Genomic DNA, 288358 nt, shown 5'->3' with positions numbered 1-288358 from the left:
TTAATTAACAATTATGTTTTAATTAATTAACAATTATTATTTAATTAACAATTAGATTAAATTTACATAATTAATTATTTATAATTAAATTACTTCCCACCCTATTCCCCTATAAACCCACAACCCGCTACAGATTTATATTACACAAATATTATTAAATATTAATAACTTACCTTATTTTCGATATTTTTGTTGTCTATATTTTATCTAGTCTATATTATGTCTAGTCTATATTTTTGATTCGATATTTTGGCTATTCTAGTCGATATTTTTGTTGTCTATCTTTTGTCTAGTCTATATTTTGTCCAGTCTATATTTTTTACTCGATATTTTGTCCAATCGATATTTTGGAATCGATATTATGTCTGTTTACCAAGTCAGGATGTGGTGTATAGCTGGCTAGTACCGGCCATGTTGCTCCTGGTCTACCTAGTGGATCGAGCCTGGTAATGTGATTTTAATGTTGTAGGGCGCCTTTAAATCAGTGTTGATGCTCTTGGTAAGTTAGTGGAATTTCAATGTCCTCGAAAGGAATGTATTCCGTTGGATTATCCTATACTTTGTAGAAGTGAAACACATGCAATACTGAATTTGCTTCAGGGAAGACTATCCATGAATAGAATACCTCTGTCTGCCGATATTCGTGTGCCTCTATGACAAAAATTACCCTACCATAAGTATGGGCGGAAAATCCGTTCCGCTCGCGGATTTTGCGGATTTTCGGGAAATTCGCAATCCGCGAGATTCGCGAATCTCCCGCAAAATCCGCAAATCCGCGAGCAGCGGATTTTGCTCGCACTGCTCGCACTGTTCGCGTGAGTTCGCGCCCCGCGAATAAGTGCAAAATTGCAGAAATACGATCTTAGCAAAACTGAAAGTAACTACTTACCAGGTTCAAAAGTTCAGGCTCATCATTAGTAGCCATTTCCTGTAGTGCTTCCTGAGGGGCCCCTCCAGAGTTCAGTTGCCAGTTGAAACTATTATGTGACCCTGCTCTGAACCTCAGAATAGTTACACATATGCCACAAAGGTCCTGAATTACAGCTAAGGGAGACAAGCAGGAGCCAGGCTGGAAGTTAAAATCCATTAATCAGCCCCTAATTCATTATTGTCAGTTGGGGCAGGGCAGGTGTTGTAACTAATTTTGCAACAATGAAAGCACTTAGCAAGTGCAAAAGATCACTAATCAGGGCGCACTAAGGAAGCAGGTGCCAGCTAAAAAAATATTCTGTGACACATTAATCAGCCCCAAATTAATTCAGGTCACTTGAGGCAGGGAAGGTGTGCTTTGCTTTGCCGAAAATAATGTACACTGGACAACCAGAGGGTGTGGTGATGAAACAGAGGGTGGCATGGGTGGGCCAGAGGGTGGCATGAGTAGTCAGAGAGTGGCAGTGGTGACAGAGAGTGGCAGTGATGAAGAAGAGTGTCCCAAACAGGCTGGACACGTAGAAACAACAAGTTCGCAAAACTTGCGACCCGACAGGTAAGTTCGCAAATTGCGAAATTGTAAAAACCCTCGCGAACTGGCAGAAACACGGGCGAACACAAAAAAAAAAAAATCCGTTAATTCGCGGATTTTGCGGATTGCGAATCCGCAAATCCGCAAAATTCGCGAACGCGAGATCCGCAAAATTCGCCCATGCTTACCCTACCACCTCTCTGTGATAGGCCATATGTTATAAGCTTTATAGCGATGGTTTTCCTTAGGGTTTCTGGGATGATTATAGCATCCGGGTCGTTTTGTTGAAAACCTGTATAGTCTAAGCCTGGTTGAGTTGCAGTTGCTGCAGCTCCACCGGTTGCGTTATTGTCGCCGTTATTCGACATTGTTTAATGAAAGTTTGCAGAGCAAGTTTCAAGGAAACAAAGATAAGGTGCACAATATTTTAGAACACTGTATCCTTCAACGTTAAATCAAACCAAAAACTAATACATAGGATTTTCGTCCTACTCAGTTATGGCGGATATTTTATCCTTTAACCTAGCAGCAATCTATAAAAATAACACATTTCTTTATATAACTTTAGGCACCTAGATTATCAAAATCAAGTAAGTACTTTTTAAAATAGCAGGTGTTAAGAAAACAGGGTTTTGATACTTTAAATCCTGATTAAAGCACTTTGTGGCAATGTTAACCTATGAAGAAAACCTATGTTGCATACGGTTACTCACCAACGACTTACAGGACTCTTCCCGGGACTTAAGGTGAGTATAATGCAAGGTCCAAGGCAGCACCAAGCGGTCACCTTGGTAGGCACTGGAGTGTCTGGGTGCAGAGTTATTTTTGATACTTGAAATCGAACTTCACACACTCTGCGGTAATGTTAATATATAGAGGAAAAACATGTATTGTATTCAGACACTTAGCAGTGATTTACAGAACCAATCTTCTGAAGTTAAGGTGAGTATAGCTAGGCCATGGTCCAAGACAGCACCAAGAGGTCACATCGGGCAGCAGTGGGGCAGCCGGGTGCAGAGGTGCGATTCAGCATCTGGTGCCCAATGTTATACTATGGAGATCGTTCCGGTTGAAAAGAGGCTGCAGGCTTGGACTGGGAAACCACTCTGGCTGTCATGGAGTGAGGTGGCAAACACAACATTTTGTGTACCCCTCCTGAAGTTAATGTCCCATGACATAATATTTACTAATTGCATGTTTTGCGAAAATAATCAACCATAGAATAAGTTGCACACATAATTTTTATTATTACACGCAGGAAAATACTAACTTTGCTTGCATGCTGCAATAATATTGCCTAATATGTAATGTTATTGTGTTGTGAATTAATGTGCTGCCTAGCTAAAAACAAAACGCTATTTAAATGTGCTTTTTGTACATGTTTTGTGTGGAAAAAGGGTCGATTATGTAAGTATAAAACACGAATATGTCCCTTAATTGCTAGGTAACAATTAATGGGAATATTAGTATGGTGGGAGGTAAACAGAATGGGCTTAAAAATCAATAATTAACATGAATTTATGTTTCTTTCTATGATAGGTCCAATATGTGGCCTGTGAGGCCTAGTCTGAAAATGGCCGCTTTAAATCACTGCGAGTGGGTACTGGTCTGCGCAGGCACGTCAAAGATTTATGCCAGCGCGAGTGAGCTGACAAAGCTTGAGGGAGAGTTCAAGGCTACCTAACCCGGAACCTAGGATGGGTGCCAAGCATGAATGATCCGATGCCCAAACCATGGGAAAGAAGAGCAATGTTGCTAAAGTGTGATGCACCTAGGCCACAAACTGTTTTAAACAAAAGACTTTTATATTTCCGCTGAATCATGTGAATTAAAAATGGTGTTATGGTGAGGAAGTGCTCATCTACCCCAAATTGGTCCAATCGGAGTTCAGATTGGAGATGTTAGATACTTTTTAGATAGATTAAGCTAGGAAATAGTGTCTAAAAACCCCTGATTTTGCTTAGAAGGGGTCCCCTTTCCGATTTCTACTGGAGATGCTGCTCGTTTTCTGACCGATTCCTGTATGTAAGACTTTGTCATTTTTTTCTATTTGTTTGCTTTGCAGGACTGTTAGGATAAGATGAGGGTGTTAGTCAGGGATGTTAGGAGAGATTGAATTTGGAACTATCTGCCCTTTGCTAAACTTTTGCTGAATTCTATAACAGGCGATTATTCTGAGCTTTTAATAAAATGATCATTTTGTAAATAAAGTTTAAGAATTATTGAATAAAGAATTAATAAATGCATAATGTCGGAAATACTACAGTTTGCTTTGAATAAAAAGTAGAGAAATGAAGAATTAAAAGCTGGTCTTTGTTTCTTGCTACGCCTAATTTTCGTTCTAGCAGATCCATTGCCATTATGGTGGTGTGTCTGAATAAAGGTGTTTAAAATAAAACCATGGTAAAATGTTTTGAACTTTAAGTGTAAATATTAAATAGGTTTTTAGGTGCTCCACCAAATGTTACAGCATTACTCCATTGCGATTCACTAGAAGCTCTGAAGCCAAGAGTAAGTGAACAGGGTAAATGCGCAGTGTTATGGGCGCCACTGGTGCATGTTTTGTATGGTTAAAGGTTTCAGGGAAATGGTGAATAATGATTAAAAATAATTTTTGGAGCTGCGCTGTAGTAGCTGTACCAGCATATGGGCTCAGCTCTCACGATGCTAGGTGACGTGGGAACACCTTTGGTCCTCTTCTCCACTGGCCAGGGGCAGAAGTGTCTTTAAATGTCAGATTTTCATTGCCTCAGGCAGTCGCGGTAGAGGGGAACTATAAACAGGGGTCTCAGGAAGAGCACAGTCTGCATGTCCAAGGTGGGCTTTGTCTCTGGAGGAGTGTGGGACACCGCTTGCACCATTGGTCCACTTCAACTTTGACTTGGAGCGACGGGTGCAGTGGTGCTTACTGGTCTCAAGTTCTCACGGTCTTCGAGTCCTCTCGGGTCTCTTTGGGTGACTGGAGGATGCAGGTAAGCAGCTCTGCTGTACCATAGGAGTCCTTGAGTCTTTATTGAAGGCAGGCAGTCCTCCCAGGCTTTGTAGGCCCAACAGCTGCAAGTCAAGACTTCTTTGGCGCAGTTTTGACGGGAAACAGCAGACAGGCCCATATGACTGGTGCAAAGTCATTCACTCTCCTTCTGCTTTTGTGGCTCTTCAGTGTCCTTCTTTGTAGATCATCTGGATCTGCTTCTGTGGTGCCAGGGGCTTCCCTAAATACTGAATATAAGGACATTAGAGGAGTGTAGGGTAGTAGCCAATGGGCTACTGACTCTTGGGGTTCTACGCCTCCTTTATGACCACTTCCTGTTGGAAGTGGGCATGACTCTGTCCCAGAATTCCTAAGTATGCCATCACAAAGATGGAATTTTCTGAAAAATTGTGCCTACCTCGACTTTTCAGAAAAATTGTGTCTACCTCGACTTAGCCCACCTTTGGGATGGTACTAGCCTGAGGGAGGCAAGCCTATCTAACTAGCTAATTTTCCCTCTTGTCCAGGTGCCAAATGGGGCTCTGGACAAGGGGGTTGGCTTCTTCTCCTGTGAGGGGAGCCAGATTCGCATTTCAAAGGCAGAAGCCCTTTGAGGCTTCCCGCCTTAGGAAGGCTAATCAGGGGGTCATCCTGCACAGGCTTTTATTTGGGGCCTCCTAAGAACAAAGGCTCTCCCCTTAAGAGGTCCGAACAGTGCCTCTAGTGGCAGGCAGGCAGGCAGAAAGCAGTCATGAGCATGCCAGAGGCTTGTAGGTTTTCAGGGGGCACCTCTAGGGTTAATCAATCAGGATTCATAAAGCGTGGTTGATCACCCAATCAGGTCACTTGCAGTTCCCAGAGGCTTATTCGAACAGCCAGATCTTGAGGACCATTCGCAAGTCTGGAAGTGAGGTGATGGTTCGATGGTGCTTGGGGAGGCTGTTCAAGTTCTTTGCTGTGATGTGGGAGAAGGAGCGTCCTCCATTTCTGCTTCGGTAGATGCGAGGAGTATGGGCAAGTGAGACGGAGGAAGAGTGTAGTCTTCTCGACGGTTGGTGTAAGTTCAGGTGGTGGGTAATGTATGCGGGTCCTTGGTTGTGTAGAGCCTTGTGTGCGTGGGTCTGCAGCTTGAATTGGCATCTGTTCTGTAAGGAGAGCCAATGAAGTTGTGGTTTGGTCGGGGTAGACCAAGGATGAGTCTGGCTGCAGCGTTCTCTATGGTCTGAAGTCTCTGTAGGAGATGTGTGGCGATTGCTACCTAGAGGGCATTGCCGTGGTCCAGTTGGCTGGTGATGGGGGCATGTGTCACGGTGCGTCTCGTGTGTAGGGGTAGCTACTTGAAGATCTTATGTAACATGTGCAGTGTGAGGAAGGAAGAGGAGGAGGAGACAGCGTTGATCTGTGATTTCATGGTGAACTTGTTGTCAATGATGATTCTGAGGTTTCTGGCCTGGTCGGTGCAGGAATGGCTGCAGGTCCTAGAAGTCATTCCATGTGTTACTGCTTCAGCACTTCTGATTCATCTGTGTTCAGCTGCTGGCAGATTTTCTTCATCCAGCTGGTGGTGCTTGTCATGCATCTGTGGAAGTTGGTTCTAGTGGTGATTGGATCGTCGGTGAGTGAGAGGATGAGTTGGTGTTGTAGTGGACTGGTTTGTGACTAAAGGGGGTTAAGGGAATGTTGTGCATGTCATCTCATTTAGAATGCTTTTGTTAAGAACGCAATGATGTACTTGGAGTGTGCGTTCCTGAGGATTCGATCAGCTGTTGGTGATCGTGATCCGAGGGAACACACTGCTCCGCACCGTGGCTTAAGAAACCTTTGAATTGATTAAAGAAGAATACGCTCTTCAATCTGCCTGCAACTTTGTGAACTTTCTTCTTTTAACAATTGGCGACGCTGGGAGTTTCTTTTGCCACGTGCAAGTTTCTTGCTGGAACCCGCAACTCGTCATCTCGTCATTTTGAAGGCGGAAATATTTGGTGCTATCTTTGGACGGGAACCGGACTTTGGTAGTTCACGGAAAAGTCCGGTAGGACTCATTTTTGTCTGTTAATTAAAGTCCAAGATCTGGAAGTCGTTGGCGGCTCGAGCGGAGGCTCGCGCTGAGGCTAACGGCTGAGAGCAGTGTTTGCGTGTGATGTCACAGTAGCGTTTTTGGCGCAAAGGATCCTGGGAAGGGTCTGGGAAAGCGTGCTGAAGCTGATTGCGTGACGGAGCGGCCATTTTAAGCGATGAAAGTGGCTGCAGTTTCCTTGACAACGTGCTGCATGTCAAACTCGGATTCCTTCACGTCTGGATGTCCGATTTCTTCACATCTGGATGTCTGTGTATTGCGGTGATACACACACCTGTTTTGGGCGAATTGAAAGTTCAACACGGTGATTCTGGCACTATTTGTACGCTTTTGAGTTATTTTTGGTCTGTTTTCATTTTACCCATTTGTGTCAAGAATTCTTGGTGGAGCTATTGAAAGCAGCGGAGTTATTGAAGACAGTGTTCAGTCTTAGGGTTCAGTTTCAAAATAACATTATTTTATATTTAACTGAGATTTTTGGGCAATTGGAAGATGGCTTCGAACTAACAACAAATTAGTCAACTTACCCAACCTCCTCCATTTTTGGCAAAGCCCAACCTTATATGGTCTGAGTGGTTTGGGCTTTTCGAAAACCATATAGTGGCCACAGATTCTACAAACTATTCTCCTGAAAGGAAATATGCTTTTCTTTTTGGCAGTTTGGGTTTGGCTGCACAGCGTATTTTTCAGAGTTTACCTCCTATTCCACTCCCACCTGGTCAGTCTGGGTCTGGAGATAGACGTTGGAATGTCTATTTGGAAGCTATAGAGAGGCTTAAAAAACAGTTTTCAGAAACACCTAACATTATGTTGGAGCGACATAAGTTTTATAAAAGAAAACAAAAAGAAGAGGAAAAAGTGGAGGAATATATTTCTGCATTGAGGGTGTTGGCTATAACTTGTGAATTTGGTCCAACAGTTGATGATATGATTAGGGACCAATTTGTTTTTATTTGTTCTTCACATAAAATTCAAGAAAGGATTTTAAGTTGTAAAAATCCTCCTCTGTCGGAAGTAGTTGACTTGGCTCTGGGCATTGAAAGGTACACTAATTCTACTAAAGCTTTACATGCTAGTGCTGCTAAAGTTAATATAGTTTATCAGCAAGAGGATTCCGCTGATGAGGGGGTTCTGACTATAGGTGGAAAGGTCAGTGAAAATAAACCAGCTGCACCATCAGTGTCAGTTCAAAAAAAGCTCACATTTTTTGCTTCAGATGCGGATCAAAATTTCACATTGGTACCTTTCCTAATTGTCCCGCTTTGAATAAGCAGTGTTCGAATTGCAAAAGGTTTGGCCACTTTCAAAAGTTTTGTAAGGCGCAAAAGAGAGTGGTTCAAATTAGCAATGTGAGCAGCGGTTTAGAGTCCTGTTCGGAAGATTTTGACAATTTGCTCCTTACTCTGGATCATAAGGAAGATCTTTTGGAGATTAAGGGTCCCTTTTGCGAGGCGTTGATTGATGGAATTCAGACAACAGTGATGGGAGATTCGGGTTTGCCGATAACTATTTTATGTGACTCTTATTTTTATGACAATTGGGGCAAGGATGTTCACTTAGCTCTCCCTGATATTAATCCCAAGGCGTTTGGAGAAAAGGACATCGACATGTTGGGGTTCTTTTTGTCAAAGGTTGAAATTCTTGGTCGATGTATTATGACAAAAGTTTATGTTGCAATTAAGGGGAAAAATATTGTGGGGTGGAAGGATCTCGCAAAAATGGGTCTGTATTTGGTACCAGGGGATGAAAATCCCATTAAGGTGAGGAGTATGGAGGTCATGAGTGTGGGAAGCTCGGAAATTGACTGTAAGCGCTTGCTTGAGGACTTTAAGGATGTTTTTGAAGATCAAGTAGGGTGCATAAAGAATTTTAGTCATAAAATCAGATTGGTTCCTGACGCTCAACCGGTCATGCATAAGGTACGACCTGTGCCGTTGAGTGCTAGGTAGGAGTCAAAGAAAATGTTAAATGACCTATGTGATCAAAAAATTATACAGCCAACAGAGTCTTTCCAATGGGTCGCCCCGATTGTCGTGGCGAGGAAAAAATCAGGAGAGATTAGGCTCTGTGCAGATTTGAGGGGACTGAACAAAAATATTGTGGTGGATTGCCATCCCCTTCCTAAGATCCACAAACTCTTGGCTAATTTGGGGGGTGCTAGGTGGTTCTCCCTTATAGACTTAAAGTCCGCCTACCACCAGATTCGTTTAAGGGAGGAGTCTCAGGAACTTATTACATTTGTTACACCTTTTGGTGTGTATAAGTTCCTGAGACTCCCTTTCGGGCTGGCCTCGGCAGCAAGTATTTTTCAGAGGTTGATGGACTCTATGTTCAAGGGAATGGTGGGGGTCCAAGCTTACTTGGACGATATCCTAGTTTTTACAAAGAACCCTGATGAGCATTTAACTGTGTTAAAAAGAGTTCTGGGCACTTTGGAAAGTAATGGAATGACGATTAGGGCTGACAAATGTAAGTTCATGTGAATGAACTTGATTACTTGGGTCATACAATTTCTCATAAAGGCATTAGTCCAACGTTTTCAGTTATTAGAGCTCTAAAAGATGCTAAACCACCTACAGGTAAAGATACTTTACGCTCTTTCCTTGGGCTAGCTGAATACTATGCTAGGTTTGTGTGCAATTACGCTCAGATGGTTGAACCTCTTCGCTGTCTGCTTAAGAAAGGTCAAAAGTTTATCTGGTCGGTGTTCTTGAAAGAGTAAAAGATCTAGTCATTTCTGCGAAGGCGCTGCATGCTTTTCGTGATGATTGTCCTTCAATGATCACTGTGGATGCTAGTATGAATGGGCTAGGTGCAGTTCTTAGTCAAAACGTAAAGGGACATGAACAAACTGTGGCTTTCGCCTCAAGAGCTCTAAAGCCTTTTGAAAGAAATTACAGCACGATCGAACGTGAGACGCTAGCCTGTGTGTGGGCGGTTCTGAAATTTAAAATGTATATCTGGGGAAGGGCATTTCAGATTTTGACCGATCATAAGCCTCTTGCTTTCATTTTTAACAAAGTTTAAAATACTAATTCTATGTCCGCTAGGTGAACAAGGTTGGTTTCCAAGCTGCAGGAGTTCAATTTTGACATAAAACATATTCAGGGAAATAAGAATTTCCGTGCAGATTGTCTGTCCAGAATGCTGATGGATAGGGATGATGAGGAGAATTTTGAGGAGGATGATGTAGAATGTGTGGCGATGTTGGACGCAATGGAAGGTTGTGGTTCCCTTTTTTTCTGAAGAGGACTGGAGAAAAGCTTCTCTGGAAGATTTGGTTCTACCTAGAGTTTTGGACTGCTGTAAAAATGGTTGGCCTCAGGTGAGAAATCTTTCTGGGGATTTAAAGAATTTTGCTTTGGTTGCGGATGAACTTTCCGTAAAGGATGATGTCATTCTTAGAGGGGATAAATTTGTACCCCCATCTAAATTGAGGAAAGTAATTGTTAAGATGGGTCATGAAGGTCGCCTAGGTGTAACCAAAACTTGTATGAAAATTAGACAGCATTACTGGTGGCTGGGTTTGGAAGCACAAGTTATAGGTCTTATTGATGGTTGTGAAGAGTGCTTGCTTTCTGATAAGCACTGGAAGATTCCTAAGTTGTCACTTCATCCCACTGAATTTACTGAACAAGCTTGGGTTAAGGTGGGGATGGATTTTTATGGGCCCTATTTAATTCTCCCAGAGGAGTGTAGGTATCTGATGCTGGCAGTTGACTATCATTCCAAATGGATGTATTATAAGTTTGTTGACGCACCTAATACTGAGAATACAATCTTGTTTTTAAAGAAATTGTTTTTGGTTGAAGGGGCTCCTAGGTGTTAAGTCACTGATAACGGGACACATCTTGTGTCGGAGCGAAGGTGTTCGTTTTTAGGGTCCCTAGATATTAAACATGTGAAGGTTGCTAAGTACTACCCCTGCATCTAATGGTTTGGTGGAACGTGGTAATAAGATTCTTAAGGAAGGGATTCAGACAGCTGTAGCTTCTGGCTTGGATGTCAGTTCGTTTTTGGAAGAGAAAGTTTGGAGTTACAATGTGTCTCCGCATTGCACCACTGGAGTGACACCCTTTGAGTTACTTAGGGGAAGAAAAGTTAATTCCTTACTTCTTCCTTCCTGGTTGGTTGGTAAGAATGATGAAAAACTGCAGGCTTCGTGTTTGTTGGAGAAGGTGGAGCGTAGTCAGGCGCTGATGAAGAAACTTTTTGACGGTAAAGGGTCGGTGGATGATGTTGATATTTCTGTTGGGGATTGGGTGTTATGAAAAAACCCTTTAACGTTAAGAAAGGTGGGTCTCATTTTTATGATCCGATTCAGGTTTGTAAGGTTAGTAAAGGGGCTGTTTTCCTCAATGGTAGAGGTTGGTGGAATAAGAGACAGGTGGTCAAGTTACGAAAAGATCAGGCTTAGTTAATTTTGAAAAAGAAGAAGAGTAGTTGTTCTAATGAATTGGAATGGACCTTTTGGTTGCAGGATCAGAGTGGAGATAATGCAGTTGTAGTTTCAGCTTCCAATATTCACGGCAGTGCATTTGTTGTTCCAGCTTCCAATGCCGCTGTCCTGGTGGAAAGGAATGATGTGGGTCCAGGTCTGTTAGAAGTGGGAGCACCATTAGAGTACCTTCTAGGTTTGGGGATTTTGTTACTTATTGAACTTTATTTGTTGCTTTCAGCTTATGTATTGTTTTTTTTTTGTTTTGTTTTTTATTTTATATAAAGGGGGAGGTGTTGTAGTGGACTGGTTTGTTACTTAAGGGGCTTAAGGGAATGTTGTGCATGTCATCTCATTTAGAATGCTTTTGTTAAGAACGCAATGATGTACTTGGAGTGTGCGTTCCTGAGGATTCGATCAGCTGTTGGTGATCGTGATCCGAGGGAACACACTGCTCTGCACCGTGGCTTAAGAAACCTTTGAACTGATTAAAGAAGAATACGCTCTTCAATCTACCTGCAACTTTGTGAAGTTTCTTCTTTTAACAGTTGGGTGTTGTCTCCGTAGGAAATTATGTTGAGACCGTGAGATCTGACGAAATTGGAGTCATATATGCATTGAAGAGCGTGGGGCGGAAGGATGAACCTTGGGAGATAGGACAGGAGATCTCCTTGCGTTCAGAAGTGAATGGTGGAAGGTCGATCCTCTGGATTCTTTCAATGAGACAGGAGGTGATCCATCTGAGCGTGTCCCCTTGTTGTCTTTTGATCAGCATGTAGTGGAATACAGTGTCAGAGGCTGCAGGGAGATCAAGGAGGATCAAAGCTGCTGTGTCTCCTCAGTCGAGGTGGGTTTGGATGTCATCGGTGGCTGCAATCAGGGTGGTTTTGGTGCTGTAATTGCTGTGGATGTTGGAGTGGGTCTGCTCCAGGTGTGTCTTGAGCTGATTGTTGATGATCTTTTCTAGTAAATTCACTGATAATGGAAGCAGGGAGATTGGCCGGTAGTTTTTGAGTTTGCTGGGTTCGGCGGAGGGTTGCTTGAATAGTGGTCTGATTTTGGCATGTTTCCAGGCATCAGAAAAGGTTGCAGTGGCTGAGTAGGGTGGTGAGTTCCTGGCCTATTCTTTGATTTCTGAGGTTGAAGATGTGGTGCGGGTTTGGGTCTGTGGGAGCTCCAGAGTGGATGGATTTCTTGGTGGAGGTGGTGTCATGAGTGGAGAGGATGTACCAGGTGCTCAGTGTGTGGTTCCTGTCAGTTACAGTGGTTGTGTATCTGTTGAGGAAGTTCGTAGGTGTGGGTTGGGGATCGAAACGCCTGTATATGGTTCCAATTTTGTTGTGGAAGAAGTGGGCGAGGTTGTCGCAGAGCTCCTTGAGGGTATGATGTTGTTTTCACCGGCAGCTGGGTTGGAGAAATCCTTAACAATGTTGAGAAGGTCCTTGGTGGTGTTGGCGCTGGTTTCGATGTGTGCGGCAAGGGTTGTCTTCTTTGTTGCCCTCTGCAGGAGATGGTAGAGGTTGAGGAATGTCTTGAAGGTGGCCCTGACTGAGGTGTTCTTGCTGGTGCACATTCTCCTCTCAAACTGCTTGCTGTCCGGTGTCGCTTTTCTGAGTTCTTGGGTGTACCACCTGGCTATTTTTGAGGATTTTCTCTGGATGTTGCTCTTGATAGGAACAATGATGTTTGCACAAATGGTGATCCAGGCATTGAAGTTTTTCACTCCCTGTTGGGGGTTGGTGGTGGTAGCAGGGTTGGAGGTGTTCAGAACGTTTGCCCAGCTGATTCTTGAGATTTTGTTTCACCTCTGGTGGGGTACATTGGTCATCTTGGGGGGGCAGTCTGGTGGCTGGAGATGTTCAAGTGGACAATCGAGTGATCGGTCTATGTGAGTTAGGTGACATGGCTGTATTTGACGCGGTTGAGGGAGATGCAAATTGGGTCCAGCATCTGTCCTGTGGTGTGGGTGTCGTGGACAATCTGGTTCAAACTGAGGCTGCTCATACTGTCAAGGAGGTGTGCGGTGTTGTTTTTATTGGGGTCGTCAATGTGGAAATTTAGGTAGCAAAGGAAGATGTAGTCCTTGGAATCTAAGGCTAGGGGCGCAATGAACTCTGTGATGGTGTTGCAGAAACTGAAGCACAGGCCTGGGAGTTGGTATGGGAGGGTGCCTCTGATTTTCGTATGGTCGTCTGTGTAGAGCTTGAAGGTGAGATGTTCCAGGAGGGTGGTCTTGTCAGTCATGGTAGTATAATGTATGGTCTCTTTGTGGATGATTGCTGTTCCTCCTACTGGCTTGTTGGTGCAGTTCTGGTTAGTGATTTCATATCCTTTGGGGATCGCTGTTGCAATGTCTGGGGTAGATGTGGGGAGGAGCCAGGTCTCAGTGAGGAAGACTATCTTGGTGTGAGGGTGGCGATGAGGTTCCATAATTTAGTGGAATGCTTGCATAGTGAGCGTGTGTTGAGAAGGTCGCATGCGAGTTGGTGTTTTTGTTCAGGTGGTGTCTGTGGTGTGTTTGGGGTGGGGATAGTCAGTGGGCTGTGGAGCATGGGTTGGAATGGTGGCAGTGTTCATTGTGGCATCTGGAGTTGAGGGTTTAGAGCTCGATGATGGTGTATCTTCGAGGGCAGGGGTCATGATGCTGGGCGCAGTCTAGGTTCGGATGGACAGAAACAGTCTTACCTTTGTTGCTCCCTGTTAGACGGACCTGGAGGGCCGGCCGAGGACAAGGGGAGAGGTCTCCGGGGAGAGCCGTCTCCAGCGATCGTACAGACGAGTAACTTCCCCCCCACAGATGTACACCACACAAAGATAAGGTTTAACGTTCTTTATAAGCAATCTTGAAGTACGATAGAATGGTACAAGGAGGTCAGGACTCAGGGGTCCCCTCGATTCTAGTCTCTTGGATGGGAAAGGGGGTAGCGGGACAGTCTTGTTACCAATCTGGTAGATGCGATGATAAGATGGATAGCTCACAATCCTCGAGCTCGGCGTTCTAGGTGGACGGGCCGCGGCAGCGCCGGCAGGTCCCGAGATGATCGTAGGTAGCGACGGTCCGCGGCAGCGCCAGCAGGTCCCGGTGAAGGTGGTAGTTACAACGGTCCGCGGCAGCGCCAGCAGGTCCCGACGAGGATGAAGGATGCAGAAGGTTGCGGCAGCGCCAGCAGGCAGGACGATAGTTCACAAGGCAGGGCTACGGCAGCGCCAGTAGTCCGTCAAGGATGAGTTCTTCACGGGGTCTCTCGACTCCAGGATACAACTGCCTTCCTGCTCTGGAGCTGCCCCAGTTATAGGTCTGGCGCCCTTTGATGTCCGGACCCTCGCACTTGGAGGTCGGGAGGTCCGGGATGAGGGAGTCCAGACACCCAGCAGGGGGGTGGAGCCAGCGCCCGGGGAGGCTGGGGCGATCGGCACCTGGCGTGGGAGAGCCATCGACACTTCTTTCTCCCATTGACCTGCCAAGTGGTCCGTTCACCTCCTGGGTGGATGGAGGTGCCGGGATGTCGGGGCCTGGCCAGGCCCAGGGTTAGGGTCGAGCTGAGGCCATGCGGCCTCGTGGTGCAGTGTCCAAGATGGCGGCTGGGCCCGGGCAATGGTGCTGACGGTGGCCCGGGCCAGGGATACAGAGATGTTCGGGGGCAGGCGTCCCGTAGGGGACGGGTTGCGGGTTGCTTCTGGGGGTAGCACCTGGAGAGCCGATGTCCGGGCTCTGTCATGTGGGGGGGGAGCGAGCCCTTCATGTGGCCTGTCCAACACCCCCTCGGCAGGGTCATGCTGCGGCCTGCATTAATTAGGTCCTGGGGTGGGCAGGGTCTGTTTGTGAGTGGACCCAGTCAGGAAAGCCCCAGTGTGAAATCCCAGACAGCTACGGTGTCACTGGTGCCCACTGATGTGGCCTACTGATGTGGTCGCGCTGCGACCTGCATTAAGTAGGTCTGGGTGGGCGGGGCTTCTGTTGGTAGAAAAAATGGTGAGTGGGAAAATTCAGTCAGGGAAACCCCAGCAGGAAAACCCGGGCAGCTGTGGTGTCACTGAATCAGTCTTGAACAAGCAGGGACTGGAGGCCACAGCCAAGTGGCAAGCTAGGTGTTCAGGTGCCTAATCTGGGTGAATATATTGATAAATCCACCATTGGAATTAGTGTCAGCTTTTCAATACGAAATGTTTGATATCAAACATCCCTATCTTCAGTGAAGCCATCATGTAGCTGGGGAAATCCTGTTCACCTTTGTCCAATACATGGTTTAAAATGATGGCTTCCCTGATCACTTACACTGGCAGTAATAGTTCTGACCAGCACACGGGCATATCTGCTTATGCAGGTATGACCTGACATGTAATATTAAGCACCCTGCTTTAGGGCGGTCAGGCCTGCTGTTGTGGTGACTTGCAAATATTACATGTATTGGTAGGGGACATGGCACACAGGGATGTGTGACATCTTGTGTTTTCACTTTTGTCTGCACCAAAACACAGAGCCTGTCCCTTAGGGTGGTACAATTCATGATGAGGCCCTTAGGGACCCTCTTTAGAACCTCCGACCCTAGGTACCAGGAGTTCCACTTACTAGGGACTTACAGAGGGTGCTAAAGGTTTTGCCAATTGGAGGAAACAATTGAACACTGGCACTGGGCACCTTGTTTGCAGGACCCCAGTACACTTCAATCAAAGTTCCATCAAATATCAGACAAAACGTGGGGGTTGGGGTACTGCAACAACAACCCTGTTTCCTACACCCCATTAAAAAAATCAAGTTAGAGAGATCCTTACACAACTTGAATATCAGGGTGTAATAGAAAGTTGCACCTCCCCCATGAATAATCCCTTATTTCCAGTAATGAAACCAGACCATTCATATCGCTTAGTCTTAAACTTCAGATATTTGAACACAGCATCATGTACATTTACTGTAAAGAACGTTCAAAGCACAGCACTAATGAATAATTTAGTATGTAAAAGGTACAAAACCACACCTTTTTAAAAAACGGTCCTGAGGAAAGCCAGAATACTCTAAGGCACTGGCTGAAACATGTCGACCATCTGAAGGACGCAGGGGGCAGCAACTCGCCACCCTCACGCGTCCTGTAGCCTTACTTTTAACCGCTGGTGACGGGCCAGTTATTAAAATTTAATTTACCCTCGGGTACTGGGACCACCACCAAGCCGTTTTAAATCACAACTCACCCAACCTCACTGCACTCTCAGCAATATACCAGCTCCGCTGTAATCAGGCGTCGTAGCACACCCGGGACATACTAGGTGTCACTGGGTGGGCCCGATGATGAAGCATGCCACCAACTAGGTTGGTGGGTGAGGGCTTCATGAATACACCAACAAGGTGCCCGTGACAGAACTAATTTGAGTACTGCAACACCTTGGTCAACTTAAGCTAGTCCTCTTTGTTTAATCACATATAAACCCCCGGGGACTCGGACTAGCTACCTAGTCCTCTCTCTCCCTCTTGTTACACGCACACAACCACATTAGACATCTCGTATGGATTTGTCTGCCAAAATACACCACCTGAAAGCAGGTAATTGACGATATTTAGAATGCTGGGTTCTGAAAAACAGTTCTGTTGATTACCCCAGGGGTATAGGAACAGCCCTGGGCTGTTTTCAGCACAGGTTACAGAACTCTTGCAAGATTTTGACAACCAGGCATTCTCCTATGTTGATGAAATATACTTGATGGATGATGACCTATTATCTCACTTGGCTAGATTGGATCACATAATTTTCGGATTTGCTCACATCGGCTACAAATTTAGTTTCAAGAAATTAAGAATAGCCTACTTCAGTGCCCTATTTTTGGGATACGAGTTGTCAAGTGAAGGCAGGAGCCTTGCAAAACATTTCCTAGAGAAGTGTGCACTTCTGCAACCACCAAGCACACTGAAAATATCCTAATCAATATTGGTTTTCCTACATGTTGGCAGAACTTACATTCCATACTGCACAGAACAAGTAAAACCGTTCTACGACTTGATTCGTTCAGACTTTCAAACACACATTGGACATCTGAACAAACTTACATACTACATTGACTACAAGCTGACATGCTAGCTCCTTAACACTTGCACACACGTTAACACCACAAACCTGGTTATTCGTATAATTGTGGGTGCATCAGGGTATACCTATGTCACATTCAATGAAGTAGAAACTGTACCTATTGCATATAAATGGCATTTTTACACCAATGCAGAAATGTGTTTTGCAACGACAGTTAAAGGGGAGAATAATTGTTGTTACTCCGAAACCAGCCTAGCATTCCAAACATGAAATCTTTAGATCCACGATTGATACAATGGGCTAACTCAATCACTGCAACAGATGTAGATTACACATTTGACTCTACACTACGAACACAAGCATTTCTGCAATGAACATGAATATCCTCCTCCTAATGAAGTCATGCCTCTTGATCAGTATGATTACATCATCTATACTGATGGTTCCGCAGAGCCTGCCGTAGGGGCCAAACACCAGTACTGTGCACTGTGCGCAGCTGTGAAGGGTCGCATGCAGGATAACCCTGGGTGTAGTTTGCATAGTAGCGCTACGTCTAGCTACGTGAAGTGCACTTTCGCAGTACGCAAGCTACGCATAGCTACGCGAACTGCATAGTGCGGTGGGAAAATGCTGTTCGCACTGATTGCACGGTGCTATATGCTTGTCCGCACTGTGCAATCATTGCAAACCGCATCTTGCACAGTATAAGTGGTCGTTTTCTGCTGCTCGAGTAGATTTGTACTCGAGCTACAGCTTTCTCAACGCGGACTGGTAGTTTCTCATTGTGGTACGTCACGAGCATACGCGACCACTCGCAATGAGAAACCTGACCTCCCCGCATTGAGAATATCGCCGGGAGGTTTATTTTCCATGCTCACGATTGATGTTACTGATCACAAATGAGGAAAAAGTCTTGCCGGGATGGTATTTTGCTCGCTCGTGGTCGCCAACTTGACGTTGAGGACCGCGAGCAAGCAAAAAATGCACACTACGCTACACATTTTTACACTGCGCTACGTGCAATTCACGCAGCGTGTAGTTGCGCAAACTACACACGCTCCGCGAGCGTAGCATAGTCCTATACCCAGGGTTAATGCAGGATAGAGAATTCCACCATGAGAAAACCTACAAACAGTTGGTGATTACAAAGTGCAAATGGCTGAACTAAAAGCTCTACTTCTGGCACTTGAGAATATGGATCCCAGATTCCCCACACTCATAGTGTGTGATTCGTATTATGTTGTCCAGTCTTATCATGAGTATCTACACTACTGGAACCAGAATGGATTCAGAAATACCAAAGGGTGCACAATAAAGCACAAGATGATTAGGGGACAGATGGCCAAGCTAAAAGCAAGCTTGCCTCATGACTCATGTGATTCACACTTTGAGTCATGAGCGTGTAGGGATACACGTTGTAGGGAATTTCATGACTTAAAAAGCCACAAAAGCGACAGTGCACACTGCTGCAGTTGCTGTGATTACTCATTCTAGTATGAGGATAGATGGAGACATCATGGCAGCTGTCAATGCCGCAAGCGATGGCACCCAATTGCCGAAAGGCTTTGCAAGCAAAAACTCCTACCAGTTACGTGCACAAAACACTACATTTGCTCGTATTGCCAGAGTAGGGGATAGAGTAATACTAAACTCAAATTGCAGGTTAGGTTTAATCCTAGCAGCACCTGAGGGCCTAGCATCTGTTCACACAGCGGTGGCAGCTACACTTTTATTTTTGCAGCAACACTATTGGTAACCAGTTCTATACAAACAGAGTAAGAACTTTGTCCTCAAATGAGACATCTGCCAGCAGATGAAGGGTCCACCATTGTGCACCAACTACAGACACCTCTAGTGATCTCTAACAAGCCTCTCACTTGTGTTTATCTGGACCACTGCAGTCCTTTACAATCAGATGGGGCTTACAAATGCATCTTGGTTGCAGTGGATTCCTGCTCTCATTCCTATGGGTTTGGCCACAGCGATCGGCTGCCGCCCGAACTGGTATAAAATACCTGCAGTCTCTGGACAAGCGCAGTAGCCACATTTAATTTAGACCAGGGGTTGGTGTTTGCCTGCAGGGCTTACAGAGACACCATGGGAAAATTGGGTGTGACTGTGCAGTATTCTTCCCCCTTCCATCCTGAGAGAAAAGCGGTAGGACATCACACAGTTCGAGGATTTTAAGTATTGAAAGCAACTGTGGACTTTCCGCGCAAAGTGTGTGTCATTTTGGGTATTACTTGGGATAATTACTACTGGTCCGGAGGCAAGACCATTTTTCTAAACAAAATCTAAAATACAGTGACCTGTCATATTAGAGATCACAATAGCATTGGTGGACTCAGTTCAGTGACCTGAGAAGCCCCATTGGGGCGAAACGCTTTGGCTGTATTGTAGCGGTTGTATTTGACCATCCTACATTGTGAATGTCTCAAGGATTCATTAAAGAGATCATATTTCACATCATTGAAGAAATTGGATACTGTTACCTATTTTGCACTTAAGCATTCTTGTAAAAATGTATGTTGCCTCTCTATGTGCTTTATTGTATATTATATGTGTATGGTCTAGTGGCAGTGGACCAAAGAGGTGGGCTACTAAAACTGAGTGGTACATATAGAATTTGTGTATAGCAAGGTGGTGCAACTTGCTTTTCCCTTACTGCCTATTTCTGTGTTCTTGCCTTTCTTGAAGTTGGCTTGCTGGGTGCCTTCTTGAGGGGTGCCAGAGTGTCAGTGCAGTTGGAGATCCATCGGTGGAGGTTGTGTGCTGAGGTGTTAGCATCTGCTGATTTTGGCATGGCCGTAGTGCTAAGGAAGTCAGTGAGATGTTCTTCTGTGACCTTGTTCCAGCCAACAGGGGGAGGTGGTGAGGGGATGGTGTATGCTGGGTGTGGTGAAGGCGAAGTGCGCACAGTGGTGGTCGGTCCAAGGGGGTTTGTGGTGTGGCTGTGCGTGATGTTCTGCTGGCAGAGAGGACTGGGTCAAGCGGGTGTCCCGCTGAGTGGGTGGGAGCTGTGACTAGCTGCTTGGGTCTGATGTTTGCAAGGTACTCCAGAAGGGATGCAGTATTCTGGTCACTGAGGTTGTCCAGGTTAAAGTTAAGGTTGTCGAGTAGGATGTAATTGGTGGGTGAGAGAGCCTAGGTTGCAATGAGGTCGATGATGGCATCAGTGAATTAATGTACTAACGTTAGAGTCAACTCCAAGTTCTTCACAAGCCCCAAAGCTGCCAAAAATAGATTGAACTGGCACTGACTACTTAATCAACTTTGATGACTTCTCTTTAGATTCGTCAGACCCACCACTACCTCCCCAAGGTAAATGGCATGAATTCTATCTTTGGCTGAAAAATACTTACTTTGTCCCTCCATGGATGTTCACGTGGATTACAATTTCTCTGGATTGGTTTTATGACAGTCTATTTCCTGCTTTTGAATTGGTACTTTCTCTCAGATCGCTCTGCTGTTGAACTGGTTAACTTGGTTTTAACACCCCATTCTTCATCACACAAAGTGCGAAGAGACCTTTCCCTGGTGAACATTTCTGCTATTTCAGTTAAGGATGGAATTGTTTGGGATAAGCTATCCTATGATATATTTGGATTGACTTAAACGTTGTTACCCTATGTATTTAGCATTTTACTAAACAATGTTGTCACCCTTAGTACAATCTCTGATGATTGGGACATTGATACAGTGCATAACATGCTGGATGATCTAGAGCATTCAACTGTTTTTAATTCTGTAGAAATGTATGATGGCATGACTAATTATGATGAAATGTTTTGTTTTCAACATTATGGTTACCATTTCTTGCATTAAGCAAGTACTCCACGTGCAGTAATTAATTACACACAAATGGAACACTGCCCCACACCACCAGAGGCTAGATAAAAAATATTTGCGGAGAGGTTTGCATATTGTTCTTGTCATAATCAAGCTGACCCACAGTCTTATTATAAGTTCACACCAGCACAGACAATGAAAAATGTGCTTACAGACACAAAGCTGTTATATTCTGCTTCTTTTCTTTCCCAGTTGTCAACACAAGGGTTTGACTTTTGAAGAGACAGTGTTGATTTAAAATCCATTTGGGGAACAAAGGATTGACAGGTTCAGGGGAACAAGACTTTATTTAGAGCATGCCTTCTACCACACCAAATAATTTTCCTTAACAAAACTGTGCAGCAAATATCTTGCCTTGACCTGGCCAGGATAAAAGATTTAGGGCCATATGTAGGTAATTTGGAAATACCAATTCCTAATTACCGAATTTTACCGAATCGGTATTTAGAAATCGGTATTTCCGATGTACGTAATAATTTGGTAAATATTACCGATGTGGTAAAAATCAGTAAATATTTACTGAATAGGCAATACCGATCGGTTTTTCCGAATCGGTAAATACTGATTCAGAAAATATTACCGAATCGGTAAATAGCGAATCAGAAATTCAAATACACAGCAATTGAGGAATCAGCCAATTCCTTGCAACCACCACCCCTCCCAACCAGAAGTGGCCACACCCAGGCAGGTACACACAAGCAGAGGAGAGCAACAGAGCCACTGCCTGAACTTACTCTGAAAATCTTGCACAATGGCCAGCCAGGACACAGAAGGAGGGGAAAGGAAGAGGAAACTCAAATTCAGTCAGAAGGAACTGCAGGTCCTTGTGGAGGAGGTAGTGAAGAAGCACACCAATCTTTTTTGAAAGCAGTCCTTTCAAGTAGCAGAATCTGAAAAACGCAAAATCTGGCTTGGAATCCAGTCCCAGGTGAATGCCATTGGAGTGACCCCCTGGGACATTGATGTGCTCAAGAAGCAGTGGTATGACATCAGGATCATCACCAAGAGGAAGATGGCTGACCACAAAAATCAAGCCAGCCAGACAGGAGGAGGAAGGAACAGGGCACCTGCCCTGACTGAACTTGAGAGGATCGTGGAGTCCACGATAGAGCCAGAGAGCGACTGTGGAATTGGAGATGCAGACAGCTCTGCCAGAGCTGCTTCCAAACAAGGTAAGAAGCATGCACAGCATTGTGCCCCCCCTTCCCCGATCCCAAATCCCAATTGGGCTATGTGAATTCCACTCCAGTACAGGTTTTAGTTCAGATCAGCAATGCATTATGGGAGATGTAGTCAGTGAAACCCCTATCATGACAGGAATCGCACTGAACAACAAGGCATGTGACACACATCAGCGATAAGCAGGCAGAGAACAATGAGATAGTGTGGCAGAAATGTATTTTAATTGTTGCAATGCAGGGCTGCAGGTACACTAAGCTAATGTACAATTTCTGTCCACAGGCGAGACCTGTGCAGGACAAGGGAGAGAGGACCCCCCCGGAAGGACACAACAGAGAAGGCCAGTACAAGTGTAGGGCACATAACACTACCACAGCCAGCCTCACCACCACAACAAGCCTCACCACCACAGCCAGCCTCACCAACATCAACACCCCCTGCAGTGGTGAGACCTAGAAGGCGTGCTGTTGCCAGACTGCTGGATTTTGAGTCCTCCTCTGAAGACTCGATGGGGTGGAACTTCTACTGTGCCACTGGATGTCAACAATGCTGGTTTGGTGGCCACGACTGAGGGAGCACACACAGGTGCCAGACGCCACCTCAGGGCTCGTGTGAGTAGTCCACCTCCACAGGATGAGAGCCATGGTGTCTTCAGAGGGCTGGAGGCCACAATGGTAATGGTGCAGTGCCTATAAGGAAAGGCTATTCAGTCAGTCCAGTGACAAATGAGGCGCCTCAATGACAACATGACCAACATTGACAAGGGCATTAACTCAATGGCTGAGGGCATGAAGGAGATGGCTGCGGCCACTCGGGACATGTCCCAGCCTGTGATGCTGATGTGCAGCAAAATGGATGCAGACAGAGTAACAAGGCGCAGGGAGAGGCAGAAAATGGGGCACCATACGAGGGCAGTGAACCGCCTGGCAACTGCCACTTCTCTACTATGCAGGTGCTCCGTGGCCATGCAGGAGGGGCTGGCGCACAGCAGCACTGATGTGTCTAGGGGGCTGGTAAAGGTGACCACTGCTCTTGAAATGCTGCTTACAAGTCACTCTGCCACTACTGGTGCTGTTGAAGTTGTGGACAGCGAAGACACAACCAGTCGGAGCAGCATTATCTCCCCCCCTGTAACTGATACCCGGAGGAGCAGCAGACGGTATGGGGCCGCCACTGGTTCCACAGCCAGTGAGGAAAGTCAGTCAATGCCATCCTGCACTGTTGTGCGTGGCCGCAGACGGTGATGCAGCCCACACTTGCAGACAGAATTGGGTGAAGTAACCCATTACTTCCTACTATGGATGTCACAATTGGAGGTTTTTGTTGTGGCGTAGTGCCCAGAAATTAAACTACGTCATTACATTCAACAACTGGCTGTGTCTCCTTACTTACTTAAAAATAGTTGCATGTGATCTCTGCACCTCTCTGTCTCCCATCTGTTGCTGGTGGCACTCCTGCTGTGTTGGGCTCTGGCTGTGCAAATTCATAATCATGGTCCTCATAATCAGTTAATTCCACTTCTGTACCTTTCTTTGGGGCAAGGTTGTGTAGCATTGCACAAGTTGCAATGATTTTGCAGTGGATGATGGATGTGCACTGACGTGCACCTCTGCTTTTGTGGAGGCAGCGGAGCCTGCTTTTCAATAGTCCTAACATGCGCTCCACAACGTTCCATGTTGATTTGTGTGCCACATTGTGTCGTCTCTCACTCAGGGTTGATGGGTTTAGGTAGGGAGTGAAAATAAATTACCGCACAATGCTCTGTCGCCTAGGTGGAAATGAGTCAGTGATTATGTTGGCAGCATCGCAGATTACCTGCACATTTATGGAGTGGGTGGACTTTCTGTTCCTGTAGATATACTCCGTGGCTGGTGGTGGGCAGATTAGAATGTGTGTGCCATCAATACATCCTATGACATGTGGGAACTGTGCCATCTGGTAAAAGTCTGTCTTGGTTTTCATCAGTTCCGCATGTGTGTGTGGGAAGCTGATGTACTGATGCATTCTCTGCATCATGGCATCCAGGAACTTTCTGAACAAACGGGACAGGCAACTCTGAGACAGCCCGCCTACCGCAGCTATCACCCCCTGGTAACTGACAGATGCGAGTAGATGTAGGCTACAGAGCACCTGTACATTTGGTGGTATGGCGTGCGCACTTGGTGTTGGGTGCTCCAAGAGTGGGTGCAGGTCCCTTATTAAGTTAAGGATGGTGTGGGGGTGTAGCCTGTACCTTTCATGGATCTCAGCCTCCGTCTGTTGGAAGAGTGTGATGCGCTGTCTGTAAATGCGCTCCTCCTGTCTCCAGATCCTCACTCCTGCTGCCTGTAGATGTAGTCGCCTTGCAATCACATAGAAAGCTGCCATCGTGATCACACTGTTGTATTTTGGGATTGCTTATATACAATGTGCCTGATTACCATCTGCTTCCTGTCAGTGTTAATTACAGACTCTTAAATACCTAATTTCATGAAATTTGGTATTACAGAATTTACCTACATCTCTTTTCTCGTTTTTACCATTTCTTATTTACCGAATCGGTAAATAAGAATTCGGTAAATACCGATTCGGTAATTTAGAATTCGGTAATGATGAATCAGTATTTACCGATTCATAATTACCAAATCCTTTTTTTTGGCCTCCTACATCTCAAATGCCTAAATACCGGTCGGTAACGGCTAATTTACCGAATTTTGGACGTTACCAACTGGTATTTAGCTACCTACATATTGCCCTTGATTACACCAAGCATTCCCACATTTGCATGTTTTGCAAATTGGCAATGGTTCACAAACTACACAGAGGAATCTTTGAACACCCTGCTTCGCAATAGAACATATAATTCTTCAGGTACCAATCAAGGGGATGGTTAGTGTGGCCATTAGATACTAACAGATGTCAGGCACGTTTCCTCTGTAAAACTGAAGGGTTTAGGGTCAAAAGGCCTGACCCAAATTATGTGCAGACACAACACTCGGGTGGTTACAACTTACAGTGCTGGGACGTTATGCTCAGATTGGCTAAAAACCTTTCATTCTCTCAGGTGAAAAAACACTACTTGTCCCTTCTTTCAAATGACATGGGGCTACAGAACTTTTTATTAGGTCCTCAAAAACCACACCAAATGCGCTTTTAGTACGTAATATACAATGATGGAAGGTTTCACAGCAGGAAACTGCTGAGAAACTGCATGAAATTGACAGGGCAAATTTAAAGAGGTCTTTGGAAGTAGTTGATAATTGTATGACTACCTTGTTCACTCGGATATTCTCTCTAGGTAACATTGTGTTTTCTGTAAAAGACATCATACAGAGTGACGTCTTCTTTACAAAACATGGGCAGTCATAGCTTAGGTCTATCATGCTACTAATCTGGACTCTACAGACACTTTGTGCTGGTAGCGTACCAAGGAAACATCTTAATGACACTAGTTTGTTTTTACCTTACAACCTCACAAAACAAAGTATCATGGCAAAGAATGGCGCAACATACACTATGTTCCACATAGAGAAATTGGAGAAATTACCATTCACTGTTGTAGAAATGCCTTCTGCAGATTGTTTAATCCACTGCTTTATTTCTCAGCCAATTTCGAAATTTCACTTCCAATACTGTTTACAACACACTCAAGTAGGCAGTTATGAAGCGCTATGAGAAGGATATGTGCATGAGTCATGGATGTTACCTTTCAAATATCACAATAGGAATGGCAAGACTGAGGTTTTTCTAAGCGAGGCTGACTGCAAGAGTTACTTGGCACATTCTTCAGTGTGTAGAGAAGCTTCGCTTAATGGTGCATGTAATGCGTCCAAGGCAAACTTGTGTTATTTGAAGGTTTCTTTGGCTGCTGTGATCCGTCCGGCTTTCAGATTACTCTCAAACGGGAATTCGTTGATGCTGAATGATCAGAGTGTTGTGGGATGAAACCGGTAATTGCCCATCTGGTAATGGTTTCTGGGGTCGTGACCTGTTGCATGTACGTACTGTTTCTACCTGCCCGCACAGCTACAAATACGATGTTTTGGCCTTCGAGTGAGAGGAGCATTTAGCTGGCACTGAGAGGTCACTCCCATGCCGGAACTGCAGCTCAGCTGATTCCAGTTTACTTCTTTGAGGGATGAAGCCCGGCTCTCCATCAGGACAGGCTCCCTGATGACACTTGCCCACAGGTAATGGTGAATTAGATCACCCTACAGGGATTATACGGATTCACCCACCTTAGATATACTAGGATAGGTAGTGCTAAATAGGAGTACACTATGCATGCAGTACTTATACGCAAGCATACATTCTCTGTCACAGCACAATGGTTGAACCGTTTATCTTCGTCACCATTCTAATAATGTTGATCCCATTCTTCTGTCTCTTGCTATTGATTATCGCAACACATGTATTTTACTCAAGAATCACACTGCTTCAAAAAATATTGAAACGCCATGTTATTTCTTGTGTATCTCTTTGATTATACATGAGTCACCAAACAAAAGGGTTCTAGATCTGTTACCATAATTTCTTTGGGGAGTCAGTGTTGTCGTTTTCTGAGGTTGTGAAATCCATTTTTTACCTTGTCATGTTTAAGGGTATTGATGGTGCACTATGAGCGTGCAGGACTATAGGCCAACATAGTATGAGAGTGTGCATAGAATCAGACTCGCACAATCCTGATGTTTATGTTGTCCAACAAATGCACAGTTTTTACTGAGAAAGTATAAGCGATACGACAGGTGCTGTATTTGAGGACGTGCTGTGGCGCCATCCATGAAACCTACAAACAATAGCAATTTTTCAAAACTAGAGAACCAGAAGTATCCAGGGTGGTGTGCCTTGTCTGGATCCCACAAGAAGTTTTTACACATAGTGCTCTGCAAACTCTGACTGAAATCACATAATTGCCTTCCATTTCTGTGATGGAAACTTCCAGAATCCGCAGGAATCCACAAAATTCTTACCACTCCGCGTTATTCCATTTGTGCCAATAAAGACGCTGCCCCGCTTGTGTGGCTGGGCCTAGTGCCCACTACACGAACGGCTCGAACCAAGGTCAATAGGAGCCCTCACCAGAGGACGTCCATTGACCTTGGTTTGATCAGTTTCTGTTATAGACACTAGAACTAGCCACACAAGTGAGGTACCATTTTATTAAGAGACTTGGGGGAATGCCGGGTAGGCAGAAGTTTGTAGATTCCAGAACTTTCTTTCACGGAGATGTGAGGAAAAGGTTTTGTTTAGTCAAAGATTGAGGTTTGCAAGAGATTCTGGGTAAAAAGAATCCTGGCGAGAGCCACACAAGTCAGCACACCCTGGATACCCAAAGGTGTCTAGTTTTAAAAAATGTACAGGTTTGCTGGGTTTGCCTAGGTGCCAGCTGAGCTAGGGCCCAAAATCTAGAGATACCCAGATTGAAAATATGGGTCAATTTCAAGTAGCAACATTTGATGCGTCCATGCTGTGCTTTGGGCTATTTCCTGTTACAGGCACTAGACCTAGCCACAGAAGTGAGGTACCATTTTTATCTGGAAACTTGGGGGAATGCTGGGTGGACAGAAGTTTGCAGATTCCAGAACTTTCTTTCACAGAATTGTGAGGAAAATGTTTTTTAGTCACAGATTGAGGTATTGCAACGGATTCTGGGTACAGAAACCTGATTAGAGCCACCAACGTCAGCCCTCCCTGGATACCCATATATGTCTAGTTTTTAAAAATATACAGGTTTGCTAGGTGATGGCTGAGTTAGGGTCCAAAATCTAGATCTACACACTTTAGGAAAAAAGGATCCGTTGTCAGCTGGAAAATGTGTAAGTTCATGTTACGTTTTGGCCCATTTCCTGTCCCAGGCACCAAGCCCACCCACACAAGTGAGGTACCATTTTTATTGGAAGACTTGTGGAAAATATAAAATAGTAGAATAGTTGTTATTACACAGTATGAAGCCTTAGAGGAATGGGAACTTGAGGCATTTGAAAGAAAGAAATATAGAGGTACCAGAAGATAAAGAAATATGATGTTTGGATATCCCTTTGCGAGTAGGGAAGATAAGCTGTAAAGATGGAGGAGAAATGTGATAACGGAAGGTTTATATCCAGTTTTAGTTGCTAATGATCAGATAGGAGGTAAATGTAACGAGAAAAAGAAAAATATAGAGACTTATAGTTTAAGAGATGACCCGAACAAATCTGATGATGAGTTGTTAGAAGACATTATGACCAAAAGACCTCTGCTGTATAAAGAAAATTCAAAGGAGGTGACTCCAAGTGCCCTCCAATTGGGAACCCTATTAACTCCACAAGTCACGGAAATAGCTAGGGTAGTGTGAGAAAATTAAGTGAATTTGTTGAATAAGGCAAGACTAGATCAGGTCCAGAAATTAAATCGGTTAAGTTTGAATGCTGAAGCATTGACAGTATCGGTAACAATTACTCCCGTAGTTCCATTGTATGGAGAAAACCAGAATCTAACAAAAGCACATTCGTTGGCAGTCCAGAGAAGAAATGCCTGGAGTGGAATAGTGACAATAGCGAATGAGGATGGACCGACTGACCCAAATACTACAATGCTAGATCTTCCGGTTTGTGAGATGATAACAGAAACCCCTAAAAGAGGTATGCAAATAGACACAAGGAGAATAGGGCCGAAAGTCACTCCAATGGCAGGGAGTTCAGCAGGTCCTTCACCAAAGGAGTTACATGATTCGATAAAAGAAATGGCAAAGCAGAAAAAGCAACCCCAGTGTATAAATGTGCCTCCATTGGCTGCCTGTGGCCAAGCGTTTAGAGTTCAAGGCCCTCTGCATTACTTTTAAAATCCTTAATTTTTCATCTCCTTGTATTCTGGCTAATTTGCACACTTTTTACATTCCCTCCTGACAACTTCACTCTATGGGACAGAATCTTGTAGCTGTCCCCAGGGTGAGAAGGATCCGTGCTGGAGGAAGCTCCTTCCGTGTGTTGGCCTCAAAACTTTGGAATGCGCTCGCTATCTCCATCCACTGTATAAAGTACTATATGCCTGTCCGCAAAGCTGTGAAAGCATTCCTCTTTCCTCCATTATAAGCTGTCTTGTTTGTCATAAGCTGTGCAGTTTTCTCTTTTCAGCGCCAGGACACCCTTTTGCTAGGGCAGCCGTGCGCTTTACAAGTCACCATAACATAACAAGTATTTTCTTTAATGAATGACTTTCCTAGGTTAAGGGAGAAACCAGTTGAATGATACAAACAGATTGAAAGGTTTGTGAAAGTTTTACAGGTTTTGCTAAAGGATCTAGATGGTTTGTTTGAGATTGTTGTTCAAGCAGACTTATGGACAGAGTGTAAGATTACTGTTGATTGGCCAAAAGGAGAATATCCTAGAGATCCTAAAACAGGTGCACCATCAGAGGAGGTAGTTAAACATTATAATCGGATAATCACCGTTTGAAAAGGGAAAATTTCTCCAAAGGAAACAGATTGGGTTAAGATTGACAGAACGACCCAAGAACCGAAAGAGTCAGTACATGCTTACTACCGAAAACTTGTTGCAGGTATTTAAACAGTACAGAGGATCTGAAAATATTGGAGATAAAGATATGGGACATTTTGTGTATCGTTTTGTATTTGGATTGAAACCGGAGATTAGTAATATGATTAAACAGCATTTGATTTGTTGGCAAAGCAAAACAATTGATGATATTTTAAGGTATGCAAAGTATTGCAGTGATGACATTGAATCAAGACATAAAAAGTTAAAAGACAAAATGATGTGGGCGCAAGTGAAAGTGGCAGAACAGCAAGAAACAAAAATAATTTCCAAACAGGTTACCCGATGAATGGACAGAATCACAAGGGCAAATACCTAGTGGTGGTAGAGGAAGAGGTCAAATGAGTAAAGAGGAGGCTAGAAAGAAATTTCCTTGTCATGCATGTGGAAAGTTTGTACATTGGAAGAACAAGTGTAGATCTACTCAAAAGAATAAAGGGGTAAATCAAAATTTTAATCTACAGATGCAAAATTAGGTGGTTGTGAACCAACAGCAGCAGCATCAGGTAGTTACTCCACAGTTACAGGTGCCACAAGCTCCCATGCCAAATAATGTGAATGCTCAGATGCAGAGGTACAGTGCGAACACTGGATTTTACGGAGATGATCAAGTTGATAAGAATAAAAGTGTGCAAATGGTTCCGCAATACTGGTTGCAGTGCAATGAGAGTGATTCAGACTCATCTCAATGACAGTACCTGAGGGGGAAGGAAGAGTGCGTACTTGGCGCATCCTTGGCAGTAGATCAGTCAGGTCCATTTGTTGAAGGGAAAGTAGAAGGTAATGATATTATATTCCTAGTGGACTCTGGTGCTACCAGTTCTACTGTGAGAGCAGTAGAAATTCCAAACCTACCCCTCGCAGGAGAAACTATCCAAGTTGTAGGAGTCTTGAATAAGCATATTAAGACACCAGTCACAAATCCAATAGAAGTTCATATTGAATTTCAGAGACATGCATCATTTTGTAGTATGTGAGTCGAGTCCAGTTAGTCTCTTAGGTTGAAATGTATTGTATAAAATGAATTGCACCATCTATTGTACGCCATATGGTATTGCATTTCAGACACTTGATGAAAATGTTGAATTTAAGATGATGCTAGCAAAGCAAGGGGCAGAAGTAGATGAGTTGTTTTCACTTCTCACTGAAGAAAATGTGCCTGAAGAATTAAAATGTGCGTTAACGTCAGATGTATGGGACTTCACAGGAAAGGAGATTGGTCTAATGACAAATGTAGACCCGATTCAAATTACAGTGAAAGAGGGTGCTGTATATTCAAATACACCTGTGACGGGGCACGTGTGTCGGAACCTCAGGCTAATGCAGAGTGGTGGACAGCCACACCTCTTTTACCGTGCCCCTTGTCCCCACAGAGTACACCTTCGTCATGGACCGAAGAGGACGAGTCAGGCTGGATCCCGCTCGTTAATGCGGATGGTCCCTTTAAGACCTTGGACCACGGAGACGAGACTCCACCCCCTGAAAGCTTAACGACGTCAAAAGCCGGAAGGACAGAAACCTCGACGGACGGCGTTTCCCTAGGAGTGGATGTACGCGCGGAAGACGACGGGAGTTACCAGGATCCTGAACGGAAGGAGAACGACACGCCTGGAGGCCAACGTTTCCACGCTTCGCCCCGCCACGTTCCCACGGGAGGAGCGTGGCTCCAAGAGGTACGGGGCCGGGTAGCGGGTTGGGTCGGGCGGAGGAAACAGCAGTGATTGTGCCTGTAGAAAGCCCTGATCCCTCTGCCTTTTTCACAAGCACTTCCTTCCCCACCTTTATGTGTAAACTTGATACGTGCACCAGCTCACTACGGTTCTTCCCTCACTCCCGGTCCCTTGTGAAGTATCATTATTATTCATTGCCCTGACCCCCGTTTCCTTTTCTTTGCCGGTACGGGAGCGGATTCAAGAAGAAGACGCCCGTTTCAGAGCACGGCCACCCTGTCCCAGGACTAGAAGTACCGAAGCTGGAGAACTGACGCTAGAGAAAGACGTATTTCTTTGGCTACCTTTCAAGGACTGTTTTCATGAAAAAGACTTACATCCCAATAAAGCCTTCGTTAAAACCGTTGCTGAAGGCGCCTGTGTTCCTCTTTTCCCCCACTCCTACGGTAGAACCGACAGTAGCCAGTACAGGTCCCAACGTCCCGACCCCCTCGGAACAACTGGTGTCAGAAGTGGGATCACCATCCGTCTGTAAGGAAAAGATGGAGGCCCTAATTGACCATATTATCAAGGGACAGGAGAAATTGGAAAAGGCTATGGAAAACCAAATGACATCTGCACAGGCAGACCGGGATATGTTCACGTCCACGATAACGGCACAGTTGGAAGGTCTGAAGAGTATAGCACCTCCCCCACAGGTCGTCCCAAGGGAAGTCCGAGTACATTACCCCATCCCCCGGGCGTGGTCCTACAGAAATACGTCCCAGGTGAAGATCCGGACGCTTTCCTTGTAAACTTTGAAAGGGCGGCACGCGCACTGAGTTGGCCAGAAGAGAAATGGCCGTTCTTTCTAGCGCCTCTTCTCACAGGCAAAGCCCAATCTGCCTATCAGGCTGCTAACCCCCTTGGTACAACTCCATATGCCACCATTAAAATGGTGATCCTGGATCATCTAGGTTTGGACCAGGAGGCCTATCGTGTACGGTTTAGGAAAGAAAGAGGCGTCCAAGGTGAGAACCCAAAGACTCTCTTCTTTAGATTGAAAATGTCAGCAGACAAATGGTTGCGCCCTGACGTGTGCAGCAAAGAGGACATACTAAACAAGATATATCTAGAGCAGTTCATGGAAGCCCTGCCTTACGCCACCCAGCGCTGGTTACGTCAACACGTGGGACTTACTGTAGAACATGCAATAGAAATGGCTTCCCAATATGCTAGAGCTCAACCGAAAACCTTTACTTGGGAGACAGAAAAAGCTCACAAAGTGGTTCCACCCCCTAAGATGGAAAAAAAACCTAAGGGAGGAGTAGAGCTGCCCCGGCTGCTACGACCCACAAGTATGATCCTTCCTCCAAATGAAGGACCCCAGTGCTTCGAATGCGGAGAGTGGGGCCACATCGCGAGAATGTGCCCCAAACGTAAGCCACCAGAGGAACCGATGGAGGTCGGCTATCTCCCAAGAACTGTGATGTACTCCGCAGAAATGGGCAGCACCTTCTATGTGAGTATGAGGATGAACGGTTACACGGTAAGAGCCTTGCTAGATTCAGGGTGCAGACAATCAGTAATACAAACCCGGTTTGTTAAGCCAGAACAGATGAATCCCAAAGGGCCCGTTTATATAAGGTGTGTACATGGAGATGTAAAACCGTACCCTGTAGCATCCATTACTATTTCACTTCCTAATAGGGAACCATGTACAGTGTGGGTAGGGGTGGTGGACTCCCTTCCTGAAGACATGATCTTGGGAACAGATAACCCTGAATTTTTGTCCCTCTTTAAAGAGACCCTGTCCCAATCTAAACAGAGAGAAAGTCTTCCCTCATACCTATCCCCCGAGCCTTGGGTTATTGACCGAAGCTTTTGTTTTGCCCAGAGTGAGGACAGGACTTTGGTCAATGCATGGGAAGCTGCGCACGCTACCTGTGATCCAGCATCTCCTTCCTTCCCTCGCTTCCTGATTAAAAATGATCTGTTGTATAGACAAAGTAGAGCCAAGGGAAAATTACAATTGCTTGTACCCCAGTCCTTTAGAGAACAGGTTCTTTTTTTTGCTCATGCCCATCTGACGGCTGGTCACGCAAGGAAAGAGAAAACCACAGATAGTATAACTAGACATTTCTTTTGGCCAGGGATCTATAGAGATGTACAGGACTATTGTGCTAAATGTGAAGTTTGTCAACGACAAAATACCCGCCGACCGTCCATGGCCCCGTTACAAAAGATGCCCATTATAGGAGTGCCGTTCGAAAGGGTCGGTATGGATATCATAGGTCCCTTGCCCAAGTCAAGTCGAGGATACATATAAGCCCTCGTGATAGTCGACTATGCCACCAGGTTTGTTGAAGCCTTTCCTTTGCGAACCACCACAACTGCAGCCATTGCTGAAAAATGTGTGGAATTGTTTTCAAGAGTAGGGTTCCCCAAAGAAGTGCTGACTGATCAGGGGACTCCCTTTACTTCGAAGTTGATGAAAGAAGTCTGTGCTTCCCTGGATATTAAACACCTGAAGACCTCGGTGTACCATCCACAGACCGATGGTCCAGTGGAGCGGTATAATCAAACCCTCAAGGTAACACTGAAGAAAATGCTGACAGCCGAGGGACCTACCTGGGACCGGCTTTTGCCTATAGCCCTATATGTTATAAGGGCCCAGAAGCAAAGTAGCCTGGGGTGCTCCTCCTTCGAGCTCCTATATGGAAGGATTCCACGTTCCCTGCTAGAAATCACCAAGGACATGTGGGAGAATGAAGAAGCAGAAGAACAGAAGACTATGTTAGAATACACGACCCAACTAAGAACCAAACTGGGGAAGCTGCAAGAGCTAGCATACTCTAATTTGGAAGTCCAGCAGAATAGGTACAAAAGAACCTACGACAAAGGAAAGAAGTTGAGAAAACTTGAAAAAGGGAGCTGGGCTCTCGTGCTGCTGCCTTCTAGCATGAACAAGCAGAAACACGAATGGCAAGGGCCGTTTCAGATAATTGACACCATCGGGCTGACGACCTATAGGTTACGTCTGTCTCCTTCCAAGACCCAAACGTACCACATCAACATGCTAAAAGAATGGCTGGGACCGGTGCCTCGAAAGGGACATTTCGTAGGACAGACGGCTGTGGACAAAATCTCAACCCTGGAACATCTGGTGGTTAATACGGAGCTGTCCTCCCAGGAAAAGGAGGAGTTAGCTGATACTCTGCAACCCTTTGCTGACATCTTCTCCGACCTACCCGGGAGGACTACACTCGCTGAACATCGAATAGAAACCATACCCGGAAAAGTCGTGAAACAAAGACCGTACAGGATACCGGCTGCCCGAAAAGATGCTGTCCAAAAGGAAGTCCAAGACATGTTACAACTAGGTGTCATACGTCCCTCCCAGGGCCATTTGTCGTCACCCATAGTGATGATACCCAAACCGGATGGGTCCAAACGTTTTTGTATGGATTTCCGTGCCCTAAACGCGGTGTCACATTTCGATACCTACCCTATCCCAAGGGTAGACGACTTGATAGAGAAGATAGGTGATGCCCGCTATATAACCACTATCGACCTCACAAAGGGGTGTTGGCAAGTGCCCTTTCGGGAGGAAGATCAGAAAAAAACGGCTTTTGTGACGGATGCTGGGGCTTATGAATTCACGGTTCTGCCCTTTGGCTTACATGGAGCCCCAGCGACTTTCCAACGCTTAATGAACCTAGTGTTACAGCCCTACACTGCATTCAGCTCGGCCTACTTGGACGATATTGTCATTTACAGTCGAGATTGGAAGGAACATCTATTACACCTGACAACCATCCTCTCTGCGTTAAGGAAAGCGGGACATCACATTAATGCAAAAAAATCAAGAGCCGCCTTTCATACTGTAAACTACCTGGGGTATGTCCTGGGAGAAGGATCTATAGCACCCCAAAGTGAGAAGGTACGAGCGATAGCATCAGTCCCTTTTCCTTCCAATAAGAGAGATTTACGAGCCTTTCTAGGTCTGGTGGGGTATTACCGTAGGTTCATACCTCACTTTGCCGAGATAGCAGCCCCTTTGACTGACCTCCTCAGAAAAGACACAAAACCCCGGGACTACAAGCAACCCTCACCAGAGTCCCTAAAAGCCTTTCAGTTCCTAAAAACTACCATGACTACGGAACCAATACTGACCTCCCCTGATCATTCTAAAGTTTACATTTTAGCCACTGATGCCTCCAACGTGGGCATAGGTGCTGTCTTGTCCCAAATTAGCAAAGATGGAGTCGAGCACCCGGTGTTGTATGTAAGTAGGAAGCTGTTTCCAAGAGAGTGCAAGTATTCCACCATTGAAAGGGAGGCCCTGGCCATAAAATGGGCTATAGAGAAGCTTAGATATTATCTGGAGGGAAAACCATTCATCCTTCATACAGACCATGCGCCCCTGAAGTGGATACATCAAAACAGTCGTCATAATCCTAGGGTCTTGAGATGGTTCTTGTCCCTACAACCATATTCCTTTACCGTACAACATCGAAGAGGGAAGGACAATGGTAATGCGGACTTTCTTTCAAGGGTGTTCCCTCTCCCCGAACGGGAGAAGCCAGGGGGGGAGGAATGTGACGGGGCACGTGTGTCGGAACCTCAGGCTAATGCAGAGTGGTGGACAGCCACACCTCTTTTACCGTGCCCCTTGTCCCCACAGAGTACACCTTCGTCATGGACCGAAGAGGACGAGTCAGGCTGGATCCCGCTCGTTAATGCGGATGGTCCCTTTAAGACCTCGGACCACGAGACGAGACTCCACCCCCTGAAAGCGTAACGACGTCAAAAGCCGGAAGGACAGAAACCTCGACGGACGGCGTTTCCCTAGGAGTGGATGTACGCGCGGAAGACGACGGGAGTTACCAGGATCCTGAACGGAAGGAGAACGACACGCCTGGAGGCCAACGTTTCCACGCTTCGCCCCGCCACGTTCCCACGGGAGGAGCGTGGCTCCAAGAGGTACGGGGCCAGGTAGCGGGTTGGGTCGGGCAGAGGAAACAGCAGTGATTGTGCCTGTAGAAAGCCCTGATCCCTCTGCCTTTTTCACGAGCACTTCCTTCCCCACCTTTATGTGTAAACTTGATACGTGCACCAGCTCACTACGGTTCTTCCCTCACTCCCGGTCCCTTGTGAAGTATCATTATATTTCATTGCCCTGACTCCCGTTTCCTTTTCTTTGCCGGTACGGGAGCAGATTCAAGAAGAAGACGCCCATTTCAGAGCACGGCCACCCTGTCCCAGGACTAGAAGTACCGAAGCTGGAGAACTGACGCTAGAGAAAGACGTATTTCTTTGGCTACCTTTCAAGGACTGTTTTCATGAAAAAGACTTACATCCCAATAAAGCCTTCGTTAAAACCGTTGCGAAGGCGCCTGTGTTCCTCTTTTCCCCCACTCCTACGGTAGAACCGACAGTAGCCAGTACAGGTCCCAACGTCCCGACCCCCTCGGGACAACACCGCAGTACAAAACGAGTCCGGAAGTAATGCCAGGAGTCACACCAGTGATAGACCAAATGATTGAACAGGGAATCTGGAAAGAAATACTGAGCAGTACTTGTAATTAGCCCATTATAGGTATTAGGAAACCCAGTGGGAAATGCAGAATAGTGCAGGATTTAAGAAAGATTAATAAAATCATAGTACCCTGTTGTCCAGTGGTGCCAAATCCAGTAGTGATTCTTTATCAGATTCCATGTGATGCTGAATGGTACACAGAGACTGACTTGTACCAAGCATTTTTCTCGATTTCTTTACATCCAGAAAGCCAATGTCTTTTTGCGTTCCGGTTTGGAGACCGTGTTTTGGCATGGAGTCGAGTTCCTCAAGGGTATAGAGAGAGTCCTTCAATCTTTAATCAGATTCTGAAATTTTTTTGGGGAGATTTTAGTCATGCCAGGAAATTCAGTTTTGGTTCAAGACACGACAGGCATGTGTGACAGATACAATTGCCTTATTGAACCATTTGGCAGAGGAGGACACAAAGTGTCACCAGCAAAATTAAAATTTTGTAAAAAGGAAGTGCAGTACCTAAGGCACAAAATAGAAAAATGAGTCAGAACAGTAACCCCAGAAAGAATGAATGTGATTAAACAAATGAGGCCACCTAAAACACAGAAAGGAGTCCAAATGTTTCAGGCAATGGTTGGATACTGTAGTGGATCAGTGGCTTCTCACTGATCGCAAAACCTCTAGAGAGGTTGACACAAAAAGTTGTGAAAGATCTGATTGTGTTGGACAATAAAAGTATGGAAGCTTTTACTAAATTGAGAAACGGTCTTTGTCGAGCACTTGCATTTGGAATGCCAGATTATGCAAAAGACTTTGCGTTGTACTGCTGTGAAAGAGATGCGTGTGCACTTTCAGTCCTAACTCAGAAACATGGAATGGTACGACGTCCAGTGGCATATTTTCCTTCTACTTTGGATTTAGTGGCTGCAGCATTACCAAGTTGTTTGAAAGCAGTCGCTGCCACTTGCGTGAGTCTGGAACAAAGTGAAGCGATTGTGATAGGATATCCAGTCAAAGTGTATGTACCACACTCAGTTGAGATCCTTTTAATCTGTACCAGGACACAGTACATGACCTCTAGTCGCCTGACTAAGTGAAAGAGTGATTTTTGGGTGCTGAAAATGTGACCGTGGTGAGGTGCACAACTGTAAATCCGGCAACTTTATTGCCGAATTCATATTGTGAGGAAAAGAGAGAGGAAGCGGATCACAATTGTCTGGATGTGACGGAACTATGCACCAAACCTAGGCCAGCCATAGAAGACGATCCATTGGAAGAATTGGATTGTGAGATGTTTGTTGATGGGTCTTGTCTAAGAAATGAGAATGGTGAACTATGCACTGCCTATGCTGTTTGCACCATAGCGGGAGTTCTTGAAGCATCCTGTCTAAAAGGGGTATACTCTGCCCAAATTGCTGAATTGATAGCTCTGATTAGAGCGTGTAAAATTGCCAAAAGCCCGACGGTAACCATATTTACTGGTAGTCAATATGGTTTTGGGGTTGTCCATGATTTTGGACGGCTATGGATGCAAAGGGGATTTCTGACTTCTTCGGGTACCCCTATAAGAAACAGCAACACTGTAACAGAACTATTGGATGCTTTACAATTGCCCAAAAGCATTTCAGTGTGTAAATGTGCCGGACATAAATCAGGAGATGATTATGTGATGAAAGGCAAGAGATACGCCGACCAAGTAGCGCATTTCTGTGCACGAAATCTAATGGCCTTAAACAGAGGGATTGAAAAGGAAAATACCAATTGCCATCTAATATTCGCATCTTCTTCTTTTGAAACTTGGGATGAAGTTAGACAGCTACAAGAAGAAGCAAGTGATGAGGAAAAAGACATTTGGACAAATTCATGCTGCAGAAAAACAGCAGAAGATGAAGTGTGGGTCTATATAGACGAGAAACCAGTCATGCCAGATAGGGTACTATCCCACAAGGCCATGGTGTACCATGGAATTGCGCATGTTGAAAGAGATGCCATGATCAGACTCTTCAAGCAGTCATGGTATAACCCAAAGTTCAGGGTCATTGCAGAGAGCCTTTGCCAGAGGTGTTTCACCTGTCAGCAGCAAAATCCAAGCAGAAAGACAGTTGTTAGGTGGGGACAAATTTGAAAGGCAGCAGGACCATTTACCTGTCTCCAATTGGATGTTACAGACCTTCCCGTTGTAATGGGCTGAAATATGTGTTGGTTGTTGTCTGCTTGTTTTCTCGTTGGGTGGAAGCCTATCCAATGAGAATGAATGACAGGGGGCTTTTGCTGGTGATTTCCTTGGGGCTGCATTGGACTTCGGGCATTTTCCTACCTGCCCTGCCCTGACGTACCGCCTGAGCTTGGGCCCACCTGCTGTTAGTCTCCCCCGCAGCCGCTCCCTGAACCAACACGCTGCCACCGAGGGGGGAGACTACAGCCCCCAGGTCTCCCTGCTGTATCACCCTGCCCACCTCCGCCCACTTCCGCGCCCGGAGGCGCTCAAGGGAGCGGCGCTCCTTCGGTGGAGCGGGGGCTTTTGCTGGCGATTTCCTTGGGGCTGCATTAGACTTCGGGCATTTTCCTACCTGCCCTTACGCACAACCTGAGCTGGGGGCCACCTGCTGTTAGTCTCCCCCGCCGCCGCTGCCTGAACCAACGCGCGGCCACCGAGGGGAGAGACTACAGCCCCCAGGTCTCCCTGCTGCATCACCCCGCCCACCTCCACCCACTTCCGCGCCCTGAGGCGCTCAAAGGAGCGGCGCTCCTTCGGTGGAGCGGGGGCTTTTGCTGGCGATTTCCAACTTCGGGCATTTTCCTACCTGCCCTGACTTACCGCCTGAGCTGGGGGCCACCTGCTGTTAGTCTCCCCTGCCGCCGCTCCCTGAACCAGTGCGCGGCCGCCGAGGGGGGAGACTACAGCCCCCAGGTCTCCCTGCTGCATCACCCAGCCCACCTCCGCCCACTTCCGTGCCCGGAGGTGCTCAAAGGAGCGGCGCTCCTCCCGCGTAGTGGGACGCGGGCGGGCGACGCTGGGCTAAGCGCGGGCAAAGGGCGGGCCGTCTGTGGCCGTCCGGGGCAGACCGAGGCTGGGCTGGGCCCCCCCTTTTCCGTGTATTATTCCGGAAGGAGTGCTGAATCCTGTTGGCAAAGACAAGAGTTGGTGGCAGGACCGTGAGTGACTAGGCTGAGCCGCCACTTTATTGCTGTTTATTAACTAGTATTTGGTAGGGTGGAGTTAAGATATACAAGACTTTTGCCCCTCCGGGTTGATTTTATTAAGTTATAGAGGATTTTAGGGGAGCTGGATTCGTACTAAAGTTTGCACTAAGATAGTACCTGTGTATGGGAGACCCAAACCTGCAAGCAAGTACTTTGCGAGTAATATAATGTCCAGTACTGTGCAAACAAGATCAGCCAAAAGAGGTTACATCATTCCTCCCAATCCCAGCTCAGTGTCCAAACAAAAGAGAGCACTCCCACCACCCACTGCACAGCCCACTACAATCGACCGAATGTTGCAAAGGGTGATCGGGGTGGTATCCAATGAAATCGAGTGAACAGAAAGACGCCTGTCATTAACCCCAAATATCGACCTGACTGTGATGACTCAAGATTTTGAAAATGACATTATGGTTGATTCGCCACATGGTCCACCAGTATCGCCATCTATGGATATTTCATGTGCACAGAGGATGAGCATTGTTGACTCTGAGACAACCAAAGATGGGAGAAAGGTTCCAACCAGAAAGAAAAAGGGGGTCTTTGTAAACCTAGGCCTAGAAAGCGTAAATTGACCTCTGCACAGAATATAGGATCAAACATGGGTGGGGAAGAAGCTGGCCATGTTATGCATCCACAGATCCCCCCCTATCTGGGTGTCCCAATTTATTGCAGATTTACAATCCCACCTTGAGCAAGTGGTTAATAATCAAATGAAATTAAACGTGAGTAGGTTGGACAAGATAGTAAGCCTAGTGAAAACGAGGGGGGTGGGAGGCTCAGGGTGGTATTCCATCCTCCACCATTGCACTTAATAACAAAGCCCCAGAGACTACCGAAGGAAAGGAGCACAGCCGACCCCTTAGTGCACAAACCAGCACCGTAAGGGATCTACCATCCGCCACAAATAGGCATCAGCTAAGTACTAGTGGCTCTTCCAACAAAAACACCCAGAGTACAGGGAAAATTACCACTGCCCCGGTCACCACCACTGTACAAGCGCTAATTAGTGGCCCCCCTCAAAGAACCACCAACATTACAGGAAAGGCGCCTATTGCTCCATTAACTGCTAACACACAAGCTCCAATCCATAAGCTAACTACCGTTGAAGCCCCATTTCTGGGTTATCCAAAAGGGTCATCTCCCAAGGTGCCTTTGAACCAACTACCCAGTATTAATCTACCTCCTGAGGCAGCCCCATATGTGGTTATACTTGCGGGAGTGCCGGAACTGAAGTCAGAACACACTGAATCTCATGAAACACTAAGGAATAAGACCATGTTCTGGCTAAATAAGCACAGGCTGCTCCCGGAAAATCAACAGGGGGAAATTTTGCATGTGCGGAGAGTGAGTTTGCTGGGGAACAGAAAAAAGGACATTGTGGGTAATTGTGTGGTGATCAATTTCAGGGACTGTAGATTGGTCAACCACATTTTAGGGGGCGGACTGGTTACATACTCAAGCGGTATTATACCCTTGCCCTTAGGTTATTTTTATTGGAGAGGAACCCCGAGTTTTAATCAAGGTCCTGTGTACTCAGGAAGAAGGGATAGCCCTGTTGTTGGGATGGGACAATGTCCTCTAATGCAGGGTGCCCCTTCAGGTCACCCGGGGGCATTGAGTTTAAGAAATAGCTTTGATCCCTTGATGTCTTTGGAGGAACTGGATTGACTAGTGCCCATTAATGATTACCCCAAGAAGGGGTTAGGGGAAGAGGGAGGCCCCACCTCCATCCATCCGACTTATCCCCTTCCACCTAACCCAGTTCTGATTGAGTCCACTAGGGTAGTATCTGATTTGGGTGGGGGTTTGCAGTCGGCGCATCAGAATGATTCCCGGTATTCCTTTCCAGTAACGGAGACCTCTAATGAGAGGTCCCATGTCCTTACTAGTGTCATAGTACCCCAGTATGAGCCTTTGGCCATGCCTTCAGGGAGTGAGGAAGTACTGGATGCAGACCAATCCATTTCGTCAGCCCACAGAATAAATACCCAACCAGGGCTGGCAAGACCCATTGTTGATCCAAATGAGGAGAGATCAACGGTGAACATCTCCGTTACACTGCAGCCCACAGTAAGTTATACGCAAGGGGGACTCCAATCAGTATCATGGAACATAGCCGGTTTGTCAGCTAAGTTTGACAACCTCGAATGGAGGCAATATATCACAAGGTTCCAGATAATCTGTCTACAGGAGACTTGGGCAGTAGATTGTAGTCCCTTTTATCTAGTTGGGTACATGCGTTTCTCTGTGCCTGCCCAGAAATCAGGGTCAGGGAGAGCCATGGGTGGACTTTCCATATTTATTGATCTACACATGGAGGGAGTGTGGACTAACCTAAATTGGACCTCCAACAATATTCATGCCCTCGGGTTTGCCAGAAATGGGTGGAACATGATATTGATCAACCTATACAATGCTGTCGCAACTACGGGGAAATAATCAATAACTCAGGAAGTAGATAACAACTTAAGTCCTGAGTTAGCAAGGAGGAAGGGGGCTGTGGCCCCGTTTGTAATATTAGTCGGCGATTTTAACTGCCATCTATGCCCGACTTTATTACCCCCAATGTAGAATGGTCTAGCTGCCCGATTGAGGAAGGCCCGCATTTCGAGCATACAAATGAAGGCTTGGAAATAGGCAACATTTTAAAAAGCTATTCTTTAGAACATACTATTGACCTGGTGACCATTGGAAGGGATGGCGCTGTAACCCCAACCTTTAAAGGCAGGGGATGCAGATCGTATATAGACTTCATAATGGTATCAAGTCTACTCAAGGATTGGATAATAAGGGCTGAGATGGAGTGGAACACTTTCAGTGACCACAACCCCTTAGTCCTTGAGCTAGGGAATTTGCCCCTGAAGAAAGTTAGGAGGGGAGAGTTGGCAGGCCGTATTGAGAAGTTAACAGACCAGAGAAGATGTCTGAGATGGTCTAAAATCCTGGGAAGGTAAACACTAACCCGAGATGGTTCGATAAAGAATGCTCCCGAGCACAGAGGGAGTTGAAATTCTGCAATAAAAGCTACCCCTGGGATAAGACTAAAATCATACAGTGCAGGAGCGCCTATAAAAAGGCGATTAAAATTAGGAAGACTGCCCTTCAATTACAAGCCTGGGAAGATTTAAGGGAGAGAAGAGACATGACCTCGTTCTGGAAAACAATAAATAAACCATGTTTCCAGGACAAAAACATCCCAGAAATTGGTACCACGATCTTGCCCGAACAATGGCACAACCACTTTAAAGGTCTGTACAATCACTCAGAAGTGAATAACTCTAATGCAGGAGGAGGTGGTCAGTGGGTTTCCTCCGTAGAATTTTCTCTGGGGGAAATCACAGTGGCTGTTCAGGGCTTATCACGAAACAAATCTCCAGGCCCAGATGGCATACCACCGGACCTTTTCCTTAGCAATGTGGAGTTATAGGCCCCTATCCTTACAAGGTTGATAAACGCAGCAGTAGCAACTGGCTTACCACGTTCTTGGTCGACCGCAACAATAGTCCCAATCTTCAAGAAGGGGAATAGGGACAACCCCTAGTGCTACTGTCCGATCTCATTGATAGACATGATGGCTAAAAATCTGGGTAGAGTGATCCTAATGCGCCTTATTGACTGGGCGGAAGATAATCGAATCATTACCGACGTCCAGTACGGATTTAGAACAGGGAGATCCACGACGGACCAGTGCTTGAACCTTTACCTGCAAGTAATGAAGTGGTATACCTAGGGTTTATGGACCTTACTGCAGCTTTTGACCACGTAAACAGAGAAAAGTTATGGACCCTGATGACTAGATTAGGAGTAGAGCAGGGTCTGGTAAATATTTTGAGAGCATTGCACTGGAACACCTCTGCTAATGTACGGTTTAATTTGGAAGGGGGCACCACAGAATTCTTCCCTGCAATAGTGGGGTTAGACAGGGATGTATCCTGGCCCTCTTTTTGTTTTCGTTATATATAAATAATTTAGACCATGCACTAAGTGAACTAAAGGTGGATTTCTCAAGAATAGGAAATCAACCAGTTCCGCTGCTGCTATACGCGGACGACGCAGTACTATTAGCTCGCACCCTTAAGGGACTGCAGTGTCTGATTGATGGTTTTGTAAGGTTTATGGACACCCTAGATCTATCGGCCAATCTTTCTATGTCCTTTGTTATGTTGGCGGGTACTAAACCATGTAAGAAGTTCTCATACAGGATAGGCGCATACAAAATAGGACAGGTACAAACCTTTTCTTATCTTGGCCTGCTATTTGATGGTTTTTTAAATTTTAAAACTTTAATTGTAGAGCGATGTTCCACATTAGTGGCCTCGGCCGGGGCCATAATGAATTATAGGCGGAGGTTGGGGAGATGGTCACCAGAACAAATTATGAACCTGTATAGTTCTGTTGGTTGCTCTAAAGTGACCCATGGGTCAGAAGTCTGGGGTTTTGTTAATACACAACAACTTCAGGTGGAGGAGAATAAAGACCTAAGGAAGGTCCTCCAAACCCCCAAAATACTCCGGCCTTGATCATCCATGAGGAACTGGGAAGGCCATATATCGAGGACCTGGTTAAGGTTAGACCCCTTTTGACCTGGTTAAAGATCTGGACGAACGCATAGGCTGACCTGAGTATGCAAATTATCAGTGATTGTCTGGGTAGGGACAAGGGAATTAGAATCCCATGGTTAATGTACGTTAAAAACTCTTTGGAAAGAATTGGCTGTGAGTATCTCTTTATAAATCCAACGGAAATCGTCCCCCAAGACAAAGCCCGAGTAAAGTAATTATTCCTGGAGCAGGTAGCCTCGCGCAGGGCAGTACAGGAGGGAGGTAAACCCTCAGTCCACGCATATAGCCAGGTCCAAACAGGGGAAGGCATGGAATCGTATCTCGCTCTCATACCTAACTCACAGGAGAGATTTTTAATTACCCGTTTTAGGCTCAGCCTTTTACACCACCTCCTGACGGACCCCCCAGGTTTTACTTCAACAGTTGAGCAGAAGGGTACCTGCGGCTGCGACAATCGGTCTCCGCAGGACACCCTTCATTTTATAATATTATGTAGATTTTTTGTTGTACCAAGACGTAGATTTTTAGTAGGTATTTTAAAACAGGCCAAGTTTAGACAAGCTAAGGTTGCCCTTCTATTTCTGAAAAGGGCTAATGATCCCCTTACGCTGACTTGTGTAATGAATTTTCTCAAGGTTGCTTTAAGGCTCCGGAAAACAAGAGGGCTGTGTTGATTGAATTTTTTATGTAATCTTTTCTCCTTCACATTTGTATCTGCAGTGCCACATGATGCTTATGAATTATGAAGTGTATTTTTATGATTTTTTAATTGTATAATTCTGTACTTTTATGGTGTTTTTTAAATACTGAATAAAGGATTATTGATGGTTGATGTTTATTTATTTTTACCATTTGTTGAGCGCGCTGTTACCGGGCGGTGTCCTGGCGCTGAAACGATACATTATCTCCAAGAGGCAAAGAAAGTTACTGGAGGTTAAAAAGCCATGTTTTGATATTTTTCCTGAAGGTCAGGAGATCATTGCCTTGTTTTAGGGCGAGAGGCAATTCATTCCAGATGTTAGATGCTCCATGGAAGAAGCTACGGCCTCCCCAACGGGCTTTCCTAATACGGTTAGTCATGACCAGGCTTTTATTAGCAGATCTTAGTTGTCGCCCTGGTTTGTACAGTTGGAGGTGTTCTTGAAGGAAGGATGGTCCTATTCCATTTACTGCCTTGAATACCATACAAAGAGCCTTAAACATGATACGTTTCCGTATTGGAAGCCAGTGTAGATTTTTTAATTCCTGAGCTACCGATGCAAACTTAGGTAGACCAGTAATCAGTCGGGCAGCAGCATTTTGTAGCGTTTGCAATTTGTTCAGAACTCCCTGCTGGGCCTCCAGATACATGCTATTGCAGTAGTCAAGGCGAGACAGCACATTCTCAGTAGTAGTTTCTTTACTACTTCTGTTGTAACTGGCCCGAATTCCCTGAATTCCAAACTATGTGGATTTGTTGGCGTAGTCGTATGTGCTCCCTCGGTAAGAGTGAGCCCCACATGAGGTTCAAGGGCTGCGAAGATTTGCTCCACTTTATTTAAAAAGTACTTGGCGAGGGTCTCGCAGAGCTCCAAACTGGGAGGGACAGTGACAGAATTTGGAGTGGACAAAGTGGTCACCGTCTGGAAAAGTTCTTTGGAGGAGTTTTTAGCTCCCTCAATTCTGTTGAATGACAGTTTAACTGTCGCAAAGCTTCTTCTAAGAAAACTGATTCCTAGGTTTGGATTTTCAGTCACTTTAAAAGACAGGTAGAGGAACACACTTCAATAATGAGATAATTTGGATGATTTGTGCAGCATTACAAATTGAACAGAAGTTACATTGTGCCTATCGACCCGAAGCATCTGGAATGGTTGAACAGAATAATGACACTATAAAATCTAGGTAAGGAAAGGTGTGTGCATTTACAACACTGAAATGGCCTGATGCTTTACCCCTTGTATAGATGAGTCTTAGAAGCATTCCTGACAAAAAGACGGGCATTCTATTAAAAAAAAAGTCAAAGTTGATGTAATGGGAAAGAAGGTTGTACAATAGACACGTGCAAGAAATGAATGGAGTCACAGTGGTGTGACAGACCACCTCCTGAATCCACCAATAAGCTGTCGAAACCTGTAAAATCTTGCAACTGATGTGGGACGGACATGTAAGTTATAGGGTTGTCACTGGGTCGCGGAGTCACCTATGATATTCCCTGTGACTGACTCTCAGTCTCCCCTACAGGACTAGTCCGGGCCCTTTAAGGGAAGCCTGGACTTCCCGGACACTGAACCCACCCCCCTGACATCAGTGTTCGTCGGCCTATCCTCACTGGCATTGACAGAACAAAAGGCTGACCCGGAAGAAGCAAAGTGGTTGGCGAACCGAAGCGACATCCAGCTGAAGAGAGGAAGCCGACTGGAGGAGAAAAGGACCCAAGACGCCGAACAGGAGGGAAGACAAGGAGAAGCCGGGAGAAGGAGAGCTGACATCGGAAACATGGACCAAGAGGAAGTCCCGGAAGGACCGCCGAAGGAGAAGCCAGGAGGCCACCGTCCCTACGCATCGCCCAGCTACGCTCAAGGAGAAGCGTGGCTAAGCCAGGTACGGGCCGATTTAAAGATCTCCTACGTTTTAAAAAAGAGGGAACCAGGTAGCGGAGGGTGAGGGAGGGTCTGTCATTTCAGGGCAATCATTTACTTTGAGCACCGTGCTCCACACCACTCGGGTGAGTGTTCTTTGGTTTGTCTGATGGTGACGGTTTTACTCCTCCTCACGGATGTTACCCGCACAAGCTGCCCCATTGCCAGCATACTATTTCGGGTAGTGAGCTAACTGCCACGTCTCCTTTCTCTTTCTTTCCCCACGGGCGAGAAGGTGAGGAATAAAGAATCCGACCAGCCGTGGAAGTGTACCAAAGACGAAGCGGGAAGAAACCTACCCCCCCTGAGAAGGACTGAAATGGTCGTATATTGTACAAAGACAAATAAACCTTGGTTACATCTTTACCTCAGTATTGGCTCCTTCTCTCCTTGTACACCCCTAAGGTTACAAGTGGCGAGCCAGGTAGGAGATTTCCATCTGCTAAGATGGAGGCCTTGATCAATCAGATGAGGGAAGGACAAGCCAAATTGGAATGGGCTATGGGACAGTCCACTGATCAAGCTGACACTGATAAGGCCGCGTTCACAGCCGCCATACAACAACAAGCGGAAAACTTGACAAAACTAGCCAAGGGACAGACCCAGCTCTTAGCCACCCTAGGGCAAACACATGCTGCCGCTCCTCCCAGAGCCGTGGTGCCTCTTCGGGAAGTATGTAGCTGGTGATGATCCTATTTCGTTCTTTCTGAACTTTGAAAGGGCGGCCAGAGCCAGTGCCTGGCCGGGAGAACGATGGCCTTTCTATCTCGCACCCCTTCTATCAGGGAAGGCTCAAGCAGCGTATCAGCTGGCCAACAAAGATGGAACAGCGTCTTATGGACATGTGAAACAATTTGTTCTAGACAGGCTCAGAGTCGATGATGAGAGTCATAGATTACGGTTCCGACAAGAAGGAGGACATCCAAGCGGCACACCTAAAACATTGTTTTACAAATTAAAAGACGCAGCTGACAGATGGTTGAAACCGCAGGACTCTAATATGGATGAAGTTATAAGTAAGATATACCTTGAGCAATTTATTGAAGCCCTACCATATGGAACTCAGAGGTGGCTTAGGCAACATGCAGGGCTAACGTTGGAACAGGCTATAGAAATGGCCAATTCTTATGCCAGAGCCCTAAACCGAACTAACTTCCGAGAAGCGGAAAGAAACAACAACAATAAAGCCCCTGTGAAAACCGAAAAGAAAATAACCAAGCCTCCGACTGGGAGACGTGGTCAAACTTACCTTCAGCACTCATTTGAAGCCATGAGGGAAACGGCTGGGTGCCTCTCCTGCTCCGCCACGCCGTGAGGGAAACGGCTGGGTGCCTCTCCTGCTCCGCCACGCCGTGAGGGAAACGGGCAGCAAAACACTGGGAAAACTGCAATTCCCAGCCGCCCCAGGGCCACGGGCACGCTGGTGACGCACTAGCCTGCGCCTGGAAGCGCCATAAAAACCAGGAGCGCCACCCGCAGCGCGGGACGCGGGCAAACTTACCTGCAGCACTCATTTGAAGCCGTGAGGGAAACAGCTGGGTGCCTCTCCTGCTCCGCCCCGCCGTGAGGGAAATGGCTGGGTGCCTCTCCTGCTCCGCACGCCATGAGGGAAACGGCCAGCAAAACACCGGGAAAACTGCAATTCCCAGCCACCCCTGGGCCACGGGCGTGCTGGTGACGCACTAGCCTGCGCCTGGAGGTGCCACAAAAACCAGGAGCGCGCCCGCAGCTCAGGAAGCGTATGGGCGGCGCCCGGGCGAAGCCCGTCATAGCCAGGAAAAGCCAGGGCAGGGCCACCCCTCAATTCCTCTGTGCAATTAGATCCCTTGCCACAGTCCCCTGAGGCACAAATCTCTCGGCTGGGTGCTCGCCCCAAAATTAAAAAAAACGCCCTGCTAGTAAAATCCAAACGCACAAGGAAAAATGACGCACAAAACACTACTACCGGAGAAGAGGCTATAGCCCCATCATCATCAATGGCCATTTCCCCAGTTCCACTGCTGTGGATCAAGGAAGCTCTGATGGACCTTCAAGTCCATATCAGGATAATCATAAGCGAAGAGTTAAAGCCCCTTGAGGACCGTATTGCCAATATAACCAAAACAATGGACAAGTTGGTGGACATCTGCGGAATGGCCACAAGGAAAGATTTAGTTAATCCAGGTCTGACTACTATCCCGCCAACCTCTGGCCCAACAGTTCCTGCCGACAGATCCTCCCCCAATATTGACTCTGACTCTGGTGCCACTGCTATTGCTGTGTTGGGGGAATGTGGGGGGGTGGTAACAACAACAACAAGCCTATATTGAATGACAGGGGGAAGCAAAGGGTTGAAACACCGCATGATAGTAATAGCAGCCCAAGGCGTGGTATGATTGAGGGGCAAGTTATAGGTGGACCGAATGGAAAGAATGTTTCCAAGGTGACTGCCCTGGTTAACACCCCTGTTCTTCCCTGTATTAACCTACCCCCAGCCTCTACCCCCTATGTGATTGTGTTGGCAAGAGTACCAGAGCTAAGGAGGGAGGCAAGGGAATCTTTTGTTGACCTCAAAAACAAATTCTTACACTGGACCAACTCCAAATCACACCATCTAATGAGGAATCCAAACAAAATCCTGATGTTACGTAGGGTGGGTTGGGTGGGCAAGAGGCCTAAAGATATCAAGGGGGACTGTGTGGTGGTCCACTTTCAAAATGCATGGTTGGCGGCTGCCCTGCTGACCAACGTCCGTTGGGATGGAGAAACCATAATACCTCTCCCCCTTGGATACTTCTATCCGATGAATATCCCACAAAATATTGGGAGGGATAATGTACAGTCATTTGGGGATTGGTCGGCGTTTAAACACAATGTTCCTCTTCATCCTTGCCCTGGTCCTTCAATCAAAACCATCCCAGTAGCAAATAGGTTTGATCCTCTGGATGCAGTAGATTGACTCAAGTTCAACTCCATATCTATCGAGGGCACAATTCCTAGCCCTAAGACTAATACAGTGATGGGTCCCTATAAATTTGATAGTAATGTCCGCCAGAGCCCCAAGGACAAAGATGAGGGGGAAAATATAGAAGTGGCTGTTTTCAAGGTGGTATCATGGAATGTAGTGGGTCTCACCTCTAAACTGGATAACCCTGAGTGGTGTCAATACATAGAACAATATGACGCCTGTATGTTCCAAGAGACATGGGCTAGATCCAAAATAGCAAATTTGGGCTATGCGACCTTCGGTAAATTGGCAATGCATACGGGAAAGGGACGACCGTCTGGGGGTTTGTCCACGTGGGTAGGCACGCACCTAGGCTGTGGAGCAAAAGAATTAGAAACTCACTCCCAGGATATTTTGTGTGTGGTTCTCACCTTTGCTGAAGAACAACCCGTTGCCCTGATTAATGTTTATTCTCGACCAGTGACCAGAGGTTCTACTTCAACAACTCTGGATGCACTGCTCGCATTTCTTGAAACAATCCCCCAAAAGACTCGGATCATAATTGGCGCGGGCCTTAATACCCAATTTGAACCTCTCAAAGGCTTAACTCTTGATAATATGCTTGATGAGGATCGTCATTGGTCTATTCCTGAATCTAACCTTCCCCCCGTTAATGCCTGGACTCCGATAGCTTTACAAATTAACGCCCTTTGCTTAAAATTTTCACTTCGGGCCTTTGATGGTCGCTTCACGCTAGGTACCTCCACTAATCATACATTTAATAGATTAGGATGTACCTCTATTACTGACTTTATTCTAGTAGACACTAGTAGCTGGGATAGAGTCTCTGAATTAAAAATCTGTCCCCGTAGTGATAGCGACCATAACGCTCTGCATATAAACTTTTATGTAACAACGGGCAATAAGCAAGTTGAGCTATCTAGGAATATAGACTCTGCCCTAGTACAGGTAAACAGAGGGAGGAGGGTTCTCTGGGGTGACTTTGCATCATCACAAGAAAAGTTAGCTAGTTTATACCAGTCAATAATCCCCTTTCTTGTCAATGTAGAGTGAGTAGCCATCGAAACCAGTGTTGCCGATTCTATCCAAACCATTTGTGTAAACCACAAAAACCTAACGGATACAATGGCTTCCTTTTCTATTAACACATCCAAGGGAAGAGAAAAGGTTAAACCTAGACACCAATGGTTTAATAGTAATTACCGAGCTGCTAAACAAAATTTAGTTAATGCGATCAAGAGCAATATAAGGACAGAGGTAGTAGAGGCACGGGCCATTTATGCTAGGGAATTGAAACAGGCTAAAGCCTGTTGGGAAAACCTGAAATGGGAAGACATTCGAACTGCCCTTTCAGCTCAGGATTTAAGATCTTTCTGGAATTTGGTTAATGAGGGCTCCAGGCAAGATAAATCGGCTATAGAGCCCAACATTAGTGAGGACGCCTGGATAGCCCACTTCAAACCCCTGTATTCCACTTCTGTCAATGGGTCCTCTGGCATTGGTGGGGGATGCCAACTGGAACCAACGGGGATATCAGGGCCCCGAATACAACTCGGTGAAGTAACCCTTGCACTGGAGAAAATAGCTCCCAATAAAGCACCAGGGCTTGACAAAATACCCGGAGATCTCTTTCATAGGGAAGTTACTATTTGGACCCCTTATCTGACCCAGCTTTTTAATGCTATAATGGAGGTTATGATTATGCCTTCCACTTGGGTTGGTGCTGAAATTATACCTATTTTCAAAAAGGGATCCCCTCTTTTTGCCCCTGAACTATCGTCCCATTAGCCTCCTGGATGTGACCCAAAAAATATTTGCCCGTGTTTTACTGGAGCGATTACATAGCTGGATGGAGGAATTTAACATCTTAACACCCCTCCAAGCAGGCTTTAGAGCACGGGTCTCGACAGTCGATCAGATATTCAGACTACAAATGATTCACTGGAAGATCGTGAGGATCGAGGGTGGAACTCTGTACCTGATCTTTGTAGATCTGAAATCTGCATTCAACTTGGTCCTCAGGGAGAAGCTGTGGTTGATTCTCTTAGAGATGGGGGTCCCGGAATATCTCTGCCATATGTTTGCTCGTTTGCATGAGGGTAATTATGCACAAATTAGATATGGCAAATATGGCAATTTAACTTGCCCCATCCCAGTAGAACGAGGTGTTCCACAGGGATGTGTTCTCGCCCCAACTCTTTTTTCCCTGTTTGTTAACGGGCTTATAGATCATCTGAATAAGGGCCCCAATATTGATGCCCCTAAGCTTGCAGGGCGTAGTGTACCTGCCCTGATCTTTTCAGACGACACGTTATTGCTCACGAAGTCCCCTATGGGCATCCAGAGGACTCTCGACAATTTCGATGCCTTCTGCAAACATCTGGGCTTGGAGATTAATCTTCAAAAGACAAAGTTCATGGTATTTAATGGGGGCAAAAGTTCACGTAATAACCCGACCCTGAAGGGTCAACCTCTGGAAAGAGTTGTAGTGTTTGATTACCTTGGTATTACTCTGACGGAGAAAATGGACTGGGGAGCGCAGACCAGCAAGGCTAACTTGAAATTAACCCATGTTTCGGGAGGCATCCAAAAATTCTTTAAAAAAGCAACACAAAAGCAGGTTCTTCCACCCATGGAAGCCTATAGGGCACAGGCAAAAAGTGCTGCACTTTATGGTGCAGAAATTTGGGGGCATTGTGCGCCATTAACTCTAGAACGCACAGAGAATGCGTTCATTAGACAGCTCTTTAGCCTCCCAATAAGTCAACCCCTAATTCCATTGAGAATGGATCTGGGAATTAGGTCCATTTGTGAGGAAGCTGCACTAAGACCTCTAACCTTCTGGAGACGCTTATGAAGCAATCCCGAGTTAGCCCCCTATAGAGAGGATTTAACTGAGATATTGGGGCTGAACGGGGCGGGTAAGACCTTGGTTGAGACATTTAAAGTTGCTATGTGTGGAACTGACACGGGTGGATTTGTGGGGGGGAGCCTCGAATTGTGTCACAATCCATTACTAGGAAGGCCCTGGTTGAGGCTTACAGGGAACATCGGCTGTCCAATCTGATGAGTAACGGTACAACTGGTCGGCTGACTAATGCTTTTCTTACAGTTAAAAGTACTTATTGGGCCGAGACCATTTTGGATAGTATTCAACCAGCGTTGGCCCAAAAATAGTTTTTACAATTTAGATATGGGTGCCTCCCGCTTTGTTTGTTTGTTAAAAATTGGGGGAACCATGATACGATTGAATGCCCTGCCTGTGGTGAAGTAGAGGAAACGGAGGTGCACGTTTTCTTCCACTGCCACTCTTACAGGACACCTAGGCGACGCTGGTTAGTACAAGTATGTAAGAATATGGGCAAGAGACACTCTAATGAGGCTTTTAGAATACTCAAAACTGAGTTGCACCCCCCAATTGTCTATTCAGTCTTCCATTATTTATTTTCCATGTGGTGCAGAAGAAGGAAGTTTTTGAAGCCCAATCCCTAACGGTTGAACCCAGTATATGGTCCTTCCCCTTTTTTAGAAACAAAATTAGATTTTTTAATTATGTCCCATGAAATGTAATTGTAATTTTATTAACAATGAAGCTTTAGCTTCTGTTTGAATAAGTTATTTTCTTATATGTGTGTGGGTCTCTAGTATGGTTTTGTTCTAACAATTGTACAAATTATTTGCACTAGCACTTTATGGCCATTGCTCATGTGTACGGTGATTGGATAGAAGATCTGTATTAATATTTTTACCAATTTTTTATTCAGTTTTTATGTATTGTGGACATTTATATGCTTTTATGGTCAATGTACCGAAATAAAGCTTTTCAAATGAATGAAAAAAATGTTATGACTGGCCCACAATGTTATGAGTGTGGGGAATGGGGGCATATCGCGAGGTATTGTCGCAAAAAGAAAGAGAAAGAAGAAGAACCAATGGAAGTAGGATACCTGCCCCGCGCCATCATGTATGCTCAAGAAACAGGTCGGAAAAGGAGAGAGTCTTCCCTATTCTACCCAGAAAGGACTGGGAAAAGTGTAGCAAAAGGAGGGTTCCTTTCTGTGTTTTTTTTTACATTTAGTTGTCTTTATGTAAATGCAACTTGTAGAGCCAAACACCTGTCCACAAACTCAAATAACCTCAGTAACACATATGCCAACAGACCATAAATTTATATAAAAAATGTCACATTTATTTAGAAAAAAGAGAATATTTCTTATATCAAATAATTAGACATATACAGTTTCTTACTAAAAGGTTACATACAATTAAGTAACAAATAAAAACAATTTAAAAAGCCAACAGGCCCCACCTTTTACGTAAGTGTATTGCTCAATCACCAGAAAACCCAAGCCTTATTAGATTCAGGGTGCCGCCATTCAGTAGTCAGGAAGAGTTTAATACCTACCTCGTATCTTTTGTTAGGTCGTACAGTCAGGATAAAGTGCGTACATGGGGATGTCCGAACCTATCCTTTAGCCAGGGTAACCATCACAACTGAAGAAGGTACACAAGTGCAGTGCGAATTAGGAGTACTCCCTGAGTTGCCTGAACCCCTTATCATAGGTACTGACAATACATGTTTTTCCACTCTAATGTCTGAAGCCTTACAAAAGAGTAGGCTACTAGATACAAGTACATCTGGTTTGTTAGTTTCCGAACCATGGGCAACAGATTCCAACTTTCGAGCTGCCCAACTAAACGACGCCTCTTTGGCTCAAGCCTGGCAGAATGCCCAGGAGAACAAAAATCGGGGGAAGCTCGTCTACCCCTGTTTTGTGAAACAAAAAGGGCTCTTATATAGAATAGGTAATTACCAAGCGACTCCTCAACTAATTGTGCCCACCGATTTTCGTGACCTGTTGTAAATAAAACAGCGATAATGTTAAGCATTCGCTGAAGACATGCTATTGTGTCTCCATTCTAGTTTTCCCGCTCATACTCGAAAATACGGCCGGACTCCATTTTGTTTTCTGGCGTCCTTGTATGCTACTCTTTGCCATGTGCTCGCCACGAGGCAAGTCCTACCTCACTGACTGTCACCCCTGGAGTTTGCCCAGCAACAGGCTATAAATAGTTCCAGCTTGCCTAGCGCATGCTCAGTATATGTAACATCTGTTTCTGCTTAGAGGGGATTGGAATGTGCATTCGGTGGGCTTCATGAACCGTTAACTCCACCCATGAATCGATCATGTTTTAGAAATGTCCATATATAGCTGTAAATCATGCTTTTGAGCTGTAACCGCCCACTTATGAGCCCCTTCTTTGTGTATAAAAGGGGACCGCATGTCCGAGTTCTTTGTGCTACCTTGTACAATACTGTAGAGTGTTGTGTGGGTCTAGTACCACCTTTAAAGGTTTATTAAACTATGTTTTTGTATTTCCAGTTTCCGTGCCAATTTCTTATGTAGTCGGAGGACTTTGCGTACAGAAGGGCGAACCCTTTCGCACTCGCAGGCCTTGCTGAGGCCTTGCTGAGGCCTGTATTCATCAGACCAAGTCATGTTTTATGCTCATGCCCATCTCCTGGCAGGGCATTCCGGCGCAGAAAAACTACTGACTCGATCGTCCAACATTTCTTTTGGCCTGGGCTGTATGCACAGGTAAAACGATATTGTCAAGAGTGTCCCATTTGTCAGAAGCGCAATACCTACATTCTTCCAAAAGTTCCTCTAGTTCCCCTTCCTACCATAGGAAAGCCTTTTGACAGGATTGGTGTTGACATAGTTGGGCCTCTCCCTAAATCAACACGAGGCTACCAATATGTCATGGTTGTCGTAGATTACGCTACCCGTTATCCTTTAAGGGCAGCCACAACAACAGCTATTTCCCGAAGACTAGTACAATTGTTTACAAGAATGGGCTTCCCCAAGGAACTGGTAAAAGACCAGGGAACTCCTTTTGTTTCTCTTCTCATGAAACAGGTATGCGCCCTTTTAAACATCAAACACCTTCGCACCTCGGTTTATCACCCACAAACCGACGGTTTAGTCGAACATTACAATGGCCTTCTGAAAATCACCCTAAAGAAACTATTAACCGGAGACGGGAAACACTGGGACCAGTTGCTTCCATTAGCGCTGTTTGTCTTAAGAAGCCAAATTCAGAGTAGTCTGGGGGCCTCCCCCTTTGAACTTCTTTTTGGAAGAAAACCCTGCACCCTGTTAGAAATCACCCGAGATAGCTGGGAAAGAGAGGGGGCTCAGGGCGCCCAAGAACTTATGGAATATTCACAACAGCTAAAAGCTCGTTTGTATAAACTAGAACGCTTTCATATTAGACCCTTGAGAAGGCCCAAGTTAAACAGAAAACCTTTTATGATAAAGGAAAAAAATGGAGAGAACTGGCCATAGGTGACTGGGCCCTTGTTCTCTTACCCACGTCCACTCACAAACTCCGCAAGTAGTGGCAGGGACCCTTCCCAGTGGTCCGGAAAATAGGAAAAAACACCTATGTACTAAAGCTCTCACCCTCAAGAACCCAAATATACCACATTAACAACTTAAAAAAGTGGTTGGGTCCCCCTCCACATTCAACTCAGTCAATATCTATCGCCACATCAGTCCCACATACAGTAGATAAAGCAGTCCTAAACCCTGATCTTACTGAAGGTATGAAAAAAGAAGTACTAGATATACTTCTAAAACATCACCCCAATTTTTCAGATCAACCTGGTAGGACGATGTAGCAGTACATTCCATCCCAACCCCTGATGGAGTAACCATAAAACAAAAGCCCTATCGCGTCCCTGAGGCCCGAAGGATGTTGTTAAAAACAGAAATACAGAAAATGTTGGAATCAGGCAACATAGTTCCATCTAAAAGCAGTTGGGCGTCCCCAGTAGTTCTAGTGCCAAAACCGTACGGAAGTACTAGGTTTTGCATAGATTTCCGTGCTGTTAACAAGGTCTCCAAACAAGATGGGTACCAACTACCGAGAGTGGACGAACTTCTCGAGCGCCTTGGGGAGGCTCAGTACATAACAACTATTGACCTCACCAAGGGCTATTGGCAAGTGCCCCTTCTTCCCCAAGATCGACACCGGTTCTTCCCTTCGGCCTGCACGGGGCTTCAGCGACGTTTCAACGTCTCATGGATACCCTCCTAGCCCCCTACACACAGTTCGCAGCTGCCTACTTGGACGACATTGTTGTCCACAGTCCCACCTGGGAAGCCCACCTTCACCACCTGGAACAAATACTAGGGGCTTTACAAAAGGCCGGGTTACACATAAATGCAAAAAAATCACGAATGGCATTTACGCAGGTCAAATATCTAGGTTATGTCCTGGGAGAAGGTCGTCTGTTTCCCCAGCAGGAAAAGGTAAAAGCCATCCAGTCACAGGTCTTTCCGACCACTAGAAGAGATCTTAGGGCCTTCCTGGGACTGGTCGGCTATTACCGCTGATTCATCCCGCACTTTGCTTCAGTCTCTGCTCCCCTAACTGACTTGTTAATGAAAACAGCTACTTCCCTGCACTTTAAAAAACCCTCCCCTCAGGCTTGCACAGCCTTCCAAACCCTTAAGGACATTCTGTCCTCAGCCCCGGTCTTAATGACCCCAGACTTCGAGAAACCCTTTTTCTTACAAACTGATGCTTCAGGCGTATGTTTAGGGGCAGTATTATCACAACTGGACAACAAAGGCAGGGAAAAGCCCGTCTTATATCTGAGTCTGAAGTTATTCCCTAGAGAAGTAGCATACTCGACGATTGAAAAAGAGTGCCTTGCGGTCAAGTGGAGTATCGACAAGCTCCGTTACTACCTAGAAGGTCGCCATTTCACTCTGTTTACTGACCATGCCCCTTTGACCTGGCTGCAACAGAACAAAGGCCGGAATATTCGCATCTTGCGCTGGTTTCTTTCACTCCAGCCTTATGACTTTCAAGTACGCCATAGGAAGGGGACAAACCAAACTAATGCTGACTTTCTGTCCCGTTATCCACTTTCCCCCGAACTGGAAAAGCTAGGGGGGGAGAATTGTCACGGGGTTGCGGAGTCACCTATGATATTCCCCGTGACTGACTCTCAGTCTCCCCTACAGGACTGGTCCGGGCCCTTTAAGGGAAGCCTGGACTTCCCGGACGTCAGTGTTCGTCGGCCTATCCTCACTGGCCTCAACAGAACAAAAGGCGGACCCGGATGACGCAAAGTGGTTGGCGAACCGAAGCGACATCGAGCTGAGGAGAGGAAGCCGACTGGAGGAGAAAAGGACCGAAGACGCGAAACAGGAGGGGAGACAAGGAGAAGCCGGGAGAAGGAGAGCTGACAACGGAACCACGGACCGAGAGGAAGTCCCGGAAGGACCGCCGAAGGAGAAGCCAGGAGGCCACCGTCCCCACGCATCACCCAGCCACGCTCAGGGAGAAGCGTGGCTAAGCCAGGTACGGGGCCGATTTAAAAATCTCCTACGTTTTAAAAAAGAGGGAACCGGGTAGCGGAGGGTGAGGGAGGGACTGTCGTTTCAGGGCAATCATTTACTTTGAGCACTGTGCACAACACCACTCAGGTTAGTGTTCTTTTGTTTGTCTGATGGTGACGGTTTTTCTTCTCCTCACGGATGTTACCCACACACCCTGCCCCATTGCCAGCATACTATTTCGGGCAGTGAGCTAACTGCCACGTCTCCTTTCTCTTTCTTTCCCCACGGGCGAGACGTCGAGGAATAAAGAATCTGACCAGCCGTGGAAGTGTACAGAAGACGAAGCAGGAAGAAACCTACGCCCCCCCCCCCCTCCTCTGAGAAGGACTGAAATAGTCGCATATTGTAGAAAGACAAATAAACCTTGGTTACATCCTTACCTCAGTATTGGCTCCTTCTCTCCTTGTACATCCCTAAGGTTGCAAGGGTATAACTGGGGTGCCTTGAGGGATGTGGTTTAAGCTCTCGGTTCTTAGCTGTTCGAGAGAGGTGATGCGTCGATGTCTGTTGGTTTGCAGAGAGGCCTAGCTGTTCCTGTCCCTATCCTGCTCCTGGGTCCTGAATCTTCGTTCCTTGACTCTATTTCAGTGGACCCCCACCATCTCCTCAGCCAAGGAGATGGTATTTCGCAGATCCTTTGGGTTTGTATTATTCTGACTCGTTTCTTTGAATAATTATTTGCAAATGTATTTTTGTCTCTGAAACTGATGTCTCTTGATCTATCCACTCCGCCATGTGATTATTTGTTTCTCATTGTTTTTGCTGAAACTAATGTCTCTTAATCTATCCACTCCTTCAGTGCACATATTGAATTGATGATGAGACTGACACCGTTTGCATATGCTGATGTTTCTGTCTCTCTCTTGGGCATTTCATTGTTTGCACTGTGACTGTATGCAAATGAGCAAAATATTTTACATTGAATTTGAGATAAAGCTTTATTAATCTTACTGAGAGTCTGTGATTATTTAACTGACTAGATAGTTAGTTAGATAAAGTGCTATCATTACCATCAACTATTCAACTAATTGGTCCATCGACCAAGAGGAAAGATAGTTGATGTATAGGTTTACTTATGTATCTAGAATTGTTATAATGAACCAGTGAAAGAAACAAACATTACGTCATTCAAACTTGACCCCCGGTGCCTCAGAGATTTGGGTGAATGTGTATGGGCCATTTGTGTGTTATTGAGTATTGACCCCTGATTAGGTGTCTCGCTGGATCATGTGGAAAAAAGTTATGGAGCCCTAAGTGCCAAACAAGGGCTTATCTGAGCGGGAAGAGTGTGGGGTGGGATACAGCAGCTGAGGAGTTAACTGGGACACGACAAAGGAGCGAGGGAGTAAGAGAACAGAAATGATCACTGGCCACCTTGGTATGAGGTTCCTGGAACTTGCTATCTTAAATTGCCAGATCAACGCTGTCTCCTCTGCATGCTTCAAACTGTCTGCATACTACGCAAGACATTCAAGTGGACCCCCTCCCCTCCCCGACTCAAGAAAACAGTCACTCAAGCACACGTCACCAGCAGACTGCACTACGGCAACTCCCTCTATGCCGGATTCAACAAAAAACTCCTCTGCAAACTCCAAACCGTCCAGAACGCCGCAGCCAGACTAATCCTCGATATACCATAGCAGAAGCATATCACCCAACACCTCCGCAACCTCCACTGGCTCCCTGTCAAAAGAAGAATATGTTTCAAGCTGCTCATGCATGCCTATAAGGCCCTGCACATAACCGGACCCCAATACCTCAACAACCGCATCTCCTTCCATGCCCCCAAGAGAAACCTCCGCTCAGCTGATCTCTCCCTAGCCACCGCCCCACCCTTTTACAGAACCAGAGTAGGTGGAAGGTCCTTTTCCTACCTCGCAGTCAAGACCTGAAACGATCTGCCCCTTCACCCAGCGAAGCCTGACTCTGCACCAATTCAGGAAGGACCTCAAGACCTGGCTTTTCAGATGACCGAACAGAGCTGCTCACCCCCACCCCTCAGCGATTTGAAACCCTAACGGGTGAGCAGCGCTATCTACAAAACCCTGATTGATTGATTGATCAGCAACTAAGACCGACAAAACTGAACTTCAAATGCAGCTTAACTCCTTGGTCATTGAAGAAAATATTATGCACTTTCATTTTTACATTTATTTTAAATAGATGCAGATACTTTTATTAAATAAAATGTATTTCATAATTGTGTGTTTTAAAGTACAAAACAGAAGAACAAATGGTCGTTTGAAATATTTGCAATTATCAATGTATAATTCGTTTATATTGTGTTAATTACAACTATGCAAACTTTTCTTTGCAAAACAGAAGAACAAATGGTCTTTTGAAATATTCGTACTTATCAATGTATATTTCGTTTATATTGTGTTAATTAGAGGTATGCACACTTTTCTTTGATAGATACCACCAGTTTCTATGCTTTATCATCAATGATATCGTGCAGGCCGTGGGGGTGACCTGGAATTTCAACATGGCCGCCGGGCCGGTGCCTCATGTTGTACCGGTAGCTATGGGATATGCGGAAGCGTCTCCTCGGTTAGTCCTTCGTTAGTTTTCATCTGTTTCGCCTGTGCTACGGTGCTTCTGGTCGGATGTTTCTTGTACCGCGTTTTACTGATACTCTGACTGAAGATAGAATAAAAGGTATGTGGAGAGGCAGTGATAGAACTTTTAATAAAAAGCAGACATTAAGATGCATGCTAAAGCCTGAAGTCTTAAAAATGCCATTCACTTAATGCAATCCAAAGGAAAACGATTAACATAATGTTACAATAACATGTTTCAATGATTTACACATTCGTCTTGTAAAATAGTAACGAATAATAAAGTATTCATCGTATAGCATTTCATGACTTGTTCATGATCTAGATGGCAATCAGCAGATAAAATTTGATCATGAAGAGCTTCACACATCTTAAACTTTTTCTAAGCACTCAAAGTTTTTGAAAGCTGTTGTGTATTGTTGCACAGGGCGGTGATGTACTTTTGTCGAGTCCAACAAGTATGATTAAAGTGAGGAATTACCAGGCTTTTCTGGATTTAAAGTAACTTTTTTGTCAACCTCACTATCTATTGTTATGAAGGCACAGAAAATAAAATATGATATAATTGTAGACTAATGCTTCAGACTAATATTTTATCAATTTCTATAATAATAATAACTTGGTACTTATATAGCGCACGACTCACCACCAGGGCATCTAGGCGCTGTACTCATACCGCTGTAGGAACCCTTCTTGGTTTTTCCCTGTGAAGTGTCCACTCCTGGGCACCCCCATGGTGAAACCAGGCATCCCAGCGCTGTTGTGGAGATTAGGCAAGTTATTGCCCAGAGTTGCAGCATGGGACCCATGATTAGAATAGGCACTGAGGCGAGAATAGCAGGTCCAACGAAATTTTGAGCCCGAAACCTGCAGAGGCGAGAATTGAACCCTGGTTCCGGGCCAGAGCTCTGCTTCAAGGTCTGCCGCGCTAACCATTGAGCCACACTTCTCCACATTTCTAATAACGAATCACAGTATATTGTGAAGGATGTTGCATAAACGGTTGAATTTTGGGGACCCGTGGAAAAAGAATTTCAGTTGTAGTCTGTGAAAGCAGGCCAAACCGCAGGTTGGAGAAATTCAATGAACTTATGCTGGTAGTAAGTTTAGTGTCCTGACGACTTATCACAGTGCAGCCCCTTTCCAGAGGGCTGCTCCTGGCGCTCACAACCCCACCCCTCCACCAAAAACAGGTGTCACCTGTCAGGTGACCATGCTGATAACAAGGGAGCTGGACGCGCCTCTCCAGCGCTCCAGTTATACCCAGCAGTTCATTGTCTATGTTTTGTTTTCATCGCAGTATCGCCCTACGGCCCACAACATCACACTGCGAATTTCCTTTCAAATTAAAAAAAAGTTTTTGTTTTAATACTTGTATGTATTCTTATTATCGGTCCAGTTAAAGGAAATCATTGTAGACAGGGCACAAGTCCTAAAAAAAGAAGTGGGGAGACTAACCTAGTTATAGGCCGTATGCAAGTGACATCAGGGTACGCAACATCACAGTTCACGACATCACAGCGCATGACATCACACATGGCGTCACAGGAATTCACATCATAGGAAGTGGCATCACAAGCCACGACTTTACAGAAAGTGGCATCACAAGAAGTGACATCAGATCTAAAGTCCTCACATATATGTTTAGCAGGTCTATCACGTGTACGTTTAAGTGCATTGCGAGGATAATAGCACAGTGAGCTATTGAAGATGATATGTGACTTCTACACCTTGAGCCCTCCAGTTTTATTTAACACATCCTGTACATTAATTTACAAACATATATACTTTATTGCACATGTCATATGCACGTGTTGATGTAAAGTGCTCTGACACTCTGCATTGGGATGAGTAAAGCGATACAAGAAAAAATAGTGGTACTTAAATTATTTCAGCACCTCCTCAAAGGAAAGTAAGCTCTATATAAATGCAATTTGCTTTGTGTAAATACTGGGAAAGACCAACACATCTGACATTCTGAAAGTGTGTTGTATTTCACATGTTAATTATGCATGTATCTCTTTAAGTAGTTTCTGCCTTTAGCTTTACAAACCCTGTATTGCCATCTGTTGCTAAGTGCTAAGGGTTCTAGATTCCAGACTGTATTACTACTGGACCTGTCCTGCTGAGCAGATGCTGTACTGTGTTTCTCTGCCACAATAAACCTTCTTCCACCAACATTTCTGGAGTGGATTACTACAAAATTGGCGACGAGGATGGGATCCAAACCCAAGTCATCTTTTCTGAGAAACTACTTTGACTTGACACGAGTGCCTCGCTGCGTTTTCCGATCTTTTAATAACTTTTGGACATTATTTTCTACATGAATTGGCCTTTACATTGAGAGTGCTTACGTTTAAACTTCTTGTTTGTTTCTCCAACGGCTGTTCCTCGCCGCGCTCTCAACTGCCTGCACGCCATTGTTTCTTCACGCGCGACGCTCTACCACCAAGCATTAAACTTAATGGTAGTACGTGTGCGCTTAACGTCATCGCGCACACGTCGACGCCATTTTAGTTTACTAGTTGCTTAGCAACGAAACTCCGCATCGCATTTACCGCATTTCAATGCGCAAGAAGCAATACTCATCGTGTTTTTACACAAAAGGATCGTTTCTTCACCAAGGAAACTTCTAATCAATATTTCTACAGGTTTGACTATTATTATTGTTATTTACTCGTGACTTTACAGTTTTTACTCTTTTATGGCCTATGTACAATTATTTTAATTTGCAAATATTCATAGACTTACGCACAATTATCAAACATGCAGTTTGATCCCCCCCCTAAATTCCTACAAAACAAAGGAGAGCCTCCTATACCTTGGATTCGTTGGAAAGAGGAATTTTTGACATTTTTAAAAGCTATAGATGGGGAGAGATTTTCACAAGAGAGGAAAAAAAACATTCTACTGCATTCTTTGGGTTCTGAAGGTCAAGTGGTATTCAGAACACTTCCTCTACATGATGGGGGAGGAGATAGAAATGTGTTTGATGATGCTATGACTCGTCTTGAAGCTAGATTTAAACCTACTTTTAGTGTAGCTTTGAATCGCTATAAGTTTTATACTAGAGCTCAAGAAGAGTCTGAAACCTTTGATGATTTTTTAACAGCTTTACGTTATTTATCTACCAACTGTAATTTTGGTCCTATCTCTGATGAGATGATCAGAGATCAAATCATAGTCCATACCAAGAGCAAGAAAATCCAAGAAAAGTTATGGATTATGGGAGATCCGGATTTAAAAGATGTTATTGTTACGGCTAAGGCTATTGAACAATCAGACAAATGGATAAAATGCTTGGATAAGAAGGACAAAGACAGTTCCTCCGAAGTATGTGCTGTTAAATCTGACGCCTCTTCTGCGTCATCTTCCAACAAAACTCAACGTGCCAGTAATTCCTTTCAACGTTCTTACAAAAAGAATGACAAATTTTTCCATTGTTTTAGGTGTGGTAGTCCTAGTCATGGTGCTTCTTTTCCTAAATGTCCTGCTATTGGAAAGGAATGTAACAAGTGTGGTAGACAAGGACATTTCAGCAGTTTATGCAAGACTACTACGGGAACCACTTCTGGAAATATTAATAGGAATAGAGTTTCTTTTGTTACTGATTCTGTGCAAGAAGTTGATGTTCCTGGGGAAGATAATGGAAATGATTGTGAAAGAGGCATAGTTGTTTCCATTGTCGATGCCAATGAACAAGAGTTGATTCACCTTAAACAACCTGACTGCATAGTACATGTTTTAGGTGTGGATCTTAAATTAATGGCCGACTCAGGGTCACCTTGGACGATCATCACTAAACAATATTTCACTGAAATGTTTGAGGGCATTATCAATCTTACAGACCTTAAAGTTCCTGACATAATTGCCAGAACTTTCCTTGAGTCTGTTATCCCTATGGAAGGATATTTGGGAGTAGACATGCTCTTTAGAGGTCGAATGAGGTTTGTTAAGTTATACATTGCTACAAAGGGAGTGAATGTGCTTGGATGGAGGGATCAATGGAGTTTCGGTATTACTCTCAATCCCAGGAAATTAGATCCCATTGTCATGATTGATGATTGCGTAAAAGAAACTCATTCTGTTAAAACTATAACTGGTACTGAGGCATGGATAAATGAGATCATTAAGTTGTTTCCCAAGGTTTTTTCAAAGGAATTGGGAAAATTGCATAACTTTCAACACTTGATCAGACTCAAGAAAGGAACCATTCCTGTTACACAAAAGTTAAGAAATGTTCCCATAAATGTCAGAGATGATCTTAAAATACTTTTGAAAAACTTAATTGATGATGACATAATTGAAGAAGTTGAGTCTTCCGAATGGGTTTCGCCCATCGTTTTAGCCCGAAAATCTGATCAAAGCCTCAGGCTATGTGTAGATTTGAGAGCTCTCAATTCAAACATCATAGTGGACTGCCATCCCCTACCTAATATAAATGAGGTTGTATGTATGTTAGAGGGAGCGAAGGTTTTTTCCACATTTGATTTGCGATCAGCATATCACCAAATTGTGTTAGCAGATGAATCCAAGCAGATGACAGCTTTTCTCACTCCTGAGGGTTTATTTCAATATAAGAGAATGCCCTTTGGTTTGGCCTCTGCGGCATCAGTTTTCCAACGTACTATGCATCATATTTTTAAAGATCTCTACAAGTTTGTGAGGTGCTTTCAAGACGACATTCTTGTGTTTTCTCCCGATAATGCGTCTCACAAAGATCATGTCATGGAGGTCTGTAAAAGGTTGGGAATGCATGGTCTCACTCTAAAGGACAACAAGTGCAAAATGTTTTGTGAATCTGTGGAATATCTTGGACACACTCTTACGGGTAATGGTGTTGTTCCCAAGAAATGCTTAGTTGAAGCTATACTTAAAGCACCATGTCCTGACAACAAGGAAAAGTTGCTCTCTTTTAATGGCTTGTGTGAATACTATAGCAAGTTCATTAAAGGGTTTGCAACTAAAATGGAACCCTTGAGAGAATTGACAAGACAGAAGGTAGAGTTTTACTGGGGTGAGAAGCAGGAGTCTGCCTTTCAAATCATTAAGCATGATATTGCCAATGCTCCTACATTGAAACCGTTCTGTGTCAATAAGCTGTGTGTGGTTACTGTTGATGCCAGTGAGTATGGGCTAGGAGGGGTTCTATCACAAAAGTGTGGGAATGATGAGTGGTGTGTGGCGTTTGCTTCCCGGACTTTGAGTGAAACAGAAAGGAAGTATTCTGTCATTGAGAAAGAGCTTTTAGGATGTGTCTGGGGAATAGAACATTACCGGAATTTTTTATGGGGTAGTCGTTTTCTATTGAAAACGGACCATAAACCGCTAGTCTCCATACTTTCCCCTGGTGGTGGTCGGAACGCCACAGCACGGATTGCTAGACTGATGTCTCGCTTACAAGAGTACAATTTTGATGTAGAGTATTTTCCTGGAAGGAGCAATGTTACAGCCGACTGTCTTTCAAGGCTTCCTTGTGACTCTAAATGTACTGCAGATGACAAAGGAGAAGAGGATGTTGATTTTGTTGCTTCTTTAAGGGACTTTTTAGGAGATGAATTTTCTTCCATTTCAGAATCCGTTTGGGATAATGCTGTTACACGTGACAAGAATTGGAGTACTCTTAAAGAGTATATCTTGAAGGGTTGGCCTAGTGGCAATATGGTACCTCCAGAATTGAAGTCTTTTCATCAAGTTCTTAGTGAATTGGAAGTTGACAATGATTTGGTTTTTAAAAGCGGAAAATGTGTGCCTCCTGAGGATATGCAAGAGGAAATTATTAGGCTTGCTCATGAGTGTCATTTAGGAATGTCTTCCATGAAGAGATTAGTGAGAACTAGTTTTTGGTGGCCAGGAATGGATAAAATGATTGACAGAGTGGTTCGTGAGTGTTCTATATGTGTCAACAGTGATAAAATGTTGAAGACCTACCCTGCTCCACTCATACCTATTTCCTGGCCAGAGAATCCTTGGAGGAAGCTAGCACTTGATATTTCTGGTCCTTTCAATTGTCTACCTCAAGATGCCCGTTTTGCATTGGTGTTGATAGACTACCATTCTAAATGGCCTGAAGTTAGGTTCGTGTCTTCTGCTTCCTCGCAGGTCATTGTTGAATTCCTTAGAGAAGTATTTGCAAGAGAAGGTAGCCCTGAGGTTCTGATTACCGATAATGGGGTACAATTGATTTCTACTGAAGTAGAGGATTATCTCAGGTCTTGTGGGATTAAACACATCACTACACCTCTTTACGAACCACAAGGTAATGGACAGGTAGAAAGGTTTAATCGCGTCTTGAAAGATTCTGTTGAATGGGCAAGAAAGACTCCCAATGTGTGGAAAAAAGTTATCAGAGAAAGGTTATGGTTGTATAGAATAACTCCTCACTCGGTTACTGAGCTTAGTCCCTTCCGTTTATTGAGGGGGAGGGAACCCGTGTCAAAATTGTGTCCGTGGTGGATGAAAGAGAAGTTTAGCCCTTCTGCTATTTCTTCTCCTGTTGACGTGCGAAGCACTTCTCTGAGAGTCAAACATCATCAGGAAAAAATGAAGGAATATCATGATTCTAAGTACAATGTGAGAGTTCCTGATTTTGTAGTGGGAGATTTTGTCAGGATACGTAAACCTGGGTTTTTGATTAAGGGTGTTTCCAAATTTGGGCCTATTCGAAAAGTTGTAAGGGTTAACACCAACAGCATTGTAACTAATGATGGCAAAGTCTGGAATGTTAGACGAGTTGTTAAGTGTTCTAATTTTCACACTCCTGGTTTTGATAGTGTTAAGCCACCTATAAAGAATGATACTGTTTCTTCTAGGGTTAAAACTAATAAGAGAAGTGTCAATGTACCACTTAGGTTTAGAGATTGATTTAGTACTGTGTGCCTCTCACATTTAAATTGCTTATATATAATTGTTTGCTTTTTGCACCATACATTCAGTTATTTCATGTTTTCTCTGTTTTCTTCCTTATGTTTCATCCTTTTCTTTCTTTCCTTTTCCTCTATGTTTCTTTCTTTCTTTTCTCTTTTTCTTTTCTTTTTAGGGATAAGATGTGTTGTATTTCACATGTTAATTATGCATGTATCTCTTTAAGTAGTTTCTGCCTTTAGCTTTACAAACCCTGTATTGCCATCTGTTGCTAAGTGCTAAGGGTTCTAGATTCCAGACTGTATTACTACTGGACCTGTCCTGCTGAGCAGATGCTGTACTGTGTTTCTCTGCCACAATAAACCTTCTTCCACCAACATTTCTGGAGTGGATTACTACAAAGTGCTTGAATCTCTCCTAAGCAGGGACTGAACAAAGTGAAAGCTGCCTCTCTTATGTTATGTGTGAAGTGCTAACAAGGTGTGAGCCTTGGTTTCGCTCTGCTTCATTTGCATCAGGTATGAGGCGCCTGACTGCACCCATCCAAGAGACTCGAACAAAAGGAGGCCTGATTACCTCTCAAATTTGATCTTTGTTATGCGCCCAGCAGGAGTCTTTAATAAGAAAGCCCCAGTCTGTCCCACCTGTACCTTGTTGCTTGTTGCAGATTAAAGCAGACAACATGCAGGCTCTGCTGAAAGTGTCCCTGTGTTTAGAAATTACACCGGGACAAGTTCAGCACATTATTCAGTGGGGCTCAAATTCTTGGCAGGGTGGAGGCGTTCACCCTGTGGAAAATAGTGGTTGGATGCCATCCATCCGCGTGTACCACCGATTTGTGCTCTGATTGTAGATTTCCCTATTGACAGAAAGTACGAAGTACGAACTATTCGTGGATAATGGCATGATTATAATGCATACCTGATTTTTCATCCATGAGTCAGTTAACAACTCTGGTATTACCTTCCAAGTCACTGCTTAATGTTGCTTATTAAAGTGTGCTTGTGATTTGAGGAAGAAAACACATACAAATAATGAAATGATGCAACCAAAGCGGCATAACAAAAATGCATTGCAGCAATTTAAACTGGTTTGATAATTTCCTCCTTCTGTTTGTCAGCTCTGCAAAGTGGAGTACAGGCAAAGTTGGCCTGAAAAAAGTTGATGAATAAGCTATGGAGTCAAGTCCATTCACATGAAAAACCGGGCTCCACAATTCCTTATGCAAAGAAGCAGCCAGTTTTTTCCACCAAGCAGCATCCACAGTTTCTTAAAATTGGTTAGGTGCAGGATAGGCGAACACTATGTCTAGAGTGGAGTTTCTATATTTTGGTCTATTGGTGAGGCCTGTTTAGAAGTGACCCGTGGGCCCATATGGTTTGATGGGCAATAAAGAGCCAATTTAGGCCAAAGAGGTTGATTTCAAACATTAAGTAACCAGAGTAATAACGTCAGTTAGGTACGATTATCTAATTTAAGGTAGAAAGGGAACTTCACTTAATAATGCTGAGATCAGTTATATAAGGACCAATGTTCCCTCTAGTTAGTTATCTTTGTGTGTGACAATGAAGGGTCTTTGTGCACTTCAGCCTAGGCTATGTGCACAAAGATATGTGAAACAATGCACGTGAGTGCAGCACATGAGGTACTACAATCAGTGGTGTTTCTCACTCCAAAGATTTGTTTGAACATCAAAGCAAAAGTGTGGATTTTGGTTCATTTGAGTAGCATGTAATAGTCAAATGAATATGAGGCACTTGTATTTTCATCACAAATTTAAATTGTCACCCCAGCACCCCGATGACAACATGCATATATATATATATCTTTTCTTTTTCTTTTTATAAAGTTAGTTTTTATTGCCATTTAAACTGCACAAAAACAACGTTACAATCTTATATAGCAATACATATTATAATGTACTCCAGTACCTCATAGATACATTAATACCAGGACTCAAGTTTTTATCTTCATGAAAGTTTGCATTATATAGTATGATGTTCATTGTGAGGTCCTGAAAAGGTGCAGTGTGTAAAGTGTGTACACCATTGCCAAGTAGCCAGGAATGATAGAATGTATTGCACATGACCTAATGAAAATACATAGGCTCTGAACATCTAGATAGGGCAGGATTGTGTAGCATAGGCTCAGAAGGGCCTTATCAAAGCCAGATAATTTTCCGTACACTAATGCAAAATTATAATAATTGACATTGTCAGTCTTTATCTAGAAAATCAGGCATGAACCCAGCTCCACACAAATTAGAGAACCCAACTCTGCTATATGGACTGCGTATGCTTTTTATATGTCGAACCCTCACCCACCAGGGTTATCCCATAGTGGCATGCTTCATTATTGGGTTTGTTTCCGTTCCACTGCGAAACTGAGCGTGCTGCAATGAGTGTTTCATTTGGGGGCCCTGAATGATATCAAATGATATGTAAGAGAGTAGGGAGGGAGGGTTTTCTAAGCGTTAAAAATACCTGGCTGATAGCTACTGTAATTTTAATAAATGCTCCAGTCGGTATGTGTAAAAATGAGGGAAAAAGGTGGGAAGTTCTTAGGGTCCTATGTTAAATGCTTTGGATTTCGAGTGTGTTTTGGGACTCCAGCAATGTTTTTATTACTTTGAAGTCTGTGTAAACATACTTTAAGAGTATATGTTTTGGACCCGACCCCCCCAAATCTCCCCCCCCACCCCTCCTTTTTTTGTCAAACGGATGCCGAGTTTTCAAGGGTCAAAAATCTGGTTGTGCCGGACCATCACTAACACAAACTCCTTGCCCCTTAGTTGAGCCAAAGCCTACTTGAATAGGATGTGAGAATTGTAGTGCTCTGAAGAGGTAGAGGTCATTTTAGTAAACGTGAATGAAAAGTATTTTGCATCTGTTACTTTAGCATTATGGGGTAAGAACATGTAATAATGCACAAGACACTTTATTTGCAATGAAGTCATTCGACATTGTAATTGCAATTGCTAGAAATATTCTGTTCATCCAAAAACGGGAGGTTTAAGTGCAACTTGGGGTCTTTAAGTATATTCTGTGGAAAAGATCACTTTATATTACTCCACAAAGATAATTATGCAACTCCACATAGATAATTATGCACGAGTTAGGTGCGGGAAAGGTGGCAAGCTGACTGACAGGTTCCCCGTTCGCAGAGGGGTGAGGCAGGGTTGTGTGCTAGCCCCGACCCTGTTTTGCCTATTTGTGAACAGGGTGATAGAATACCTGAGGAGGATTAGTAACATCGATGCACCAAAATTGAATGGCAGCAGGGTGCCCGCAATCATGTTTGCGGATGACACCCTGCTGCTGTCCAAATCACCTATGGGGCTACAGAGGGTGCTGGACGGTTTTCTAGGTTTTTGCAACGAAAGGGGGCTTGAAATCAACCCTGCAAAGACTAAATTCATGATTCTTAACCCAAAGGCCAATAATCGCCCAAATCCCCGCCTGGGCACAGCATGTCTGGAAAGGGTACATACAATAGAATATCTTGGGATAACCCTAAACCAGAATTTAACATGGTCGGCCCACATAACAAAAGCTAGTATGAAACTATTGCAGAGGGCGGGAGGCATCACAAGAATCGCTAGGAAATCCCCACTTCGCCCGCTGGCACCTGCCATTCAGATCTATAAAGCCCAGGCTCGGGGGGGGGGGGGGGGGGGGAATCACCTATGGAGGTGAGCTGTGGGGCCACACCTCGACACACACCATTCAAACCATAGAAAATAAATTCATCAGACAGCTGGTTGCCCTCCCCCCAAGTACTCCACTTCTCCCATTGAGACTAGACCTGGCTCTGAGACCTATTACGGAAGAACTGGGCCTCAAACCTCTGACCTACTGGCGTCGCCTCTGGAGCAGCCAGGATCTTGCCAACTACAGAGCGGAGCTGCAGGAATTTCTCATGTTACCTAATGCCACCAAAATTCCTTGGCTAAAGTATATAAGGAGAATGTGTGTGACTCTTGGAGTGCCTGACTTATGGTCGGATCCCGAAAGTGCGTGCACGAGGATGTCCAGAAAAGCATTGTCTACTTTGTTCTACAACTACATGCTTCAAAAAACACTGGATACCACTCGGGAGGGGTCCTTAACAGATCTCTTCATTAAAATCAAAGACTCGTACAGCCACAAATGTGTTTTGGATGGCATGACACCGGTGCTTGCAAGGAAGATCTTCCTGCAATGGAGGTATGGGTCTCTCCCCCTAAGGTCCTTTACAAAGGCTTGGGCAGGTGGATCGGAGACAGGGGCGTGCCCGGCATGTGCTTACAAATCGGAGAATGACTTGCACGTTGTCCTGTTCTGTGGAGCCTATACTAGAATTAGGAGACATTGGCTGGTCCCTCATTTAAACAAGCATTTACAATGCAACGGTTTCGCCTTTGGAAAAGTTTGAGCTATTGGCATTGTAAATGACAATATTTGTATTTATGTGTTGGTTTTGAAAACAGATAAATAAATGGCATTGTCATTTAGATTGCCAATAGCTCTAACTTTTCCAAAGACGAAACCGTTGCATTGTAAATGCTTGTTTTTAAATGTTTCACTTTGCTCCTCTAAAATGTTGCCATGTGCATAACCTATGATGCGGGCTACTGAGTTTTCGCTGTATCACACTAGGAGCGAGGCAGCCCCTCCCACCCCCGTTGCTTTAATGTTTAGGTTTGCATTTCCTCTACATGCCTTGCTAATTCCGGTCTCTTAATGCATGTCCCCGTGATTTTCTCTGTTCATCATTATTCTTGGCTCCGTCCCAGTCCTCGTACCATTCCAACTGAATACAAGGTTTGGACTCGCTCCGAGCGCAGGTATATAGCTGAGCCCGCCAAAGTCCCGGCGGTTGCTGGGACTGGTAGTTTAACCCGCACAACATTCGGGAGTTGTAGTCTCCCATAAATACTCCGTGGCGCAATCGCTCCTCCGGGGGTGTACCGGTCGCCATGGAGACGATTGGGCGTGGTTAAGGTTAGCCAATGGACGAACGCTGGAGGCCACTTGTTTGCTGGTTACGAGAAAATGTTACACAAGGTTCGAAAAGGGCGAGAGTAGCAGAGGAAGGATATCTTAAGGGGATAGCGAGCAGATCCCCCAGTGAGACACGAGAGGAGAGCGCCCGAGGGAGAGAAGAAGAGCGAAGGAAGACTGAGCAAAGAGCTGTAGACACTCCGCCTCGCCCATCGGCCAATTTCCACCTTTCCTCTTTAGTATCACTTCTTATTTAGATACCCCCTTTCCTTTGCCCTTTCCACACCTCATCTCTTCTTTATTTTGACCCCTCGCCCCATTTTCAGTCTCCTCTCTCCTGGCTTTGGATCGCCCACCCCTTCTATACCCTTTCTCTCCATCACGCCCCTCCTCAACCGCAATTATTTCCGCTTTCTTCTCTTCTCAGGTTTTTATCATCTGTCTCTTTCCACCTTTTCTACCCCTCTTTCTTTCCTCTGTCCCCATTCACCCCTCCTTTATCCACATTTCTCTATCTGATTATCTTGCTTTTTTATCTTACCCTACAGGCCATCCCATTGTTTTTGTTTCTTTCCCTTTTCATTGTATCCTTCCAGTTTGTTCTCTCATTTGTATCCCTATCTGTCCTCCCATTTCGGATTCTTTGTTTCCGCACTCTTTCATGGATTCCGGTGTGCTGCTGGTCGCTGGGTCGTTTGCATCGTTCCATCTTCTCAACCGGAGTGTGGATCGGTTCTTTCCTACCCCACAGTCCGCGCTGCGAAACTCCTGGAAATGGAGAAACATCTGGACTTCTTTCGTGCACAGCCTGCTTACCGGCTTCTGGGCTCTGCTGGGGTAAGTGTGGGTTGTGAGTGTGTCCCTGAAGGACGACAGTGGCATGGACCACATGTGCGGGGATGTGGGTGGAATCCCTTCAGAGGTGTGGGCGGTCAGAGCTGCCGTGTGTGTGTGGCTTAGACAAATCAGGGAATGCGAACCCAAACGCAACTGTGCTGAGTCCAGCTCACGAGGGAACAGTGGTCATAAGAAGTGTGGGTCAAAGGTCAAAGGTAAACTGGGGCCACTGCTGCAGCAAGACTTAATCGAACCGCGGAAGTTACGCTGCCCGGCCTGTAACGCACCCCTCTCGGCCCCCAGATCTTGTGACCAGCTCTTTATCACACACACAGGCTGTCCCGTTCTCGCTTTCAGACTCATCTGTGTCTCTGAACATAGTTTGGTGGGACAACAGCAGAGCTCGTTGCGTTCTCGGTATAGATATCTTGGTTTGCGTCAGTTGTACTAGTCAGAAGAGCTGATTTGATAGTAGTTCTCTGTTGGTTAAAAGCCTATACCTGAAAAGAGCCATTACCTGAAAAGAGCCTATACCTGAAAACCGACTATGTGATGACATGAGGGGGTGGGGCAAGTTAAGCACTCCCATCGGGTGCAGATCGAGGAATTGAGGCCTCGCCTTCACCGTCTAGCTGACCTCAACTTGGAGGAAACTGGCACAGCCGGCGAAGAACGCTGTCCAACCAGAACATCCACCTGGTCTTCCCCGCCACCTGACGTGATTGCATGGAAGCATCGCACAGCTGTATCTAGCACCAAAACAACCCTACACACCCTGAGTGGGTATTTCAGTACAGGCACACACCTACGCTCTGAGATGAGGCTTCGGAAGGCACACACCGAGGAGAGATGCAGATATGTGCGGCTTCTGGGAGGGCCGCGTGACACTTAGTTCCACATCTCTTTTCCAACGTGTTTACTACCACCCTCGCAGCCTGAGAAAGGCAAGTGTGGGCTAAAATGCAGATGACGACTCACAGGAGCAGAAAGAATACTCTTGTTAACATGTTTAGAGTTGTTTGCCATTCTCCATATATTGGGACTAAAGCCCTCATTTGGCTTTAAAAAACAAAACAGAGCTGCCTGTTTGACGTTTTTGCTGACCGTCGGAACCCCCAACTTGTCTTTTTTTTTTTTTGCGCAACTTCATTTTAATTACCCTATTTTACACATATATTCGTGTTTAGAGCAAATGTTCATGTATTATTTGGATCCAAGTTCAACATGGCTGTAACAGAATTGAAACCCAACTATGTGCCCCTTTCATTGGCGCACAGTGTACAATTTATGACTCTTTAACGTAAATCGGCGACAACCCCTCACTCGCAGTGCGCGCCATGTTTCATCACTGCAGCTAATCCCGCGTGTCTTGTTTTGAAATGGGAGTGCTTAGTTCATAGCACCAGAGGCTCAGCAGTAGTAGTAGGAACATATTAAGACACTAGCATTGTTGTCCCAGGGAACCCCTATCCTGCTGTGTACCCCCTACTTTCTCTGCTATGGCCAGTTTGGCCACGTATTCTTGCGGTGGGAATTTTTGGAGCGTTCACCTTAATACAGTTGCCGCCAACACCTTATTTTGCATAATCTACTACAAAGTTGTGTAGTAGTGGGAAAAGAAAAGGTTGAGCGTATTTTCGCTATCGTAAGGATTTGACAGACACGCTATTACTCTTTATAGCGCTGGGTGACGTCAAACACGGCGCCAGTGACCCCGCCGCTTCCCCATCCAGTGATGGTTCCTGGCTGTTACCTCACTGTACTAATGTGGGCGTGTGTGTGGTGGCAGTGCGTTCGCACTTCTGTCCCGTGAGTTAACCTAGGCCATTGGTGGAGGGAACTAAACCAGGTTCTGGCGATCTGCACGCCACCTGCAACGGCAGGTGTACGTCACAGAGGGCCGACTCAGACTCTCATCCTTCCGAGACTTGAGTATCATTCGATCGCGTAATAGCACGTGTTTACACCAATAGGTGAGACATAGAAGTGTGGGTAAAAAGAGGTCTGCTCCTTAATAGAGGGTCTCTTGATAATTACGAATGAAGCGCGTGCAGACTGCAGGTGCACGTGGCTGAGCCCGGAGCCTGTGATATGGACTCCTCCTCCCCTCCTTTCCCGGCAGGCAGTTCTGCATCTGGTGGGAGCCAGGCAAGAGGGCAGAGTACCCTGGGAGCAGAGAGCATTATCAGTAGACTCTGAAAACATTCTTTACGTTTCACGGCCAGGCGGCAGAGGCATAACGAGAACAAGTCAGGTCCCGGGCCGGCCAGCCAATCACAGCGCCGCCCGGGGAATGACATCACGGGGGTGTGGGGGTGTCCCGGGCCGGCAGCCAATCACAGCGCGGCCCGGGAATGACGTCACGGGGGTGTCCCGGGCCGGCAGCCAATCGCAGCGCGGCCCGGGACAAAGGGGCGGGGCTTAAAAAAAAGCACCAGAAACGCCCCCGAATCGCGTTTTCTGGAGAAAGCGCGATTGACAGCCTCTGTCTCCCAATGGCTTGCCTCCATTTATGGAGCTAGCCAATGATAGACAGAGGCGGTCCAAACATCCCTACTGTAGACAATAGTTTTCGATCTGGGAGGGGCTTTGCCCCTCGCCAGGTCGAAACCTAAAAACTTGGGATTCAGAACATATGCTCTGGCCTACAGAGTACTAAAGTCGGATCTATCTCCGCCAACAGTGTTTGCTATGGCAAAATTTCTGACTGCAATGTGGCGGGCACACGCTCGAATAATTAAGGACACCACAACACTGTGAAGACCTCTTCTACTTCCCTTGTATTTGGGCTAACCCATTTTCCAGAACTGTACTGTTTTAAGTATATTCGTATACTGTTTTTATTGGGTTTTATATGCATTTTAATGATTATTCTATCTTGTGTATATCTTTTATGATCGAAATAAGATTTGAAATTGATTAAGATATGTTATATTAATTATGTGTGTTTGTAGTAATGATAAATGGCAAACTAATGCAGGAAATCTTGACCAATTCTTAGTCTCTGGAATGCCTGAGGAATTTGTAGGAATTTTAATACTGTATTTTTAACTTGGACGATGATAGAGTTAGATATGTACATTTCTAAAGATGTGTTTCTGGAAATATTAAAAACAATGTAGTTACTAGTAAATATGCAGGATGCAGTGCTAGTTAAAGTAACACAAAGACCTGACTCCGAAAACATGCATCACAATACAGTCTTAACACAAGTTGTTATGATTATCAGCACCAAACTCTAGGTTCTACAGGCTTTTCCATTTCCTCCCAGGTTAATTTGTTCTCCAAATACCTTGAGTATGATCCATGCAGAGCTGCTAAGCATTCTATGTTGTTTAATTCTCAAAAGTGCATCACCAGCCTGTGTTGATGATTTAGGGTAGGAGCCCTATCCTGAAAGTAACTGCCATGTTTGATCATTGGCGGAGCTGCTCTTTGCACTAGGTGCAGTTCCATAGCAAGCCAATTAGTAGCTTCCTTTAGAGGACATTGGTGAAGTCGAATCCTCTATATCCGCAAAGGTACTTAATGATCGCTCAGAAGAGAAGTATAGGTACAGTCATGGACCCTTGAATGAAATGGAACTCCATTCTCTGTATGTGTATGCTGAGACTGCAGTGAAATACTAGCGTTAGATAGAACAGACTGAGAAACAAAGGTACCTTAGATTGTATACGTTTTTAGTGTCTTCTGCCAAAACACAAGGAATGTTCAAGAAGTTATATGCGTCAGTCTGATGGGTTTTAATTTTTCCTTCATAGTTGTTGCTAGATCATGATCTTGTAACTGGGAAAATAAATAAATGTAACATCCTTTTTCCTTTCACAAGGACATGGCTGCCGTGGATCCAATACTGACTCTGAAAGAGGAAACCTCTTGCCCCATCTGCCTGGATTACTTTGATGATCCTGTGATCACGGCGTGTGGACACAACTTCTGCCGCTCATGTTTGGTTCTTAGCTGGAGAGATTTGGAGTCGGATTTCTCTTGTCCCCAGTGTCTCACAGTATCTGCTCAAAAAATAATTCTGGCCAATAGACAGTTGCGCAATGTTGTTGAGTTGGCCAAGCAGTTGAACACTAAGAAGGAGGCAACAAAGGAGCTGCTGTGTGAGAAGCACAAGGAATCACTGAAGCTGTTCTGCCAAGACGATCAGAAACCCATCTGCGTGGTGTGCGACCGCTCCAGGGATCACAGGTCTCACACTGTGCATCCCATAGAAGAGGCCGCCCAGGAGTGCAGGGTATGTATGAGACAATTGGGGATCTCATGTCTTACACTTGCAGTATGTCTCTGATTTTAGGACTCACTGTCACCTACAAATCATGATTCTAAGAGATGTGTGAGTTGCAAGCAGCTTGCACCTAATGCACCAGCTTTACATGCTGTGATCCCACTAGTGCCATAATATCACTTAATGCCTTGCATTCCCTTTTTTAGTCTTTATAGTGCTGATTTGCATAACTAAAAACAGAAGGTTTCTTAACACTCTCTTGCTTTTGGTCAAGGCTAAATAACGTGACAGTCTTTAAAATTAGAAGATGATGTAGTATCAACGGATTCCCCGGCCTTTTTCCTTTACTGCCAGTCACAACAAACAAACCATCCACCTATATTACTTTCACTAAGCACTTTATGGGAATGAACAGATTCGTTTTTTTAACAATAATAGCATACATAGAAATTCATAGAAATGCACTGTGCACACCATTCCAGTGGGTGATCAGCAGGTTGTTGTTGAGCTGAACCTTTAAATGTAACTAGTTCTGATGTATTTTTTGATTTCTCTGCATTTCAGCTTTCCTGTGTCTTTTGTGTATCTTGGCTGAGTCATTTGTAGTTTACATCTCACAAATAAACAACATGAGATTGTCAGCTTCTTCACAGACTCTTTACTGACAGGTTATTGCTTACTCAGCCCTGTGGCATTGTGAGGAAGGAATACATCTTTGCAACTGTACTTATTACTTGTGGAAACGCTCTCCTCTATTTTTCCTGTGGATACCTCTGCTCTTCTTAACAGCTCTAGAATTGTGCCCTAAGGCGGAGGAGCAGTGCAAATGAAAGAATAATAAAATGATAATAACTTGTTGTTATTATAATTTTATTATATTCTGCTGCGGCAGCTTTGTGGGGCGGAGCTGCTCTCAGAGCAAGGGAAGGAACGGTAGGCACTCTCAGGGCAGCCAAACAGTCATGCGCACTTTGCATGTTCTCCACCCAGGCTGCATTACAGCCTGCGTGGAGAACATGCCATGACTGAGCGCTGAACCACGGTGCTCAGACCAGTGGCTTAGGGGAGCCTGGGTGCTTCCTGTTCTGTCCGGGAGAGACACAGAGACACAACAGGAGAGACACGGCGAGGAGGTAAGTTTATTTTTTTTTCTTTATCCTTTCCTGCCAACCCCGATCCGGGCCAGCTGCTACTGCTCTTCCAGCCATCTCCTCAGATATTCTGTCCTGCCTGCTGGTCAGCATTGGGGACACTTGCCCTTCAGTGCCACTGACGCGTGATACTGATGGTTCACGTGATTACACGATCCTTGTTTCAACCCTATAACTGCGATGTAGTAAGGGGGTTGACACACTGAGATGATACATATTTTCAGGAACCAGGGGACTCTCTCAGATTAAGCATGTAAAAAGAGTACAAAATTAGGAACAGGAGAGTGGGAAAAGAGGGGGTAGGTAACCATTATTTTTAAAGATTCTTGGGAGTTGGCCTCTTCTGGGCCACTCAGCGTGGAGGGGTTAGAAGGGCTTATTTTTTGCTTTAAAATTGGCCCACCAACCTCCTTTTCTGGCCTTCTAATTTATAGACCCCCGGACTGTGCTCCAAATATATGTCCTGATCTCTGTAATTACATTGCCCAGAAATCGATATTGTACTCGAATTTTACTGTGTTAGGGGATTTTAATCTACACATGAATTACCCTAGTTGCGCCCAGGCAGCTCAGTTTGCCCCGTCCCTCTTGGGGGCTAATCTGATTCAACATATTACCCTTCTCACTCACAATGCAAGGCGCACTCTTGACCTCTTGTTCTCCAGCATCCCGTCCCTGATCATCGAGGTCCCTAGCCAATTGGTTTGGTCTGATCATTGTTTAATTTCATTTTTTTTTTTAGTTTGAATAAACCTGGTCAAAGCAGGGGTAACTGTTATTTTGTTAAAAGAAGTTGGGAAAAATTGTCACATGCGTTCCTAGGTTCAGCTCTACAGGCCAGTCAACCATCAGTATCCAATGATCCAAATGCGGATACTTTGGCTCTAAATAAGTGGAAAGCTGCGGCTGTGGAGTCTATTGCTCCCTCTAGAGTTACAAGATCAATGAGGCATTCCCCTTCAGCCCCTTGGTTTTCTGGGACTCTTAGGGCATTCAAAAGCAAGTGTTAATGCCTGGAACACCAGTGAAGGGTAAATTACCGCGAGATGGCTAGGGTCTCTTATAAGTTAGCTTTGAAAGAGTTGCATAAATTGATAAAAGAAGCTAGGAGGGACCATGTAGCGAGTTATATTCACAAGGCAGATAATTCTAGTAAAGAATTATTTAAGGTTGTTAACTCCTTTCTCAAACCAAGAGAATTGTAGACTACTGTGCAACCTTCCCTCTCGCTGTGTGAAAGAATTTCCAACTTGTTTGATAATAAAATTCGGAAGGTCTACAATTTCTTGTCAGTGATAGTAGAGAAAGAGAAAACAGATGGGACGGGGTGTGGCGTGCCTGAACCTTCCCTTACAAATTTTCTCTCCATCACTCAGCAGGAAGCGCTGATGGAAATCCAGAAATGCAAGTCTGGCACCGGTAGACCATTGCCCCCCTAAACTGTGTAAAGTAATGGCTCACTCACTTACCCAGGTGCTGACTCACATATGGAATACATCCCTCGCGTCTGGCATTTTCCCAGACATTTGGAAACATGGCACTCTATTTCCCCTGAGAAAAAAAAATGTGAATCTAGGGGAATTTAGCAACTATCAACCAATTTCTCTGCATCCTGCGCCAGCAAAAATGTTTTAAAAACTGGTTTAGCGACAATTGACCAGCTTAATTGAGAATCCGGGCATTTTACATGACACCTAATCCGATTTCCGGTCTGGTTTCAGCACTGAGGCAGCTTTATTAGAGGTGGCAGAGTCAGTAAGAATGACGGTGGATTCAGGTGCTGGTGCTCCTGGATCTTTCCGCTGCATTCGATACGGTAGACCTTGCTTGCTCAGAGATAAGGGTACATGTGAGAAAGTGGCTCTTTATGTACTGGACCAAAGTAAGGTACAGTGTGTATAGAGTCCACAATCCCCAGAGGTATAACAGAGGTTAAAGTCAGGTCTGACCTTACTCTTTAAAGTGGTAGCTTGGCCGAGCAGTTAGGCAGTACCAGAGGACAGTGTAAAGCATTTGTTGCACACACTCAGTCAGCAAAAGGTTTCACACACTCAAGAACTGAACTCTAGGCCAATTGTTTTTATATCCAAAGATATAGTAGTTTTATTTTTAGAACCAACAGGTATCAAAATATACTTTTCTCGATATGAGTACTCTCTTGTAATTACTTTGCAAAGAGACAATAAACTTTGTAAACACAATAGGTACAATGGTTGCAGTAGGCAACACAATTCTAAGCACAATTTAAGATTGAGCTCAATGGATTTGATTACTTTATAGATTACTTTTGTAACTTCATAACTGGACCCTAGATTCAGTCCTGGGGTCTAAGCTGAAAACAGTTTAGTAAAAACGTTTTAGTTATTGCAATGATTTCTAAAGAATATAAAGGCATTTTAATAGTTGACACGTACAAAATGTTTAGTGCAAAACCAGTAATGTTATCCAATGGAAGGAAATTCAAAGCACAGGTAAAGTAGGTTCTCATTACTTTTGTAATCCAGTACTGGACTCCTAGGTTCAGCACTGGGGTCTCTACCTAAGACAGGTAAGTAATTACATTTTAGTAGCTGGTACGATTTTTAAGCAATATTTGTAACTTTCAAAAGTGGACAGAAGAAATTTCACAGAAAAACAGTCAATGGTTTCCTATGGCAGAAATTTAGATTACTAGCAAACACAGTTGTGATTACTTTTGCGGTACAGTACTGGGCTACAAGGTACAGTACTGGCTTCTCTCCTGATCTGAGGTGAGTAATTCGAAATTCGTTATTCAGCTGATTTTAGATGAATATTTTAAAGTTTCAAAACTTCACACTTAAAAGAAATTTCGAGTCAACCCAGTCAATGTTATCCTATGGCAGGAAAGTGAGCCATCGGTTTTCAGGTGAGTACTCGACTGGTGAATTTAAGGTTCCGGGCATAGACTCAGGGGTCCCCCAGGGTCAGGTAAGTACAGTTGGTACACCCTCAGCGGCACAGGGGCGGAGGTAGTTAGGCCCAGTGTTATCCAGTGAGAGGCAGGGGGCCTTTTGTTGGTGGCTGCTGGCTAGCAGGCCACGTGGCTGTGGGAGCTGGGCTCCTGGTCACTTGCTCAGGGCAATTGCAGAAGTAGGATAGGACAAAGGTTTCACTACCAGGGGCACTCGGGGTGCAGAGTGCTTTTGAGCCGTCGGGCGCTCCTTGTTATTCAATGAGGATCTTGAAAAGGGAACAAAGGCTGCAGGCTCGGGGACGGTGGATCTCCTGGAGCGACCAACACTTCGAGGGGTAAGTTGGTATCTTGGAAGATAGGTAGGCACCCAGGGTTTGGGCACAGGGGGCCTTTGGGCATGCAGGGGTGTCTTTTGAGGTCGGGAAATCTTACCCCCTGCTGGTTGCGGTTGGAGGAGCCCTTTGTCCTGAGGCTGCAGGCGTCGTCGGGGTCGTCGAGGAGGGTCCTTGGGCACTGGATTCCAGGTCAGAATCGCAGGGGGGACGTCCTCAGGGTCTTGATTCACTCCGGCACAGGCCAGGCTTGCCGGGTGCAGAGTGTGCATGGTTGCGGGCTAATGCCAGGGCTTGTTACTTGCTTTGAGCTGTACCACTGCTCGTGGGAGACCTAGGTAGTCGAGTCGCAAGGCAGTCAGGTCCTCCGGGGTTTTTGAGGTTGCTGACCACTGGAGATGCCGGGGTTTAACAGGAGCTGGTTCGAGGGTCGACAGGCAAGTAGGGCTGTGGCCAAATCAGTTGGTGTCTTCCTCTTTTTAGCAGCTGCACAGCAGGTCTACGTGTTCCTTGATCTTCTTTCTTGTTTCGTAATCTTGATTTGTGGAAAAAGGTTCAGGATGCCCCTAAATACTGAATTTAGGTGTGTTATAGGTAGGGCAAGGGCAGGGACCAATGGGTCTCTGTCCTGGGGTGGGTACACACCCTAGCCTTCTCCTCTCCTGTGGGATGGGGGCAGTAGCCTAGCTGTGATTGGGCAGGGCTCCCCATCTTCAAGATCGCCGGAGCCCGGGGTCATGCATCACCTCGCCTCTCCCACCTGAGGGGTGGAGTTGGCACAGGCTGGCACACCCCCCTTTCTGACGTAGGTTTTCCCGCCAGTCTTCCCACCAGAGTGGGGGTCAGAGCACGTGGGGGCCAGTTGCTGAGTACAGCAAGTGGTCTGGAGAAGCTCACGAAGGCAGAATGCCTTTGAAGCTTCCCCTACCCATCCTGGGGGAGGAGGCTTGGCACCTTGTCCCAGGATGTGCATTGTTGCAGGCCCAGGAGAGCGGGGAGCTCTCCACCCATGGGTCCAGCAACATGCCTGCTGTGTGGCAGCCTATGCAGCCTCTCAGACAAGACGTGGATTGTAGGTTAGGTTTCAGGGGGCATCTCTAAGATGCCCTCTGTAGTGCATTTTACTTTAAATCCCACACTGGCATCAGTGTGGGTTTAATGTGCCGAGAAGTTTGATATCAAACTTGTCAGTGTTCAATGTAGCCATTATGGTGCTGTGGAGTTCGTAATGACAACCTCCCAGCCCCATATACTTTTAATGGCATCACTGCACTTACAGTGCCCAGGAATGGCCCTGGGTACTGTAGGGGCACAGGGCTCAGGCACCTGTGCCCACACCAGTGGCATAGGACACCTAGCTTGAGGGGTGGCTGATGTATGCCAGGGCAGTGGGTGTGTGGGCAGGGCACACAGGGATGTGTGCCATGTCGACTCTTTGCTTAGTTCTGCACCTAGACACTCCGCTTGCACAGGCAGTGTGTGGGTGTCAAGGGATCAGGGCCCCTAAGGGTGGCACAATAAGTGCTGCAGCCCTTAGGGGTCTTCTCTGGTCACAATGCCCTGGGTACCTAGGGTACCATTTACTAGGGGCTGACATGTGGCCAGAGATGCCAATTGGGTTTAGGCTTTAGTATATTTTTTAGGGCTGGAACACAGGCCCTGGGTACCTGATTGGCAGGGACCCAGGTCACACCAAGGAAAAGTGCATCAGGTGTCAGGCAAAACGTGGGGGGGGGGGGGGTACTGCAACAGAAACTCACGTTCTCATAGTACATGATCAAATATTTTCCGGTTAGCAGCTTTCCTTACTGCAAAAGTCTGAATGTGCTGCAGCCCAATCTTGGTGGTATCTGGAAGATCCAGGTGCAGGCTGTTGTGATCTTAAATTTTAAATAATATGCATTCACAGATAACCTTAGCAAGTGTGGTCTTAGGAATGAGAATTTTTCCCAAATCGTAGAGTAACATGACAAAGGGATCCTAATGTGGGACTTTAACTCCCAATGTCAAGGTACAGGTTTGTATGGCAGAAGAGATGTTATTGGTGCAAGATGGCAAAGGAGGTGATAAAGATTTGGAATGTTTTCTTAATGAGCTCAAGAATGTGTTTAGGAAAGAGCTTGGGAAAGTAAAGGGGTTTTCCCATAAAAGTCCACTTAAAAGAAATGCTGTACTGACCATACACAAACTGAGACCGGTTCCATTATCAGTAGGACGGGAATTGTCAGAAATGATTACAAAATTGTGTGCTGAAGGTGTGATAGAACCAGTTGATGCATCTGAGTGTCTTTCTCCCATTGTTCCAGTTAAAAAGAAAAATGTGGAACTCAGAATGTGTGTTGACCTGAGATCGGTCAGTATACAGATTGTGGTGGAGTGTCACCCTTTACACAAAGTTCAAGAATTGCTTGCGAAATTGGATGGTGCCAAATACTTTACCACTATTGACTTAAAGGCAGCATACCATCAAATGGAGTTTACAAAAGACTCATAACACATCATTAAATTCATAACACCAGAATTGTCATCTGCCGCATCAGTGTTTCAGAAATTGATGAATTGTCTTTTTGGAAACACTGATGGTGTGGTGGCATTCCAGAATGATATTTTGGTGTATTCATAATCTACTAGTAAGCATCGCAAGACTGTTGCCAAAGTGTTATCAGTGTTGGAAGAATAGGGAATGACAGTTCGCCTTGGTAGGCGTCAATTGTTTGCATCAGAGTTAGTGTATTTAGGACACCAGATCAGCGGCACAGGTATTGCTACAAAAAAAGACTTGCTTGATTCTATTAGGAATTGGTGGAACATCAGAACAAGGCTCAGCCTATATCCTTTCTTGGCTGTGCGAATATGATTCAAGGTTTGTGAGTAAATTTGCTGACATGGTACTTCCATTGCAGTTGGAAAGGGAGTTTGACTGGACCAGTGCACACTTTTTGGTGGTCAAATTGGTTAAATAACCATCATTGGATGTAAATCGCTAGCAGCATTTTCACATTTTACTGCCAATATAGTTAAAGTTAATTCTAGTGCCACAGGGCTAGGTGCGGTATTGAGTCATGGAGTTGTTGAGCATACCATTGCTTTTGCTACCAGGCCACTCACTTTGACAGAAACAAAGTATTCTACTATAAAAAGAAAAGCTCTAGGTTGTGTGTGGACTGTAGAGCAGTTTAAGACCTACTTGTGGGGTAAAGCTTTCAAACTCAGGAAATATCCTAAACCCCTAATATTTTTGTCCAAATATGGAGCAGGAAAGCCTTCGACTCGAATGATAAGATTGCTGGCAAAGTTATATGAATATAATTTTACTGTAGTGTATTTACCTGGAGTACAAAATGTACGTGCAGACTGTTTGTATATATGTAAGCAAACAACCTAGGCAATTACCATTGCTTGTCTATTCAATAATAAAGTGGGTAAGTAACAGATACCAAGGGGTAAGCCACAGTCTTTATTAGCAATACATCAGCAAAAATTGGCGGCTTAAAATAAATAAAAGGAGCAAAAAACTTTAAGAATTCAAAGAACAAACAGTACATACATATCATTTATTAGATACAATAAAACAACTAAAAAGATTAAAAATAAGTGTGGTACAAAGGTGAAAGTATCGACGCGCGTGTCGGCGAACCAGCGCCTTCTTCAGGACAAACCACCTAGTAACCAAAATAATAAACAAAACATAAAAAATTCATCATTAAACTAGTAATTATTCTGATAAACTGCATATAAACTTACATTCACAATATATATAACAATCTTTTAACACATTAACGCATATATCACAGTAAAGCTGTAAAAAACACTGCATGGAATATGGTTACCCACTCTTATATGGACAAATAAGACTCAAAAAGGGATACGAGTCATATAGTATACGGACTTCTGTGCTCATAATGAGAAGATCAAATTCTTTCACTTACGCCATAAAAAAATGCTCAAAGTGATAATGGGAGAAACAGGTGACATCCTAGATAGGTATTCAATTTTTAGATAGGCAATTACTCTAAAATTAGTAAATAATGGCTCTTTAAATCAAAAAGGAGAGGGCCTATTCTAGATGCGCTTAGAGAAGACGATGCAAAACAGTACTTTACCCAAATGGGAAAAGGAATAGGAAAAAAATTCCAGAGGTTTCCGATATGTTTATCAATATCTATTATTAATACTTACATAAATTCCAAAAATGCACCAAATCTAAAACTTCTTCTTACTTCAATTTATCGCATACGTGTTTCTGATGATATGGTGTATTCACTATTCCAATTCTATCAACAATAGAATTAAAGAACGAAATATAAGAATAATACATGTATATCACCATACATGTTAAGACAGATCTAACATTCTATTCCTTTATCAAATTCCATATTCATGATAATTATTTCAAGATATGATGAAAACGGACAAAATCGCAAAGGATAAGAACCTTCAAGTAAATATATTCCACCATAGTCACTCGGGGTTGGACAGATGATTTAAAATCTTGAATAACATATTTATTTTGTACGCAACAGAACAATAATCAAGAAAAGGGGATATTGCATACCTAATTTCTAATTGTTGGACACATAGCACTCAAAGTTCACAGTCGATCAGACCGGTTTAACGATAGCTATAAGGAACCTATAAATGGAGAGAAGGTGTCCACAAGTTTAATGCACTATTTGCAAAAACGCATATTCAGTAATTGCGATATTGATTAAAGTCATAACACTCCTACAACCCACCTTAATTGAAATCGTGATTCGGTGCTTCAATTGGGGGCGAACATTCAAGTAGGATAAGGATCATAGGCATCGATCGGTAGATAAAACACGAGTAAAAAACTGATGTATAATATCCGTCACAAACCGTAATGGACAGGATCTGTGGATAAGCATAACACTATATGCAATAAATTATTGCGGCCGGCGGAACGAGGTGTAATCAAAAATACCTAACCGTAAAAAATAATTACCTAATAGTAACTATATTCCTGCTTCGCCTCCGTGGTTATTCCCATAGATATAAGGCGCAATACTATGGGGTAATAAGAAGACAAAAGTATAACAACAGGGTTTTCAGTTTATGAAAATACTATTTAAAGACAATAAGTTCATCTAAAAAACGCCCAAGACAAAAAGAATTTATAGGGATACTTTGAATACCAATGGAACATATTTATACTATAGTACCCTCTTATAGACAACGTTGTCGATGAATAAAGAGACAATGCTAAAAGATATGTAAACATACCTGCATCGGATTTATTCAGTACACGAACATGGAGACTAACGGGCATGAACGGCGTCTGACGTCAGGATACGACTTGTAGGCAAAAGAAGATGACAAATCCCTACCTAGCTCAGCCTTTAAATATATTCATCCCGAAATGTGAATGACGTGATTCTGTGTCATGTGGTCGCCTAAAATGCAGATACGTGATATCCAGCATGGAAACTAAGAGGGGACTAATTAGCACTCGATGTTTCAAGATAGAAACAAAACTATACTTACTCTATCTTCCGCTATGCAAATAAGCGGCACACGGCATAGAGACAAAAAGAGGGCTAAATAGCAGTCAATGTTCCAGATGGAAACAAGTATATTTTCTCTCGCATATTAAATGGCATTATTTTTACAGACGACAAACAAAGAGTCAAAATAAATTGTATAGTCCATTAATATTATGTAAATATCAATATAAGGCAGCAACAGATGTTTCTATTCCTATAAGAGTGACATTGTTGGACTTGGACATTATTTAGATAGCTGGCGACTGCGGTGTTATAGTGGGATTATGTAATCGCATTTTCCCATGGGATTTCACTGTTTAATCCGTTCCGAAAGGTGTCAAAGGAGAAAATCCAAAACACCCCACGTTTCTTTCGGATTCGTTCACCGCCAATGGAGTCAGGAATGTTAATCTTTTCTAAAACTCGCCATTTGAAGTCTTCAGGACTATGATTGCAATCAAGAAAATGTTTCACCATTGGTGACAACAATTTCTTAGTCCTTATAGCAGAGCGATGCTCTGTTAGTCTGACTTGAATAGGTCTGGAAGTCTCGCCCACATATCCGATGGAACATGGACATTGAATAAGGCACACAACACTCGACGTTTTACAATTCCACATATCAGTGGCTGATGCAGTGTATCCATTATGGGTGAAATTCGTACTTTCTAAAATACTAGCGCAAGATTTACAAGTAGAACATCTAAAAGTCCCCTTTATTGGTTGGTTCGTATCTATAGACTTTTGCAAAAAAGGTACTTGGTTCGTCTGTCCCATGAATCTAGAATGGACAATTTGGTCCTTTATATTCCTACAACGTCTATGAGTACAAAGGTCTTAGGGCATGGTATCTTCTCTTGGTCAATGAACCATTCAGTCAGATCTCCTTGTCACCTTAGATGTTGAATCTTTGTACAGTAACATCCCCCTGACCGGAGCAATGGAAACCACTGAATGGTTCATTGACCAACAGAAGATACCATGCCCTAAGACCTTTGTACTTGCATGTTTGAAGATAGTTTTATCTGAAAATATTTTTGAATTTGGAACACGTTTGTACCGTCAGATATGAGGTGTAAGCATGGGGGCATCTGTTGCTCCTTCAGTGGCGAATATCTATATGGCTTCCTTCGAGGATAGGTATATCTATAACGAGATCGCCCCGTTTTTGAGTCTGTCTCCCTTTGATCCAGATACATCGATGACATCTTTTTTGTCTGGCGCGATGGGAGGGATTCTCTTTCGGAGTTTCTGATATGGCTGAATGTCGTGGACAACAATCTAAAATTTACAGCACATATTTGTGCTAATAAAGTTGAGTTCCTGGATATAATGATCTTTCATGACGAGGGAAAGCTAAAGGTGGACCTGTTTGTTAAACTGACCGCAGGGAACACCCTGTTACACTTCCAGAGCTTCCACCCCCGCAATCAGAAGCAAAGCATCCCCTTCTCTCAATTCTTGAGAGTAAGGCGAAATTGCACTGACTTGCGAGATTTTGACAGACAAATGGAGATATGAGAAAGAAGTTTCTAGAGAGGGGTTACCCTCACCGGCTGGTGAGGGACTCCTATAAAAGAGCCCGGTTCTTTGACAGGGACCATCTTCTGAGATCAAAACCAGATATAGAGACCAAACAACTTGTATGTGTCACTAGACACTCAACCCTTGATGCGAAAGTGAAACAGGTCATTAATTCGACCTGGCACATCCTAAATAGTAACTGCACCAGAGACCAGAAATTAGAGAAACCATTGTTTGCTCATAGACGTTGTAGGAATATAAAAGACCACATTGTCCATTCTAGATTTATGGGACAGACGAACCAAGTACCTTTTTTGCAAAAATCTATAGATACGAACCAACCAATAAAGGGGACATTTAGATGTTCTACTTGTAATTCTTGCTCTAGTATTTTAGAAGGTATGAATTTCACCCATAATGGATACACTGCATCAGCCACTGATATGTGGAATTGTAAAACGTTGAGTGTTGTGTACCTTATTCAATGTCCATGTTCCCTCGGATACGTGGGCGAGACTTCCAGACCTATTCATGTCCAACTAACAGAGCATCGCTCTGCTATAAGGACTAAGAAATTGTTGTCGCCAATGGTGAAACATTTTCTTGATTGCAATCATAGTCCTGAAGACTTCAAATGGCGAGTTTAAGAAAAGATTAACATTCCTGACTACATTGGCGGTGAACGAATCCGAAAGAAACGTGAGGTGTTTTGGATTTTCTCCTTTGACACCTTTCGGAACGGATCAAACAGTGAAATCCCGTGGGAAAATGCGATTACATAATCCCACTATAACACCGCGGTCGCCAGCTAACTAAATAATGTCCAAGTCCAACAATGTCACTCTTATAGGAATAGAAACATCTGTTGCTGCCTTATATTGATATTTACCTAATATTAATGGACTATACGATTTATTTTGACTCTTTGCTTGTCGTCTGTTTAAATAATGCCATTTAATATGCGATCCAGAGAGAAAATATACTTGTTTCCATCTGGAACATTGACTGCTATTTAGCCCTCTTTTTGTCTCTATGCCGGGTGCCGCTTATTTGCATAGCGGAAGATAGAGTAAGTATAGTTTTGTTTCCATCTTGAAACATCGAGTGCTAATTAGTCCCCTCTTAGTTTCCATGCTGGATATCGCGTATCTGCATTTTAGGCGACCACATGACACAGAATCACGTCATTCACGTTTCGGGATGAATATACTTAAAGGCTGAGATAGGTAGAGATTGCTGATCTTCTTTTGCCTACACGTCGTATCCTGACGTCAGACGCCGTTCATTATCGTTAGTCTCCGTGTTCGTGTACTGAATAAATCCGATGCAGGTATGTTTACATATCTTTTAGCATTGTCTCTTTATTCATCGACAACGTTGTCTATAAGAGGGTACTATAGTATAAATATGTTCCATTGGTATTTAAAGTATCCCTATAAATTCTTTTTGTCTTGGGCGTTTTTTAGATGAACTTATTGCCTTTAAATAGTATTTTCATGAACTGAAAACCCTGTTGTTATACTTTTGTCTTCTTATTACCCCATAGTATTGCGCCCTATATCTATGGGAATAACCACGGAGGCGAAGCAGGAATATAGGGGCATATTATCAAGAAACAGCGTTAGCATTATCGCCGCTTTAGCGGCAGAAAACTGCTGCTAAAGCGGCAATAATGGGCTTGATAATATGCCCTTGTGAGTTCCCATAGAAGCCCAGGTTCTGGTGTGAACATGGGCTTCAATGGGAATTCTCTACGGCGTATTATCAAGCCCATTATCGCCGCTTTAGCGGCAGATTTCTACGCTAAAACGGCGATAATGTTAACGCCGTGCTTGATAATATGCCCCATAGTTACTATTAGGAAATTATTTTTTACGGTTAGGTATTTTTGATTATACCTCGTTCCGCCAGCCGCAATAATTCATTGCATATATTGTTATCCTTATCCACAGATCCTGTCCATTACGGTTTGTGACGGATATAATACATCAGTTTTTTCTCGTGTTTTATCTACCGATCGATGCCTATGATCCTTATCCTACTTGAATGTTCGCCCCCAATTGAAGCACCGAATCGCGATTTCAATTAAGGTGGGTTGTAGGAGTGTTATGACTTTAATCAATTTCGCAATTACTGAATGTGCGTTTTTGCAAATAGTGCATTAAACTTATGGACACCTTCTCTCCATTTATATGTTCCTTATAGCTATTGTTAAACCTGTCTGATTGACTGTGAACTTTGAGGGCTATGTATCCAACAATTAGAAATTAGGTATGCAATATCCCCTTTTCTGGATTATTGTTCTGTTGAGTACAAAATAAATATGTTATTCAAGATTTTAAATCATCTGTCCAACCCCGAGTGACTATGGTGGAATATATTTACTTGAAGGTTCTTATCCTATTCGATTTTGTCCGTTTTCATCATATCTTGAAATAATCATCATGAATATGGAATTTGATAAAGGAATAGAATGTTAGATCTGTCTTAACATGTATGGTGATATACATGTATTATTCTTATATTTTGTTCTTTAATTCTATTGTTGATAGAATTGGAATAGTGAATACACCATATCATCAGAAACACATATGCGATAAATTGAAGTAAGAAGAAGTTTTAGATATGGTGCATTTTTGGAATTTATGTAAGTATTAATAATAGATATTGATAAACATATCGGAAGCCTCTGGAATTTTTTTCCTTTTCCTTTTCCCATTTGGGTAAAGTACTGTTTTGCATCGTCTTCTCTAAGCGCATCTAGAATAGGCCCTCTCCTTTTTGATTTAAAGAGCCATTATTTACTAATTTTAGAGTAATTGCCTATCTAAAAATGGAATACCTTTTCTAGGATGTCACGTGTTTCTCCCATTATCACTTTGAGCATTTTTTAATGGCGTACGTGAAAGAATTTGATCTTCTCATTATGAGCACAGAAGTCCGTATACTAAATGACTCCTATCCCTTTTTGAGTCTTATTTGTCCATATATGAGTGGGTAACCATATTCCATGCAGTGTATTTTACAGCTTTACTGTGATATATGCGTTAATGTGTTAAAAGATTGTTATATATATTGTAAATGTAAGTTTATATGCAGTTTATCAGAATAATTACTAGTTTAGTGATGAATTTTTTATATGTTTGTTTATTATTTAGGTTACTAGGTGGTTTGTCCTGAAGAAGGCGCTGGTTCGCCGAAATGCGCATCAATACTTTCACCTTTGTACCACACTTATTTTTAATCTTTTTAGTTGTTTTATTGTATCTAATAAATGATATGTATGTACTGTTTGTTCTTTGAATTCTTAAAGTTTTTTTGTCGTTTTATTTGTTTTTAACCGCCAATTTTTGCTGATGTTTTGCTTATAAAGACTGTGGCTTACCCCTTGGAATCTGTTGCTTACCCACTTTAATATTGAATAGACAAGCAATGGTAATTGCCTAGGTTGTTTGCTTACATATGTGTTTATCCCTGACCTAGGAATTGAACTGTATTTTTTTGTTCAGGGGGTCCTTGTTTCATACATTGTCGTGCAGACTGTTTGTCCAGGTTGGCTAGTAATGTCATAGCTAAATGTGACCTGTTGCTGCAGTAGAATTGTGTCTCAGCTACTGTTGAGGATGTTCGGACATGTGATATCTAAGGAAGAGTGTATGAATGCTACCGTAAATGCTGAAATGATGGATAATGTAAAAGAATATATTGTTAAAGGGTGGCCATTGGAGAAACACCTATTTAAAGAATTGTGTCTGTATTGGAAAGTCAGACATGAGTTAACAATTGCTAACAATTTGATCTTAAACAATGAATAATTTGTTCCGCCGTTTGGCATTAGGAAAAATTGATTTTGATTGCTCATCTAGGACATTTAGGACAAACCAATAGCATCAAGAAAGTGAGAGATCAAGTTTTTTTTTTAAAACATGTTTTTATTGTATTAAACATCGAAGGCGACTAAACATACAGTTGCAGCATCTAAAACATATACTTTACATTCACAGTCAGGTCCGCATCGATATAGCATCTGCAATTCAGTAGGAATTCCGTCAGGTCAGAAAAAGACAAAGAATAGCATACAGACATGCAAGTAGAGCTCTCAATCTGAAAGGGCCTATTCCACGTCAATCCGTGGGGGCTCACATATATCCCCCCTGAACTTGTTCCATGCACCCCAGATTTGCTCCCACTTCCCCGGGCATCCCCGGTGGACAAATACCACATTTCCGGCCATCATCGCATCATCCATGTCTCTGCACCAGTCCCTCAACGCGGGTAGCACATCTGAGCCCCACAGCCTAGCTATGTTGCGTTTTGCCATCATCATACCCAACATGGCCCAGTCTTGCTGACGATGGGTTAGGTCCGTTGCTTCCCATATATTTAACAGGCAGCACCGGGGATCGGGCAACAGGGAAACAGTTGTGGTTTGGGAAATGGTGCACATCACAGCAGTCCAGTACATTGCCACCCGGCCACAGTCCCATATAGTGTGATAGAATGTTCCCTCCTCCCCGCATCTACGGAGACAATACACATGGGAAGCCTTTCCTATCTTGTAGAGGACTGTTCTGGTGTAATATGTGCGGTGTAATATTTTCAGTTGGACCAATTTAAGCCTGGAGGGGATATCCATCTCCCGCGGCAAGGAAAGGGCCTCTTGCCACTCCGAGTCATCGAATTCACCGATATCCCTAGACCAGCTGAGTCTCAACTTAGAGAGCATGTCAGGGAGGTTGTTAACCAACTTTCGGTATGTAAAGGATGTTGCTTTGCACGACATGTGTTCTGTCAACAATCTATCTTCAAGAGGGGTGGATTCCTGCAGATCCATCCCCGCCGGGATGGCTGTTTGCAGCGCATCTCGAATTTGGATATATCTAAATCATTCCGACTGCGCCATATCGTAATTGATTTGCAGGAATGAAAAGTCCACCACCTTGCGTTTTTTTCAAAGGTCTCCCACCACCGAAATGCCTATGCTGTCCCAGGCCTGGAACCCCTTACTATTGCGCAGGAAACCCAACCTATGCGAGTCCCATAAGGGTGTCATTTGCGTGATAACATCAGAGCACTGAAGGCGCCTATGCGCTTTATACCAGAGTTGCACCGTAGGACCCAATAGGTCTGACGACACGCCACGACTGTAGAGGTTCCCCAACGGACAGGATTCCAAACACTGTCTGTCTACTAAGTATGCAGGTTCAGTCTGCGGGGCATGCAGCCAATAGTTGATTTGCTTGAGGTGGGCCGCCCAGTAGTACAGTTCGATATTTGGGAGTGCGATACCCCCGTCGTACCAGTCTTTCACCAGCTTGCATTGCGCAATACGTGCTGGATTCCCATCCCATAGCAAGGTAGAGACCGCTGCCGCGATCGCTGTAAAATAGGAGGCCGGGAACGGAGTATTTTCAAGGAAATACAGGAAGCGAGGGAGTGACATCATTTTGAATAGTGCAGCTTTGCCCAGGAGGGTGAGAGGGCCATACCTTCGCATCTCGTTTGAACCGGTCCAGTGGGGGTTTCAAATTCAGGGCGAAGAACTCGTCTGGGTCCGATGTCACACAAACACCCAGGTATTTGAAAGCCGTCTTGGTGGGACGTAAAGGGCAGCTCGCAGGGAGCCGAGGTGGGAGGCCGGCAAGAACGAATAGGACTGATTTAGTCCAGTTAATCCTATATCCCGACACTCTCCCAAATGTTTCGCAGACATTAAGGAGCTCTAGAATTGATTTTTTGGGGGAAGTGAGGTAGAGAAGGATATCGTCTGCATATAGGAATATGCGATCTTCCCATACAGCCGACCACCGGAGGCCCTTAATGGAGGGCTCCCACCGGATCCAGATCGCTAATGGCTCAAGGATCAGTGCAAATAACAAGGGGGATAACGGGCACCCCTGCCTTGTCCCGCGGCCAAGTGGGAAGTCCCTAGAGATGTGACCATCTGCTGCCACCTGGGCCAGGGGTTTGGTATAGAGTAGACGGACCCAGGTGCAGAACTTAGGGCCAAAGCCCATGTGTTGAAGCACAGCGAACAGATAAGGCCATTCCACGGTATCGAACGCCATAGTGGCGTCAAAGGAAAGGAGGACAGCAGGTTCCTGTATATGTTATCGGCGGGCCAGCACCGCCTGCAGGCGGCGCAGGTTGAGTGCTGTACTACGGTGCGGCATAAAGCCAGACTTATCTGGATGCACCAGAGTGTGAAGGTGGGGGGCCAGTCGCAACGCCAGTAATTTGGCAAGGATCTTTGGTTCTGCATTTATTAAGGAGATAGGGCGATAGGAGGCACAGGACATCGCCGTTTTTCCAGGTTTATGGATCGGGACAATCGTGGCGAGACGTTGGTCCCTGGGCAGTTCCCCAGCTTCAAGACTATCAGAAAACATATTAAGAAGATAGGGGGCCGTCGTTCATACAGTTTTCTCATATAGTTCCACCGGAAGCCCGTTGGGGCCCAGTGCCTTACCAGACGCTAGCGCATAGGTTGCCTCCTGTATTTCCTCAGCGGTGATGTCTGCCTTAAGTAGGAGCACTGCTTCTGGGGAAAGGTGAGGGATTGTCAGATCTTTAATATAATCGTATGCCGCCTCTATCGTGTAGGGCACTTGGGGAGCATAAGTGTTTTCCAAATGGTCGGCCAAAAGGCCTACTATGGCCGCAGGATTTTATTATTTTATTTATTTAAAGTATTTGTATAGCGTGGCTAACACCTTGCAGGTTTCCTGGCGCTGGAGAATACTCTTTAACTGAGGAGAACGAGAGCGAGTAGCAGGCGAATAGAGTTAGGGAAATAGCCAGGTCTTGATACGTTTCCGAAAGGGGAGGAGTTGTGATATTTGGCGGATGTCAAAGGGCAGACTGTTCCACAGTTTAGCCGCTGCGACTCTGAAGGATCTGCCCCCAGTTCTAACTTTGTTGTATCTAGGAACTGTTACCAGACAGGCTGAGGCAGAGCGAAGGGTTCTGTTGGGGGTGTACCAGGAGAACAAAGCTTGCAGAGGTCTGGGCCCGACTCCATGCAGAGCCTTAAAGACAAGGCAAAGGGCCTTGAATGCCACACGCTGCTTCAGAGGGAGCCAGTGTAGCTCGGCTAAGGCCGCTGTGGCAGAGGATCTCCTGGTCCAACCGAGAGCTAGCTTGGCAGAGGCCGACTGAATTCTTTGGAGTCGATCCAGCAGCACAGCTGGAGACTCAAGTAACAATGCGTTACAATAGTCGAGGCGACTAAGAATAGTGCACCTGACTATCAACGCCCGAGCTTGTGCTGGAAGGAGTGGCATGATTTTGCGCAGGGATCGCAAAAGGGCGGAGCAAGTCCCCACTGTTTTCCGAGGTCGTATACCCCGAGGGGGACGACAGTTGCGCAATGACTCTACCTGCTTTTTCTTTTTTGTCCAACCAGGCCAACATCTTCCCCGCTTTATCCCCTAGCTCATAAACCCTGTGACCGGTCGCCTGCAGTGTATTTTTAACCATTTCTTTCTGGTATGTCACCCACTCGGTGCGCTTCAGGCGGATCGCCTGGGCGGTCCTCAGAGATAGGTGAGTCTCCTGTTCCTGAATTGCAATGTTAAGAGCCTCCTTGAGGGCTTTAAGTTCCTGTCGTTGTGTTCGCTTGTGACCAGCAATGGAGGCTATTGCCTGTCCGCGCAAGACTGCTTTGTAGGCCTCCCATAGGGTGCTGTGGGAGCCCACGGAGCCAGTATTTTCTTGAAAAAATTGTTTGGTGGTGTTGGTCAGAGCCTTCACAAGAGGGGCAGCCTGTAGATATTCCGCATGAACAGGGAACATGCGAAGTCTATGGATACGGTGGTTTGCGTATGTGAGTAGCAGCGGGGAGTGATCAGAAATTCCTCTGGGGCGGATATCCGCCTCCTCAATGCCTTGTAGTCCTTCTGCAGACATCAAAACATAATCTATCCGCGAGAGACAATCATGGGCCGCGGAATAGTAGGTGTACTGTTTATCATGAGGGTGTTTGTGTCTCCAGCAGTCTGTAAGCCGCAGGGTGTACAGCAGCCGAGGAGTCCCCCCGCATCGCCTTGGTGTGCGGATATCTATCAATCTCACCGTCTACAATATCATTAAAGTCGCCCCCTATCACCAACGTCGCCACCGGCAAAGCCAATAGGAATGCCGTGAGGGCAGTGTGTGCTGTAGCTTGTAGGGCAGGAGGGATATATACGGACACAAATTTGAAAAGACGACCCTCCCATTGACATGTCACAGCCGCGAAACGGCCCTTATCTGTTCTCGTCTGTTGGCACACCAGCGGGAATTTTTTCCTTATGAGAATCCCTGTGCCCCTAGAACCAGAGGAGAAGTATGCATGTGCAATGAACTTATATCCCCACCTATCCATTGCCTTTGAAGCCGAGCCCACAAGATGTGTTTCCTGTAGTAGGACTATGGCTGGATTACAATGTTTCAGGTATTGCAGTACAAGACCTCGCTTCACCTTGTCCCCCAATCCCCGGGCATTCCATGTTAGGACGGTTAAGGCCGACTGGTGGGAGGGTTGCGTCAGACGAGTCTCAGGTGTACCTGTCACGTGTGTAGCCATCTACAGATGAGAGTAGTGATGTGTAAATCAATAGGGGACCCAACCTGCGATGCACCTTCATTAGAGCAACATGTCTCCTTCGCTACTATACAAACAACAAAAGTAACACAGGAAAACAACCCAGCTACCCTCCCACCCTGTGTCCCACCCACCCTCCCTGCCTCCCTGCTAGACGAACTTTCAACTGCCCGCCACCCCAACTCAGCAGAGCGCTTTATCCCTCCCATTGCCCAATAATTGCTTGTCGGGGGAAAGAGAGATCAAGTTTAGTGGCCGTATATAGGTAATGATATCTCTTTTGTGAAAGGTTGTTCTTTGTGAGTAGATTCAGACAAAGTACTCAAGACAAGGCATACTACTGTTTTACATTCTTTGGTTATTGAAAAGCCATGGAAGAAATTGACTATTAATATATTGGTTCCATATGAAGGCATTTCACATGGAAATGTTTTTATCCTAGTGATAATAGATTACTTTTCAAAGTGGGTAGCTGTAAAACGGTTCCGCGGAGTAGATTTGTACAAGAGTTATTCAGAAGAGAAGGATTTCTTGAGTATTTCGTTTCAGATAATGGAACACAGTTCACTTCAAATGTAGTTTCTTCTTTTCTTAGGAATGCATATTTTCAGCATGTAAAAACAGCGTTACATTTTCCAAATATGAATGGTTTAATTGAAAGATTTAATAATACTGGTAGAGAGTATTTAGTTGGCTCTCAAGGGATGCATTGATCTCGAGAACATGTAGCAGATATGATTTGGTCATACCATTGTACCCCACATTGTACAACAAAGTTTCCACCATGTGTATTGGAAGGAAACTGAGATGGGAACTTAATCCTGGTTGGTTAAGTGCCAAGGATGATGTGGTGTAGCTTAAAGAAATATATAAAATGGTGAGTGTTAACTATAATAAGAAAAGGGAGAATGTGATCAAGGTGAAAATGTGTAAACAAAAGCCTCTATGTGTGTGGGACAAGGGAAAAGTTGAACTGCCTGTACACGTTAAAAAACGATGTTCGAAGTCTCTGGAATTTTAAAGTGGTGAAGCTAGGAAGAACATCTGCGTTATTAAGCAATGGGTCTTGGTGGAGCCTAACCAGGTTGGCCAAGGCAAATGTTTATGCCGGTGAAGATTGTAACAGCGGCAATTAACTTGATTATTCAGTGATATTGTTATGATAAAAAAATGTTGAACCTGTTGGGTTTTCTGTTGACAGGTCAATTACCTAGGGAAAATATTCAGAAGAGAAAAGATTTTGTAATGTATCAGTTATGCACATCAATTGTAACCATTTATGTGTATTAAAAAAATATATATATATTTTTATGAAGAAGGAAGGTATGTAGTAGTGTACCTTCAAGGTTAAGTGTTGAGTGTTCTTTTACAGCTCTGGTGCATCATAGAGGTCAGTCTGACCTGTCGGCTATTATCTTGTAATGTCATTGATGCTTTTGCGTTTATGCTCAACTTTGGTTCTAAGTTCTGTTGAGTGTTCTACTGTGTTCTGTTGAGTCTATCCTTTGTACTGTTGGGAGTTTGGTGTGTGTATGCCCCTATAAAGCTTCTTCTAAAGCTATACTTGTGGATCGATATCACTACTACTCATCCAGTCAAACAAATACAACTTCCTCAAAATATCATAAGATCTCTGGTGGATTCAAACACCCAAAAACAAGGAGGAAGCGTAAAAAAGCTTGCTAGCAAAACAATGAAAGGTGGCTGCTCCGAAGATTTTTCAAGCAAAAATCCAGGTCTGTTGTGTAGCAAAGCATGCATTCCCTTCTCACTTAATAAATTGAACACCAACAGGAGTCAGGTCAAATTCAACTACAAACGCCAAAATCGACAATGGAAATAAACCACCAATAACAGAGGCAATAATAATGCCCCCTCATACTGTGGGTGAACATCATAAAACCGATCTACTGCAGGAGACCCGAGAAATTATGACCATTCAAGTTGAGCAATTGAGCATCACAAAACATTCAGGCAAACCACAACTGAATCCAAGTTGGATATAATAGAAATAAGCATTAGAAAAGATATCTACGGAAAATCCCACTGTCTGCCCCCACTAGATTCAAGTCTATCTACCGGCCCAGCTCGGGTCGATACTTTACACCCCTGGGCAAACCCAACAAATTTGATTCATGATAGGGTGCAACCATCAGCATTAGATCCCAGGGGAAAGCCTATAAATGATCCCAGGCAATGCCACATGCTGATAAGCACTTTGCTTGATGAAACTCAGGATACTGCGACCATCATTAAAGAACAGGCGATGATCATATTCACTCCAGAATATAGATTGAGAGGGAGTCAAGATATCCTAAATAGAAGTAATTTCCTGTAAGTTATAAACTCCTTTCCAAGCTTGCAAAATAGAAGGTCAAATGATCTGCTTTGCAGTAAGATTCGTTCAATCAAACAAGCTAGGCGGAAGAGAGTCTACACATACAGTATGGTCCAGTACAAGGATGACAAACAAAATTCTCAACCATGTGAATTTAATTAATGCTTGGGGCTCAATAGAGCCACTGAAAATCAAACTGTACCCACTCGTATATTTAGAGCAACCAAGTGAAAACATCCCTGAAAAACAGCTTAAGTCTAGGCAAAGCTTAAATTCATTTCTACAAGATGCATTTGGCTCACACCAACCTCTTCCTCGACGGGCCAATTTGACTGACGTGAAGTTTTTTTTTATAATTCTTTTTTATTAACCATGAAAATAAACATAACACTTGCTTCAGAATCATTGTAGCATGCATAACATTGACATGACATTTTGTATAGAAAACATTGCAAAACAAAATCAACAAAGATTTGATTTCCTGTATTTTTCAAGACCGTCATTGGTTGATCAAGAAGGACACTGCCTGTGGAATAAATATATGGAAATGAGTCCAAAAACACATTTAAAAATCATTAGGTGGAACATAGCAGGCCTAAAGTCAAAGTTGGTGAATAAGGACTGGCTCCCACAACTCCAAGCAACTCTTCTCCATCATACAAGAATTAACCAGACCCAGCAGCGAAAATACTGATGTCCCTCCCTCCCAAGACTTCTGCAACAAACACAGCTCCTTCTTCCACCACAAGATCAAAATGCTATACGATAACTTCGACAACCAAGCCCACGTTACTGATCCAACACCCCACCACCAGTGCTGCCTTCCAGCCTACCCTCCTCACCTGGACCCCTCTCACCACAGAAGACACTGCAAAGACTATGAAAAACCTCCACTCTGGAGCACTCACCAATCCCTGCCTGCCACACATCTCCACAGGCCGCCACTGCACCCGAACTACAACGAATGATCAACTGCTTCCGTGAGACCGCCACATTCCCTGATGACTGGAAATGCATCGACCCCTCCTTAAGAAGCTCTCGGCAGACCCGACAGACCTCAAGAACTATAGGCCCATCTCTCTTATCCCCTTCACCGCCAAAGTCATTGAGAAAGTCGTCAACACCCAGCAAGCGCACTTCATAGAAACCAACAACATCCTCGACACCTCTAAATCCAGATTCCGCAGCAACCACAGCATCAGGACTGCCCTCATAGCCGGCACCAACGACATCCGCTCCCCCCTCGTCCAAGGTCACACAGCAGCCCTCCTCCTCCTAGACCTCTCAGCAGCCTTCAACACCGTCTCCCACCACACACTAGCCACCAGACTCCATGATGCCAGCATCCAGGTAACTGCATTAGACTGGATTTGATCTTTCCTCTCTGGCAGAACACAAAGAATAAGACTCCCGCCCTCCATCTCCGAACCTACAGAGATCAGAGTACCCCAAAGATCCTCCCTCAGCCCCACGCTCTTCAATGTCTACATGCCCCCCTCACAACCGTCGTCAGAAAACACAGACTCAACATTGTCTCATACGCCGACGATACCAAGCTCATCCTCTCCCTCACCAAGGAACGCGATATCACCAGGTTAGAAGCGATGAAGGACGTCGCAACCTGGATGAGCAGCACCTGCCTGAAACTCAACTTGTAGAAAACGGAAGTCCTCATCTTGGCTCCACCCCCCTCTGTATGGGACAACACCTGAAGGCACCCCCGCCCTTGGAAAATCCACCCACCCAACCCTTCTGACCATGCATCATACTCTACTCATCGCTTAGAGTCTTAGAAAACTCCTGAGGCGGAAGCCAGGAGCTGTTGTACTTTGTACTTTTAATTTTTGTATTGCTTCTGTAAATTGCACATCTCTTTTAAATTGCCATACAAACGTTTCTGCACTCACCCTCTACCACTCAGCCGATCTTGGCGCTGAGAGCCGCATGACCACGGAGGAGGCAGCCGGGGGAAACGAGCGGCCATCTTAGGAGTCACGTAGGGTGGCGGGCTAGTCTTTGTTCGCGCTCAGCGGGCCCATATAGGAAGGTGGGAACGCCCAGGCGCCAGTCTTAGAAAACTCCTGAGGCGGGAGCCGGCAGCTGTTGTACTTTGTACTTTTAATTTTTGTATTGCTTCTGTAAATTGCACAACTCTTTTAAATTGCCATACAAACATTTCCGCACTCGCCCTCTACCACTCAGCCGATCTAGGTGCTGAGTGCTGCATGACCACGGAGGCAGCTGGGGGAAACGAGCGGCCATCTTAGGAGTCACAAAGGGTGGCGGGCTAGTCGTTGTTCGAGCTCAGCGGGCCCATAAAGGAAGGTGGAAATGCACGCGCGCAGTGGACGCGCCAAAGGCAAGCCCGTCTGCGACCGCCCGAGCCCAGAGGCCATGGACCCTGCTCAAAATCAGGTAGAACCTACTCATCCTACCTATATATCATACCCTGCTGACATATTGTACAATATCAGAGCCTCTGAACTAGCAAAACGACGCTCAGACATATGCTGCCCAAAGAAGTTCCCCAGCACACTAGAAGGCCCGGTAGCTTGCAGACACAGTTTTTTTCAAAGCGATCTGTTTGCATCTAACCCGTTGTCATCTAAGCTTTTGACAGATCACTTAACAGAAGGCCCATACAGTATATTATGCAATGTACGCTCCTTAGCTAAACACCCTTTCGAAATATGGGACATGATTACCTCCCATTCCCCTGAGATTTGCTTCCTCACGGAAACTTGGCTGAACCCCTCGAACCATCCGATTATTAACCTAGCCATCCCAGAGAACTATAAGTTCCTTCACCTCGATCGGGTAGGTAAAACAGGAGGTGGAATAGCCATCGCCTTCAAGAACCATCTCAGTGTAACTTGGCTATCTGCCCTAATCAATGAGAGTTTAGGAATAGGTATCTTTAAGATCACTTCATCACCTACGGAAAGCTGGAATGGAGCCCTAGTATATCGGCCCCCTGGCCCTAGAGCCGATTTCATGGATAAACTCATGGACTATATAGCCATATACGTCCTCGCGTCAAATAATTTCCTGATGCTAGGAGACTTCAATTTTCATGGTGAAACACACACAACCCATGAGGTTAACAAACTCCTTACTGGCTTAGAGCATTTTGGTCTAACCCAAAGAGTTATTGGCCCAACACATCTGGCTGGCCATACATTGGATCTTATCTTTTCCAACGCTGACCATCTGACCTGTGACATTCCTCTGCCTCTTACCTGGACGGACCACTCCATGATAAAGGTTTCCATCCCCAATACCCGCCCAAAAATCTTATCTCAGACTGCAAGCAGAAAACATTTGGCCCACAGACCTTGGCGCAATCTCTCTTCAGAGGCCTTTGACGAGGTGTTCCATGTGGAACCACAAATAAATGAATTAGAAGTATCAAAAATGTTGGTCTCCTTTAACAAGTCGTTTCTGAAAGCCTTAGACTTAATAATCCTAATAAAAAATAACCTTGGCTTAATCCCAAGGCGGACATCAGCACCTTGGTACTCTGCAGAGCTAAGGCAGGAAAAATCTTTCTGTAAGCAAATAGAGAGACGCTGGCGAGTGAGTAAGACCCCCCAGAATCGACCAGTGTACAAACAAGCCCTGTCCAGCTCCCATCGTAACCTAAAGTCAGCCAGACGCATATACATTCTGAACCAAATCGAGCGCTCTAGTAACTCCTCCAAAGCTCTCTTTGACATAGTTAGAGACTTTGTATCACCCCAAGTTTGTAAACAAACTCCTCTGGAAACCCAAGAACTCTGTAACTCCCTAGCTACCTTTTTTCCACCCTTGGCCACGTTAAATCATAGACCTCTGGCCCACCCTGATGGACCCAGAAAAATGGCAGACTGCTCCCTTGACTGCTTATACCTGCCTCACTGGAAGGGGTAACTAAATCACTGCGCTCGGCTAAATCCGGCTCACCCTCAGATAATTGCCCTCCCAAAATAATGGCTGTTCTGACCCCTAGCTGTGCCCCTGCCATTCAAAAAATGTTTAATCAATCTATACAATCTGGAACCATACCTACAACCTGGAAGGAAGCCTTTGTAGGCCCTATACTGAAAAAACCCTCGGCAAACCCCCTGGATCGTGGCAACTACCGCCCAATTTCCCTGCTGCCCTTACTGGCCAAAATGCTAGAAAGTATTATCAACAGGCAACTGAGTAGTTACCTTGAAACCAACTTAATCCTAGACCCCGCACAATCGAGCTTTCGCCCAGGTTTCAGTACTGAGACTGCCTTATTAGCCGTGACGGACTCCCTTAGGATGACAATAGATGCAGGTAGTTCAGCAATACTGATCCTTCTCGACCTCTCGGCGGCCTTTAATACCATCTCCCACACGAGGCTGTGGCATTCAGTGAGTAGCCCTAAAATGGCTTCAGAACTTTCTGGCCGACAGAACCCAAACAGTCATCTTGGGCCCATTTCAATCAGATATAATGCCACTGGACAAGGGTGTACATCAGGGCTCCTGCCTAAGCCCAACCCTTTTTAATATTTATATGGCCCCTTTGGCAAAAGCAGTAGAAACCCTGGGTTTTGAAACGATTTCCTATGCTGACGACATCCAGCTGCTGTTCACAATCGGCCCCAATCCAGAAACCGACAAATCTTGTTTCTCCAAGGGTATATTGGCAATTTCCAACTGGATGACTGACAACTGTCTCCAGTTGAACCCAGGAAAAACGGAAGTCATGCTACTGGGAAATGCCTCGGCGGTCTGGACCAACGACTGGTGGCCCTCCCAGTTGGGCATCGCCCCGTGCCCAAGCAGAGTGTCAAAAATCTTGGAGTAAAAATGGATCAATCGCTAACAATGAAGGACCACGTAGCAGTCACAACGAGTTCCTGCTACCACAGCTTACGATTACTTCGTAAAATCCTCCCTTACATGCCGACTGCTCACCGTAGAACGCTGGTCCAAGCAATGGTGATCAGCCGCTTGGTCTACGGAAACGCCTTGCTGGCTGAAGTGGGTATGACCTTACTAAATAAATTACAGGTCATTCAAATACTGCCGCCAGAATGATCTTAAACATGCCAGCAGGCTTTCCCTCCGAACCTCTGCTAAAAGAACTCCACTGGCTACAGGTAAAAAAAAGATCCATCTTTAAAATTTGCCGCCTGTCATGCAATGCTTTAAATGGCCAAGGCCCTCACTATCTACAAAAGAAATTGAAAAAACACATTCCAGGCCGCAACCTTAGGTCTGGCTCCTTAAAATTGCTACAGATCCCTCGCATCTGTCTGAATTGCACTGGAGTAGAGCCTTTTCCTATCTAGCCCCCAAGTATTGGAATAGCTTGCCTAAGGCCCTGCGGTATACTCCGACATATGGAACTGTTAGGAAACATCTAAAGGCTTTCTTGTATTAGATTACCACAGCTCAGGACCCCGCTATCAGTGACGTTCCTCTAGGCAGCGCCGAGATGCCCCAGGGTGATTTGCGCGCTATAAAAGAGCAACTAACATAACATAACATCGCTCACCATGAACCGCCAGCTCAACGCCGTGTCTTCCACATGCTTCAACACCTTCCGCATACTCCTCAAGACCTTCAAATGGACCCCACCCGACTCTTGGAAAACCGTCAATCACGCACTCATCACCAGCAGACTGGACTACGGAATCAACAAAACACTCCGCAAACTCCTGACTATCCAGAACGCTGCAGCCAGACTTGTCCTCAACATCCAACGACATGACCACATGAACCAACACCTCTTCGACCTCCACTGGCTCCTCATAAAAAAAGAATAACCTTCAAACTGCTCACACATGCCTACAAAGCCCTCCACAAGACCGGACACCTCTACCTCAACGAAATAATCTCATTCGACACCCCCAAGAGAAACCTCCGCTCTGCCGAACTAGCCTTGGCCACGGTCCCACGCAGCCACAGAGACAGAGCGGGGGGAAGATCCTTCTCCTACATCGCGGCTCAGATCTGGAAGTTACTGCCCCTCCGCATCAGACAAAGCCCGACACTGCACTTATTCAAGACCTAGCTCTTCGGATGCCCATGGAGCAAATCGAACCTCCCCCCACCCCCACCAGCTCCTAGAGACCCTGATTGATTGATTGCTGTCCTTCTTAAAACAGCAGGACATCTGTTGATTGCCAGAGACATGGTCCACTGATATTATCGACCGGGATGGTTACTCATATCACCTACCTGCGATCAAGTAGCAAACAGGCAGACCTATAGGGGGCCTGACCACTTGGATGAGAACATCATTATAAGAACACTGAAATAACCCATACTATAATTAATAAGAATATGCAAATCATCAAACTAAGAAGCAAGGTATGGTAATTTGAAATCCTGAATGTTTACTTTCCACCAGGTCGATGGGTCCTGGTCAAGTCTGCCGACTTGCTCTTCATAGAACAACACCTGATGAAAAGATTGGAAGAGGTGTTGAAGTCATTATCTGACAGTATGCTAATAGTGCCTACTCACATCAAAAATAACTGTATATTGGTCTGTGGCGATTTTAATACAAAAATGCACCCTTCAATGTTGGACAGTCAATAACTGTAAAGATAGCACATGGAATATACACTCACCATCTAGTGAGCACAAAGAAGCATAAATTAATCTTCGAATTTCTAGTTGAAGAAGGCATGCGTCCACTGAACGGCCGAACACCATCCTATAACCCGCCCAAATCCATTTGAGCTGGCCATAGGCAAAGTATCATCAACTATATAGCGATAAATATTGAAGCATGGAATTTTATTTTTGATATTAGAGTGTTTGGCAGGATTGAAATTGATCATGATCCTCAACTCATTGTTCTGGAGCATCCAAATCCGAGCTTCCTCGCATCCATCTCCAGCCAACATTCAAGTGGCCTTAATATTGTCTTGAAACCAAATAGGAAAAACATTCTTGACATTGACCACAACTGAGATACAAAGACCTATATTAATAGTCATAAGTGATCAACATTGCATACCCAATCCTAACTTTACCTACAAACGAGCAGCAGCTGCAAACATTGGATGAGTTGCAAGTAGAGATGGCTGTGGAAAGAAAAAGCAAAATCCAAACCGCCTTTGAACACTCACCTCTAGATTGCCTGGACTGGTTTGACAAAGGAATGTGTAAAGCTAAAAAGGTGTTTGACTACATCTCTGAAGAACCGACATCTGTCCGATACTAATGAACAGCAGGAAACAGTGTAAACATCTGATAAGGTTCAAGAAGAAGCATCATGCGTATAAGCTTTGACAAGCTTTGCTAGACTCATTCTTTAAAATCCAAGAAATTCTGTGGGATTATAAAATGGGGCTGCGAAGGTCCTTCAAAGCACCTGGAGCTGAACATTAGCCCACAACTCTGGCTAGACCACTTCGCAACTCTGTACCAGAAAGTTGGCATATATGCTTAGTGCGGAATGAATGGCCAAGCTACACAACACCAGGCCTTGATTGGAGGTAATCCTATCCCAACCTAAGCACGACAACCGGAAAGCTAATTTGAAGTCCAACATGAAGGAAAATAATAGCCCAGAACAACATCTTCCAGTTCACCTAACACCTACAAAAGTCATCTGTAACTCTTGTAACCCCTTAATTGCTTCCGCTATTCAATCTGTCAACGGATGAATTCAGCGGAAAGGAAGTTGTCCAAGCAATTCAGTCCCAAAAGCTGCACAAGGCCACTGTCCCAGACAGAATTTAAGTAGACGTCTATCGAACCCATCTAACCCTGTGGGCACCTGTTTTGACTCGATTTTTCAACAACACTTTGTCCCTTGAGGAGATCCCAGGAGAAAATCAATAATCATGCTTTTACATAAAAAAGGGTCCAGAGACCTTGGGAGAAATTATTGGCCTCGTCCATAGATTGGAGGTGTGAAAAAAATATTTGAGAAGCTGTTACTATCTCGCTTGGATCAGTGGCTGGAAGAAAAAGGCCTAATATCCCTGTACCATGTGGGCTTCTGGAGAGGCCAGAGTACAGTGGACCAAGTATTTAGATTAAATCTTATCTGTTCCAAATGCACACACCTTAAATAGTCATCACTATATCTGGTACTCATCGACCTCCACACAGCTTTCAATATCGTTGACCATCCCACTCTATGTCAAAATCTAAACGAGATGGAAGTCCCGGAAAAGTTGCTGAAGCTTTTAATTTCACTGCATTCTAACAATACCACTAAGGTGAAGTATAGCATCAGAGGTAAATATACAGCAGAGTTTCCAATACAGCGAGGGGTCAAACAAGCCTGCGTCCTAGCACTGACTTTTTAAAATTGCTATATTAATGATGTCTTGAAATCTCTCACAAATCTCAACCTTGACGTGCCCAAACTTAGCAATGAACCAATCCCAATATTACTCTTTGCCGACGGTGCTGTGCTGTTGGCCAGAACAGAGATATCAATGCACAGTTTACGGGCAGGTTTTGAGTTAAACCATCCATGTTGGAAAAACAAAATTCATGATCCTTAACCAAAACACAAAATTACGAGCAACCTTCTCAGTCTACATCATGCGCCCACCTATAACTATCCAGGAATCTGTCTGGATGACAATCTTGTTTTATCATGATATCCAATAGGGTGGATCAGTAAGAGGCGAGTTCCCGCTTGGACCAACTGCAAATCCAATACTTTATTTGTGCCAATGCTATATAATACTAATTTTTTCCAATGTCTATCTCTATTCTCAGGGCATCCATGAGTGTTCCAGGGCCTAGGTGGATTCACCGTCGTAGGAATTCGGTTTCTGTGATTTGCAAGAGTGGAGTTTTCCTGTACGCCCAAGTCTCTGCACCATATGTGCTTGCTGCCCTTACCTTCATTTTGTACGCCAGTATTGCTCAGCCAACTGAGTGGTTTCAACAGTATTTAGTCAATCTCAGCAACACTTCAGCCTGCTGAGCCAGGATGGTATTACTCTTCGATAGTTGTGAAACCCACAGGAGATTGTCATCCAAACGGATTCCTAGATAGTTGAGGTGTGCACATTATCTAGACTATTGGATATCATGACGAAACAAGATTATCACACAATACCATGGTTTGCTAATTTGTCAAAAGTCCTACACAACATTTCCCTAAAAGACCTTTGGCTCCGTCCAGAAACCATTACCAAGACTAGCTTTGATATGGTTACGAAGGCATCATGAGATCATAGCAATCTAGTGAAGGTGAGTCAAGCAGTCCCCTGCTAAAACATCACACGTCACTGAACCAAGACTGGAGCCCTGCAACTTTCATAGATGACATCATTACAGCAGAAAAAAGATCCCTTTACCTCAAATTCCAATTGGGCACATTTCCGGTGGCTTCAGTAATTAAAAGGTGGTCTCCAAATACTGATGAGGGGTCAGACTACTGCCTATGCACTTTGGGAGGCTGGGAAACACGAACGTATTTCCTCCTGCTGTGCATTTACGCACTAAGTGCACGTAAACAATATTTACGCCCACTTTTTATCAAGTTCAACATCAGGAAGTTTAACAAAGCTGAAGCTCTTTGCTTGAGATCAGATGAAAAAAACATTGTCTTGGTTGTTTCGTCTTAGATTCATTCATCCTGGAAATTAAGAGCAGGAGTTCAGAAAAACCATGGGGCATATTATCAAGGACCAGTGTTAAAATTATCGCAGTTTTATCGGCAGGAAACTGCAGATAACACGGCGATAATAGGCTTGATAATACGTCCTTGTTAATTCCCATAGAGGCCCATGTTAACATCAGAACATGGGCTTCTATGGGAATTAACAAAGGCGTATTATCAAGCCCATTATCGCCGTTTTATCGGCAGTTTCCTGCCGATAAAACGGCGATAATTTTAACACCGGTCCTTGATAATATGCCCCCATGTTCTATGAAAGATAACTCTTGACCACTAAGGCGTGGATGGGCTGACTTTTCAAATGTTTTCCAAGAGAGCCACTAACCCCTGCTTAGCACTTCCTAAAGTCTGTATGAAACTAATTCTGTGTCAAATCTGTCCAGGTCCATATGCACTTCATGTTATCAGCACATTGTCATAAAACGCATTGTATGGCCTTTTTTGAAGCATTTTAATGAAAATAGCTTGCATCTTTCTCCAGAACATAGCGATCTTGCGCAGTCCGGCTGTATGGCTACTATTGTGGGAAGCACAAATGCATTTGCACTTTAACTGGGTCTTTTAATTTGATGTGTCTATGAAACCTATTTTCACCTGATGCCCATTAAATGTTACCTTAGGCGGACCCCCTTCTCTGTGGCTGTTGTTGTAGGGTTTATTCACGAGGGTAGGACAAATGCACTTGTACTTTATGAACAGTGTATTTTAATTAGTCGGTTAGCATCTTCTCTTTTTTCCCTTGAACTAAGCAAGCTTCTCCAATAGTGTTATTGCAAAACCATATCCAGAGTTGCACCCATTAATACTTTTACAGCGACAACTGCCTGAATGAGACATCTAGAGTATGTTAGGGACTCACATCTTTATTTTACGACCACAATCTCAACCGTCTTTTTAGCTAAGCTCCTTTTTAGGTCTCGACTACAGCATTGCTTTAGCAATGCTTGTTTTTAGGTCTTGACTACAGCATTGCTTTAGCAATGCTTGTTTGTCGAGATTATGGTAAGGCTTTCAAAAGTCTACCCAAACTGCGGATCGGGTACAGTTCAAGTGAGCCAGGTGAGTCCACATCACCAGCCACATCACGCACCATTTGTCTGAGCCTCGGTATCACACTTCAAAGGAATCCGCTCCCCCGCTTCCCCCGCATCAGACTTCAAGGGAATACGCTCGCCCGCCACCGCCACAGCAATGCAGAGAGCTTGTTATTTCCTGTGCTTTCCCCTCTGCCTCCGTCCGATCACTTTCACTTTCGTGGCTTTTTTTTCTTTTGCTTTCAGCACTCATCCCTTTCCCTTGCTCTCTGTATTGCCCCACGTTAATTTACTCCAGCCCCCACCTTACCTGTCCTGCTCAGCTTTTTTTAGGGCCCCCGAGGCTCCTTCCTTTCTATCTTGTCTCTCACTGCTCCCTATCGGCAACGTTCAGTTGATCTTCCATCAGGTCTCCTCCGTTTCTCATCTGCCACTGGAAGTCAACGCTGTCTCGCCGCACTGCGCGATTCCCCTACACAGCCCTCCTGAGGAGAGGCCGATCCACCCACGCAGACTGGCCCTTCTCCGCCCTATGTCCTTAGTCCCTTACCATCTCCCCGTTTAGAATATTTACCCCCCCCCCGTTCCCATTTCCCCATCCATCTTTAGGATGGCTTCTCCTCTCTTCCTATTCGCCCACCATTTAAAGATCTGTGACCCACACTCCTCCATGTCCCGTATTCCTTTGCCGCCTCACCCCTTCGGGGTGTGCGCCCTGCTCTCCCCAACCTCCAATTATGTCCTCACCTCTTTCGGACGTGAGCGCCCCCCTCCCTCCCTTGCATGGTGCCGAAGCTTCACTCACTCTCACTCCCCGCCACCACTCCAGCGTATGCGTCCTCCCACGGCCCCCACTTCACTCCCCCGACCCCTCTTTGGTGACGTTGCCCCTTCCCTGCCTTCCGTATGAGCAGGATTTCTGTTTTGGGGTAACACCGTGCCTGCTTGGCTCAGATGGCTGTATATCTTGTTTTCACCAATGGCATCGCATCTTGTGCCTCTTATAAGAAAACAGTAAAAGGGCGCTCTGTGTGCGGTGGCTCGAGCTTCTAAAGAAGCAGCTTTACCTCAGCAAAGTGCTCTGAAAACTATGTGCCCGGGGGCCTTGAGAGGGAGAGCGGCGAGACACCCCTGCAGCCCTGGCTTTGCAGTAAACTCTTCGGTGCTCGAGGGCGCGCGCTTTAAACTTCACTTTATTCCTTGTACCAGTGCAGTTCGCGCTGCTGGATTCAGCGACTGCTGGTTATATAAGTGCTAACTTTTTCCTTGTCGAGGCATTTTCTTTCCTCGTCTTGCACACATCAAAGAAATTCAACTGCACAGCCCACAAAATGTATGCAGATTTTTTTTCCCTGTACAAACCTGGAAAAAGTTTGCCCCCTATTGTGCTTTCTCTGTACTTGCCTTAATCCCTATTTGTAGCATCAAACATGCCACCGACTCTCTCGTTTATCTTCGCTCTTTAGTGCATGATTTGTTTCTCCCCAACCCCCAGATAAGCTTTCGACTTTCAATCACAAAATAGAACAATTTAGAACAAAAATGATAGTGGATCCTTCATTAGAAAAGCTCCTAACCAAAATATCCAAATAGTAATTTTCCCTTCAATTTAAACAACGGGATTTGTGTGCACACGGATACGCACCCACCATCACAGTGCTAGTTCAAAAAGGAAAGTACTTAATGCAATACAATACAAAAGCACAGGTGCACCACATAGCAGATTCCAAAGCTGTATCCAAGACTTGTTAAAATGATCACAGGAAATGGCGTCCAATATTTTTAATCTTTTTTATTTCAATGCCTAAGAAAGAACAGCCGGCGCGTTTCGTCCCTCTTGGGACTTCTTCAGGGCAGAATGATGTGTGTCTTCCAAAATAAATCGGCAGATCGTGTGGGAGCAATAAAGTGGGAGTGGATGCAGATTTGCACCCGAAGGTCCATATGCAGCAGGGATATATATGCTGGAGTGAATAAGATCCTTCATTGAATTGTCAGCATATAAGATTTGAAAGATTACAATCTTGGTCGGGAAACAGAAAGAGAAGGAGATAGGACCTGAGCACCAAATCAGGTGTAAAAATTTGCTGTATGTCCCAATTTTTGTATTTCTGAACGGTCGAGTACAGCCTTCAAACACGTATTGTTCCACCAAGTCCCGAAAAAAAAGATCACGGCCCGATCCGCCTCCTTCCACACACGTCTCCGCTCCCTCCAGTACGTATAGCACAAAATAGAACAGCAGTAACGTTCAAACAACTTTGTTTCATAGTATATAAATCTGGCTGATTTGCGCTTTTTCCCATTGTACATATTGTTGTCAGATAATGCAATCGAGGGACATAGAGCTAAATGGATTTGACCAGGATTACACTGTTTATCCAAGTAGCGAACAAGTGATCCAGATAGGGTTTTTCGTTTTTTTCCGGTGCACTGTTTGGCAACTGGACGCCACTCTGAGCCTGTATCTCTGACAAAGAAAGACTAGAACAAGCCTGGTAATTAGAGAAAATTCAGCAAAGTTCCCTAAACATCTTCTAGGCGTGCGCAAATATAGACAGATGTGGTTACTTAAAAGAAGTAGCTTGCCCAGAATCACACGTTTCAGTCAAATGGGGCACAGGCTCAGTTCACCAGGACCCATCACCACTGCAGCACGACTGTTTCGACTGTGCAGTCTTGGCGCTTCACTTTCATTTAACCCAACAAACGGGGCCAAGGCTTGGTGTATTTTTGGAGTTGCTCTAAAAAAAGAACTGAGCGTCTCTTTGACGTCTGAGAAATGAAAGCGAGTTCAAAGGTGGGGGGCGAGGTTGAGAGTTCAGATGACATAGCTTAGGACTGATATAGCCGAGCAGATCTCTGTCCCTGGTTTCCGACTAGCCCCCTCTCTTATACACCTTTCTTCTCTCTTCCCTCCTCTGCTTTGCCGTCGCCCTCCCACGACCTTGCCACCTCTCCCCACCCTGTCCACTTTCCTCTCATCTTGACTCTCTCGCATTTACTGTATCCACCCCCTCTTCATCTTGTCTTCTCCACCTGCCCTCTACGCCACCCCCTGCTTTCCACAACTTCCCTATCCACCGCTCTCTCCCTCTCTACTTCCCGCTTCGCTTCTCTCTCCCTTGTCGGTCTCCTTTTTTTTCTCTCACTGCCTCTCGTATTCAGCCCGCCATACCACCACCACCACGTCCACCACCACCACGTCCACCACCACCACGTCCACCACCACCACACCCACCACATCCACCACCACCACATCCACCACCACTACGTCTTACCAACAGCATGTCCACCACCACCACGTCCACCACCACCACCACATCCACCACCACCACCACATCCACCACCACCACCACACCCACCTCCACCACGTCCACAACCACCACCATTACGTCCACCACCACCATGTCTACCACATCCACCACCACCATGTCCACCACCAACACCATGCCCACCACCACCCCCACGGCCACCACCAAGTCCACCACGAGGCCACTGCCACGTCCACCAACACCACGTCTACCTCCACCACCACCACATCCACTACCACCACTACGTCCACTACCAAGTCCACCACCAAGTCCACCACCACATCCACCACTACCACATCCACCACTACCACATCCACCACTACCACGTCCACCAAAACCACGTCCACCACCATCACGCCCACCACGGACAGCACATTGTCATAAAACGCATTGTATGGCCTTTTTTGAAGCATTTTAATGAAAATAGCTTGCATCTTTCTCCACAACATAGCGATCTTGCGCAGTCCGGCTGTATGGCTACTATTGTTGGAAGCACAAATGCATTTGCACTTTAACTGGGTCTTTTAATTTGATGTGTCTATGAAACCTATTTTCACCTGATGCCCATTAAATGTTACCTTAGGTGGACCCCCTTCTCTGTGGCTGTTGTTGTAGGGTTTATTCACGAGGGTAGGACAAATGCACTTGTACTTTATGAACAGTGTATTTTAATTGGTCGGGTAGCATCTTCTCTTTTTTCCCTTGAACTAAGCAAGCTTCTCCAATAGTGTTATTGCAAAACCGTATCAAGAGTTGCACCCATTAATACTTTTACAGCGACAACTGCCTGAATGGGACATCTAGAGTATGTTAGGGATTAACTCACATCTTTATTTTACGACCACGATCTCAACCGTCTTTTTAGCTAAGCTCTCTTGTAAGAAAACAGTAAAAGAGCGCTCTGTGTGCGGTGGCTCGAGCTTCTAAAGAGGCAGCTTTACCTCAGCAAAGTGCTCTGAAAACTATGTGCCCGGGGGCCTTGAGAGGGAGAGCGGCGAAACACCCCTACAGCCCTGGCTTTGCAGTGAACTCTTCGGAGCTCGAGGGCGCGCGCTTTATACTTCGCTTTATTCCTTGTACCAGTGCAGGGCGCGCTGCTGGATTCAGCGACTGCTGGTTATATAAGTGCTAACTTTTTCCTTGTCGAGGCATTTTCTTTCCTCGTCTTGTACACATCAAAGAAATTTTACTGCACAGCCCACAAAATGTATGCAGATTTTTTTCCCCTGTACAAACCTGGAAAAAGTTTGCCCCCTATTGTGCTTTCTCTGTACTTGCCTTAATCCCTATTTGTAGCATCAAACATGCCACCGACTCTCTCTCTTCCTCTCTCGTTTATCTTCGCTCTTTAGTGCATGATTTGTTTCTCCCCAACCCCCAGATAAGCTTTCGACTTTCAATCACAAAATAGAACAATTTAGAACAAAAATGATAGTGGATCCTTCATTAGAAAAGCTCCTAACCAAAATATCCAAATAGTAATTTTCCCTTCAATTTAAACAACGGGATTTGTGTGCACACGGATAAGCACCCACCATCACAGTGCTAGTTCAAAAAGGAAATAACTTAATGCAATACAATACAAAAGCACAGGTGCACCACATAGCAGATTCCAAAGCTGTATCCAAGACTTGTTAAAATGATCACAGGAAATGGCGTCCAATATTTTTAATCTTTTTTATTTCAATGCGTAAGAAAGAACAGCCGGCGCGTTTCGTCCCTCTTGGGACTTCTTCAGGGCAGAATGATGTGTGTCTTCCAAAATAAATCGGCAGATCGTGTGGGAGCAATAAAGTGGGAGTGGATGCAGATTTGCACCCGAAGGTCCATATGCAGCAGGGATATATATGCTGGAGTGAATAAGATCCTTCATTGAATTGTCAGCATATAAGATTTTTAAGATTACAATCTTGGTCGGGAAACAGAAAAAGAAGGAGATAGGACCTGAGCACCAAATCAGGTGTAAAAATTCGCTGTATGTCCCAATTTTTGTATTTCTGAACGGTCGAGTACAGCCTTCAAACACGTATTGTTCCTCCAAGTCCGCGAAAAAATAGTTCACGGCCCGATCCGCCTCCTTCCACACACGTCTCCGCTCCCTCCAGTACGTATAGCACAAAATAGAACAGCAGTAACGTTCAAACAACTTTGTTTCATAGTATTTAAATCTGGCTGATTTGCGCTTTTTCCCATTGTACATATTGTTGTCAGATAATGGAATCGAGGGACATAGAGCTAATGGATTTGACCAGGATTACACTGTTTATCCAAGTAGCGAACAAGTGATCCAGATAGGGTTTTTCGTTTTTTTTCGGTGCACTGTTTGGCAACTGGACGCCACTCTGAGCCTGTAGCTCTGACAAAGAAAGACTAGAACAAGCCTGGTAATTAGAGAAAATTCAGCAAAGTTCCCTAAACATCTTCTAGGCGTGCGCAAATATAGACAGATGTGGTTACTTAAAAGAAGTAGCTTGCCCAGAATCACACGTTTCAGTCAAATGGGGCGCAGGCTCAGTTCACCAGGACCCGTCACCACTGCAGCACGACTGTTTCGACTGTGCAGTCTTGGCGCTTTACTTTCATTTAACCCAACAAACGGGGCCAAGGCTTGGTGTATTTTTGGAGTTGCTCTAAAAAAAGAACTGAGCGTCTCTTTGACGTCTGAGAAATGAAAGCGAGTTCAAAGGTGGGGGGCGAGGTTGAGAGTTCAGATGACATAGCTTAGGACTGATATAGCCGAGCAGATCTCTGTCCCTAGTTTCCGACTAGCCCCCTCTCTTATACACCTTTCTTCTCTCGTCCCTCCTCTGCTTTGCCGTCGCCCTCCCACGACCTTGCCACTCTCCCCACCCTGTCCACTTTCCTCTCATCTTGACTCTCTCGCATTTACTGTATCCACCCCCTCTTCATCTTTTCTTCTCCACCTGCCCTCTACGCCACCTCCTGCTTTCCACAACTTCCCTATCCACCGCTCTCTCCCTCTCTACTTCCCGCTTCGCTTCTCTCTCCCTTGTCGGTCTCCTTTTTTTTCTCTCACTGCCTCTCGTATTCAGCCCACCATACTACCACAAACACCACCACCACCACGTCCACCACCACCACGTCCACCACCACCACACCCACCACATCCACCACAACCACATCCACCACCACTACGTCTTACCAACACCATGTCCACCACCACCACGTCCACCACCACCACAACATCCACCACCGCCACCACACCCACCTCCACCACCACCACCACACCCACCTCCACGACGTCCACAACCACCACCATTACGTCCACCGCCACCATGTCTACCACATCCACCACCACCATGTCCACCACCAACACCATGCCCACCACCACCCCCACGGCCACCACCAAGTCCACCACGAGGCAACTGCCACGTCCACCAACACCACGTCTACCTCCACCACCACCACATCCACTACCACCACCACGTCCACTACCAAGTCCACCACCAAGTCCACCACCAAATCCACCACCAAGTCCACCACCACATCCACCACTATCACATCCACCACTACCACGTCCACCACCACCACGTCCACCACCACCACGTCCACCACCACCACGTCCACCACCATCATGTCCACCACCACCACGTCCACCACCACCATGTCCACCACCACCACCTCCACCACGACCACATCCACCACCACATCCACTACGTCCACCACCACCACGTACACCACCACGTCCACCACCACCACCACCACGTCCACTACGTCCACCTTCACGTCTACCACCACCACGTCCACCACCACTAACACGTCCACCACTACCACGTCCACCACTACCACGGAAAACACCACCACGTACACCACCACTGCGTCCACCACCACTGCGTCCACCACCACCACCACCTCCACCATATCCACTACCAATAACACCACATTCACCCCACCACAGCGTCCACCACCACCATGTCCACCACCACCATGTGCACCACCACCACGTCCACCACCACCACATCCACAACCACTTCGTCCACCACTACCACCACCACCACCATGTCCACCACCACGTCCACCACCACCACATCCACAACCACTTCGTCCACCACCACTACCACCACCACCACCATGTCCACCACCACCATGTCCACCACCACCATGTCCACCCCCCACCACCACAGCCACCACGAGGCCACTACCACGTCCACCACAACCCCCACACCTACCTCCACCACCACCACATCCATTACCACCACGTCCATCAACACCACTACATCCACCACCACAATATCCACCACGTCCACCACCACCACGTCCACCACCACCGCGTCAACCACCATATCCACCACCAACACCACCACATCCACCACCACACCCAGCACCACCACCTCCACCACTACCTCCACAACTTCTACAACCACCACCACGTCCACCACCACTAAGTCCACCATCACCATGTCCACCATGTCCACCACCACCACGTCCTCCACCACCACCACGTCCACCACCACCACCACATCCACCACCATCACACACACCACCACCACACCTACCTCCACCACGTCCACCACCACGTGGTCCACCACCACGTCGTCCACCACCACGTCGTCCACCACCACGTCATCCACCACGTCCACCACCACCACGTCCACCACCACCACATCCACCACCACGTCCACCACGAGGCCACCTCACTCTATCTATCGCCCTCACTCTATCTATCGCCCTCACTCTATATATCTATTGCCCTCACTCTATATATCTATCGCCCTCACTCTATAGATCTATCGCCCTCACTCTATATATCTATCGCCCTCACTCTATATATCTATCGTCCTCACTCTATATATCTATCGTCCTCACTCTATATATTTTTCGACCTCACTCTATATATCTATCGCCCTCCGTCTATCTATCTATCGCCCTCCGTCTATCTATCTATCGCCCTCACTCTATCTATCTATCGCCCTCACTCTATCTATCTATCGCCCTCACTCTATCTATCGCCCTCACTCTATCTATCGCCTTCAGTCTATCTATCGCCCTCACTCTATCTATCGATCACCCTCACTTTATCTATCTATCTATCTATCTATCTATCTATCTATCTACCGCCCTCACTCTATCTACCGCCCTCACTCTATCTATCGCCGTCACTCTATCTATCGCCCTCACTCTATCTATCTCCCTCACTCTATCGCCCTCACTCTATCGCCCTCACTCTATCGCCCTCACTCTATCGCCCCCACTCTATCTATCGCCCCCACTCTATCTATCGCCCCCACTCTATCTATCGCCCCCACTCTATCTATCGCCCCCACTCTATCTATCGCCCTCACTCTATCTATCTATCGCCCTCACTCTATCTATCGCCCTCACTCTATCTATCGCCCTCACTCTATCGCCCTCACTCTATCTATCTATCGCCCTCACTCTATCTATCGCCCTCACTCTATCTATCGCCCTCACTCTATCTATCGCCCTCACTCTATCTATCTATCACCCTCACTCTATCTATCGCCCTCACTCTATCTATCGCCCTCACTCTATCTATCGCCCTCACTCTATCTATTGCCCTCCCTCTATCTGTCGCCCTCCCTCTATCTGTCTATCGTCCTCACTCTATCTATCTATCGCACTCACTCTATCTATCTATCGCATCAACACAGCATCACTCAGCATCACCACGGCATCACTCAGGGGCACCTCAACATCACTATGCGCTACCACAGTATCACTGAACGCCACAGCATCACTCGTCGCCACCACAGCATCAATCTGTGCAACCATTCAACAACAACTGGTTCAAATATGTTCTCTCAATGTTTCAAGCTTTCTTACAAATGTCACAAAAATATGTTAATATTTCACTTATGTTCTTGTATTTTCGTCACAATAAAATACACTGAACACTGAACATAATCTTCACAAAAGTTATTTACAAAAGTTTAAGCTATTGCCATTATAAATTACAATAGTTTTTATTTAAGTATTAATTATTTAAAAAAAAATAAAAGCCATTGTTATTTGTAATATCAATACATCTAAGTCACGTAAATACGACATATTGCATTACAAATGCTATAGGTGTCACATTTGGGAAAGTTAAAACTATTGGCATTGTAAATGACAAAGCTATTCATTTCGCTATTTTAAAAATCAACACATAAATAAAATATTTGTCATTTACAATACCAATAAATCAAACTTTCCTAATGCGAGACCTATTGCATTGCAAATGCTTGTTGATATCATGCATCTAGTATATCTAAGGGTAGCACATTGGATTGACTCCCAAGAAGAAAAAATGCGAAGGCCCATAAACTATTACAAGCATGATCTTCAAAATTGAGGATTGTATTTAACTATTTGTATTTTAACCTCCCTTGATCTTAAGAATCAACAGTGTGTCTGTATTATAGCCATCATGTTTTAATGTGTACTGTTAATTGTTATGGACGTCATGGCTGAAAACAATAAAGATTTGATTTGGTCAAGCTGCAGGTCAAACGTGTCATGTTTCCATTCTTAAATCTTCTAGAAATGTTTGCTCTCTCCTACACACAAAATCGACTGAACATAATTACCCCAAGTAGGCGTGAATGTATATTTAATAAGTTTGGTGTAAATCCATTCAGTAATTTTCAAAAAATTGCTCGAATTCATGTGATCTGTTAGAGCTGCAGATATCTGAACTGTTAATCCACAGATGGTCTGCAGATCATTTGTGGTCCCAGATATTTAAATAGCATATTTGAATCTGATTGAAGAGGGAGCTTTTACTCTTGTCGCCCATTTTGAATCCTCAAATCCGAAGCCAAGTCCATAGATCCAAAGGTCTCAGACTGGCTGACCACAACTTGAAGAAAAATGTTGCAGCTGTTGTTACAGGGCAGGGACACTTGAGGGTGGGGCCCCTAAATAAACCTTCCTGGCTATAAAATGTTTAGAAAAGCTGTTTCTGCCGCAGGGTTTGCTGATTCCGTGACTGAGTTTGCAAATCTAGAGGTCCACAACTCCACGTCAAAGGTACGCAAACGTATGGCAAGAGATCTTAGATCTTTGTTCAACCTTCCGCTGGGTTTATAGACCTTTTAATGGGTACATGACCGCCGCAGGGAATCGCTGGGTTTATAGACCTCCTAATGGGTACTTGACCTCAGCAGGGATTTCAACGAGGGTGTACGAGTCTGCAAGGTATTGCAATCCCTTAAACTTTTTATTCAATAAGGAAATAGTCCTAGGCCTGTGCACAGCAGGGGTTGGCTGTTCGCAGTGAGTTGGGCAGAGGGCCTGGGTACAGGAGGGTTGGGCAAAGTGGCACAGGCTAGGCCATCAGTGGTAGGGTACGGTACATTCTCAAAGAAGGTGGATGTAATATATGATAAAAAAAAGAAATATTCATTGAAAAAGCAAAGTTAAAGTGAAGCCATGGTCAGGATTAATTCACTCTTTTATAACGCTGCCATATTGTTATCTTGATAGCTGGTCTTGTGTTTCTATGTAGTTGTCAACTTGGTGTCATGAGCATGGCGGTTGGCGTGAGTTATGACAGGTGTTTTAGGCTTTGAACCCCTAACTAACAAATTGTGGTATTTTGACAAATTCCTTGTGGCTAGTTCCAAAACTAGGAGGTGCTGCTAGAATTATCAACACTGCTACCTATCCATATTTAAAAAAACACAAATGAAAACTCTACTTTTTAACTTAAAACTCTGCTGTTAAAGTCATTGGTCCGCTTAACCTGTGTTGCTGCGCGTAGCTCTATAGCACTATGAAGTTCTGAAAAGTAATTTAACATAACATAGGAGCAGATTGTGCTCTTGGCTGAAGACAGAAATAGGAGTTTGTCGGCCTGTTGTGGAGGAGGAGAAGCTATCTTTAGTTTACAAAGGAGCAGGAGCCCCCCATCCTGTTGTGGATAAATGTAGGATTCAGGCCTGTCCTAGCGGTGAACTTGGCTCTTAATAGCGCAGGGTCTATTCCTCTTGCTTAGAGAATCCAAGGAGCAGGTGCTGTCTTTGATTTTAGAAGAAGCAGGACTAAGTCCACCTGCTTTGGTGAAAAGTTGGAATGTTCCCAGCACTGGCAGTCATCCTGCTCAAATATTGGCCTAGGCGAAACTTAAATGAAGCTGGCATAATTTGCATAATTTAGGAAATTTAATTTTACTCTTGTTGAGCAGAATTCCAGAAATTACACCATTAGGCCTTTTTGAATAATTACATGGCATTTGCATTCTAAGTCTACAGCGAGCGTGGCATTTGTGTAAAAAATTTACTGCAAAGGCACAAGAGAATGCAAGCGACTTTTTGACCCAGATGCTTTTGTTTTCTTGAACTTTTTTGAAAGGCGTAATGTGTTGTCTTGTCAAAATTTGACGAAACGATGAATTTCGTGCTGAAAAAATGACAGACTTGCATCAACCATAATTTCGAGTTATTTTACCAAATTGTCCTGTAATTAAGGGCCAGATGTATGAAGCGTTCTTCCCATTCGCAAACGGGCCGATTCTCAGAATCTGCCTGTTTGTGAACGGGAAAAATCCTTTTGGGATGTATCATCCCAAAAGGCCATCGCAAAATAAGGAATCGCAAAATTTGCGATTACCTTTTTTGCAAATGCATTTAAGGAATCGCAAATTGCGATTCCTTAAATGCAATTCTGAAAACACCCAAGTTGTGCGAATTTGCCTTAAAAAGTCGCAAATTACCACCAACTTCTATTTGGTGGTAATTTGCAATTTCCTAGAAAAGTTACCTTTTTTGCATTTTTCAGAATGCCATGTGGCACACATTACATGGCATAAGGGCATGTATGTGCGTTACATGTGCACACATGCATATTTCAGGGTAGCAACAGGGTGTCCTTTTGGCACCCATGTACCCTTGAAATTGCATTCGCAATTTGCGAGTACATATTTGGTACTCGCAAATTGCGAGTATCTTACCATTCATTCAATGAATGAGAAGGTATTCCTTAATTGCGAATCGCAATTTGCGATCCGCAATGAAGAAACATGTAGGATTCGCAATTATTATTGTGAAACCTACATAAATTGCATTTTCCGAGTCCTTAGTAGCGAATCGCTAAAATTCACTATTAAGGACTCGCAAACTGCAATGATGATACATCTGCCCCATATGAAACTGCAAATTACTTGAATTGTGCACACACTTTCTTAAAAGCAGAATATTGCAGCAGATGGTAAGGGGAGGGTACTGCTATTTCACATTCACCCACTAGCAGCAAGATTGTCAATCTGTATTCCAAAGTTTTGGACCAAAAGTTGTGATACCCAGTCATTGACAGACAGAAGACTTAAATCAAAAGTACATTATTTTCTGCAATAGTATAGAACACTTACTTCATAGTACTTCGTATCAATCAATACTTTGTCCACTTTCTTGGATCCGCCTCATTTAGTTTCCAAAGTCCACATGTGTGGGTGTGAGAGAAAAGTCGCAATAAAGTCCAGTCTTTGTTGAGGAGTCCAAGCAATGAGAGCATAATACGATGGTGCACCCAATGGGCATCACTACTTTCCAGTCAAGAAAAATAAACACAAACCTACAAACTTTACTGTGATTTAGCAACTGTACTTAGGCCTAAAACACTTTAAAATGTAAATACATAACAGGTCGACCTCTCTCTCCCTCTCTTTATGTTTAAATGCTTCTCTCAAATGAGGTGGCATTGTGTGACTGTAACATATTTCTATTTGAAACCGCATTCCCCCCCACCTCGCTTTCAGGACATTGTTTAATGGATGGAAGGAGTATGACTATGCTGAGATATTGCATTCCAAAATCTGCTTCTTCATCTACGGTGTAACCCCACTTTTAAAGGCCTACTTAGACAGGGTGAGGAATGCCCTTATTGTTATGAGGTATTTCCATTTTAATCCGCTGCCTTACGTGGTGGAGGAATCATTTGGGGTAAATCCCTCACTGTGACAAGATATTGCACATGCGACTTTGCTCCCTTCTTTAACCTATATCATTAGCAAAAGAATGTATGATTACTTTAACTTCTTCTCATTTGCCTTCTCCTACCCACTAAACTTCTCTTTCCTGCCCACTCTTTGACACCGTCCATCTCCGAACCCCATGTCTTGTTTGACCCCTGCCCCATAGTCTAGCACCAAGCAGACCCCCATAGCTGGCTTATGAAGCTGGCAGACATTTTTTTATCTTTTCCATTTCTTAGCTTTCTGATTGGCTCAACTTGAAATGTTAATGGGGATGCTTTATGGTCTAGAATCTAACCCTACACTTCTCTTTGCATCTGGCTTCTGTAGGGTAAGCTCCTGGACTGGCTAATTCCTCTGAAGGAGAACTTGCAACTTATTCTGGAATCTAAACTCAAAGAAGACAAGGCTTACAAATCCACAATGGTGAGTGTCAATAAGTGGGTGTATGTATGTGCGCACGCTCACTCTTGTTTGGTATGTGCCTCTTTGTTTTTGTTCCTGGTCCGTTTTAGGGTTTTGTGCAGTTTAGGGCCTCTTTGCATCTTTGTCTACTAACTCTACCCATGGAGGAAGGTGTGCTTCACAAGATGCAAGATTGTATTTGTGTGTGTCTTCTCCTTTTGTGTATGATTTAGCTGGGTACAACTTTGAATCTGTAAGCGTGTGGAGTGACGTATGAGCTTGTAGGGTACTGTGCAACTTCGTAAATGCAATAGTGCAATGCTGGCTTGATGATATTCCCAGGCACTCGAGCTGAATATGCATTAAAGCTTAACATAAGTTGAGCTTCATGAAATTCAATTGGAGAGGTCTCGTGGGGTAAAGGAGGATAGAGGTCAAAGGATCAATTACGTCCCTGTTAGTTGTGGTTCTTCTGTTTTGGTGCTGCAATATTAGTTTGTCCAGTCACCTAGCAAAAGGCCCTATGGTCTTTAGGTACAGGTAAATATTCTGTAGAGTTGTCACTAGGCCCATTTCCACCAACTAGTAGTGTGACCTCTTAAGGGTTTGCAGGGTCTAGAATCAGTGTTACCTTGGCAGAATGGCTTGCCTAGTAGTTGGCATGAGTAGATGGGATAGCAGAGCAGCAGCAAAGTCTGTCACACTTCAGGCATCATTGACACAGCACAGGCGCTTCCCTCCCACATCTCAGCTTGTAGTGTGGCTTATAGGCCCAAGAGGGCTCTGCAGCACTTTTCATACTAACAGGATACATAGGCAACATGTGTGAATAGAAATGTATGTCTGCATGCTGACAATGAGAACTCCAGCAGATGCATGTGAACATGCTTAACAGAAAACTCAGAGGTTAAGAGGAAGTAGAAGGGAAGTATACCATCAAGAATTACAAAAATATTATAAAGATCATTCATCTCCAAAACACTCATCTTAGCTTCAAGAAAATATTTAAATATTGGGTCTTAGTGCATACCTACCTCCTGTGATATCCAGTTAGTGAAGAAGAACAGTGTTTCGAGTTTCATTGCCTATGTTAAAAAAAATATAGAGCTTGAGGTATGTACCTGACAATTCTGCAACCCATGTAAATGAGAACGTATTTATGACCAACCTCACACAACTTCTTGTACATTTTCAAATAATGGGGGCACATGATTCCAGAGGCAACTTTTTCAGTTTACGGTGAAAGCATGATAGATCCTTCCAAGGAGATTCTCATCTTTTATTCTACTAACCTGACTATTGGTATAGTTCTTGAGAAGCAACATTCATAACCAGTGCCCAGTCGTTGCATGTATGTGAGCCGGATCCAGGCATGTATATCTGCCATTGAGACCTGTATGTTCTCGATTGAGGCATATAAATGTTTTAGATAGAGGCATTTAAGTAGCCAATAGGGGCATTGGCGTGGACATTATGGGTACTGTGCCATAGGAGCGAAGAGTGTATCATAAATACTGTGACAGTGAACGGAACGTGTATCAGAAATATTGCACCAGTGCATGAAGCACTTATCACAGACACTGCCAGTGGACGGAACATGCATTACAAATACTGCGTTTGGCTGCCAATCAGCTATATTGAGCACTTGCTTTGTGCTCAACTAGATTAGCTCAAACAAAGCACACACAAGGAGATGATGGATGGAGCGCTGAAACTTTTTAACACTCGCCCGCAGTTACGGATCCGGGTTGACTTCATCATCGTTCTTTATCTGACTTCGCCACGTTACTTCAGACCCAGCTATATGCAAACACAGTCTTTACTCTGGGCCTCATGGGAACAGTCCAGCCCCAACTGCTAATCCAGGTCTTCACTGGATCCGGAAACAAGCATCCTGGGACCGGTTTCGGGGTAACCCCCCTCATCAGCCAGGCTAGCGTGAATCCAGTGGCAAAGTGAGCAAGGGCCTCACATCTGGCCATACCCTGCCAAGTTAGGGCAAACAAAGCAAACACAAGGAGATGATGGATGGAGCACTGAACCTTTTCAGACACTCACCCCCAGTCACAGATCTTGGTTGAATCCATCAGCGTTCTTTAGCTCACTTCGCCACCCCAGTTCAGACCCAGCTATATGCAAATCAGTCTTGAGCCTTGGCAGGGTATGCCCAAACATGAGTCCCTTGCTTACTTTGTCAGTCCTGGCTGATGAGGGCTGTTACCCTGAAACTGGTCCCAGTGAGGAAATATACATTTTATGGTCAAGATGTGTTCCCTAGCGCGTACCCCACCGTCTCCATGTACGAGGTTAAAGTGCATGTAACTTCCCTCCTGTACCAGCTATGAAGACGCAAATACATTTGCGTCCAACGTTAACATGTCTTCTTTCAGACCCACCATGAATGGGTTGAATGGTCCGTTCCTAAGTATGCCATGCCAACGTCTTTTTGTAGTGTACTTCTACGTTTTTCAGCTCTAGCTGAGTAGGCCCTGAATTTCTGCCACCGAGCCTCTTTTCTGGCTTCTGACTCCGAGGGCCTCTGCCCAGGCTGCCCCCGTACCCGTGAACTCTGACTTACTTTCAGCGCGGCCCCTCGCGCTCAGCTCAGCCTGCTGCCTGCCAAGATTGACTATAGCCTTCGAGTTATCTGTTCCGCTCCTCGAAAATACATTCCTGCCTACTAGCTTCAGTAAACATCCCCCCCAGCTGCAGAGCCAGAGGGTCGACCTGTCTCCGTGCAAGTAATTCATAGTCCTGTTGCCATGCTCCCATGGAAGGCCCGTGCCCCCACGCTTCTCATACAGACACTCAGGCGCTTATACACGCACTCACAGCAAGTATAGAATAGCTTCTGCCCTAGAGACCTTTCCGCCCAGATAGCTCAGTTCCTAAACATCAGATATCAGATATGATAGAAGCACAAGTTGATCTGACATGCCAGACTTCTGTCTCTTTCCGTCAGTGTAAATGTCAAGTCCCCTGCACCCCCTCCAAGCACACGTCATGCAGCTGCGCGCGCATCCAAGTTTCCGATTTCTGCTGACATTGCTACATTTCTGCTTAGTGCCACCCACTCGTGACACCTATCAGTGACGTTTCCAGCACACACCTCTAGTTCACGCCTCTTGATTACGCACTAGCACCACGTGTATACTGTTATCTTGTCTTCTCTCAGCTGTTACGCCTCCTGCACTGTTGCTTATGGCATGAATTAAGTATATAAGCTATGTACTGTTAATAAAATGGGGCGCGCTCTATCCCTTCTGACACCCCTGTGGTGGTCAGAATCCGATATTTTTGTCATGACCATTCCTTTTTAAGGAATAAAACCCCTAAGAACTCTAACACCACGGACTCTGTCTTTTTCTTCCGATCTGAGTTATTATTGATTAAGTACTTACCTGCATAGAAATTAAGAGAGTAAATTAAATATTTACATCATTTTGGCGCCCGAATAGGGACCCCTCCCCCACCTCACGCGCCGGTTGGCGCATTGCAAGCTCTGTCCCCTGCCATCGGTTAGATGGACCATACGCGTACCGGCAGGATTTCCTGCATCTCCCTCTGACCCACGGAGGTGACGAAGACTGCGATCAGTGCCCAGACGAGGCGGTGAGGAGTGCGGAGGATCCCGACCAGAGCCTAGCCGAAAGAAACAAGGTCCGAGGTGTCAAGAGGCCCACCAGGTTTCCGAAGTTTCCCGAAGTTTTCCGAAGTATCGAGTCGAGTCCAGTCGAGTTTTCCGAGGCCTTCTGTTCCGTGCTTCCCGGTGAGTACCATTGCTGGGACGTATCTAGACGGGTTTGGGTACACAAGTCCGGTCTACACTGTTTTTAGGCAGTGTATCTGTACTGTTTAGCAGTATATCTAGTCTAAATTTTTGCACTGTTACATCAGTGTATCTGTACTGTTTAGCAGTACATCCGGTATAGGGGGTAGTCATTTATGTCTTAAAATGTCTTTTCATGTGATTAATGTTGTGGTATGAATGTGACAGTTTTTTGTGCATTATTGTGTTTTCTTGTATAACTAGTTATATTCAGAATTAAGTATCAAGGATCGAGCATTCAGTATTAAGTAAGCAAAATGCCGTTTTTCAACAAATTAAAGCAGATAGGAACTAGGAAAGGGATACTAGAGGAAGAAATTCCTATCCCCCCTAGGGACACTCCAGGTAACTTTATGTACCATAAACATGGCATAGACGCCATATTGTATCTAGACTTATGGACTGACTATACTAAACACCTAGACGAAAGACACCGATGGCCAGCTAATGGAACGTGGGATGCCGAGTGCATCATGAAGGTCGAGGAAGCATTATGGAAAAAGAAAGCCAGACAATCTCAGAAAGACGCCATAGAATTTTGGCGTAAGGAATCACATAAACGTGCTGAAAGAGCACTCCGTAGAGAAGACAGACTTAAAGAATCAGAGAAAGCACAGGAAAATGAACTAGTTACCGAGGGGATCCGAGTAAAAAGTGAACAGATAGACCGCGCACGACATAATCTTGTGAATAGTATGTATCTTGTGGCCGAGGGTACACCTGAGGCCCTATCAGAAATACCGAAAAACCTACCGTCACCATTAGTTCCAACTAAAGTAATGCATAAGACCACTAAAGACATATTCCTAAATTCATACTTAGAGGATGTAGCACCAGCTTACACCAATCTGCCTGTTCGTGCCCTGCCTACTGACAGGGATGGGGGTGGCACTCCGCCCCCAGGTCATGTTCCGCCGGTACCGCGACAGACCTCCCCCGTTCCGCCAGCCCCGCCACTTCCTGCACTCAAAACAGACCTACCGAAACCACGTCTACCAGATCCTACTAAAAGACAAATTCAAATACAGACTCCACGCAGAGATGATGCCCAAGCTTCCGCTTCAGGAGGTGCGACCGCGGGTCTTCAGACCCCGCCCTTAACGCACAGATTATCCCTAGGGGACATGCGGAGTCCCACCATGTACAAATTACCCCGTCTTGATATACTGAAAGGACAACTTACAGTTTGCAGATATGATCCAGTACCCGGAAAAGAGGATAGAATGATGATGGCATCATTGCGGTTACGAGCCGCTACTGATTTTCTGTTAATGTTTCCAGGAATGAAAGAGCACCTAGACAGAATGTACCGGTTTATACAGACTGGAAAAGATCCCGAAAGCATTAAAGATGCCTTGGAGCATCAGAAAGTTGACACTCAAGCATATATATTACGTTTTTTCATAAACTGTCTAATAAGAGAACGAGATAGGCCTGGAACAGATCAGAGTGAATTAGATGCACTCCACAAGTGGGGTCAAAATATATCGGAAGGTAAACATGATAGACAGAATTGCATAGCTAGTATGTACAAGAAAATAAGAAAGACAGTAATAGAGATACACGAGAAAGAGAAAGACAAAGCTTCCTCCGAGGAGGAAGAAGAATCTGAAGAACCAGAAAAGGCTGCAGATACTATAGCATATGTAGGTAAGGGAAATTACCTTAGGAAAGGCATCCGTCCAGAAGGCAAGAGAGTTTTCTTCTCTGCCTTGACAAATCCGAATTCTGCTGAGCATCAGTTCCAGGAAACTGATAAAAGGCTTCGAGATCGAGTTGGGTACCACGTACTCAATTCTATGGATGAACAAGAACTAGCCCGATCAGCTGTATCATGGGCCGAAAATACGGACATATATAATGATGACACAGTAGCGCAGACATTTCTGAACCTCTCCCCAGATGAGCAGAAATTAGCAGGTGTATACATGATTCAGCACCTTCTCATCAAATACAGAAAACACTATTCTGATCCAGGTCCCTTACACGAAACACTAGAAGCACTACTTATGGATAGATGGAGAGGCTTAAGTACCAAGTTAATACAAATAATTCTAGAACAACGTCGTAGATATGACACATTCATCAGTTCCGAATATGTTCCCGCCCCGCCTCCAGAAAGGAAGATGTACCACATGCAATGCGGGGGTGGCATTGAAAGTCAGAACCCCTTACGAGAAGTACACCCAGTTATGGGTACAGATAATATCTTGAAACGTGTATATGTACACACGCCATTGACCAAGCTAGAACTGTTAGAAATGAAGAAACTAGTCCCGTGTCATGATAAAGACCCTGCAGGTTTTCACAGAGAGCTTAAAGACATGTTATTAATGGGGGATTACACGTATGATGATATCATGAAAATGTTGAAAGTATTATTGCCCACGGGTATCTTCGAGAAATTGAAGGAAAAGGAATGGGAGGTGGGGGACACAAAGATTGCATGGGCAGAAATAGAGGACGAAGAAAGAAAACGGGTCCCAGGGGTAGGCCTTGGGGACAAAACTAAAGCATTACCAGGTTTGATAGTACAGGTCCTGCCAAGATTATTGACAACTAGAAAGGAGGATTGGGACGCCATCTCGTCCTGTAAACAGAAACATGATGAAGATACTAGTGACTTCTATTCAAGATTTGAGAAATGTTTTATTATTAATAGTGGCCTCAAACCAAGTAGCGAATCATATCCGCATCTTTTTGTATCAAAATTAGTCGAGAACTCCCTACCATTAGTTAAAAATAGAGTGTACAAAGTTGAAAGTACTTGGCAGGCAAATACGCCATCCCAGATGTTACAAATGTTACAATATCACCAGAACAGAATTAGAGAAGAACAAGATCAGGAACAGAAACGTATGAAAGACACGAAGATGAAAATGTTAGTAGCACAGACGGTCCCAGCCGACGGTCAGAGAAAAGGTGGGGCCCAGACAAGTCACCCTACAGCTCCCGTTAAAGGGACATGTAATTACTGCAAACAGCCAGGTCACTACGTACATGAATGCCCGGTCCTGAAACATAATATAGCGACAGGTAAAACAAAAGAAAGACCGCATCCGCCTAGACAAGACCATAACCAGCATCAGTCTTCACGGAATACACAGAATACGCAGCCTATGCATGCTTCTTCACCTCCAGCACAGACAGTAGCGGTACCACAGCCACAGCCCATTGCCGCGTCTCAGCAAGTTTCACAGCAGATGTACCAGTATGCCCAGTCCGCATATCCAGATTATCCCCGATATACATGAAACAGCCTAGAGAGGGAAGGTGGCTTGCCTCTTATTGAGATTCCTGTAGATCAAGAAGGTCCTTATGTACATAGTCAAGTATTAGGAAAAGACAGAAAATTCTTAATTGACACAGGGGCAAGTCGCACAACAATTAGCCATGATGAAGTTCCAGGGGCACCCCTCTCAGGCTCACAGAATGTTTCCCTTGGTTTTTCAGGACAGCCTATTGTAAATGAGGTATCAGAACCAGTTCCCCTGGCTGTGGGTCCGTTATCACGTGTTACAGACTTGTTACTTACGAAATCATGTCCTGAAAATCTGTTAGGAATTAAAACATTGAAGGCTCTAGGAGCTATAATATGCTGTTCCCCGGAGGGAGTTAGACTCTTTCTGCGGGATTTCAAGGGTCATTATGTTTTGCGAGAATTCGATGTCAGATTGAAAAATGTACCAGATTACTTGTGGGCAAAAGGCCCAACTGATGTAGGTTGTATGCATATCACTCCATATCGTGTTACACTCAAGACAGGTGTTGTATTACCACGAATCAGACAATACAAGTTACCACCCGATGCTGTAGTGGCTTTACTGAAAATAATTGAAGAGCTCATTGCCCAAGGAGTGGTCGTAGAGACCGACTCCAATGTCTGTAATTCACCCATCATTCCGATTCTTAAACGTACTGATCCCAATGCACCGCCAGTATATCGGCTGGTGATTGATCTTCGAGAACTGAACAAATGCATTGTACCACAGTTCCCTGTGGTCCCCGATATCTCATCCCTATTGACTGCCATTGATTCAGAAGCAACGTTCTTTACTGTAATTGACCTCAAGAACGCCTTCTTCAGCGTGCCTATTGATCCAGAGAGCCAATATCTCTTCGGATTCAGTTTAAATGGACGCAGCTTCAAATTTTCACGCGCACCTCAAGGATTCACAGAAAGCCCCAGCATCTATAGTCAAGCACTGAAAAGGCAACTAGATTGCATTCAAATGCCAGTTAACACCGCTTTACTGCAATACGTCGATGATCTGCTGATCACCGCACGAAGTGAGCCCGAATGTGAACAAGCATCACTGACAGTTTTACATTTTCTGGCCGACAAGGGACACAAGGTGTCCCCTTCAAAGTTACAATTCTGTGTTCAGCAAGTTGTGTACTTGGGTCACTTGCTGTCCAAAGTGGGGAGACAGCTCACTCCCGATCGCATTCAGTTAATTGTAAATATGCCACAACCCCAGACACAGAAGGAAGTGCGGGCCTTCATAGGCCTCACCTCGTACTGCAGACAATGGATTCCCCAGTATGCATTTCTAGCCAAGCCACTCATTCAGTTAACAACGCAGGAGGCAGCAACTTCGACTGCCCTCCCTTGGACTCAAGAACATACACAGGCTTTTGAAGAATTAAAGAAAGCTTTATGCCAAGCACCAGTTTTAGCAACACCATGTTACAGCAAACCGTTTACACTTTTTGTTACAGAACGTGATGGTACAGCTTTGTCTGTCCTCACTCAAGATCAAGCAGGTTCACATAAGCCTTGCGCTTATTTTTCAAGTACATTGGATTCAGTAGCTCAGGCACTCCCTGCATGTTTGAAGTCAGTAGCAGCAACAGCGTTAGCAATCAGACAAAGTGATTCAATTGTTTTAGGTCATCAGTTAACAGTTCAAGTTCCACATTCTGTAGAGGTTTTGTTAAACAGAACCCAGACTCAGCACTTGACTATAGCACGACTGACAGGTTATGAATTAACGCTGTTCCAGCCACACATAGAAATTAGACGCTGCAGCATCCTGAACCCCGCAACACTGTTACCTACAATTATGACAGACCCGGCCCAGCATGATTGTATAGAAATCATTAATGCAGTAACAAAGCCACGACGAGACTTAACAGATGTCCCACTGACAAATCCAGACCTGACACTTTATGTGGACGGTTCATGCATGAGAACAAGTACAGGAGAATTAGTGGCCGCGTATGCCGTGACCACTGACACTGAAGTTAAAGAAACACATCGTATTGACACACTGTCTGCTCAAGCAGCAGAGCTTATTGCTCTGACCCGAGCTTGTATTCTAGCCAAAAACAGAAATGTTAACATATACACAGATTCCCGTTATGCATTCGGAGTTGTACACGACTTCGGAGTCCTCTGGCAAGAACGAGGTTTCCTGACCTCTCATGGGGCCAAGATACAACATGGTCCCCTCATTCAAGCACTGTTAGAAGCAATACACTTGCCCTCGGGCATATCAGTCATGAAGTGTAAAGCACATACTAAAGCCACAGATTCTGTTTCCCAGGGTAACGACCTGGCAGACCAGACAGCAAAACATACAGCACTGACTCACACCCAGATTACTGATGTGACAAAGACAATAGTACCGACAAAGTGTATGGCAGTCAAGGATCCCGCCCTAGATGTAATTGACATTCAGGCACATGCTACCCCAGAGGAAATAAAGAAATGGATTGAACTAGGAGGGATCCAGACAGATCAAGGTTGGATGACGAAGGAAAAATCTACATGGTTTCTCCCTGACTCTATGGTTCAAGTCATGATTAACACAGCACATAGCCCAGCACATCTAGGAGAGAAAGCGATGCTAGATAGTTTACAAAATCTCTGGAGCAATAAACACTTACGAGCAGCCGCGAAACAGAAAGTGCGTACGTGCATGATCTGTTGTCAGTTCAATCCAGGAAAAAGCGTTCCTGTAGAGCAAGGTGGATTTCATCCTCCCGATCACCCTTTTGAAGTCCTCCAGATGGATTATATCCAGATGGACCGTTGTCGAGGTTTCAAATATGTCCTCGTAGTTGTTTGTGCACTTTCCCGTTGGACAGAAGCTTACCCAGTGTCAGATTACACCGCCCCAACCACTGCCAAGCAGCTGGTTCGTGAATTCTTCCCACGGTACGGTTTGCCCCGTGTCGTGTACTCAGATAACGGACAGCCATTCTCGTCCGAGTTAATGAAACAGGTTTCCCTTCTGTTAGGTTACCAGTGGAAATTCCATTGTGTCCGACATCCTGAAGCCGCAGGCCTTGTAGAAAGGCATAACCAGACACTAAAAATCCGCCTTGCAAAGATATGTCAGGAGAAAGGGGTCGACTGGATAGTCGCCCTGCCCGTGGCACTATTCTACATGAGAATGGTCGCCCACTCGAGATCAGGGCTATCCCCGTACGAAGTGGTTTTTGGCAGACCGCCGAATATGTGGGGGACGCCCATTCCGAAAAAAATCACTGATGTTGATTGTAACATGTTGACAGATTACCTTGCCTCCTTGATGTCTGCACTCCAATCATGTCGTTCACAGGTTGCCGCAGCCTTTCCTGACAACACTGATGTAAAGCCACATGAGGTCCGTCCGGGGGACATAGTTCTCGTCCGGAATTTCGACCGGAAAAGCCCGTTGGAGCCCCGCTGGAAAGCACCGAAGATCGTCCTTCTCACCACGAGGACCGCCGTGAAGATTGAGGGGAGAAAGGGGTGGGTCCACACGAGTCATATTAAGCTTTGCAATGAACTAAAAAACGAACTGAAACCTGACCGAGACTCGTCCACCCCCACCAAAGACTGTATCAAAACGAGTGACTTTAAAGTATCCGAACGGGAGAAAACTCCCCAAGAGGAATACCGTATGAAACTCCGATCTAGCAAGTCAGACAGTTTAATTGTTTAAGTCCTCCCCTAGGTGAATCGGTTAAATAGTTTCTGACATGTATCCCCTAGATCGAGATAGAGAGAGAGAGAGACAAGTTAAAAAAGGTGCATATTGTAAATCACTCCGTAGTCACTGTATAGTGACCCTATTAATCATGTTTATTCTAAGTATTTTAGTTATTGTTGCCAGCTTTCTGCTACCTATCTACTGGCCTATTTTCAAGAGTGAACAATCTGTTTACAATGTCTCTGTTGAACACACTTTTAGTGAATTACCTGCACACGAACTCTCTTACAGACTTGCGCTGCGCAACAATACATTCATTAGTATGTTACACCACTCCCATCAGACGAACAATGCTACAGACTGCTGGATATGTGGCCGACTCCCTCCCTATCAGAATTACAAGGGAGCTCTGCCCCTCTTTCCGTACCCGTTCACTCACAATGGCTCCTGTGGTGCATGGTTTAAAATAATCAATTCCTTAGATCCTGATACTGCTGTTTTCGATGGGGGCTGGGTTTGGGGAAACCTGAACTTAGTCCTGCTCGACGTCTGTTACCCTGATAAAGAGGGACTCCCCACTCGAAGAGGAACTGATCTAGAAAATGAAGTATATGGATTAGGTAACTACACGATTAGTCTCATGATCCTTACTGTAGAATCCGAAGCTGCTCCAGTTCTGCCCCATATGCTAGTATTACCAGTCACAGGTGAATTATGTGTCCGAAAGAAAGGTTCAGTACACTTAGGTCATAGTAAATGCACTACTGTGGTCGAATTCAGTGACCATGGTAAATCGTCCTTCAAAGCTATCAGTCACTCCTATTTTGTTTGCGGTCATACCGCATACATACGTTTGCCTCCAGATTGGGATGGTACCTGTTATATTGCATTCCTTCTGCCACCTGTTTTTCTAGCCCCCCCTGATTACCATAGAAATACAAATCTAGTAAAGAATAGACCCAAAAGAGATATCCCACTTGTCGACTACACAGAAACGGCATGGGAACAGTACACTGATTTTAATAAAGGATTCTTTTTCTTTTTAGGACCTGTCCAAAACAGTAAATTAATACGTAGATTAACTAGAACACTTGAAGCTGTAGTACATGAAACTGCCTCCGCCTTAGGTAACTTAACCGAGGAGCAATCTGCTATGCGGGTTGTTGTCCTTCAAAATCGTCTTGTTATTGACGTCATCTTGGCAGATAGAGGTGGAGCCTGTAAGGTCATCGGGTCAAGTTGCTGCGTTTTCATCCCACAAAATGCGCCATCTGTCTATGAAGCTATTACCCGTCTGCATAAAATTGCAAATCAGATACATCAGAATCCAGGTACCTGGACTTGGTCTGGTTGGTTCTGGACCACGTTAACTGCTTGGGGATGGAAGATCCTATCCTTCCTAGGTTTTGGCCTTGTCATAGTATTCAGTTGCTGCCTGTGCCTACAGTGTGGGCCGGCGATATGTGGACTGTGTGCCACATCATGTATTGAACATTCCAGTTTTCTCTCAAACCGTCAAAGAAAGAAAGATGAGCAAATGATGTTGCAAGAACAAACTGATCAAATTATGATGATTAATATATCATGAAGGGTCCGTAGGGAACAAGGAGGGAATGAGGAAATATAAATTTTATGGTCAAGATGTGTTCCCTAGCGCGTACCCCACCGTCTCCATGTACGAGGTTAAAGTGCATGTAACTTCCCTCCTGTACCAGCTATGAAGACGCAAATACATTTGCGTCCAACGTTAACATGTCTTCTTTCAGACCCACCATGAATGGGTTGAATGGTCCGTTCCTAAGTATGCCATGCCAACGTCTTTTTGTAGTGTACTTCTACGTTTTTCAGCTCTAGCTGAGTAGGCCCTGAATTTCTGCCACCGAGCCTCTTTTCTGGCTTCTGACTCCGAGGGCCTCTGCCCAGGCTGCCCCCGTACCCGTGAACTCTGACTTACTTTCAGCGCGGCCCCTCGCGCTCAGCTCAGCCTGCTGCCTGCCAAGATTGACTATAGCCTTCGAGTTATCTGTTCCGCTCCTCGAAAATACATTCCTGCCTACTAGCTTCAGTAAACATCCCCCCCAGCTGCAGAGCCAGAGGGTCGACCTGTCTCCGTGCAAGTAATTCATAGTCCTGTTGCCATGCTCCCATGGAAGGCCCGTGCCCCCACGCTTCTCATACAGACACTCAGGCGCTTATACACGCACTCACAGCAAGTATAGAATAGCTTCTGCCCTAGAGACCTTTCCGCCCAGATAGCTCAGTTCCTAAACATCAGTATCAGATATGATAGAAGCACAAGTTGATCTGACATGCCAGACTTCTGTCTCTTTCCGTCAGTGTAAATGTCAAGTCCCCTGCACCCCCTCCAAGCACACGTCATGCAGCTGCGCGCGCATCCAAGTTTCCGATTTCTGCTGACATTGCTACATTTCTGCTTAGTGCCACCCACTCGTGACACCTATCAGTGACGTTTCCAGCACACACCTCTAGTTCACGCCTCTTGATTACGCACTAGCACCACGTGTATACTGTTATCTTGTCTTCTCTCAGCTGTTACGCCTCCTGCACTGTTGCTTATGGCATGAATTAAGTATATAAGCTATGTACTGTTAATAAAATGGGGCGCGCTCTATCCCTTCTGACACCCCTGTGGTGGTCAGAATCCGATATTTTTGTCATGACCATTCCTTTTTAAGGAATAAAACCCCTAAGAACTCTAACACCACGGACTCTGTCTTTTTCTTCCGATCTGAGTTATTATTGATTAAGTACTTACCTGCATAGAAATTAAGAGAGTAAATTAAATATTTACATCACCAGGATGCTTGTTTCCAGTCCAAGGAAAGCCTTGCTTGGCAGTTTGGGCTGGACTATTCCCATCAAAACCAAAGGGGATGATGGATGGAGTGTTGAACATTGCAAGCACTCACGCCCAGTCAACTGATCTCGGTGTAATCCATCATCATTCTTTAGCTCACTCCGCCACCCCAGTTCAGACATGGCCATATGCAAATCAGTCTGACCCTGTGCCTCATGGGAACAGTCCAGCCCGAAATGCCAAGCCATGTCTTCCCTATACCGGAAACAAGCATCCTGGGGCCGGTTTCGGGTTCATAACCCTCATCAGCCAGGCTATCTTGAATCCAGTGGCAAAGTGAGCAAGGGACCCACGTCTGGGCATACCCTGCCAACTTAGGGCAAACAAAGCAAAACCAAAGGGGATAATGGATGGAGTGTTGAACATTGCAAGCACTCACCCCTAGTCAACTGATCTGGGTTTAATCCATCATCATTCTTTAGCTCACTTCACCACCCCAGTTCATACATTGCCATATGCAAATTAGTGTGACCCTGTGCCTCATGGGAACAGTCCAGCCCGAAATGCCAAGCCATGTTTTCCTGGGACCGGAAACAAGCATCCCATGAGGCACATGTTAAAGACTGATTTGCATATAGCTTGGTCTGAACTGGGGTGGCAAAGTGAGCTAAACAACAATGATGGATTCAACCCAGATCTGTGACTGGGGTGAGTGTCTTAAAAGTTTCAGCACTCCATCCATAATCTCTTGTGTTTGTTGCAACTAGATTAGGTGGCATGTATAATGATTACCGGCTGCTCATGGCCTACTTTAACTGTCACAAATAGTGCACAGAACCATTAATATGTGTAGAGACTGTTAGCCAATCGGGTCAGGCTACGTCAGTTCATAATGCTACAGAGATTTCTTGGGAATTTCTCTTAGCCCTTCCAAGGTGTTGTCTTTCAAACCTTAACTGCTCCCTCCAACTTTATATTAACTTTACAATATTGATTGCCGAAGCGCGATCAAGAAAATGACCCTGCCAAGGACTTTCACGTTGTCAGTTGTTTGGAAAGGGCATACTGGGCCAAAGAAATGAGGTAAGGGATTTGTCTTCTAGGTAAGCTGAACAAAAAAACTGAACATCTTATCTAGGAAAACCAGGTTCATTTAGAATGAGGGGTGTTAAATAACTGACTGTGTAGTGTGAAGTCCTAGAAGCTTTCTTTTCCACTCCTCTGAGGCAATATAGAGTGATGCACTGGCCCCAGCAATGGTGTTTGAGGTTGTTTACCACTAGTGTCCAGAATCCATCCTACTATGGCTATGCAAACTGGGACACGCACAACACTTTCTGCACATTGCTCTTGGGGTCCCAGGCATCCCAATGAGGAAAGTGGCGGAGGCAAGAGCTCAGAATTCAACAGTTAACCAACAAACACAAAAAACTATTTTCCATACCAGGCGGATGCTTGCCCTCTGCAGTTGCAGCCTTGGAGGATGCTGAGGGGGATTCTCATCTTTGGCAGTTCTATCCTTAAAAGTCGATGCATGAACTCCTCTTGGTGGGCATGTCAAATGCCAGCAGCAGTGCTACACCCTCTGGTTGATGGCGGAACACAGAGTCGCATGGTGACAACTTAGTGAATGCTGTTTTCTGCAGCTCATGATGGGAGCTGCCGCGTGAGACCGTGGACCCTGCAGATTGCAGGTCAGGATTGGCTTCCCTTTAAGAAGTGTGCTTCTTCTGTGTGCCTCACACCAAGGAACCCGCTCTGCTTCTCCTCCTGGAAAGTCTCTCCCTGTACAGGGCCAGAGACTCTTCCACCCTCTCTGAAAGGACAGGCAGACTTTAGCCAGACCCTCAGCATCTCCAGCAATTTGAAAACTTCAGGTGTTTTCCCCTTACTCCTGGTAGACTGACTTTCATGCAAACATCAGCCCTGGTTGTCCAAGTTCAATGAGATCCAGCACTCCCTTCCTTGGTCATAAATGGCTTGGAAGTGGAGAAAGATGGGACTTCCCGCGACCATTCAAAACCACTGATGAAAGCGTCATTTCTGACCCAAGGGCTCCATGGCCAGGATGAGTAAAAGTGGGGACAGGGGACAACCCTGACTGGGACCATGCCGAATGGGAATCCGGGGAGAGACTGAGACAGCCACACGTACTGAAGCAGTGAGATCTGTATATTGTAGATGAACGTAAGAGAGAAATCGGGAGTCTATGTTGAGACGTCGCAGGAGCTCTAACAGGTAGTTGAAGATTCTTTTGATATTCGCTAGAAACAGGGCGACCAGGCGACCTAGGCCAAACACTGCAGCTATGGAATAATAGGGAGAGAGGATGCTATGACACGTTGCTCTGCGGGGACCTTTTCATTAACTTTGAGTCAGAAAAATTGGTAAGAAATGCTGATGCAAAAAGTGCTGTCACATGAGCAACCAACCATATCCTTGAGCCAGGATTGGATCGGCTAGTGTGGGTGTTGGGGACACGAGCCTTTTCTTCTTTCACAACCAGAGGTCTCCAAACCAGTGACTCATTTAAGTCAAAGTGGAGGCTTTGTCAAAGTACCTGTTGTACTTGAAAAAAGGTTACCAATCTTTTTGTCTAACAGACGACATGGAGAGTCACATCTAGATATTGGTGCTCAACCCTGGCTTACAGTCATCCCTTATATCTATACAAGTGACAAGATTTCTATATAACACAAACAATAAAACATAATATTCTATATAAACAAACAGGGAGACACTCTTTCCACGTTGCTGTTAATATCGCGGCCCTGCCCGCGCAATACAACGTTCCGCACCAGAGCGGAACGTTCAGCGCAGCGGAGGCCTAGCAATGGAAACATGATTTAGAAATTGTAAACAAGCTGCTCTTTTGGATATGTTCCAGATGGGAAACAGACCCTTGTTGTAGGCAGATGCATCAAGCTCTGTGATGCATTCCTACCATCCCAATGTGATATAATTCATTATCTTTAAATAGTTCTTCCCACTTGTTTATCTGTTTGGGTCCTGGAAATATGCCAGTATCTCTAGCATGCTTTCTTTATGTTATAGTAGCAGGCGCCTTAATAATAAGAACAACACTTGTAAAGCTCATGGTTACACCAAAATGGTGTGTCTCCGCGCCTTGGAGCTTGTAATGCCCTCAACATGAATGGAGATATTTCTATATGCTTTTCCTTTCATGTCTCTTCTGTCTAGATGGATTATAACCCCAGAATTTTTTTAACTTCTGATACTGGTAAGAAGTATTTCTGGTTGCTTTGGTCAGGAAAGAGTTTGTTTAGTTACAGGAAAGGTGGGGAGGTAAAAGGGGTGGTTATCCACTCCTCCCCTCTAACCTTAAAGAAGTTGTATGCGTGGTCCCCTCACCTGTGCATCTTGGGTGGCTCCGCAGAAAATATGGACATGCTTTAAGCAGCTTTTAAACACTTCCCAAGAAAACAGCACAGGAGAAAACAGTGCATTTTTTGATTATACTTCTGAGCAGGTCGTCAGGCTTTTGGTATCAGTGGTTTTATTCTCTTTGTTTCTTCTTTAGCCCTGATCACTTGTAGACTAGCTGGGTATACAGATACACTGTTGAGTCTCAGGGCTCTCCAGACCTAACCTTTGGACAGGAATCATCATTCAGTCTGGAGTTTGCATGTTGTTCTAAATGCCTAGGCTGGTAAAGATGACCCTCCAGTGTCTTCCACAAGGATAAGATGTCTTAAGAATATTTCTCTTTTTTGTTATTGAATCTGAAAGTATGTCTTACTAAACTTGAAGTTCTTATCGTGGGCAGCTTTACCTGTTGTCATCAAGAGGCCTATTTTATCTTCCTCTTTCTCCAGCCCCAGCCATTAGAGTGCCACATTATAAATCCCATCATAAATCAAACCACAGGCTGTTGGCTTTCACGCCTCATTCTTCCTGTAGTTTCTGTGTTCTTACACCTCTTGCTAAGCCTTTGTGTTCCAGTGCATGAGAAGATATTTTCTTTACTGCTTCTTTCACGCTTTTTGCTGTCCTCCACTCTTCCACCTTCTCCCTCCATAGATAAATCTTCATATATTGGCTTTGCCAGTGCTTGTTTTGATGCTTTGATAAAGTCAGTATCTGTGGGCATCCACATAAATAGTATTTTGTTTTTTAACACGAGATGGCTGCTGGGTCTTGTGAACATCTGCTAACACACCAGTAGTCACCATTACAATTTTAAGGTAAAAATAATTCTAAGTTTGTTTCCCATGAATACACATGCTAAATCATGCCTGACTTATATCGGCCATATATGTATTCTTCTTGGTATACTACACCAAAATAAGCAAGCACTGGCAAAGCCAATAGGTCATCAACTTCATATTCAAGGCAAGACCAATTGGCTTTCCCGTGCTTGCTCGTATAGGTTTGAAGGAGACACTGTAGCTTTGCTTTCTTGTTGTATTTCACATGTTTAATTAACTCTTCAAAAAGATAGTCGAGCATAGTAAGCCAAGGCTCTGTGCAGATGCCTTTGAGGCATCTTAGGCTCACTGGACACTCTACTCTTTAACCTTATTTGGTTCATGGCTTTGCTGCATCAGAGATCAATGTCCATACAGTTAGAGCCAGTGTAGCAGCCCAAGTGAATGGGTGGTGTTCCAGTGGCGCCACTGATTCAGCTGTGCTGTTCTGTCACTTCATATGTCGGTCATAAACTACAAAGTGGTAGCCAGTTTACTCAAGGTCTGTTAAAAGTGTTTTTGGGGAACCATAATCCAGATGTTAAAGCACCCCTCCCTGGCGCCTTCAGCACTCACTTTATTGAATCAATTAGATGTTGTCCTGAAGCCCTTCACTCATAAGACCTTTCTAGAATCCCCTCTGCTTGTTACCATTGCTGTTCCTAGATAAAGAGAACTCTGGCAGTGGGAATGGGGCCTAGGCAGTCTTGTCTTTCTTCTAGTGTTCATGCTACATGATCCCGGTAGTGTTTTTTCTGGCTTCAACGTACCATAAAACAACACACAACTTACCATTTTGCACGTGCCCCATATTTTATCCAATGTATTCCTAATACTTTGACTGAATGATATCCATTCTGTTATCTTGACTTCCATCACTCTATGTATTCAAGAAGAGAACACAATGGCTGTCACCCAGTAGTTTTGATAGTCCTCATTCTAGCAGCAGCGATACAAATAGTTAAAAAAACACATGTAAAGCAATGGCGGTGGCTGGAATAAGAACAATACAAGTAAACATGTTTTGTTTGTTTGCTTTCGAAAATTTAACTCTTCTGTGGCTGCCATACTGGTTTCTCCGAGAACTGATCTTTTATATTTCCTATACTTCCATTTTTTCTGCCAAAGAGAGAACTGAGAAACCAGAGGGAGAAAATCTTAGCTGCATTTGAGGAACTGGAGCAATTCCTGGAGCAAGAAAAGCAACATATCCTCAAGCACTTGGAGACAGAGAAGAAGCAGAATCTAAGGATGATCCGGGGAAGAGTGACCGGAATGTTAAAACATCAATCGATGCTCCAGAACTTGATCACAGAGATAGAGGAGAAGTGTAAACAGCAGGACATAGAGTTATTAAAGGTAAGACTGATCCAAAATCTGTGGCTTTAGGATTGCTTCCTCTGGATTCTGGTCACAGATAGAGAAGGATCATGGGTAGGATGTGGACTTGCTGAAGGTGATGATAGAGAATGGAAAGTCCATAGAACCAGAGTGACAAGCCCTCCTCAGATCGATATTTGTCTTGAGGGAACTGGACACAGGTAGAAACGGGTCAGTAGCAGTATGTGGAACTAGAAAAGATGAATCTACAGAACTAGAGAAGCATTCCCCCTCAGTAACATTAAAAGTGAGTGGTAGGGGATTTTTAGGGCTCAGGGATGGTTAGGAGTAAAGGTTAGTAAGGGTTAGTAAGGGTTTTGCATGTTTCAGGGATGGGCAAAGGGTATTAAGGCGTTTTAGGGTGCAGGGATGGGTAAGTGTGTAGGGGAGGTAATAAGGAATAAGGAAATTCTAGGGTTCAGGGATGAGTAGGGGTAAGGTTTTTATTTTTTAAAGCATGTGGTGGGTTCCCCTAAATAAGAAAGAGGCACTTTTTTGATAAAAGAAGGGGTATATATATATATATATATATATATATATATATATATATATATATATATATATATATATATATATATATATATATATATATATATATATATGTATGTATTTATGTATATATTACCTACTGGCGGTCGCCAGTAGGTATATATAGTTAGGATTTTTTTTGAATAGGGATTTCTGAAAATTCTATGTTGAATAACTTTGGCGTTGATGGACGGAATTGGCAGAAAAAAGGGGGGTCCCAAAACGTGTTTTTAACATTGAGTTTTCCATAGGGCGGTTGGACTCACTTTTAGCTCGAACGGCTGAATGGATTTCCACAAAACTTGGCAAAATTGTAGGGACTGGTAGCCCGATGTGCCTTTGCTATGTCTCAAGATATATGCTCCAGTGGTTTTTACGAAAAATTAACTTTGAAAAATATATATTGGGCTACATTGGGCTATATATATGTTAGAGCCCAAATGTAGCCCAATGTAGCCCAAAGATGGCCACCAGAGACAAAAAAAACAAATGTAGCCCAAATATCAGCCAGATGTAGCCCAACTATAGCCCAGTGACAGAATGTCCCAGAGTGTTATAAAGAACAACTAGAGCGCTAACAGTCTTACTTATGACAAAAGTATGGCACACCTGAAGTCATCTTGATTGGAATAAAGTGTAAACACTTAAAACGTTTAATTTGCAAAGGAACAAAATGAGGGGGTTCATTTTGCCATAGAAATTATGATTAGTGCTGAAGAAAGAAAAATTAGGGCACATTTTGAGTGACTTCTCAAATCCTCCTATATTTCATTAAAAAAATTCTGATATGCAGTCTCCCAAGATGGCCACCAGAGACAAAAGAGCCCAAATGTAGCCCAAATATCAGCCAGATGTAGCCCAACTATAGCCCAATGACAGAATGTCCCAGAGTGTTCTAAAGAACAACTAGAACGCTAACAGTCTTACTTATGACAAAAGTATGGCACACCTGAAGTCCTCTTGATTGGAATAAAGTGGTAACACTTAATACATTTAATTTGAAAAGGAACAAAATAAGGGGTTTCCTTTTGCCATAGAAATGTTATATATTACCTACTGGCGGTGGCCAGTAGGTATATATAGTTAGGATTTTTTTGAATAGGGATTTCTGAAAATTCTATGTTGAATAACTTTGGCGTTGATGGACGGAATTGGCTGAAATTTTCAGGAAAATGGCACATTTTGTTTCTGAGCGTCCCCTGAAAGTTTGGGGGGGTTTCATCAAGCGGGGGCCGAGAAAAAAGGGGGTCCCAAAACGTGTTTTTAACATTGAGTTTTCCATAGGGCGGTTGGACTCACTTTTAGCTCGAACGGCTGAATGGATTTCTATGAAACTTGTCAAAATTGTAGAGACTGTTTGCCCGATGTGCCTTTGCGAGGTCTCAAGATATGTGCTCCAGTGGATTTTGAGAAATTAACGTTCAAAAAAATATATATATATGTGACAGCGTCCCGGTTAGCGCCCCGGTTCGCGTACCAGACGCGTAACGGAACTTCGCGAGGAGAAGCGGATTGGCTCTCCGGTGACTCTCAACATTCTAAACAGTCCGGAGCGGCCGCCATCTTGTCTCTCGGTAGGATCGAGAGATAAGAGGTGGAAATAAACGAAGGGGGAAATGAATGAAATGGGCAAGGTAGACCCCTCCTGACCCCCTAGGATTGATGTGGGGGCTAATAAAGGGCCCCGCGGGGCAAAAAAATAAAATAATTTTTTTTCGATTTTTCGCGGTGGAAGCGCTACCCGGTACGCGAACCGGGTAGCTCACCGGTAGCGTAACAGGAGTCCGCCATCTTGTGTTTCGGACGAATTTAGTCACAAGATGGAGGATAAACAATGTTGGGAATGGGTAGAAGGGGGCACGGGAGACATATCCTGACCCCCTAGGGTGGCTGAGGAGGCCCATATATGTAAAAAAAAAAAAAACTTTTTTTCTTCAAATATTCGCACGGTTAGCGCCCGGTCCGCGCACCGGGTAGCGTTCCGGAAAGCGTAACAAGGGGAAAACCAAGGGAAATAGTAAAATAATATTTTAGAGTGCTTTGAGGTAGGGTAGCTCTGAATAGAGCTGTTGTGTTGTGTGGGTGATGTAAGTACCAACATGTAGGTACCAATGAAGAGTCTAAAATTCAATGTACACCGTCTCCTCTGTAGATATTTTGTATGTTCTAATATGGGTTATTTAAATGTAAATGTGTGGAAAAGCACTTCATGCTTTAAAGCAATTGTATTTTTGAACTGATTGTTCTTTCCTCTTAGTCGTCCTCTTTGTTTTTTTTCCCCACACTCTTCTTCAGCATGATAGTTGATAAATTTGTTCCCTTAAAAAATTTATATACATAAAAAAATGATATTAAATACATATAAAATATATTTTTCCTTTAAAAGAAGAATACATTTTACAGCTTTTGATATTTGCTATTAAAAACCATTGAAATTCACTGAAAAAACCATAGGTTATAGACCATATATAGTTAGGAATTAGCATTTACAAAACCTTGAAAATTCACTGAAAAAACCATAGGTTATAGACCATATATAGTTAGGAATTAGCATTTACAAAACCTTATTTTACTCACACAAAACCATTGAAATTCGCATATATAGTTAGTTGCACTAACTATATATCGCGCACCCGCAATCCACTGCTGATCATGTCACATATTACATCATTCATGACATGGTCAGTGACATCACTGATGACATCACTGATGACATCTCAAATGACATCACTGATGACAACATCCAGTGACTGTATGTTTCTGTAAAGTTAAAATATGTCTTACATATTGAAGAATGAGTGGATGTATAAGTGTCTGGATGAAGGATTTAGTAGGTGCATGAATGACTGTATGAGTGAGTGATTAAATGTGTCTCACTGAGTGCATGGGTTAGTGACTAAACTGTCTTAATTTGTGCATCATTATGTCTGTTGTTCTGTAAACTGCTGCATGTGTTGATCAGTAGCTATATGAGTAACTATATGGGTTATTGATTGGTTGCCCAAGTATTTGTGTGGGAGACTGACTGAGTGTGTGTGTGGGTGGCTGGGAGGTGTATGACTCTGTGCATAGATGTGTGAGCAGTTGATTCACTAGATGTATGGGTTCAAAAGTGCATGTGGAAACAGCTGTATGGGCGGTTGACTGTGTGCATGAGTGTATTGGTGAGTGAATGGATATCTCAGTGCTACATGTCAAAGTAAGTACATATGTAAAACACAGTACATGTGAGAGTTGACATATATAAATAACTGTGCATAAGAGCCAGTGAATGTGTGAGTGGCTGTATGGATCATTGTAAACTTGTATCAGGGATTGTATAAGAGAGTAAATATGTGTTAGTATATGTTTGAATAAGTAAGGTGTGTATAACTTTATAGTTGAGGAAATGGAGGTGTGATTGATTCTTTGCATGACTGACTAGGTGTGTGAGTAACTCCATGGATGAGTGACATTCTGTGAGTGTCTGTTTATACTAAGTGTATCTAAGGTTATAATAGAATTTGAAGAGGTTCATCGTATTATCACATGAATGATGTAATCAGTGATGTGATCAGTAATGTCAAATGAGATGTCATCAGTGATGTCATTTGAGATGTCATCAGTGATGTCATTTGAGATGTCATCAGTGATGTCATCAGTGATGTCACTGACCATGTCATGAATGATGTAATATGTGACATGATCAGCAGTGGATTGCGGGTGCGCGATATATAGTTAGTGCAACTAACTATATATGCGAATTTCAATGGTTTTGTGTGAGTAAAATAAGGTTTTGTAAATGCTAATTCCTAACTATATATGGTCTATAACCTATGTTTTTTTCAGTGAATATATATATATATGTTGAAATGTATTTATTTAATATATGGTATTTTATCATGCATATTCAACTTGTATTTACGATGCAATGTATTTTACTTTTCTAACCAGGATGAGTTGCAAACTACATGTGTTTTCAGTGTCTATGAATGTACACGCCCCCTATGTGTGTTAATTGTGCGCCCTATTTATGCACTGTGATTGGTTCTGTCTGGCATGTGATCAAGGCCACCGTGTCGTGGCCGAAACGCGTCATTCTGGCAACTTTGAGAGAATAAACCACCTTTGAATTTCTAACTCAGCGCTGTGGAGTGGTCTGTACCTGTGGTTTTCGTTGTTTTTTGGAAAGCTTTTCCTTTTGCAAAGAACGGAGCAGGACTGTGAATCGTATATATATATATATATCCAACATAGCAAGTTTAGACTCACATACTGGGCGCCACACAGTGGGAAGTTTAACACCTTTTAATTGCGGAAAACAGCTTTGCAAAAGGACAGTCTCCCCCTTTCCTTTTTATTTCAAGCCCAACGTGTTTCAAGCACTCCTGTGCTCCTGTTCACGGGCAGCGTGAGGATTAGCATACGGCATTACAATGGGAGCTCTTAATACCATGCAAGTCCCGCCCCTGTGGGCGTATGCTTCCTGGCATGCTGGTACTTGCGGTCCTCTTGTAAATAATTCATTGCCCAAGTGGGTGCCGTGCTCTTCCTATTGATAACGTGAAGCATTCCCCCAGTGGGTTAGGCAGGTTATTGCCATCTCGCCAAGCTGAACTTTAAGTTCCGTCAACCTGGCCCTCCCAACTCAAAAGGTGCTCGAAGTCCAAACACCAGATCCGCTAAAATCACGGCAGGGCACCTCCGCGCCCTGAGCCAGGCCGCTAAATATCCAACGTAGCAAGTTTAGACTCACATATGGAGGCGCCACGCGGTGGGAAGTTTAACACCTTTTAATTGCGGAAAAAAGCTTTGCAAAAGGACAGTCTCCCCCTTTCCTTTTTATTTCAAGCCCAACGCGTTTCAAGCACTCCTGTGCTCTTGTTCACGGGCAGCGTGAGGATTAGCATACGGCATTACAATGGGAGCTCTTAACACCATGCAAGTCCCACCCCTGTGGACGTATGCTTCCCGGCATGCTGGTACTTGCGGTCCTCTTGTAAATAATTAATTGCCCAAGTGGGTGCTGTGCTCTTCCTATTGATAACGTGAAGTATTCCCCCAGTGGGTTAAGCAGGTTATTGCCATCTGGCCAAGCTGAACTTTAAGTTCCGTCAACCTGGCCCTCCCAACTCCAAAGGTGCTCGAAGTCCAAACACCAGATCCGCTAAAATCACGGCAGGGCAACTCCGCGACCTGAGCCAGACCGCTAAATATCCAACATAGCAAGTTTAGGCTCACATATGGAGGCGCCACACGGTGGGAAGTTTAACACATTTTAATTGCGGAAAACAGCTTTGCAAAAGGACAGTCTCCCCCTTTCCTTTTTATTTCAAGCCCAACGCGTTTCAAACATTCCTGTGCTCTTGTTCACAGGCAGCGTGAGGATTAGCATACGGCATTACTATGGGAGCTCTTAACACCATGCAAGTCCCTCGCCTGTGGGCGTATGCTTCCCGGCATGCTGGTACTTGCGGTCCTCTTGTAAATAATTCATTGCCCAAGTGGGTGCCGTGCTTTTCCTATTGATAACGTGAAGTATTCCCCCAGTGGGTTAAGCAGGTTTTATATATATATACGCATTCACTGAAAAAAACAAAGGTTATAGGGACGTTATAGTTAGGCTTAGATTTCACTTGTACAAAACCATAGAAATTCAGCAGTTAAAGTTACTTGAGCTAACTATAACTTATGCCCTTGCAATGCCCTGCTTATGACCTCACATTACATCACTGATGACATCATCCAATTAGTGTCTTTTTGTAAACGTTTCTGAGACTTAAAGATATATACTAAGCTACAGCATAAGTGAAATTACTATTGTTTCTGCTCTAGTAAATGGTCCTACTATTTCTAACATATCTATCTGAGTGGCTGTCTGACTATCTGTATTAGTGTGTGAGTGGATGTCTGAGTGGCTGTATTGCCGAGTGAGTGGCTGTATGGGTGAATGAGTAGCTGTTTAAGTGTGTGGTTTGGCTTAGTGAACAGATGTGAGTGGCTGTTTTGGAGAGTGAATGTCTGTGAGTGGCTGTAAGGATGAGTGAGTGGGTGTGTGAGTGGTTGTATGGGTGAGTGAGTGAGTGGCTGTGTCAGTAGCTGTATGGGTAAGTGAGTGAATGTGTGAGTAGCTATATTGGTGTGTGGCAGTGTGAATGGCTGTATGGGTGAGTGAATACCTGTATGCATGAGTGAGTGGCTGAGTTTCTGTATGGGTGATTGGGTGGATGTGTGAGTGTATGTCTCTGTGACTGGATGTGGGAGTCGTTGCTTTGGGGAGTGAGTGGGTGCATGAGTGGCTATATGGGCGAATTAATAGGTGTGTGAGTGGCTGTATGAGTTAGTGGATGTGTGAGTGGCTTTATGATTGAGTGATTTGTTGTGAGTACTGGTATGGGTCTATGAATTGGTATGTAAGGGGTTGAGTGGGTGAATGAGCGGTTCTATGGGGACGTGAGTGGTTCTGCTGCTGATGTCATCAGTGATGTCATTTGAGATGTCAGTGATGTCACTGACCATATCATGAGTGATGTGATATGTAAGGTCACAAACATGCATTGCAGGGTCATAAGCTATAGAGTTAGCTCAGGTAACTGTAACTGCTGAATTTGTATGGTTTTGTATGAATGAAATCTGAGCCTAACTAAAACGTCCCTACATACATGCCACTGGTTAGTTATGGTTAGGTTCACGTTTCAATAGGAAAAGCATTTTTTTTAAAACATATTTTATTAAAGTTTTCAAGTACCACTTGGAAGTGAGCCTGACATAATCCACTTAATAACAAAATATCAAAGAGTTAGCAGCCATGGAAATATCAATGGGTACAGTTTGGTTACAGAACAAAAGAAAACAAACTAAGAACTGTATGCAGACTTACCCACCCCACCCACATTGGCAAGCAAAATTCAGTACACATGTATGACCAAAAAGAGGAAACGATGCAATTTGGTACGCAAACTTCTCATGAGGCTGTTCTTATGAGGATTGCGAAGGAAGAGGAAGGAGATCAATGCCACGGTATGTAGCCCACAGAGACCATATCTTTCTATGTTTTGGGGGACAGCCCCTTGCTTGAAACACTGCCATCTCCGCACCCATACATTTATCTAGCTCTTTTCACCACTTCCCTATCGTCGGTGACAAAGATCCCTTCCACAACTGGGGAATATCCCTCTAGGCAAGAAAAAGTAAGTGTTGCTTATATCGGTTCCCTCCGATGTCCTCTGTACTATGGAGCAGAAACAATCGGGGATCATGCAGCAGGTCCCAAGATAACACCTCTTTAAGGCATGACGATACCCTGCGCCAAAAAGGCTGAATGTTAAGCAGCTCCACACCGTGTGGAGGAATGTCCCCTCCTCCCTATCGCAGCACAAGCACATGGGGAATGGCACCACATTCATCTTCCAAAGCTGAATACGGGTGTAGTGCACGCGATACCCATACTGAACTGAATAAGGTGGTATCTGGAGGCTACTGCAGCGCCCCAAGGGCTAGCTGTCGCCTCCGCCCGGTCATCATCCATCAGATCAGGGATGTCATCCTGCCACGCCTTCCTTGTTCTATGTAGAGTTGTGGTGGAATGCGTCGTCAGCGTCTGGTATATCTGTCGTATTTTGTGTGCACCGAGATTGTCCATAAGAAGGCAGCCCGCGGGTGGATGAAATTCAGGGAGGTCAGCAAGATTTGCAAGCGTGGGGGCCAATGCATGGCTTAATTGGAGGTACATGTAACAGTGGGTTTTGTGAAGATGAAACTTCTCCTGCAGTCGCTGGAAGGATTGGAGGACGGTGCCGCGCACAATGTCTCCTAATGTGGAAATACCAATTTCGTCCCACTGGCGGAACCCCTTCAGTGCGGCCACCTGGCGTAAATAATTACTGTGCCACAGGGGCGTCGCCTGCGTCAGCCGCATATTCCATCCGATTTGTTGAAGGGTGTACCGCCATAACAAAATTGTTGTTCGGCTGGCGTGGGGTAAGGAGTCTTATAACTTTAGTGCCTTTTGACGAACCTTCACCTCTAAAAAAAAAGTCTTAATCACCTCAACTCCTTCTTGGAAAGATTGAAGAGGATTCGTTAAGTTGGAATCGAAAAAAAAAATCCAAAATGTATTTTCCCCATTAATTTTCCATAGGAAAATTAGACACAGCTACAACCAAAACGTCTGCACAGAATGACACAAAATTTGGAAGAAAGCTAGATTTTGGTCAGGAAAGCATGCTTTTTATTATTTTGTGGAAATACGTTCTGTAGTTTTTGAAAAATTAAATATTGTATATTTCACGCTGCTGAGGATCCGTGTAGCTGACATATCTCTAGATCAGATCTAATTGGCTACCACCATATCAAGAAAGATGTGGTGGCAGCCATCTTAGGACTTTCCGAGCAAAAAGTAAAAAACAAAACATATAGAGGGCAGGGTAGAGATACCCTGGTCTCATTACCCTGGTGGGATCTTAAAATGGAGAATCCGTGACTTCTATTACAAAAAATTGCAATCTCCTGCTATTTATTGAGTCCCTTCTCCCCCCCTGGGGTGAGCCAAGGCCCCAGGGAGGCACATTTTGGGGGAGGCGCTGTGAGTCTCACCCCCTCCACTGAGGCCCAAGGTACCCCATTTCCCAGAGCTGTTTCTTTTCTCGTTAGGGGAGGAGGGTGAGCCCCCTCTCCCTGAGCCATTGATCTCGCCTGGGGACCGGCCAGCAGTGCCCTGGGGGACCCCATCCCCTGCGACACATCTGTTTTCTGCTAGGGAGAGGGCAGGCATATCCTGCCCACACTCTCCTGGGCAAAAAACACATCCTTGCTCCCACCCAGAAGGGAGCAGTGAAAGAAGGGGAGAATGGTACCACAGTGGTTGCTGGCTGAGGTGGCAGCTGTTGAGGATGTGGCCTTGGGGCTCCCCTCATAGCTCCCAACAACCAGGGCAGCCCCAACGTTTTTTTTTAAAAGACTGTCTTCCACCACGTCTCTCAACTATCTTTACTGTGGTGTGGGTGCCAAAGTGACCAAAGGAGAGCTTAAGATTCTAAGCTGAAGCTGTCTGCTCTTCAGCTGAAATACAGGGACCCCTTGGTATGGGTTCTATGGCTGCACTTTGTGACAGGAAAAAGTTGGAAAGAAAAACTCAAAACCACATTGGTGTTTGTTTTTTAATTAGGCTTTATTAAAACTATTTCAAAATAATCTTTTTATTAAACATAGCATTGTGTGCATTTATATAATATACTTTTGATTACAATTGTTGGTGACTTCTTGGCAAAGACAATAGATCTGCATTGATTATATTCAGACCCCCTTGATAAAGCCATACGCCCACTTTTAACTTTTTGACAAAGTTAGTAGGTCTGCCTTACATAACATTACACCCTTTACGTTGTTACATCACATAGTCAACCAGGCGCACCTGCTGGGGTTGTACGCAGGGACTGGCACCAGGCCTAACACCACAACATACGCGGCCAAAGGGCGTATGCTAGTGGCAGGTTGGGCGCCCACCAGGTGCGGGGGGTTGGGAGCAGAGCTTGCGGTCAGGACCAGCTCCCAACCCCACACCTCACACAGTAAGGGACATTTTACTTTATTTAAAAAACATAAAAAATCACTAAAAAAACAAAGGCTAAAGTGATATTGTAGATAGGAATTGTAATAATGTGTTACTTTACATTAAAAAGCCTTAAAAATTCATTGAAAAAAACAGATTAAAGGCACATTAAAACCACTCAAAGTCACCAGTTATAGTAATCTCACCAAACTATAACTTGTGCCCTAAAGTAACTTGCACCCTCGCCATGCACTGCTAATTACCTTTAATATTACATTATTAATGACATGTTCAATGACATAATTTTCTTTGGCCCCAGGTGTAGAGGGAGGCACTTCACATGTCACTGGGAATGACATTGATAATGCAAAATGGGGAAGTTGGGAGGACCTTCAAGGGGGGTAGTGCTGCTGGCCTCTAATTTGGTGCTCATGCATGCCGTGTCTGCCCTTTTGATCCCAATACCCTGGGCCAGAGAAACTTCTTATTTTTTACTTTGTTAGAAATGTGCCCTTTGTGCAGTGTCACCACAAGTGTTTCTTTTTTGCTAAACCCCATTTTTTATGACTCTAGAACTCTGTGTACTTTACCTCAGATGATCAGTGGTAATATGCCTGTGCTCCCCCTTTCAGCATGGTGAAATTAGCATACCCCTATTTGGCATGCCCCTAATTGGCATATTTAACTTACCTCTAAGTCCCTAGTAAATGGTATCTAAAGTGACAAGTTAAATACTGAATTTAAAGGCATCTTTATTTATTGCTTAGACCTTCGGGAGCAACCAAAAATGGGCTTGTGACCCACAGTTTGGGAAATACTGCTATAGACTTTGAATGCTCAACACCAAACTCGGACAGTTTGCAAGTCACTCAACCACGGTGGACAGTCATAACATTCTTCCTATTACAAGTGGCCATATTCGGGAAATTTACATCACATTCGAAATTATGCATGTACACAATGTTGACACCGTATACCTCATAGCCGAGATCACATGAAAAGCTACTTGCAGTGAGCCCGGCCCCATATCCATTTAGATGTACCAAACCCGATATAAAGGGATCAGAAGCTGTGAGGCACATTAATGTCACATTTATCAAAGTTTCGAATGCAGCTTCACATTTCTTCCTCTTGGATTCTCACATTGTTTCTCTATTTCTAAAAACTGATATATAATGATAAAGCTACGCTGGGCAGTTCATTTATTTAAAGCTGGCATGCCTCTGTGCCTCTTGGCGTATTTAATGTATATGTTTGAAATGGTATGTACTTCGTATGAAATCAGTTTTATAAATTACAACACTAAAAACATTTTTAGGCTATGCAGTAAAATAATTACTTTGTGTACTGTCAAGGAGTGATTACTTTCAGTGTAGGCACCATTGTAAATCGCATAGTTGTGCAATACAAAACGGTTATATTTTGGTAGTGCTAGTTCTAGCTAATCAATATCTTATCAGGTAGAATAATTGCTAGAAGGTACAAGATAGGGAGAGGATATTGCTTAATGGCTAGAGCAGCTGACTTTGAAGCTAGGGAACCAGGTTCGAGTCTGGCGGGAGGCTCAAACATCCTGTGATTCTGGGCAAATCCCTTAAACTCCCTGTGCCTAGAAATGAATGTGTCCTTGTGTAACACAACTGGTGCTCTTGCAAAGCACTCTGATGCTTTTGGGTCGAGTTAGCGCTATATAAAACTGCAACAACGAAAGGTGAGATTAGCCTCATCTCAGATACATCCTGTCAGTGAAGCCTGAACACTGTGGAATCAGTGGATGGACTGAGAAGACTCTCTCCTTGGTGTGGGTGAGCGCTCCATGGTGCTCTGCATTTGAATGGTAGGATCCTAATTTAATTCTTATGTTGAGTCCTAATATAACTAACCTGGTGTGTTGTGGCTTTCAGAAATATCTATCCTCTCTGGTGCAGTTCGTATTGCATTAGCAGTTCATTTTAATTGTAGCCTTGAAAATCAGGAGAGCATTTTCTTATCCAGCAATCCAGCATAATGCAGTACAATTCATCAGCATTGTACATTTACCTAAAAGAGTCTAATTTGAAAGGGCAAATGAAGCCTTTGCTGAGGCCCTCAGATTTCAACCTGAAATAAACCCACAGGAAGTTCCAGTCTCCTTGCATATTTTACTTAACTGGAAAATAGTCTAAAGCATTCATGGTCATCGTAGGGGTGCAAGAAAGAAAAACATTCTTGTATCTTGTACACATTGAGATAGAAATGAAAAAGGCTATAGTGGACCATTGCCCAGTACTGAAGGCATCTTTGCTTCTGGAGACAACTAAAAAACTCTTTGTTCATATAACCTTATCTAAAAGCTATCATTGTAAACAAAATGCCTGAAAGTGCCAAGAAGCCTCCTGCAACGCATGCTTATTTTCTCTTACTGGAAATACGCAAAGCCGTTTTTTGCAATCAGAATGCACCTTTAATAGGCATTCTGGTTTGGGTTCTGTTTCTCTGGCAAAGGAGAGTTGGCCCGACTCCCTTATCGCCCTCATTTATAGTCAAGGCTACTACTGCTTTGTTTTCGATTCAACTTGTGCATCAGTGAAGTATTTCATAATGAAGCCTAATAAGTTATCAGTAACACCAATTCTCTAGCGTGCATATATCTCTTATTGATTCAGGTACAAAAACACTTTGTCCCCCTACTGAAAAGAAGAGACTAATGAATTGTCTCAAAACCACAACCGCTCTACATGAGATCTCGATGGTAGAGAAAACAGCAGCATTCCCGAAGTGGCCATTGAGATGTTTTAAGACCCAATGTCTAGTGAAATTGATAGCGGTGCAAAAAGTGGCCCGTGTCGCAAAGCATGTCCTTGTGCACAGTTCCAGAATGAAGAAGAGCCCATATCAGAGAACCAGTGTTACAAGTAAGTAACATATTCATCAGTGCTCTAATGTATTGTTGGAGACCTTGTACTGACCATAATTCCAATCTACGTAACCAATTCCGTCTTTCGTGGATTACATTACCTCTGTTTTGCACTTTTTTTACAGTGGGAGGACCAAGGCCACATGGGGTATGTAATATGAGGTAATGCTACTCATATCAAATGGCCTCTCTGTATCAGAGAAATGAAATAAAAAAACACACCCACATATAAAATTAGAGATAAGGGTACTACCATTTTGGATGTCACAGTCACATATTTAGTGAAACTGATGGTAATGTTGTGTTTCTCTCTTTCTAGGATACACAGAGTGTTATGGACAGGTAAAGCTCACTTTTTAGTGAAAACTCAATATGTGAAAATCTAGAATAGAAATATCACTATTGAACACACATCTAGCTCAAGGTGCATGTAAGATTTCTAGTAGTGAAGGTGTTCTGTTCAGATTTTTCACTGAGCTGCCACTTCTTGCTCGTCTACTTTCAATTGGAGTCTTTGTGGCCTCTCATTCCTTGTCTCTCACACAGTAAAGGTACTCTTTCCCTCCTTACCTCTAAGCGGTCTCTCGTCCTGTGTTTAACTTGCGGTAGCAGCTTCCTGTTCATTCTTACTCTGAAAGGTCTTTACTCTTCTTTATCTCATAGTGGAGGTTCCCTGCTCATCTTTGCTCCTGCAAGTTCTCTCTTTCCTCCATTTTATTGTGCAATAGAAATTCCCTGTCTTGGTCTATTCTATTAGAAGTTCTCTCATTCCTCTTATTTATCGCACTACTGAGGCTCTTCTTCCCACCCTGTCTGCTACAACTCTTCTCCCTCCCTTTTAGTTCAGTTTGGATCTATCCATACCATAGAGCAATGATGGAGTTTTGTTCAATGTTGATTCCTTCCTAGGTGTGATAAAGACAACAATCGCAAACCAGACATTAGATATCTCGTAAGGGAAAGCACTCTGGAGTGCTTCAACACACAGCATGCTTACATAAAGGAGAAGATCAAGACAATAAAAGGTAAACATCTATCTGATTGTCAGACCAGTCACATTGGAATAAGGAAGAATATATTGTAAGTAAGTGACTTTATTGTTTTCATCAAATGAGTACGATAAGTACACACTTGTATCAATTAAAAACTATCTGAAATTAAAAAGACCAATACAAATGAGAACATCATTTTGATTAGGTGTAGGAAATTGTCAACAAATTATAAATTATGTTTAAAAACCTATACAAACAAATACATCAGTTAACTTGATGTAGGAAGTTATTTCAGCATACTGTAGACAAGATCTAAATATTTTATTAAAGCACTGATAAAGGATGGAAATTGATTCATAAAACATTAGTTAGGCACGGCTATAACAGTCCTGATGTTAGCCCTGGACTTAATGGTTTGCGACAAGTACATATGATATGTTCTATGGTTTCTGGCTTGTAACCACACAGTCTACTGGCGCCTCTGCCTCTAAAGTAAGGATTCCAAGATCTTTCAAACTGGTGCAGAGGAGTGTAGCATATGCTGAATCTCAAATATTTCCTCTTTTTGTTGTTGCCTCAAGATTGGAGTCGTGATAGGGTTTCTTACAGTTAAGTAAGAGTTGTCAACCAATTCAGAATGTTTATAGTTTGCTAGTGTTTCTTTCTTTTCCTCGAAACTTTTGCCTGGGGATCCTTTTTACGGTTCTTGTCATCCTGAATGGGGTATAATAGTGAGCACATTTAAGTCTGGAAGGTGGTGCTGTCTGATCAAGGTTACTGATATCATCCCAAGTTTTTATATTTGTTTCTTTCGAATTCTTTAAAAATAAATCACTTTCACATTGAACTGTTAGCATTCCGGAGGACGCACATATAATTTATTGTCGCGAGTGTGTGAAAACTGACAAGTGGTGGTCTGTTCAGTGTTAACCTGAATTTACTTTGAGGAGTTGCTGCCTGTAGGTTTAAAAGATGTCTGATATTCTGCATGTAGATTTTCTCAAGCTCTATTATTTTTTATTCTTAAGCACAGTAGATGCTTATAGCAGCAGTTGAAAAAACGTCATTGTTACTGCTGTAATAGATTGGCTGTTAGAAATTGGGTTTCTGGTTAAGGGGGGGTGAAACCCTACCCAAGCAGCAACCACAATCGTTGCCAGGGTGAAGTCACTAGCAAACCCCCAAATTAACCTGTGCTCAATTCTCTGGTAGCTTGGCACAGGGCAGTCAGGCTTAACTTAGAGGCAATATGTGAAGATTTTTTGCAGCACTTCAAATAGTAATAAAGTGAAAACATAACATAAGGAAAATACCATATCAATTTAGAAAAGCAGAGTGAAGTTTCATAAATAAATCAAGACCAAAACAACAAAATTCCAATCAGTAGACCCGGAGATATGCAATTTTATAGATTTTGGTGGAAATAGCGCCAAAAAGCATGAGGCACCAACTATGGTTAACTGGTCGCACTGGACCATGACAAAGTCACAAGTTCAGGCCGACCACAATGGAGCACGGGCTGGCTACAGGGACCCATTTAGGTCTGCAGAACAAGAGTACCCTATATCCTGGTTGGGAGGGTTGCAGAGTCCCGAGTTTAGGATGCGTCTCCTAGCAGGGTTGATGGAAGGTCTGGGCGAGGAGATGCGTTGCGCAGCAGTGGTTCCGGGAGTTGTGAAATGCGATGTCATTGCTTGGAGACTCGTCGTGCAGTGGCGGTTCCATAGGCCTGAAAAGTGCGCATCACAGTCCTTGCCTCGGGGAAGTCTGCGCAGTACAGTCGTTGCGTCAGGGAAGTCTGTGCAGCAGAGGCAATGCGTTGGTTCGAAGGACATGTGTCGAGCAACAAAGGTGATGAGCACGTTCCGAGCGAGATGGCTGTGCAGCAAAGCTGTTGCGTTGGTTCTTCTGAAGCCTCAGATGGGCTGGCAGAGCACCTTCAGGCCCACTTCCAATGGTCCAGGACTGGGGAGGCACCACATGGGAGAGCATAATTCACAGATAACAGTGTCCAGGTGCTGGGTTCAAGGATTTTGGAAGACTGTTCTGTCTCTGAGTCTTCTGATTAGGAGGCTAGCCAACTAGCCCTGGGAGTTACTTGGGTCTTGGGTTTAGTGTTCAGGTACAGCCCTTCTCACCAGAAAAGAGGAAATCAGGGCATCAGTCCTTCAGAGAAGCAGTCAATCAGGTTGGCAATCCTTTCAGCAGTACAGCATTCTTTCCTAGCGGAGTCCACAGGTCCCCCAAGGCAGCCATTAAAGATCTAGGCGTTTGGTTGGACCAGAATTAACAATGGAGGTCCAGGCTAATAAATTGTCCGGGACTTGTTTTGGAATGTTACGTCTGATTAGGAAAATCATGTCTTTGCTCCCAGAGGATGCAAGGAGAACCATAGTTCAGGCCCTGGTTACATCGAGACTGGACTATGGCAACTCCCTCTTTCGGGGATTGCCCAAATATGTCGTAAAAAGATTACAAGTTGTTCAGAATGCCGCCGCTCGAATGTTGCTGAGCATTCCCAGACGACAATCAGCCAAGCTAGGACTGCGGAAATTGCATTGGCTCCTGATCCATGCCAGAATTAAATTCAAGTCTCTGAGTCTTGCTCACAGGGCCATGTATGGGAGAGGACCTGTCCTCATCCAAAAACTGATCACGCACTATTCACCACTTCGGCGTCTCAGATCTAGCTCAAAATTTCTGATGAAAGCGGTCACAATCAAATAGACAGATGGGGCGGAAGATCCTTCACTCATCTGGTTCTGATGCTTTGGAACTGCCTAGATCTGGAGATCCGTCTCATTGAAAATGAATTGGCTTTTAAAAAAAGGCTCAAGACCTGGCTTTTCCCGTTGGATTAAGTGCTGACTGTCTTTCCCTCTATCAGCGCTGAGATGCCCAAGGGTGGTCACGCGCTTTATAAATCCCATAAACATAAACATAAACATACTGAAGAGTTGGGTATAAGGGTCCAATTTGTATACCTGGTGCCCACTTTGAAGTGGAGGGAGCTTCAAGAGGTTTCCATCCCTTTGAGGTGTCAGGCACCTCCTTCCTTTCTATTCTGGCCCCAGCATGTCTAGAGTCACAGAAGACCAGTGTCAAACCCTTTGTGAGAGTGGTCAGGCAGAATTTTTGTGATGTGCAAGTGTGGTAAGTGATAGCTCCTCCCCCTTGTTAACTTAGAGAGCCCCATCTTACCAACACCTATCGTATTTTTGTCTCCCTCCCTGGGAGCCAGGCACAATGACCAACTGCCAACTACACCTAGTCAATTGACCCAGGATCAGGCTGCAGGCACCAAATGTTTAGGACAAATAAATGCAAACTTCCTAAAAGTGGCATTTTCAGGGTTGTGACAAAAATCTACCTTTACCATTAAAGAGAGCTTTTAATCACAATTGTTTAGACACCAAACTTGATCTGTCAATCTGCTCCCAATCAGAGGTTACAGCTTATTAAATGTAATAAGGAAACTTTAATGCTATCCTATAGGAGAGGTAGGCCATGCAGTAGTGAAACACGAATTAAGTATTTTTTCACTACCAAGGCATTGAAAATACATGTCCAACCTTTAAATGCACTACTCCCTCCCCTCCGGGCTGTTCAGGGCCTACCCTACAGGTGAAGTATATGTATTATAGAAGAAGGTTTAGGCCTGACAAAAGGTTTATTTTGCAAGGTCAAAATGGTAGGTTAAAACAGCACACACAGGCAGAAATGGCAGGCCTGACTCATGTTTAAAAGACTACCTAAGTGGGTGACACAACCAGTGCTTCGTGGCTTACTTGTAGCATTTAATTTACAGGCCCTGGGCACATGTAGTACCACTAGTACTAAGGACTTGCAAGTAAATTAAATAGGCAAATTGGGTGTAAGCCAGTTAAACCATGTTTAAAAATTATACCAAATTTAAAGGAGAGAGCACAAGCACTTCAGCACTTGTTAGCAGTAATAAGTGTGCAGAGCCCTAAAGCAGCAAAAACAAAGTCAGTATAACAGGAGGGTTGAAGGCAAAAAGTTAGGAGAGAATCATGCCACAGATCCCAAGTCTAACATTGGCTGATTGCTCTTCGTCCATAAAGCTTTGCAAAACTTTTCATGGCTTTAATGAATAGGGTTGATTTTTGTTTTCTTGTGAGCATATGCGGTGCCCAGGACAAACAGGAGAATCTACAGTTATTCTAAATAGCAAATAGTGGTTAACAGAACATTACTTCTCCAGATAATCTGTCTTGAATGTACCAGTGGCCAGACTGAATGTGGGGTGAAAGTAACTACATCTGTAATCTCTGGATACAGCAGGTAAATCCTTGCTTACTGAAAATTGATCATCTGTTAAGGATTACGTTTAAGGCCTACTGCAGATAGGTCTTCCGTTAAAGATTAATGCCTCATTTATTGTCTCAATAATCCCATATACCTTTCCCTATTGCATACTGTATCCATGCATTGACTTTATTTGATATTCATCGGTGTGCAAGTGGGAAAGGGTGTAGGGAGAGCTACCCTCTGGGAACTGGAGGGACACAATCTATTGTCTAAGATAACCTTCATAACATAATTTACCTTTAGATACAATCATTGTTTGTAGTTCTTCAAGCTTTTCTTGACTCGGTGAACATCAGCAGGGTTCACATTTAAATATCACAGCATTGCTTTACATCATCCTTCAATCTGGAGGAAAATTGCAGGTTGATTGCTTCTAGCCTCTGGATCTTTAGGTCTTTATGAGCCAGAGGGGAAGCAATATATTTACTGCTTGTGTGTAAGGTGACACCAGGTAGAAAGCAACAGTCTCATCATAGGTAGCCCCGGATCTGGGTGTATTACCACAAATCTTCCAAAAATTGGTCATCTGCTCAAAGGTGTTTACAAATCAGAAACCTAAGCTTTGCCTCAAATATATACTTAAATCAAGAGAAAGAGTGCTCCTCCTGGAGGGATGCTCACCACAACTAGAGGGTGAAACTAGTGACCACAGAGGCTGTGAATGCCATAGCCTGCATTAAAAGATCTTCCCATCTGTTATGTTATGTTAATAAACTGTATACAGCGCACAAATACCCTTAGGTGTCTTGGCGCTTCCAGTGCTACATACTGTGCTCAGTGCTACTACTACTAAAAGTGCGAGGTCTTCAGTTGTTTTCTGAACTTGAGAAGGGGGGACATTTTTCTGAGATATAGTGGAAGGGAATTCCATTGCTTGATGGTGTTGAAGGTAAAACTCCTCCCCCCAGTTCATCTTTTTAATCCTGACCAGCGGCATCAGATGGGCATTAGCCGCACGCAGAGGTCTATTTGGAGAATACCATCTGAAGAGGTCCTCTAGAAATTTTGGCCCTTTCTTGTGTAATGCCTTATGGGCCATGCAGAGTGTCTTAAAATTTATCTGCTGACCAACTGGCAGCCAGTGGACTTCTCGCAAAGCTGATCTGACAGACTGATATTTAGGTATGTCCAGATTCAGTCTTGCGGCAGTGTTTTGTACTGCGTGTAACTTCCTAAGGAGGGTGGATTGCACATTTATGTACAGTCCATTACAGTAGTCAAGTTTAGACAAGACTAAGGAGGTTACAAGTGACTTTCTGCAGGATTTAGGAATAAAAGGCAATATTTTCCTTATAGTATTAATCGTAAAGAACGAAGAGGACACAACCTTGGAGACTTGAGCTTTAAAACTAAGTTTCTCGTCTACGATAACCCCAAGATTCTCTGTCTAGATTGGATCAGAAACCATGGATGTTTGATGTGCACCTTTTTCTTGTCTTAGATGTGAAGCTGCAAAAGTGGATCTGTCATAGGAAGGTTTAGGCGCGGAGTCGGTTAGAACAAAAGGGTCTAGTATACATGTGTTCTTTCTAACATAGGTTCCCTCCCTAGGTTGTAACAATACAAAGCCTGTGAAATAATTCCACCATGTTTAAGAGGTCCAGCAGCTGCATAATGAAGGATGGCTTAAGATGCCCCTAAATATGTGCCAGCACAGTACGGTAAAGGGTGCAAAACATTTTTCCTGGTTTGAAAGGGATTGCAAACAATATGCAGTTGTTTAAAATTATGTCTGTAGGGTGCAGTCTTTAGTCAGTGAAACAATCACTGTACATATGGCTAATGTGCTTTGAATCACCAAGATCTCCCCCACATGTATTTAACCAAATGTAGCTCCTCTGCTGTAAACAGAGGAAAGATTTACCTTAATATTGGGGGTTTGATGTTGCACTGACCTTACCCATATGTTGTGCTTCGAGCTAGCTATAAGGACAAGGATTCAGTTAAAAATAAATGAAAGGTGGTTTAGATTACAGCTGCTGACTTGTGTGCTTCAGAGCTCTGTAGAGCCAAATATAGGGACTATTTGAGAGTGCAAAAAAGTATGATAGAGTTCCTTAGCGAAAGCAGATGTCGGGTTGGCCGTTTATAACTACATCGTTAGTCGGCTAGCAGCTGTCAAGACCTAGTTGAAAGGGCCTTTTTCCGTATTCTTTTTCAGTTTTGTAGAACATGAAGAGGACTTGACGTGAATCAACAGTCCAGTGAGGCAATGTTATTCTGCATATAACAAAGCAACAAAAGAGGTCTCTTATTTTTGCTTTCTACTGAGAGAACTTACTGCATAGGGGTGTATTTTTGGATACTAAACACTTCTTGGAGGTTGATTGCTAGATACAATGGTCTAGTGAAGGAATCGAAATTTGCCTAGCTTAGTAACGGTAAGTTTCAATTCTATTAAGGACACGGAGGCGAGGATTATGCTTTTCTCTCTTCGCTGTTTATTCACATAACACCACACAGCAGCCAGAAAAGCATCAAAACTTGAACATTTTTGTATTCCAAACACAGGAATCATCAGAAAAACATCATAATAACATTTTTTATAACTACAAGTCCCATCAGACCAACATTAGGCAGTCCTTTCTTAGTGTCCATAAATCCAAATATAAGGCGTCCATCTTGTGAACTCCTCCTCTTTCTTCGTCGCGAGTCAGGCCAAAGTCTCAACGATCTTGTTTCGCACCATCATTACCTGGCGGAAAAAAAGAACAACGTGAGCCATGCCATACCCGCTAAACTTGAAAGCAAGACAACGAAGGCATTGCAACAAGTCAATGACATGCAACCAAAGAGAACAGTAAAACGCATATTGCAATCCGGAAAAAGATTACTTACTCCAGAACGGGCGGGATCTCCGCAGGAGGTATGGGTGGGATAATCCCTGCCTCCATGTCCTTAATAGAATTGAAACTTACCGTTACTAAGCTAGGCAAATTTCGATTCTATGTCAGGACCGGAGGCTTCGGATTATGCTTGTTCAAAGCTTGTTCACCACCAAACTAGCAATATCCACCACCGGCTTGAAATAAAACCGTTTGAAGGTGGAATCCGAAGACCAATCCGCTGCGCGCATGAGGTCTTCAAAACGTGCCCCAAGGGCAAATGCTTTGGAGGCCATGGCCCCTCTTGCGGAGTGAGTTCCGAACTGCTTTGTATCAACACCAGCTTCCTGTAATACCCAACGCACCCAACGGGCTATAGTGGGGGAAGAGACAGCCTTGTGAGGTTTGCGCAACGCAATGAGTAATTGCTGCTCGCCCGGAGGGCGAAGTTCTGTCGTGACATCCTCATACGCTTTCAAACATTGCACCACACACTACTTAGGGACATCCGCAAAAGCCGGGTAAGAAATAGACCTCGTAGCAGATTTCGTGCGGCGGCCCACGGTAAAGGTAACCCCATCCGGGAAAACGCTCTCGCCGTGACATCTAAGGCACGCACGTCGGACACCCTGCGACATGACACCAAACAGAGGAGCATCGCCAGTTTAGCTGACAGTTCCTTTAAGGAGAGATACTTGTTGTGCTGCCAAGAAAGAAAAAGGTTCAACACCACGTTAACATCCCACAGGACAGAATATCGTGGCTCCGGCGGTAAAGCAAGACGCACTCCTCTGAGGAGTCGGCAGACAAGGGGATGCTCCCCGACCGCCACTCCATCCAACTTCTCATGAGCTGCTGATATGGCAGACCGTATTGTGTTAATAGTCCGGTATGCTAAGCCGGCAGTAGATAGTTCCGCCAGGAAATTCAGGATGGGAACGAGACCTGCGACCATGGGATCCAAGTCCCGTCGAAGACACCAACGAACCCACCTGGTCCAAGCCGATCTATACCTTTTCGCAGTGCTGCCTGCCCAGGCTTTGGACAAAAGGTGCTGAGCCGAGTTCGAAAGGCCAGGGAGCGACCAGCGTCTCCTGAAAGCCTCCATGCCATGAGGCGGAGAGAACCCTGGAGGAGATGGTGAGGGACCCCGTCTGGATTGAGGAGAAGACGAGGGAGCCGGGGGAGTAGGATTGGAGAATCCCAGGAAAGTTCCAGAAGAACTGGAAACCACACTTGCGACCTCCACACGGGCGTCACCATCACCACGTCCGCCAACTGACGGCGAAGCTGGGCCGCGGCACGCACTATCATGGAGAAAGGCTGGAAGGCATACGGTCGTTCCTGACTCCAGTCCTGGAGGAACGCATCCGTCGCCTCCGCCAAAGGGTCCGGTCTCCAGCTGAAAAACCTCGGCAGCTGGAAGTCCAGACGGGATGCGAACAGGTCTATGGAAAAAGGACCCCAGCATGTCGCCAGCCAGTGGAACACTTGAACATCCAGCTTCCACAGGCTGGAGTCTCGCGGGTATCGCAAGTGCCAATCCGCCACTTGGAACTCCATCCACTCAGGATCCCCAACTGACCCATGCCCTCACCACATCTTCAACAAAGCAGACTCCATTATCGCACCCCATCTCCGAGACGTCATCAACTGCTCCCTCAACTCCGCCACCTTCCCGGAAAGCTGGAAACACGCAGAACTCAGCGCCCTTCTGAAAAAACCCACAGCTGACCCCAACGAACTCAAAAACTACCGCCCCATCTCGCTTCTTCCATTCCCGGCCAAAGTCCTCGAGAAAGCTGTCAACAACCAGCTCGCCACCTTCCTCGAAACCAACAAATCCCTCGACTCCTCACAGTCCGGCTTCCGAGCCAAACACAGCACTGAGACCGCACTTATCGCAGCAACAGACGACATTCGAACTCTACTGGACAACGGAGACACAGTCGCCCTCATCCTCCTCGACCTCTCCGCTGCCTTCGACACAGTCTGTCATAGCACCCTTCTACAGCGCCTCAAAAACGTCGGAATCCAAGGAAAAGCACTGGAATGGATCACCTCGTTCCTCACCGGAAGGACCCAGAGAGTCCGCCTCCCACCATTCAAATCAGAGGCCTCTGAAGTCATCTGCGGCGTGCCACAAGGATCTTCACTCAGCCCCACCCTCTTCAACGTATACATGAGCCCCCTCGCGGCCATCGCACGCCAAAACAAACTCAACATCATCTCCTACGCTGATGACACCCAACTGATCCTCTCACTCACCAAAAACCCTAACACCGCCAAAAACAACCTACATGAAGGAATGAAAGAAGTAGCCGAGTGGATGAAGCACAGCCGTATGAAACTGAACTCAGACAAAACAGAAGTCCTCATCTTAGGCACCTCCCCCTCCGCCTGGGATGACTCCTGGTGGCCAGCTGACCTAGGAAAAGCACCCATCCCAACTGACCACGCACGGAACCTGGGCGTCATCCTGGACTCCTCTCTCTCGATGACCAGACAAGTCAACGCCGTCTCTTCATCTTGCTTCAACATTCTTCGCATGCTCAAAAAAACATTTCACTGGATCCCCACCGAAACTAGAAAAACGGTCGTCCACGCACTGGTCACGAGCCGCCTAGACTACGGAAACACCCTATATGCCGGTACCACCGAAAAACTCCAGAAAAAACTCCAACGCATCCAGAACGCTTCAGCCAGGCTCATACTAGACATCCCGCGTAAAGAACACATCTCTGGTCACCTGAAAAACCTCCACTGGCTCCCCGTAAATAAGAGGATTACTTTCCGCCTCCTAACCCACGCACACAAATCACTCTACGAACTTGGACCCGAATGCCTCAACACACGACTGTCCTTCTACTCCCCCTCCCGTCAGCTACGATCCTCCAACCAAGCCCTTGCCACTGTACCTCGCATCAACAAAACCACCATGGGAGGTAGATCCTTCTCCTACCTGGCAGCTAAAACCTGGAACACACTTCCTACTCACCTTCGCCTTACTCAGAACCACCTAGCATTCAGAAAGCAACTTAAAACTTGGATATTCGACAAGTAATCCCCCACCCTTCCTCAAGCGCCTTGAGACCCTATGGGTATGTAGCGCGCTATATAAATCTCTTGACTTGACTTGACTTGGTTGGCCCGTCCCGGAAGGTATTCTACCGTTACCAAGACCTGATGGGCGAGACAATAGTCCCAAAAGTCTTTTGCCAGATCCGCTAGCGCCCGCGATCGCGGGCCCCCCAAATGGTTCACATACCGAACCGCCAAAACATTGTCCATTCGCAGAAGGACACATGACTTCACCGAGTCTCTGGTCCAACAACGAACGGCGAAGGAACCTGCTAGAAGTTCCAAGCAGTTGATGTGAAGTCGCTGCTCGTCGGATGACCAAGCGCCGCCTGTGGAGAAATCCCCGCAGCGGGCGCCCCAACCGGACCTGCTGGCGTCGGACTCGATCACCAAGTCCGGAACGGACCCGAAGATCGCTCGGCCGTTCCACGCCTCCATGTGGGCGAGCCACCAGGACATTTCCTCCTTGACCTCCACCGACAGGGGAATCAAGCGGTCGTAAGAGAGCCCCCTGCGCAAATGATGCGCTTTGAGGCGCTGGAGGGCCCGGTAATGAAGAGGGCCCGGAAATATCGCCTGAATTGACGACGAGAGAAGGCCTACCACTCTGGCAACCTGCCGATGCGAGGTGTGCGATTTGGAAATTGTCTGCCGCAGTACATGCTTGATTTTGGCCATCTTTCTGGACGGCAGACTGAGAGTCGAGTGCACCGAATCTACCACGAAGCCCAAGAACACCATTGTCTGGGCGGGCGTGAAAACCGACTTCTCCTTGTTGACAATAAAACCCAGACCCTGCAATAGGGAGACTGTCTGGGAAAGATGAGCGGTCAACCTGCTCGGGTCCTGGCCCAGTAGCAAAATGTCGTCCAGATAGACGATCAACCAAATCCCCTGACTCCGCAGGGTTTCTATGGCCGGGTGCAGAATTTTGGTAAAGCACCAAGGGGCCGAGGAAAGACCGAATGGAAGGGCCTTGAATTCGAAAACCATGCCTTTCCAGCAAAACTGGAGAAAACGGCGATGCGGAGGGTGGATGGGGACCACCAAATACGCATCCTTGAGGTCCAGGCGAACCATCCAATCGTTCGGGAGCAATACGTCTCTCAACAGATGGATGCCTTCCATCTTGAAGTGGTTGTACACTACCCAGCCATTGAACTCCTTGAGGTTGATGACTGGCCGTCTGCCCCCGTCCACCTTTTCCACAAGAAAAATATTGCTCAGGAAACCCCCGGGGTTACGCATTGCTCGACAAATAGCCCCTTTGCGCAGCAGCGCCGAGACTTCCTCGTCGATCAACAGTACGTCTGGCTGAGAAAAAGCTATGGGCCGAGGTGGCTGTAACTGGCGCGGTTGATCGTAAAACTCTATGCGGAACCCCCGCACGGTCTGAAGGACCCATGCGTCCGTCGTAATAGCCGCCCATGCCTGTGGGAAACATGCCAACCTTCCCCCAATAACAACGTGATCCGCAGGGATCACACTCACCGTGGGAATTGTTGCCGCCGGAGTCATTCCTGAAGTTTCCGCGTCCTCGGAAACGCTGACCCCTCGTCGGGTAGAAGTTGTTGTAGTTCGCAGAGGAGTTGTAGTTACCTCTGCCAGAGCCATGCCCTTTATTGGGTTGCTGCTGACCTCCACGGCCGGTCGTGAGGCCCCTACCACGACCAGCCCCACGGGAAAAACGCTGGTGGAAGACCCGCTTGATGGTGGACTGGGCCTTGTCCAGTGAGGTGAAAGTGGAGACAAACTTTCCCAGCTCCTTTATAAATGGCTCTCCAAAGAGACCCCCTTGCGCGACAGCGCCAGCTTCCGAGGAGGCCAAATCACCTAACGTGGGGTCCAGTTTGATCAGGAGAGAACGGCGCCTTTCGGTCGAGAGGGCGCAGTTAGCGTTCCCCAAGAATATGACGGCCCGCTGCGCCCAATTGGATAACACCTCCGGGCATATGGCGTTGCCCGACACCTTGGCTTCCTCGGCCATGTCCAGGATCTTGGTGAGGGGGCCAATGGTGTCCAATAGCTTGTCCTGACAGGAGTGCCAAGAACGGTCGATCCCCTTACGGGGGTCCTTCACAAACTTCGCCATGAAAGTGGCCATCTTTCCATCCAATTCCGGCGTCATAGCCACCTTTCCATTTCAAGTCGGACGGGGGCATTCCCCCCTCAAGCAACTGCGCGCCTCCTTCTCCAAGGGCTTGCGGAGGCGGCCCGCCACAAACTGTGCGACCTTGTCCCCAGGCGCCCAAGCCGCTGACCGTGGGTGCATGATTTCATCCGGGTCGAGCATGCCCGAAGTGTCCTTGGGCATCTCCGTCGAGGACGAGGCCTGTCGCCAAGACCGCACGGAGTCTTCATCATCGTCGTCCGTATCCGCGGGGGAAATACCTCCCGGGGAGGGAGGGGCAGTATCCGCCGGCGTCGAGGGGACCTGAGGCGGGAGCGACGCAGGGGTAGGCACGGTCGCCTTAGCCAGGAAAGCGTCTCGTAGGCGCTCGAAGGCGTCCTTGTCCACGCCCTGCGCACCACTGGGACCCGCGTCCCTACACGCCTTCTTGGCCGCCGGTGGCAGGCTGGGATCATTGGCGGGCACCCCCGCGAGGCCCGGCGCCAACTTGGCGCACTCCTCAACAATGCGGGCTGATAGCCTGTCCTCCATAGGCCCTACAATGCCCTGCACACAACGGTAAATTGACTGGTCCACAGCCTCATAGAACTCGTCGTCCTGGAGGTACTGGTAGGACTCCTCCTCCTCGACGTAATACCCCTCAGCCATGGCGCCCACAACGCGCAGCAATGAAAGACAGGTATCTGAGGGTTCCGATGGCGGAGAACAACCGCCAAGTATGGGCCAACCGGAGGTTAGCGAAGTATTTAAGCCGGCGGAACCAGGCAGTCACGAAGGCAGCACCAGCCTTCCTAGCGCGCCGACCCTCTCTCCAGAGACCGGGTCACACCGCCTCCCAGCGCGCTTGAGCGGGTAACACCCCAGCGGAAGCAGATGTAGGAAAGGTGCTCAAAACTGCCCGCAGGCGTCAACGTGGTCACAACCACCAGTACGGACCCCAAAGGGGCGTTCAAACACAGGATAATACAACCCAAGAAGGGCGTCAGGGTTAGGCGGCAGCAGGGCTCCGGCGACGTCGTCTCCCCAGCGCGGCTCCAATCAGCGAGACGGAAGCCGCGCTAGGGCAGGCGAGACGCTACGGCGCCCTCTAGCGGTGGTATCAACACTGCGGAACACACGGGGACATCGCGTAAGGGGCGAAGGCGTCCCCGCAATGGAAGGGGCTCTGGAAGGGAAAAACCCCACAGACCCCCCAAAGAAATAGGCAAGAAGCTATACAATTAGGATATCAAACAAACAAGAAAAAACCCCTTTCAGACACAACCGTGAGAGAGAGGGAGAATAGCACTTAACTGGCTGCGAAGCAGCGAAGAAAGAGGAGGAGTTCACAAGATGGACGCCTTATATTTGGATTTATGGACACTAAGAAAGGACTGCCTAATGTTGGTCTGATGGGACTTGTAGTTATAAAAAATGTTATTATGATGTTTTTCTGATGATTCCTGTGTTTGGAATACAAAAAATTTCACGTTTTGATGCTTTTCTGGCTGCTGTGTGGTGTTATGTGAATAAACAGCGAAGAGAGAAAAGCATAATCCGAAGCCTCCGGTCCTGACATAGAATTAATGGGATATGCAACAAATGGACAATACTCAATGACTTTGACAGTTGAATTAAACTAACACTTGAGTTGGGTGAGAGATTTGATGATTTCACTTCCATCATGGGCTTAAACAAACCCTTCTTTTAGTGGGGTAAGGAGGGTGATATTAGTAGATCGGTTAGGAAGGATTTCCAGTTTGTGGGTTGGAAACCACGGGTATGAAGAACTCTGAACAAAACACAGGAGAGGGTAGGATTTGCTTTTTTTTAAGGGGGGGGGCGATCTATACTTTTGCTATGTGCCTGTTGACTTAGCAGGCACTGTTGATTGTGAATTCTATGAGTTCTTGGTTTTGTAAGCACAGTGCATTTAACATTTTGTATATTTATTTTATAAAGGCCCATCACTAGACCTTGTCTTGTGTTTAGTAGCAGGAAGAAAGTAGGCATTGCTTTTCCAAAGTCAAGGGAGGCAGGCATAGAGTTGGTGGACACAATTCAAGAGTATTGGAAATTTGATTAAAGCAATAAGCTATTCTTCCAGGATTTTTACTGCTCCATGGAACTATTAAATCAAGAGTATACATTAACTGAAAAAATATTGTGTTGTACTTTAGGAGTCTGAGAGTGCCAAGGTGTAGTGGTTTATGCTTGAAAGGACTGAAAATGCAAGTACAATACTCCATTATAATAATAGTTTATTTTTGATTTGTGTATAGAGTTCTGAACAAGCATAGTTCGGGCCAAACATTCTGCAAATATGTAATCCATTTACCTATCCTAACATTTTTTGCTACATTGTGCCCCCTCTCGCACTCCCTCCATCTCGGATAGTCTAATAATTTAATAGGATGGTTAATAACAGCACCCATAAGAGATAAAACTTGGGAATTACTATGGAAAGATATAGAGTCAGATATAGAAAGCATTTTGAGGTCGCAGATGAACCGATTAAGGGAATCGGGCCGTTTGCAACAGCAAGAATGTTTTTCAAATGTACAAACTCCATATTGGGTTTCTGTAACTTAATATTGAATCGCAATTTTTGTTGGCGACTCGAGTACGATTCGCTTTTTGGAAGGGGCATGTTAAGGCATCCCTTCCAAATACCAAATTGGAATGTTATCTATTTATATTTTGAGACCAAATTACGATTGCTAAATATACATTTTTTGCAGACTACTTAAAAGTAGTGGTTACCGTTCACAAATGGGACGGGATCCCCTTTACCCTGTGATAATTTGAAAAAAAGAAAATTAGGAGGAGGCAGTTTCCTTCTTTTTTCTATTTATACGAATCACATTTTTCTTTAAGAAAAATGGGCTGTGTTTAAAAAAAAAAATTGCTTAATTAAAAAGCAATCACAGACATGGTGGTCTGTTGACCCCAGCAGGCCTCCATCCCTATGATATCTGTAATTTCTAGTGGGTCACTAATTGTGACCTATATCATTAATATTCATGAGGTAGGTCGATTCGCGACCCCACTAGGTATCCCTATGCTAAAAATTAGTCTTCAGTCCATTAGGAATTAAGATTTCCAGATTGCAATTCGGTAAGAATCACAATTTGGAAATGGCAATTCCTAATTTTTGTACACCTGGCCTCTCGTGTCTAAACTCAAAGAGTGTGCCCAACGTTTAGGCTGCTCTTGTTTCATGCAAACGTGCAGTATTAGGTTTTAGATGTTTCACTTAACCCAAGCATTGATTCCCTTCACATTAACTATTTTTAGTAAACTAAACGCTGCTGTCTATTGCTACAATTGGGAAAAAGTACCCGATGCAGCCCATTTTCTCCACCTACATGCCCCCTTTTCAATTTACGCCCCTCAACAGCCCCATCTCCACTTCTTCTCTCCCCACACTCCATCTGCCCCATCCTCCCAATTCCAACATACCATTCTAAGGGAACCTGCTCTACTTGTGGGAAGACCCTCTCCGTATCCCTTCCAATAAGGATGCATCCTAGGGGGATGGCGATTATTTTGGGTGGGTCTTCCACTCTCCTCCTGTTCGGTGTCCAATATCTACATGTACATCAGAGGCGCTTAAGGTTTAGGGTTTTTTCCTGGCTGGAATAAAAAATGCCTGGAATCATGGCACACTTCACTGGCAAACTGTGGTTTACCACAGTAATGCTGGATAAACCAAACATCTTGTACCCTCTTTAGTAGAGATATGCTGCTTGCTTCTTTTATTGGCCAGTAGCTTATTTTTTGGGGACTGGTCTGCTTGGAACTGTTCAGTAGTTTACCTTTCTCTTAAGATGATTTAAAATAAAGTTTTGATTGAAGTTGAAGGTGTCTCAGAGGATTTAGAGTTGGCTGAATCAGATGGGTTATCGTGTTTGAATAGTTTGAGGTTTTTTTTGTGAACCTCATGTTGCTCTTGGTCGCTGGCATTGGGGAATCTAAGGATGTCCGAGGACCGAGCCGTAACTTGATATTGATGACACTTTTTCGTATTGGGGGAGCTATTGGTATTGCTTCCTTCTGGGTTGTAGAATAAGTATCCTATTGTAGCTTAGCAGCCATGGAAGCAGGGTTAGAGTCTGACAAGTTTATATTGCCACGTCTGAGTGTTTGGCCTTGGGTTACAGAATTTTCGTTTGGCTAGGACCCTTCCAGGTTCAGGACAAACATTTTGGAACACTTGAGTTAGATCAGTTCTCTAGTAGCAGAAGAAGTGGAAGACTCCACCTGTATTTAGATCCTAAATGGTGCTACTCTCTCTGCAGTGGTATCATTTTATAGGAAACTAAATCTTGGCTTGGGTGGGTTAATGTTTTCCACTGTTCCAGTGATTTGTGGTTACCAGTATCTTTGCAGTGTGTATTGAGTGCCCATTCTCGTCACGTCGTTGATACAGGCCATCCTGAGTGTTTGGGACAAGCTACAGAGTTGTATTCTGTACTCTGTTCTATTTGTTCACTCCCCATATTGTGGCATCATTGTCACATTTGTCTGTTCAAGTATTGGAACCTGTGAGGTTGATGATGATGGTAGATCTGATATGCAAGGCAACAGTGTCTCAACCGGTAATCACTTTAGAAAAAGACAAATATAACAAGTTAATGTCAAGCACATAGAAAAGGGACACCACAAAGACTTAAGGAAGTCCAGGGGAATGGTCAGTATATTTCTAAGGTAACAGTAGTTGTATCAGCACTACATTACATTATTTGGATGGTAACCCAAAGTACACTGTGCACAAAGGTGCTCATGGTTAGGTGAACTGCGCAAGTGACAAGTAAAAAAGGTGAGGTAACTGCGAACAGCGACGCAAAAAGCAAGGCGTTTGAATCGGAAGCAGGACTGAATATCGACATTACATCTGTGTAGGAGAAAGCATGGATTACAACAGACCAGAGAGCGATTTGAAAATACTGATATGATAGATACGCCGAAAGAAGAAGAGAAAAAAAAATACCAAATTATACATACATACTTAGTACTCAAAAGAATAAAAATAGAAAACATATCATATTAAGTGAGGTGGACTCCGCGCAATACCGTACATAAAGAAGTAGTGTAGTGCCAGTAATGGCGTCATTGGTGTGCATGCTATAACTATTCCAGAGCCTTGGGGGGTGCACCCATTGCAGATAGCACTCCGTGTGGTGCAGCCAAGGGTCCTGCCCGTGTCCTCTCAGCTCGCAGGGAGGCCCGGCGAGGTAGGAACAGTCTGGGAAGTGTGAAGTGTTCGTTGTAGAAATGTGCGGTATATACACCTGATGTCACGAGGCCTGGAGGACGGGGGCTGGAGCGAGGCGTAAATCTCACAGTGAACATTGCAGTATGCCATGCTCCTAAGCCATGCCGCTTTAGTGGGAGGGGCCCTGGCTCCCCAAAGAAAGGCTACTTCGCGCTTCGCAAGCAGTAGGGCAAGCGCTGTAAAACGTCTATAGCATAGTTTGAGTCGATGGACCAACCCCAGCAACCCCAATTCAGGTGAGGGAACCAAGGGTGTTTCAATGATTTGAGATAGCACATCAAATACCTCCTGCCAGTAGGGGAAAAGGTGGGGACAGGACCAGGACATGTGGGCTAAGTCAGCATCCAGGGCATTACACTTGGGGTAATTTGTCAGTTTAGAAGGGTCAAATTTAGCCAATTGCACAAGAGTCACATAAATTCTGTGGAGACATTTAAAATGGAGTAACTTGTGTCTATGATTAGGGGATTCCCTGTGTGTCTGCACCAAGCAGTAGTCCCATTCCTTGTCCGTAAGGGGACGTCCAATATCAGATTCCCATCTTTGACGTGCCCCACTATCCCGTCCTGGCCGGTGTGCCATACATGCCTTAGATTGTTTAGTGACCAAATGTGTTCCAGCAGTGTCAGCTATAAGGAGGGTGAGCGGGGGTAAGTCGTCATGAGGGGCAGGGTAAGTAACGAAGACAGAGTGGAGCGTCCCGTGGAGCCAAGCCATATTAAGAGTATCCACACCGGTGAGCCCAGGAAGCTGTGTCAAATCAAACAGCTTACGTGCCCGACCGTCCGGGAATAAAGAACCAAAGGTGTTGAGCCCCAGTTTGGCCAAGGTCACAAGCACCCCTCTATCAGTTGTTAACTGCAAAAAGGGGTGTTTGGCAATCGGGAGAGCAGATGAGTAAAGGGGACCAGACCCGTATAGTTGATTCAGCTTTCGCCAAGCCCATCAAGTGGTTGCCAGGGGCTGAATGTCATGGGCATCAAGGGGTATTCCCTTTGGGAGTAGGGACGCTAAAGGTATTGGGGAAGCCTGCTCCTTGTCCGTTTTCATGTAAGGTATTCTGGCATCAGGATGGAACCAATGGTGGGAATATTGTAAGAAAACAATGGTAACGGTTATGCAGGAGCGCACAGCGTGTGAAAGCAGTCTTATTTTCAAAAGTCCAGGTGGTGCTCAAAGCGGGCAAGAGTCCGTTACCAAGACCCTTATGTATAGCCAACAGGCTACAGGACAATGCACATTTCCACCAAGCACTCAAAAGTTATTCAAATAGTCCAAAAGTAAACTGCAGTTCATATATTTCACTCTTCTTCTTTATTACTTCATAAAGTTTTTCATAGTAGATTTCATGAACACAGGCTGTGTTCATGAAATCTACTATGAAAAACTTTATGAAGTAATAAAGAAGAAGAGTGAAATATATGAACTGCAGTTTACTTTTGGACTATTTGAATAACTTTTGAGTGCTTGGTGGAAATGTGCATTGTGGGAATATTGTACCTGCGCCACCAGAAAATACAGTTGGGGATCTGGAACTGCGAATCCTCCCCGAGTATACGAGAGGGTAAGAGTGTCCCAAGCCACCCGAGGTCTGCGGCCCGCCCACACCAGACGAATGAGAAGGCCACGTAAATAGGCAAAAAACGCATTGGTCAGCGGAATGGGTATAGTGTGAAAAGGAAACGAGGAAGTACTTACATTTTAATAAGGGCGATGCGGCTAGCTATAGAGAGAGGCAGTTCTATCCACCTATCTATTTGTGAGGAGAGCTGTTCAATATCTGGTCCATAGTTCAACTGTACAACTTGTCCCTTATCCCAGTGTAAGTGCACCCCCAGATATTTGGTAGTCTCTTGGTCCACCCGCAAAGGATATTCAGTGCCGTCAGCCGCAGCCGCATCAGTTATGGGGAACAATACTGACTAGCCCCAATTGATTTTAAGACCCGATACGGAACCGAAACGTTCTATTTCGTCAATCAAAGGCTGAAGGTTGTTTTTTGGGTGTCGCTCAAAAAGCAAGACGTCAAGAGACATCAGCAGCGGACCAGCTGGGAATTGTAAGCCACAAAACAAGTGCTTTTCTTGAAGGTGTCGGAACAGAGGGTCCATCGCGATGTTAAACTGGAGTGGGGACAAGGGGCAACCCTGGCGGGTACCACGGGTGATGGGAATGGAAGGAGAGAGGGACCCATTAACCCGGAGGCGGGCAGTAGGAGAAGAATACATCAGGGCAAAAATTGTCTATGAAATTGGAAGGAAGGCCAAGTTTACGAAGCGATGCCAGCAGAAAAGGCCCCTCAAGGGAGTCAAAGGCCTTTTCCGCGTCTAGCAGCGCAACCGCAGCAGACATGGTGGGCTCAATACGGTTAATGACAGATAACACCGTGCGAAGATTGAGGGCGGTAGATCGGTGTGGTCTAAACACCGACTGCACCGGGGAGAGAATTTGGTCCATTAATTACGATAGTCTTGAGGAGAGCGTTTTGGCCAGAACCTTGTTATCAAAATATATGAGGGATATCAGGCGATAGGACGAGCACTGCGTGGGATCTTTGCCTGGTTTAAGTATCAAGGAGATGGCTGCCTCGCGCATGGTAAGGGGGAGTGTGCTGGATTCCAAGGCCTCAGCAAACTTCTCCAGGAGTTGGGGTGCTAAACATTCCATAAAAGCTTTATAAAATACCCCGGTGAGGCCATCGAGGCCTGGGGCCTTAAAGCCAGAGAGTTTGGCTATTGCCAATGAAATTTCATCAACGGTGAAGGGGTGTGCCAAGAATTCAGCCTGGCCCTTGGTCAGCCAGACCATAGCCACCTCCTCCAAATATGAAAGGTGCTGCGAAAATTCCTCCGGCATTCTGGTGGAATAGAGTGATCGATAATATGCCACAAGTTCCGCTACAATGTCCGAGTCAGACGTGGCAACAGTCCCGTCCCCACGGATGATAGATGTAATATGTCCAGCCCCTCTAGGGGGGTTTACCAGACGGGCCGAAGTCCTGCCTTGGCGCTCAACCTCCCCGTAGCATCTTGCCAAATAATGTTTGCCAAGGAGAACCGCCTCCCTATACGCATGGTCATTAAAATCTAGCAAAAACGCATCCCGCTTGGTCTGCACTGTCGGGTCAAGGGAAGACTCAACCAAGAGGGCCAGTTCAGCCTCCACTCCTGCAAGGCTGCCCCGGATCGAACGCAACACCCTTGCCTGCTTGGAAATAATGACTCCCCGTATGTACGCCTTAAAGGCGTCCCAGAGGGTGGAGTAGTGTGGCACCGATCCAGTGTTTAGGGCGAAGTATTCCATAATGGCCTCCTGGACCTCAGCACGAAACACCTCGTCAAGGAGGGCCGAGGCAGGAAAGGACCAACAACGCTCCCACCCTGCTGAATGAGGGATCACTAAGCGTAAAAATTAAGGGGGTATGGTCGGATAGAATGCGGGGCAGTACGTCTATCCCCGCAATCCAGCGACAACCCGCCGCCGTAGCAAAGACATAATCAATAAAGTCTAGCCAGGGGCCAATGGGTGGTGCTGTTGCCAAATATCTCGGAGGTCCAATGCACCAACCAGGTCTGTGAGTGTCACAAGAGATTGGATTGACCCTTCGGTGTGGTGTGAGGGTTGGGGAATCAAGAGCGGGGTTTAGCCAAATGTTAAGATCCACCCCTCAATTCCCCCCCCCCCCCCCCCCCCCCCCCCCATGTTAAGATCATGAAGCTTGAAAAAAATCTATTGTGACCCCAGGAGGAGGCAAAGGGGGAGGGGGTCTACTGCAAGAAGACTATCTTAATTTCGTGGCGTTTCAAATATGCGAGCACCATTTTACATTTTCTTAGCTTATTAAGCCCCCTAACATTCCATATAGGCAAGCGTACATTTACAGATGGAAGTATGGGGGGAAGTCCACAGCCAACAATATTCATTAAAAAACACAATACTTCCATAATAAAACACACCGAAACCCACAGGCCCTACCACCCCCAGGATCCCACCCACACCTGAGCCCTAAGGCCCCGAGTACCAGATCCCTCCCCGCCCAAAACCTCACAACATCCCAACAACAACAATTCCCAAAATAAAGTTATGCAGACTCATCCATGGGGGGAGGCAACGCCTCGGACAGCCGATACCCACAGCACTGAAAGAATAGAATTTCAATAGCAACAAGTACGGGAAGGACCGCAGTAACGACCCCATAATGGAATCTCGAACGATTCACTATACTTAGAGTTCACCAAGGATCGCGCAAGCAGGCGGAAGACAGCCAGGGCACTACGTCACTCTGGGTTCAAGCAGTCCGGTCGGAGCCAGACGAAGAAGAACAAGAATCAAACACTGCAATAGCATGAAACACCCCTGCAAAATGGACAAAAAGAGTATCTAAAACTGGAGCAACGTTACTAAAGTTTGCCACAACGGGCTAGGAGCCTGAAGTAGTATTACCAGCAGCAAATTTTCAATCCAATGTGAAGAGTTCAGCACTGGGAGCCAGGGTATTGTCTGGAGAGGAGTGGGCGGGGGACCAGCAGGATGGCGGCGGGACTCAGCCACACGTTGTTTGCAGAAGGCCAGCACGTACGGGACAATTTCAAAGAAACAAGGCTTACCATCACCAACACCCTGAGTCATGCAGGGTAGAGCATTGCGTATTTTAAGTCCAAGGCACGGAGGCCTTGTTTGGCTTCGTGACCTTGCGTCGGGCCTCCTGGACAACCAGAGTATGGTCGGGATAGATGGAAAGGATGCGGCGATCTAGGCTGCTGATGTGTTGTTACACTCTATCTCTCCGCTAATGCTGCTAAGCTGACTAAAAGCTTTTTAACGCGGCTCTCCGCATTTACTGTTGTGTAATTTTAAAACTGCTACTTTTAAACTGCAATTTGTGCTTTTGCTATTACTGTCAGTGAGAGATCTCACCTGTATCATTTACGCTCCAGACCCCGTTCCGCCCCGGCTGAGTGCCGTTTGTGCGGAGGGTCGAACTGCAGAGCGCCATTCCCCGCCTTCTCTTCACCACTTCCGCCCTGCCTCACCCAGCGCAGGTTAGCGGTCTAGTGACTATTGACCTAGAAGTATATCTTCTGCGCTAACGTGGGTCACAGTTGACAGACGCGGCGATCTAGGCTGCTGATGTGTTGTTACACTCTATCTCTCCGCTAATGCTGCTAAGCTGACTAAAAGCTTTTTAACGCGGCTCTCCGCATTTACTGTTGTGTAATTTTAAAACTGCTACTTTTAAACTGCAATTTGTGCTTTTGCTATTACTGTCAGTGAGAGATCTCACCTGTATCATTTACACTCCAGACCCCGTTCCGCCCCGGCTGAGTGCCGTTTGTGCGGAGGGTCGAACTGCAGAGCGCCATTCCCCGCCTTCTCTTCACCACTTCCGCCCTGCCTCACCCAGCGCAGGTTAGCGGTCTAGTGGCTATTGACCTAGAAGTATATCTTCTGCGCTAACGTGGGTCACACTTGACAGACGCGGCGATCTAGGCTGCTGATGTGTTGTTACACTCTATCTCCCCGCTAATGCTGCTAAGCTGACTAAAAGCTTTTAAACGCGGCTCTCCGCATTTACTGTTGTGTAATTTTAAAACTGCTACTTTTAAACTGCAATTTGTGCTTTTGCTACACCTGTATCATTTACGCTCCAGACCCCGTTCCGCCCCGGCTGAGTGCCGTTTGTGCGGAGGGTCGAACTGCAGAGCGCCATTCCCCGCCTTCTCTTCACCACTTCCGCCCTGCCTCACCCAGCGCAGGTTAGCGGTCTAGTGGTTAAACGCAGATCGACATAAAATGACGATATGGCGGAAGCGCAGCGGGAGCGCCGACTTCGCGACGAAGTCGCGCCTAAGTCCAGCCCGTCGGCGCCCGTCCGCAGCCGGCCGCGACCGGAGGCCCTACACCCTGCCCAAACTTTTACGTACTCGTCGGCTGAGTTATGTACTCTGCAACATGTAGTTCCTTTACCGCCCGACGCCATCAGGATGGCCCAGGAGTGCGGTATTTCGACCTCTCCATGCACGGTAACTCCCTCTCTGCCTAGACTTGTTCCTACCCCCGGACACCGTTACTCCACCTCTCCTAAACCTGAGACCCGCGCCCTAACCATCCTCTACCTCAATACTCGTTCCATGGTGAAACACCAATTAGAAATTCACCGCCTACTCGATGACACCAATGTAGATATCCTTTTCCTGTCCGAGACCTGGCTGACAGACGACTCTGTACCCGATATCCTGGCCGCTACTACAAACGGTTACTATATCTTACAAGTTAACCGCCCTGGGGGACAAGTTGGTGGTGGAGTTGCAGCCATTATCCGCAAAGAACACGTCTTTTCCATCTTAGACTGCACTCCCATCGCTAACACTCAAATTCTTGTCATCCAACTTCGTTCGACCAGGACCTCCCTTATTTGCGTTCTCATGTACAGACCCCCTATCTACATGCCCTCCTTTCCACAATTAGTTGGGGACCTTGTCTCCCAGCTTCTTATCAATCATGCCAAAGTCATCATCTTGGGCGACTTTAATTATTGGCCTACCGACCCTCGAGAAAGCCGATTGTCTGAGCAGTTCTCAGAAACTTTAACCAGCATGAACTGGCAGCAACTGATCTCAACTCCTACCCACTGCAAGGGCCACATACTAGATCAGGTCTGGACGGCTAACTTAGACATCTCGCCTCCATTGATCACCCCCTGTTCTTGGTCAGACCACTATTTTATCTCCTTTTCAGTTGACCTTTCCAGCTCCCACCGCCCTCCGCTCCCTGCCAACATCACAGCTCGCAATTGGAAGAATGCCAATTTGACTGAATTGCATTCCCTCCTGGCAGCTTCAGTTCCATCAACTTCCGGATCAGTTTCCCACCAAGCCTCTACTCTTGAGCACTGGTTGATGGCAGCCTCCGACTCTGTAGCTCCTCTAAAAACTATAAAAGCCTTGCGTCCTCACGACGCCCAGCGATGGTTTACCGACCAGTTAAAACTTGACAAACTGGCCCTCCGCCAAGCCGAACGCCGCTGGCGCCATAAGTATGATCCCTTACTTAAAACAGAATTCACGACTTTACTGAATAAATATAAATCTTCCATATTAGAGGCAAAAACATCTTACTTCTCCCGCAAAATCTTGGAGTCGGCCTCCAAAGCCAAAGACATCTTCTCGATCGTCAATGAGCTTTCCCTTCCTGACCGCATCACTCTCCCCCCTATGCCCACCCAGGCCTTGTGTGACTAGCTCAATGCCTTCTTCCAGGACAAAATCTCCACAATTAAAAACAATATTTCTCCACCCTCTCCCTTCCAATCATTCTCCCTCCCCTCTGAAAACCCCCAGCAATTTAATACTTTTCCTCCCATTTCCATCACCGAACTTCACAGTCTTCTTCACAAAGTTAGTTCCGGTTCTCCCAAAGACTGCTGCCCCCCCCCACATTCTTAAAGAAATCTTCCTGACCTGCCCTGATCCTGCCTTGGCTCTTCTCAATACCTCTTTAGCCACAGGAGTTGTCCCAGACTCCTTCAAGCAGGCCGTGGTGCTACCCATTTTGAAAAAGCCCAATGCAGATCCACTAGTGTTGAGCAACTATAGACCCATCTCCCTTCTCCCTTTCTTGGGAAAGATCTTAGAGACCTATGTAACTCGGTGTCTGAGCACTTTCATGGAGTCTTCATCTTTCTTGGATCCCCAACAGGCTGGTTTCCGCCCCCTCCATTCCACAGAGGCGGTGATTGCGGCAGTCATGGACACTCTAAGAACAGGAGCTGACAACAACACTCCTCAAGCCCTTGTACTGCTTGACCTGTCGGCGGCTTTTGACACGGTCGATCACACCATACAGATCGACCGTGTCACCAACGCCGGCATTCAGGGCGCAGCACTCGACTGGGTTCGATCTTTCCTTCAAGGCCGCTCCCAGGCAGTCCACCTCTCCACTTTTTCTGCCCCCCTTTCCCCCCTTTCCTGTGGTGTCCCTCAGGGCTCGGCTCTATCCCCCCTTCTTTTTAATTTATACATGCAACCACTCATAATAATAATAATAATAATACTGATTCTTGTAAAGCGCGAACAGCTACCTCGCGAGGAGGTGTCCCGGCGCTGAAAAGAAACCGCAGCAGCAGAGAGGGATGCAGGAGAGGTACTAGGCTTTCTGTCCAAAGAGCCAAGTCTTTAGGAGTTTCCTAAAGATGGCTTCTGACGGGGCAGATTGGATGGCAGGGGGGAGGGAGTTCCAAAGCTTCGCAGTGCCTACTGAGAAAGATCTACCTCCGAGTCTCGCTCTTCTCGCTCGAGGTACAGCCAGTAGGGTCTGCCAGTTTGATCTCAGGTGTCTCTCTTGATGGTAGCGGGGGAGTCGGAGTTTCAGATAATTGGGACAAGTCCCTTTTTGTGCTCTGTAAGCTAGGGTGAGCGCCTTGAATTTTACTCTGCTTGTCACTGGAAGCCAGTGCAGCTCGTGAAGATGCGGAGAGATATGATGTTTAAAAGGCACGTGTTTTATCAATCTCGCAGCCGCATTCTGCACGCTCTGCAGGCGTTGTGTCTGATATTTTGGGAGGCCAAGATAGAGGCCGTTCGAATAATCCAGTCTGGATGTGACTGTCGCATGGACCACCGATTTACGACAGTCAGTTGGTAGAAGAGAGAGAAATTTTCGGAGGTTGCGGAGTTTATAGTGGCAGCTAGAGGTGACTTGTTGTATGTGAGAGGAGAAGGAAAGCGTCTCGTCCCACCATACACCCAGATTTTTTGCCTTGGTGCCAGGGGTGGGAGCAGGACCCATTTCGGTGGGCCACCAGAGGTCAGGGGAGGGTGGAGTACTTTTCCCAAAGAATAGTACCTCGGTTTTGCTAGCATTCAATTTTAGCTTGTTAGTGTTCATCCATCTGGCTACGTCACTAAGACAGCCTTTTATTTTGCTGAACGCTGCTTCTGACACCTCAATGTATGGGAAGACTAGTTGCGTATCATCCGCATACGAAATCGCCTTGACCCCCCATTTGGCGATTAAGGTAAAAAGTGGGGCCAGATAAACATTGAAAAGTAGCGGGCTGAGGGCGGACCCTTGCGGGACACCACACCACAGCCGTTTGGGTTCAGAGGAAAAAGCGCCCAGAGCTACTTTCTGAGAGCGGTTCGTAAGGTAGGAGTGCAACCAGCTCAGTGCCTTGTCCTCTAAGCCAATATCCTTCAATCTGAGCAGCAATCTACCGTGATCCACAGTATCGAAGGCGGCAGATAGATCCAGGAGCACCAGCATGGCCGATGCTCCTGAATCCAGTGACCACCTGATTGACTCAGCCACCTCAATGAGGGCAGTTTCAGTGCTGAAGCCGGCCCTGAAACCAGACTGTGTTTCGTGTAGTATGCCACTTTTTTCGATGAAACCATTGAGTTGGCGTTGGATAAGTTTTTCCAGCATTTTTCCCGGGGCTGCTAGTAGGGAGATGGGGCGGAGATTGCTCAGATCATCGGGGGCGCCATTGGGTTTTTTTTTCAATGGGAGAAGAGTGGCATGTTTCCAGCGGTCGGGGAACGTGCCAGTCTCGATGGACATGTTCCAGATGTGAAGGAGTGGCCCTACCGTGGCATCCGACATCATTTTCCACAGTTTGGGGGGGCAGGGGTCATCAGGAGCACCTGATTTGCATTTGTGTAGTTCTTTCAATGCATCCTCGTGGGTGATTGGGAGGAACCGAGTTAAGGGAGGGGTAGGCATCACAATGATATCGTGGTCTGCCATAATTGTTGGCTCGGAGGGGGTGAAGGAGTCATAGACCTTCAGGATTTTTTTGTCGAAAAAATCTGAGATATCCTCACAGAGTTTGCTAGAGGGAATAATTTCTGTTTCGATGGCCTTGGGTTTGAAGAAGGACTGAACTATTTTAAAAATTTCTTTGCTCGGTTGTTCCGCATGGTTTCTCTCCGTCACTCCCCTGCCACTATCTATAATTATGCAGACGATCTGCAATTGATCTTTCCTTTGGATACCTCACCCTCTTCCCGCACTAATTTTCAAACCACAATGTTATACATCTCTGACTGTTCTGGTGGGTGGCCCGACCAACCCTTGGGATGATAATTACTGGCCCCCCTCTCTTGGCATCCCCCCTCGCCCGGTCAGCTCTGTGAAAAGCCTTGGAGTGGTCATCTCTGAGGATCTATCTATGAAATCGCAGATCTCGGCTGTAACATCTTCCTGCTTCTTTCAGCTGCGCAGGATCCGTAAGATCTGCCGATTTCTTACCAGAGAGGCACTCATATTAGTCATCCTGGCTTTGGTCATCTCCAGGGTTGACTTTGCAAACATCTTATATGTGGGGATTCCTGCCTACCAGCTCCAAAGACTCCAGCTAATCCAGAACCAGGCTGCTCGCTTGGTGTTCCATCAACCCAAACACCAGCATGTTTCCCCTCTCCTGAGGAGCCTTCACTGGCTCCCAGTGGCCAAACGGTGTTCCTTCAAACTCGGGTGCACCATTTTCAAATCCCTCCACAACCGTGCACCTGTGTTCATCTCCTCCAAGTTAAAGCGGTATCTCCCAACCCGCAATCTCCGTTCCTCTGCTGACAATCTTCTGTGCATTCCATCCAACCGCCGCAAGAAACATGGCGGCCTGCGCTTCTCTTTTTTAGGGCCTTCCTTTTGGAATTCCCTCCCTTCCTCCTTCCGTCACTGCCCCTCATATGAGCTGTTCCGAAAGACATTAAAAACTTATCTCTTCAAAGCTGCCTTTGAGTAAAACCACCTGCCCTGGTCCGCTATGTCTGTTATGAGCGCCAAGAAACCGTTTCGGTGTACGTGCGCGGTATAAGCTTTTTAACATAACATAACATAACAAAGGATCGATCCCTGATAGGTTACTGGGGCGGTCTCTCTTGCCAGGCGGAGGATGGTATCCCTGTCCTTGTAATTCAGGAGGTGTGCCACAATGGTTCGTGTGGGGCGTTCTGGCTGCGGGCGTGTGCCCATAGACCGATGAGCTCTCTCCACAACGAACCTGGCAGAGAAGTGTTCAGCGCCCAAAGGTTTTTAGGAGCCCCTCCAGCAAGGTTTCCAGCCGGCCCATGCTAGTGGTCTCCGCAAGTCCAGCTATGAGAACGTTGTTGCACCCGGACCGTGCCTCTAAATCCTCATTCTTGATGGCAACAGATTTCAAGAGGTGTTCCGTGCGCTCTAATCTACTCTCCATATCTTTGGTGCCGTCTTCCTGGTCAGAGAGGCGCTGTTCGGCTTCTCCAAGTCGTGTGTGGTGGCCGTCGATGCGCTCCCCCATTCTGTCCAGCCCGGAAGTCAGGGTATCCAGTTGGTCATCCAGACTGCGGAACCCGGCACGGAGCTCCGCCAAAATAGCCGACATCCCCTCCTCTGCTGACTCATGGCCTGTCACGCTTAAAGTGCTCCCACGGTCCAGCGAGTGGAAGTACTACCCGAATCTGCCGGTTTGTCGAAGGCCAGTCTTCGCTGCTTAGGGTCCCCACGCCCCATCACCTCCTATGATCGGGGCCCCTGTGGTGGATATGGCAGCAGGCTTGCCAACGTGTAGCACCCGGTGCACCGATGTATGGCAAAGTGCAGTATTGAAGGAGTATGACGTCACAAGCCTCAGACCGCAGAGCCAGCCAAAGGTGGTCCCAATGCCCCCAATCTAGAGTCCCAACCTGGCAAATAGCAGGCCAGAGCAGTGATGAGGCCACTTGGGTAGGCCCAGTCCTCCAAGTCCCTGCCTGCACTCAACAGGTGTGCTCGGGTATGAGGCAGCGCTTTCCCGCTGGACCCCACGGTGATGAAGAGGTCGGGGCCGGGGCACCCCCATGCAGTGAAGGCCGCGGGGCCCAAGGAGCTGCAGAGGCCCGGGCTCGATTTACAGCGCCGCCGCTCAGATAACCAGTGCTGGGGAGGCGACTCCGCCCCCACAGCCGGCGGGTGCCTGAAGATGGTGATGCACGCTGTGCTCCCTCCCGCTCTACTGGCAGTCGTCAGCTCTGGGCACACGGAGTCATTTAAAGGGCTGATGGCAAACTCTGTATGCTATTAGACGCCGCTCGCGGGCATCGGCTGCCGGATCTTCAACGCGCACGTCCATGTCCGACTGGGTTACTTTAAGTGGGATGGTGCTGTGGTTGAGGTAATACGATTAACTTTGTAAGAGGCTAATTCCGGTTTGAAAGGTATCCAGATTAGTTTGGGTCAGCATAGTAGGTAAGAAATAAATCTAAAAATGGAGGAGCCCAGTGTTGTGTTAATCCTTGAGCGGAAAAATTCAGTGAAGTGACAACTGATGTAGAGTGAATTTGTTACGGGCTGGTGTAGTGATATTCCCTGTGCTGGGAAGTTCAATTGTGTCCAGAAGGCAGAAACGGAATTAAACCGATCAGTAGCTCAATTGAAGTGAAGCCAGGGGGCAGTCAAAGTATGCCTGGGAGGGGATTGAATCCGTATGCGGCATGAAAACGGTAGACTTGATCGATATGAGGCACCATCAGACTCTGGTGATGGTGAAGCTGAATTTCCAGCTGTGTATCTTAATGTAGGCTGTTGTTTTCCAACCCCTCCTCTTTATAACAGATGTCAAGTTGAGGTGGCTGATGTGGGGGGGCTGTCAGACCATGGCTTTAAAACAAGTAGCAAGAATGGTTCTCCTGGACAGGCGGTCCTAGAGGAAGATTACTGATGGGGAGTTGTTTACCCTGTTTATGGTTCTCACTATTATTGGCCAGATGTTTGGAAGGATGAGAGGGGACATCCAGATTTGATGTCTTATACATCCCTCGCAGAAGTGTTTTCATTTATGTTCCTGTAATACTCTGTGACCTTTCAGTCCTTGTCCTCTCTCAACAATGTAACTTCTTGTTTGAGTCTGGAACCAGAGTTACTTTCTTGACCGCTCTTTGATCCTTCTTTAAGCGTGATCCCATCATATTTGTGGCTTCCTAGAGCTCCCTTCTAATGAAATGAATATCCATGAGAGTGACCTATCAGGATATATCAATATGTTCTGGTTTTGGACTTGTTTTATTGAACTTATAGAGCAAATAAACCCCCTTGTCACCTCTCACCCCTCCTAGATGAAAGAGGAAAAGTCCACATTTCACTGTACAGATTATCTCTCCCCTCTGATATAGGAACATAGTTCTTCCCTGCTCTTTCTTATCAAGGCAACAAGTATTCACTCACTCAGGGACTTAGATGGCAGGATTCCTCCTCTGGGTAACTTTCCACCAAATATGGTTTGGTACACACCAGGTTGCTCAGTCCTCTTTTTATATGGAGGAGGACCCTAGGGGCAGAGGCATGTGCACACTGGCTCAACGTGTGGTTTAATGCAGGGGCGGGTTTGAAGGCAGATAAGCCGACAGAGGTTACCCAAGTTTGAGAGGTGCCAAAAAAGGCCAGTGCCAGTACCTATAGCAAACCCTAGCTTCCACAGGCCGAGAGCCCACTCCTGTAATCACAAACAGCAGGGTGAGGAAAGCAGACTGGCTCAAGTGTTCCAGGACTGGAGCGGAACAGAAAGAGAGGCCAGAATGGGATGAGATCTCCCACGACAGTCACTGCCTGTTATGGCGACGAGAGAACAAGGCGGTCAACTGTAGTGAGTGAAGGCAAAGTGGTTCATGGATCAAGCAGCAGGTATCTCCGAGAGCTCCAGTAGCAAGCTGCCTACTGGCTGGATCCCTTACCGCTTGACTAAGAATTTTGATGGTAATAAGGACAAGTCAAATTAGACAACATAATACTGATGCAAAATTGAAGAAGCAATCTAGGCAAATCATTTTTGGGGCCTAAAAATGCAAAGTGAGTGGATTATTTACTAAAGCATTTCCTGCACGGGTGTAAAAAATAAAAGAGCAGACCTTTATTGGAGAGCTTTCAGAAGGGCACACATATGCAGTACTAATTTCCACAATGAGCCATGCTGACAATTGTCTTGTTTAGTTTTGCATGTGGTGAAAAGCAGTTCCTGAAACTTAATATCCAGATATCTGAAGCCAGAGTCCTGCTGCAAAGATTTTTTACAAACTGGTGAATGCTGAATACATTTCTATACACTTTGCTCAGATATTTCCGTTGATCAACGCAGCAATATGCACCCTCAAAGAGGCATGATTTTAAAGAGCGTGGTGGAGTCATTTGTGGTGCACTTACCTTCTTTTTGTATTGGCAGCTCCTTGAACCAAGTCAGGGTAGTCCTTCACAGCAATCATGTTGATTGCATTGATCATGAAGCCATGCAGTTTAGACCTTAAAATGTACTGCTGAATTGTTTCAATATCTACAGGAGGCTAGAATGTCTCCTACTTGCTGAAGAGGAATGACGTTGAATTTAGTGTGTTTGCTTCATTTACCAATCAAGTGTATGATATTCTTCGATTATATGTAATTCACAAATATATGCTTCTTTTTCAAAATTTTCTAGTTAATTACAATCTTTTCGGAGGATGACAGAGTAGATTTCCACTGTGGATTTCACCAGTTTGCAAAGTATTTGAGATGGTTACACTTAAAACAAGCATTTGCAATGCAATAGGTCTCGCATTTACACAAGTTTAAGCTATTGGTATTGTAAATGACAATGTCTTTTATTTATGTTTTAAAAACGAAAACACAAATAAAAGGCATTGTTATTTGCAATGTCAATAGCTCAAACTTGCGTAAATGTGAGACCTATTGCGTTGCAAATGCTTGTTTTGGTTACTCCGATGGAACCTAGCCCCTTTACTGCTTCTCTGACTGACTCCTTCTATTCTTCCCTAATTGCTCGCTTTTCAGGAATTCTTTTTTCTTTCCCAGGAAGCACTCCATAAAAACGTGTGTGTTTTACAGCAGTCTCCTTTGCATGGTAATATTTGTCTGTCTCCTGTATCTTTTGTTGATGGCAGTGTTTACCTCTCCTCGCTCTAATCGGGAAAACAAACTGGTCGATACTGGTCATGTCCACATGTGCATCTGTAGCACTTAAGACTCCCTCCCCAGTTAGGTTATCCTGTTGACTTACTACAGTTAAGTCTTCGCTGGGAATTATCCCATTGCTATTATTCAGCTTCTCGTCTGCCCTGATCGGCATCTGTGTGATCTTCATCATTAAGTAAATGACGATTAACAAAACAGACTGGATTCTCCTTTACTCGAGATGTGTCTGGACTTCAGTTTCTTAGGCCTTGTTGGTGACAATAATGTGATTTATTTTGTGCTTCTCTTCAACAAAGAACTGTAGGTAAATTCAAGCTCATTCGCAAATCCGAATAGTGCCAACAAGCTGACCTAGTTACCCAAGCCACAAGGATAAGCAAAGCGTATTATGAATATTTACGTTTAGCTCAATAAACAGTATTCACAAGATATATGCTCCTTTTGTAACACGCATAACTATTGTGCTGTTTCAAAGCATGGTTTAGTGTGCTCTGGAATGCATGAAATGTTTAAATTCTGCTGTGCACTGAAGGGCACTTACACTTTTTCACTCTTTCAGACTCGTAACGTTACTAGTGAATGCGGTCACGAACTAGCCAGAGTCATGTGAATTATCACGGACCAGTGACAAAATAAGCCATTTAAGATGTGTAGTTACTTTGCCTGTCTGGCCAGAGGGTGCATTTTCTGCCACTTACACACTGTAATACAAGGCGATTGTCCTCGAAGTAAAAGACGCATTTCTTAAATGAAAAAGACTGTGTTTCCAAACCTCAGATCTCCTCCAGGGACATCACCGGCACCCCAAAGCATCACTGGGCGAGCCCCCGCAGGCGCACCCCCGCCGCGCTGTGCCCTGGTAAAGCGCCTCCATGGCGCGCGTCGCCTCTGGGCGCGCAGTCCATGAACGGACCCCAGCCCCCATGCACGGCCGGTCCGCCCCTCGCAGCCTCGGCTGAGGGCTCCGGCCTGTCCCCTCTCCAGCTGACTTCTGCCAGATCCTCTCTGCCGAAACGTGCTCACTTCCTCCTATTCAATTCCACGAGAGCTCCGCGGCGCCGCTTCCTGTTTCAGTTTTTGTGGGGGGCAAAGAGGAACCGGGGGTGGGGGAGAAGGAAAGAAGGCGGAAGGCGTGAAATAAGACACAGAAGTGCCCTAGGAAAATATGCGAGCAAAAAGGGAATTCAGTGCTTCCAAGCCGTGATGGCCGTTCTGCTCACTGGCGACTAACTTTCAATGCGCCTGAGTAGCAATAAAAACAAGGAAATATTGGAACAGGGGCGCCTGCCTCCTGAGCAACGTACGGCCACAATTGTCGCGATACCCAAGCCCGGCAAACCCCCTGAGGACTGCGGATCATACCGCCCGATCTCCCTCCTTAACGCCGAGAGCAAAATCCTGGCGAAACTGTTGGCCACCAGACTCCAGCCTCACCTGACGTATTTGATACACCCGGACCAGTCGGGCTTCATGCCGCACCGGAGTACGGCGTTGAACCTGAGACGGCTGAATGGAGTGCTGGCCCGAGCCCCGCGGTTGGAGGAACCAGCGGCGGTACTGTCACTAGATGCCAAAATGGCGTTTGACATGGTGGAGTGGCGCTATCTCTTTGCGGTCCTGGAACACATGGGTATGGGCCCGAAGTTTATTTCGTGGGTCAGATTACTGTATGTTGAACCCATGGCGCGGGTTACTGCAAATGGCCACTTATCCAGGGAGTTCCCGCTGGCACGGGGCACGAGGCAAGGGTGCCCACTCTCGCCACTACTGTTCGCCCTGGTGTTGGAACCCCTAGCCACCATTATCAGAACCACCCAGCTGTTGAAAGGCATACAATGGGGAGGTGGCTGGGAAGATAGGGTATCCCTGTACGCCGACGACATGCTAGTCTACCTCATGGACCTCACGAACGGCATCCCGGTCCTACTGGCACTGTGCGAAACCCACGGTACTGCCTCGGGATACAAACTTAATTGGTCCAAGTCCATACTCTTCATGGTCCAGGGTGACCCCCCAGCACTGCCTGAGGATTGCCAATTACTCATAGAACACGTCTCCTTTAAGTACTTGGGGATACGGATCACGAGAGATCACTCGACCTTTCTTGACCTGAATCTTAAGCCCCAGCTAGACAGACTGAAGGCGGACGTGCGCCACTGGAAAAATCTCCCCTTAACTCTATTAGGTAGAGCAGCGCTCTTCAAGATGATGGCACTGCCTCGCTTCCTTTATGTCTTGGAAAACACGCCGGCGATGGTCCCCGTATCATTCTTCCGCCACGTGTCGGCACAATTGTCCGGCCTTCTGTGGGGTGACAAACCGGCTAGGGTTGCCCAATCGAAGTTAACCAGAGACTGGTACAGTGGGGGGATAGCCCTCCCCAACCTAGAGCTGTATTACTGGGCCGCTCACCTCAAGGTGATCAACCAATGGGTCCACGCGGCACACGACGACCCAGCGTATGAGGCAGATAGGCACCAGCTGGGCACGTCCACCCTTCTGGCCCCGCTCTACAATAAAGGAATAGTGAGAAGGTTGGAGGGACCTACCAAACACACGGTAGCCATCTGGCACAAAGCGCAAAGGCGACTAGCCTGGGAGGGGGTGATCACCAAACTCACGCCACTGTGGGACGCCAAAGCCCTCGGCAGCCTGCGCAGCTCCAGGGGGTTTGATCAATGGGACACCATTGGGATCTCCTCGGTGGGCGACCTATGGACAGGTGAGGGCGTGCTCTCCTTTGCGACCCTGAGGGAACAGTATAACATGGAGGTGACCGAAACGTACAGATACATTCAAATTAGGCACGCACTCTTGTCAGTGCTGGAACCAGGTGTGGCGCTTCCGGAATCGGCCCCGTTAGAGGACCGTTTGCTTACGGACTACATGGAGTCCAGTGCAACCTCTCTCACTTACCGCAAGCTGATGAACAACCTGCCGGATCCCCTTGGAAAGCTGAAGGGCTACTGGGAGGACGAGGTAGGAGACCTAGATGAGGCGGACTGGAACGCAGCCCTGGCATCGCCCAGGGAGGCAGGTATTTCCACCCGATTTAGGCTGATCCAACTCAAGGTACTTCATAGGGTCTACTACACCCGCACCACACTATACAAAATACACAGAGCAGAACACCCGTATTGCCTGAGAAACTGCGGGGAGGAGGGTACACTGTTCCACACTATTTGGACCTGCCCAATCGTACAGGACTACTGGAGGCGTGTCACACGCACGATCAGTCAGGCCCTCCAGAACCCGTTCACGCCAGACCCCAGAACATGTCTACTAAATATATGGGGCCCAACAGATTTGTCATTGCATGCAAAGGGCTGGGTGACCATTGGCGTAATGATGGCAAAACGTGATATCGCAAAAAACTGGGGGGCACGAGAGGCACCGACGCTAGCGCAGTGGTGTAGGAATATGGATGTGCTCATGGTGACAGAAAGGGGGGTGTATCAGCAGAGACATAATCCACGTAAATGGAACAGAATTTGGACTCCATGGAACACATACAGAGGGGGTATTTGTGAGCCTTTGCCCGAAGAGGAGGATGGGGACAGCTCAGGGGACGACGAGGACCTAGAGTAACGAGAGGGGGGCGGGGGGAGGCCCAGTAGCGCAGTTTGACCCGGGACCTGGAGGACATGAACGATGAGGAGATTGTAATCACCAGAGAATGTCTTTCGGGCCGCTGAACGCCTAGATACGCATCGATGTTGCATTAGAATACTGCCCATGAACATGCATTGCAACCCTTGAAGTAGCAAGTTTTATGTTGGGGGGGGGAAAAATATAAAAAAGTTGCTCTATTGATTGTAGGCAGCTGAATGTTGACGCTGCTCTACAGATCGAGTACTTGCATTGTATACCATGTGATAGCAACGACAAAAATAAAATTAAAAAAAAAAAAACAAGGAAATATTTATTTTCTTGTAAGCACGGGGAGATGTGATGTGTTACGCAAAGAAGCCCCTCCCGCCCGGCATCAACGACACTTCCGTTGCCAGGCAACGGCCCCACCGGCACCAATCCCAGCGCGGCTCCTCGTCTGACGTCAGAGGAGCTGCGCTCGGGATTTGTGAGGCTACCGAAGTTCCCGGGCTGCGGCGGTGTTTACGGGGAGCCAACTTATAATTGACATACAATGCCGCTGTGGGAGGCGGCGGTGATTTCAGACAGGCACCTTCTAGCACAGTGCCTTCACATGCGTAAGGGGAGAGGAGCCCGGTGAGTGGGGTTGAGGGTGGGGGTGTACGCGCGTGTGTCTGTTTGAGTGTGTCTGTGCGTGCGTGCGTGTGTCTGTGTAAGGGGGGTGCGTGTGTGTATGCAGCGTGTGTCTGTTTAAGGGGGGGTGCGTGTGTGTGTGTGTGTGTATGCAGTGTGTGTATGTGCGCATGCGTGAGTGTGGCTTGGTTTGAGAATGGCAAAATGAGGCACGGCGACGTGCGCGCTCACGAGGTAGAATCTCCGGCAGGAGATGCTCGCTCGTGACAGTCTGCTGTCCACATTCCCCTGAAAGTGGCGACATAAGTGTCGAGACCTAGACAGCAAAGCTTCGCTTTGCTTTCGTCTAGGCTCGACCTAAAAAAACACATAACTAGTCATTTAAGCGGTTTAAATGTCATATTATTACAATTTGAAATTTAACAATTAATAAAACAGACAGTTTAATGACTGGACATATTTCAAGAAAAATTCAATCATACCCTACTGTAATGTTAATAATAAATATAGCCAGAAAGCAACAATTTGTAGTTACAATAAACAATTAAGACATACTGTAATAATGTTTTGTGTTAATAACAAAATCACGATATTCCAAGTGATATATATGCAAAAGAAGTAACAGTTTTGAATGACCACTTATACACATTTTGAATTCTAAAATATTTTTTTCTCAATGCAGAATATTTCCCCAAAGAATTAGGTAAGTTTGATAAAATACGAGTTATCTTGATTGTATACCATCTTTTCCCATGGTTCTTCGTTTCACAAAGAGTGTTTATTTCCTTTCAGAGTTCAGTCGATTCAAAGGATTTAAAGGTAAGAGGAACTGGCTGAGGTCAGACTTATCACCCTGACTCTCTCTTTGCCCACTGGCAGGATGTTTTCAAATAAACAAAATCAGTATAGCTCTGTGTGGTACACACACAGCGTAGACATCCATTGGTAAACTGCTGATTGCTGCTGGCAAGGCTGACTCACTTTTTCTTTTTCTTTAAAAAAAAAAAATCTTTCTTAATGAATAATAAATACAATAACATTTGACATCAAACTACTTTTTCTTGTTCTTAAGGTAAATACAACCCATTGATTTAAGTAACAATGGTATCTGTTTTTAGTGCAATCAATTTATTCCAAACTCATAAGCTTTAGAACACGGATGTTCAGCGTAGGGTACCAGGGCTTGGTCCTTGCTTGTTTATCACAATATCCCCAGACACTGAATCTAAATGCAACTCATTAAAATATTGGTCATCTTGAATTTTTGTCATGGGGCCAACCCTCATTGACCTTGGTTCCACATTCTTTCTACAGAAAAATGATCACTGCAGAAACATTTGATGCCTAGTAACATAAACATAACATAAGATGTATTTGTAAAGTGCACATTCACCCGTGGGTCTGTTGACTCTGAAATAACTGTTATGAACATTGGAGTTACTACTATTGTCGTCTGCATCATTTTTTTTAATACAGAAACTTTTTTTGTTGCTTTTAACAAAGAGATGCAATGTTCATGTTAATAACACATATTTACAAAAGTCTATCTCAACCAATATTAATACACTGATAAATTATACATGCCCACTATAAAAAAAAGTGTAGGGGAGCATACTTAGCTTAAATAAATCGCAAGATGATTATAAATTGTGCTACAATTGAAACAAGTTCCTTGTGTTCTGCAAGATATATCACAGCCTAAAAAACAATGTTACCCTTATTTGGAATGGAGCAATATAGAATTAGAATAATTTTTATAAAGGGTACATCAGCATTAGTAAATTCTCAATCTAGGTAGCTAATAAAAAAAAGTAATGACAGAAAGTGAAAACTTAATATTGAGTGTAGAGACATTGTCTAAAATATGGCACTTGGATATATTTCTCGATTTTGACTCAGCAGCGCTAATTTAGAAATATTGCTCCCCACCCTGAACATTAACACCAGTGAATGCCCGCTGCAAAGTTAGTTAACTGCTTTTAATTGAGTTGGTGGGCAGATAATAGCTCATTCATGACATCGTGTGTACAATAAGAATGTCGGCATCTGTCCTGCAATATCTCCCAACAGAGGCAGACAAAAACAGACTTACTGCTAGATGCATCAACGTTCGATTTTGCGAGTCCTTAATTGCGAAGTTTAAGGATTCGCATTTAGGGACTCGCAAAATCAGATTTATGTAGGATTTGTTAAAATATTAGCAATTTCTAAATATTCCTTATCTGCGACTCGCAGAGTGCGATTCACAAATGAGGAATGACATCTCATTGATTCCTATGGGCCAAGAGGCCCATAGGAATGAATGGGGAGGAATTCTCAATTTGCGATTAGCAATTAGCTAATCGCAATTTGAGAATGCGATTTCAAGGGTGACGGGTGTCCAAAGGACACCCTGTTGCACCCCTTAAATTGACCTGGACACTGGTATTGCGCACACACAAGTCCCAAAGACATGTGTGTGTTTAACATACAACTTTGAAAGATTCACTTTAGTGCATTTTTAACAGTTTTCGCTATTTACCATGAAGTTTGATTTCACGGTAATTAGCGACCCCTATCAGCGAATTCGCTAGCTATTTTACATTCATGCATTGCATTTAAGGAATCTCAATTTGAGATTCCTTAAATGCAATCGCAAATAGCAATTAATGCATTTGGGATGATGCATCCCAAATGCATAAATACCGGTCGCAGAGGGGCAGATTCTGAGAATCTGCCCCTTTGCGAACGGTATTTCGCTTGATGCATCTAGCTGTTAGTGTTCCGGGTTCCTTCATGTTTGTACTTCACACTCATTAAGCATTATTCCTCCCCACCGCCCCACTTGTGCCCAAAACAGCCGTTAATTACCCTTCCCGTAGTATGGGCGCATTACAAGGAAGGGTAATTAATAGCTTTTCGGGGACTGCAGGTAATTGCAATATTAGTATTAGTACACCCTCACCCCCTTGACCCTTAATATTCCTAATCTTTGCTTTATTAATATATTATTTAAAAGACCACAAGACTCATTTGAAAACCTCAGCAGCTCTAGACTGGGCCAAAACATGCATGTGATGGGCACTTATATAGCACTTTCAACTGTATTTATGGCATTTAGACCTCTTTTTATTTTTTTTTCATGCAGAACTGTAGCAGCCATAATTTTATTGCATACAATGTTTGTTGGAATTACTCCATTTCTGTTGTACGAGCTAGGAAAAGCAGCACAAATTGGGTAGCATTTTCTTCTGGACAATTGGGAAAATGTAGGACAGTAGGCATTTTCTATATCCTTGCGGAGTACTCAAGTTTGCGTCACTGAAATGCAAGGAAAATGTGTGGTGTTACATGAAGTTTTGTTTTTGCTGGGCACTGTTGGTAAGAAAATGTTGTGGTATCCATGTGAGGTACACTTCACTGAACTCTCCTCTGTGTCTAGTTTTCAGAAATGTCCTGGTTTGGTAAGTTTCCTCAGGTGGCGGCTGACTTAAGGCCGAAATGTGCAGGCATTCAGCTTGGCAAGTGGGACAGTATTGGGGTTAAGCCCCATTTGCTGCTTCATATGTAAAAACAATGCCAAAAAGAATCAAAATGTTCTCTTCCTTGCCTCAGAGATGGGGTCGTTTTAGTCCCCAGAGCAGCAGAAAAAAGGTTGAGGCTTTAGGGCTTAGGATGGGCCAAACCTCAACCTATTATGGTGTGAAAAATACTTCTGGCATCCAGGGGATTTCGGTCTCCGTTTGCAAGGCAAATTGAGGCAACCCCCATCTCTTACCCCCAAGAGGGGCAGAGTGACTGATTTGTTCCTTTTGAAGTAGAGATTATGCCCCAATGCCAGAGTGAGACGCCTGCACTCTTTTGTTTTGACCAAATGTAAAATCTCTAGTGTCTAGTGGACTTTCTATCACCCCTTAGGGGCATATTTGGGGCAACCTCCCCAATCGGGACACACCTATCTGGAATTGGGGGGCTAAAAGGCTCTTGTCCCTATGAGAATTGGGGTATCGGTCGATGCAAGGGTAGGCTGCCCATCCTTTTGTTTGTTTTAGTGTCATTTTGAAATCCCTGGTGTCTGATGGACTAACTTTTGCCCCAAATTTGGGGCAAAATCCATAATCGGGGTATGCCCTAGACACCTGCACAACTTTACTTCACCTAAATGTAAAATCTCTGCATGTCTAATGAGCATCCTTCCAGCTCCGCCCCCCACACCTTCCTCATCTCTACCACTACTCCCCTGTGCCTTCCCGGGTTTTTTCCCCCCATTTTTTAATTATATTTTTCAGTTGCATGCTATAGAATGCTCCCTTGTAAATAATGCACCGTTGTGCACTTTTTTGTCTCAACCCGTCCAGGATGGATGCCCCACATGTTAGGTAAATTAAAAAGAAAAATAGGGGGTGTAGTATAGTGATACATACATTATGTGTGGTGACTGATGCAAGTGTATAATTCATCCTGCTGGGTCTGCTGTACTGTTATGACAGATACATACAAATGCATGATGAACCATGTGATCGCTTATGATGGTGCATTGTTTCCCGAATGCTATTCAACATGGTCGATAAACTTTTTTTTGGTCTTATTACTGATACTGAACAGCATTGGCAAAGTGACGCTTATTGGTTTTGTCAATACTTGTCATTAGTTTTCTTCTAGTTTTGATCCATGTCTGACGCTAGGGGTCATTTCTTGCCTCCTCACCCACCTTGGCCAATAGAAAGGGTATTTAGTTGGGCTCCCTGGTCCCCAAAGGTTGGGGCTTGTGTTGCCCCCACTTTTCTCAAGGGCAATGTGTATTCTGTATTTAGACCAAGAAGGCAGAATAGGAGTGTTGGTCATTATTCCTAATCTGGCAGTTTCTGCTAAACTGGGAAATCTGAAGCTGGAAATCTTAATAAAAGAATTTGATAAAGTGCCTACGTGTGAGGTCTTAAAACTATAATGTAACTGTAATAAAAATAACATTCAGAAGCAGCCTATATCTGACCTAGTGCTGAATTTGTCATGATGAAGGCCTGCAAAACAAGTGCACAAAAAACATAGAAAAGATTAAGGCACCCAAAAAAGAACAGCATAATAAAAGAAGATACACATATCATTAATTAAGGTGTTAATGTGATATTTATTTATTTTAGGAGTTTTATATAGCACTGACCTGACCCGGGGGGTATCGGAGCACTTTACAACAGTGTTTCATAAGAGTTACTTAGTAGAGCAGTATTAAACATACAGTTTGGAAGTCCAAGGGTGCTGGGTGATTCCTAGTGACTTTACGGAGTAAGCCAGGGTGAGATTGCCGTTTAGAGCATTCAAAGCTTTAAGCCATTCTGCAATTTGTGGGTTCTCTTTTTTGTTGGAGATTAGGAGAATCTCTGTTTTGTCCTGGTTAAGTTTAAGGTGATTTAGGGACAGCCAGTGTTGAATTTCTTTTAGGGTGTTGTTTAGTCTGAGGATGTTGTCTGGGGAGGAAGTATCCTGATAGATCTAGGTGTCCTCGGCATATGGGTGGAAGGGGATATTAGCATTTTTAAGTATGGAGGTGAGGGGTTCCATGTATATGTTGAACAGTTGTGGTCAGAGCACTGAACCTTGGGGCACACCCCTGCTGACGGGGTGAAGGTCGGAGGTAAAGTTTTAGATTTGTATCCTTTGCGACCGATTATGGAGGAAGGAGGTGAACCAGCGGAGGAATATCTCATGGGCACCTACCCTTCCTTGTAGGGCCTTGATGAGAAGATGGTGATCTTCCGTTTCAAAGGCTGCCGATAGGTCAAGGAGAATGAGTAGGCAGCAGTGATCGTTATCGGGTGACTTACGAATATCATCTGTGATGCGGTTCGCCGACTCAGTGCTGTAGCCGATTGGTGGGTATCAAGAAGGTTGATGTTGTCCATGTGCTGAGTCAGTTGTTATAGGACACTTTTTTCGAGGAATTTGGATAGGAGGGGGAGATTGGAGACGGGTCTGAAGTTGTTCAGATCTGTGCAGTCAAGGTCTGTTTTTTTAGTAGTGGTGTTATTTGGCCGCCTTTAAGGCATTCTGGTATGATGCCGGTTCTCAGGGAGCTGTTGATGATTCTGCACCAGAACGGGGCTATGTGAGTTTGAGTTTTTTGGTCAGTTGGGTGGGTATGGGGTCAAGGACGTGAGAAGCAGATTTGGAGGTGAAGATTAGCTTGATAATCTCGGCGTCCGTGATAGGATTGAAGGACTTCCATGTATTTGTGTGGTGCAGGCATGTGCTTTCAGTTGGGACTGGGGGCAGGCCTTCGAAGGCGGGGTTGGTGGTGATGTTTAGTGAGAGCTCAATCTTGGAGATTTTTTGTTCGAAGAAGATTCGCACAGTTCCTTGAAGGCCTGGGTAGAGGGTACGGAGGGCTTGGTGGTTTGTTGCTTGATGATTTTGAAAAGTTCATTGAGCCTGTTTTTTGCATTGTCCAGGGCGGTGCAGACAAAGTTCGATTTTTCATTACAGATGTGCTTTTTGTAATTTCTTCAAGGTGGTTTGAGTTGTTCGAGTAGGCTTGTGGAGGGGTTGTTTCTCCAAAGTCTTTCTGTGGCTCTGAGTTGTCTCCTTTCGTTGTTGATGTCTGTATTGAACCAGGATCTGGATGAGATGTTCCTGGCTTTTTTTTTAGTTTCAGAGGAGCTATCTGGTCTAGAATGGATGTCAGGGATGTGTTGTAATGGTCAGTGAGTTCTGTCGTGGATAGGTCCACCGTGGAGGTGGTGAGGAGGGAGTTGACTTTTTCTTCCAGGTCATGTTGATCTGGGTGAGGTTTCTGGTCCATTTGGACTCTTCTTGGGTGGGAGGTTGTAGAGTGGCTGACTGAGTGAGGTGGAAGAGGATTAAGTGGTGGTCAGACCAGTCTATGGGCAGGGTGTGCTTTATCTGCACTGTGTCATGTTTGGCGATAATGGCATCTAGGATTGCTCTTTTGTTGTATGTTTCTACTGTGCAGTGTTGCGTAAGGTTGTTGTTATGTGGCAATTCGCTCAGGTTTTGGATTAGCGCGTTGTTATCTTCATTGCAGTGTAGTTTGAGGTCTCCCAGAATTAGGTTAGGTGAGCAGTGGGCAATCAGGTGAGACAGGTGTTCATTGAAAGTGGTGGAGTTGCCTCGGGGTGGTAGATAAGGTGGCAGGTTAGTGTTTTGTTGATGCTCGTGTTGATGTTAACAGATAGGCACTTAAAGGTGTTGTAGTTGAAGGAGTCAGTTTCCGACATGGAAATATTGTCTCTGTGGATGATTGCTATGCCTCCTCCTCTTTGGTCTTTTCTGTCTTTGTTGGTGATTATAAAGCCTGGGGGAACGAGTGTCCAGAAGTGGTGTGGAGGAGACGTTGATCCAGGTTTCAGTGATGAATGGTAAGTCTATGTCGTGAGTGAGGATGGATTCTGCTAATTCAGTGTCATGTTTGGTGGCTGATCTGCAGTTTATCAGCCTGCAGTTAGTGGGGGTCGCCTCACCTTTAGGTTTCTTCTTTAGGGGGGCTGTGGAGATGCTAGTGCGGGTGGTCGTCGGTCTGGGTAAGTTCGGAGGGGCTTGGACTCTTCCTAGTCCGGTGATCACCTGGATTTTGGATTGGAGGGTGATAGCTAAAGGATTGTCGTACGAGGAGGTGAGGTCCGCCACATCACTCTCAGATATGGCGTCTCTAGTTCTTTTGGGTCTCTGTGCCACAAAGGGGATGGGGTTAGCTACCCATCTCTGCGGGAGGACTATGGTCGGTCTTTGTTGTGTATGGGTGGTGGGGGATGGGGTGTGCTGAGGCTGCTGGGGCGCCGCAAGGTTGGCTAGGATATCACTAAAGCCCTGGATTATAGTTGCTATCTGGAGAGTTGCTGCTCAGTCTTAAAGTCGTTGAGGTATCGGAGCTGGTCCTGAGCAGGAGTGTTGGGCCTAGAGGGGGAGAATCCCAGGGTATTGGGTTGCTTAGTGGTGGCTGTGTTGTTCGGGTCGGGTCTGGGGGAGAGAATCTCAGGGAATTGGGCCGCCTTGTTTTGGGTGTGTTGTCCGTGAGGGGTCTGGGTGGGGTCCTGAGTGCAGATTGGCGGGGGTTTTGTTGGGGCATTGCTGCTATGTTGCCTGTGGGTTTGGGGAGGTGGGTGTTAAGGTAGTTCGGAGTGGGTTGGGTTGAGTGGAGGGCAGGTGGGTGGTGGGAGTGGGAGCCGGCAGGTGGCGGATGGGGATGAGTGCCGTAGATAGGGGGGTCCTGTTCTCTATGGGGGTGAGGGGTATGTCGTGTGGTGAGGGGTCTTGCTGGGGTGTTGGTGCTTTATTGCCTGTGGGTCTGGGGAGTTTGGTGTTCAGATTGTTCTTAGTGGATTGGGGGGTGGAAGGCGGGTGGGGGTGAGAGCCGGTAGGTGGCGGATGAGAGTGGGAGCCTACGGTGGGAAGGAGGGGGGTCTGTTTCCTCTGGGGGTGGTGAGGGGGATGTCCTGTGGTGCGGTAAATGAGGTTGTTAGGGAGTATCGGAGCGGTAAGTGGCGGGTGACAGTGAGAGCCGACAGGGGGAAGTGGAGGAGTCATGTTGTCCCTGTGTGAGGTGAGGGGGGTGTCGCGTGGAGGAGGGCATGGAGGTTGCTAGGGAGTACCGGAACGGTAGGTATTGGGTGTGGGTGAGAGCTGGACGGTGGCAGTGGGGGGGACATGTTCTCACTGGGGTTGTGCCGCGTAGTGATGGACGTGTATGGTTGCTAGGGAGTACCAGAGCGAAGGGTGGGTTCTTATGGTGAGTCCGGTTATTCTGAGGGGGGAGTAGGGGAAGGAGGGAGACGGGTTTGTGAGAGGGTGTATTTCGGAGAGAGGGGAAAAGGGCATCAAAGGACTCTAGATTGTCGTTGGCTTGTATCAGGACTGTGCCGTTGGTATAGATGGTCACTGTGATATTTCCAGTATGCCTTGTGCGGTATGGGAGTGAAGTCAATTTGCAGCTATGTGAAATGTTGGTGGTTTTTGAAATGTTGAGCTGCGTTCTGAGGATGGATTTCCATACTTCTTGTCTCTCAGTGTGGAAGATAAGGTCCATTTTTACCTTTCCTTTGGAGGAGCAGTGGTAGATGTCTGCGAAAAGTGATTTGGGATGCTGTCTGATCATTTTCTGCTTAAAGTTCTTCTTCGCTTTGGGTGAGAGGTCAGGCGGGAAACTGATCGTGAGGCTGTTCAGGCCGTGCGGAGTTACATAGTTCAAACAGGGGGGCGGTGTGGGTTGCCATGGCGGAGGGCATTGTATGTGAGTTGCACCGTAGAGCTCTACCCCTCGGGAGAGGAGAGGCTGGTCACAGGTTGTGGCAAGGGATGGACACGCTGAATCAAGGGCTGGTCGTCAGGCTGTCTGGATACAAAGGCGCAGTTAGGCTGTAAGTTGGTGCCAACAATTGTCCATGCTCCGCGTCTGAGGGCTCGGAAAGAGATGAGCAAAGAATTGATGTCAGCATGCAGTGGTGGCTCTTCTATGCAGCTGTACTTCATCACTTACGGGGCAGAAAAGAACCAGTGGTGCTCTTCTATGCAGCTCTACTTCATCACTTACGGGGCAGCACAGAGCCAGTGCAGAGTGGAACAGCGCGTAAGAGCCTTCTCCTTACTTCTTGAATTCCACGAGAAGCAGAAGATCTGGATTTTCGAGTAGTCCCTCTAGGCCCTATGTGCGGCTAGATTCACACAAGGTCAAGGCCAGGGTAACCATCCTGGGTGCGAGTGCACTCTACAAATCTCCAAAAACATAGCACTAGTGGTGCATTGGAGTATTGCTAGACGAAGAATCAGGATCCAGTCTGGCACCTAAGAAGTATTCTACTGTGAGGAACCAGCAGTTAAATAGAGTATTCTTCAAAAAGATGGTCGGTAACTGGTTCTTTCATATCTTGAGTGTCATGAGAACAGAGGATGGGGCAGATGAGGAAGCTCTTATGGGCCTTCTCCTGGCAGTCACCACTATCACACAATCTCAGATTTTACTAGTGGCTGATGCTCAAATGTGGACTTGAAATTAGATTCTGCATCACAAAAGTGCTCCTGGAATTGCATTGTGATGGTTATATTCTTTGGCTCCTCTGTGGGGTCACAGAGAAAAACACCCAAATGTCCCAATTTCCGCAAGGAATTCCAGTGTCCTTAACTACTTTATTTATGAATGCCAGATTTTTCAAGAATTTACTGAATACATTTTTTAATAAGCATTGCCATGGTAGGGGGATGTTCTACTTTTCCGAGCAAACACATGGCGCAGTTTCGTTATAAGTTTGGGGTTATTTGAGTTATTATTCTGCTGATATGCGAGCATGGCGGCCATCTTAAGGACAGGCACAGGCAATTGGTGGGGGATGTTGCCAGCTTGGGGCTTATTATTACAGGCTCGGGATTTAATTGCAGGGGGGGCCGCGCCCCACTAGGAGTTGATGCGCGGCTGTCTGAGAGCTTTACTTCAGGTACTCACTTGGTGGCTCTGTAGTGTAGCAGGTCCAATTGCTTGTTGCTGGCCGGGACGGCCATCTTGGAGTCAGGCGTCCGGGGGCTGCGTAAGTCGGTGCTGTTCTGGGCACTTGGAGCGGTTTCTTTCGTCCACTACTCCAGTTACGGGTTGCCACCTTAGGGGTTCGACATGAGGTAAGTGCCTGGGTGATATTCTGTTTTCTACCCCCCCCCCTCCCCTCCCCCCCGTAGGTGAACAGTAGCGGTCAGGAGCTGCTTTTATTTTACTGCGTGGCTGTGATCCTTCGTCAGCAGGGGCTGCTGGGGTTGGAGCACTCTAGCAGTCGCCAATACCGTTCTATCTTCCTTCTAGTACTCGAAACCGCCATGGGGCCCACGGGTGGTGGGAGCCTGCGAGACCCAGGAACTTTCAGTTTCGTTCCGGGTCTTCGCTCCTTCATCCCTTTTCCCTTTTCCCTGTGAGCTTTAGCTGATGACATAAGCAGGGGGTGTTGCTTTATTCCCCTTCTTCAGTGATCCGGTGGGGGAACGAGAGACGTGGCGTGGAGGGGGGGATGAGCAGGGATTTCCACCATGTGCCTGTGATCCTAGTGTCCCGGACCCAGGGACTTTCAGTTTCGAATTGCTGTGCTCCGATCCTTTGTCCGGTTTCTTTGTGAAATTCTCGCTGATGGCTGCAGCGCTGTATCTGGCTTCAAATCTCTTTTTGCCTGGTCCAGTGGGGAACGGCAAAAGGGGTATGCAGGAGGGCAAGCAGGGATTTCCACCTAGTTGGTGATCCAAGTGCCCTGGAGCTCTGTTGTGGGGCTCCTTCCCAGCGGCCATCTAAAGTTAGTATCTTAAAAAAGCATTGTTCCATTGAGCCTTTTACAGTAGTTGGGTCAAAGTACTTTGCCAATATGTTTTATTATATATTTGTTTGCCATACTTTTAGTGGTGGCTGCTCCCAGGAAGCAGTAGCGGGGCAGGGAGGGAGGTTTAAAATTTTTTTTTTTTAAAAATCACTTACCTGCCTGCTGGCCGCCGTCAATCAGGAAGAACCAAGGCTCCCCAAAGCCAATCACAAGGCTGCAATGCAGCATTGTGATTGGTCTGAGCGCCGTGGTTCGGGGCTCAGCCATGGAATGGGAGCCTGGGCATGTTCTCCACCCAGGCTGTACTACAGCCTGGGTGGAAAACATGCAAAGTATGCATGATTGTTTGGCCGGCCTAAGACGGCCGGCCAAGCATTCATTCTCCCTTAGGAGGGTGCCCACCACGGCTCCCCCTTGTGCTGCCCACTCATTAGGGATAAAGTACTGAGACTTTTTTTTTTTTTTAAACCTTTATTGAACATTTGCAATCAAATACAGACAAGGGCATACAACCCCCAGGGCTGGCCGCTAAGCATAGGATCTCATTTCACGAAATGCATCGATTGCAAAGGTAATACAATTTAAACACAGGATAGGAGGTTTTCATTTTTAAATAATAAGTCGAAAGAGCCAGGTATCGCAAGTGTCTCGGATCACAAAGGGGGCGAGCAAAGAAATAACGTATCCGAAAGAAACTCGTCATCAACTAAGTCTACAGAGTTAAGACGTAGATCATCAGGATAAACTAGCACATTTTTGTTCGTCTACTCCCTCAGTATTGTCCGTCCCAGCACACCAAAACCTCAGAAAGTCAAGGTACAGTTATAGAGTCAAGGATGTAAGAAAGCCGAATCCACTACACTAACCCGGAAAAGGAGAGGAGAAGAAGACAAGGGAAGAGAAGAAAGAAAAGAGACCATAGAACAAAAATAAAAACGAACACCCATCCCCACACCCCCCACCCTGCACCCCTGCTGATGACTACACCACCCCCCTCGCAGCGTGCCTGTCGCCCAGTGATCAGAACCCGGAATATAGAAGAAGAGAAAGAAAAAAAAAAAGGCAGAGAACCCCACTCGGTGAGGGAAATCGGAGGAGGGCATATTCTTACGGACTCCCGGTCTCCTTTCCCCGTCATAACCAACCCCGCCCCGGACTCCGTTAGATCAAGAAAACAAACCCGTTATACCTAGTGCATAATCAGAGACCCAGATAACAATCTCAACCCTGGCCACTTCTATCCAATTCACAAAAGTCGCTAATTAAAGAAAGCCCTTTCCGCAAATTATTGCAAGAGTCCACAGAACAGGAGTACACAGATGAGAAAAGTGCAGCAGATCTCAATGTGGATGGCTGGTGCCAGTGATGCCCCTCCTTGTCTCCAAATTGACATCTCCACACAATATGTGCTGAGTCCCAAATGCTGACATTTTGGCATATTGGGCACATTGGTGAAACATTAACACCTCAATGCTCTAGATTGGTCATACCTAGAGTGGAAAGGTCACTTCACCAACCTAAAATAGGTAGAAGAGTAATAGATTTATAAAGGGACTTCGGACTGATTGGCCCTTGGAGAATCAAATAGATTTATAATGGGCAATTAGAACTAGTGTACTCCTGGAGAATGAATAATCAGCAGTCTCCAAAAATATGGTTGTCATATGATTCAGACTAAATTACTGTGGTACTCTCTGTCTTAGCCTCCCTGCTGATTCATAAAAGCACAGCAAATATGCTGTTTAAACTGCCATGACATGTTGTTTTCCCATCATCTAAGGAGTCTGTATTGGCCTCTGATGCAATCCTTTTTAAAATGGCACCTGCTCTAAGCCTAATAATTTTGGTCCTTTGTTCTTTCAACAGCTTTTCCCCCGAAGACTGTCCTTCTAGGATAATTTTTGCTTCTTTGGCATTTCTTCTTCAAGTCCCTATGATTAACAGAATCCGTAACTGTGCACAATCCTTTGTCTTCCAAGTGTCAAAAGCCAGAAATGCCTTACCATTTGATCTCCACAGTTAGCTTAATTTGTCCAGGTTTAGGAAATAGCTACAAACCTGGCTATTAATGACTTGGAGTCATACCTTATATCATCTATATCTAGGAAAGGGCATGTAGACGTATTTGATATGGAATAGTTCAAGTTTCTTCAGACCTACTAGAACTTAAGTGTTACACCCATCTAAAGTGACACTTCTGTGTACAGTTGTGGTATTAGTTATTTGTGTCTTGGGGCTGTGATGGTTGCTTAGGCCTATTTTTGGTGCAGGGCTCGTTTTAGCAATTGCGCACATTACAAATATAATAAATACATGTTTCACAAAGGTCTCTAGAATATATATATATTTTAATAGCAAGAACCATAAAAATCCAGAATACCTTCTCAGATCATTCAGCAGTACACTTGATAGGAGTACAGACAAAGTCAACCCTCATGATACTTTAATGAATTGTTTTTAGATGATGATCGAGCTTGGGTGGCATAAACAAAACAATTTATAATCACATTTTATATCATAATCTGAGAACTGCTGATCTTCCTCTAATGTGGCTACATTCAAGTCTACACTTAGTGAACATGTTGTAACACACTTAATACCAAAACCATGATAAAGACAATCATTAATCTGGGCACTTAAATAAAATATTGCATGAAAAGAGACAATATTTGTCAATTAAGATAAACTGAAATGGGAGAATAAAGGCAACGTGCAGAGGGAGTTTTATTATGCGGAAGAAATAGTTAAAGTATATTCCATAGGTCACAAATAGTATGAAGATGGGGGTTTTGTTGAATAATTATTTGTCTGGTCCACCAAGCATAAAGAAAGCAATAATGCAATTGAGACCTAGCTACTGATACCCTCACTAAGATCCCAAACAATTAAAAAAAATTATGATGAATGATAATTATAATTTATATCCAGTAGACCAAGGCATAGGAAAAAAAACAATCAATGATTAACTCTCACGTGTGCCTCAGGGCACCCCTCTTCTGCATCACCAGCAGAATTGATGCTAACATTCACAGAAAAAGAAATCATAGACCTGATTATTAATTCAGCTAATGGTTACGACATGCAGAGTTGATGGTTTCGTAAGAAATAAAAAATAAAATCAATAAGGAAACTCATGAATCACATTCTGGATGGTTGGGAAGTTCCTTTCTCCTTTCATATTGGGATTGTAGTTAGCATACTAAAACCAGGCAAACTCAAGGAGGATCTAGCTCCTTAACTTCTAATAACAATACTTTATAGTCACTACTGGACTTTACCAACTGCCTTTGCCAGAGTTTTACTCCTGGCTATTTCTGTCTGTTTAAATCCCCATAGTACATGTCTTAGAGCTTAATTACGAGTGTGGCGGTCCACGCGCTGACAGACTCGTGGGGTGCAGACTGCCCTATTACGATTAGGGTGGTCAGACTGCCATTGCCCCCACCCCAGCTGCCAGGGAACTGCAGTTCCCTGGCAGTGTTGCGGCAGTCAGGAGGCATCAAAATTCTTGGTGGACCCTCAAAGCATATTAGGAGTTTCCTCTCTGCCATGGTTTTATTGGCGGTTCCTTCTCCATGAAAACCCTGGCGGAGAGGAAACAAAGGGTGCCCCGTTGTGCCTCTGTGCCCTAGGGTGCATGCAGGGGGGCGATTGCAGTGCCTATTTTCAGGGCACCACGTGGGAACGTCAACAACAAAGCCCGCCAGACAGAAGGAAACTCCTAATCTGGGTGTGCTTCGGTGAGGCGGACTTGGCGCCGCTCTACCAAAGTCGTAATCCGGCCCTTAGGATTGTTTAGATTAACTTTCCTGCGTGTGGGATTACGTTTTAATGTGTCATTAAATTAGTTCTCTTTTTACCAAGCACTGAGCTGGATAGTACTTACTCTGGCTGTTGTTTGACTGTTTGAGTCCTGAGTATTGAGTCCAGTTGCTTGTCCCATGGCTCCAAATGGGTTCTGACACACTTACACTTCTGATAACAGGCAAAATTGAATACAAATTTTCAGTTCTTCAACTGTTTATATTTTTGTTGAAGTTTGCCGTCTATTTACAAAGGCTGTTACAAACCGTTGTATAATGTATTATTGAATTTCATCTGGGCTAAGAGAAGAACATGTATCAATCTGGAAACGTGTTTTCTAGCCAAGAAAGACAGAGGTTTGAGCCTCCCAAATTTTAGAATATGCCATTATGATTCCTATGGACATAGCATCTAATCATCTACATTTTGAATGGACAATCATGCTTTTGATTAATCTATTTCGATTTATATATTTTGAATGACATAGATGATCTTCCATTTTTAATGAGTCTACTTTGAAGCCTCAAGCAAGTATGATTTAAGAAATTAATTTCCATCATAAAAATTACAAATGTTTTCTATTCACAATTCAAAATTCTAGCCACTCATGCCAAAACCAGATTGATTCTGTACAACTGTTCCCTTTATTCAACTGGCGTATTATTTATATGTGGCAAAGTGTTGGCATGGCATATGAATGAATTAGTCTTCAATCCCTTATTAATCTTTGGACACCAATAAAGCAGACTTCTAAAGATAATGAGGGAAAATATTGACTCTCATCTCCCTAAATTCATCCTATTCTGAGCTCGTCTTCATAGAGATTAACCTGATGCCAAATTAGGCAAGGGCTTGTTTTAGAAGTATAATACTGAATAAGGAATACGTCAGTGGTATAACTTTTTAAATAACATCACTCAGTCGATAAAACTTGACAAAGTAATATTGAAATGAACTGTTGGCATTGATATCAATAAAAGAAATTCATCCAAAATGAAAAGATTTCATTTAAGAATGTATTTGAGGTGCAAGTATTCTTTGCATGCAAATTTTTGCAAAATGCATGATATGTTATAGGCCATGACCACTTCATCTGGTTATCAAAAATTTGCTCAATTTATAGAAAGTCCTTTAGAAAATGGTTGAATTCCTATTTCGAGTGTAAAAACGGAAGGAGGAAGTTTAATCATATTTGAAAGCAATTTCACACAAATTATTGGGGAAGTTATTGAACAATTGCAACTATATGCGAGAATTTCTTCACATCATAGCCTGAGGTAAAGCAGTAGAACTGACTCCAAAGAAGTAGCCCCAGACTGGCAGTGGGGGCCAATGCATCACCTGCGTTTTTAGGAGTTGTCTTTCTGGGGCCATATAATAAAAAGTGCCATGGGGGGGGGGAGGGGTGCGGCTTAGCCAGCAATGGAGTCGGATGTGCTCGTGTAGAGCTCCGTCGCAAGCTCCCTTCCGTGGCCACAAGGCTCTGTCCACTTGCATCCGCAGAGAGCCGCCAACTCACGAACATCCCTGGAGCTGTCCCAGTGCCTTGACGAGAGTGGGGGCAGCGGCGGACGTGGAGAACCGCGGCGCACCGCTCTGTCCCTTGCGGCCGCCCAGCGGGTCTCCATTGCCTTGGGACGTGCCGGCTACGCTGTGCCTGGGACTGGCTCCGCCCCCTAGGCCCTGGCCCGTGATGCAGCTCCTTGCGGATGCAGTGTGTGCCTCTACTGTGACCGTGACGGGCTGGCGGATCGTCATTGCAGGCAGAGACAATTATCTGTGGAGCGGCGCCGCCCGGATGCAGCCACTTCCTCCCTGCGAGACGGAGGCACTCTTGGGGACTTGACTGGGATGCCGGGACTCGACCCAACACCCCTGTTGCTGCCGACCTTGGGGCCACTCCGTGCTAGTGGAGCGCACCCTCTCCCTTCCTGCTTAGCCCCGCTTCACTGGACTGTGGATACAGCTGCCCAGCGCTGTAGTGAGCAGATCCAGCCGGGCTATGTGTAGGCGCTGAGGGCAACGCAACAGAGGTGCCTTTAAGAGGTGATTGCTGATGGCACCGGCGGTGGCGCACTGAAGCCAAGCCCGGTCCGACACAGCCAATTCTATCAGAATACTGCCTTTTACCCCACCAGACCGAATCCTGTCCCGTGCCACACTGGGCAGGGGACACACCTTGCAGGGTCCCGGCTGAGACCTACTGCACGCGGCTAAGGGCGAGATGCGAGGGATGGCAGTGGGCGCAGGCAACTGTGCAGTGTGGGAGCGTCGCAGAGATTCTACCCGCAGGAGGTGCACTGCATGCTTTTACAATCCAGAAGGTGCTGATGGTGACAATGTACATTTGAGCGCTTCACACACCAAACCGATGCCAACGCTCATGTAGGTGAATGTGTATGCGATACGGAGTTGGTGCCTTGCCTGCTGCCTGACTCCCTGAGAAAATGCCGAGCAGCCAATGTCGCATGGGGACGCTCAAGGACCGGTGTTGTGGGTATGACAGCCCCACCCCCGCAAACCTGAGCCCAGACCGACAGAATGGCAGGTGCAGAAGCGACAGACCCGATGTCTCACAAGCTGGATGCAGTACTGGCGGCTGTGGAAAGCTTGTGGAAACCATGAACCAGATCCGCACCTCTCTGGAAAGCAAAATAGACAAAGTGGCTGTTGACCTCACTCTGCTCCATGCAGACCACTGTAAACTTGCAGACCGCACCGCCACGGCTGAGACTTTTGTCGACGTCACTCCGCGGGTGGCCATGACGGAGAAACACAGAATATACCCAATCGAGTGGATTTTTTGGAAGACAGGGCCGAAGATGCTGATGGCAGGCTCAGCGCAACAACGTCCGCGTGGTGGGCCTGCCGGAGAGGACGGAGGGAAGAGACGCGGTGGCCTACACCGAACATTGGCTTCGCATGCTGCTGCATGGAGAAGCCGTCTCTCCCCATTTTGTCATCGAACGGGCGCATAGGATACCGGCCACGCCCCCCCCTCCTTGGGCTCCAATGCTCGTCCGCTTCTAATCCGTCTGCTAAACTACTGGGACAGGGGCGCAGTACTCCAAGAAACCAGGAAGTTGCAGGATGTACAGATAGACAATCACAAAGTCATGTTCTTCTCGGACTATACGCTGCAGGTCCAGAAACATCGATACTCCTTCATGGCAGTAAAACAACGGCTTCGGAAACTCAATCTCAAGTACTCGTTGCTATTTCCGACAAAGCGCAGGGTGATTGCAAACGGCAAAACTCACCTTTTCACCACTTCAGAGGGAGCGGAGGACTGGCTCGACACCTACGACCCAGCGGGAGATAAGACTTCGGCCCGAACAGAAGGAACTGGGCTCTGAGGCCTACCCATGCTGTCGCCGCAGGGGGAAGAAGAAAACACAGACCCTGGCCTCCCGGACCCTTGGTCCAGCCCCAGAACTGACACTGAGTGGCCAGCTCCAGGCCCTGCAGGCGGTAGCGGAAATCAGGGGAACACAGGATGACAAGGCAAACGCGACTTCTGACAAGCAGGGACCTCCATGTGAAGACGAACTTTCGGATAATTTTCTTGCTTCACAAGACTCCTGTGAACTGCCTCAGATCACTCCACAGACCTATAATGACATTGTCTAACCTCCTAAGTTTCTATTCTCTCACATTTATTGCTGACCACGCTGAAGTCCTTGCCACCCTCTACGCAAGTACAATGGACCTGCACTCAGGCTGCATGAGGCGCGTCCCTCTGCTCCAGCTGTCAGAATTGCGCACTAGTGCTAGGGCCCTAACTGCAAATGGGAGATGGGGTCAAGGCTATAGTCAGGTCCTAATGTCAATGGACGGCGAGTCCGTATGACCTCGCCCTTTGTGGGTGCATCATACATGACATTTGAGTAGCGGCCCTGCCCACACATTTGGCCAGCGGCTGGGGTAGCTACTAGTGACTGACCCCGCGTACTGACACATGGTAGATTGCTCTGTGCGATAGTACCCCCTAGACGTTAGTTGCATGCTGCTTTTGCCATATATTTGGACGGATGCCTGTTGCATACTCGCCCTCTTGGTATTTGCTTTTCTTTATTTTCAGTTCACATGTTTGTTATGCCATCATCTATGCACTGAGGTACAACAGTCAGAAGGTTGTCTCTGGGTGGGCACTGACCCTGCCGCTGCCTCCACACATTATGCTTCGCCTCCACCCACCCACCCATTGGCCTGGCAAGGCCCTGCGTGCTGATGATACTCGTACATTATGGCACACATTAAAATAGGGACTTGGAACGTGAGAGGTATATACAGCCCATCGAACCGGTACCTCATCTATTCATATTTGAAACATCATCATATACAAATAGCTCTCCTCCAGGAGAGACACTTGAGTAATCCAGAAGTGACACGACTACACAGGAGGTGGAGGGGGCAATCATTCGCCACTGGAAATTTGGCATATGTATGAGGGGTTTTACTATGGGTGAGGCCGGGGGCTCCCTTCCGGGTGGTGTATTCCATAATAGAGACGGAGGGCAGATACGTCATGGTCAAGGGCGCTCTGGACGGACGGACAGTGATTATTGCATCACTATATGCGCCAAACACCGATCAGGCCGCTTTCCTGGAGATGCCATCTCATAAACTGGCGGCATGGCATGATACCCCCATGCTGCTAGGCGGTGACTACAACAGCATTTTAGACGGCTCACTGGACCGCTCCTTCCCCCTCCCCCCCAAACCCCGCTTGGCACAACTACGCACTCTGCCATGAAAGCGTTAAACAACTTGGCGATACAGTGGCATTTAACCGACGCATGGAGGCATAGAAACCCTCAAGACAGAGTGTATTCCTATTATTCTGGTGCGCTTGATCTTCATGTACGCTTGGACATTTTATGGTGTCCAGTCATCTCTTACCATGTATTTCTGGGTCGCACTACATGGGGCGGACGCACTCTGATCATAACCCCCTTGTGCTGCAGTGGGAGGCCGGGTGCCGCCGATCCCTATCTGGCGCCTCCAACCGAACACTTTACTTGACTTGCCTTTTCGCGACTTATTAGCTACTACTAAAGCACAATACTTTGATGAAAACGAAGGCACAGCCTCGTCATCACTGCTGGAGTGGGACGCCCTTAAGGTGGTTATGAGGGGGCACTGTCTGGAAACACAAGCGGGCTTCCGAGTGCAGCTAGAGAAAGATCTCACCATTTTAGAGCGAAAGCTGGCATCCAGTGAACAGGAGGTGACTGAGGGCTCCTCAAGACTACTCGCACACCACAGGGAGGAACATGCTTGGTTACTAGAATGGATATGCTGCCTCAATTATGCAGCTCATTCGGCAAGAACACATCACATGGGGGATAAAGCGGGGAAACTGCTCACATAGCTGATCCACCAGGATGAGTCGTTGACCCTTGTGGCCTCTGTACGCACGACATGAGGGACTACAGCATACACATAGCGGGACATACACTGTGAATTTGTAGCGCATTATCAGGACTTATACACATCCCATGCACAGGCTACCCCTATGAAGCTGCAACTTTATCTTGAGGGGATCACCTTGCCACATCCTACGCGGGCTCAGAGGGTGGAACAGAATGACCCTGTCCTTCTGAAGGAGGTCAAGGATAGTCTATTCTCGTTGTCAAATGGAAAATCTCCGGGATCTGATGGTCTGCCGACAGAATTTTATAAGGCATATGCCCATATACTAGCGCCACAGTTATTAAAAGTGTATGAGACTGCAACAGATGACTCTACACTCACTAGCATGCAAAACGAAGCGCTACTAATCTCTCTCCTCAAGCCTGGCAGGAACCCTTAGACCCTAGGCTCTTATCGTCCGCTAGCCCTCCTGAACACGGACTACAAGATCTTCGCATTGATTCTTGCTAAGCGTTTATTGCCGTTGGTACAGGCAATGGTGCACCCCGACCAGAATGGTTTTGTCACCTTTAGATGCACCTCATTTAATATATGCAGGTTCTTCCGGGTACAGAAATATGTGTTACACAGATGGCCACGCTCTTGCTGCCTCGTACTAGACTTGGAGAAGGCCTTTGACTCCTTGGAGCGGCCCTATCTGGCGACTGCACTACACAAGTGTGACCTGGGGGACCACTGCATGGGCATGGTCCAACTGCTTTATCAACGCCCCACTGTCTGGGTCAGGAAGGGTCGGCTCATCTCATATCCCATTGGAGTGAGGCGAGGGACACGCCAGGGATGCCCCCTGTCCCAGCTAGTCTTCTCCCTAGTTATGGAACCGCGGGCGATGTTACTCCGTAGGGACGGTGAAGCATGTGGCATCCAGTTGGGAGATGGGATGCATGCCATCTCATTATATGCCGACGATTTGCTACTGTATGTGCGCGATCTACATGAAATCCCCACGTCCATAGCGGACACACTCAAGACATTTGAGATGATGTCTGATCTCCTGGTAAACTGGGCTAAGTCGGAGTTTACTCCTTTAGTGAAGACACAGTTGGGACAGAGGTGCTCCTCAACGGCTCCGCTCTCATGTGGTACCCTGTAACGTTCCGCTATCTTGGCATCTTCATATACCGATCACCTGTTGATATACTGGAAGGCAAGCTAACCAGAGCTATTTTGGCTGTTAGAGCCCAAGTGCAATTTTTGAAGTCACTCCCACTGAACGATATGAGCAGCAGTACTTTGATAAAGATGATAATCCTCCCTAAACTATTATAATATTTTTCGAATCTTCCGATCTATGTCCCGACCAAGACCTTCCGTGATTTAGAGCGTTTGTTCCGTGACTTAATTTGGAACAAAGGCAGGCCCCAGGTAGCATTATGGAAGCTATATGCCCCTACCAGCCAGGGAGGGCTGGCAGTCCCCAACATGGAGTTATACTAGTTAGCGGCCCAGTTGCAATGGGTGGGCAGGAGCCTGGAGGACACGGCGACCCTGCAGCAGCCCTGGACTCAAACCCAGATCTACCTTTTGTTTCACCCTATTGCCAAGCCTCCACGCCCATCCCAAATCCACCTGGAACTAGTGCATGAATGCTACAAAAGGAGCCTCCACCTAACCCGGGAAGTCACCCCATGCGCCCTGATACTACCACTCACGGGGACACCTAGAGGAAGGGCGGGCACCACCGAGGAGGTTCTTGCTCACCGGTACACAGCTGGCATAGATACACTGGGCGACTTTTACACGGATGGTTCCTTACTCTCATTTGAGGCGGTGAAGGAGAACTATTATTTGCCTGCAGGGCAGCTTCTTTTGCACACCTCCCTCACAAGGGCCATAACGGCCACTTGGGGGGACATGACGACTGAACCGATGACACATCTGCTGCTGCAGTACTTGCACGTAATGGGTGCGGGTTCACACACAGTACACAGGCTGGTGTCCCCTCTACTGAAACCCATGCTGAGTCTTCGCACAAGTTGGGAGGAGAATAGAGGGTGACCGTGGTAGGAAAAAGAATGGAGTGCGATCCTAGCCAGCTCCTCATATGTACCGAGAAGTTCTAAATTCAAGCTTATACAAACATACATTATACAAAGAGCATACCTCTCGCCCGATAACATAAACAGGTACTTCAACATTTCCACCTCTGCATGTCCACGCTGTCAGCAGCTTAATGCGAACCTACTGCACATGGTCTGGTCCTGCACCTCCCTACAACTCTACTGGCACGCAGTAACTACGGCACTTGATAATTGCACCAACATACCCCTGCCGCATTCATGAGAAGTGTGCATACTGGGGCTATGTGCCAGGTCCAAGAAAAATAGTCACATCCCGGTTTCATGATCTGGGACTGATAGTGGCGAAGCGATTAATCACGAAAAGGTGGAAGCACAACGGCCCCCGGTAATAGTCAGTTGGGAAAGATCCCTCACAGTATGGGCGCAGGCGGATAGCACAGCACTGCATAGGGAGGAGACAGCTGGGCTTTGCAATAGCACAATACTGGGGCACCATACTCACAGCTCATGCACGGAAGTGACAATGAAGACGGCACTGCCCTCCGTCAGTACCTGACTTGAGCACTGGAGGCCCCAAGTCACTAAACGCAAGACACCCATTATTCCAGCCGTGACCTACATCGAAGCATGTTTGAAATCTGAGCCCGCTGCTGGGAATCCTCCCCGGGTCCCGACCGATTACTTAGCCTACCTAGTCCCTCATACCCTGCATGAGCCGTAGTGGCCCCCGGGTGAGCCAACATGGCATAAAGTACGAGACACACATTACACATACCCAGTCGCATATTGTGGGGTTTTTCTTCTGATGGCAGTTTGTTTAGCAAACTTTTAGTTTAGTGAACCAGATTCTGTATGTCTTATTGGCATATCTTGAAGATTTCCTAATCTATACTGAGGTGAACATGCATTTACAGCCCCCATGTGATTTGTTTCTGTACATTCCACGTAATAATTGAACAATCAAGTATAAGATCGAACTACATATCATGCAGACGTTACTATCTGTAAACAAGAGAATGGAATGAAGTAATGTGGGAAGAGAGTAGCATGCAACTGTTTACTAGCATAATACACCAGTAGTGGCGTATTTGTCCATACGGGATTTGTAATCATACTTTTGCTATGCACCTCTGCTATATGTACCCTTTCATAATGTTGGTTTGTATACGTATGTGTGTTACTTCGGATGTCCTCAGACTGTTACAAAATTCAAAAATGCAATAAAGATAATTAAACAAAAAAAAAAAAAGTTCCATGGGAGTGTGACCCCATGCAAAGAAAGGAATTTCTTTGCCTATGCGCTTGCAGCGTATTATGGACTTGCGCGCAAAGGCAAAGAAGCTGTTTGGAGGCACACCGAAAGTTTGCCACAAAAAGGTGGTGCACTAACAGTGCACCCCCTGATGGCTGCCCTCTGGAGGGGAGACACCCCACCAGATATCCCCTGGCAGGTGGTCACTCACTACACCCGCCTACAAGGGGATCTCTCAGTGAAACACCTAGCAGCTTTGAAGCAGCGCTCTGTATTTCATTTGAATGTCCTGCCCCCAGGGTTGTATGAGTTTACGGCTGTCCTGCATTCTCTCTAGTAGGGCACACATTTCTAGTTTGCACATAATAAGTCTGCCCAATCTGTAATAGGGCACCAGGTCTCCTTTCTGTTGAGTTTGGTAACTATTGCATACTCATTACACAGAAAGTGTGTGACATTTCATCTCTTTTTCTCTCCACAGTGCCCATTATTATGGATCCAGACACTGCTCATCCTAAACTTGTTGTGTCAAAGGACTGGAGATACGTAAGATGGACAAGCAATATGCGGGTCTTACCATACAGGAGCAAGAGATTCAGCACTATTTGTGCTGTAGTGGGCACTCAAGGTTTTTCTTCAGGAAGACATTACTGGGAGGTGGAGCTGAAGGACAAGGGGGAAATGTGGGCTGTTGGAGTCATGGCTGAGTCTGTGAATCGAAAGGGGGAGATTGTATGGACGCCCCAGCGAGGTATCTGGAGTATTGGCGCCAACCTCCTTCAATACAAAGCATTTGACAAGTCTGTCATCCAACTCTATCCGCGTGATGAACCCAATAAGCTGGGAGTGTACCTGGACTATGAAAAAGGGCAGGTGTCCATGTACAATGCAGACACCATAGAGCATCTATTTTTGTTTTCTCAATATACCTTCACAGAGAAGCTCTTCCCATTCTTCTTTCTCTCTGCAGGAGGTGACATGAGTCTTGTTTAGAAGTTGTGTCCTCTGTGTCTGCGTGCTACTTTGGCATTTGAAGCGTAGTTCCACTTTCACACAGGACACCCCACAGTTTCTATTTGTTCGAGGCATGTGGGCTGCTGACATTCATATCTGTGCATAGATCGCCGCCTAGTGTTGGGTCCGGATGATTGCACATTGTTGTCCTGGAAGACAAGATAGGTGGCTCCTCCCCTGGACTACAGTGCGCATGGGCATCGCCTCCATCCCCAGATTGTTTTTTTCCGCCATTGGGTTCGGATGTGTTTCGGTTCCCTCTGTCGGAATCGATAGTTGTTTAACTTTCCTTACTTGAGACCAAAAGGTCTTTAGGACTCGCGTCGGTATTGTCCATCGTTCGGGTTGGTTTATTCATCGGCTCTGAACTTTTGCTGCCCTTCCGCGTGCTGTCGGCGCGGACGGGCCTACACGACGCTCCAGACTCTTCAACATGGAACGAACTCCGTTTAAGAGGTGCCCAGTGTGCGCCTCAAAGTATTCACACCTCGACGTGCACCCAGTGTGCAACAGATGCTTGTCGCCGGACCACGACGAGGCCAGGTGTATGGCCTGCTCCAAGTTCCGGTCGAAGAAGACTCTCAAGCTACGTCGGGCCGCAAGACTGCAGGCCCAGTTATCGGCAACCCCACCAACCAACATCTTTGAAGAAGACATTGAAGACGACACCGTCCTACAAGTTTCGGACTCTGACCCGGCGTCTGGGGATGAAGACTACGACGCGGGAGATGAGGAGTTCGAGGAAGTCGTCGAGGAGGTAGGGGACGACGACGGGGCCATTGCCACCGTGGAGGATAGCTCGGAAGAGGAGCATCCTCATACTGACTCCAGGGCCGAACTCCAGCATAAGGCCCAGGTCGAGGGATCGCCTTCGGGCCTTACCCAAGACCTTAATATTCGTCCCTCAGCCCCGCCTCCGGGCCCGGCCACGGACATTGGCGATGCGCCACTCCCGGTACAGAAACCGAAAGTGAAAGCATCAGGGTCCGCTCCATCGGTATCGAAACCGAAAGTGCAAGTCGCACCGGTGGGATCATTGGCTCCAGAGGCCTCGGCGCCAAAGAAATCCAAAATGGCCGCCGAGATCAAGAGCCACGCCAAGATGGCCGACCCGAAGACCGCAGTGTCGAAGCCGAAGGCCAAAACGCCCGACGCGGCTGCGTCGGCGCCGAAGCTGGTCGACGCTCTGAAGAGCCGCGTCGACGCCAAAAAGGTCGAGGACCCTAAGAAGGCATCCAAGAAGCGTCAGGACGACCCCAAGGCTCTGGCTGCACCGATCCCGGTCGACAAATCCAAGGGCGGTGCTGTGTCGGCTCCGAAAACTGCGCCGACCGAACCGAATCCGGACTCGGAGGACTCGCTCGAGCCAGTCCAGCCCTCCCCGTCATTTACCAAGGTCAAGGAGTCCCTTCAACGTATTCAGAAGGAGGCTCTCGGGCCGAAGAAGGCGACGACGAAGCCTCCACAGAAGCCGGCAAAGGCGCAGACGCCGATCCACTTCACGCTGCCGCCAAAGACGACGCCAAAGGCTTTCGCTCCGAAAGAGGGGGCCTGGGTGCCCTTGAAGCTGGTGTCTACGCCTAAACCATCCTTGGTGGTGCCGAAGCCAAAGCACCAACCACTAGCGGAAGAGGAGCGTCGAGAGGTTGTCATCGACGCCAACACAGGCAAGCTCTCTCTCCTTAAAAGGAAGATCACCCCGGAGCCGGTGTTGGAACATTTTCATATTCCACTTAAAAAGAAGTTGGACTCTGCGGGCGCTTCTGCCCCTCAAGAGCCTACATCTCCACAAGGTCTGGGACTCTCACCCACTCACTCTAACGCTGGAGAGGGTGACGAGGACGAGGAGGAGGAGTACAATTATCCAGCGTACTCAGATCCAGAGGAGGTAAATGAGCCATGGTCAGCTGGAGGCGACCCTGCAGACCCTCAGACTGGGCACGAGCCACAGCTTTTTGCTGCAAAGACTTCACCAACGGAGGACTCTGCAGCCTTCAACGCTTTGATTGAAAGAGCTGCGGCCAACCATGATGTCGACCTCCACGCCGACCCAGTGGATGTCGATTTTCTTTTTGACACTTTTTCAGTGGCCGAAAAGACAGTCAAGACATTGCCAATGCTCAAAGGTGTGCTAAAGCATGCGCCAGAGGTTTTCAAGGAGCCCACCCGGGCAAGAGTCATCAATCCTCGCATTGATAAAAAATACAAGGCGGCGCCCACTGACCCAACATACATCAAGGGACAGTTGCCACTAGACTCTTTGGTGGTCTCCAACGCACGGAAAAAAACCAATTCACAGACCACGGGTGATGCTCCTCCCCCTGACAAAGAATCCAAGGTGTTCGAGGCATCGGGGAAACGTATTGCTGCACAAGCAGCCAATATATGGCGAATATCAAACACGCAGGCGCTACTTGCACGCTACGATAGGGCGCACTATGACACCCTAGAAACACTTCTACAACACTTGCCAGATCAGTATAAGGAGGGTGCAGAGATGCTGATTCAGGAGGGTAAACTCATTACTAATGCCTCCATCAAATGTGCTCTAGATGTGGCTGATACCGCCTCGCGGGCCATCAATACTAGCGTTCTGCTTCGCCGGCACGCGTGGCTCAGAATATCAGGTTTTAAACCGGACATTCAGACCACCATCCTCAACCAAACAGTGAATCCAGACCACCTGTTTGGACCTGAAGTAGATGCCACACTCGAAAAAATGAAGAAGGACACTGACACAGCTAAATCGATGGGTGCCCTTCAGTCCCAGCAGTTTCGGGGTGGTTCCTTTCGCCGCTCCAATAACAGAGGCACCTCAAGGGGCCAAGCGTCACAATCCACACAATTCTATAAGACTAACACCCAAACCTCATACACCAACAAGGGTAGGGGTGGATACCGTGGCAACAACGTCAAGGGCAGAGGACGTGGAAATAATAGCTCCAGGTCCTCCACCGCCAGCAAACAGTGACGCCTTGTCACTGCCCCCAGACCACACAACACCGGTCGGGGGGAGACTCCAGCAGTTCCTGCCCGTGTGGAGGTCCATCACCACGGACAGGTGGGTCAAATCTCTTATTCAGTACGGTTACTGTCTGGAACTCACTTCCATCCCACCAAACATACCTCCAAGAAACCGTCCTATGTCCGGCGAGCACTTGCACTTGTTGCAGCAGGAAGTTCAGGCCATGCTGCAAAAAGGGGCAATAGAGCTCGTTCCACTGCAAGAACGAGGGACAGGGGTTTACTCCCTGTACTTTTTAATCCCAAAAAAGGACGGATCTCTCAGGCCCATACTGGACCTCAGACCTCTCAACATGTACATTCTGTCAGAGCATTTTCATATGCTCACTCTGCAACAGGTTCTCCCACTGCTCCAGCAAGGGGACTTCCTGGCAACTCTGGACCTCAAGGATGCATATTTTCACATTCCACTGCATCCTTCGCACAGGAAGTATCTGAGGTTCACCATTCAAGAACAGCACTACCAGTTCAAGGTCCTGCCCTTTGGGGTCACCACAGCGCCCAGGGTCTTCACAAAATGCCTGGCGACGGTGGCGGCGCACCTAAGACGTCAAGACCATCCACGTATACCCCTATCTGGACGACTGGCTCATTCAAGCAAAGTCGTACATACAGTGCGCCAACCACGTGTCCCAAACCATCCCACTTCAGCACGATCTGGTATTCTCACTGAATTACCCAAAGTCCCATCTCCAGCCCGCTCACATACGGCAGTATCTGGGCGCGACCATAGATACTCTGGTGGCTACAGCCCAGCCAAATTCAGTGAGGATCAACAGCATGCTATCGCTGATTCAAAAATTCAGACCTCAACACTCTCTTCCAGCACGAGTGTTCATGCAGTTGATCGGCATGATGGCCTCCTGCATCTCCATTGTCCCGCACGCGAGACTACATATGCGCCCGCTTCAGGAGTGCTTAGCACGTCAGTGGACTCAGGCTCATGGCCAATTAAAAGACCTAGTGTTGGTGAGCGGTCGGGCATACAACTCTGCATTGATGGAATCCACCAAACCTTTGCAAGGGCTGACCGTTCCAGGAGCCTGTGCCACAGATTATCCTGACGATGGACGCTTCTCTCCAAGGTTGGGGAGCGCATGTACTCCATTACACAGTGCAGGGACTATGGACACTACAGCAGAAGAAGATGCACATCAATGTGTTGGAACTGATGGCAATCTTCATGGCCTTAAAGGCGTTCAAAGTACATCTGTGCAACAAGGTCGTGTTGATCCGGACGGACAACATGACAGCCATGTACTACATTCAGAAACAGGGAGGGACACACTCTCCACAGTTGTCTCATCTGGCTCAGAGCATGTGGAAGTGGGCCATTCAGAGGAACATCTTTCTCATTGCAGAACACATCCCAGGCAAGGACAACCAGATGGCGGACCTGCTCAGCAGGCACAGCCACCAGATGCACGAGTGGGAGATACACCCATCAGTACTACAGCCGTACTTTCAGACATGGGGTCATCCAGAAATAGACCTGTTCGCCACAAAGGAGAACGCAAAATGCCAAAGCTTCGCCGCCAGGTTCCCACACCCGCAATCGCAGGGCAATGCGATATGGATGAACTGGTCAGGCAAATTTGCGTACGCTTTTCCCCCAGCACCCCTCATACCGCTGGTGGCACGCAAGCTCAGGCAGCACTCCATGACCCTCATCCTGGTTGCTCCAACATGTGCTCGCCAACCATGGTACACCACGTTTCTGGAACTGTCCGTGGTACCGCATCAAAGGCTTCGCCTCACACCCAGCCTTCTGACGCAGAGCCATGGCGACATTCAGCACCCAGATCCGCAACAGCTCAACCTGGCGATCTGGCTCCTGAAATCCTAGAGTTTGGCTACCTCAATCTTCCCCCGGATTGCATGGACATCATTCGGGAGGCAAGAAAGCTCACTACTAGAGCCTGTTATGCAGCCAAATGGAAGAGGTTTGTCATTTATTGTGCAAACCACAACATCAATCCACTAGATGCTTCCATTCAGAACATCATTTGTTACTTGTTTCATCTGTACCAGTGTAATTTGGCTTATACTTCCATTCGCATTCACCTGTCTGCGATGGCCGCATACCTGCAAAATAGACAGCACCTTTCACTTTTCAAGGTGCCTGCTATCAAAGTTTTTCTGGAAGCACTCAAAAGGGTCATTCCACCACGGACCCCTCCAGCCCCAGAATGGAACCTCAATGTGGTTCTTACGCGGCTGATGGGTCCTCCCTTTGAGCCACTACATTCCTGTGACATTCAATTCTTAACTTGAAAGGTGGCTTTCCTAGTAGCAATTACATCGCTACGGAGGGTGAGTGAGCTGCAGGCCCTCACAATTCAGGAACCTTTCTTCCAGGTCCATGCCAACAGGGTAGTGCTCCGCACTAATCCTAAATTTCTACCCAAGGTTGTGTCTCAATTCCACATGAACCAGACAATTGAGTTGCCAGTGTTTTTCCAAAATCCTGAGTCACTGGCAGAGCGAATGCTCCACACCCTTGACGTCAAAAGGGCACTAATGTATTACATTGACAGGACCAAAGATTTTAGAAAGACTAAGCAGCTTTTCATTGCCTTTGCGTCACACCACAAAGGTAACGCTATTCCCAAGGCTGGTATTGCTAGGTGGATCGTGAAGTGTATTCAGATCTGTTATGCAAAGGCTAAACGTACTCTTACAATTCCACCAAGAGCCCACTCCACCAGAAAGTTGGGGGCCTCTATGGCCTTCCTTGGTAACATTCCCTTAGAGGACATATGTAGAGCAGCCACATGGTCTACCACACATACATTTACAAAACATTACTGTGTAATCGTGCACTCTAAACAGCAGGCAGCTGTAGGGCAAGCTGTTCTCAAGACACTTTTTCAAACTGCTGCAGCTGGCACGGGCGGCCGCCGCTAATGGAGGGACTGCTATGTATTCTATGCACAGATATGAATTCAGCAGCCCACATGCCTCAAACTGCAAATGCTACTTACCAGTATGCATCTGTTCTTGGCATGTAGGGCTGCTGACATTCATATCGCCCGCCCTCCTCCCCGGCGCCTGTAGCAGCTGCAGTGTTCATATATATGCTCATAGCATGGTCATCACTCACATAGTTCACTCCATCTCGGCCACAATGGCTAAAAACAATCTGGGGACGGAGGCGATGCCCATGCGCACTGTAGTCCAGGGGAGGAGCACCTATCTCGTGATACTTCGAAGACTCTTCCAGGACAACAATGTGCAATCATCCGGACCCAACACTAGGCGGCGATCTATGCACAGATATGAATGTCAGCAGCCCTACATGCCAAGAACAGATGCATACTGGTAAGTAGCATTTGCAATTGAGTTGAGCCTTGCTTGAGTAGAAGCTATAACCCCCTTATTTGCTGTCCATAAACACTCCTGGAATTATTAACTATCTCAACACTTTCTCCCTGGCATCCCTTACACAGAGTCCTCTGTTCTTCTGTCATTACTCATTCCAGACATGGTACTTCTGCACTGTGGCTCTCTGCCACTCTGTGTGTAGTTTGCCTGACTACCAGTGGTGGCAAAGCTGGTTGATCCCGTGTAGATGATGAGGGCAGGAACCTACATCTCTATCCAGAGTTCAGATATCATATACTGTTTGCAGCTGGAAGTATTTTGCAGTGGCTCTGCATTCATACCTTGTAATCTTTATTGTTAAATACAATCCAGTAATTTTCTGCTCCTTCTCTACAATGACTGCACTAGGATCTCTAGGAGGTATTGCCAGCCCCTTAACATCAGGAAATCTTGGATTTTGTTTTCCATCAGAAGACATTTAGGCAATATGACTGGATTCTGGACCTAGTGGTGTGCTTGACAGAACCTGATAATAAATGTTGATGAACATCCTCTTCTTCTAGGTCCTGCCTTAAGTGTTGAGGTCCACTATCCTTGTGGTCCTGGTACCAATGGCCAAAGATTGCACCCCTTTCTAATCCAGGTTTCAACCTTTGGGCCAGGAGGTAACACGTGCTTGCTTCTTGGTCATCTGGTGTAGGTTAATTCAAAGGCTGATTTGGGGTTTTTCAGAACTCATCCCATTTTTTTCTGATGACCACAAGGTCAAGAAAGGAAAGCTTGGCTTGACCTTTCAACTGATGTTGATGCAGAGAGCAATTCCTACTTCATCTTCGAAAAGGCAGAGGAAACAAGCGTAAGAACAAGTGTGAATTGTGTAATTCTCTGGATTCTGCACATGCTCTTTAGGGGCGTAGGAATATTTAGATTTTATAGGAGCTTTATGTTAGTCCAGACAATTAGGCTTCCAGTACTTTCAGGGACTTACATCTTTCATGTTTGCAATTCTTGGAAGATCCACATTAACATGATTCATCCAATTCTCTGGCCAAGAGATCAGGCATTCCTGCACCGTGCTGACTCAGCCTGCTCCAGGTGTGTTACTGTAAATGTAGACTTGGTGCACATGCTCTGGTGCTGCGCTAGTTTGTGAGCGCATACTGGAGAGGTGGAGGTGGAGAGGTGTAGTGCAGCGGCCAGGGCAGCTGACTTTGGATCACAGGGCCCACAGTTCGATCCCCGGCGGCAGCTCAGTTCAGCACCATGTGACTCTGGGCAATAGCTCACTTAATTTCCACAACGGCCCCCAGCGCCATGAGACCCGTAAGGGTGAGTAGTTTACTCTTTACAAATATGGATTTACATTTACATTTATACTGGGAGGAGGTAGCGACCACACTCTGCGCCTGCACCGAGAGAGAGATACCGTTTGATTGGCCGGCATACCTGCTACACATATTCCGTTGGACACGAAACACTAAAGTCTCTGGGCATGGTGACAGCTAAGAGGCTAATCACGAAACGATGGAAGACACCTGATCCCTTGCATATACAAGCATGGAGGCACTCTACCCTCGCGTGGGCCAGAGCTGAGGGAATAGCGATTTGACGTGAGAATACCATGGGCCTCAGGAAAATACCCATCTCTGTAAGCTGGAAAGTGATTCTGGCGACACTACAACAATGTGTGGATCAATCAGATCAGCCCTTGCAAACGCCTCACTCGGTAGAGTAACTCCGCTAGCTACCTTAACTCATTCGTAAACATTAGACCTGTTGTCCCTTGCTATGTCATGGCAAACTGGAGCTCACACACACCAATTACCAAAACAATTAAGGGGGGGTGCATAAAACGATGCACACATACACAAACATCAGCAACTACACTGGGTTGTTCCAGCTCTCTTCCAAGTTATGTACCCCAGCTCCCTTGTTTTATTTCCTCCCTTCTCTTATCGCAGGTACAATATGTCAGTGGACCTTAAGCTGTTCTAGATGCGACGTGATACTCGCAATGTAATAACACTATAAAGAACATATGATATACTGAGCTGTGCATGCAGTGGCAAGACAAATGTAAAAATGTACATTTTAACATATCATTATACCTGCTTCAGAAACGTATGGAATGCACGATGTCAAGATTAAGTATGCTATAGATTTTGTCCCTACATATTGTAGCAAACTGTTTCAGCTGTCAGAAATGGAAAAGAGAAACTTAAAAAAAATCAATAATAAATATATACAAAAAAAAAGAGATCAGGCACTCCTGGTGTATTTTCAGGTTCACGATCTCGCAGCATCCCCTGTGCCTACATTCAATCTCCAGAAAACGTAGCCTACAGCTTCGTCGCCGCATTTGTCTTGCCAAATGCACCACTAGCTCTCATTTGACCAAAATGTCCTGGAATGTCGCTCTGATCAGAATATGTTAACCTTTTGAATTCTTTCCTTCATTCAGTCCCTCTTAATCTTCTGTTCTTTGCAGTTTACTACCCTGTGAATATTTTGTCTTTTCATGGTTCCTTTTCTCTGTTCCGTTGGGGGTGGGTGTCGTAGGACATCCAATAGGGATTAGGGAGGTAGAGGTCTGTGTATAGTGCAAACCAGGGTGGGGAGATGTGGACCACTAAACAACGAGCTGCCCGATGCTGTCAGCATCAGACCCTTGTTAAAAACAAAGGTTGATACTAATACAGTTTCATGGCTGACGTGGGATTAGGTAGAGTTTTGAAGAAGTCGGAATTATTTCTTTCATATAACTTTGTCTAAAATATTAATCTCCTTTCATATATTATGATGTATACACAACTTCCAAATTATTGTATTTCTTGTATGAAGAGTTTAAATATATAGAAATTTCCAGATGAGAACAGTCTTATGCGTTCTTCTTCAAGTTGAATACACAATTTGATATGTTTTTTATCTTATTTTATTGCATATCTTTGATTGCCTTTGCCACAGATTCATGCATGTAAATAAAGTTCCATATATTTCTACAGACAATCATGTGTTTTGTATTTTTAATTTCAGAGAAGGTTAGAAAATGTAGTTCAATGTAAAATGTTAATATTATTCTGCTACTCCACAAGCTTACGTGTTCTAATACTGGATATTCAGTTCTCACTGCTATGTATCTGGGTGCGGCAGACCGTAGGGCTGCCTGTAACTTGCAGAAGTCTATTGGATTTAGATAAGAGTTCCAGTCATGGCTGGACTGGACAGAATCTCTAAGATTTTGGAGTATGGTTGGGCGTAGACAAAGTAAATAAAACTTAAACAGGAGAGCCCCGCAGAACATACTGAATGGGGAGGGGGACGTGATATATTTCCAAGATTGCCAATTCACCATGCAATAATGTCCCATTTGTACTACAATACATGGTGTTTGCAGAGCACTGGGCCTCATCAAAGTGCTCAAACTATACGTTTAACTACACAATCACATAAAATAAGTAGATAGTAGGCCGGAAAACACCTGAATTTGAACCGCCGCTACCTAAATGAACAAGGATACATAGTCTGAATAAAGCATTCATAATGGCCAAATTGAAGACAATTCCTTGATTTTACAAATATTGATTTGAGTGAAGATAATTCCAAACAACATTCTTTCAGCAACATTCGAAAAATAGAAAATAGTATAACAAAGATCTAGCAATCTCCTAGTGTAAATTTGAAAGGATCTGGGTTGAAATAAACCATTCTTTATATACAGGTAAGTTTATTAACATAAGGGGAAAAACTCTGTAGCAGCCCCACAAATATACCATCATAATCATTGCCTCTTTACTGTGAATAACATTCAGCATTGAAATGTCAAAATCCTGTGTAATAGACATCGACCATATTAGCTCTGGCCGGAACTACTTTCTAGGCTACACTTTGCATCTTCCGGAGCAGAGATGACTATGAAGTTTTCTCTTCAAGATCTGCTGATAGTCACAGGAAGCAAAACCTGGGACATGGTCACACTGGTGCTGTCTCTAGTGCCCGGCGCACCCACTAACTCTTCACTTAGTCAAAGATCACACGCTTGGGTAAGAGCGAGAATAGGGCCCACACTGATCACTATCATGTCAATGATTCTTTAATGCACTAAATAGCAACATTTCCTCGTTTCTTCATAGTTTCACGGTCATGGCGCTCTAACGCTTCTATACCTTTGTTGTGCAGGACTGCTTCACCGTAGTAAAGTCAGATTCCTGCAGAGCCAATGATTGATTCATTTTGAGGGTCATTTTTCTGAGCTCTGTTGTAATTCATTACCCTTTACTTGCTAAGCTATTCTTCTAATATCAAAAAACATATTTGTTTCAGGAAGTAGACTTTTGTATAAACCATCTGGCAGGTTACTAGTTCACAGCTCTGTATCGGACTATAGATTGAATCCACACTCTTCTGCAGTAGGGATGGAGCAGCTTAGAAAATTTTGCATAGGAAGTCAGTTTCCCTATTTTGGGCATGGTTTGTGACCAGCAGAGTATTCCTACCACTTCCTAACGCCATACCTGAGGAAAGCAACAAGAAGTATGAGACCCAAATTTCAGCAATCACCAAAGATCTATGCCTCATAAGAATCTACTTGATTAATGCTGAATCTAAAGTGCTCGCCAAAACCTTTACCACATGGGTAGTTACGGTAATCAAATCATTAGTACTTATAGATCAAAACGCTTCATGTTATGTTATGGGAACTTATATAGCGCAGCAATTACCCGGAGGTGTCCTGCCGCTGGTCTTAGGAATTTTCCTAAAAGTCAGGAGGTCTGTTCTATTTCTCAGGTGGAACGGAAGGTCATTCCAAGCTTTTGTGTCCTGCATTACAAAGCTTCATCCACCCCAGGAGGCTTTTCTCAGACGTGTACAGTAATCAGCTTGGCTTCCATGTAGCGCAGGGTCCTTTTAGGCCAGTACCATTGAATGTTCTGTGTCAGAAACTCGGGGCCTATGCCTTGCACACTATACACAAGGCTTTAAAGCACACCTGTTTCCTGACTGGCTACCAGTGAAGTTTTGTAATTTCCTTGGAGATGGACGCAAATATGGGTGTGCCTGACAGCAGCCTTGCTGCTGAGTTTTGCAGCATTTGGAGTTTGTTCATAAAGCGTTCCTGTAGGCTCAGATAGAGGCCATTACAATGACTTTGATCAGGACACAGGCAGCGCTTCTACTAGGCAGTCGGGATCTAGGGCAAGGGGAAATGGAGGGTTAGCTGTGGATAGGGAGACAGGACCTAGCTGACAGCACCAATGGGAGTGAGTAACTAAGAGCAGGATAGCTGACACACTGGGGTGGGGAGGGGGGCTAGTTGGGGTAGTTAGTTAGTTTGTTACCCTTTCTCATACTGCTGAGGCCATGCACTTGCGCGCAGCGACTCCAGCCGGCAAGAGACTCGTGGGCTCAGTCTGGGCGGGCATCAGCTGGGGAAAACTGGTACTCACAGGCATTTACTGCACTATCTGACTCTACTGCTATGTTGTGTCTAACTGTTGCTGACTTGACATGCTAATTGTACTGTACGCCGCCGGGCCCCCGGGATGCCGGCTAAAAGGCTGTGTTTAACATCTTCCATCTACACTGGCAGACAGAGCTCCTGTGCCTGACTGTGAGAGGCTGTGCACAAGGTGATGCTTACTATGTTTCATGAATAATAAAGGTTTTAAAATTAAAAAAAATAAAAAAGAGGCCATTACAATAATCGAGCCTAGACAGGACAAGCGCTGTGACCACTGTTCTCTGGCCGTCAGCCGGTAAAAAGGGGAGAATTTTTATGATCATCCTAAGTACATCGAAGGTGGCAGATGACATTGAATTGATCTGATCTCCAAAATTGAGCTTGTCATCTATTATCATGATTCCTACGTTTTTTACCTTCCTTGACGGTGTGGGAAGAGTGCCTAGTGTTATTGGCCACAGATAAGGGTTCAAAAATTGGCATAATTCCCAAGAAGGATGACCTCCGTCTTGCCTGAATTTAATTTAAGGCAATTTTGTGTCATACACCTCCCCACCGTTTCCATACAGTCGTGGAACTGATTATCTAGTTCAGTACCCGGGTCTGGCTGCAGCGGCACGACGATCTGTGTGTCATCAGCGTAGGATGTCAGTTTAAAACCAAAGGAGCTAATCAGTGAGGCAAGTGATGAGACGTACACATTAAAAAGTAGGGGGCTAAGCGAACACCCCTGAGGCACTCTGCAGGACAGGGTAAAAGGTTTGGAGTGAAATGTATCCAACGCGACTATTTGTGAACGCCCAGATAAGAATGATTTTAGGAGCATCCAAGCTTTACCTTGAACCCCGCATGCCAATAAATGGATCATCAGTAAGGCATGATGGACCGTATCAAAGGGCGACGATAGGTCGAGAAGAACCAGGGCAGCCTTACCTCACCTAGCCAGAGCTTCCCTTATCTTTTCCGTGGATTTATTAGTCCTGAATCGGTGCTGTGACCTTCTCTAAAACCGTATTGCGTGGGGTCCAACACGTGGTTGTCTCGTTCTCGTAGGAAGGCACTGAGTTGCACATTAATTTCCTTCTCAATCATTTCCGCTGGTAGTGGGAGGCGGGATATCGGTCGAAAGTTATTTAGGTTCTTGGGTTCGAGGCTCGGCTTCTTTAGCAAGGGTAGAACCGAAGTCAATTCCCACAATTTTGGGAAATGCCCTGTATCAAAAATGGCATTAAACAGGGAGGTAAGTGCATGGGCTACGGGAGTCGGGCGAGTTTAATCACAGAAACCGGGCATGGATCAAAGGGTAAGCCTGATCTCGCTGCCATGAGGAATATCTTGGTATCTGTTAAAGATATATCTGCAAATTTGTCAAAGATATGGGGGGAGGGGTGTTAGAAATGGGGGTCTCTAATTGGCAATGACTGGCGCCAATGTCCAAATAGGGACCCTTCTTCCTAAGTCAGGGCAAGTGGGCTACCCCTTTTGACAACCCCTGCTCAACCCTGTGGTAACATAGCATAAGCAGTGTGTGAAACATTTATGACCACGGACAATAAGGCAGTAACAACACCATAAAAGGAAACAACTCAAGTAGGTATAGAAAAACATTATCTTTATCTCAGGTTTAACTCAAGACTCTCAAAGCGTTTTCACAAGCTTCATTGCCCGTAAACCAGTAGGAATTCAAAAGGCAATAACGTATTCACCAGAACGTGACACTGACTGAGTTCTAGGTCGGGGCCTACGTGACCCGTTGCGCACCAGGTACCTGCCGTTGAAAGGGGAAAAAGCACACAGCTTCTCGAAGAAGCGGAGACTGTGACAGGCGGACTCCCAGCGACCACAAGTCTTGGCTGCAGGGATCCGCAGCGTGCATCCACAATGATTCGGCATTTGGGGACATGCGGGCTCTCAACGGCAGCAGCATGTGGCTGCGGCGGCCCGGGCTGGTGTTGGTGATTACTCTTGTCTTGCAGCTCCGTGGTGGGCTCACAGTGGCAGCAGCTCTCTCTTAGCTGCGGCGGCCCATGAGACGATAGCGACAATCCTCGACAATGGTGAATAAGATGGGGGCACACAGTGACGGCAGCTCTCCCTTAGCTGCGACGGCCCACAGGAAAAATGGCGATGAGGCAAAGTTGGCAACGGTGCGGGCACTCAACGGCAGCAGCTCTCTCTTAGCTGCGGAGACCCATAGGACGAATCACGATGATGCAAAGTTGGCAAAAGTTCAGGCACTCAGCGGCAGCAGCTCTCTTTCAGCTGCGGCAGCCCTCAGGACGAAGGATGATCTCAACCAGGCTGGCACAACGGTGGGCACTCAGCCGCTACAGCTCTCCCTTAGCTGAAGCAGCCCGCACAGATACAGGGAAGGTTCTGAAGTTACAACTTCAGGCGGGCTCTCAGCGGCGGCAGCTCTCTTACGTACGTGAGTATTTGACCTACGAGTGCACGATCTTGCTCCTAGCCCTTCTTTGAAACTGCGCTGGCCTATCGTTTTGTTGTTTGTACTTAGCTCTTTTAAATGTAACTTGCCGCTTTCATTAAATCCGTTTTTAATATCCTTTAACCTTATAGCGCTGACATTGTGTGAGCATTTTTAACTTACATTGTTAGGATTTGAGTTCTGTTACGCCCCTATAGTGAGAACCTCTTCCAACCTTTTTGGTCCCTCTTTTGTTTCTCCTCCCTGGCACTTTGCACTTTGGCAGCTTCTGCACATGCCTCTGCCCTTAGCGTTCGGCCCCAGCGGTCCCCGGAAGTGAGGCGGGCCGCATTGCACCGGGGTTGACGCTCTAGCCTTTTGCTCGCCCGCCCGTATTAAACGCCGTGATGAGGTGTGCGCGCAGCGGACGCACGCAGCGGGCGTGCCGTTTGCGCGCCGTCCGTGCTCTGGCCGGGCACAGGGCCATGACTCTCTGCCGTTTTCCTTCCAAATCTGTCCCTCCTGTAGCACTCCGGTATTCCTCTGCAGATCTAAGGACTCTAAATGTCCCCTCTTGTGAGGCTGCGCATACCTGGGTGGTTACTGATAGTCGGTTCAGAGCTTGCCCTTGTTGTAACTATCAACTTAATAGTCCTGTACCCCCGCCTACCCAACCCTGCCATGAAATCAAGAGCATTCAGGCGGGCCTAATCAATGCTAGATCACTGGTGTGCCACACGGCTGAGGTCTTTGACCTACTAGCAGAAAATGATTTTGACCTGCTCTTTGTCACCGAGACCTGGATGACCGACTCCTGCGCGCCAGTAGTCGAGTTAGCTATCCCCCGTGGTTTCAGAATCTGCAGAGCAGATCGCCAACAGGGAAGAGGTGGAGGGGTTGCCGTGATCTACCGGGATCATTGGACCCTCTCCTGCGAACATCTGGATGAGCTGATGGAGGCAGAACTTCTCCACTTTTGTTTGGAGCTTAGTCCGCATTTTACCTTAGGTGGCACGTTAGTGTACCGTCCCCCAGGCTATGTTGGAAACTTTATTGGAACCCTGGTGGAGGTTATCGTGCCACGAGCTTTACGGTTCTCCCGTTACCTACTGCTGGGCGATTTTAACATTCATGTGGATTCCGGGAATACCACTGAAGCTACTCGTCTCAGTGAGACTTTTAGTATGGCTCACCTCACTCAAAGGGTGGATGCCCCTACGCATGCGGGAGGTCACGTTCTTGATTTGGTTTGTACCAATTTTGATATCAGTCTGTCCCCCCCCGATGCCTATGTTGTGGTCCTGTGGTAAATATTTGATTTACCGTCCTAATTTCTATGCAGGTAAGTACTTAATCAATAATAACTCAATCGGAAAGAAAAAGGCAGAGTCCGTGGTGTTCGAGTTCTTAGGGGTTTTATTCCTTAAAAAGGAATGGTCATGACCGGATATCTTGTTCCTGCCACCACTGGGGTGCAGGAAGGGATAGAGCAATATTTTATTGACAATACATAGCTTATATACTTGAGTTACATTATAGAAACCAATATAGTAGGCGTAACAGCTGAGAGAAACAAGATAAAACACACACGTGGTAATAATACGTAATTAGAAGGCGTGAACTAGGCGTGAACATAGAGGTGTGTGCTAGAAACGTCATAAGTAGGTGGCAACAAAAAGCAGAATCTTGCAATGTCAGCAGAAATCTGAGGCCTGGATGCGCGCGCAGCTGCATGACGTGTGATTGACGTGAAACTGGAGGGTGCAGGGGACTTGACATTTACAATGGGGGAAAGAGACAGAAGTCTGGCATGTCAGATCAACTCGTACCTCTATCATATCTGATATCTGATGTTTGGGAACCATACTATCTGGGCGGAAAGGTCTCTGGGGCAGAAGCTATTCTATACTGACTGTGAGTGCGTGTATAAGCGTCTAAGTGTCTGCATGAGATGCGAGGGGCATGGGCCTTCCATGGTAACAGAGGCTATGAATCACTTGCACGGAGACAGTAAGGCCAGGCCCTTCGCTCTGCAGCTGGGGGGATGTTTACTTAAACTAGTAGGCAGGAATGCATTTTCGGAGAGCGGAACAGATAATTCGAAGGTTGAATTCAGTCTTGGCAGGCAGCTGGCTGAGCTAAACGTGGTGAGCCGCGCAAGGAGTAAGGCAGAGGTCACGGGTACAGAGACAGCCTGGGCTGAGGCTTTCAGAGTCAGAAAGCGGAAAAAGGCTCGATGGCAGAATTCAGGGCCTGCTTCGCCAGAGCTGAAAAACGTGTAAAGTACACCACAAAAAGACGTTGGCATGGCATACTTAGGAACGGACTATTCAACCCATTTTGGGTGGGTCTAAAAGAGGACATGTTAACGTTGGACGCAAATGTATTTGCGTCTTCATAGCTGGCACAGGAGGGAAGTTACATGCACTTTAAGCTCGTACATGGAGACGGTGGGGTACACGATAGGGAACATAACTTGACCAAAAATTTATATTTCCTCATTCCCTCCTTGTTCCCTACGGACCCTTCATGATATCTCGATCCTCATGAATTGATCAGTCTGTTCTTGTAACATCATTTGCTCGTCTTTCTTCCTTTGTCGGTTTGAGAGAAAACTGGAATGTTCAATGCACGATGTGGCGCACAGTCCACAAATCGCTGGCCCACACTGTAGGCACAGGCAACAACTGAATACTATGACAAGGGCAATGCCTAGGAAGGATAGGATCTTCCATCCCCAAGCGGTTAACGTTGTCCAGAACCAACCGGACCAAGTCCAGGTGCCTGGATTCTGATGTATCGAACTTGCAATTTTATGAAGACGTGTAATAGCTTTGTAGACAGTTGGCGCGTTTTCTGGAATGAAAACACAGCAACTTGACCCGATGACCTTACAGGCTCCACCTCTATCTGCCAAGATGACGTCAATAACAAGACGATTCTGAAGAACAACAATCCGCATAGCAGACTGTTCCTCTGTTAGGTTACCTAGAGCGGAGGCAGTTTCATTTACTACTGCTTCGAGTGTTCTTGTTAATCTACGTATTAATTTACTGTTTTGGACGGGGCCTGTGAAGAAAAAGAATCCTTTATTGAAATCTGTGTATTGCTCCCATGCCGTTTCGGTATAGTCGACAATCGGGAGATCTCTTCTGAGTCTACTCTTTACTAGGTTTGTATTTCTGTGATAATCAGGAGGGGCTAGGAAAACAGGTGGCAGAAGGAAGGCAATGTAACAGGTACCATCCCAATCTGGAGGTAAGCGTATGTATGCGGTATGGCCACAAACAAAGTAGGAATGACGAGTAGCTTTAAAGGAGGATTTGCCATGATCACTGAATTCGACCACGGTAGTACATTTACTATGACCTAAGTGTACTGAACCCTTCTTTCTGACACATAAGTCACCTGTGACTGGTAGTACTGACATAGCAGGGAGAACTGGTGCGGCTTCGGATTCAACAGTGAGAATCATAAGGTTAATTGTATAATTACCTAATCCATATACTTCATTTTCTAGATCAGTTCCTACTCTAGCGGGGAGTCCCTTCTTGTCAGGGTAACAGGCATTAAGCAGAACTAAGTTCAAGTTTCCCCAAACCCAGCTCCCTTTAAAAACAGCGACATCAGAATCTAAGGAATTGATTATTCTAAACCATGCACCACAGGAGCAATTATGAGTGAACGGGTACGGAAAGAGGGGCAGAACTCCCTTGTATTTCTGGTAGGGAGGGAGTCGGCCACATATCCAACAGTTTGTAGCATTGTTAGTCTGATGGGAATGGTGTAACATACTAATGAATGTGTTGTTGCGCAGCGCAAGTCTGTAAGAAAGTTCGTGGGGAGGTAATTCGCTAAAAGAATGTTCAGCAGAAACATTGAAAGCAGATTGTTCACGTTTGAAGATAGGGTAGTATATGGGAAGCAATATGCTAGCAACAATAATCAGGAGACTTAAAAAGAACATAATCAATAAAGTCACTATACAGTGACTACGGAGTGATTTGCAATATGCACGTTTCTTGAATTGTCTCTCTCTCTCTCTATCTCGATCTAGGGGATACATGTCAGAAACTATTTAACCGATTCACCTAGGGGAGGACTTAAACAATTAAACTGTCTGACTTGCTAGATCGAAGTTTCAATCTATACTCCTCTTGGGGAGTTTTCTCTCGTTCGGGAACCTTAAAGTCACTAGGTTCGATACAGTCTTTGGAGGGGGTGGACGAGTCAGGGTCTGGTTTCAGTTCGTTGCACTTTTTAATATGACTCGTATGGATCCACCCCTTTCTGCCTTCCACCTTGATCGCGGTCTTCGTAGTAAGAAGGACGGTCTTCGGCTCTTTCCAGCGGGGTTCCAGCGGACTTTTCCTGTCGAAGTTCCTAATCAGGACAATGTCTCCTGGTCGGACATCGTGTGGCTTTACATCAGTGTTGTCAGGGAAGGCTGCAGCAACCTGTGAACGACATGATTGGAGTGCAGACATCAAGGAGGCAAGGTAATCTGTCAGCATATTACAATCGACATCAGTAATTTTCTTAGGCATGGGCGTCCCCCACATATTCGGTGGTCTACCAAAGACCACTTCGTACGGGGATAGTCCTGACCTCGAATGGGCAACCATTCTCATGTAGAATAATGCAACTGGCAGGGCGACTATCCAGTCGACCCCTTTCTCTTTACAAACTTTGGCAAGGCGGGTCTTTAGTGTCTGATTATGCCTTTCTACAAGGCCTGCGGCTTCGGGATGTCGGACACAATGGAATCTCCACTGATATCCTAACAGAAGGGAAACATGCCTCATAAGTTCGGATGAGAACGGCTGTCCGTTATCTGAGTACACGACACGAGGCAAGCCGTATCGTGGGAAGAATTCTCGAACCAGCTGCTTGGCAGTGGTCGGGGCAGTGTAATCTGGGACTGGATATGCTTCGGTCCAACGGGAAAGTGCACAAACAACTACGAGGACATATTTGAATCCTCGACAACGGTCCATCTGGATATAATCCATCTGGAGGACTTCAAAAGGGTGATCGGGAGGATGGAATCCACCTTGCTCTACAGGAACGCTTTTACCGGGATTGAACTGACAACAGATCATGCAAGTACGCACTTTCTGTTTTGCTGCTGCTCGTAAGTGTTTGTTGTACCAGAGATTCTGTAAACTGTCTAACATAGCTTTCTCTCCTAGATGTGCCGGACTATGTGCTGTATTTATCATGATTTGAACCATTGAGTTGGGGAGAAACCATGTAGATTTTCCCTTCGTGACCCATCCTTGATCTGTCTGGATCCCTCCTAGTTCAGTCCATTTCTTTATTTCATCTGAAGTAGCATGTGTCTGGATATCGATTACATCTAGGGTGGGATCCCTGACTGACATACACTGTGTTGGTACTATTGTCTTTGTCACATCGGTAGTCTGGGTGTGAGTCAATGCTGTATGTTTTGCTGTCTGGTCTGCCAGTTCATTACCCTGGGAAACCGAATCCGTAACTTTAGTATGTGCTTTACACTTCATGACGGATATGCCTGAGGGCAGATGTATTGCTTCTAACAGTGCTTGAATGAGGGGACCATGTTGTATCTTGGCACCATGAGAGGTCAAGAAACCTCGTTCTTGCCATAACATTCCGAAGTCGTGTACGACTCCGAACGCATAACGGGAATCAGTGTATATGTTAACATTTCTGTTCTTGGCTAGTATACAAGCTCGGGTCAGAGCGATGAGCTCCGCCGCTTGAGCAGACAGTGTGTCAATACGATGTGTTTCTTTAACTTCAGTTTCAGTGGTCACTGCATACGCGGCCACTAATTCTCCTGTACTTGTTCTCATGCATGAACCATCCACGTAAAGTGTCAGGTCTGAATTTGTCAGTGGAACATCTGTTAAGTCTCGTCGAGGCTTTGTTACTGCATTAATGATCTCTATACAATCATGCGGGGCTGGATCTGTCATAATTGTAGGTAACAATGTTGCGGGATTCAGAATGCTGCAGTGTCTGATTTCTATGTGTGGCTGGAATAGTGTCAATTCATAACCTGTCAGTCGTGCTATAGTCAAGTGCTGAGTCTGAGTTCTGTTTAAAAGAACCTCTACAGAATGTGGAACTTGTACTGTTAATTGATGTCCTAAAACAATTGAGTCGCTCTGTCTGATTGCTAGTGCTGTTGCTGCTACTGACTTCAAGCACGCCGGGAGTGCCTGGGCTACTGAATCCAATGTACTTGAAAAATAAGCGCAAGGCTTATGTGAACCTGCTTGGTCTTGAGTGAGGACAGACAATGCTGTACCATCACGTTCTGTAACAAAAAGTGTGAACGGTTTGCTGTAACATGGTGTCGCTAGAACTGGTGCTTGACATAAAGCTTTCTTTAAGTCCTCAAAAGCCTGTGTATGTTCCTGAGTCCAAGGGAGGGCAGTCGAAGTCGCTGCCTCCTGTGTTGTTAACTGAATCAGTGGTTTAGCTAGAAATGCATACTGAGGAATCCATTGTCTGCAGTACGAGGTGAGGCCTATAAAGGCCCGCACTTCCTTTTGTGTCTGGGGTTGTGGCATATTTACAATTAACTGGATGCGATCGGGAGTGAGCTGTCTCCCCACTTTGGACAGCAAGTGACCCAAGTACACAACTTGCTGAACACAGAATTGTAGCTTCGAAGGAGACACCTTGTGTCCCTTGTCGGCCAGAAAATGTAAAACCGTCAGTGATGCTTGTTCACATTCGGGCTCACTTCGTGCGGTGATCAGCAGATCATCGACGTATTGCAGTAAGGCAGTGTTAACTGGCATTATGATACAATCAAGTTGTCTTTTCAGTGCTTGGCTATAGATGCTGGGGCTTTCTGTGAATCCTTGAGGTGCGCGTGAAAATTTGAAACTTCGTCCATTTAAACTGAATCCGAAGAGATATTGGCTCTCCGGGTCAATAGGTACACTGAAGAAGGCGTTCTTGAGGTCAACTACAGTAAAGAACGTTGCTTCTGAATCAATAGCAGTCAATAGGGAAGAGATGTCAGGAACCACAGGGTACTGTGGTACAACACATTTATTCAGTTCTCTTAAATCAATCACCAGCCGATATACTGGCGGTGCATTGGGATCAGTACGTTTAAGAATCGGAATGATAGGGGAATTACAGATATTGGAGTCGGTCTCTACGACCACTCCTTGGGCAATGGGCTCTTCAATGATTTCCAGTAAAGCCACTACAGCATCGGGTGGTAACTTGTATTGTCTGATTCTGGGTAGAACAACACCTTGTTTGAGTGTAACACGGTATGGTGTAATGTGCATACAACCTACGTCAGTTGGGCCTTTTGCCCATAAGTGATCCGGTACATTTTTCAATCTGACATCAAACTCTCGTAATACATAATGACCCTTAAAGTCTCTCAAGAAAAGTCTAACTCCTTCCGGAGAACAGCAGATCACTGCTCCTAGAGCCTTCAATGTTTTTATTCCTAACAGATTTTCTGGACAAGATTTCGTGAGTAACAAGTCTGTAACACGTGATAATGGACCCACAGCCAGGGGGACTGGTTTCGATACCTCATTTACAATAGGCTGTCCTGAAAAACCAAGGGAAACATTCTGTGAGCCTGAGAGGGGTGCCCCTGGGACTTCATCATGGCTGATTGTGGTGCGACTTGCCCCTGTGTCAATTAAAAACTTTCTGTCTTTTCCCAATACTTGACTGTGTACATAAGGACCCTCTTGATCTACAGGAATTTCAATAAGAGGCAAGCCACCCTCCCTCTCTAGGCTGTTTCATGTGTATCGTGGATAATCGGGGTAATCAGATTGGGCATACTGGTACATCTGCTGCGAAACTTGCTGAGTCGCGGCAATGGGCTGTGGCTGTGACTGTCTCTGTGGTACTGCTACTGTCTGTGCTGCATGTGGTGAAACATGCATAGGCTGTGTATTCTGCATGGGCTGTATATTCTGTGAAGTCTGTTGCTGACCCTGATTTTGTCTAGGTGGATGCGGTCTTTCTTTAGTTTTACCTGTGGATATATTATGTTTCAGAACTGGGCATTCATGTACGTAGTGACCTGGCTGCTTGCAATAATTGCATGTCCCTTTAACGGGAGCTGCGGCGTGACCTGTCTGGGTCGTACCCTTTCTCTGACCGTCGGCTGGAACCGACTGGGCCACTAACATTTTCATTTTTGTGTCTTTCATACGTTTCTGTTCCTGATCCTGTTCTTCTCTGATTCTGTTCTGATGGTATTGTAACATCTGTAACATCTGAGATGGCGTATTTGCTTGCCAAGTACTTTCAACTTTGTACACGCGGTTCTTAACTAATGGCAGAGAATTCTCGACTAATTTTGATACAAAAAGATGCGGGTACGACTCACTACTTGGCTTAAGTCCACTATTGATGATAAAACATTTCTCGAATCTTGAATAGAAGTCACTAGTATCTTCATCGTGTTTCTGTTTACAGGCCGAAATTGCGTCCCAGTCTTCCTTTCTAGTTGTCAGTAATCTTGGCAGAACCTGTACTATTATACCTGGTAACGCTTTAGTTTTCTCCCCAAGGCCTAGCCCAGGGGTACGAAGTTTCTCCTCGTCCTCTATTTCTGTCCACACAATCTTTTTATCTCCCACCTCCCATTCTCTTTCCTTCAGTTTCTCGTAGATGCCCGTGGGCAGCAGTACCTTTAACATTTTCATAATATCTTCATATGTGTAATCTCCCATCAGTAACATGTCTTTAAGTTCTCTGTGAAAACCTGCAGGGTCTTTATCGTGACACGGTACTAGTTTCTTCATTTCCAATAGTTCTAACTTGGTCAGAGGTGTGTGTACATACACACGTTTCAGGGCGTTATCAGTACCCATGACTGGGTGTACTTCTCGTAAGGGGTTCTGACTTTCAATGCCATGGAGACGCTCCATATGATACATTTTTCTTTCTGGGGGCGGAGCGGGAACGTATTCGGAACTTAAGAACGTGTTATATCTGTGCCGTTGTTCTAGAATTATTTGAATTAACTTGGTACTTAGGCCTCTCCATCTATCCATGAGTAGTGCTTCTAATGTATCGTGTAAAGGACCTGGGTCAGAATGTTGATATCTGAATAACGTGAGGAGGTGCTGAATCATGTATACACCTGCTAATTTCTGCTCGTCTGGGGAAAGGTTCAGGAATGTCTGCGCTACGGTGTCATCGTTGTATATGTTCGGATTGTCAGCCCATAGTACAGCTGACCGGGCTAGTTCTTGTTCATCCATAGAATTTAGTACATGGTACCCCATTCGTTCTCGAAGCATTTTATCAGTCTCTTGAAACTGATGTTCAGGAGAATTCGGTTTTGTTATGCCAGAGAGGAAGACTCTCTTGCTCTCTGGACGAATGCCTTTCCTAAGATAAGTTCCTTTACCTACATACGCTATTGTGTCTGTAGTCTTTTCTGGTTCTTCGGATCCTTCCTCCTCTTCAGAGGAAGCTTCTTCTTTCTCATTCTCGTGTACTTTTATTACTGCACTTCTTATTTTCCTGTACATACTGGCTATGCAATTCTGTTTATCATGCTTTCCTTCGGCTATATTTTGACCCCACTTTGTTAGGGCATCCATTTCATCCTGTTCTGTCTCAGGCCTGTCTCGTTCTCTTATTAAGCAGTTTATGAAAAAACGTAGTATATATGCTTGAGTGTCGACTTTCTGATGTGCCATGGATTCCTTAATACTTTCAGGGTTTTCCCCAGTTCGAACAAAATGATATATCCTATCTAGGTGCTGTTTCATTCCTGAGAATAACACTAGGTAATCTGTAGCCTGTCGTAAACGTAGCGATGCCATCAACATCCTATCGTCTTTACCGGGTACTGGATCGTATCTGCAAACTTGAAGCGGTTCTTTGAGTATGTCGAGACGGGGTGATTGGAATGTAAAGGGCTTCTGCATGTCCCTAAGGTTTAATCTGTGTGTTGCTGGCGGGGTCTGGTAACCCCTGGTCGCACCTCCTGAAGCGGAGGCTTGAGCATTATCTCTCTGTGGAGTCTGTATCTGTACTTGAACTTGTCTTTTAGTAGGATCAGGCGCAAACGGATTCGGTATCTTAACCTTAGGTGAGGGAAGTGGTGGAGGTGGAGGAACGACAGGCTGTCGGTCAGGGGGAACTTGTTGCGGTAATGGCGGGGTGCGATCTGGAGGCGTGTTGCCATCTCCGTCACCGTCAGTAGGCGGGACGAGGGCACGTGGATTTGTGTAAGCGGGTGCTACATCATTTAGATAGGAATTCAGAAAGATGTCTTTAGTAGTCCTGTGGTTTACTTTAATTGGAACTAATGGTGATGGCAGATTTTTCGGTATTTCTGAAGTGGCCTCAGGCGTACCTTCGGCTACTAAGTACATACCATTCACAAGATTGTTTCGTGCGCGGTCTACTTGTTCTGATTTTACTCGAATCCCTTCAGTAACTAATTCGTTTTCTCGGGCTTTATCTGATTCTTCTCTATGTCTGTCTTCTCTACGGAGTGCTTTTTCAGCACGTTTATGTGATTCTTTACGCCAAAATTCTATGGCGTCTTTCTGAGATTGTCTGGCTTTCTTTTTCCATAATGCTTCTTCTACCTTCATGATGCACTCGGCATCCCATGTTCCGGTAACAGGCCATCTGTGTCTTTCGTCTAGATGCTTAGTATAATCGGCCCATAAATCTAGATACAATATGGCGTCTATGCCATGTTTCTGATACATGAAGTTTCCAGGAGTGTCCCTAGGGGGAATAGGAATTTCTTCCTCTAGTATCCCTTTTCTAGTTCCTATCTGTTTTAACTTATTGAAAAACGGCATCTTGTCTATTTAGTACTGAATGCTCAATCCTAGCTGTTTAATTCTGACTCTGAACACAATTAATTACACAAGAACACAGTAATGCACATTAGAAACAGTCACTCATACCACGACATTGAACACATAAAAAGACATTTGAAACATATATGACTACCCCCTATACTGGATGTACTGCTAAACAGCACAGATACACTGCTGAGAACAGTGCAAGAACTAGGATAACTGATATACTGCTAAACAGTACAGATACACTGTCTAAAACAGTGCAGACCGAATTTGTGTACCCAAACCCGTCTAGATACGTCCCAGCAATGGTACTCACCGGGAAGCACGGAAAACAGAAGGCCTCGGAAAACTCGACTGGACTGGACTCGACTCGCCACGTTGATACTTCGGAAAACTGGTGGGCCTCTTGACACCTCGGACCTTGCTTCTTTCGGCTAGGCTCTGGTCGGGATCCTCCGCGCTCCTCACCGCCTCGTCTGGGTGCTGATTGCAGTCTTCGTCGCCTCCGTGGGCCAGAGGGAGATACAGGAAATCCTGCCAGTACGCGTAGTTTCCGTCTAACTGATGGCAGGGGACAGAGCTTGCAACGCACCAACCGGCGCGTGAGGTGGGGGAGGGGTCCCTGTTCGGGCGCCAAAATAATGTGGTAAATATTTGATTTACCGTCCTAATTTCTATGCAGGTAAGTACTTAATCAATAATAACTCAATCGGAAAGAAAAAGGCAGAGTCCGTGGTGTTAGAGTTCTTAGGGGTTTTATTCCTTAAAAAGGAATGGTCATGACCGGATATCTTGTTCCTGCCACCACTGGGGTGCAGGAAGGGATAGAGCAATATTTTATTGACAATACATAGCTTATATACTTGAGTTACATTATAGAAACCAATATAGTAGGCGTAACAGCTGAGAGAAACAAGATAAAACACACACGTGGTAATAATACGTAATTAGAAGGCGTGAACTAGGCGTGAACATAGAGGTGTGTGCTAGAAACGTCATAAGTAGGTGGCAACAAAAAAGCAGAATCTTGCAATGTCAGCAGAAATCTGAGGCCTGGATGCGCGCGCAGCTGCATGACGTGTGATTGACGTGAAACTGGAGGGTGCAGGGGACTTGACATTTACAATGGCGGAAAGAGACAGAAGTCTGGCATGTCAGATCAACTCGTACCTCTATCATATCTGATATCTGATGTTTGGGAACCATACTATCTGGGCGGAAAGGTCTCTGGGGCCGAAGCTATTCTATACTGACTGTGAGTGCGTGTATAAGCGTCTAAGTGTCTGCATGAGATGCGAGGGGCATGGGCCTTCCATGGTAACAGAGGCTATGAATCACTTGCACGGAGACAGTAAGGCCAGGCCCTTCGCTCTGCAGCTGGGGGGATGTTTACTTAAACTAGTAGGCAGGAATGCATTTTCGGAGAGCGGAACAGATAATTTGAAGGTTGAATTCAGTCTTGGCAGGCAGCAGGCTGAGCTAAACGCGGTGAGCCGCGCAAGGAGTAAGGCAGAGGTCACGGGTACAGAGACAGCCTGGGCTGAGGCTTTCAGAGTCAGAAAGCGGAAAAAGGCTCGATGGCAGAATTCAGGGCCTGCTTCGCCAGAGCTGAAAAACGTGTAAAGTACACCACAAAAAGACGTTGGCATGGCATACTTAGGAACGGACTATTCAACCCATTTTGGGTGGGCCTGAAAGAGGACATGTTAACGTTGGACGCAAATGTATTTGCGTCCTCATAGCTGGCACAGGAGGGAAGTTACATGCACTTTAAGCTCGTACATGGAGACGGTGGGGTACACGATAGGGAACATAACTTGACCAAAAATTTATATTTCCTCAGTCCGACCATTGTTTGATTAAGTTCGCTTGGCAGTTAGATAAGGATCTGAGAAAAACTCCTTCTCTGGTACATCGGCCACGAATTAATTTGGTGTCACTATCTGAGTCCCTCTCCGGCACCCGTCCGGACCCAATGACGGAGATGGAAGCGGCGGTCGACGCATTCAATCTTTGGATTGCGAATGGTTCCGCTGCCTCCACTAATGTGGGGGGTATCCGTCGGATGCGATCGAGACCCTCACACCCATGGTTCACGCATGCTCTGCGCAAACAGAAGTTGGTCTGTAAGAAATTAGAGCGAGTCTGGAGACAAGCCTACTCGCCAGCCGAAAAGAAGACTTTACGTGCAGCTCAAAAGGAATACTACGCTGCGATTAAGACAGCTAAAAGCAGATACTATTCGGATAGAATCGAGAAGGCGGATAACAACAGTAAAGAGATCTTCTCGATTGTCCAAAAATTTTTATCTCCATGTGCTGCCCAACCCCTGCTCCCTTCTTCTGCTCAATGGTATGAAGAATTGTCTTGTTACTTTACGGACAAAATTGTAAAAATCCAACTGGACCTAGAAGCGGCTCAAAAGACCTCTGCGACTTCATCTGCCCTTTCATTATCGGATAGACGATGTCTAGAGGCTCAGTTTGTTGCTTTCCTGCCGGCCTCGGAATCTGACATACGGCAAATCCTGGCGGCTTTAAAGTCCGGATCTCCCTCGGACCCCTGCCCGGCCAGGGTTTTGGGAGGGATAGCGGATATCATTAATCAAGAGGTGACTCAGATCATCAACCTCTCCCTTTCTACTGCCTCGATTCCGAGAAGTTGGAAGGAGGCAAAACTGCTCCCTCTGTTAAAAAAGGCTGGTCTAGATCCATCAACGCCATCGAGCTATCGGCCCATCTCACTGTTGCCAGCTCTGGCGAAGGTGTGTGAGAAGGTGGCTTTCAAACAGCTGGATAGTTTCATCGAGTCCTCTCACGCCCTACATCCTGCTCAGTCAGGGTTTAGAGCGGCCTACAGTACCGAGACGGCATTAGTCGAGGTCTCGGAGGCAGTTCGGAAGTGCTTGGACGGGGGTGGCAGAGCGGTCCTGATTCTACTGGACCTCTCTGCCGCCTTCGATACGGTGCCCCATGCCTTGCTTATTGCAAGACTGGGAGCCGTTGGTATTTCAGGGCTGGCCCTTGACTGGTTGTCATTGTTTTTGAGCGATAGAACTCAGCAGGTCTGGATGCCCCCCTACTCTTCGGCCCCGAAGAGACTGACAACTGGAGTTCCACAGGGGTCTACGTTAAGCCCTTTATTGTTTAACGTCTATATGACCCCCTTACTATATCTGGCGGAACAGCTGGGAGCCAAGATAATGGCCTACGCTGACGACACACAGCTGCTTTTCACCTGGCCTAAGGGTGTGTCTGATCCATCAGCAGTCCAGCATTGTTTGTCGGAAGTATTTCGGTGGCTTACACAAGTCCAACTTAAGTGCAACGAAGACAAGTCTGAGGTTCTGTTTTTTGGCTCTTTCCCTGACAACTTCAAGGACCAGATTTGGCCCCCGGACCTGCCCTGCCTTAGTGCGATGGGAGGCCCAGCTAAGAACCTGGGGGTATGGTTCGGTCAGGACCTGAAGTTCTCGGACCATATTAAAAAATTGACTGGCATCTGGTTCGGTACCCTGCGAGCCTTGAGAAGATTTTTCCCTCTCCTTCCCAGGGCAGCCAAGGAGACTGTCCTTCGAGCCCTGATCTTGTCTCGGCTCGATTACGCTAATGCCTTATTTAGTGGCTTGCCTGGGTACATGGTTCATCGCCTTCAGGTGATACAAAATGCTGTAGTACGTCTGCTTTCCTCTCTTCCCAGGAGGTCGAGCGTGCGGAGCCATTTACGAAGCCTGCATTGGCTCCCAGTGCCACACCGAATCTTGTTTAAAATTCTCGTGTTGGCATTTAGAGCAGCTCATGGCCAGGGACCGACATATTTGCAGAAACGATTCTCATTCTATACTCCCAACCGTGCCCTACGATCGGCCAACCAATGCCAATTGGCCATTCCCAAATACAAATACGCCCGACTGGGTGGCCAATCAATTTCAGTTAAGGCAGCTTCTGCTTGGAATGCCCTCCCCCTGTTCCTCAGAGCCTCTACGACCATTACTGTTTTTAAGAAAGAACTTAAGACTTATCTGTTTAACGCTCCACTTTAACAGACTTGTTCTTGATCTATCACTCTTGCTGTTAAATTACTCACCGCGCCAGGATACCCCGTGGTAATAGAGCACGCTATAAAAGTTTTAATAATAACAATAATAGCTGCGGCAGCCCAGGTAGATTCTGTGAAGGTTCCGAAAGTTCCAATTCAGGCGGGCTCTCAGCGGCTGCAGCTCTCTCTAAGCTGCAGCGGCCCGCATAGGTTCAGTGTAGGGTTACCAGGGTATACACCCGTTACAACGCATCTTTTACTCCGCACTACCATTACAACGCGACTTTTACTCCGCATACCATTACAACGCATTGCGCTGGGGGGCGCTCTAGGATAGGGAATAAGTATAATTTACTATCCAACACCTTCCCTAGGGTCCACAGGGACTGGAGTTAGAATAGTAAATTATACTTACCACTATCCAGCACCTCAAAGCGCTATGCGTTGTAGTGGTATGCGTTGTAAAAGTCGCGTTGTAACGGTATGCGGAGTAAAAGTATGCGGAGTAACGTCATACATCCGGTTACCAGTCCGCGTTTCGCACAGTTGAACTAGAGGCTCCGGATTACTCGACTGAGGCCTCACCTGCAAGTAGAATTCCTCGCACAGGAACTCCAACGGCTGACGGGGTGGAGTCTATTGTCCCTGAGACTTCAACAGGAGGCAATCTCGATTCAGGCCCTCAGATACTTTCTTCAGCAAGTTTGGGGAAAGTTTCAAAGTCCTTTCCTCTGTTCACTCGGACAGTTTCGTCTTGACAACCAGAAGGAACGCACTTGGAAAAGGTTTCAGCGTAGCGTTTTATACCTAGAAAGTCTTTGTTCTCTAAAGTCACAAATCACTGTATCCAACTAGAACCAGTTTGGTGAAGTCGGGGAGCACTTGGTTTAGGAGGCAACATACTGCCATTTCAGAATGAGGGGGTCTGCTATCATTCACCTTGCCTGGCACGGCCTTGCTTAGATCAAAGTCACCCCTCCCCATGCTCTGAACACCAATCTCTCTCTCCAGCCAGGTCTGACCCAGCTGCCCCTGCTGCTCCAAACCCAGACGGCCAATACACATGCTAGCAAAGCCTGCAGGAAAGCTTAGGCAAGAAAATACCACGTTTCCAGAAGAGACATTTTCGGACAGGACATATCTACATGATATTTATTAAAAGGTGTACCTCAATGTCCTGAGCATAAACATCTCAAACTCGAGGTTCCTGGGGTCAGATAGGATTAGGGTTAACCACCTCTCGCACACCTTATACGGCAGTTGTACTCTGGATGGTCTTCCGGGGCTACACTGGCAGAGTATTTAACTTGCCAAGAAGCATGATAGATAATTGGTTGGATTAGCAGCTAATGGGATACCTGGTTAGGGAGGAAATCTCAAGGATTTGACAGCTTCGCGATTTAAAGCATAGGGCTCATAGTGACGAGAGACTCAAATTGTTTGTAAGATGTACATGACATACAGACCACCAAATGCTATTGCTACATCCAGCTGCGACATGCCTATCATAGGTATCAGGAAGACAGAGAAGCGCTAGCCCACTTTAGTCTACTGGGTTGAAATTGTCATTTGACAAAGTGGGGGACTTTAATGTGTCCCAAGTCAATGGATCGCTTGAGATTAAGAGTCCCTCGCCTGTTTGCAAAAGTAAGTGCTGACCTTGGGAAGGAATAGGGGAAAGACACAAATGTTGCCCACAGAAGTGTCTAGGTTTTCAAAATGACACCTGATCCAGTATATTAGACGGGGCTAAAACTCTGGTGCGTGAAACTAGACTTCTCGTTCAGTGGGTGCGGTAGGTGCGGGCCGCCCCAGGTGTCATCACGTGGGGGGGTGACAAAATGGAAATATATGTGTTTTAAATACATATTTTTTGCCATTTTGTCAAGCCTGGGATGACAAGTGTCATCACTGAGGGGGGTGACAAAATGGCACAAATATGTGTTTTAAACACATATTTTTTGCCATTTTGTCAAGCCGGGGATGCTGAGGGGGGTGACAAAATGGCACAAATATGTGTTTTAAACACATATTTTTTGCCATTTTGTCAAGCCGGGGATGACAAGTGTCATCACTGAGGGGGGTGACAAAATGGCACAAATATGTGTTTTAACCCCTTCCATGCTCATGACGAGCTCAGCTCGTCATGAGGCACAGTTGAGCTGTGCTGATGACGAGCTGAGCTCGTCATGACACCAGCAAAATGGCAATTTCCAGCACAGGGGAAAAATAACCACAGCAGCGATGTGGTTAAACACATATTTTTGCCATTTTGTCAAGCCGGGAGTGACAAGAAACTTTCCGCACCTGGTAACACCTGACCTAGCTTTGCCACTGCCACCTGTCTCCGGTGTGTGTGGAAAAGGGGAATTCCTGTGTAACGATAGAGCTATCCAGATATTCTGGAGGAAGATGCCAGGACCTCTTGGTACCCATAGGATGGCGATTGACATTGTCTCTCATGGTTGTTCTCCTTGGCCTGAGGACATTGTCTCTCAAGATTGTTCAACTCGGCCTACAGAGCACCTTGAAGCTGCTCAATTGATGTAAATCTTAATTAATCTGACCTGCTAGTGACCAAAAGGTTAATCACCAAGAACTGAAGAAGTGAAGATGCACCTGTAGCCATTGAACGGCTCATGGGTATGATGCCTCATGCTTCCATCTACTAGACCAGAGGCTCTTCAGTGGGGTCCATGGAAACCACTTTTGCTGTGAATTGAAGGGAGTGCATTAGAGAACAGGTTGTTCTTAGTGTATCTTGCATTTGCATGAGCTGCTCTTCTGCATAGTTGTCTGCTACGAAATCTCATACGAAAGGTCACATTTAATATTGTCACAATTATTGTCAATCAATCAAAGAATCTTTACTTTGCTATAATTTCTATAGCATATTAAGTACATAGGATATATAAACATCAATTATTAAAATAGTTAAATTATTGTCTTTATACTCTTTGCAATGTCAAGAAAATCTGATATAAACCAAAAAGACAAATATAACTACTAATTCTGATCAATACAAAAATGCAATTATTTGTGCATGTGCCACCTCAGGGATGTGCACTAATAACATGTATGAAGTATTACACGTTTTCACATGGTGAAATAAACTACTGGGCCCTTAGTTGATAGAGAAAACTAGAGGCTCAAAAAGGGGCAATTCAGTCTGGGATCAGAGTATCCCCTTGGGCAATGTACTTCTTTCTATTGGTTAAAGGTCGGTGAAAGCAGCTGGTATGGATTGTCTAAATATATTTCACATTTTCTTTATTATCAACATCGTTGTAATAACGCCCTCCTGAATCTGCCGACTTCTTTCGACTCCTAATGTTGTAAGTTTTGCAGGGGGCCTTTGCTAGGACTGAACCCTGAAGTGGTAACCTTTGAAGTAAATACTTTTTTTATTTTTACCATGAACACCATGCGCTGTTAAAGTGATCTCAGGTAAAGAAAATATCTGCCGCCAGTCCTTCCTCTCTGTTGCCAGTGACGCAACGGCTGAAGTGGACGTTTATTATAAATCCAACTTTCGATTAGTTCCCCATAAGTGAGCCTTTTGGAAATAAATGAACTCTCTGGAAGACATTCTGAAGAATACTTTTATTGGTACAAATGTTGCTGCCGACCCCTCTTAAGGGAACGCATCTCAGCATTATATCTGACTGGACAGCAAGAAATGGATAACAGTGCTACCAAGGAACCTGAAATGAAGAAAGTAGAACAAGCATTGGCAAAGCCAAAAGGTCTCACCTTTGGGACCTACTGGCTTTACTAACGATTTTAAGCCTTGCTGTAAACCATCTTTAAAAACAAGTAAAAAATTTACTTTGAATGGATAAAAAAAAATATATATAAGTAGCGCATAAGCATTTAAAAAATAAATAATTTGGAGTGTAGATGGTGGGGGAAAGCAACGTAGAGGGTGCAGGTTGGGAAAGCAGCACAATGGGTTCAGAAGCAACATGGAGAGTAAGGGTGGGGAGGACAAGCAATAGGCGAGAGAACAACGGAGCTGGCAAGGGAGAAACACATAGGCGAGAAAGCAATGGGGGGGCACTACACGAGGGCAAGCACAACATGGAGGTGGGTGCGGAAAAGCAAACGGCAAAAGATATGGTAAAGTGGCTATGCTCCATGGGAGGGACAAACACAGGAAAAGCTGGGCCACAAATAAGAAGGATTCAGAAAAGGGGGTGGTGATGAACAGAGTGTCTGAATTAAGCAGACCACTCTTACCCAGTCCAAAGATCAGGGCTTGATCCATCACCGTTTTTTAGCTCACTGCACCATCCCAGCTCAGAACTTGGCTATATGCAAATAAGAAGGAGGCAAATGAGAGTTTTAGGAAAGCCACCAATCACAAACATTGGACAAGCTCCAGGCCCCTGTACGTTCCTGATAACCCCACATTAGCCTGCATGCGCTCTCCAGAAAGCTCAACCTAAAAATCACTTAGACATACTCATGGTGCAATGTGAATCCCTATACTTGATGACTCATCTTTTGTGCCACGAGCTCCGAGGATCAGAAAGCGGTGCATCCTGTGGAACTGTGAAGCACACACAAAGTCAGATCCTAGCGGCAAGTGGGAGATGCGTTGCGGGGGTCCCCGGGGAGGCTGGAAGCTGTGTTCGCGGAGTGGGTACCGGAGGAAGATACCGAAACCTGCACAGTGCTGTCGTTTTATGACTTAATTCAGATACAGGAGTTACTTATGTTGTTTGCAATGTTATGTTGTCCTTCTATACTCGAAGTGCATTAGTTGGTTGTAGTTTACCTGTGCAGGTGTTGGGATTTAATCCACAGCTGATAAGGAGTTTTTCCAATTCACAAAGTTGTTTTTTCATACAGAAGATTACATTTTTCAAGGGGATTGGGCTTTCCAGGGTGGGAATATTTGTTAACACTCACAAATTTACATTTGTGTATATTCACAAACTGCTTTCCAAGCCCTTACTGCCCAAGAACCACTAACAAGGCCTTGAAGGGGTGTGGCTATGCGGCAGAGCAAGATGGCCGCTAGGTGAGGTGCCTCCGTGATTCCCTCCCCGTACTGCCAATCCATCTCATCAATCCGCTCCTCTGAGGCCACAATAGTCTGCTGAAGGAACTGCTGAGTGCACCGACCCCGCTAGCGTGAAAAACGGACAACCGGGGGCGAAGATACAGGCGCTCTCAGCTGAGGCCTGTTCCAATTCAAAAGCCGGGACCTAGTGTGTCTGCTGTGCCTCTAGGGGGATCGAGATTAGCGGCGCGTACACCTCCCCCCCGCCCCTCTCCCCCAGAGATCCTCGCAAAACGGACCTGCATTCGGGGATTCTGTGCGGCTCCAAACAGACCGGAGCCTTGCAATCCTCAGCCTTTGTCCTTCCTGCTGGTGCCGAGCTCTGAGGATCAGAAAGCGGCGCATCCTGTGGAACTGTGAAGCACACACGAAGGTCAGATCCTAGCGGCAAGAGGGAGACGTGTTGCGGGGGCCCGCGGGGGGGGGGCTGGAAGTTGTGGATGCGGAGTGGGTACCGGGAGAAGATACCGAAACCTGCACAGTGCTGGGGTGAGGCACATCTGCCAGCGACCTGACCGTGATGACCCTGATTGCGCCATTTAGTGACTACTCCAGTGCCATTATCCTGTGCCCTGCCTTACGTTTTGAACACTAGTACGTTGCGCCAAAGACGCGGTAGTGGCCCGCCCGGACCCTGCGATAGTGCTGCCCTCTCTGTAACAGGGCTGGGAGTGTGCAGCACCACTGAGCCTGAAATTGTGAGTGGCCCTTGTGCCTCGCTGTTTGCCTACAGTCAGCCTTCCTGGGCTGTCCTGAAGGGCCCCGCCATGTCAGTAGGGCTTTATTTCACGTGGAAGTCCCCCAACACAAGTGAGGTATTCCCCTCCCCCGCCAGTGGTGCTCCAAGAAGAACTTGTCTGAAAATAGAGGTATCAACCCCAGTTGTGGAGCTCAAACTAGACGACCTCGCAGACTGCGCCATGTCTGGCACAAAGGGCATCAAATCATCCCAGCAAAGCAGATTGGACCGCTACACCTGTCCAAAGGCGGACCTACCTGATCCCAAGTTGACGAAAGACAAACAGCAAGGTGATGCAGAGTGCGACTCCCCAGACCTTACGTTAAAAGACTTAATGGAGGCCATCAGTGGGGTGCGCGCCTCCATGGAGCAACGGATGGACATCCTCTCCTCAGAAATGAGGGTTATCAGAGCCGACCTCGCCAAAAATGGGGAAAAAGCCAAACAATTAGAAATCACCACGACGAGTCTAGTGGAAGATGCCTCGCAATTGCAAACGGAAATCCAAGAACTTAAAGCGTTTCGCAAACTCACTGAAAGCAAACTGGATGACTACGAAGGGCGCACAAGATGCAATAATGTATGCATTCTCGGCGTGCCGAAAAATTCGGACGGGCCTGCCACGGATCTTTTTGTGGAAAACTTAATCACTGCACAGCTGCAACCAAAGGGCCTATCAGACCTGTTTGTGATCGAAAGAGCGCACAGGGTGCCGGGGGGGGCCGCCCGAGATCAAGAGCCCTCCGCCCCATTCTGGCCAGGCTGTTGAACTACAGAGACAGAGACACTATCCTGCAAGCCGTCAGGGTTGCCCTGCCAATCAGGTTAGACAACTCAGAAGTCACATTCTTTCCGGACTTTACGCAAGCTGTGCAAAAACAACGCGCTCATTTCTAGATGTTAAAAAGAGACTCCAGGACAAAGGCCTGAAATACGCCATGCTCTTCCCAGCCTGTCTCTGAGTGGAAACTGAGGGAAAGACCAAATTCTTTGATTTCCCGGAAGACGCGTCTGACTGGCTTGATGGCGAGAGGGAGACGACGGAGAAGAACTCCAGTGGCCGCTGAAGCTGATCACCTAACCATTACAGTAAGACTTTCAGAGGTCCCTGACCACTCCCCCCCCTACTCCGCTGATTTGGCCGTCACCTTTTAGAAATGTGCTTAGGGTAGACAACTCCTAGGTGGGGTGTGCACCTGTGGAATTCGGACGATAAACCCGCACAAAGACTTTGGCCCTCCTAGGCCCGGAGAACTTACTTCCTAGAGTAACGGGGAGGTGGGATGGAGGGCTACCTAGTTCTCCCCCAGTTCTTCTTTTAGTAACTTGTTGGGCGACAGGCACTCTGCATTTGGTAAATTATGGGCAGTTTTGAGCCCAGAGTGCAGGGAAGCAGGGAGGGGGGTTGTTGGGAGGGATTTATGTTTTGTGTTTATGGCTTTTGGGTTTGCATCGACAGTACAGTCATGATTTATCCTATAGGGAACCACACCTTATTTTGTTATCAATGTGTGCTCAGCGGAAAGAAAATATAAAAACTTTGAGTTGGAATGTTAATGGTTTTGGGGACAAGATTAAGTGTTGTGTCGTCCTGCAGCACATTAAGAGACTTGCACTAGACATTATCCTGCTCCAGGAGACACACTTGGTTGGCAACAAGTGCAAGGCAATGCACATATGGGGCTACACAATGATCGCACATGCAGGTTTCACAACAAACTCTCGAGGGTTTGGCATTATGATGAAAAAGGCATTTCCCCTGCTGCTTTTCTCCACATGGACTGATGATCGGTGTAGGTACATCGGGGTCATAGGCACATGGGAGGGACAAACTGTAACATTTCTGTCTGTTTATGCACCGCCTGGCTTACAGCCCACCACATTCAAGGATGTAAGCACCATATTGGGACCAGGTACACTCCTCCCCAGCCATCAACATGCTAATCTCACACTCACCACCGGGCAGACCCATCCAGCCTTCCTGGAGCCAGGCTCACCAGCCAGCTCCAGCCAATCACATGCCAGGCATATTTTACACTAATATGCCAACTCCTAGAAGTGGCATTTGTACACAAGACACACTCATGCCACATACATCATTGCGAAGCATTCACTCTCACGAGTTCGCACATATCAAATTCGAACCTGTACACCCCACGCATCAGGAACTAGCAGGGACACATACATTCCCCATGCATTCCTAAGGGAGGGCAGGCCAACCTCATCACATGCACTCCGAGTGCGCACGCACTTTCCACTGGGACACAGTGAAAGTGCGCACAAACCAAAAATCACCATCACCAGGTCACCATTACGAGCAAAAAGTCTAGGGGTGAACCTGCCAGAAGGGCCAAGTCCAACACAACCCCCTTCCAGCCAAAACGCAGGGGAGAACAATCACCACTGTGATGGACTTCCCTGCTTGGGGCGATAGAACACGGACGCGGGCCTGCAACTGCAGGGACACCCTCCTGTTCTACGCCACGGTGAACCCCTGGGGTTCCTTCTAAAACTACTGTAGGGACTAACTGGGCTACCCCACTGGTACTCTCCAGCTGTCCTCGGCCAGGACCAGGCCCTAGGCCACCCAGGCGCCACTGGTTCCTGCCTACTCACAAAGTGGGGGTAGTAACCCCTGGCACATAGTAGCCACTCTCCACTCTTCCTGTCTGCAAGACAGGACTAGACTGCCACTGGTTCTCCAGCCTAGGGTCTACACCCTCAGGCGGACCAGGAGTCTCAGGGAAGGCTCTCCTCCCCCTACCTCTTCTTCTAGGGTTCCTCCTCCTCCTGCGAGGGGTACCCTTACAACGCCACTCCAACCTAGGGTTTAACCCCTCAGGTTGCACCGGGGTCAGAGGTGGGCTCTCCCACCCTCTGCACCCCCTTCCAGAGGTCTGCCCTCTCCCAACTGGAGAGGTTCCTCTGGAAGAAGAACTGGTCAGGACACTGATTACAGTCGTTTCACCCTTCAGGTCAGGCTGAACCTGAACCTGGCCTCCCAACCTCCGGTCTAAAACCTTTGGCGGGATAATTGCCTGGCACTCCAGGACTTCTGGGGACTCACACACCATCCCCCTGAGGCTGACACATGACCCCTGTGTCGTGTGACTGTCTGTCTGGTGCAGATCTCCCGTCCCTGTCCACCTGACAGTGCGTGAAGATCCCCCAGACCAGAAGTGGCGCTACCCGGGTCCCCCCAAGAAGATCTAGCCCAACTGGCTAGTCCCTGGTCCACTGGTGCATCCACTGGGAAACTCATCCCCAATCACTCCTCACTTCGGACTTCTGTGCCCTCCCTCCTGGAGTAGCACTGCCGGACTCTGGAACCCCTGGAGCTCTAGTTACAGATGCTCCAGGTTCCCTAGACACTAGTAGATCCTCCTCAAGTGTACTAACAGGACAGCCTAGGTCCCTAACCTGGTGTTCCCTCAAGAAACCACCCAAGTTCTGAGATAGGGCTTCGGGCATCTGGGGACTCTCAGCCTCCACTGACTCCTGCTCCACTGAGCCAGGTAGTCAGCCCCTCCACCTCTCTCACTATACTGGGACCTAGCTGGGCTACACTGAGCCTCTTCCAACACGCTGGGCTGGAAGATACCTATACCACTACTGTTGGACTTACTCACTAGGGACTCTAAAGAACCTCTGGCCCTCTCCCAGCGGTCTGCTTCATCTGCACGCTCACATGCCTCAGACAATCCACACCCCAACAGGTGTTGGCGCAACCCTGGTGAACAACAACTGAGCAGGTGCTCTTTGACAATCAGACCAAACAAGACGTCAAACTCCTCTTTTGTGTGAACCTGTACCCAAGCCCACAGTGTATCACAACATTCCTCCTCAAACTCCTCCCAGGACTCGTGAGACTGTTTCTTACTGTCCCTGAAATTCAACCTTAACTCCTCCTCTTGGGAAACAGGTACCAGACTGGGGGAACTGGGACTGGGATTTCCTACACTGAAATCTAAAGAGCTGCCACCACTGGACTCAACCCTCCCTGGGGAGCCCATAAAATTAAAACTGCGCGCAGGGGATAGTCTACCCTCCAGAGCTACTTTGCCTCTGGTGGAGGCCCTCTCAGCCTCCTCTATCCTTTCCTGCGCTAAAACCCTCTGAGTCTCTAGCTGTTGCTTTCTAACGCCCAGCTGTGCCATAGCCTGGGCATGCTCTAGCCTGAGCTTTTCTAAAGCCAGCTGGTGCTCCCTTTCTCTCCTCCTGTCTTCCAACTCCTCTGGGGACAGGGAAAGGGATAAGGCGCTGCCTCCTACGCTGGACGAAGCAAGGGACTCCCTATCTATGGGGTCCTCACTATCTGCTGGCGTCCCTGTACTCTCATTTTCTTCCTCTTCTTCAGACTCTTCAGGGCTCCCCTCAGACCCACCACCCTTATGGTGTGAGACCCGGGCCCTCTCCTCACTGTGCTCACGCTCCCAGTCATCCTTCTGCCATTGGATCAGGTTACCCCTAAGTTGGGACTGGGTGTCTGACTCATTCACTGTAATGTCTCTCTCTTCGCAAAACTCTCTCAGATCATGCATAAACAGACCCCAGACATTAAAAGCAGACTCCATCTTGGCAGGATGCTCACAGACACGTGCAACACAGGGAACTTAACTGTCAGAGCTGAAGCAAGAGTACCAAATTTACAAAGATTCAGTGAGCTCCCTAGAGAACTCACCCTTCGCTTGTCTAGTGCCACACACCATTCATTCACACACAACCCCCCCCCCTCGGACTGGTAAGGCAGTTTCTACCACCCCTAACTTCTCAACCTGACCACACGTGACACAGGTACCAAACTCTGGGCGCGGGGCGGGGGAACAAATGCACTGGACACTATTAAACAATGATACTCTTAGGAGAAGAAAATGGAACTTCAAAAAACAATAATCCCCAAAATGTGGTCATCTAAAATGTAGAGCTTTGAAGTGCGGCCAGTTGCCACTGTGGTACAACGCAAACACAAATCCTTATCCTCACCGCTGCGTCCAATGTTAGAAATGGGATCCCTGGCTGGCCAGGGCTTGCGCTAAAGTCAGTCAGAGACCACCACTCCTAAGTCAGGGCAAGGGAGTTACACGCCAAGATAACCCCTGCTCACCCTCTAGGTAACGTGGCGCGAGCAGCAAGGCTAAACTTGGAGGCGATGTGAGTTAAGTATTTGCACACGCACCCCAGCAACAACACCCAAGGCCCACCACAAAGGAAACTCCACACAAGGTTATATATAAAAATAGCCTTTGTATTATACCAAAACACATTAGATAAAACACACACTTTACAATGTGCCAACAGGCATGGGCAGAATTTACAGGGGATAGGTACAAGACAGGGCCACATGGACCACTGTCAGGAATCAGCACTTTTAGAACTTAGCACTAGGTAGAATTAGCACTTAGAACATATAATAATAAATCACTGTAGCACAAAATAGCACACAACCAGTAACTACTGGTAATCAGGTAAGTACCACCTACGCAATCCTAACCACCTTAGGAACAGGTCACGCAGGGAACCAGGACCTCACTAGCACCACCTGTACTAGGAGAAAACAACCAACTAAATAAATATCACCATACATTTAGGGGTATAGACCTGGGAACAAAACACATGATGCATAAACATACATTCAGCGGTGTAAGGAAGAAAGACACATGATGCATCAACAACACATTCAGAGGTGCAGGACAACACAATAGCGCAAAAATCACATTAGCCACCACCTGTGGCAGTCCCTAGGCCAACTGGCCTCTCTAGGGCTAGGACGCCCTGTGTCCCAAAGTTAGGGGGCCTAAACGTGGCAGCTGCCCACGAAGTGCTAGGCAGCTGAAAGAACAATGATGGGGCCAAAAGGCGATGGGGGAGCCTCGCAGGTTCTGGACAGCTGGTTGTCGCCTCTGGGATCCTCGCTGGGCTTTCAACACAGGTCACTGCCCCTGAGCCTCTCTGGGGCTCTAAAGCAACAATGGGGCCATGGAGCCTCGGGGCTCCTAATTAACAATGCCCCCGTGGAGCCTTCGTTGGAGCCTCGCTGGGCTCAATAACACGCAATGCCCCTGAGCCTCTGTGGGGCTCCAAACAAATGAAATGCCCCGAGCCTCCGTGGCTCTGAACAAAGAAAGATGCGGCTTGAGCATCTCTGGGCTCTCTCTCAGAATGCTGCCGTCGCTGGAGCCTTGCTGGGCTCAGAACACATGTGGCACTCCAGAACCTCTCGTGGGCGCACGCAACACTGCCCCCGGATGAAGCCTCTCAGGCTCTGGTGATATGCCCCCGCAATCTAGGAGCCCCGCTCTGGGGAACTCTGTTTAGAGGGAGGGACCCTGGGGCCTCTGAACAACCAGGCCCTCGCACTGGGGGGGGTGCGGGCACCGGCAACGTGCCCCGACGCCTCCCCCTCCTCCCGAACAACCTCACAGCTCCCACTCACCGGGTCTCTGCGGGAAGGTGCTGCAGCTCCTCTGTGTGGCTGCGATGGTGCGGCGGCTCCTCTCTCCTGCACTCCGGGCCCCTCTGCAAGCGGGCCCTTCCTCAACCAGTCCCGCTTCTGGGGGCCGGGGCTGCTAGTGGCGGCAGGCGAGGGAACCAGCACGCTTCCTCTCTGCTCCGGGCTTCCTCTTCTTCCGGGCTGACCTGCGAGGGCGGGACTTCTGGTCCTGGCCCTTAGAGCTTCCGGGTCGCCGCGGGCAGCGCAGCGGCCCTTCTCAGGCAGGCAGGCAGGCAATGACTCAACCGAGGGGTTGGCTCCCTCGAGTTGACCAACAAAACGGGGCGAATCAATGCCGGGTGGGCACCGGCCAAAGCAATCAAGGCGCCCCCAGGCTCCAGAGCACAAATAAAGCGCTCCTAGCGCTATATGTGAAAATTAAGCGCTTCCAAGCGCTCGGGCATAATTACAGCGCTCCCAGCGCTAAAAGGACATGAAAGCGCTCCCTGGCGCTTAGAAGGAGAATACAGCGCTCTCAGGCGCTATAGGGCAAGGTAAAGCTCTCCCCAGCGCCAGGAGCCCCTAAAGTCCAGTTAAAGTCCTTCAGCAAGGCAGGGGGGCAGGGCTGGGCCCAGAGCCAGCTCACTGGGTCTCCAGGCAGGGAGACAATCCAAGTGGCGGTCCTCTGGCCCAGCAACAGCAGCAGCCCCCTCAGGATCCTGGAAGAGAACAACATCTGTGGGGACACAGCCCCATTTTTATACACCACATTCCTTTGTCTAAGGGTGCAGGGTGGGGGAGAAACCAGTCGCAGCTGGTTTTGAAGTACCCTTGATAGCTCAACCTCCCATTTCATTCACTGGCAGGGCTAGGGTCATCAGTCGCACCCCAGGGGGTGGAGCCAGCATTGTGTGGGGAAAGTCCAGGCCCATCAGGGACCAGGTGCACTCCTCCCCAGCCATCAACATGCTAATCTCACACTCACCACCGGGCAGATTCATCCAGCCTTCCTGGAGCCAGGCTCACCAGCCAGCTCCAGCCAATCACATGCCAGGCATATTTTACACTAATATGCCAATTCCTAGAAGTGGCATTTGTACACAAGACACACTCATGCCACATACATCATTGCGAAGCATTCACTCTCACGAGTTCGCACATATCAAATTCGAACCTGTACACCCCAAGCATCAGGAACTACCAGGGACACATACATTCCCCATGCATTCCTATGGGAGGGCAGGCCAACCTCATCACATGCACTCAGAGTGCGCACGCACTTTCCACTGGGACACAGTGAAAGTGCACACAAACCAAAAATCACCATCACCAGGTCACCATTACGAGCAAAAAGTCTAGGGGTGAACCTGCCAGAAGGACCAAGTCCAACAGATAGCAAACCATTCGCAGTTTCAGACATTGATATTTTGAACATTGTTTTCAGGAATTTCCCTTTCTTAAGCAGATGGACTCTGACCTGCTCTATTTTCTCCATGAGAGGAGCAAGATTGACACCGACTAGTGTATATTTTCAGTAGTTACCATCTGGTATTACTGGTGTGTGGTGGGAAACCATTTGCTTGTTGTCATAAAAGAAAGTTCAGTGCTAATGTGTGTTTCTTATGTTACAGCTGATGAACCTTTCACATTAAAAATCATCCAGATCACAGATTGAATTTACAAATCACTGTAGGTAGTTATTGCCATAGCAACAAGTACTCTAGTTTGAGTATTCTGTTAAATCTATAGCAACCATTTCACTTACATTCCAACTCTGGGATGCCCCATAGCTTCGACATCATCAGTCAGTCAGTCAAAATGCACTTTATTCGATTTTTGTTAAAATCATAAAAGGCAAATGTAATACATACATTTAAAATATTTTGAAAGCACCCACAATACATTTATTTACACATCTTAAAAAAGTCAAATATTAAGACGCCATAAAATATTTAAAATTAGGTTAAAATTAATATGTTAGTGCAATTTTGGTTTAAAACAATACAGTTCTAGGGATTCTTTTGTTTCTTCCTCTATAAGCGGCTGTAAGGAAACTTCCAACACAGAAAGTGACATGTGCATTTGGTATTTCGACATCATATGGAGAGTCAGAAATACAGAGATTGTCACAAGGTATATCACATGTGAAACCAATATTAGGAGACAGTAACAACATCTTCAGTGTTGGACCTTAAAGGTGAAACGTTTAACCCGTTGACCGCTGCACGAATTCCGCAGTGTTGTGGGCATTTTAATCAGTGGGCAGGGTTCGGGCGACCCCCGGCCGTTCTCCGCACAAGCCCACCATCATGTGGGACGGCCAGGGGCCGTCCGCAGCACAGAGCGGATTAAAGTGAGTTATTGCTTGTTTTAAATATCCATACTTGGGTTGAACCCAGCACTGAGAACAGGCCGGTGTCTGTGCTTCGCTTTCTGATCCACCCAGTTTCCCCAGGTCTGCTGCGAACCAGCACAGTACTCCTTGCATGGGTACCAGTTGGTTCAGAGTAGGGAGGAGACTGACATTGCTCGTGTTGGATTACGATTTCAAGGTTAGTGAACGGGGGAAGGAAAACAACCCATTTAGCGGAAGAGGTGGAGCAGCAACGGAGGAGCAGGGTCAAGTAGGGGTGCAAAATGAAAAAACAAACCCGGCAGGGGGTGTCATGGAGAGTGGAGGGGAAGTTTGAGGGAGGTAGCAGTACACAAGGGAGAGAGCTGGAAAACACATGACCTCCCATGGAGTGTTAAAGAAATAGAAAAAACACAGTTTCCTGAATACAAGGAGAGTAAGAAACCAAGCCATCCAATCAGAAAACAGTAAAAAAAGAAATGCTCCCCAATGGGAAACTAACATGAAATAAAGAAGAAAGCCATTGATTAAGAAGTAGGGAAAAGAGCCAGACATGAAAGCCACCCAACCAAGAGCTAGGGCTGACTAAAACACACTATATGTATATATTTTAATGTATTAGTGAACGTTATTCTTCAACAACAGTTATAGCTGTGTTGGTGAGTCCTAAGAATCCTTTGGTAAACTATGAAATCCGTTATCACTGTTTATCAGACTTCACACAAATAAGGCCTTATATGTTTCTCTCATCGAAAATGTGTACATTTCATTCGGAATTGTCCTATTGAAACGTTCAACATAACTATAGTGTGTAGCATGTATCTATAGTAAAGACAAAATGCCATTGAGGTTCTGGGATCCCAATAACCATGTACGAGGCCAAGTTGTTTGTAAAGTTTGTTTTTATACATAACATGTTTTTTCAACATTGAAAATTGTGCAAAAACATTTTTAAAGCATTCTGGCCAATTATGGTTAGCTGTGCTGCTTCAATCGCCCCTGAATTACTTCTCAGGTCAGTCATGTATGTTTAACTCTAAGGTTAAAGGTCCTGATCAGGTGTGGAGCTGTACAGGGATTCAACCATTCTGGACTCGGGTGACGTCTTGCCTAGGTCAGGTTTTGGCATAGACCATCTCGCTTGACCCCAGATTATTGCTTCTACATAGCATGGATGACATTGGGGGAATCACTACAAGCAGCACCTCCTGTTCCTGGGCCTCACCCTAGCCAAGAGAGATATTGCACAGAATTGGAAAGCTACGTCCCCACCCAGTGTTGCGGGATTGAAGAAGGCAATTGACAGGTGTATGACAGCAGAAATTAAGACTCCCTGGGTGTGTTTGTGTAGTTTGTTATACTTTTGATCTGCCGTTCTGCAGGGCATGTGGTTTTTGTGTAATATAACTAGGTACTGCATGTCGTATACAATATATGTACCTTTCAAAATGAATACAAATTTGTTGTTAAAAAAAAAGGTCCTGATCAGGCAGCCAAAGAGGGAGGAAGGGGCACCCGCCTTGTAGATTGATCCTTGAGGCCCTTCGTAGCACCTTAGTACCACTGATTCCATTTGGCCTCAAGCAGGGAATGGGCTCCTCTCATTCCATCCTCTTGTTCTTCTAACCTTGGAGAGAATTGGGTGATCAGCATCAGTGGCGTAACGAAACTTGAGGGGCCCCCCCTGCAAAGCACAATGAGGGTCCCCCCCCAGCAGCCCGGCCCACCACCTACCACTTTGCCTCACAGACAAAAATAAGGAGTCGCCTAAAGCCGTATTTTCAGCACTTATCTGTGCATACTTCGAAGAGCAAATATAAATAGAATGCACTTCAGTTGTGTTCTAGGGCTGCCTGAATGCTGAGATCCATGACTGATAATTAAAGGGAACAAAGACAGAAAAGTCACATTACAAATGAATACATACTTTTTTTTATTTATAACCCGATTTAGTGCCAAGACAAGGTCTTCCCAGCCTCTTTAAACACATGGCTCGCATTTTTATTTTGGCAACCCTTCTTTATATTCCTTTTCATGAAATGCATTCGCACACCACAGCAGGAAATGTAAATTTCAAATGCAAGGAATATGCAGAGTGGGGGACCATGGGGTACTGGAACCAGAAAAAACCAAGCCCCGGTAACCAGTTTACAAAGGTATGTTGACTGTGCACCTCAGATAGAGCGTACAGCTGGCTGTTGTGGTGCACTGTAGCGTACATCACACGCAGACATGTAATAGCGCACACTGGGTAGAGCTTATATGGCACATAGCTCATAGCTCAGAAATACCATGTAGCTGGATGGCACACAGCTCCCAAGAGCATTGTAAGTAGTTTAAAACACACGCAAGCATCAAACAGAAAGCACTGGTCAGACCTTGCATACACCCCACATAGCGCAGATATACTATACAGCTGGCTGCAATGTGGCCCGAAGAGCACTTTTCAATAGCATGGGACACACACAAATGTCCAACACAACACATTAAATAGAACATTTTGCTTACATTTGACTAAGCACAGACATGGCATCTTGGCCATGGACCATATTTTCCATAGAATGCATTATATAAACATAAATAATGTACCATTACATGTGATTGCTGCCCCCATAGTTGTGTAGCTCTATATATAACTTATTCATCAAATGTGCTACAACAAAGACGATGATGCTGGGCTGGTAAACAGGAGAGAGGGCCAACCCATCTTCACTATTGTGAGGCTCATAAGCGCATCATTTAATTTATGAGGCAGGCCGTCTGGCCGCAGTACTGATATGAGGCAACTGGTGCACCCATGCTGCACCTATGCTGCACCTGCGCACTACAACTACTGCGCTGATGGCTCTAACTCTATGCCACTCTATTCTATGCCACTGCACTCTGGGTAGAGGTGCATCAGTGAGTGAGGTGCCCCAGTACTGGACTACAAGTGCCAGCTGCAGATCAGAAATGATTAGGCACATATGCAACTCTGAGTGGATCTCTGTACTGGAATTGCAGAAGGGGGCTGTCCAACAGGCCAGACACATGCTGGGAGAGTAGACAACTAGACGCTGAGCACAGGGGTCATCCCCAAAGTGCAAGTGTCACGGCCCAGGCACATGCACAACGATTTGACTTTGGTCCTCACAGTGCTGGATTGTGGGCGTGAGTTGACAATATATCAGAGGGCTTCAAGGACAGGTACTCATTCCAGTACAAAACAGTTTTTTGTGTTTAAAGGTGCTGGGGGGTTTTCAAAATGATTTTGTACACAAATATTCACCTTGGTCCTACATATGACATTCGAGACTGCCCAAATGGACTAGCAGTCTGGAACAGAAAATACACAATTGATAGAAGCCATAGCATGAAAGAGAGGAGTTAGAGGCAAAGGAACTGAGAGTGGTAAAGGAAACCCTTGGGTGCAGAGGAAGTGAAGTGTGGAATCACGTGGGTGCTGCAAAGCTGTGGGATCCCAGGCTTGTTAAAAGATATTGTGGAACTCAGGTAAAAAAAAAAGCTAGATATAGGGCCCTCTTTCCTTCATTTATGCCAGGTGGCACAGGAATCAGATTCAAAGTATTGAAAAAAATCCCTGCGGCCAGTGGTGCATAGAACGCTAGATCTCCATGCATATGGATGCGAGCATATAGGATTCAATGTGACGTTATACTCATGGATAACTTGTCTCCATTCCTATATATTCATTGACTCCTTTATTAGATACTGGGAATTGCAGTCGTAAAGACAGTGAGTTTTTAAGGGAAAGCTGACGCTGGAAAAGAGGTATTCTCGTGACATTGGGTCACATAACAGAACCTGGAGGATGAGCAGCGGCGTTTGGGATCCCTGGGGTAGAGGAGCGATCAGTGGAGTGGAGGCCACTGGAGTCGGGGGGAGGAACTGGTGAGTAGATTACAAAGTGAGTGTATGATCTCTGCAGGGCGGGTCTAGGGGGGGTGGAAATGATTTCCGTGGGTGGAGGGGGGGTAGAGAGTGCGGGTGGAGAGCGTGGGATACCAGGGGTGGGATGACTGTGAAGAGCAGTTCAGTGTGGGGTGTCCTGAGTGTGGGACGCATGGAGTCTAAGAATCTGTGGGGGCCTTGGAGCGAATCATGCTCACTGTGAGGGCAGTGGATTTTTTGGGAGAGCCCTGGGGTGCTGTGGGATGCAAAGAGTATACAAGGCAATGTCCTCACTCGCCATGAATGGTTTGATTGGATCCCTTCCCAAACGTAATTAACCCAGGTCCATCCTTGGCTCCTGAGACAAGTGGAACGCACATTCGGTGTCATTCATCTATCCTAATGTATTGAAATGGCCCCTGTGCGGCAGAGGAGCAGAGGAACCGTGTTACATGTCTGACAGGCAGGCAGAGTTCAGGGGATGGAGGGGTGAATGAGCGCAAAGGAGATTAAATTTGCTTGGCATGCACACCGTAAATCACTTAGCTCACAGCACAAAAGAGACACCCTGTATCAAATGCTCCTTCACTTCCCTCTCACGACATTAACACTTCCTTCTCTCCCAGTCACGCTGTCTTTCAATCTTTCTCTCTCCGCCTCTACTCCTTGGCTTGCTGTCTTCTTTCTTCTCGAACATTTAAACTCTCTGCCATCTATTTACTCATCTTTTCCTTCCCTTTTCCTTCCTTTCAATTCTTCCACCTCCCTTCCTTCCTCCATTACTCTGGTCCCTCTAGTGTCTTTTCAATCACCTCCGTACTTCACCACCCTTGCCTGTCTTACTATTTGGGGCCCGTCTTTCGCCCTCGCTTCCTTCACAACCAAGTTCCCCCTTCCTAATCATCACTTTACCCCTCCTCTCCTCCCATCCCCCCTTCTTTCCGCATCTCTTCCCACCTTCAGTCCCAATGGCGACCACCTTTACATTTCGCTCTCTCCTTTTACCTTAGCCTCCAGTGACAGTTTCTTCTTTGCTCACCAATTATTTCTCCTTCCTCATACCCTAGCAATCCCGCCGACCCCCATCCCCCATTGATCTTTACAACCCTCCTTATTGTCCCTGTCCACGTGCTGCACGTGCTGCATTGCTTGCCTTTTCCTTTGCATCCTCTTGGACTTTCTCCAAGAGTGTTACCACTATTGGAGTCACAGCTGGGATGGCAATGTGTGTAGGAGCATGGACCCTCAATCCCACACTCACTCCCAAACGGAGATAATGGGATTGAGACCACTGGCTGGGAGCACTAGTTCTACACTGCACAATAAACGTCTGTTATTCAGCGCCAAGATACCCTTGGGTGAACCTGCGATATATAAATAAACAGTACGGTATGTTATGTTATTTTATGTTATGTGCAGTAGCCACAATATCCGGGCACTATAATTAGTGCCTTGAAGGGTCACTTTTCATGGTGCACTGAGATTGAAAACGTACTCGTATTACTGCTACACTTGCTTTTCTCAGGAGTGTCCAGTTTGTGTCCGGTAGGGCTGGACCGATGCCAGATTTTCAAGCACAACTTTGTCTTTGCGATAACCACACAGGCAGTCCCCTCCGGCAAGAAGTCGGCCCCGGAACCCATTGAAAAAAGTTAAAGCTAAAATGTGTGCCAAAAAAGGGGTAGGTGCAATTGATACACTTCACCAAGCCTAAATACCTTGAGACTTCTGTATTTCCAGGCTAATCACTTACAATTCAATTATTCCTGTTTAAATAGAATACTCAGAATTGTTTTTAATGTATATATACTTTGAAAATCTGACAAAGCCCTCCCCACCCTCAGCATGGATCCTTGTTTGGTATTGTATTGTATTGTATTGTATTTATTATTTGTAACGCGCAACTGTCACCCTACGGGTATCCTGGCGCCCAAACAGGAAGTAGTCAGATGGTACAACAATACACTAGCTGTCATGACATATAAAACAGCCGCCGGAACTATTAGATAGAATCACGGGGATTAGACTTTGGCGAACAGCCATGTTTTCAGGCTCTTTCTGAATCCCAGTAGGGTGTCAATTTGCCTAATGTTCTGGGGAAGCTCGTTCCACAGCCTAGATGCAGAAGTGCAGAAGGCTCTGCCTCCCATCCTTGATCTTCTGATCCTGGTAGTTGCTGCCAAACCCTGGCTAGAGGAGCGCAGGGACCTGGAGGGCTTATACCAGGTGAGCCTTTCCTGTAAAGGGATACATAGGGACTTAAAAGCGACTCTACTCCCAATTGGCAGCCAGTGTAGGTCTCTGAGCACCAAGGTAGTGGAGGAACTGTGAGGTCTTTTAAGTGCCAGCTTGGCCGCTATAGACTGGACCCTCTGGAGCCCCTGTAAGATGTATAAGGGGGCCCCTATATATAAGGAATTACAGTAGTCCAGTCTGGCCAGGATCACACTCCTAACCACCAGCGGTCTAGACTCATCAGGCAAAGGGGGCAAAATCTGTCTGAGCGCTTTCAACAGTCCAAAGCAGACACTGATGGTTTTATTGGTCTGAGAGGTCATTTGGAGATCCGCATCAAACAGCACTCCTAGATTGCGCACGGTCTTGACTGGGATGCAAGGATCAGCTCCCGGCGCAAGCCTGATCTCATGGGAAGGTTGTTGACTCAGTTTGGCTGACGAGCAGTAGACTACCTCTGTCTTCCCCTCGTTAAATTGTAGGGAGTTCATTGTCAGCCACCTGGAGACCATGGTATGCATGTCCAATGCTGTCTTGCATACTATGCCATGTACCATTAAATCGGAGGGACGTCCACTTTCTGCCTGTGGCCTTCACTTCCTGCGCCCAGGCACCCTTTGCTATCACAACTTCTCTCTGCTTCTAGAGTGCCAGCAAATGAAATCATATACACTGTAGTAACTAAGGAACGCTATCCTCGTTCTCATTTTTACACTCTCGCGCCTCACCTCCCCTCGACTGATACTTGATTTTGTCATATAACTCTTTTCTATAATTTAATGTCATTAATAAGAGCTGTGGGGAATGGCTGAATGTAAAGGTATTGTGGATTTAAGTGCCAGAGCAGCCAGACTGTAGCCCAGAATACATGTGGAATGGTAAAAGCTGCTGTCAGCATGCAAATGCAATTACAATTTTAAGTAAAAAAAACATGAAATTTAAACGGAACTGTCTCGACATTGATTACATCAAGTCTTCTCTGCACAGTTAGATGTTGTTTGGGCTTGGCTGTCACTGTGTCACTGCTCTCAGTCACATCAGTCTTCAGTCGTGGAGTAAGGAGGGCTTAGCACATAAAAGTAAGCACCTCGATCTTCCGCCAGTCTGCCGCCAGGCCAGCTCGTGCTGCATGTGGCCCGTCTTTATGTGTCCTGTCTCGGCTGAATAGCCATTGGGAAAAGGATCCTTACAGTCACTCTGTTGACGTTATGTTACGTCACATCACATGAATCAGAATGTGACTGGGGCAGACCGGGTAAAATGTATCTAGAGTGGAGTGCAGCTGATTCACCCTCCAAGACACAAGTAGCGCGAACCTGCTTTGCTCAGACACTACTGCATATTACTAGACCTCGGTGCTCCAGCTTGACACTAAGGGAAGCGCTGGAATGCGTGCTAATTATTTGTAACATGGTCATGCGTGACACTTGGCGAGACTGGGGGCCCCCTGAAGCGCGGTGCCCCCCCCCCCCAGCACCGCGGGGGCTGCGGGGCCTGTGTTACGCCCCTGGTCAGCATGGGCGTAGGAAGTGTGGGGGATGAGGAGGATATATCCCCCCAGAGTTTGCAGTGCAGGGGGACACGGGGGACCAGAGTGGGGGTGACGAGGGGACAAAGGAAATTCCCCTCTCCCCTCTGTGATTAACAGGGCCATTAGCACAGGAAAGCGCTATGCATAATGGCCCTGCACTTGCCCTGTGACTTGCCTCCAGTTACCTGTGATCAGGCTGCATGCTTGACGGGGCTAAAAGGAATTTAATACCCCTGCACCGCCTCCCCACCAATCCCCAATCCGTCTGTTTCTGGCGTCTTATTATCGTTTGTTAGACCTGTCTGCCCTTTGGGTAGTCCCTCCTAATTAGTTATTTATTTTGTCCCCTTCTTGCCCCTCATAACTTTTCATAATTTTTAATGTCCACTGGGTTTTTAGGTGTTGATCTAGGGGTTAGGTGCTCTTTGCCCTCATAGTCTTTTTTTTCCCTGAGGCCTAGATGCCTTTCTGACTAGGTTTACAAGACCTACAAAATGGTCACCATTAACTGCCATAACGGTCACCTCTTGACAGGACCCATAGGTTAGAATAGGGATCTTCCAGAACCTTCTGCTCCCTTCTGGACCTTCTGAGGCCAGCCTATAAAAGGTCAGCTGCAGGGCAGCCCTTTTGTCATGCAGAGAAAGAGTCAGCAGGAGTGCAGGCTGGGGCATTAGGCGGGGGTAGGATATTCAGAGGGTTGGCCTCCCACACTGGGTTGCCTCCTTACTGCTTTCACCACCCTCTCACCTATTGTCTACAGACCTGGCCCTGTCACGTTGGATTCCTGATGACCCTGGATTTAAGCCCTCCCAAAAGCCTAGAAAATCGACCCCTAGCCTGGGGAAGGGAATGGGAGTGATCTTGGGGAACTGAACTGAGATATCGTTCTGCCCTGTGGTCCAGTGGGTGAGCTTATTAGAAACCCTGAGGGCATTACCCTGAAAGAAGAGAGAATCAATGCTGTGGACTTGAACCCTCCCTTCCCTCCTTGTTCCCCTCTGGTTTATGGCCAAACGTGCTCCACACTCTCCCCCTCTGACCCCCTCTCACCTGATCCAGAAACTGTTGGAGCGGGAATAGTATTTCTCACGAGGGAGCTGGTGAGCCTGGTGGGGGAGACAGGGCAGCGTCTTCCAGTAGTGGCGCACTGTGTGCAGAGAGTCGCAGCGGAATTGCGCAGGCCTGGTGAGGAGAACGATAGACCCGGTGAGGGGAGGGCGCATTTGAGAGTGACCGGGCCTCCGCGGAATCGCGCAGGCTCAGTGAAGGGAACACTAGTCCCAGGGCAGGGGCGGAGCGGCGACGGGAGGCTTGCTGCGACCTGGCAGGCTCAGTGGAAGGAACACTGGTCGCTGGCGCTTGTGCAGTGGTGCCGTTTTCCCAGAGATCAGCGGAGGCGGCACACTGTGAGGAGGAGTGCGAGGCGCGGCCGCCGCTACCCTCCAGCCCGCGTAGCTTTTCCCTAGTGTCAGCTCCGTGAGCGAGTGGATTGACCTGTGGGTGAGGCACAGCGGGGAGTGGACCGAGGCCTGGTGGAACTGCTAGCTTTACTCCGCTGCTCAGGACATTGGCAGTAGATGCCCGACGTGTGAAGTAAGGAGCGAATTGGGGGTAACGAGTGGACCGGGACCTCCCCACAGAAGGTCCCGGAGGTTAGGTTCTTCCTCTATTTCTTGACTGGAAGTATCGAGTTGGCAGGACAGGAAGAATTGAACTCCAGGAAGCCACTGATTCCTTTACAAGTGGGAGAAAGGCCTCTGAGTTGATTTTAAGGCCATTACTGTCTGTGATATTGCTTTACCCTTTCATTACAGGGGTGGGGGAGAAAGCTTACTGCAAATTCGTTGTGGCATAATATCTGATGTCCTGGTTGTGTAACTTATTTTCCTTCCCCCTGAAATGACACAGTGATTCCTTGAACCTTTGTGAATGACAGTCTCTGTTCCGTATTGGGCCAATGTCATGTTAAACCTGTATAACATTCTGGCTGAACAGTCAAAGAACTTTTGAGTATAAGATGTTTTCTGAATACTCACTCGGGAGACACCACCCTTGCCGCTGTTTAGTTTGAACTGTAAATTGAATGTTTAGTTCTTTTCAATTGGGAAAGTTAGTATAGCACCCAGTAAAAGGAACTGTTGGGTTTCAACTGATGCAAAGAAATTGTTAGAGAAATACTTGAACGGCAATTAAATTGTCAGAGGAGATAAATAAGAGAGAACAGAATTATTTTTATAAAACAGCTTGTATTTTTCCAAAGACTGGTGTAGTGTCCTTATTTTTGAGTGGATGGACGTTATGTTGCTAAAGGGTGTGACGCACGCTTTACACATGTACCTTTGAGTTAGGCCTTCCTCCTTAGTGCCAAGCTACCCTATGTGACTTGGAGACCCCAGGTCCAACATAATTGGTGTCTAGCGGTGGGATGAGAACTGTGTTTGCGTCTACTCTAACAAAGTGTACTCCACAGGCCTACACTTGGAGTTTTCTCCTGGCGGACTTCCCAATTACTTCTTTTGCTTTTTCCAAATTGGCTCCTGGTGGTGGGTGGAGGTAGCTTCGAATTGCCCTTTAAACCAATTCTTCCCGAGTGGTTGTCCCTATATCTCTCATAAGCAAGATGGAATTTGCTCTGGAGGAACTGGAAACCTATTCTGCAGCCCAGCTTAGAGACTTTTGCCAGAAGATGGGAGTGTTTTTTAAGCGTGGTGCCAAGAAGGGGGAACTCCAGACCAGTTTGAGGGCTTGGGTGGCAGCACATGGAGAGGGAAAGGAGGAGGAAGAGGGGATTGACCGGGACACAGTCATAGGGGTAGAGGGATTGTTCCACCCTGAGATGGAAAACCTACTCCCAGGACCTGGGACCTTCTCAAGGGAGGGCAGCAGTGTCTCCGGAAGAAGCTTAACCGAAGCTGAACTAGTGGACAGGAGGGAAAAAAGACAGCTAAAGTGGGAGTTAGCCAGGTTGGAAATGGAGAGGGAGGAACAGAGGATGGCTCACAAGTTGAAACTAAGGGAGCTAGAACTCAAGGCCCTACAGATAGGACCCTCCAATTCTCCAAATGGTGGCAGCGAAACAAAAGAACTGATCAGGGAATCCAGACCCTACCTACCTAAAGATATAGTTGCCAGCTACAGCCCAGGGGATGACATCGCCAAGTGGCTGGCTGCCTATGAGGTCTCCTTAAGAGCCCATGGGATCCAGGAAAAACACTGGGGGGTGGTTTATACAAATACATGCCTCCTACTGGACGGGACACATTATTGGCCCTGGAACAGGAAGAGCAGACCCACTACCCCACCATGAAAGTGGGGCTAATTAAGAAGTTTGGGCTGACCCCAGAGAAGTACCGGCAAAAGTTCAGGGGAAGTCACAAATTAGGCACACAAAATTGGGTGGATTTCCTGTACTATGCAAGGAAGGTACTAGAGGGTTGGATACAAGGCAGTGAGGTGAGGGACTATGAGGGGTTGTACGACCTTATCCTCAAAGAGCACCTACTCGAGAAATGTTTTCCCAAGCTGCGTCAACACCTGGTGGATAGCAAGCTGACCAACCCCAGGAAGCTTGCAGAGGAGGCGGACATCTGGGCAAGTACCCGGGTGTCCTCAAAGGGGACTGGAGGGGATTCCCAAAGGGCCAGACAGGGCGCCCCCCAGAAGAAGGAGGGGGGAGATAAAAAGCGGGAGTTCTCAAAAGGTCCCCAAAACAGTTTCCAGGGAAAGGGAACAGGATTCACCCCTAAGGCTAACCCGCCCAGAAACCCTCATCCTGGCCAAAGTCAGCAGCGAAGGGTTGTCCACTGCTTTGAGTGTGGTGGTGTTGGACATTATAAGGGAGATGTCAAGTGCCCAAAGAGACCACCCCCTCCCACTGGAGGAAAAGCCCCAGGAGTAGCTAGTGTAGTGCTCGGGAGGAGTTGCCCTGAGATAAGGGGGGTGAGTGGGCGGGTGTCACCTTAGTGTCCCTGGGAGATCGGGAGATGGTTCCTAAGATCCAGGTGCCCTCGAATACTACCAAGTATGGGCATTGGGTCACCATCAATGGCCAAAGAGGGGAAGCTCTGAGAGACACAGGAGCCAGTATGACTATGGTAAGGAGTCAACTGGTGTCTCCAGAGCAGGTGATTCCACATGTACTCCAGCCACCGCGATGGCTGACGGCAGATTGGGCCACTACCCTATGGCTGAGGTTCCCTTTGAGTGGGAAGGGGTTGCAGGTTCACTTCGAGTTGCCGTAAGCCCTGCCGTGTCAGTCGATTGTCTGTTGGGAAATTACATGGAGCACAATGCTTGGAAGGAGGTGGAATACCGGACTCATTCGGAGATGCTGGGTACACCTGACTGGGCCTGTGCTAGCACAAGGTCTTGGCTGGAGCCTGGAACAATGGCCCAGCCCGCTGCCATAAAGGGAAAGACCCGAAGACAGGAGAAGCCTGCTTCGGCTTCCATGTCCCATGAGACATATCGGCCACCTGCGGTGGTGGGCCAAGAGTCCGTGGAGGAGGAAGTAGTCTCCCTGGAGGACTTACCTATCCCTGCTGAGTGGCATGTGGAAGGAGGGCCTACCAGGGAGGAGTTTTGTGAAGGCCAGAAGGAGTGCCCTACCCTTGAGGGACTGAGGCGACAGGCCGAAGCCCAGGCAGCAGGGAACGTTGCAGGGCACTATCATACTTACTGGGAGGACGACTCCTCTACAGTGAACCCAAGGTACCTTTGCCCGGTTCATCACGGGCCTTGGTAGTCCCTCAGGGGTACCGAGCCTTTCTTCTAGAATTGGCTCATGAGATTCCCTTGGCAGGAAACTTAGGTCAGGACAAGACCTTTGCCCGGCTTGTCCCCCACTTTTACTGGCCTCAGATGAAAGTGGCATCTGACACATACTGTCGGACGTGTATATCCTGTCAAGCCAGTGAGAAGACAGGGGTGAAGCTGAAAGCTCCCCTGGAACCACTTCCTGTCATTAGCACCCCCTTTGAAAGGGTGGGCATCGACATTGTGGGGCCATTGGATCCACCAACTACAGCTGGTCACAGGTTTATCCTGGTTCTGGTGGATCACGCCACGCGGTACCCAGAGGCAATTCCTCTGAGGACTGTCACTGCACCTGTTGTGGCTAGGGCCCTGATGGGGATCTTTACCCGAGTGGGTTTCCCCAAGGAAGTTGTGTCCGACAGGGAGACCAACTTTATGTCAGCATATATGCGGGCAATGTGGAAGGAGTGTGGAGTGACCTACCGGTTCACCACTCAATACCACCCCCAGTCCAATGGACTGGTAGAGAGGTTCAACAAGACCTTAAAAGGCATGATAAGAAGTCTGCCTGAGAGCCTGCGGAGGAAATGGGATGTCCTCCTGCCCTGTTTGTTATTCTCCTACAGGGAAGTGCCGCAGAAGGGGCTTCAGCCCCTTTGAGCTACTCTACGGGCACCCTGTACGTGGACCTCTCAGCCTGGTGAAGGATGGATGGGAAAAGTCTCCCAGAAAGCCTCCCCAGGATGTGGTGAGCTACATGCTGGCCTTCCGGAGCCAAATGGCAAAGTTGTGGAAGCAAGCTTCTGACAACTTGGAAGCTAGTCAAGCAGTAATGAAAGAGTGGTATGACCACAACGCTCACCCGGTGGAGTTGGAGCATGGCCAGAAAGTGTGGGTGATGGAGCCTGGCGAGCTAAGTGCTCTCCAGGATCGCTGGACAGGCCCATTTGAGGTGTTAGAGAAGAAGGGTAAGGCCACCTACCTGGTGGATCTTAAGACCCCACGACAGCCCCTACGGGTGCTGCATGCTAATCGCCTCAAACCCCACCATGAGAGGCCCGAGGTCATCTTGATGATTGTGACTGATGGAAGAGAGGAAGCGGAAAGCGAACCTCTCCCTGACCTTTTTTCGTCTCAGGAAAAGGATGGGTCGGTGGAGGGAGTGATTCTCTCCCCATCCCTAACTCCTGAGCAGCGGGAGGACTGCCGCCAGATATTGGAGCAGTATTCTTCGTTGTTCTCCCTTGACCCGGGAAGGACCCACCTGTGTACCCATGATGTGGACACAGGAGACAGCCCACCAGTGAAGTCAAAGACCTACCGGCTGTCAGACAAGGTGAAGGCCAGCATCCACGGTGAGGTTACCAAGATGCTGGAGCTAGGAGTCATTGAACCTTCCAGTAGCCCCTGGTCCAGTCCGGTGGTTTAAGTACCCAAATGTGCCCCACCAGGCACCACTCCAGAACTGAGGATTTGTGTGGATTACCGGGGACTGAACTCAGTGACCAAGACTGATGCTCATCCGATCCCTAGGGCGGATGAATTGATTGACCGGCTGGGAGCTGCCCAATCCCTGAGTACCTTTGACCTTACTTCAGGGTACTGGCAGATCTCCCTTACAGATGGAGCAAATGAAAGGTCAGCTTTCTCCACACCTGAGGGACACTACCAGTTCTGTGTGATGCCCTTTGGGCTCAAGAATGCCCATGCCACTTTTCAGCGGCTGGTGAACCAGGTCCTCTCTGGAATGGAGGCTTTCTCTGCTGCTTACCTGGATGACATTGCCGTCTTCAGCAGCAGTTGGGAGGACCATTTTTATCACTTGCAAGCTGTTCTCCAGGCCCTGAAACAGGCTGGCTTGACAATCAAGGCCAGTAAAGGTCAGATTGGGCAGGGGTCGGTTGTGTACCTAGGCCACTTGGTGGGTAGGGGAACAGTGCAGCCCCTCCAGGCAAAGATTGAGGCAATCATGGCCTGGGAACCCCCCAAGACCCAGACTGAGGTCTGAGCCTTCCTGGGCCTCACAGGTTACTACCGTCGCTTTGTGAAGGGGTATGGCACTATTGTAGCGCCCCTCACAGAGCTTACATCCAAGAAACAACCTCGACGGGTAGTCTGGACAGAGGCTTGTCAGCAAGCCTTTGTGAAATTGAAACAGGCAATGTATGCAGCACCGGTCCTGAGGGCCCCAGACTTCTCCAAGGAGTTTATTGTCCAGACAGACGCATCGGAGCATGGCATTGGGGCAGTGTTATCGCAACTCAATGAAGAGGGTCTGGATCAGCCTGTAGTCTTCCTGTCCAGGAGACTGCTTCCCCGGGAACAGAAGTGGAGTGCAATTGAGCGGGAAGCTTTTGCGGTGGTATGGGCTCTGAAGAAGTTACGGCCATACCTGTTTGGCTCGCACTTCCTGGTTCAGACTGACCATCGACCTCTTTGTTGGCTGATGCAAATGAAGGGGGAGAATCCCAAGCTGTTGAGATGGTCCATCTCCCTACAGGGAATGGACTTCCGGGTGGAACATCGGCCTGGAGTGGACCACGCCAATGCAGACGGTCTCTCTAGGTATTTCCGCCTTAGTGATGAGGACTCCCAAGGGGTTGGGTAGCTCTCCCCACTTTCAGCTGGGGGGGACGCGTGTTAGACCTGTCTGCCCTTTGGGTAGTCCCTCCTAATTAGTTATTTATTTTGTCCCCTTCTTGCCCCTCATAACTTTTCATAATTTTTAATGTCCACTGCGTTTTTAGGTGTTGATCTAGGGGTTAGGTGCTCTTTGCCCTCATAGTCTTTTTTTCCCTGAGGCCTAGATGCCTTTCTGACTAGATTTACAAGACCTACAAAATGGTCGCCATTAACTGCCATAACGGTCACCTCTTGACAGGACCCATAGGTTAGAATAGGGATCTTCCAGAACCTTCTGGTCCCTTCTGAGGCCAGCCTATAAAAGGTCAGCTGCAGAGCAGCCATTTTGTCATGCAGAGAGAGAGTCAGCAGGAGTGCAGGCTGGGGCATTAGGCCGGGGTAGGATATTCAGAGGGTTGACCTCCCACACTGGGTTGCCTCCTTACTGCTTTCACCACCCTCTCACCTCTTGTCTACAGACCTGGCCCTGCCACGTTGGATTCCTGATCACCCTGGACACAAGCCCTCCCAAAAGCCTAGAAGATCGACCCCTAGCCTGGGGAAGGGAATGGGAGTGATCTTGGGGAACTGAACTGAGAGATCGTTCTGCCCTGTGGTCCAGTCGGTGAGCTTATTAGAAACCCTGATGGCATTACCCTGAAAAAAGAGAGAATCAATGCTGTGGACTTGAACCCTCCCTTCCCTCCTTGTTCTCCTCTAGTTTATGGCCAAACGTGCTCCACGCTCTCCCCTTCTGACCCCCTCTCACCTGATCCAGAAACTGTTGGAGCGGGAATAGTATTTCTCACGAGGGAGCTGGTGAGCCTGGTGGGGGAGACAGGGCAGCGTCTTCCAGTAGTGGTGCACTGTGTGCAGAGAGTTGCTGCGGAATTGCGCAGGCCTGGTGAGGAGAACGATAGACCCTGTGAGGGGAGGGCGCATTTGAGAGTGACTGGGCCTCCGCGGAATCGCGCAGGCTCAGTGAAGGGAACACTAGCCCCAGAGCAGGGGCGGAGCGGCGACGGGAGGCTTGCCACGACCTGGCAGGCTCAGTGGAAGGAACACTGGTCGCTGGCGCTCGTGCAGTGGTGCCGTTTTCCCAGAGATCAGCGGAGGCGGCGCACTGTGAGGAGGAGTGAGAGGCGCGGCCACCGCTTCCCTTCAGCCCGCGTAGCTTTTCCCTAGTGTCAGCTCCGTGAGCGAGTGGATAGACCTGTGGGTGAGGCACAGCTGGGAGTGGACCGAGGCCTGGTGGAACTGTTAGCTTTACTCCGCTGCTCAGGACATTGGCAGTAGATGCCCGACGTGTGAAGTAAGGAGCGAATTGGGGGTAATGAGTGGACCGGGACCTCCCCACAGAAGGTCCCGGAGGTTAGGTTCTTCCTCTCTTTCTTGACTGGAAGTATCGAGTTGGCAGGACAGGAAGAATTGAACTCCAGGAAGCCACTGATTCATTTACAAGTGGGGAGAAAGGCCTCTGAGTTGATTTTAAGGCCATTAATGTCTGTGATATTGCTTTACCCTTTCATTACAGGGGTGGGGGAGAAAGCTTACTGCAAATTCGTTGTGGCATAATATCTGATGTCCTGGTTGTGTAACTTATTTTCCTTCCCCCTGAAATGACACAGTGATTCCTTGAACCTTTGTGAATGACAGTCTCTGTTCCGTATTGGGCCAATGTCATGTTAAACCTGTATAACATTCTGGCTGAACAGTCAAAGAACTTTTGAGTATAAGATGTTTTCTGAATACTCACTCGGGAGACACCACCCTTGCCGCTGTTTAGTTTGAACTGTAAATTGAATGTTTAGTTCTTTTCAATTGGGAAAGTTAGTATAGCACCCAGTAAAAGGAATTGTTGGGTTTCAACTGATGCAAAGGAATTGTTAGAGAAATACTTGAACGGCAACTAAACTGTCAGAGGAGATAAATAAGAGAGAACAGAATTATTTTTATAACACAGCTCGTATTTTTCCAAAGACTGGTGTAGTGTCCTTATTTGTGAGTGGATGGACGTTATGTTACTAAAGGGTGTGATGCAAACTTTACACATGTACCTTTGAGTTAGGCCTTCCTCCTTAGTGCCAAGCTACCCTATGTGACTTGGAGACCCCAGGTCCAACATCCCCGAAACACACAAGTTTTTCACAGGTCTTCAAAAGAGCATTTGCATTCCTTTGGAACTGGTTAAGGAGGATTTGTTGTTGTGTTGACTGATTCCAGTATCCCATGTGTCCCCTCTCTGCCTATTAACTATTCCTTACTTTTTATTTTATTTTTACTGCCACGTTGGGGGAATGCTTGTAGTGAAAAGGCATCTCACAAGTAGGGAGCACACATTCCCCCTCCCCCCCCAAAAAAATACAGACCATTTGTTTTTGTTTATAGAGTCTGCAAGAGAACATTTTGTTAAGAAAATATTGTTAATACATTTTCATTTTTGTTGTAATTTAGTTGTTAATGTTGGTTTCCCAGAGCTATGACAGACTGCTTTGTTGGAATCTTTTATACCTGAACAACTATTTTCCTAACACTCACAACCATGCATTCATACATGCGTGCACAAACACACTCATTCACAATACTCTTTACCAAACATTCATACACACATGCATGCACCAAACAATTATGTAGAAAGAAACAAAACACACACTTACCTGCAGCCAGATCTTCCTCGGTGGTTCCTGAAGGCCTAGGACTGCTGCCTTCCCTCATTGGCTGACCTAAGGTCAGCCAATGAGGGAAAGCAGCATTCCCAATGTCATCACAGAGTGGGTTGGGGTCAGTGAGACTACTGACCCCACCCCACTCTGTGATGAAGTGTCACTGATTGACACTCAATCCTCGGCCATTAAGGGCTTAAAACTGAAGCACCCAGGTGTGAGGCAATCAGTGATGCAACCCCTCGTCATGAGGGGAGGGCCTCAGGGACCTTTGCTGAGCTGAGGACGTCACTGAGTGGAGGGCCTCAGGGACCTTTGCTGAGCTGAGGACGTCACGCCCACAGAAGCTGTGACTTCCTCAGCCCAGCAAAGCTCAGTTCAGGCAGCCAGGAGCCAGCACTAAATGCGCATGCCTGGCTCCTGGCTGCCTGAACTGAAAGTGAACCGTGTCTGAGGGGCTAACTTTTGTTCAGCTTGAGGACACTGTTCGTATGGGGCAAAAGGTGAAGCGGCAGGACCCCTCTGCCCAAATGGACCGACCGCGCCTGGTCAGCAGCATGCTGCAGTCCAGGGAAATATCAGCACTCCCAGGCTCTGTGGCGAGGTTTTGAGACACTGGTGCCCCTGCGATGTCCCCAGAAGAAGGAGTGATTGTGACGGCTAAGCACTCACAAAAAATGTCATTGTGTGATTCCCCACCACTCTCCCCCCTGTAATTGGATTGATGTGGCACTTACTACCCCTGACGAGGCATTGAATGCTTTACGGTGAGTAGAATGCTACTCCAGTTCCCAAGATTAGTGGTTATTTTTTGTTATTGTGATTAGTAATGTGCTCTCAAGAAATAGTGCATGCATTTACTCCATAAATGTTGTCATGTATTAATACCAGGGCGGTGTGCTAATTAGAAGAGGCGATGTGGCTTCAGGTGAAGGGTTGGTAAAATAGGCTGGTAGAGATTAGTTAACGTTAGATTACAGTGACAGGGTTTTAAAGAGGAGCGGTTGTGATCAATGAAATGAGGTATCAGCCAATTGCAGTATTACAATAAGAAGAATTCAGGCAGATGGGCATGAGACAGAGGAGGCTATTGTCAGAAATAGAAGGTATACAGAGGATGGAAGGCAAGATGAGCATGATTTATACCCTGTTTTATCGCCTAATCCTGTCCAAGTGTATGTGTGTGTGACTATTGTAGTATATCCAGTATGTGAAGCAGTGATGAAGGCCTATGTGTTCCATTTGGACGTCCCAGACATGTTCTTGTGCACAAGTCGGGTGTGAAGTTGTTTTCCCAGACAGTGGAAGTATATCAGGTTGCAAAAGGAAGGCTTGGTGTTTAGAAAGTCTGACAACATTTGTCATTATTATCAGAAGAAACCAAAGCACCTTGAGAAAGTTGGCAATAAATCCAGATTTCTTACTGCAATCAGTGGTTTCTTTGACCTTCATTTGGATCACCACTGTGATGCAAGTTGGGATCTTCCCTTTATTTGAGTGTTGGGTTCCTGCCTGGGCCTGAGCAATATCTCCCACTGCAGAACCCCAACTATCATAGGATTCTGCTGAAGCAGAGTCTCTTCACCAACCAGAGTTTGTTGTAGACGAATCGAGGGCTCTAGTGTAATTTTCCCGATTCATGCCCTTATATAGGTATACCTCATCATATCCTTATATAGGCATCAGAATCATAACCATATTTAGACACAGCCAATGTAGTCCAAATACGGCATGGCTACTTCCACAGATTCCTAGAAATTACAACGAGTTCTTGGAGAGACCAAACCTCCAGCAGTCCGGGACTTTTCCCTGCTTCAGTATTGATTTGTCCTAGAACTCCTGGAGTCCTAAAAGAACTGCGAGTTCTTAGTGACGTATTATGTCCAACCTTACGTCAAACTCGGCACCTTCCAGCTATAAATATACCAGCATCTGCCCTAGCAAAACACACAGTGGTTTGGAGCAGATCGACTAACTACTTGCCCGACGCCCTGCTGTGGCAAGTGCCGAAGGAAGCCGACCCTCCAGCTGACGCACTGAAAGAGACACTGTCTTTTCTCTTGCCGAGAAATCCAGCTCAGGTATTTCCCGGCTACCCTTGCAGGTTACTGGGAGATCGAGTCCTGAGAGAGAGATACAAGACCTCCTACATTCTATAAACAAGGTACGGAGCTGATTAGACCCGTAGAGAATTCTTGGAAAGATTCTTGGCAGAAACTATTTTAACTCAAGCTACATCTCACTTACTCCTTCCCATGTATTAAGCTTAGGTTAGGTACACCGGGGTAGGCGTATCTAAGAAGCACCAGTTGAGTACGTTTAGTCATCTTTTATCATTGTATGTATTTTATCCATTTTAAGTATTTTATGGCTTAGAAACCATATAAATGCTTTTACAGTATTATTTCATAATACTCTTTTTACTGTACGCACTTTACTTTATGACAAGTATTGCAATTGTAGCAATTCACTTCTCTTGCATGAGAAAGAAGACTGCTCAATAAATACCTTTTTATTGAAAACGCCCGTCTCTCTATTTCTCTGCACTTCTGGTGAAACTAAGCATGCACGATTGACTGAGTGAAATAGCCATCTATTGTTTCCGCGACTCTGGAGATATATTCCTTATTCTTGGGGAACAAAGTTGTCCTGTTATATGGTTGTCAGAAACGAATCCCTTCTTGTGTATTCGAGAAAGTTTCTAGTGACCTCTGAGTTAGCTGGCATTCACAAATTAAGTCTAACATATTCAATCGAGACTTAGTCGACTTCAGTCCTACGTCTAAACTATCGTTTATGTTATTCCAATGCGCATAGCCTATTGGGAATATAGGAACTACACTACATGGCGCCCAACGTTTGGTAAGGCGATAATTTAAAGCTAGACACTAGAGTAACTCAGTCATGCTTTTCACACAGACCCCTTTCCCGTAAAAACTCCAATAGACGTCTGGAGTGGGTGAAAGGTTAATATCCGCCAAAACTTAGTAGGAGGAGAATCATATGTATTAGTTTTTGGTTTGCTCAACGTTGAAGGATACAGTGTTCCAAAATATTGTGCACCTAATCTTTGTTTCCTTGAAACTTGTTCTGCAAACTTTCATTAAAAAATGAGTGACGACGAAAGGGAGAGAGCTAGAATAGCAGCTCAAGCAGTCTTAAATGACACAGCTCTCCAACAAAATGACCCGGACGCTATATTCATCCCGGCAAACATAAGGAAAACCATAATTATAAAACTTATAGAAAATGGGGTATCATCGAGAGGTGGTAAAGTTATATTTGTAATACAGGCACATGAATATCGGCAGACAGAGGTATTCTATTCATGGATATCTTTTCCGGCAGCAAATGCTGTGACACACGAGTTCCACTACTACAAAACAGAGGAAACTCCAACGGAATACGTTCCTTTCGAGGACGTTGAAATTTCACTAACTTACCAGGAGCATGAGCTCTGGTTTAATGGTGCCCTAAAACATCAAAATCACATTACCAGGCTCGGTCCACTAGGTAGACCAAGAGCTACATGGCCGGTTCTAGCCAGCTATACACCACATCCTGACATTGAAGAAATGTCAGACAGAGAACTGTTAGTTTAGCTAAAACAATTAACAAAAGCATATAGACATTTAGTTCAATTGACAATTGACGGTACAACCTGCCGCCAAAAATTACAAGTAACAGAAAATCCTGAAAAAACTTTTATTGAAAATAATCTCACTACTCCAAAAAAGAAGTGGGAGAGTAATAAACAAACTCTTCCTAGAGAAAAATATTCTCAACCCACAGGAAGATCTCCTCAACAGAGAGACAAGTCTCACCGAAGGGAGCCCTCTGAAAAGAGATATAACCTCAGAAATAGGAATAATTTGAGAAAACCTGACAGATATCAAGATAATGATACACGTCCCTCTCGATCTTTTCAGACTTCCTCACAGAAATCGGAAAAAAGAGGACGGTCAGAACATAAAGAAGAGCGCATCAAGACGAAAGACAAGGAACCTGCTCATCAAAGTAAAAAATCACAATTTTCTTAAAAGAAGGTAGCAAGCATAAAGATAAAACATGCCGAGGATCCTGAGGACACAACTCAAGAACGGAGAATGGGCCGAAACAATGCTAGACAGTGCAGCAAAAGTGACCATAGCTCGCAAGATCCTGATGAATCTTCTGGAGACAGTGGACACGAATGAGTACATTCAGGTGGAAACTGCAGACACCAGAGTTAGTGTACCCCATAAATTATATGAAATAACATTACGTATAGAAAGGGACAAAACTAGGAAAATAAGAGTTCTCTTTTGGGATAAGTTATCTAAAGGCTATGATATCCTTCTAGCTGAGAAAGACTGGCCACCAGAATTTGTTAGGGAGTGCCCATATGGCGAAGAAATGAGTATGCCTGCCTTCTCAAATCACATTCCAATTCATAAAAAATACACATATGCTAGAAAATGGGCAGTGGCCCAAGCCCCTGCATTATATAAAAATCATGTAGGATGGGATGAGGAATCCTCTCACCATAAAATCCAGTTAAAAAAATCAACCTACTGCACAAAGGCAGTATCCTATTAAGCAAGAAGCTAAAAAACAAGTCGGGGAGGTCTTAGATAAACTTAAATTCCAGGGGGTGATTGAAACATGCACCTCACAAAAGAACAATCCTTTGTTTCCTGTCTCCAAACCAGACAATTCATATCATCTAGTATTGGACTACAGACACTTAAACACTTGTTGCAAAACGTTTGCAGTACAAAATTCACACAGTACAGAACTAATGAATAACATCGTGCGCAAAAAATATAAAACAACATTAGATATTTCAAATGGTTTCTTCTGTCAAAACATTGCACCAGAAAGCAGATATTTGACCGCTTTCTCCAGTATGGGGGCCTAAAGGCAATTTTGCCGTCTCCCCCAGGGATTCAAGAATAGCCCAGGGTTATTTTCAGCAAGAGTAACCGAGTTACTACAAATATATGATGATGAGGCATTATCTTATGTCGATGACATCTATCTAACAGACGATGATTTGGACAGGCACTTGGAAAGAGTGAACACAATTGTACTTGGGTTCGCGTCAGAAGGGTACAAATTTAACTTTAAAAAATTGCGGATTGCCCACCTCACTGTCCTATTTCTAGGATATGAATTATCAAGTGAAGGCAAAAGCCTGGCAGCCAATTTCTTAGAGAAATGTGCACTTTTCCAAGCTCCAAAAACGCTGAAGAACTTACAATCAATTCTAGGTTTCTCGAATTTTGGAAGAACTTACGTTCTGAATTATGCAAAGAGGGTTAAACCTCTCTACGAATTGATTAAACCTGATTTCAAACCAACTAATTGGACACAGAAGCACACAGAGATTTTACGTTCAATACAAATAGACATGTTAGCTAAAACAAAGCTGCAAACACGCATAAACGTACGCAACCTTGTAATCCGAGTCATCCCAGGAAGATGCAGATTCACGTACCTGACCTATAATGAAGGGGAAATGGTACCAATAGCTTACAAATCACACTTGTACACACAAGCTGAAATAAAATTCACTTCTACTGAGAAAATTCTGACAGCGGTTCAAACTGCTGTAGCAAAAGAAAGAGCCCTCGCACAAGGTAAACGTATAATAATCGTTACACCTGTACCTGCCCTAGAGGCAGTGACAAGAGCAAGCATTCCAAATGCTAAAGCTTTACATCCGAGATGGATACAATGGGTTAATTCTCTTGCTGCATCAGACGTAATTTACGAATTTGATCCTAACTTGAAAACACAATAATTTCTCCAATACGAGTATGAATGTCCTCTGCCGACCGAAATTCTGCCTCTCGAACATTACGTCTGTATAATATATACAGACGGATCAGCACAGCTCGCAGTTGGGGGTAAACAAGCCTATAGTGCTGCCTGCGCGATTGTTAAAGGTCGCTGGCGCGAAGGTAAATTCAGAACTATGGTCACAATAACTCAATCACTCGGAAACTGTACAGCTCAGCGAGCGAAACTTCAGGCTTTCAAGATGGCGCTTGAGAATACCGATCGCGAATTCCCCACACTAATAGTGTGCGATTCGTATTACTGCGTCCAGTCTTACAATGAATACTTGCAGAACTGAGTTCAAAACGGATTCAAAGACGCTAAAGGTGGCACAATAAAGCATAAAATGCTTTGGGAACAAGTAGTTCTTTTACAGAATACATACACTGTATGATACAGTGATACATACACGTGATACATACACTGAGTCATCAACGTGATGGCGTTCACGTTGCAGGGAATTCATTGGCTGATGAAGCCGCGAAGGCAGCTGTGCAAACAGCTTCCGTAGCTGCTATCACACGGTCAAAAACAAAAAAAGACAGCGAGATTATGCAAGCTGTCACGTCTTCAGTAAAAAACAGTGGTAGGACACCTCCGAAAGGCTTTCCAGTAAAGTACTCATACAAAACTGATGCAAATAATGTTCCTTTTGCCGTAATCCCTGGAGAGAGGGATAGGGCAATTCCAAACATGGAACATAGGTTAGGACTAATCTTAGCGGCAAATGAAGGGCTCGCCTCTGCACATGCGGGTATTTCTGCCACGGTATCGTTACTAAAACAGAGATATTGGTGGCCGCGCATGAGGAAACAGACTAGAAACTGTGTTCTAGACTGTGAAATATGCCAAAAAATGAAGGTATCAACAGTGAAACGACCTGCGCAGACGCACCTTCTAATCTCAGATAAACCATTAGCATGTGTTTACCTGGACCACTGTGGTCCCTTACAAAGGGATGGCAACTATAAATATATCATGGTCGCAGTGGATTCCTACACGAGATTCATTTGGATGTGGCCCCAGCGCTCGGCTGACGCCAGAACTGTTATAAAAGATTCGCGAGTCTTTATCGGCACATACGCAATTGGCACGCTGCATTCTGACCAGGGTCCTGCGTTTAGCTCTCGAGCTTTCAAGGAGGCCATGGCCAGCTTGGGCGTTGCATTGCGGTACTCTAGTCCCTTCCATCCTGAGGGTAATGCGGTAGAGGAGAGAAATAAACGTGACATAAAGCAATCTATAACAGTGAGGGTATTAGGTTCGGGTGATGGGTGGGTCAAACATCTAATAAGTGTCCAACGTAGTCTTAATAATCTGCCAAGACATTCTCTGGGTGGAATCACTCCGTATGAACTTTTGTTTGGTACTAGAATGTTGATCGAAGACCTCGATCGTCAGACTTCAGTGGTGGAACAAAAAACCTTTGATATCAAAGATCGTTTGGCTGTTTTACAGGACTTAAATGAAACAAGAAGAAGTCTAAGTAAACAAAGCAAAAGCCAAAGGCCACTGAAGAAAAACCACCTGTCCCAGCAAGACCTGTCTGGATTCCAAAGATTGGGGATCTGGTCAGAGAAAAGATCGCGGTGAAGAAGGAATTTGGGCCTTCTTACAGAAAAGCAGTACCTGTCTTAGCAATCCACGGAACAAAATCAGTAGTACTACCGCCCCTTGCTGGTAAAAAGGAGAACAGAGTTGTATCAATCGATCTGGTAAAACCACAACCATGTGGCCAATAATAAGTAGTAGGCCCAGTGGATTCCCAAGATATAGCAGAAGACCAAACCTTGCTACAATTCAAGAGGTTCAAACTGAGAGACTAATCACATTTGATAAACCTGCAGTGAATAAAGAAGGACTATGCAACAAAGCCATGGAACTAGT

At 46.0% G+C, this 288358-nt stretch overlaps 1 protein-coding gene across 1 annotated transcript; it reads left to right on the top strand.

Annotated features, from left to right (window-relative positions):
- The first annotated feature begins 61018 nt into the window (after positions 1 to 61018).
- LOC147717665 (E3 ubiquitin-protein ligase TRIM39-like) lies at positions 61019 to 219416 on the top strand. Its single transcript, XM_086924453.1, has 9 exons — positions 61019 to 61101; positions 77514 to 77927; positions 124520 to 124615; positions 143501 to 143731; positions 157025 to 157047; positions 157615 to 157730; positions 195149 to 195169; positions 195259 to 195285; positions 218737 to 219416. The coding sequence occupies exons 2-9, from the start codon at positions 77517 to 77519 to the stop codon at positions 219246 to 219248; spliced, it is 1437 nt and encodes a 478-aa protein (XP_086780579.1). The 5' UTR covers positions 61019 to 61101; positions 77514 to 77516; the 3' UTR covers positions 219249 to 219416.
- The last annotated feature ends 68942 nt before the right edge of the window (positions 219417 to 288358 follow it).

Source organism: Lissotriton vulgaris, chromosome 5 (genome assembly GCF_964263255.1).
Source record: "Lissotriton vulgaris chromosome 5, aLisVul1.2, whole genome shotgun sequence".
Classification (NCBI taxonomy): domain Eukaryota; kingdom Metazoa; phylum Chordata; class Amphibia; order Caudata; family Salamandridae; genus Lissotriton; species Lissotriton vulgaris.
This window is presented reverse-complemented; position numbering and strand designations above follow the sequence as displayed.

Excerpts from the sequence above, each read along its gene's own strand:
- LOC147717665 (XM_086924453.1), top strand. The coding sequence starts at position 77,517 with ATGGCTGCCGTGGATCCAATACTGACTCTGAAAGAGGAAACCTCTTGC. Across the intron at positions 77,928-124,519 it reads AGGCCGCCCAGGAGTGCAGG|GGTAAGCTCCTGGACTGGCT; the intron begins GTATGTATGAGA and ends TGGCTTCTGTAG. Across the intron at positions 157,048-157,614 it reads ACACAGAGTGTTATGGACAG|GTGTGATAAAGACAACAATC; the intron begins GTAAAGCTCACT and ends ATTCCTTCCTAG.